The 285,727-nt window shown below is 56.3% G+C and overlaps 1 long non-coding RNA gene across 1 annotated transcript; it reads right to left on the minus strand.

Annotated features, from left to right (window-relative positions):
• Nucleotides 1-119,206: 119,206 nt before the first annotated feature.
• LOC138562843 (uncharacterized) lies at nucleotides 119,207-234,725 on the minus strand. The gene is made up of 4 exons (XR_011299353.1): nucleotides 234,679-234,725; nucleotides 130,765-130,944; nucleotides 124,094-124,139; nucleotides 119,207-119,579 (listed from the first exon to the last, which is right to left on the minus strand). It is a non-coding gene; the product is annotated as an uncharacterized lncRNA (long non-coding RNA).
• Between the last annotated feature and the right edge of the window lie 51,002 nt (nucleotides 234,726-285,727).

Below are 285,727 nucleotides of genomic sequence, written 5' to 3' on the forward strand. Positions count from 1 at the left end.
GCATTCCCCTTGCATATGCATGTAGCCCCCCCATCCCTCTCCTCCCATGGCCCAGAGGGCATTCCCCTTGCATATGCATGTAGCCCCCCCCATCCCTCTCATCCCATGGCCCAGAGGGCAGATTCACCCAACAGCCAGCCACTTCGTACGACGTCTCCTTCCATGTAGCGGGGTAGTGAGGAGTTCTGCAGCACCATCGCATCATGCGTGAATCCTGAGTATCTGGCACAGCAATGTGTTATTATCTGGCTGGCATCACACACCATCTGCACATTGATGGAGTGGTATAGCTTCCGATTGTGGTACACTGCCTCAACGGCAAGTGGGACTACCAACTCTACGTGGGTGCAGTCAAGGGCACCAATTACATTGGGCATGCCTGCCAGTGCATGGAATGATATTTTGGTGGCATTTACCTCATGTGGTGTCCGTGGTAGGGATATGTTGGCACTTGTGTGCTTCAGTAGTGCATCCAGCACTTGATTCAGCACAATGGAGAAGCAGGATTGCGACATGCCATGCATTTGGCCCACTGTGTGTTGGTAAGTGCCTGTGGCCAGGAAGTGGAGCACAGATGCCACCTTCAGCAGAAGGGGGATGGCTGTGCGGATGTTGATCAGGCTGACCCGGTCTTCCTGTAGTAATTACACTATGTTGCTGATGGTGTCCCTGTCCAGCCGGTGCAGGGTGTGGATCTGTCCTGGGGTTAGGTCAAATGGATTGGCCCTTATACGTGGAGTTGATAGCTGTCTGTGGGGAACAACTACCTGCACTGGTGGGATTTGCTGGCCCAGTCTCACCCTCCTTCTCCTCCTGCGTCTCCTCTGTGTTCCCTGTTGTACTGCCTGCTCAAGGAGTAGCAGTGCAGGCATGTCCTCCAGCCCCAGTATAGCAAGTGCAAGTGGTAGCATTTCGGTTTGGCAAGCAGTGTGGTGTGTGTGCTCCTTTTGTGCTGGCCCTGATTCCATCGCCTCCAATTGTGCTGATTGTGTGCACCTGTGGCACTTGGTTACACAGCAGATTGCTGTTAATGGGTGATCTGCGATGCCGGTATTGCCGGCATAATGGTGGCCTTTCTTACCGGCATCTCGATGCCGGTATGTTCATGTCTGAGCGACTCGTGGTGTCCTCTTCGTTGCGGGATGCCGGTATTACGGGCATGCCACCCGCATGCCGGTACGGTGGTGCACGGCCACAGCAGATCCTTGTCGATGCCGGTGGGACCGGCATCTACGGTTGTAATACTACGGACCGGTGATGGAGGCCGGTATTGCCTTACCGGCTCTGTTATTACCGGACCGCCAACCTCGTAATGAGGCCCATTGCGTTGGATGGCGATGTTGTGCACCATGCAGCTCATGTCCACAATGAGGCATACCTTCTATGGGCAGAATATGAATGCACCACCTGTCATGTGCATGCACCATATGTTGCTCTTGAGAATCCCAAATACCCACTCAATGGGGGTGCAGGTGTCGGTGTGGGCAGCATTATAGCGGCGTTGTGGGGGGTTCCCAGGATTCCACAGAGCATCATCAGCTGTGGACGCATGGGGTATCCGGCATCACTGATGGAGCAGAGATGTAAATGGGGTAATGCCAGTTACACCCTTGTGCTGAAAAGTGTAGCTTGCATGCATTCCATTGGTAGTTGGCATGCTTGTTCCCAGAGACTGCAGCAGTGCAAAGAAGACTGGCGAGAATCGGGGGGCGGAGGGTGTGTGAGAGAGAGGGAGAAAGAGAGAGAGAGAGGGAGAGAGAGAGAGAGAGAGAGAGAGAGAGAGAGAGAGAGAGAGAGAGAGAGAGAGAGAGAGAGAGAGATGGGCAGGACTTCCATGTGTAGTCCTGTAACACAGTGGCGGTTAGAGATGGTGAGGGTTCCCATGCCATGAGGCCCAACCAAAGAGCATGCATCTGAGCTCTCCCATGACATTCCTGAATGGGAAGCCAAGTCCTCTATGTGCCCTGCCATTTGTTATATTTCATGCTGCCTTTGTGATGGCGAAGGGGCACTACAGGTCACTGAGTGCAGAATAGTATAACTGCTCTGCATGGCCTACCCATACATGGCACTGGGAACACAAAGGACGCCTGACATCAGAAAACCCGGACTGCTCAAGGACTCAAGATAGAGCCTCTGCCTGTTGCCTCTCCACCACACCCTCCCCAAAAATCCCTTGATCCCCTTTCCCAACCTCTCCCTCCATCCCCACTTACCTGCGGGACCAGAGCTCTGTGCTCCCGTCCCGGCACTCCTCCCGTCTCCTGGCCGCCATAGACATGGAAAAGGGACTTAGTCCCTTTTCTATATGGTGGTGGCCATCTTTTTTTTCTTTACCATCGGGAGATCGGCTGGGCAAGCAACACACATCTCCTCAGGAAAAATAATGAAAGCCATACTCACCCTGAATGAACCCTGGGGTGCTAATGGCTATCCTGCCAGCTCAGGAGGGCAGACATGGCCGGTAACAGCCCACAGCCCAATGTCTGCCCTCCTGAGCAGGCATGAATGCCATATTCTTCTTCAACCTATACGCCTTCCTCAGACATGCAGGCACCTGGTTTCACAGCAAAGGCAATATGAGTTGAGGGAAAGGTGCATTTGTCCCTGTAAGGGACTTGTGGGTCCTTTGCCCTCCAGTTCTGGCCATGCCCCCACATTCAGCTTACCTGCACCATACTACACTGTACTGTGGCACCTTTGTTGGATGTGCATTGTGCTATTGATCTGTTCACATGGCTCTTTCTGTTCCTCACCTGAGTTTCCTCTGAGTATTATGTTTCATTCTTTCTTCGGTAGCCTTACACCATCTGCCTCACTGCATCCTTTTATGTCTTCTGTATTCCCCTACACTCTCTTCTCACCTACCCCTGGCCACCACTGTGCACCCTCAACTGTTCCCGCTACTGCACTAGTACTCTTGCATGCTTCCTTCTATCACCCACTGGCATTATTTGCCCTCTCTTACCATGTTCTCATTCCTTATGAAACAGATTCCCTTTGCCTATTTCTTTCATCTCTTCTCCCATGTCCTCCTCTTCTTCCTATTGTGACCTTGCTCTTTGCCTAACCTGCATTTTTCCTCAAGGCCAACATACTCTCTCTTCTCTTAATTAACCATTGTGCCTCCTCTCCATCGCCTGTTCCCTCCCTACCTCTCCCATCACTTTCACAAGCAGGCTATGGTTTGCAAAATTGACTTATACCAACAACTCGTTCCTCTCAGATCAGTTGGATCCTCGAAAGAAAACCTGACAGCTGTTGCCATCACTGGGGGTTCACATCCACCTCTTGATTCCTCTAAGTCTAAGCCTACTGCCTTACACATCAAATCGGGTGGCTTTTCTCACTCCTCCCACGCTCCAGATAATTGAGGTGGGGTTGGGGCGGAGATCAACAATGCCCTTTCTGTCCTTGCCCCAGACAGTTGCCCTGGTGCTAATACTGTGCAAAATTGTTTCTGTGAAGAGACCTGTGCAACATTATTGTGTTCATATTAATTCTGTCATTCTTGTGAGTGCTTGGAGGTTAACAGCCTGCTAACCTGAATTTTGCAAGGATTCAGGGCTGTTTGGTCATGAACACAGAAATGAATGCAATTAGCAACCCTGGCATCCTGTGTCTGGGGTCCTGATAGATTTTTAGGGAACGCATTACTATGCAAGTCCGATTTTTGTAAAAATAAACTATGAAACAAGATGTCTGCCTCATGAAATAACAAAGGGAGTAAGTCTCTTTACTATTTCCATCATGACTGGGCGTGGGCATGATGAAGAGGAGTAAGCCAGCACCAAGGGCAGAGAGGTAAGTTCGGTAAGGTAGTGGGTGTGGACCGAGCAGTAGGTACATGCAGGGGTATGGGTGGTGGAATAGGGAAAGGGGGCAGGGACTGAGGGAAGGAACATTTCGGCCAGAGTCACGGGAGGACGTTAGGGAATGTGGGCATTCACTGCTAGTTAACACCCTCATTCAGTGTCTCTTTATTGGTCGGCGCCTCCCCTCAGTGCTAATAAACATTTTGTTTTGCTAATTGGTGCCATTGTTATTCATTTGGCAGCAAAGCAGTTACTTGCCCAAGTCCTAAACCCCGCAATATTGCAACAGTGAACACGTTGTCCTTTTTTATTTGTACTTCCTGACCTTCACTGTGCGTATTTGCTTGCCTCACATTTGCACAATATGTGACTGAACATGTGAGGACATTTTCTCATACTCTTCACTTCACTTTGTGTCTGCGTGTACGTGTTTTATATATTTGGAGGAAATTGTGGTAAATTTTTCATTTGTACTTCATACTTCACATTGTGTTTGTGTGTGCGTGCGTGCGTGCGCGTGTGTGTGTGTGAGAGACTATTTAACATAATTAACCTGTGTTGTCTTTTTATTTGTGTCTTCTCCCCCCTTGGGGACAGTAGCAGTTCACCTCCTCTGTGAGCTCTTTCATACTTTGGTTGGGCCAAATTAAGTTAACCCCTTACAAAATTGAGGTGCTTTTTCTGTGCCCAACCACAGTGTTTGCAAACCTTTCATCTGGCACTCCAACGTGATCATTGCCCCATTCCTAGCACACACATTAAAAATCCTCGTCATCTTAATTGATCAGAACTTGACCATTGATCCTCAGGTCAACCCGATGGTACAAGTGCGTTCAATAAACTCTGACTTACTTGGCCATACCTTAGAGCAGGAGTCTGCAGCCTGCAGCTGCCAATATGTTTTGAACTACAACTCCCATGATCTCTGACCATTCACCATGATGGGGAAGGCTGATGGGGGTTGTAGTGCCAAACATCTGGAGAGACAATGGTTGCAGACCCCTGCCTTTCAGTGAAGTAGGTCTAGTGGTGATAGCGGTCCTCTGAAGATTGGATAACACTAAGCCAGGCTTCCTACTGATGCATCTTTGGAGTCTCCAAAACCCGGGCTAGCTTATCAAACAACAGATCTTGAAGCTGTGCCCATCTATAACAAACCTCTGTTATGCCTCCCTTACGCTGGGAATAGTTCAGGTTCTATTACAAATTTCTCTCCCATCCCCAAGAAAATGGATGCCGACTCCACAGTATTAGTAAACTGTAGACCTATGGTTAATTTACCATTTAAAGTGAACATTCTTTAAAAAGTGATACACTCCCAAGTTCTCAGAAGACATCCACCTCAACCAGGAAGGCCTGTCAGGCTTTAGTCCAGCCAGAGGAAAGGGGAGCAGAGACAACTCTCCTTGACATCTGAGAAACATCTTATAAGAAAACCTGCCACACTCATCATGTCTGACCTCTCCACAGCCTATGAGTCAGTTGACCACAAAATCCTGCTCACCGTGTCCAACATCTGTGGCAATGCCCTCAAATGGTTTGTGCCCTTTCTGAATGACAGATCCTACTAGATCGGGGAGGGCAGACCTAGTTCCTGTTCCATCTCCACACACTACGGGGTCCCCCATGCCTCTGCCAAATCACCTCTGCAATTCAGGAGGTACTTGCAACAACTCACCACCCTCCTTGACGCCATCGACAAGAACTTCCAATGATATGCAGATGACCTCCAAATCCTTTTCCACTTTGATCGCAAGACACCTCCCTAGCTCCAACTATTTCCTAATTGCATTTCCCAGACTTTGATTGTAGGTCCGAAGGTAACCTATATCTTAATACATATAAAACAGAAATAATCATTTACAGCCAATCCCCTTTCTCCAACCTCTTACCATTCTGGCCTCCACCCTCTGACCTCATCATGAGCCAGCATATAACTTGGAGCCCCCTGTTTTTTAGCCCATGAGCACACGATTGACATCACAGCAAGGATTAACAATGGGATTTTTTTAAATGACGTCATGGGGGACATCTGGGGGGACTCCGAGATAAGATATTCATCACTTCCCACACAGGCTGAATTTTATGGGTTTTGTTTGCGATGGATCACATTATTTTAAACTCTATTCCATAAAGTCTTTTCACTGTAAATATACATCAGAAAGGTTTTTGATGACACTCGGCTTTGTGGCAGTCTGGATCATTGTTGGAACTCTGAGGTGGAGATCACATACATGGCAAGTACAGGCTGAATGAGTGGCATTGGATAACGGGGAAGGATACTGCGGGGGTGAAAGTGCCCCTCGCCTCTCTTCCCTCATAAGTCCCAAATTGACAAATGCTGTGGCCTACCTGCTTGACATGATTGGGGGCATGGGGTCAGCCCTAAACCACCAGGTGCTCAGTGAGCTCATTACTTAAAGGGCCTGTCACTGCGAGTGATGTTCGTGCTTGTTCACCTCTGTATGAGAAGTGGGAATGTAAAGAGTAAATAGAACATTTCCCGTGAAGCATGGGCGTTTCTATCTGTGGCAGAGAAATGCTGGAGGAAGTCTGAGCAGACCTCTGGGCGCTTTTTGTGTTCCTCTGTGTCTGGCTTACGACGAGAAAGGTAAAGCACGGGGTGGGGTCTCTTGTGAATTGGGGTGTGCTTTGACCTGCTGCAGGGGCTGCCCTGGAAACCCCTCTTCCCTTGGCTGCATGTGAGTCGACTGTCAAAATATAATTGCAGACACACCTAGCATAAAGACACTGACCAACACATAGTCGATTTAAAAGAAATATATATGTGCAAAGAACAAAACAGTTAAAAGTGAAACAATGAAAACAAAGTTAAGAGATGGGGAGGAGGTTGAAGGGGGATGCCTGGGCTCTATAGTAGGGTAGCCATGCTGGGTAGTAGCTTTAAAAAAACAATGGGCCTCATTATGAATGTGGCGGAAAGGCAACAACGGCGCCAGTAATGCTACCGTTGCTGTTGTTACCTCTCCACCACATTACGAGTTCTGCTTGCCGGTGCCGAACTGCACGCCTGGTCTGACCATCATCTCGTAATGGGCTGGTAATGGCCCATTCGCGAGTGCCTGGGCCAGTAGCGAGTTTGGCGTTAGCCGTGCCCTTAATGAGGTCCAATGGCTAGATTCAGTCTGTGTTCTTGAGAAAGGCATTTTTGCAAAGGATATTACTACACGGAAAAGGGCCGATTGAAGGAAGCAAATCTCACCTTGCACAGCATTTATTTTCCTGCTCAGAGTCTTATTAAGCAATCGTGGAACCCACAGAATGTGGGTTTTTTCTCCAGAAAACTTGCATGTGAATGGCTCCACTCTGTTTTTAGAAACGGTATCGTAAATGGACATGGGCTCATTACAGTGGTGGCGGTAAAACCCGCTGTTAGGTGGCCGTAACACCCTTACTGCCGCCTGATATCCTGGTGCCATGGGCATATAACAAGCGGCGGCGGTGGTAATGGTTAATCCCCAATTCCATGGAGTCCCATAGGACGTAATGGAAATGGGGCGACTGAAGCACTGCCACATTACTAATGTTCCCGTTGCTTCAGTGAGAGTAATGCCGGTAGGTGCCTGAAAACCCAGCAGGTCAGGCCTGCCGGGGGATCCGTGGCCCCTACTGGCCTTCTCGTACTATGGGCAGTCTGGAAAGGGTGCCAGTACGTTGCTACCAGCATCCTTATTTTCTGACCGCCATACTTAGAATGAGGGCCATGGTCTCAGAAGTGAGCCACTGAGAGAACAGTATGGCTCTTTGTCTCCTGGTTGGTCGCTTTAACACTTAACTGCAGGAGTTGGTGTGGCTTACAATGATTTCTGAAAATTCAGGACGAACATCGACGCCCATAGCACTATATGTATACTTCTTGGTAAATCCTCTTTTGAGAGACTATGACCTGATGAGTGGATCTGTTACTTTCTCTAGGAAAGCAAAGTGCCATGCAACCCCCATCTACTTGAGGGCACTGTCCTGGGAAGGCCCCAGCGCTCCGAGGCAATGAGACTTCCGAGAGTCCACTCAGTTTGGAGCAGGGGAATGAACGGGACTGACCAGAACTCTGGTTTCAGCAGATACGTAGACCACTTGGGCAGTCCGAGCAATGTAAGTTTTACTGATTTATTTCAGCCTTGTTGCCGATATTCCACGTTTCGGCCACCAAATTCTGGCTTTGCCCATTTCCAGTTTCAGGTCCAGCTGCAAGCAGGGTGGATGCTAGACTGCTGTCATAAGGAAAGAATGCAGAATTGCTCTGACTTGCATTATATGGGATGACACCCACATTGCTCTACCATGCATGGCGCAGCACTGCTTGTGAGACTGCCAACCAAGGGAAGCCTTCAACTGACTCCTAAGCGCAACAATTTGCAATTCTATAAAGTTATGGGCAAAAAATTCCACAACAAACAGCGGAGTTGTTTAGAGTCATACACCACTGCGAAAGAGCCCTGGGAAACTTACACATCCCTTCCACTGAAATATGAGACTGGGATCAGAGCCTGACCCCTGGCTTAAAGTGCCAAAATGCCAGTCCTGTCACTAATACACATCGGGATAACCATGGACACAGTCATTATGCCATCACTGCTCTTCCACTAGGCCAGTGGTATTCAAACCTTTTCATACCGAGCCCCACTGAGGACAAATATTGTATCTGGGGCCGCCGCCTAGGGGTTGCCCCCTGTAAGGAGCCCACAGGATATCCAGGGGGAGACAGGCTCTTTAAAATATAAGCAGCTTTTTTACTGCTTATATTTTCTATTAAAAGCAGTCACCTTAATCCTTTTTCATGTTAAAAACAGTCATCTTAAACATCCCTTTTTGAAGAGTCTGCGACTCCCCCTGCACATCCTTCACTCCCATCTTTGGGGGGCCATCCCCCCAGTTTGAAGACCAGGGCACTAAACCAAAATTCTGGCTTGCCCCACTGATGGCTCACAGAGCCCTTATTTTGCCTCCACGTCTGACTTGCTGCACCACATCTTCTCACTGTGTGGACTCTGCCAGATCCTACGGCTGCAAGAAATGGCTTGCACCCAGGATAGCCACTGCAAAATGGGCAGTCGGGTAAGGGTATGCAGGCCGGGGGAGGTGGGTAAAGTCATCTATTTGATCATTGTGCTGTGCCGTAATTGGGCTCCACATTTTCAGCGGCGCAGTAACGGGCGGCGCAGTGATCACATAGATTCCAGCCAAGCTAAAAGAGGAGCACTACACATGTGTGCGATCATACGTCATCACAGGTACATGTACAGCAGAGTCAAATTTGTTCCATTCTCTGCCACCAGCTGGCGTCCAGTTTTTTTCACATGTTTTCCTGTGTAAGAAGAAAAATGGACACTTACCCCCAGAAGTGTCGGCAAAATTAACGGAATACTGGCAGGCCCAAGGCTCAACAAGTGTGGTGATTGCCATGGGTGATGTGAGGTCATAGGCAAGTGGGGCCTCGGACAAGCCGCACGGGCGGTAATACTCCTCCACTGCCAGAAACAGAGGGCTCGTCTCTGAGGTGCATGCCAAAACACGGAAGTGTTCATTCATGAAGGATGAACACTTTCTTTAAAAGCACCCTATTCTGATGAAGTGCTGAGGTGGCGGTCTGGCATCAAAGCCACAACTTTAGCATGGTTCTGATTTACTGCTTGACAACAGCCTTAGCAAGCATGAGACATGCAGGACTGGCACTTGAAGGGGATTCTGCTCTCCAGAGCACAGCTTCAGCACCTCAATAAGAGGAGTTAAAATACGACACCAGTGAGGTGCCATTAAATGCTGCTTCACACTTTTTCCTTTATAAAAATGGCATTTCCGAGACTGCAGCACCACTTTTCTAGTTTAATGAAAGCTTAAGAAAACTTTCTTGAACTAGCAAAGTGGCAGTCTTTTAGAAAATGCTTGCAGTGCCACTGGTACGCATGTTTCTATGTAAACAGTAGATTTATGCAACTTTTGCTGCTGGGAAGCACATTTCTCCTCCAGCATTTCCACCCACCCCAGAATGTTGGTCCTGGAAACTGGAGGGGAGAAGGTCGGCTTTCAACACTATAATTAGCACAAGCTCAGAATCAGGCCCAGAGTCACCTGCACTCCCCGAAAGCAACATTATGTCATTGACAACACGTTTGGATTAATAACAAAAAGGGCAGAATCGGGCAATGAGTCTTCGTTCTGGCCCTACAACACTTGCATTATGCTAGCCTCAAAGTTCTTACACTTGGGGCACGATTCTGAGCTCTTGGTAAAAGTTAGTGATCAAAGCAGACATTCTCCCTCCAGTTTCCAGCACCACCATTCTAATATGTCGAATTGGAGGGGAGAGGTTGTGCTTTCCAGCACCGGAAGCTGCTTAAATCTGTCATTTTGATAGAAACATGTGGCACTGCAAGCATTTCTTAGTAGACTGGCACTTTTCTAATTTACGCAAGTTTGCTCAAACTTTTATTAAACTAGAAAAGTGGTGCTGCAGTCTTGGAAATGCTATTATTATTAATGTAAAAAGTGTGCAGTAGAGTTGAACGGCACCTCAAAGGTGCTGCATTTTAACTCCTTTTTTTGAAGTGTAGAACCAGGACTTTTGAAAGGAGATAGTTGCTGAAGCTGTTGTCAAACCTTAAATCAAGCACACGCAACAGGCGTGTCTTTGATGCCAGGCTGCCACATTATCACTTTAACAGAATATGCTGCTTTTAAGGAAAGAGTTCATCCTGCACTTTCCTATTGTTGGATACTCGCGTGACTAAAGGGAAAACCCCTCTGGGTTAGGACCTAGGATTTGGTAAATATATTGTAACAAAAAAGGGGCTTCCTAACCGTTCAAATCTTTATCAATCGGTTCTGAATCAATTTTCAAAAAGGGTTCACAATAAATGTTCATACGTTCCCAAATCTAAGCATCAGCAAAAGAATAGTCACTTTTTCTTTTGTAAAATCAGATAGTGGGGGGGTATTTATTTGCCCACCTCTTCCACTGTCTCTATTTTATTTGTTCTTTTATTATTTTAAAATGTAGAAAAACATATTACTTATTTCAGTAATAGAACAGGCGTAGGGGGAATCTGGGTAAACTGCCAGGTGCTGGGAGGGATAGGATGTGAGGGGAGGAAGAGGGTGGGCCTGATTCCGAGATTGGAGGTAGCCATGGCGCTATTTGCGCCATGGCTGCCTCCAATAACGGGTCCGGCACCGGTCTAGTTCAATGGGGACTTACCGGTGCAGTCCGACCCTGGCAGGTCCGGTAAGTCCCCATTGAACATACCAGTCCCCATTCCCATTTGAGCCCCTATAGGGCTCAATGAGAATGGGGAGGGCACTAATAATGGGCTTGCAAATGGCAAGCCCATTATTAGCGCCCTGGTCCCTTAGCGGGACCCGTAAGGGACGTGTGGTCAAATCACACGTTCCTTATGGTTCCCTCCAAGGGACCTCGGAATCGGGCGGTAAGGGATTACTGGCACCGGTCTCCTTACCGGTGCCCGGTATCCCTTACCGCCCGACTCGTAATGACCCCCGGTGTCATACAGAAAAAAGCAGCAAATAAGATAAAATTGAAGAAAAGAAAATTGGCCTTTGCTAAATTTAAACAGGATTCGCCCAAAGTGTGTATGTATGTGTGTGGGGTGGGGGTAATCATTTCTTGGATTGTGATGTCATAGCCAGCCCATGGCTCGAGCACCAGCAACGGGGATGCAATTAAACTTTGCCCATTGATTTAAATTCTGTAGTAGCAAAGAAGGGGAGTGTTCCATTATCCCAGAAACCTCCTGTGGCCACTGATAATGCCCCGGGTAAGCAAACCAACCCCCCCACCCCCTCTTATATGTTTTATTAATGAAACGGTTCCCACTGCTAACCACTTTCGACCTTTGGTAGTGCCTATGCCACCAGAAAATCCTACTAGTAGTGGAGATGAATCCCCCAATAGGCTGGGAAACAACATGAGAGCCTTTGAGGCTGAGGGGAAAACACCAGGTATATACAAGGCTACTAACACATCTATTGTACCAAAGGAGGCCACCCATGGCGGATGTCACCCTTCTTTAGACTGTCAGTTGGTGAGACAAGAAATGGTTGCATTGAACAATTTAGTGCTGGAAATGAAAACGGAGATGGGGTCGTTGAGTCAAAGGTTATTGGAATTAAGTAAGGCATGTGTACCTATTAATCATATCCCACGGGCAACCAGGGAGGGTGCCGCACCATCTAATGTGCGTCTCTCGTCAATTAGGTGATTGAGAGACATGTTAAAAATCACCATTGCCACCCGTGATATCCCTAACAGCCCATCCAACACAGCCAGCCCTACGCAGCAGGCTAGTCATGTACAGCAAGTCAATGATATTTTGACAAATAGTCGTGAAAATGGTCAGACACAACCAATACACTGGGTTGCGGACAATAGACATTTTCTTAATATTACGTGGCCAGTGGCTAATGGTTCGGTTTATATGTTCCAAAAAAGAGTACCCATTAGGAAAAATATAGCCTATTAAATAAGTGTTTACACTGGACAGAGCACAACAAATAGTGTCTCTCCTTGGTCAGAGTGGACATTGTTGATGTTTGCTGTATCCATTCTGACAATTTGGAGGACCACAATTATGTTAAGATTACTTTGCTTAATCAACACTTAAAATCTGGTTTGTTGTCAATTGAATTTTAGATGCTCCAACAACCAGATGTTCAGATTGAACTAAGGCAATCCCCTCAAATATATTACTTCATTAGATTAATGTCATTTTTATGAAGTACATTTTCTTTATTTTCAAAGAAATATGATGTTTGATTTACTGACTGTGATACTTATTAATAGTAATATTCATGTATATTTCTTTAACGGGTCATAGGGACAATCCAAAAATACCTTCTTGTATCGTTTTGGGTTGCACTAATAACAGCCATGCTAAAAGCCAGATTACAATCCTGCATGTATTTCCAAAGAATTTAAATTTAATAAGAAAATGGCTCTTGAGTTGTGGATTTCCAGTGTCTGAAATTGAAAGCAGAGCCAATGATGTCCTGGATGACGTGAGGGGCAATCGATTCTGCGTCTGCAGCATGCACTTCTCAGAAGTACGAACAATCACAGTACATTAAGAAGCGTCAACCAAGACTCCTTCACAAATTACTTCCCAATGCAGTTCCAACTGAATTTCAGCACACGCTGACCCAGGTGAGTAGTGGACGCTGAATTTTTAATGCATTTTACCATTTTCTAAATTTGCCTGTATAATATGTCTTATAAATGACCACTCAATATGTTGAAATAGTCTGTGAACAGGTAACATAATGAACAGGTTTCAGTTTTTGGGGAATATTTCCATTGATATTTTATTACACAAGTTTCCTTCATGACACGGTGTACTGTGGTTTGTACATTTTGAACTTTAGAGTACTTTCTGAGTCCCTACTTTAGAGATACTCGAATAGTTTGGTGCAATGGGAGGCTTTACAAACACACACTCACTTTGCGTCCTTTATATAATTGATGGAATTACTGACTGTTACCATGGAGGAAACCATAGAAACGTCCAACATCCTAATGGTGAGGCCAAGCAGCTTGCACACACATTTTATTTAAATTGTTTTTAATGTGGTCTAAATTATAATACTAATGTCCATTTTCTATTGAAGAATGGTATGAATATATACATCGATTAAAGGACTGTGATGCTACACCAAGCACTATTCCGGAGTCAACAGCAACCAATCTCAACTTTCAAGTAATTTTTTAGAATATTCCTTCAGATGCGACTATACAAAATATGTATTTGTTCAAGGTGTACTTAAAAAATATTGATTATTGTTATGTATAATATTTGCTTTTCATACAAATTGGCTTGTAGGCCCATTTGTTAATATCAACCATCTTTTACATTTAATTTTGTTTTATTTAGGTAAACACAGGCAGTAAACATTACAACCAAAATAAAAATTGGGGCAAAACAAGGCAGAGAGACACGGTTAAATCCACATCATAGTGTCAAAAGCGGGACCAGTCAGATCAATGGGCAGGAGAGCACAGGCCCCAGAATGATAGCCCACCATCCACCTCGTAGTGTAGGTTTTAAGCCGGATGGCTAGTCATCTCCCTGCTTCCATAAGGATATATCAGCCACACAATATCCTCAGGGGGGGCTGATCATCGAAGCGTGGGAGCATAGCTTTTAGTAGAAACTGCCAAGACTCCAAACATTCCTAGACCATTCCAAGGTTTCAGCCATGGACCACCTCATCCAGTCTGTCCACCATGCAGAATAGCATGGGCCAGCATTACTTCTCCGTGACATGGCAATTCTATGTTTTTACAAGAGCATAAGCCAAATCCATGACTTTAACTATGTTTTTGGATTCATCTGAGCAGGGGTAAATACCAAGCTAACATTCTGCAGGGGTCCATTTGTATCCTAGTATCTCTGCTTTCTCCAGTGTGCCCTGGACTTGGAGCCAAAAGGTATGACCCTAGGACATAACCAGAACATATGTTCAAAATCTGCAGGTTCTCCCCCCACGCCCCATGGGCACGCAGGAGGTGTCCGTTTACTGAATCGTGCCACTCTCTGCAGTGTCATATACATTCTATAGAGGATGTTCATTTGTGTCAAGTGAAATCTTGCATTCCTAGAAACCCTCTTGATAAACAACAATGCAGAGTCCCATTGCCTATCTTCCATCGCAAATCCCTAATCCTCCTACCATTTATCCTTAATTCGCATGACTCAAGGGCTTGCTTTTGCGGGCAGGCTTTGGTATATGCGAGGCTTCCAACCCTCATCCACTTTGTATAATATATTCAGTATGTCTGCACATTCGGGCTCCTCAGGTCATTCCTACCATTGCCTTTGTCGCATGTATCCTAAAAAATGTCCATTATGGATCCCATACTCCTCCATCACATTCAAAAAGTCTTTAAACACACCTTCTCTAAAAACATCTCCCCAAGTGGCAAGGCCCATCTCCTCCCATTTTCTAAAACAAGAGTATGTCACCTCTATTTCAGCACACTGTAGCTGCCAGGGGTATATTCGTAGAGTACGCATCTCCTATATTGAACACCTTCCCGATCCTGCAGCATATTTTCCTGTCCACATCTAGCATAAGTGGAGTATCTGGTAGGCAGCCCTCAGCAATTCACAGAGATTGTTTCAGAAATATTAGTCTGATGGCACCTTGCATAAGCGAGGTGTCCAACGTTTCTCCGCCAGCCAGCCACTTAGCGACATGCTGTGCTTGTGCCGTCAATTAGTATAACTCAAACCAAGGGAGCTGGATCCCACCATCTGTGTGTGGAAGTTTCAACGCAGAGAATGCTGCTTTCCACTCCAGAAATATCAGTTTACAGCAGCATCTAAAGTCTAAAATAAAGAGTGCTGGATCATGTACATGAGATTAGTAAAAAAAAAATATAACAGTCGTGGTAGTACCACCATCTTAATCAGTGCGGCTCTTCCCATCAGTGAAAGTGCCAAACGGTCCGAAAATTTCATAGACGAATCAATCCCCTGTGAGGCCTTTATATTACATCTTTATTATTGCAATTTCTGTTATATAGGCAAAGCCTGGAACTTCAACAACATACTATTCTTCTACTGCAACTGGTCTGGAGGATGAGGTGAGAAGTGGTAATTTATTGATTTATACTAATAGATATTGATTAACAATATCTTTTTTACATTTAAGATAACTTATTGTTTGCAATACTGACAGCAAATTGCAAAGCATTCGATCAACAACCTCAATGTATTTATCGCTGAAACACATGCAACAATGAAAGTAAACCTTCAGAAAAATGTACTTTGTCAATAAATAACATAGATCCTTTCACTATATAAATGGTGTATGTATGTTTTTGATTATAAACTTTAGCTGCTTAGCAAAAAATTGAATTGTTGAAAAAAAATTACATTACAATGCATGAAAGGGGCCCCAATTTAATCAATATTTTTAGCAGGATGATCTGGCACCAACTCCCTGCAACATCTCTGAAGGTTATCAGGTACAGTTTTCAAATATGTCTTTTTAGAATGTTACATGTACACAGTGTTCGACTTTATGTCAATACTAATTTAAACATTTTAATCAGGTGATTAAACATATCTTTTCAGATAGTTTAACTTAGATTGTAAGGTCGACAATCATTAAATCAACTTTCTCAAGATATACTTTATGAGATCAAGGATTTTAACATTAAATTGTTTAACAATTTAATCAATTTTCTTTGAATTTGTTATGTACAAGGAATGTACTACTGAAGCGGTCGAAATTGAAGAGACACGTGGACAAGAGTTATACATAAGATATTGTAAAATATCAGTTATCATCCATTTTAACTGTGATGTAATATTTAATATGTTCTAATGATATATTGTTTCATAAGTATATATGTATATATGATTCTTTAAGTGGAAGAGCACATTTCAAGGTCCATCCATTATTAAAATTCTGTTTTTCAGCTTGCTCTGGTAGTCGGCAAATCCAATTTGACTGTTTCAAGGAACATTTGGAAAAAAGTGTACATAACAGAAAGGTTGTAAAAAAAATGTTGTTTATCAGTAATTTCATTGATATTACATTTTCATGTTGTAATTCATGTGTTCTGTATTTGCGCTATAAAATAAGCATTATTTTCTATTCAATTATGGGCCTACGAAGAAGAGGAGCATAAAGACTCGAACAACTACTACACTTACTAATGATGTCGCGTGTCATAACATTATCACGTGGGAGCAGCTACATTTTGAGGCTCAGCATGGTCCTCACAAGATTCAGTGTTGTGATGCAGATGTCCAGTGGTCGGAATCTGAATTGAATGTCAGCAGGAACCCATGGAAAGTAACCATGGATCATTGTTACAGCACACAAGGTCACCCAGAAGAAACAGACAACACAGAAGAGGTTACAGAATTGCTTTCAGAACCATTCACACAATCCATACCCTTTATAGAAATGCTAAGAAATAGACAATGTTCCCTGTTTCCCCAATACATGTAGACACATTAGAAATATCACACACAGAAATAACCGAAGCATCTTCACTACTGATTGACGATTGTGCTTGTGATGTGGACTTCCCTCTTCCTAGTGTTGAGGACTTATCCCCCACCTTGGAATCGCAAACCAGTATACTTCTGGACGATTAGCAATTAAAGGAACCAAAATACATTGCATTCTACTGCTGCTTTATCGATATTATGAAAATGATTAAATGTGATCATGAATTGCATAGGAGGATTTGCGGGGAGCCATTGGTGAAGTTTAATCATTTAGTCAAAGGCAAAAACCTGAAGATCAAGGGTAGCTTTGTACACAGCCATAACTCATTTTCATGGTCTGCTCAACCTATACTTGGAAAGGTGCCTGCTGGAAATGTATTTGGTTCATCTGCTTTGTTGTTTAGCAGATCAATGTACAGTACTATTGGAAGTTTGTCTAACTTTGTGGGGCTCAAGTTGCTTTAAAAAAAACATAATACAAATAACAGAAAGATTTCTTGTTCCTCATTATTAGCCAGGCATGGACTCTCAAACAGATGTCAATGGACAATGCTCTCGCTGGGAAAAGGCTCTGGCTAGCTGGTGATGGACAGTGTGACAGTCCAGGTATTTCTGTTACTAAATACTATCTATTGTGGTTTTTGTATAGCGCCATATCGCCTATAGGCCTCAGAGCGCTCACATAGACAAACAACATAAAACAGATACTTCAAAGAGAGCAACGGGAACTGTTAGATTTCTCCTTCATCAAATAGGTGTGTCTTGAGCAATTTTCTTGAAGACAACATGCTGTTTTTAATCAGAGGGGGGATGGCATTCCAAATCATTGGAGCCCAGTGAACAAAATTAGTGCCACTTACTCTTTCCAAGAATTTTCGTGGTTGCTGAAGGTCATGTTTATCATTGGATTGAAGGTTTCTTCGAACGGGTGCCTTAGTTAGTCTTTTGGCGAGATAGTTAGGAGTGTTACCAGCTAGGCTTTTAAAGACTTAACAGAGCATTTAAATGTGATCTGCTGTTGGACTGGCAGCCAATGGAGTTTTCTCCCGACGGTTCAGTCCTAAAACAGCCCTAACCGCACCATTTTGTATGGTTGGCAGTTTTTTAGTGCTGCTCTTGGAAATACCCATCAAAAGACTGTTACAATAGTCCAGTTTTGCGTTAATTATTGCTCCCGCAATCAGAGCTAGGTTTTGCTCTGTTAGGTACGGTCAAATTCGCCATATTAGGTTAGTATAAAATGCACATGTTGATTTTAGATAGGACACATGTCTCTTATAAGAGAGATGCAAGTCCATGAAAACACCCAGGGTTTTAACATGATCTGAAACCTCGATTAAACTATTATTAATCTTAAAATTTTGTATTGTTGATTTAATTTCCCTGTTTTCTGAGGAGTGCCAGGTATTAAGAGTTCGGTCTTTGCCTCATTGAGTGCAAGAGAGTTAGTCGCCATCCTATTTTGGATAGCATTGAACACTTTATTAACTCTTTGCGCATCTTTTTCATAGGAGCCTGACAGTTCAAATATCAACTGGGTGTTGTCAGCATAATTCATAAACTGGACACCCAGGTTTTCAAGCATGTCACACAGTAGTTTCGATAAAATGTTAAAAAGCAACGGGGACAAACAAGATCCTTGCGGGACGCCACAGGTCAACATCATTTTCAAGGAGCAAACGTTTCCCTTTACAAGTGCGGCCATCTTTGGGCCCAAAAATGATTTAAACCCATTAGTTGCCAATGGAGAGCATCTGTCAATAGTTCTCAATCTCTCTGCCAAGAGATCATGATCAATAAGATCAAACGTCGAGGAGAGATCAAGTAGCATAAGTAAGGCAGTGTTTCCTTGTTGGATAATACCAGCAATATTGGCCTGAAGGTCCAAAAGAGCGGTCTCTGTTCCGTGTTTAGCCCTAAATCCGGATTGCTCATTAGTCAGTAGTTCATTTGTATCTACACATTTTTTGTAGTGTAAATAAGCAATCCTGCCAATGATCTTGAGCAAGAAAGGCACATTTGTTATGGGCCTAAAGTTGCCAGGTATTGACGGGTCCAGGTTCTCCTTTATTAAAAGAGGCGTAATCCATGCTTCCTTAAGGTCTACGGGAACATAGGCTTATTCAAATGATAGATTCACAAATTGCACTACCGCTTCAAAGACATGGGGCCTCATTAGGACCCTGGCGGTGACGGTATGAACGGTGCCGGTAAGTCACTGGCACTGTTAATTCCATCCCGCCGCATTACGAGTTCTGATCGCGGGTCCTGACAGCCCGCCTGCGGCACCCGCGAGCAGAATTCGTGATTGCACCGGCACCGTTATCCATGGTGCCAGTGCAACCATGCTCCCCACCCCATTCTGCCATATGGGGATCAGGAGCCCGGCATTACCTCCACCCACGAATGGACAATTACTGGCCCATTCAACTCGTAATGGGCCGGTTATTGCCCAGTCGCGGGTGGCAGGACCGGTAGTGAGCATGGCCGTAGCCGTGCCTGTCATACAGGCACAGCTACCGCCATGCTCGTAATGAGGCCCATGGAAACCCAAAAAATATGGAGTTCAGTCGTTGTGCAAGAATCTTAATGTACATCGTCTGTTGCCATGGAAAAATATAGTTTCATTAAATCCATTCAAATTCTGCAATCCAGAGGAATGCAATTAGACCTGATAGCCACTGACAGGCATGCTTCTATAGCCCAGGCCGTGTGACAGCACTTCCCAGACATAAAGCATCAATATAATGTACGGCATGTTGCAAATCAATTTAGAAACAAATTACAGCTGCTGGAAAAAAGGCTACAGAAAACATTTTAAATTGGTCACAGTCTATCAGAAACCATCTTTGGTGGAGCTCAAAAACTTGTGATGGATCTGTAGATATTTTGCTTGAAAAATGGCGTTCATTGATGCATCATTGTTCTAACATACACTCTTGAAAAGAAGATGAACATTTCCACGAATGTGCACATGGACCATTGAGCAAAGAGCAGGAGTGTAAGAAAAGGTGGTAGGTTCCAGGCTCCCCTCATCACACAGCACTTGAGAAGATTGTGTACAACAAAATGAGGCGACTCTCTGAGTTCTGCCACACTGGAAATTTGGAGGTGTTCCATAATAATTGTCATAATTGTCAATAATAAAGCCAATCTTCCAGAAGATGGATTTTGAATTGGTGATCGATCTGACATTGAATATATGGCCATGCAAAAGCATGGAATTGATTCAAATGTTGTTTCCAGTGCCCAGTCTATGCCACGGAACATGCAAAAGAGGTTTGCACTCCCAAACTTAAACTTGTTGAAAGGTTGACTTCAAGATTCAAATAATGTGTGGCTCTCTTCGCAATGTATAACAAAGCCAGTTTAAAGCTCTTGCACAGTGTTTGGAAACTTTTTTCATTGTACAATAAATGGAATAGTATGTCAGTTGAGATGCAATTGTTAAATCATTCATTTTTAATTAATTACTGCTTGTGAAGTAATGTCACTCATACGCCTCAACATTTCTATTTATCTTAGATGTTTGTATGTATTACCATCAATATGATTGACTTATATAACGACAATAAATGTCAGTTTGATTATTTTCAGTATGTGACTCAAATAAAATCACATGTAGTAGAGACAGGTGAGCTTAAAACCAACAGTTACCAGGCGCTACCTTCGGCTCCCCAGGCCAACTAATGTAACCCTATAAACTAGCTCATTGTTCCCTAGTGGTAGCGCCTGGTGACTGGTTACTACGGATACCCAGGCACTGCTTGTAATTCCTGCTTATCCAATCCTAATTTCAGCCCCGTTTGTAATGAACTCATAATAGTTGAAGAATCTAAGCAGAACATTGGAGCAGCAGACATACAGAAACTCAATGTCTTCAGAGCTCTGGTCCTCTTCAGGCTGGACTACTGCAGCAGTCACTTCCTCAATGTGCCTAAATCCTTCCTTCGCCCCCTTAAACTAATCCAGAATAGGACTGCAAGATTTAGCCTTGGATTCAAGGCCAGGGACTGCAACTCTCAAGCCCCAAAATATCTTCACTGGTTCCCGGTGGCTGGGAGGATCAAGTTCAAGACCCTCTGCATCATCCACAAGGCTTTCTGGGGGCAGGGACCCTACTATACCTGACTCTTTCCCTAAATACATCCCTCGTAGAGACCTCCAGTCATCTAGCTGCAATTTTCTGCTTATCAGACGTTATTCCAAGTAGAGAGTGTGAAATAGATCTCTTGACTAGGCAGGAGCACCCCTCGGTACTGGCCTGCCTGCCCCTCTTAGGCTTCTGTCTTATCTCCTTAAGTCAGACAAAGACAACAGGGTAAATTATGGCTCAAAGAGCCAGGATGGCAACTGCCTTCCCAAACCGTAGGGAATAACTGGTACACAGGGAACGGTATGCTGGGGAAAAAATTCATCAACTTGCCGGTAAGGGCAAGACCAAACAATTAGTGATATTTCTGTGGACCGTGGTCCTGTCCTCTTGGACACAGGGTGTGAAGCTGGTCTGGTGCGGGGATGAAAGTGAGGACAACCAGCACAAATATGCAAAAGTGCGAGAGGGGAATTCAATCTCGCATTTTTAAATCTAGGCAGCTGGCAATCAAAACTGCGAAGATTGAGGCATTGGAATAGTCATGTAACTTTATTTTAACACTAATGACTAGAGAGTTCCTTGCAAAAAGGGTGGTTGTCCAAGAGGGTGATTACCAAAGTACCGAATAATCGCTAAAAAAATGCACTGTCCCACTTGGTGTGGGATGGGAAAACCAATACTTTTTGGGTTTTCTCTCAATTTCATGCAGTAACCCCTATTGGTCTTGGGGGTATCATAAAATGTTGTGGTGGAGCCACAACAGGTATGGTCGACTGGTTTCGATGGTTCATGACTGATTACCGACCATCTTCTTCAGGACAAGATCAATCTTCATGTGCTATTGAATAGTGTCTGTCCTCTTAGTAGGGCAGCGATGACAGGCTGCAAAGTGGATCACCCTACATAGTGTACGTAGAACTCTTCCCGGCCTTCTTGCTCGTTCAGCCTGGACTGGATGACTTCTGCGGAATCTTCATTTAAAGCAAAAAAACGGACTTGAAGTCCCGCCCACATTGTCATCGCTGCCCTACTAAGAGGACAGACACTATTCAATAGCACATGAAGATTGATCTTGTCCTGAAGAAGATGGTCGGTAATCAGTCATGAACCATCGAAACCAGTCGACCATACCTGTTGTGGCTCCACCACAACATTTTATGATACCCCCAAGACCAATAGGGGTTACTGCATGAAATTGAGAGAAAACCCAAAAAGTATTGGTTTTCCCATCCCACACCAAGTGGGACAGTGCATTTTTTTAGCGATTATTCGGTACTTTGGTAATCACCCTCTTGGACAACCACCCTTTTTGCAAGGAACTCTCTAGTCATTAGTGTTAAAATAAAGTTACATGACTATTCCAATGCCTCAATCTTCGCAGTTTTGATTGCCAGCTGCCTAGATTTAAAAATGCGAGATTGAATTCCCCTCTCGCACTTTTGCATATTTGTGCTGGTTGTCCTCACTTTCATCCCCGCACCAGACCAGCTTCACACCCTGTGTCCAAGAGGACAGGACCACGGTCCACAGAAATATCACTTATCTCCTTAAGTTCCAGAAGATTTTCATGACCCAATTTCTCTCTTCTTCACCCCCCCCCCGCCCCTGCTAATGCCCCTCTCTGTTGCATTTACTGGCTGCCTGGTCCCTTCTGAGCTCCACAGGGTACCAGGCCCTCCTCATCTAGTATACCCCAGCACCATGTCTTCCTGACCCCACCCCCTACAACCTGCACTTGCCCTTCTGGTCCCCTTTCACCTGACAAGCCTGGTGGGGTGTGCATCCCTACCGAGCCTGGTCCACCCCGTCCTCACACTTTGTATGTGGTCCTCACTACCTGCTTCACCTGGCACTTGCCAGAAACATTGACAGAAATGTCATCAATGTACTTTTTTTTTTTTTTTTTTTTTTTTTATTTTTGTTTGGCTGAAAAAATTCAACCTTTCAAAATATTATTCATTACAACATATACAATTAAATACTTTTTACATAGTTTACAACGGATGATAATCTTTCTCATTAAAAATGTAGAAATGTACATATAGATAGACAGCAAGTTTAGCCAATATTAAAAGTAAGTTGTTCTCGGTTTTCACAAAAATGATTAAACAAATGTTAGCGAAACATAGATTAAAAAAAAAAAGAAGAAAAGAAGAACAACCTATATCTTAAGAGAATTCGTAAAATTGTTAATTAAACATAAGAAAAGAATTTCAAGGCAAGACTGTTTTTATGAATTGCGTAAGAGCGATATGAATGGCAGTTCGATTGCTCGTCATTAGTAAGCTCCATATATGATTTGAGGAGTGATTGCAGTTTAATTGCAATAAATTGTGAAAGTAGTGTTTGCGTAAGCCATTCAAAGCCGGGCAATCAACCACTATATGTGCTAATGACTCTAGTTGTTTATAGTCTTTACAGAAGCGACAGAAATTTTCATTTTTTGAAATTAGACCACGTCTTGCCAAAATTTGATTTGTTGGATGAAGATTCAGGCGCATTCTTAGCATTTCTGCACGTACGTAATGTGATGGAGACTTTACAAGATAATTGGCCATTTGTTTGAGCTTCTTATGTGGAAAGAGATTTAAATCAAAATCCACATAATTTGAACAAAGTTCTTGTGTTACAATCCAGTCGTGCCAGTATAATCTTTTTTTTTGCTTGATTAGGGTTTGTAAGTAGCAGGTCAATGGAGATGTCAGCATTTACTAATACTTTCAAAATGTCTTTTACGGGGGCGTGGCCAGCGGGCACGGCATGGAGACGTGATTTCTCACTGCTCCCGGGCCGCCAGCAGAATCCTGCAAAATCCTGATGAAAACCATGAGTAGGGAAGCATAAAACGACACCTACCAGAAGCGCGAATCCGCGGCTACAGATCGCTGAAATTGGAAAGGGAATCGGCGGAGAGATCCAGGGAAATCTGTCTGGGTAAAATACAGCGACCGGCATTGAAACAGATTCAAGATGGCCACTGGGCGCCGAGAGGGAAGAAACGCCGCACATCCTGACACGTACCGAGGCCGGCAGAGTGGAGGCGACACAACGGAACTCTGGCGTTGAGGTGAACGCCTCTGAGTTCGGCAGTGGTAAATGTGAACTGACTCCTCCGCTGCACGCCACTCTCGGAAAAGCGGCCACCGAGCGTCCGAAGAAGGAACTAATAACCTTGGGAGCAGACAGAGCGGATGAAAGGCACGGGAGACCAGGCACAGGGCTGATCGCATCGGACGGGTGCGCGCTGATCTCCCCGCCACGCATCACAACCGGAGGGTGAGGACGGAGATCGAGGACGACTCCGAGAGGGAAAGGCTGCCCCTGACGGCGGGCTGTGACGCAGTCCCCCGACCTCCGCTCCACGAAGGAAACAAGTACCCGCGGGCGCTCCGTATAACGTTGAGCGCCCGCTGAACAACAGCCGACGTGAACACAACCGAGGCGGTAAGGAGAGAGGGAGGCGGGGAGTACGCATCAGTTATCGGTGCGGACGACAGACCAGCGGCAAAGAAACCCCCCCCCCCACCGCTCGCCTAACCACAAAAACAAGTAAATAAGAACTGTCGCATGGGGGGGAGAGGGGAAGGGTGAGCCCACACCTACAACAGAGAGCCTCCATAAACGCCCCAAAACCACCAGGTGAGAAGGCGTCTAACGGAGTTGGCAAACCCAAGCAGAAACACACGGAATGCAAAGGGGGAGAAGCACGCTTAAGGGCTGGATAGACAGGTCCAATGAGCGATAAGGAATCAAGCAAAGATAGAACTCCCTCGCAATCCTGACAATTGGACAAGATACCCCTAACTAGCCCCCAAAGCCTAGGAGCTGAATCAATCCCCACAAGCAATCCAATGCAATAGGTCTGACTACAAGGGGGATAGAGGAGAGTACAGTACGAACCTGTCATCACCCCAACAGACAGAGGTACGCATAGCTGCATGAGCCGAGCCAGCCACGATAAGTCGAATGCATTGACGTGAGATATTAAATAAACAGAAGCGCAACCACACTGACGAACAACACGGCTGGGACACTAACCTCTCCACAAACCACAGGCAGCACAGAGTGAACTAATCTCACACTCTGAACTGCGACACTAAATCCTGTACCCTGCAAGGTGGTAACGAGTCGACACATAATCGCTGTAATGGGCAAAGAAAAGACCAAGAAAGCACCCAATCAAAGTACAATGGAGCAATACACTACCTCCACCCCAGCTCAAACAACGGAGCCAAACATGCCTGAAGAAACTCAAAACCCGGATGAGAATATATCCCTAAGGGATGTGATGAATGCCATCTCCAACTCGCGAGCGTCCATGGAAGTCAAAATGGATGGCATCAGCGCAGAGGTCTCCCTACTGCGCCACGATCTACAAAAGCTCTCATCCCGCACTGGAGAGGCTGAGACCCGAATATCAGTTGCGGAGGATGAATTGAGAGGAATGGGCCAGCAAATGAACAGGGCACTGGAACGAATTAAGGTACTGGAGACCAGAGTAGAGGAGGGAGAAGGCAGATCAAGGAGAAACAATATTCGTATTCTTGGCCTGCCCGAAAAGACTGAGGGGGGAAGCATGGAAATCTTCTTGGAACAATGGCTTGCCGACCTATTTGAACCCGGAGCCCTGTCAAAATTATTCTCGATACAAAGAGCACACCGAGTACCGACGGGCAAACCGACACCTGGGGGACAACCCCGAACAGTAATAGCAAAGATCCTTAACTACAGGGACCGAGATGCAATATTACAGATGGCAAGGGCAAAGGGTGAAATAACATACAACGGCTCCAGGATTGGCTTCTTTCCAGACTTCACAAGAGAGGTACAGAAAATGAGGCAATCCTTCGACCCTCTCAAAAAACGACTCCTAACACTGAACGTGAAATATGGTCTACTGTTCACAGCTCAGCTGAAGATATATCACAATGGCACGACCATACACTTCACTGACCCCAAAGAAGCATGGACCTGGGCAGAAAGGAATCTGGAGGGGGACTGGAATCCACGCAAACGCCGTGAACCAAAAAGAAATAGACCACGACTAAATGAACCACCAGAAAGACCACAGCATCCAGAAATGGACGCTATACCACAAGAAGTAAACGACTGAATAGAAAGCTGAATGAATAACGAAAACACACATAGCATGAAACTAAGTAAACTTAGCCTGCTGTATAATGTAACCGATAAATGAATGCTGGCGGCCCACAAACCAGCACGACACAACCCCCCCCACAACTGTTGGTGCACGTCAAGGTATCACAATACCGAAGAACGCAACGCACTAAAAATTAGTTAGTTTGGTTAGATGTTTTATTCAAAGGGCGACAGATGCTTCAGTTGGGGATGGAGTATAGGGAGGGGGAGTTGGATGTTACACAGGTATTCATCAGACATCTGGCACGATAGGGTTACAGCAACCGTAGCAGACACGAAGACTAAAAAAAGAAAAAAGAGCACATCTGCAAATAACACCGAACCCAGGGAATGATGGCGGCAACAAGAAATAATGCAAGAAAACTAACATTCATGACGTGGAATGTGAATGGCATGGGAAACAGTATAAAGAGAAGACTAATAATGCAATATGTGAATCGGCAAGACCCAGACATAATATTGCTCACCGAAACCCATCTAGCGGGCACAAACTGCCAATTCTTCAAGAGAACAAAATATAAGAAGGCAGTTCATGCGGGGTTCTCTATGGGCTCGAGAGGAGTGCTCATATTGATAAACAAAAGAACACCGATAGACATAACCAAAGTAACTCAAGATCCGGGAGGACGATATGTCTTCGTGCAAGGCACATTGTGGAACCAAACAATAGCCATACTGGCGGTCTACTCACCTCCGACACTCATGACAGCCTTAACTGAGGAAATTATACCAATAATAGCAAATAGTCCGGCAGATACACTAGTAATCGGCGGAGACTTCAATGAGGTCATGAACATTAGTGAAGACCGCACGCATACAAGAGGCAGAAATCCGGCATTGCCAACTAAGCTTGCTACCTTCACGTCAGCACTGGGCCTGAGGGATGCGTGGAGAGACCTTCACCCAACAGAGAAACAGTTCTCTTTCCACTCGAGTGCGCATGCGTCAATGTCCAGGCTGGACTACTTCTTCCTCCCCAGTAATAACATACATAAAGTAGTAGAAGCGACCCTCCATCCCCGAGGAATCTCAGATCACTCCCCGCTCACAATACTGATTGAGACAGAGAGACCACGGCCTCCACCGACGTGGCGAATGAATGCATACTACCTGGGCTTCCCGGAACTGATAAAAAAAACCCAGGAAGCAACTGCAACATACTTCGAATTGAACCAAGACACAGTGAACGATGCAGGGATAGTGTGGGAAGCATACAAGGCAACTCTGAGAGGTGAAATCCTAAGCTGGACAACGGCACACAAAAAAACGCATCAGCAGGATGTGAAAGCTGCAGAGGCAGAGGTGACACGAGCGGAGGCAAACTTCACGCTCACAGGAACGATAAGAGACAACACGACCTTACAGGCGGCACAGAAGAAACTACATAATGTGGCACTGACATGTGCACAACAAGCCCACAGAACGGTGCGAGCCAAAATATATGAAACAGGGGATAAAGCCGGCAGGATGCTAGCATGGCTGGAGAGGAGAGAGGAGAAACACCTACAAGTGCGCCGGATACACACCACAAACAATGATTGGGCCTCAACGGACTCAGACATAGCGGAGGCCTTTGCAACCTACTATGAAACATTATATACCCCACCGACGACTTTGCCGGACGCCACCATTCTAGACTCAGTGACCATCCCAGCTCTAAATGAAACCCAGAGGCTGGATCTGGAAGCTGCAATAACAGAGGAGGAGCTGACGACAGCCATTTCACAGCTACAGAATGGGAAAACTCCGGGGCCAAATGGCCTTCCAGTGGAAATCTGGAAGAAAATTGGCACCGGAAACATAGCGCCACACATGCTCAAAATGCTCCTGCAGGCAAAGGAGAAAGGTATCCTTCCGCCAGATCTAAGAAAAGCCAGCATAGTAGTAATACACAAAGAAGGCAAAACTCCAGACGCATGCGGCTCGTATCGCCCAATATCTCTCATCAACACAGAAGCTAAAATATTGGCCAAAATACTAGCAGGCAGATTGCAAACGGTGATAACCTCCCTGGTCCATCCGGACCAATGCGGCTTTATGCCACAAAGATCCACACGAATGAATATACGTAGACTCCACTCCGCCATTGAAAGATCGACCGCTCTGCAGGACCCATTAGCAGTACTTGCCATTGACTTTGAGAAGGCCTTCGACTCGGTCCACTGGGAGGCCCTGTGGCTTATCATGGGCAGAATGGGGTTCGGAGAGCAATTCATAAACTGGGTCAAACTCCTATACAATGCCCCAATTGCAGAAATCAGGGTCAACGGCTGGACCTCACGACCCATAAAACTTGGGAAGGGCACCAGACAGGGATGTCCCCTCTCAGCAATGCTGTTTGCACTTGCGATTGAACCATTGGCGATAATGTTAAGAGAGTCCATAAATTGGAAAGGGTTCCACTGGGCACAGGACTGGGAAGACAAGGTGTCCCTATATGCAGACGATCTCCTAATTTATCTCAGTGACCCAGTGGTCTCCTGGCCCATTGTAACCAATACACTAAGCACATATGGAACCTTTAGTGGGTTAAAAGTAAACTATGATACATCTCTGATCTTTCCAATAAAGGGTATTGATACAGTGGCCTTAACTGCTAGCCCGTACAAGATAGAGAACGAGCAGTTCCGATATCTGGGGATACAAATCTCAACTGACCTAAAACAGTATATAGGACGAAACCTACACCCAGTAAGAGATAGATTTGGAAATGATGTCAGGCACTGGATGGCCCTCCCGCTCACCCTACTGGGAAGAGCTGCTTTATTCAAGATGCTGGCCCTACCCCGGTTTCTATACGCCTTGCAGAATACACCAATACACATACCCCAAATAGAATTTCACAAAATAAATGGAACACTTAGGAAACTCCTCTGGGGAGGGGGCCACCCACGAATTGCTCTCGGAACCCTTCAGCGCTCAGTGTGGGAGGGAGGAATTGGACTGCCACACCTGCAGACGTATTACTGGGCTGCCCAAATGTCGGTGGTGGATGATAGCCTGCACGCTGACCCAATGATGCCACACAACAGAGCAGACGCCAGAACGAACCATGGAGTCACCCCACTAGAAAGTCTATACCAAAAAAAAACCCGACAAGTCACACCCACAATGATGGCTCAGAAAACGCAGGTTTGGACAGAGGCACATAAACACCTGGGATGGGAGGGAAAGCTCACACTGAAGCAACCCTTATGGTGGAATAAGCACCTCCCGGAACTTACAGGCATCCCCAAATGGACATCCTGGGAGGAGGCGGGGATAAAAACACTAGAAGATCTGATACAAGATGGTGAAATCAAGACATTCCAAGACCTGAAAGATGAATTCAAACTTCCCAACACGGAACACTTCCACTACTTGCAAATAAGGCATGCACTCAATTCAAGCGAAATAGATCTCACAAACGTGCCAGAATGCACCCCGATTGAGAGAAACGTGGTGATGGAACGAATTGGGCACAAAGTAACAACCACAATGTACAATGCCATCAACTCGTTTGCCACGAAAGAACTCACAGGCCTTAAAGAAAAATGGGAAAGGGATGTGGGGCAAATACAGGCAGAGGACTGGACATTGGCACTGATGCACCCCCGAGAATCAGCAATCTCAGCTAGAATCAGACTGGTGCAACTAAAAATCCTACATAGGATTTACTATCCTAGAGAGGCCTTGCATCAATGGGGAAGAGCGATGGATCCGAACTGCTTAAGATGTCACCGTCTGAAAGGAACCTTCTTCCACATCCTGTGGGAATGCCCGAAGATACAGGACTTCTGGCAACAATGCTGTGATAGGCTCACAACAGTACTTAACCGTGATATACTGATGGACCCCAAACTCCTGATACTGGGAATAGACTCGGATATAGAACTATCCAGATACGAAAAGCTCATGTTTGCAACAACCACGAGTCTGGCGAAGAGAAACATAGCTCAACTGTGGGGCTCGCCCACGTCACCACAATACGCCAAATGGGTGGCCGACGTGGACATGTGCATCCCGATGGAATCGAGGGTGTACACCACAAGAGGATGTCCAGAGAAAGTGGCCAAGGTATGGAGTAAATGGGAGGACAATTGAGGGCAAGCAAAGAATAGACAAGAGACACTGAGTGCCGTACAACAAACTATTTTGAGCTACTGAAACGCTATCAAGTAACTCTAGATGTAGCACTGCTGTACTATGTATAAATCTAATCCAAATGCCGGGATGAGATGAATACCTGTATGTTTATATGTTTAAATGTTAAAGAATTATGTGTAATGACTAAATGTCGGCTACCTCTTGGTGCCGTGTTTGTTTATGTCCAAAAAAAAACAATAAAAAAAAATATTATATCAAAATGTCTTTTACCCATTTTTTCGGAAACACATCGTTGGAAGAGCAGATATACATTGCAATTGGGCCTATTAAATTCTTTGTGTTAATTTCTAACAGACATTTGCGATAAAAGTTACAAAATTTCCAAAGGACTAGTGCAGATAGAGAGATGAGGCCCAATTCATACCTCAGCATACAGATAGGCGTACACGTAGGTAGACAAAAAACTGCTTTCCAAAAATTCCCTTCATGTCTGTCCCAATAATATCTTGATTGTGGAAGCAATGTTTCAGCTCCATAGATTAAAATAGGGACAACTTTTTGATTAAAAAAAGTGACAACATGAGCTGAGGTAAATTTACCATACTTATGTAGGCTAATTTTTGCTTGAGATAGAAGAGTCATGGATTTTGCTTTCAGGGTATCATTATAAATTTGATTTTTCACAGTGCCAGAAAATGGTAACCCTAGATATTTATAGAAGGGTACAATCTTTAAAGGGGCTTTCTGCAAATACCACTGGAAATTCACCAATTTTCTGTGCCTCTTTTTTTGACAAACTACTATCTGTGTCTTGTCCACATTAATGATCAAATTGTTAATGCAGGTATAAGTGTCTAGTTTGTGCAGTAATTCTTGTAGTCCTTTTGGAGTTTGAGAAATAAGGACAAGATCATCGGCATAAAGAAGCCATGTGATCTTTTGAGATCCTAGTTTTGGTGAATCAGATATTACTTGTTCAAAGAAGACACCTATGTCAAGAATGAATAAATTAAACAAAGTGGACGCCAGAATGCACCCTTGTTTCAAGCCTCTCAAAGTCTCAATGTGCGCAGATAGTAATCCATCAACTGATAGTCTTACTTGAATAGATGTTTTTGTATGTAGTTTTTTAATTATAGTTAATAGTGAAGGAGGGCAACCATACTTCTGTAGTTTCTGGAAAAGCAATGTTCTGTCGACCGAATCAAATGCTTGGCAAAAATCTATAAAGGCCATATATAACGGTTGATTGACCTCTGCATATTTAGACTTTAACATGTTCAGGGTGATCAAATTCACTGATGTTCCTAAGCCAGCAACAAAGCCGGTTTGAAACGGGTCTCTTTTGAGCTCGTTTATGGTCCATTTGTTCAATTCTTGTAGAATGATACGGCTATAAAGTTTCCCAGGAGCACCTAGTAAGGCGATGGGTCTATAGTTCTCTGGGAGACTCCGATCACCTTTTTTATAGATTGGAACAATCAGCGAATGTTTCCAAGATGCAGGAATCTCTTGAGTTTCATTGATATGTTCATAAATTTGGTATAGTATTGATGACCATATTACTGGATGTTGTTTAAAAATTTTATTGGACAGTCCGTCAGGACCCGGAGCTCTGGACCGACTTATTTTATTGATGAAGTACAATATGTCAGATTTAGAGATGATGATATGAAACCGTTTATGAGGAAAGGTGCTAAGAGTTGGTTCAGAATTGGGTGGACTAACGTAAACATTAGAGAAGTGATTAATCCAACTTGCTTCCGGCACACTCTGTAGTTGCGACATAGATTGTACAGGGGATATGGCATTAGTTAAAGCTTTCCAAATTTGTGCCGTGTTATGGTCGCGGATGGTTTGCAGCATTAGTTCTCCATCTCGTTGGAATAGTCTACTGCGATGGTGTCTTCGCCAATTTCTGTATGAGGTTTTAACTTGAGTAAGAGTAGTAAACCTAATGCTTAGTGGGAGTTTCAAGGCCTCTCTTTTTTGGAATCGAAATTGTTTTTTTGATTTTCGCTTCTATATCGAAATTATGTAAGCCTCTAAAGGACTGTTTTTTACGCACCCTATTATCTGCAAAATGTTGTATAAGATCGTAATAGGGTACAACAGTGGAGGATGTTTTTTCACGTGAGTGACGGAAGGCAACATGCAACGAATTATTTAAATCATTTATTTTGTTCTCATTCCAGATTATTCGATTTAACTGATTAGAAACAGTTATTTGACCCAGATGTGCCACTGTGTTGCATTTTGTAGAAGGTACATTGGTCAACCACTTAATAGTGAGCAGACGATGATCACTATTTGGGTTGGTTTCTAGATTAAAGGAATGGATTTTCGAGTACAACTTGTCATTCACATAGATGTAATCAATTGTGGCTTTTGCAGCACCTTGTTGCCACGTATGAGCTGAGACACTGATGTCAAATTTACTTCCATTCATCATACAAAAGCCTCTGGAAAGCATAAGTTGTTCCCACATTGTGCGTCTCGACTCTCCTAAAACATAATTGGTAGAAAAACAGTGCAGATTGAGGTCACCGGCAACAATTGTGTACTGTATTTTAGGGGTAAATACAATGAAGTCCAGCATCGTTGCAACATCATTCAGAAACCTCCGATTTTCAATGCTCTTGGGATTCCAATATAAGTTGACTAAAGCGTACAAGGTTGACTCTATTGAGGTAACAGTTAGTTGGGCAAAAGGATTTGGGGAGTAGGAGTAAATTATACTGGCATTAGTACTTAATTTCGTGGCCGTCGAAAGACCAGCCATTGGTCGCCCCTTTTCGCCTTGTAGTGCTGGTGAAAAGTGTATGGCATGATTGTCCCAAGAGGGAAAGCTTGTAAGCCACGTTTCTTGTAATAGAGTCACATCGTAATTATTTAGAGTGTTTAGTGTGTTATTTATCAGATGACTAAAACCTCGGGTGTTCCATGAGGCGAGGGAAATAATACGTTCATTCTTAACCTTGTACGATAGTTAACTTCTGGAGTCACAATTACAGCAGCATTTGGAGGTCACGTTATCTTTTAGGTATCCTTCTGTACAGTCTGAGTCCTTGTTGAGTTCGCTTAGGGCTGAACTAATCCATGTTTCCGCCCTGAGTGATCCGTCAGAGGAGCTGGTTGGACCCAATAGAAGTATGAAACCCAAAGCTAGGAGTTGATTCTTTGCTTCCCATATAAGATTCCTAACAACTCTGGACTTCAACCAAAGGCACGCCGTACTTACTGAATTATCATTAACGAACTCTACCTGCGCTATATCTGAAGTTCCGATGTCCTGCAACAATGGAATATCGGAATAAATCTGTAGGATACTATGACGGTTTAGCACATATTGTGGATATGGTGCTGGTCGACAACCGAGTACTAAGGCAATATTTTTTTCCTTACCTACTTTTGTCTTCAAGATTGATTTAACAGGTGGATTACTGAGGGAAGTTGTTGTTGTAGAGCAAGGTAGATTGCTTGCAGGAGGGCGTAAAGATTTCAGCAGAGAGGCAATTTCAGCATCATGATCAGACAAGGGAGTGGACGCTACTACTAGTTTCTTGGTGTTGTCACACTTGAATGAGACCGAAGGTTTAGATCCAGGTCGCTGAGTGGATGGAGTATCGGGGCTGAGTGGTGCAGGTAAGGGCCCTTTTAGTATCGGTAACGAAGCAAATCTGCTCATATACGCATCAACCTCCTTTCTAATTTCTGAACGACAATTCGCCAACATCTCTTGTTCGTGTTCAGTCGATGTGCAAGGTTGAGAAACTTTTGGTTCTTTTAATGTGGAGCGTTCGGCAGTCAAAATCGCAGTTTTTTGCACTGGGGTTTGTTTATCGCTGGGTTCAACAGCCAGTGAGGGAGGATGCACTTCCAGACTCACTTGTTGTTTTTCATAATTTTGAACTGCGCGGACCAGATTGTCCAACGGTGCATATGAAACCGGGGGTGCAAAATTTTCAGTTATGGAGTTAAGTTTTAGTTTGCGAATTTGACTTAGTTGCGTATACTTTTTTGTAATAGCGCAGGCCGTTTGCTGACTGTGCTTGTTAGGGAGAGTAAGTTTGTTGAAAAATTGCTTCGAACTTGTTGGTGCACCAACTTCAGTTTTCTTTACATTTTTAGATTTTTTTTTTACCACCTCTGAATTTTTCTTTTTTAGTTGGAAATTGTTCTCAGAGGATAGAGCTTTAGGGGGTAATTGAGATTTAGTTTTAGAAAAAATGGTGTACGGTTCAAGAATTCGGTCACTCATGGACTCCCCACCTGCACCTTTTTCAGGAACAGGCGCAATCTCTCTGATGACCTGACCAATATACGGGAGAGAGCACAATATACCTGAATTATCTATGGTGATGGGAGACAATTGCGTTTCTGTTTGGGAATGCAGATTGGACATTTCTAGTGCATTCAATGGTACTTTTACAAGAGGACTATTATGAGCCAAGGTAGAAGTCATGGGGCAACAGACGCCAGTTGAAGTGGCTGCACGATTGGCTCATTAGTCAATGGTCGTTGATGCGCCCAAAGTGTTTCTTGCTTCGCCTGCCAAGCTAAGATAGATAACAACTGCGCACCCTGTACATCCATTTTAGTATTCAGTGTGTTAAACAATGTGATGATAGTTTGTAGAGTTAAGTTCATTGCTCCCAAAGTTAGTTCAACTACTTTAGACACATTTTGTAATGGTTGGGGCTTTTCATCTGAAGGGCATTTACGAGGAGTGGGAAATAGAAAAGAGGAAGTTACATTAGATTTCGTATAACCTCCATTTGAAAACATTTTAGGTGAGAAGGAAAAATTACCAAGTGTTTCTTGTACCGTAAAATCAGAATTAGGGGAAGGTAGGTCAATCACAGCTACATCCTCTAGCGATTTTACTGGAGTGGGACTGAGTTTAGTATCCGTGATTTGAGCTATAGATTCCCCTCTTAAAACTGTGCTGTCAGACAAGGAAACATGTAGAGTGGTGCTGCACCCCGCTTGATTATGACTAATTATATTTGGGGGAGGCTGTGAGGTGGCTTTAGAATTTTTCAAGGTGGAGCTTTGAGTTGCACAGTTCGGATAAAAGGAGCGTATATCTTGGGTGCTTGGAGTTTGTTTCAGTGAGCTAGTTACAGGAAGAACAGTACACTTGTTTACAATGGGAAGCTTTGGAGGTTCTACTCTGTCTAGACGGGGTGTCGAGACACATGGAACAGTTTTGGCTTGTATTTTGCTAGAATTGAACAAAGCACTTTGTAAGGGAGGCATCCCAGTACGAAGTGTATGAAGATTTTGTTTCATTTAGGTTAAAGATTAGGTTAAAGATTAGGCAAGAACCCGTAATCAGAATGTTCCTAAAAAGTAGATTCTATAAACGTTTAACACTCACAGTTTGGGGGCTCTCACAAGCTCTCTTTGTGGATGGAAACGAGAGCAATTTTGGTAAAGAATTGACCGCTAGCCCGCTAGTCCGCGACGAAGCGGCAAAGCGGGACTTCACGGGGCTTCCACGGGTGTGCGCGCGCGCGGTGCGTGCGCGGCCTGTTCTTATAGGCCCGCCTTCCAATCAAGAGTAAAGGCTATACAACAAAAAAAATTAAACAAATATAAGTGTCAGTGCACTTTTAAATTATCTTAAAATTATCTCGAAAGTCAATGTGGTGAGTTAATTCACCTCCTGGTTGTTGTAGTCCAATGTAATCCAATAGCAGAAAATCAGCTTGCAAGTGAGTAAGCAGCAGAAAAGCGACTCCGGGCAAAGCGGGACTTCACGGGGCTTCCACGGGTGCGCGCGCGCATCCTGTTCTTATAGGCCCGCCTTCCAATCAAGAGTAAAGGCTCCTGGTTGTTGTAGTCCAATGTAATCCAATAGCAGAAAATCAGCTTGCAAGTGAGTAAGCAGCAGAAAAGCGACTCCGGGCAAAGCGGGACTTCACGGGGCTTCTTCATCAATGTACTGTAACCCCAATAAGTCTCTTGTCTGCCTGGAAGAAGATGCAATCAACTCTTCCAATTTTTGCATAAAACAATTAGCATGAGCAAGGCAAACCATGTGCCTCTGATTTACTGGAAAAATGTATTGTGAAATCTGAAATAACTGTTATATATCACAAACTGTAAAATATGACAGATGAACCAAAGATGGACTTCTGTCACGTGATCTTTTAATTATGCCTCTTTCATGCTTGCCAATAGGTCTTCTGGGTGGATTATATAAATCCTTGTGAATTTTTGACAAACAATAAAACACAGGAGTAGTTGGATGCTTTTTAAAGAGATATTGTTGAGTCTCTTCACTGATCAATCCATCTTCAGTTGCTCGCGCCAAACACTGCCTTGAAACGGTAGGATCAATTTCCACTGGTCTATAAGTTTACAGATCATACCATTGTCTCCATGATTCTTGCATGTATGACACGTCATCCATTATAACAATGGCCCATCCTTTATCGGCGGATTTAATTGTTAATTCTTATTGTTACTTAATGATTGTAATATATCATGTTAATTTCATGTGAACTATTGGCCATGTATATGCCACATAAGATGCTGCATTTATCGATACATTAGAGAACATGGGTTTTATTGTAAACACCAAGTGGATTTCTGTCTAAAGTCTAACGCCAATGAATGGATAGTTGGGGTGGCCATTTCACCAAGCGTTCCAAGACGACGCTCTGAAACGCCAAGATAGAACCATTTGTTATGTTAGTCCTTTGCTTGCTTGCTTGATGTATTTACGAGCTGCAGCACAGTGATACGGTTCTGAACACACCAACACCTGCATTTAATGTTTACACAGATGGTGCCTTTGCCACACAGTGAACAGCTGACCCTGTACTCCATGGGTAAGTTAGATGACTATTCGGGTTTGCTCTGAACTTGTATTTAAAGATATGAGTGACATGTATAGCCTGTTGTGTGACAGGCTCACACTTTGAACATGACAACGTTCCCAGCGAACGCTCACATACATGATGATTCTATTGGACTGTTAATAGTCTGCATTGTACAGTTAAGGTAAAGTTGTTTCATTTGTTAGTTTTACTTTTTCACTTGTACTTGATGACTGAAGTGGGATCTAAAGTTTGTGGTGCTAAGCGCAGGTTTGAAATGCACTCATTATTTATTTATAGAGGCATTTCATGAATATTATGGTAAATTTAAGTAAGTGCTTGTACCTAATATCATCCTTAGTTAAACATTGCCACCAAAATGTTGTATTCTTCCAACACCTCGTGAAATAATAGATAGGTCCATCAACATACATGAAAGGTACTTTGAATGGTTAGTATAATTATGAACGTTGTGGAGACGTATTGGTGGGGGCAGGATGGAGAAAAATGTGATTTATTTGATAGTAAAAGTACATCTCAGTTGGTGTCTTACCCTTATATGCTTAAGTCGAAATCCCCCTTTCCCGGGAAATAGATGTGTGATCGGATTAATTCAACGTAGTTCTAGGGTTCAATCCCTCCTGGAAAACAGATCAATTGGTCTGTTAGACTAATAATAGGCATTCGGTTCACACCCTATCTTTATCTGGATTTGCCTCTATTTACATTATCGCTTTCCCAACTTAATATTATACAGTTCACGCATTTTGTCCTACAGGTTCTATTTCGAAAAGCCCCTTTTTTATATTGTTTGCTCGAAATAGCAAATTTGAAATTATTAACACTCCTATTCCCGTCGAAACAGCCGGGAAAGCACGTGTTTTGTATCTCTTGTTTGTTTACAATAGCGTCATGTCGCACAAATTCAAAAAAACAACAAATAAATGTGTGTATCGCTCCACACAGAATGTGTTTGTTCCCAATAATATGCACGCATTAAATCGGTGGTCTTCCCTCCCTCTCTTAGGGCTTACCTACAAATTCTCCTGCTTAAGCCTCACGCGTCGGGGGTCCCGTCTTAGCTACAGGCGGCTCCTTGTTCAAGTAGAGTTTCAAGCTACTAGTCCCTTTTTCGTTTCTCTACTACTCAGTTTGGCGGCCATATTTTGAGTTGAACGCCAACTGCAAACATAATTCGGCGGCCATGTCTAACAATTGTCGCCTGCATTTGGTTAAGTACCTCAGTGGTTTACCGATACGTAAAAGAAAAGTGTTATTATATTGGTTACATGATACTAATCTTGTATTTCTAGAAGTTCTCCTAATATAAGAGAGCTATGTTTGCGATATGTTCGTTAGTCGTGGGTTAATTGCTAACGATTGTGTGGGCTTACAATATAGCACTATATTATGAGTGAAGCATTATGGTTGACGTAGTTCCATATATTGTTAATTTCGGTATTCATTTTACCATAAATCTACTAAGGGATCTCTACATGAACCAGGCCTTAGTGGTGATGTGTATTTAAGTGATATTCCATATACATAATAATAATATTTCTTATTTATATCCTCACGTTGACACCGTGATCGTTACATGAACCTCTGGTCTAATATATATGGTTATATATATCATACTTTCCGAAATACACATTTAGTGCAATTTACAGGCATTCGCACTATTAAGCAGATCTTATACATATTCACTCTTCCAGTTTTTCTTCTTCCATTGCTTTCTGTTACTCATTATTTTCCACCTATCCATTAATCATCAACACATTAATCATCAACACAAATAGGAAATGTGGTTTTTGCTCAATGTGCCAATATGCGGTACAAGAAACAAGTACTTTCATACACCAAAAAGGTGTAAAAATTAAGATCCAGGAACAAATCAATTGCAGATCCAAATACGTGGTCTATGCAGTGATATGTGTCTGCAATCGGCTATACATCGGGAGTACTATCAGAGAGTTAAGAACAAGAATTAGGGAACACATTTCGGCTATTGGAAGCCAGGATAAGAACCTCCCACTGTCCGCACACTGGCAGAGTCAACATCAAATGCATAACAAAAAAGACATTAAATTCATAGGTCTGAGAAAAATCAGGATGGGCAATCGAGGAGGAAATCAAGAACTCTGTTTAAGACGAGAAGAAGCCAGATTAATTTGTCGTTGCAAAACAGTAGAAGAAGGATTAAATTCAGACAATGAAATGATTCATTTTTTGTGATGATGATTAATGGATAGGTGGAAAATAATGAGTAACAGAAAGCAATGGAAGAAGAAAAACTGGAAGAGTGAATATGTATAAGATCTGCTTAATAGTGCGAATGCCTGTAAATTGCACTAAATGTGTATTTCGGAAAGTATGATATATATAACCATATATATTAGACCAGAGGTTCATGTAACGATCACGGTGTCAACGTGAGGATATAAATAAGAAATATTATTATTATGTATATGGAACATCACTTAAATACACATCACCACTAAGGCCTGGTTCATGTAGAGATCCCTTAGTAGATTTATGGTAAAATGAATACCGAAATTAACAATATATGGAACTACGTCAACCATAATGCTTCACTCATAATATAGTGCTATATTGTAAGCCCACACAATCGTTAGCAATTAACCCACGACTAACGAACATATCGCAAACATAGCTCTCTTATATTAGGAGAACTTCTAGAAATACAAGATTAGTATCATGTAACCAATATAATAACACTTTTCTTTTACGTATCGGTAAACCACTGAGGTACTTAACCAAATGCAGGCGACAATTGTTAGACATGGCCGCCGAATTATGTTTGCAGTTGGCGTTCAACTCAAAATATGGCCGCCAAACTGAGTAGTAGAGAAACGAAAAAGGGACTAGTAGCTTGAAACTCTACTTGAACAAGGAGCCGCCTGTAGCTAAGACGGGACCCCCGACGCGTGAGGCTTAAGCAGGAGAATTTGTAGGTAAGCCCTAAGAGAGGGAGGGAAGACCACCGATTTAATGCGTGCATATTATTGGGAACAAACACATTCTGTGTGGAGCGATACACACATTTATTTGTTGTTTTTTCGAATTTGTGCGACATGACGCTATTGTAAACAAACAAGAGATACAAAACACGTGCTTTCCCGGCTGTTTCGACGGGAATAGGAGTGTTAATAATTTCAAATTTGCTATTTCGAGCAAACAATATAAAAAAGGGGCTTTTCGAAATAGAACCTGTAGGACAAAATGCGTGAACTGTATAATATTAAGTTGGGAAAGCGATAATGTAAATAGAGGCAAATCCAGATAAAGATAGGGTGTGAACCGAATGCCTATTATTAGTCTAACAGACCAATTGATCTGTTTTCCAGGAGGGATTGAACCCTAGAACTACGTTGAATTAATCCGATCACACATCTATTTCCCGGGAAAGGGGGATTTCGACTTAAGCATATAAGGGTAAGACACCAACTGAGATGTACTTTTACTATCAAATAAATCACATTTTTCTCCATCCTGCCCCCACCAATACGTCTCCACAACGTTCATAATTATACTAACCATTCAAAGTACCTTTCATGTATGTTGATGGACCTATCTATTATTTCACGAGGTGTTGGAAGAATACAACATTTTGGTGGCAATGTTTAACTAAGGATGATATTAGGTACAAGCACTTACTTAAATTTACCATAATATTCATGAAATGTGTTTAAAACTATGTTAGAATGTAAATCTAAGTGATCTTTTAATTCTGTTTTGTTTGATTCTTATTTTATTTTCTTTGTGTATATAACCAGCCCGGATTTGAAAAAGGCGCATGAGCCGAAACACGTGTCATCCATTAAAGGGCGAATAAGAAAACAAATAAATCAAGAGTTATTTGTACAAAGAAATTTTGGCTCTGGAAATTTATTTGACTGTCATAAGAATGTGGCGCAAAGGAGTGTAGGCACAAACCAACTACTGTCTAATTTTCAAACGGAGTCGAGGAACTCTATGTCTCCGTGTGGACTTACACCCCTGCGACAATTAATCAATTTAACAAGAAAAATTAAGTCTAACACGACATCGGGAAGATATCATTAGCCTCATCATTACAGGTCGCGAGTGTACACCTCAACATCCCCAACCAAAAAAGTTCCTCCATTAAGTTGTTTATTTATAGAGGAATTGGCTTTGCATAATGGAGGAATGCCTCAGCAGTTGATTTCAATGTTTACATATTTGATAAGGTGTCGTGTGTAAACATGATAGATAAAAACAGTTAAGCATTATGCTGTAACTTTGATTTATATACTCAAGTGTATTATTTGGTTCGGATAACAATCACATGCTTACATTGTTTTATTAGTATTGTTGTTTTGCTCAACAGCCACCTGTGGATTATATTTTCAGATCGAATCTTGATAAATATGATATGTTGTACTTATGATCCAGGACCTGGATTGAAGTTTGAGACAGTGTTGTAAAGCTTTGAGTGCACCTGGGCACATACGGTTTGGTTTACTGCCTTTACTTAAAAGACTGATGCCAAAATCGGAATGTACATGGCCTGTTCGCAGCATTTTAACCCAAACTCATCCTAACTCTTTGCTGGAACTCCTCAAAATGTTTGGTGAAGCTCAATTCTCACAAGATATTTGACAGCCATATGATTGGGAATTTGCCTGAAAAAAAGTTCACCAGAGCTTACAATCCACAGTGTTGCTGAATCGAATCTCTGTTTGACAGATTAGTGTGGGGTCCTAATGCAGAAATGTGTTGTCTCTAATTATTTGTATAATGTTATATTAATTTAACTCGTAGCACATGGAGACATGTATTGACCTCCTCTCAGCCTATCAGATTGATTACAGTACAGTTGATAATCAAAAGCAGGCCGGGAAACAAAAATGCAATTTCCAGGCAAGATCTATTTCAAGAACTCACTTCCTCTTGGGAGGACGTTTTTTGCTGTAACACACAAAAGAGAAAGTAAGAACATGGAAAATCTCATCACTTTCCTATAGAGAAACTGTTTACTTTTACTTGACTCCACAGCTAAAGCTGTTTCAGTGCAATCAAGTTTGTAATTCCAAAATGCATAACTTATGAAGAAAATAATGTTATTTATACTACAAAGTAAAATATCATTTAACTTACTAACTCAGTTTGTCTATTTACTGGTTATTAAAGTAAGGCTTCTTACTCCACCACCAACACTCCAACGTATGTATTGATACTGCCACCATGTGCTAGTGGCCTCATAGAGCTATGGAGGGGGCATTATCACTTGGGTTAATGACCCTTCCTCAATGTATGGCCGATTCTTGAAAATGACACCTCCGTTTGTCTTTAAGGCTATACTATTGTCTCCTCAAATGGAAATGGAAATGCAAAAGCACAAAAAAATAATTCAAAAATTAAGTGAAACTTTGATCACCAGCAGATTACATGGCTAAACGGTTTCATTACTAGGCTTGCTGAAAATCATGATGATTTTTGCAAACCCTAAGGAACTCAGAGACCTAGGGTTTAACTCTCCTGAGCCCACTGTCACATACTCCACCTACAATTAATGAATGAATCATTTATAGAGCTCCTAACACCGCAGACCAGCCTCTAAGCGCAGGACCAGGATTCGAACCTGTGTTGCTCTGTGTTGCCTTGTTTTTAAGGCAAACATGTTTGCCCCTGAGCTATCCTCCCAGCATAAGATACAAGACTGAGCTCATGGTCCTTCAGATCAATGCTGTATTGTTCCTTATCTATCACCCTGCCACTCTCTTGAGCGCTTCAAAGATGCATGAACTATGCAAGTGATTCGTTGTCACCTCCTTTCCTAAAGCTGCTGGTGCAAAGGCCTTGTAGTGGATGTCAGCAGAAACTGTCAGGAGCAGGGTGCCACTTTTTCTATGCATTGCTGTTAACAGTTAGACTACTTTCAACGAACATTTTCACCACAGATCTGTACATTTTAAAGTTAAAGCATACCACTTCATTTCAGTGTACTACCCATTAGCAGTTACTGATAAACTGTAACATGTTCGACCATTCATTTACTATGCCTTGATGAGAGCTCAGCCTGGAAGAACTCTAGCTGGAGTCACTTTAGCCAGTAGGAGATGGATGAAGTCCCAATAACACTAAGAAAACATTTCTACTCTATCCCCATACCCCCCTGATAATTGGAAAACTTGCTAAGTTGTCATCTCAGGTTAAATGCTTTGATGTTACGTCTGATATAAGTCCAGGCCATTTGCAAAGGATATGATATATTTTATTTGTATCAGGCTCAAACACAAGTGTTTCAGAGCGTGACGAGGCAACGGAGGACAAAACAACGATCTTACTAGGCCCAGTGACATTGAGAACGCGCAACTTCAGGGGATAGGGAAGGGGGAAAGTGCAAGGGGGAGTGGAGGAGTGGAAAGTGCTGAGCAAGGCATAATAAACAACTGGTAGTGCAGCCAGCAAGTTAGTGCAAGGTTAAAGCGCAGACAAGGAGTGTCTAGTAAGTGCAGGTAAGGGGGCTGTAGTGTTACAGATACAGAACCAAGTGCCAGGGTTGCCAGGAGGCAGTGCAGGTGTGTGGCAGGGTGGGCAGGGACCTGGGCCCGAAAAACAGAGGGTAACCAGGTGCCGATGCCAAAGCAGTCAGATCAGGAGGGGAGAGGAAGAGCAAAGGCAGAAGCAAAGAGGAAGGTCTGGAGGTGCTTCCGGAACCAAAGATGGTTCTCCTCAAGTTTCAGAGAGGCAGGGAGGCTGTTCCAGAGGGAGAACCCGGCCGAGGAACGGATGCTATTTTAATAGAGGTGGCTATGTGGGATGTGTCCCTTCTTGAAACTTGACAAGTGTGTAGCTGTAGTGGGAGCCCTGTAGACTAATCCCTTGGACTATTTAAATGCATTTTTGGGGGTACTTCAATTAAACCTATTAGCAGAGACCAGATGCCTCAAAACTGATTGTTTTTGGGAGACAGGTGAGCATGTGCAAGCAGCTTTCAGGAATCTGCCATGGCTTTCAGTAAAGTAGAGAATTCAGCTGAAAAATCTCTGCATCGTCTTCCAATGGATCACGTGGGGCGGCTAGTGCGTACCTTAAAAGTAAAGCATCACAGTATATCGCAGATTAGAATCTTTGCTCTTTGCGGGATCAGACTATCCACCCCTAGAATCTGTCAGTCCAAAGGAGAAGACTTTTATTCTTGGGCAGGGGCGTAGGAGACACATACAATCTGGGGGGGGGGACAGGGGACATCTTGGGGACTTTGTTTTATTTATTTATTTATTTATTGTGTTTTAGTCAAATAACTCGACTTTTCACAAAAATAGAATTAAAATAGCAGTACGTATTAAATTACAAATATCACTGTATAAAGCAAGAGAAAAGAAAACAGAAGAAAATTAAAGGATGCAGCAGCAAAGAACATGTCTTTGTATGTTGCATTTCTGGATTTTTCATCCGACTATGAGCTCATGATAAGAGAGAGGAAATAACAATTACTTCCAGTGGGCCACAGCTAGGACACCAGCTCGTTAAGAGGCAGATCACCTGTAAGTGGACTCCTGCCAATTAAAGGAGTTTCAGCCTTTTCTACCAACTGCAAGTTGCTACGTTTTTTGTGTCGGGCAAGGAGACGTGTGTGTCTCTTGGAATGGAAGGATGGGGGTTTGAAAGAAAGAGGAAATCTTGTTTGTACCTCTGAGTAAGCCCTGTTATGGGAATAGAGGGACCAGGTGTGTGATGTTGCTGCTTTGACTGTCCTCTGGGGGGGTGGGAGGGGGTACAGCAAACAAGGAGGATGAGCGATCGCAAGCCCACCCTCTTATAAGCACTCCCCAGGTCCACAGCCAGATGTGTCGGACCCGGGGAGTGCCTAGTAGGTGGGGTGTATGTGGACCCAGGGGGGTGCCCGGAGGGGCAGCCCGCTATGTGGGCTGCCCCTGTAGCGCCCCTGCGAGGGCCGGGCCATCCTTGCACGATGAGTCTGATCCCTCTTATTCCATCTCATGCTGGCTTCAGAGCCTAGCCTTTCTTTGCCTTGAATGCAGAGCTGGACTCTGTTCCTTTCTTGTTTAACATTTGCTGTAAAGCCTGATCTATTTGATTCTCTCATATGTTACTAGGACGGCAGGGCATGGGTCCTCTGCCCTGTTACATTATTCAAAGAGCCCCTCTGGCCTTTCTTTGCCTCTCCCTTGTCTCACTGCTTGCTTGCTTAATACATACCTCCTTGCTTGAACACTCAACATATTCTCCCTAAGCAATGGCAGCTGCAGTCTGTCTTAACTTCTATTTGTTCAGTGTCTTGAATTGGCCTCTTATTTCCGCTTTTCTGTCTGCTGCAGGGGAAAGGCCTTTGCCAGTCACTGCCGTGAGGGTTCTACCTGGCCATAAGAGGGCAACAGCTAGCCAATATTGGAAGAAAATGGGCATATTATGCCAGAGGCTGGCAACTGCCTTCCTAATGCCTACACAAGAGTCATAACTCTTGCCTTTGTTTCTAACAGTATTTCAGTGGATGAAGAAATGCGAGAACACACATATTGCTTATAAATGAAGGGGATGATGTCGCACTTGGTTAAGACATTTTGATCACGCCAGGAGCTAATTTCCAGCTGCAATTAAGCGATTACCTTTCAGACTTCTGGCTTTAAATAACGTTAGTATCACCTGGAAAGCACAGAGGTTGCTCAACAGGGTTCCTGGACCACGAGGGGTACCCTACTCGTGGGCATGGATTATTGGAGGGCATTCTTGCCCTGGTTTGGAGCCTGGCCCCTACAGCCATGATGGGGGGAGGGGCCTATTACTTTTGGTTGTACGTACCCTTTGAGGGTGGGCGGACATTGCCTCCTGCTTTAGCCCACTAACAGCTCTGCTTTGCAACTTTATCATACATACCTGTCAGGTGGCATGTAACTCAATGCTACTAATGTTATCAGCCTCAGAAGTCTGGAATCCTTTGCCACATCAACTAGGGTACAGGCTTGCCACCTGAGATTTTACCAATGTCTGAGTCGGCATCTGTCGCCCTGTGGGGAAGACACACACAGAAAGAGCAGGGCACAGTGCCCTTGTGGGTTTTTCACACTACTTCCTCGTGGTGGGCACAATTCACTCCACAGAGAAAGTGGCACATGCTGGGCAAGATTCTCCCACTTTGACAATGTCACCCAAAGAGTGAAATTGGCCATTTGAAATACCTATGTCGACTTATTATTGCACAATCCACACTGATGGGTTTAAGCACCTGCTTAACGCGAGATGGCAATTAAGGGCATTTGCCAATGCACTCAAGAAGCATAGGACACCCTCTTACCGCGACATGCCATGCTCACTCATTCTGATCACGAATTGCCAATTATCTGGGGTCATGTTAAATGTATTTATTTATTTGTTTATTACATGTGTAACATCACGCAAAACCCCCAAGCATCAAGGCGCAAAGTAAACTGCATGCAGTGGACCACTTCCATTGGCTCACGTTTTTACTTTTCCGCCTCAAATGGAAGATTTTAGCGTAAAAGGCAGGTGAAATCACATTGCTTTTCCACTTTGGAAGAGTGTAAATACCTTGCGCAATTAGTGATGGCTGGCGGAATTGACAATGGCTTACTCTGGACTCTGCCCGCTTTTACCAGGTTTCATTTACAAGCAGATCCCAGAGGAATCCCTTTCCTTATTTCCAGCATGAGAATCCATGCTGGCAGTAAGGCCGCATTTGTCTGGTGGAGCGGGAAATACAGGGGGTCCTAGTGTGTCCACTCGGCTCCCGAACTCCACCCAGAAAATGCACAAAAACCTGGCCAATTAGAAAAAGCAACCGTAATAGTGTTTTCCACCACTTTATCTGAACCAATTGACCTGGAAAATGCAGTGTTGCATTGGAAGCTGAATGCATTCACTCTGCCTATTATCCCACCGGAAGATTAAGCCAGGTACTGAACACAGGCGTTATATATTCCTGTGCACAATCTGCATTTGGACCATTAACTAACTGAGCTACCTTACAAATGATATCTCCTCTGGGGCTTTACCGTCTTAACCCCTTAACTGCCATGGGTATTTCCCCCCAGTGCCAAGGCCTTTTTTGGTGATTTCGGTATGTCGCCATTCAATCCCTTGTAACTTCTTTGTTACATGAGATATCTCGGCCAAAGTTGGCCCCTTTTTTCCCCACATGGAGGCGGTCTTAACGCCACCCAGGAATCCTAGTTTGGGGGGTGAGAGAAAATAACCAAAAAGGAGAACATTTGGGTTTTTTTCAGAAAATGACAATAAAATGTTGTACAAAGAACCCTGTGGTGTTTTCCTTGTAAGAGCTAGGAACAAATGTGCTTGCTGTGCTGGATTCGCCATTTTCCAGGCTTTCAAGAACAGTTTGAGTGGAAACCAAAATAACATTTTGATATGCTAATCAGCCGTTTTGTGAGAGGTAGGCGATTTTGGAGTTTTTTGTCCAATAGGACAATAGGACATGCGTGGACGGAATGGAAGAAAAGGGTAGGAAAGCTGATTGGGAAGTCAGAAAGCCAACAACACATGACCTACCTTCCCGCATTCCCACAGGTTTCCCGACGCAAACGGTAAGCACATGTGTGGGTGCACCTACCTGTGTGCAAAGGGAAAAGCCTAAAACACTGGTAACCCCAAGTCTTTTCGCACAGCAGATTTTCAGGATTTTGCTCATGTGGACAACCTACAGATTTGGGCCTCATAATTTATGACCCACAATCCCTGACAAAGTCTGAAATTTGGTGGAAAAAACACAATTTTCACTTTGTCTGGGATTGTGGGTAATACATTCTGGGGAGATTCGCGCAAGTCAGACCTCTGTGGATTCCCACGGGTGTCTTCTTTTCGGAAATACATGGGGTACCCTGTTTTCCTTCGTGGCTTCGACACCCTAGGCCCAAATCTGTAGGTTGTCTCCCCAAACCCTTTGGGGTTTATCAGTGGTTTAGCCTTTTCCCTTTGCGCCCAGGTAGGTGCACCCACACATGTGAGGTACCGTTTATGTCGGGACACCTGTGGGAACGCGGGAAGGTAGGACATGTGGTGTTGGTGGCGTGTTTCGGTGGGTGGCAAGAGGGAAATATCTGAAAATTGTCATTTTTTCACCAAATTTCAAACTTTGCCGGGGATTGTGGGTAATACATTCTGGGGTGATTTGCGCAAGTCAGACCTCTGTGGATCCCTACAGGTGTCCTCTTTTTGGAAATGCATGGGGTTCACCGTTTTCCTTGGTGGCTTCGACACCCTAGGCCCAAATCTGTATGTTGTCCACATGAACAAAATTTGCTCTGCCGAAAGGCTTGGGGTTACTAGTGGGTTAGCCTTTTCCCTTTGCGCCCAGGTAGGTGTCCAGACAAAAACGGTACCTCGCATGTGTGGATGCACCCACCTCAGAGAAAAGGGAAAAGGCCTACCCACTGACAACCCCAAGCCTTTCGGCAAAGCATATTTTTCTCATGTGGACAACCTACAGATTTGGGCCTAGGGTGTCGAAGCCATCAAGGAAAACAGAGAACCCTATGCATTTCCGAAAAGAAGACACCCATGGGCACCCCCCTTTCCACTAAAAACATCCATGGTGGTTTAGTAACCCCCACACCCACCCAAAACAAGTTATAATTTGTTTTATTTTTGTTTTGCCCCTTTCCTAGGGGAAGATTGTGCTAGCAATCTGCCCCCAGGTAAGGTTACATAAGGTGCCCCCATCCACTTAGGGTGGGGTGGAGGGCCACCCCCCTTTCAAACACAACAAATCCTGGTGATCTAGTGGGCCCCCACCCACCCAAAACAAGTTATAATATATATATTTTTGTTGTGCCCTTCCCTAGGGCCAGATGGGCACATGTGTGTGACCATCTGCCCCCAGGGGGGGTCAAAACAAACTGCCCCAGGCTTGGGAGGGGTGGCTCTGCCAATATTTGCAGTGGCCTCTCCCCTCCACCCCAAATAGATGGGGGCATCTCATGTACCCCTTCCTAGGAGCAGAAATCTGCCCCCAGGGAGGGCTACATAAGGTGCCCCCCATCCACCTAGGGTGGGGGGGAAGAGGGCCACCCCCCTTGCAAAAATCCCTGGTGGCTAGTGGTCCCACCCGCACCCACCCCACCCAAAACTACGTTTTATAAAAAAATCCTTTTTTTTGTTTGCCTCCCTTCCCTGGGGGCAGATGATCATCCATCTGCCCCCAGTGTATTGCCCCCATGCTTTAGGGGCCAGGGGGGAGAGGGCAGCCTAAATAGTAAGCAGCCCCTCCCCCCACTTCAAAAACAGATCCCTGCACGACTCACCAAACACATTCGGGGGGGATAAATGATATTACATCCCCCCTCCCCCCCATGTCCTACGCCCATGTTCTTGGGATGATATGATTGGCTATTCATGACACGCTTAATAGCTAGAGGTTTCTAAGTGCAGACCCTGGTATTGAACCTGTGTTGCTCTGGGTTGTCTTGCGTCTAAGGCGAGCACGTTGCCCCTGAGCTATCTTCCTGAGCCAGGCTTTGGAGTAAATTACCAAACTATTGATGACAGCGCAGGTTTGTCTAGTCTTAGGCGCCTGGTGAAGAGGTATCTCTTCAGGTAGGCGCTAGGTAAGGTTCCAGCGGAGTTGAGATCAACGAGTAGATAGGTATATAAACGGTGAAACTTGCAGACCGACAGAGGAAAAAATAAAAACATACAATAGTGTCCTTCTTTCCTTCTTATGTCCCTTCTACCAACTTGGTTTTCAACTTGCCCAGGCTGACAACCCCTTGACACGTGTTGACAACCTAGCCCGTCCCCACTGTGGTCACTCCTCTTTCTGGCACACTTCTACAACTGGGCAATGACCCCGGTGTCTGGCAGGGGCTCGTCCTGAGAACGCTTGCAGTGCAAACATAGCCACATTTGCTGCTGACAGTTTCCCTGGCCTGGAGATAAGCTTACGACTGTTGAGTTTAGTGTGTTACATGAGCACAAAGCGACACTCTTGTTCTCATGGCCTAAACACCTGTACCGATCAGCACAGAGACCTGGCGCCAGTAGGAAAGCAAGGTATAATGTCTGCCTGGGGGAAGGGCTATGTTTACAAAATAAACAGATATGGTTTGTGTGATTACAAGTGCCTGCTGCAACAGCATTCTTGCTACATTCGGGTCAAAGTGCCCTCCGCAGGTGGGATTGCCCATTGACAGGATACATTGAGTGAGACCTAGAAGACATGCCATGTGAAATTGCAAAGTGGAGGAACTAATACAACCATACCCCTGTAGACAGTAGGGTTCAGTGGGGAAGGTCTGGCCATTTGGATTTGTTGGTTTGTGTGTAAATGTAGGCAAGTATGTTTGTGTGTTTGTGACTGCAAGGGGTGCATATTCTGTGCACCTAAGGTGCATGCTTAACTATATGCTTTCTGGGGTGAGGATGAGCACCCTGGCAGCCTACCTTCTAGTCACAGGTAAGGAGAGAGCGCGTCTGCACATCAGCACCCTGGGGAGTGCTCCCCCTTAGAGCCCCAAATGTAGAACAGTGGGGTACATTTCCCAACCATCCACTTTTATGAGCTTCTCCAACTTTATTCAAAACATATTTCTATTTATAAAACGTTCTTCAAAGAAAACAACCCTCCAGACCCCTCTTTCCTTGTCACCCACAGATCTATCTTTCATTCCCACCCCCAGGCCTGAGTGCATCCCCTTTAGGTGGGGTATGGGGACAACTCAGCGTGTAGTGTGTGCATAATGAGCAACCAACATAATATAACATTGCATAAAACAGGGGCTAGCACTCCCTCCACCAGACCCTCACTTAGTAGCCAATGGTCCTTCAGATATTCTGATATGTTATATATGAAATTATATTTTATTTATGGCGCCCCTATACACAAGTGTTTCAAGGAGCGAGAAGGCAAGGGAGGGGAACAAGGGAGGACATGACAACAATCTTACTAGGCCAAGTGACATTGTGATCGCGCAAGTGCAGCAGAGAGGCAAGGGGAAACGCGGAAGGGGAGAAGGAGAAGTGCGAGACATAGGAGAAGAAATACAAATAAGTGCAGCCAACTAGTGGAAGTGCAAGGAGGGGTTAAGTGCAGACAGCAAGGGTTAGATAAGTGCAAGTAGGGGGGCTGTAGGGTTGCAGATACAGCCCCAGTGCAGGAGTGCCAGAGGCAGTTCAGGTGTGCAAATGGAGGGCAGGGACTCTGTGATCCAGAGGGTCGCCAGGTAGACCAGTACAGTATTGGACAGGAGATCAGCAGGGAATTGGAAGATGGAAGGCAGAAGCAGAGAGGAGAGTCTGGAGCTCCTTCCGGAACCGGAGGTGGTTCTGCTCAAGTTTCAGAGAGGCAGGAAGGCTGTTCCTGAGGAAGGGGCCGGCAGAAGAGACAGATCTACCCCCAGCGTATCCAAGGACATCTGACATTACACTCAAAAGACAAAACATATGTTCAAGTGATCATTACATAGCTCTCCTCAGACCATCTCAGCGCCCTCAAAAGATACAACTGAGTCACCCCACTTTAGCCACTGACAAAATACCACTTGCAAGGCACAATCAAGCTCAAATAACCCTCATGAGCCAGATGTATAATGTACAACAGACCACCAACAGAGCCCTACCATTGCCACCAACAGAAACTTAAAGTCGTTTTTAATAAACTCTGTGACAGTCCCCAACAGTCCACCTCTCGAATCGATTTTGCCATATGTCAATAAGCATAGGAAGATCTGGCATAGGCCTGACACAAAGATTGCTCTCTACCTGATTTGTTGCAGTTTATCCCACTAATATAGGTTCACCTCCCACAAGGCACAGGCTATAGGTTTGTAAAGTAAACAGGCAAAAGAGCCCCACTGCCTGTCAATCCCTGGTCGTGGCTCTTCGGGCGTCACAGAACAAAACAGTGCTGGGCTAATGTGCAGGATTTAGCCACAAAGGGAACCTGAATAATTCCACTTAGAATATCTTTTAAAGTCTCTGTGTGAAATATTTTTCTTGAACTTCTGACTTTCTTGACTGGTTCTTTAAAAAGAGTGCTAGTTTGCCTCGAGTCTGCACCAATTGTTGTTTGTGAATCACCCTTTCTTGAAGTCCCAGAACCTTAAGCAAACAGGAGGCATCTTTGTGTTTTCCACTGGCTGTACACTATGCTTCTCACAACTTCCCTGGCTCAGGGTCCTTCCCTTAATGCCCCCCAACCCCCATCTCTTGTCTCTTCCTTGGTATCTCACCACAAGCTCCTACTTTATTGTCCTTCTCTTACCCCCTTCCCCTCGCCCTCCTGCCGTTGTCACTTCAACTGAACCTCCTAGACACTTTGCCACATGCTTGTTCCTCCACGCAACCAAGGCTTCTACTTATTTGACTCTGGTTACATGGTATCACCGTAGTCTTCATTGGCCCACCTGTGCCCTTCCCTCCAATCACCTTCTCTCTCCTTCTGATCATATTCCACCTTCCTCTCCTCCTCATTTCTCTTATCAACATCCTCCTCCCCTCTGTTGACACTCTACACTACTTCTTTGTAATTACGCTCCACCTCTATCATATTGTCATTTTCGTCCTCCTATCCAATCACTCACCTTCTCTATCTCTCTCCAACTCCTGGTGTTCCTCCTCTCCTCCTTCATCCCCTCCTCGCCTTCTCTCTAACTCCTTAAGTCCTGCTCTCACTCTGCTCTCTCACAGGCCTCCTCCGAAGGAACTCCTATTCACCCACAAACTCCCAATGGCTCTGCCTTACATGGGTGCCTGACTCCATCTTAAATGTCTTCCCTGGCCTAAGGGGCTTTAGGTGTGCTTCTCAATGAAATGCGATTGGGTCACTGTTTCTACTCCAGCCTCCTGGTCGTGTCTAAAGCCATGCCCCCATTTTTGTCGGTCGGACATGGGCGCAGGACATAGGGGGTACGGGGGCATCCAATGACATTTATCCCCCCAGTTTGTTTCCCCCAGTGTGTCTCTCTCCTGACTGATGCGTGCAAACTTCACACTCTGAAGTGACTCTGAAGTTTGCACGCAGCAGCCAGCAGGTGCGGGCCGGTATCCGGTGATGGCAGGGGCACAAGATGACATTGTGATTTACGCACTTATTGTGAAATTCGGTCCCAAGGCAGCGCCAGGAATTGGAAGGCTTTCGAAACCGTTCCTTTCCAACTTTCCTTTTTGTTCAGCTTAACAAAGACAGCTTGGTGAGTTTACGTGCCTACTGCTGTGACCTGTGTGCTATCTGCAGTGGTGTCTGTAGAAATCAGTATTGGGAGGAGTGGGCAGGGGGAGCCACTAATTCAAGGGCACTAATAGAACAGGGGGGAGGAGGTGTGGTGTGCTGGCACATTAGATGAGGTCAATAGGCCAAACTGGTTTAAGTAAACCTACATTTCACCAAGCTGGTTAAAAGTTTGACATTTTGCAAGTTATTAATAGGTTTAAGACAATACAAGTTTTGTTTCAAATTAAGGCGCACTAAGAAGTTAAACTCGGGTTCAAGGGTTGGAAAAATGCCTTCAATAAAACGCCCAAAGGCATTTAATCTTAGAAGTGATTTACTTTGTTTTTCATTGAACACATGTTATCATCATGTGTTGCTCTAGTTTTAAAACATTTAAGAACAATTACCCAACAAAAAAAATTGCCACTCTGCAATCTTACCCACTCGTCAGGCCACCCTCGCGGTCGAAACCCCAGCACCCTGAACGTCACCCAGCCAAACTTGCATTTTACAACTCCCAACAGGACAGTTCACCTGTTTCCCATAAAGGGCTCACTCAGTGTTTTAAACAGAGAACTCCCTAACAATGGTCCATCTAACCCTATGCCATTATTTCACGTGTAACAATAATAACAATGAGCACCCTTGGTGGGGAGCCAGCCAATCAGGAGGCAAGGAACGCGAGCTGAAACTTGTGATCTCAGCCCATGTTCCAAGCTGCCTGATGGCCGGTTCGCACACCATCTTTCCCCCACCCTCTGTTCCCTTTTCTTTTACTCCCCCCTCACTACTTACCTCATTGTGGTGGCATCCAGCGCCGCCGCTGCAGCTGCTGCCTCTCCTTCAGCTCTGCTCCGGCTGGCCGCCGTGGAAAGGGGAGAGGGGCTCTGTAGGGAGCCCTGCCTTCCCATTCCGTGGTGACCATCTTTGTACAGTATTTTATTTCCATTCACGGAAAGAAAATACTTTGTGTTAGCACCGTCCCTGCCCTTGTGATGTGTGCTAATGACGTTAACAACCCGTTTCAATGGCTGGAATGGGTGGTAACGTCCGAGTGACCTCGCTTCGCTTGGGCCTTTAACTAGGGCTGCCAGGACGTTACCACCCATTCCAGACCTTGGAATGGGTTGTTAATGCCATATCCTGTTTGCATCTAGCGCTTCATGGCAGGTACCTCCCTCTTCTAAGTGCTGTAAACAATATTAGTATTACTCAAACTACCGGTAAGGTATTAGAATATAACGTGTTCTTCTATAGCAAATCTTTAAATATGTGGTGGTCTTGTGGTGAGTGGTTTTGCCAAAACCAAAGACGTCTTGGTAACAAGAGGAGGCATGTACTAAATATATGGAAATCATGAGTGCGGGCCAGAAATACCACAGTCCTGAGTGCTGATATGGCTATGTGGTTGGTGGCATTGATACTTGAGTATGTGTTCTATTTAGAAGGAAACACTCAAGACTTATTAGATGACAGTGCTGGGACACAGAGAGACACTGGCAGAACGCATTATGTTGTAGGGTTGAAGGTGTAGCAGGCTTTGCAATGAACTATGAGCTGCTCCCCAAGGGTCCTGTGGTCAAGATGGTGTTAACAGGCATACAGTCTGCTGTGTGTGGTATAGTCCCTGTGTGTGGTACAAAGGGGCAAGCACATTAAAAGGTTTGTGAAGGGGTAAGTGGTTTGGGGCTCACAAGGAGTCCTCTAAGAATGTTAAGGTTATACAGAATTGGTACAGTTCAAGCTGTGTTTTTTCAATCTTAAGGTGTTGTTACCGTTTTGGGTTCCCTTTTATGATGGTTGTGGGGTGGTGTCAGTGTCTTAAGTGTGATGGGGAGAAATAGTAGTTACCTGCCCTTAGTCATTGTTTGAAGTCATGCAGGTTGAATTGTTTGAAGGTAGAGTGACACGTTCTAGAGTAGAAAGTTACCAAGGTAACTCAGCAGGTTGAGTGACTGTTGCTGAGATGTTACATGTTTAAAGCCAGGTGTACATCTTATGGCTTTATATAATTCCTTCTAAAAAAACATGGTCTATGAAATGCATATTGTCAGGGTATTGGTTGGGCTGGTCACTTGCTTACAATATGATATTAAATTATATGATTAGACATTATATTATGCACCTGTACACAAATCTTTCTAGGAGCGACAAGACAAGGAGGGAGGACAGAAGGAGGACAAAACAAAAATCTTACTAGGCCTTGTGTCAATCTTATCATGCAATTGTGGCGAACAGGAAGGGTGAGAAGTGCCAGAGGGTGGCTGATAAGTGCAAAGAGAAGGGACTGTAGGTTTGCAGATACATACCCTTAAGTGCTGGGGGAGCCCGGAGGCAGTGCAAGGGCAACTGGATATGCAGGAGCCTGTGCCCGAGTTAAATGGGTGGCCAGGTGACCAGTGCACAGAGCACTAAGGGACATCAGCAGGGGAGAGAAAGCGGAAGTGAAAAGCAAGGTCTTGAGTTACTTCCGGAACCGAAGGTGGTTCTGCTCAAGTTTGGGAAATGCAGGGAGGCTGTTCCAGAAGGGGGGGCACAGGGAGCTCTAGTACTGTGCACAGGGGACCACAGGAGTGTTGGGACACAAGGAGCACTGGAGGCGTATAGAAGGGCCGGAAGACATAGTGGGGGAGTGCAGTCCACCTGTGCATATTTCCATATATTAATACTAAACTGCTATGAGTAGTGCATCTGATCTGCCTCTTGTGGTCTCGCACAGCCAGTGTCATTCCCAGCATTGTACTCCTGGTGGAGAGGAGTATCTAATGCTCCCACATTCGCAGGTGTTCAGTCGTGTTCTTCTATGCGGACATAGGACCTCAGCCTCTCTACTGACAACAAGTAGGCTTGGAATGTGGGCTAGCCTATTGCGCTTCTCCCAGTTGCCAAGTCTCCAGGGCAGTTAATCACGGATTGTCTTCCGCGGAACAGGTGTCACTCCCTACCCCCTTCTGGGATTAGTCATTAGTGTGTGTGTGTTGAGAGCTTGCACTGATGTTACTCCTCGATGCTTCTCTGCAAAATGTGCATTATCAGCAAACTTGGATGGTGCCGAAATTCATCTTCATGGCTGTGCTTGTGTCTTGCATGCATGCCCATTTTGGGTAAAGGCCACCATGTGGAAGTTTCTGGGGGCCTCCAGATAGGGGCTTGCTGTTACGAGTGGCCAGAAGCACAGAAAGTAAATATACCAGGACAACATGCGATTGCTAAACAATGTGCAGATCATTTGAAAGTGATTGACCAACACCCACTCATGCGTATTTAGCAGGCTGCATGTTTGTCCATCTGTTTCCACATGCAGTGGTGTAATTGTGGATAGATCTAAGAAATCTGAAGGTTTGTCCATATTGGTCACATAGTTACATATATGTGTGTGTTTGTGTAAAAAGGCATATTCTGGGGGGGCATGCTGTCCCTGTTTGCAAACACTCATGGGAGTAATGTGTCGGGAGTAATATTTGTGGGAGATGCTTCCTTGTGGTTTCACCTTCACACTATCTAAAGTGTGGGGTTTGGTCGTTTCAATTTTATATCTGGTTGTACGTTGTTTTGTTCTCTTTTAAAATGGGGGTCACCCCATACACCCCTTCCCTTGGCCATGCCCACTCCCTCCTGCCTTAACTCGCTCCAGCAGTCACACACCCCCTAGATATTTGTTGCTGCAGAGATCAAAATGTGACGCCGAACTATCCACTTTCAAGATTGTGTGGATGAAATGTCTGCATGGTGCACACCATATCTCGCCACATTTAGTGCCTATAGGTCATAGTAGAGGGGTGTTTTTTAAGCACCCCTTTTAGGCTCTATGATGATTCTATCAGTCTCTACACTTGTGTTGTGGAGTAGGATGGCGGAAGCGGGAAGCTGCAATTTAGGTGTTGCTTCAACACTTAGATGCGTTTTCTAGCACGTTAGTAGTCCAATGTCTAGCCCTCTTGTCTCGGGAGGATAGGTCAGGGGCAACATGATATTATATGATATGGCATTTATAACACGCCTATACACAAGTGTTTCAAGGCACGACGAGGCAAGGGAGGGGGAACAGGGGAAGACAGACAATGATCTTACTATGCCCAGTGTCATTCAGATCGCGCAAGTGCATGGGAAGGGGGAAAGGGAAAAGTGCAAGAGGAAAGGGAGGGAGGAAAGTGCAGTACATGGGATAGTAGAATAAATAAGATAGTAAACGGCCAGAGGTGGCAAGTGCAAGGTAAGTGCATACGTAAGTGCTGGTAGGGGGACTGTAGGGATACAGAAAACAGTCCCCACGTGCTCGCCTTGGAAGCAAGACCACATGGAACAAACACAGGTTTGATCCATGGGTCCACGCTTAGAAACCTCTGGGTATTAAGCCCATTATAAATAACCTATATCATATCAATGTACCAGTATGCAACCCATTTGGGTATTAATGTACATTTTTAAGTCCTACTGCCATTTTGTTTTGGGCCATCCCTTTGTGAGGACCACAGTGAAGGCCTAAATGGCTCTGAGTCCAGCTTTGAACCACTCATTATGGTTTAGAGTGGATTAGGAGGGTTTCCTGCCCCTGAAAGCCCAGCACACATCTTTGTGGGTGAACCAGAGTGGCATTTATTTTCAGGACAGCATCATTTGTTAACCCCAAAACCTTTTATGTCATTCTGGTGTGTGATTGGAGGGCTGACAGACAACACATGTTTCCAAAGCCATATGCAGTGGGCAGTAGCTACTAACTGAGCGCAGGCAGCAGGCAGTGCCAGGTGTAAGGTTTAACCCTATCAAAACACCCAAGAAGTCATCAAACCCCTCTCTCCTGTGCTAAGTTATGTGTTTCATTTCTTGATGATTTGCAGCTACCAGTGCTTTTAAAAGAGTGGTAAGTTGTAACAGGCATACTTGTTCTTTTAAAACATTCAAGAAATCTTCTGTGGCACCTCTGAGAAGGAACAAGTTACTTACCTGTAACTGTTGTTCTCCAGCATGGGTCTGGCATGGATTCACATGCTCATGAATATTCCCTGTAGTCAGGCTGGGAATCCTCGGTAAAGAAAAATCAGTATCAGTTTCGTTTCTGATCCGTCTTTCGTAGTAGTAACCAATCACTGATCTCTGCGTCATACTGACCACAGCCAATGACTGCCATCTCCCTAAGCCCCGCCTCTGGCAGCCATCTTCAGATTTGGTAGCACGTGAAGTGGCAGTATGACCAAGTGAAGAGCCGCAGAGGGGTAGGCGGGAGGGTTCGCATGTGAATCCATGCCAGACCCATGCTGGAGAACAACAGTTACAGGTAAGTAACTTGTTCCTTCTCCAGCATGGGGTCTGGCATGGATTCACATGCTCATGAATAAAAGAATACATAGCAGTACACACATGCACAACCACGGGAGGTGGCAAAGGCTCAACATTAAGCATTACATCCAAAACTCAACATTAAGCAATTCTTACCTCCTCACCAGGCTCACCTTAGGCGAACAGATTGCGCAGCACTGCTTGGCCGACCCTGGACTCCTCCCTGAAATCCCGATCGACGCAGTAGAATTTCGTGAAGGTGTGCGTCGACCTCCACGTAGCAGCCCTGCAGATGTCCAGCAAGGGCACACCAGATAGGAACGCCGTGGTAGCTGCGATCGCTCTGGTGGAATGGGCGCTCGGACGGCCAGGCAGCGGTCGGTTTGCCAACCTATGACAGTACATGATACAGCCGGAGAGCCATCTGGAAATGGAAGCCTTCGAGAGAGCCTTCCCCTGATTGACAGGTCCAAAGTTCACAAAAAGTTGTGACGTCTTCCGAAAACTCTTTGTGCGGTCCACATAGAACTTCAGCGCTCTAGCCACATCCAGCGAGTGCAAAGTCCTTTCAGCCGGCGACGAAGGCGACGGGAAGAAAACGGGCAACACCAAGGGTCCGTTGAGGTGGAAGTCCGACGGCACCTTGGGCATGAAGGAGGGGTGCGTCCTGAGCACTACCCTCGTGTCGTGAAAAGTCAAGTACGGGGGCTTGCAGGAAAGGGCCTGGATCTCTCCCACCCGTCGTGCGGAGGTGATGGCCACAAGAAACGCTGTTTTCCACAACAAGAATTTCAACGGAGCTGAGTGCAGAGGCGCGAACGGAGGTCCCATGAGCTTGGTCAGCACCACATTGAGCTCCCACGCCGGGGCCGGGGCCTTCACCGGCGGGAACGATCTGAACAGTCCCTTCATGAATTCTTTCACCAGACGATGAGACCACAAAGACGTCCGTCCCGTAGTTCTGGTGTATCAGGAGATCGCAGCAAGATGAATCTTGAAGGACGCGTGCGCCAGTCCAGCCTTGGCCAGCATCAGCAGGTACGGCAGTACTTGAGGAGCCGTAATCCGTAGAGGGTTAATCTTCTGTGCGTGGCACCCGACAGAGAACCTCTTCCATTTGTGTCCGTAGCATTTAAGAGTTGTGGACGCCCTGGCCTTTGCAAGAACCTCTCTGCAGTCGGCCGGTATGTCGTAGCCTCCAAACTCTAACGCTGCAGGGGCCAGGCCTGCAAGTTCAGCGACTTCGGGTCGTGATGGAGGATGGCACCTCCTTCCCTGGAGAGAAGATCCGCGTCCACTGGCAGCTTGATTGACGGGGACGCTGACAATTCCAAAAGGTCCGGGAACCATATCTGCCTCGGCCACGCAGGTGCGACGAGGATCATCCTGCACCGTGACCTCTTGAGCTGGTTGATGAGCCGGATCAGCAGCGGCAAAGGAGGGAACGCATATAGGAACAGGCCCTCCCAGGGGAACGAGAAAGCATCGCCCATGCTCCTCGGCTGGGGAAACCTGCTGGCGAACCTCCGGCACTTGGAGTTCGTCGCCGTCACGAACAGATCGATCTGGGGTGTGCCCCACCGTCGGAAGAGGCGGTCCACTAGATCCTGTCGTAGTTCCCACTCGTGGCACGAGCGCAGCTCTCTGTTGAGCGAGTCGGCGAAGGTGTTTTTTAATCCTGCCAGATGAAACGGCACCAAAAACATCCCTTGGGCGACGGCCCAATGCCACAGATCCTGCGCCTCCTTGGACAGGGCTGGGGAATCTGGTACCGCCCTGCTTCCTGATGTAGAACATGGTGGTGGTGTTGTCGGTGAAGATCCTCACCACACCTTGCCCTTGAGGGACGGAAGAAAGGACCTGAGGGCCCAAAACACTGCACAGAGTTCCAGGATGTTGATATGGAGGGACTTCTCTGTCGGCAGCCAAAGGCCCCTATCGTGCAGATTTTCGGTGTGCGCTCCCCACCCTTCCAGGGAGGCATCCGTGGTCACTGTCTTCTGGTGGCCCGGGGTCTGGAAGTCCATGCCCGCCGTCAGATGCGCGCGGGTGCCCCACCACCGGATCGCTCATCGGAAGCTCTCGTCGAGTGTGATCCTGTCCTCGAAGCTGCCCGTCGTCTGGATCCAGCGAGCGTCCAGGAACTCCTGTAACGGGCGCATCCGAAGCCTGCACAGGCGGATGAGATAAATGCAAGAAGACATCATTCCGAGGAGGGACTTGATGGACCTCACCCTGGCCACGTCCGCAACCAGCATCCGCTGCACCTTGCCCAAGATGGCCCTCGTCCTTTCCTCTGACGGAGAGGCCAGAAGCGCCACTGTATCGAGCTTCACTCCCAGAAACAGTGCGTCTTGCGCGGGCACCAGGTGGGACTTGGCGTAGTTTATGGAGAATCCCAGGTCCATGAGTAGTTGGACGGTCCTTGCCGTGTGCTCCACGGCGAGCTCCTTTGTCTTTGCTCGGATGAGCCAGTCGTCCAGGTAGGGGTAGACGTGGATCCCCTCCAGGCGCAGCCGCGCCGCCACCGGTGCGAGGCACTTGGTGAACACCCTGGGTGCCGACCTCAATCCGAAGGGAAGGGCTCTGAACTGGTAGTGACTCCCTTGGACCACAAATCTGAGAAACTTTCGGTGTCCCTTTAGGATGGGGATATGGAAGTAGGCATCCTCCAAATCCAACGACGACAGGAAATCGCCCTCCTCCAGTTGACCCAGGACGTGCTGGAGGGTGACCATCGGGAACTTCTGTGCCTTGATGAATTTGTTCAGTCGTCGTAGGTCCAGGATGGGAAGCCATCCTCCCGTCTTCTTCTTCACGAGGAAGTATCTTGAGTAAACTCCAGAGCCCCGAAGCCTCTTTGGGACGAGCTCGATGGCGCCTTTCTTGAGCATCGCTTTTACCTCCAAGAGAAGTTGAGGGACGTGATGTTCCTTCCTGGCCACGGGGGGGGGGACGCGCGGGCACTTCTTAAGAAACTCGAGCGCGTGACCCTGGGCCAGGGCGTCCAGCACCCAACGGTCGGTGGAGATGGACTCCCACACATTGACGAAGCTCGCCAGCCAGCCTCCCACCGGGGTGCTTCAGTGGGGGCCCAACCCCATGGCCGGTTCAGTCCTGCTTCGACGAGGCTTTGCCACCTTGTCCTCCTTGGCGACGACGGCGGGGTCTGCCCGACTTGCCTCATCCCCTGTAGGCTTCCTGTGACGACGAACGGGCCGCTTGACGATAGGTGGAAAATCCGCCGCCGGAACCTTTGGAGGCACCCTGCTTGCCTCCGCCGCTCCGAAAGGGCGGCCGTCGTTGCTGGAGAACACCAAGAGCCCGGGCTGTCTCCGTGTCCGTCTTGATGGCTTGTAGGGAATCGTCCACTGTTTTCCCAAACAGGTTGCTCCCGTCGAACGGCATGTCCAAGACTCTGGTCTGCACGTCCTGACGGAAGTCAGTTGCCTTGAGCCATCCACGCCGTCTAAGGCACACGCCGTTGCCCAACTGGCGAAATCCAGTGTCAGCGATGTCTGTCGTTATCGTAATGGCGTGGTCCGACGCCACTTCTCCTTCCTGCAAGATCTCTAGGGCCTCCGCCCTCTTGTCGTCTGGTAAGAAGTCCAGCAGGGGGGCGATTTTGTACCATAACTCCCTGTCGTAGCGGGCTACGATAGCCAAGGCATTGGCAGCCTTAATCGTCGTCGCTGCCGATGAGATGACTCTGCGTCCCATCGTGTCCAATTTCTTTCCCTCGCCGTCCGGCGGGGAGGTTGACGTAGAGCCCAAGGCCCCCCCGCTTTCTTCCTGGCCGCCGCGGAGACGACCGAGTCCGGGGTCGGCTGTGCCAGAAGGCACAAGGGGGCCGCGTCCGGGACCCGGTACTTCTTCTCATACCGATCCCTTCTCGCAGGCGTTGTGGATGGGTTCTTGAGGAGGGCGAGACCCTCATCCCAGATATCGTCCAGTAGAGGTACAGCGAGGACCGTCTTCCTCTTGGTCTTGCGCCGTTGATAAAAGAAACCTTCCTTCTTCTTCTCTTCCGGGCAGAGCTGGAAAAGCTCGAATGCCCTGGCAATCATGGCATGAAACGATCCAATCTCGTCCGGCGGGGAAGCCCGGGGAGGAGGTGACGACGGGAGATCCTCGTCGTAAACCTCGTCGTCTGTACCCGTCGCAGCCGTGTCAGTCCCCGTATCATTCCCATGGGTCGTGGACGGGGAGGAGGGCTGAGCAGGGCGCGATGGTTGGGGAGGAGGGCTGAGCAGGGCGCGATGGTTGAAAAGGAGGTGGAGGATGAATCCTTCTCTTAGGAGGAGGGCTCCCAGAAGGGCCTGGCTCCGGGTCCCCCGTCGGGAGCGGTTCCTCCGTTGGTGCTAACGGCAATCTCGTCCTTATCTCCGAGCATAAGGACTGTATAGCCAACAAAATGGCCGCCGAGATGTCTTACGGCACTGGTTGAGGGGATTCCGACGAGCGGTCAGGAGCCCCGTCGGTACCCTCGATGTTCTCGTCGTCTCCTACGTCCGGGTCTCTCCCGACGGCTGGTCTTCTTCCACGCCAACGCTGTGGCTTAAGACTTCGATCAGCTCCTCCTCAGAGGTTGAGGCCGAATCCATGACGACCTCCTGCCCCCCCTTTTTCTTCTCCGTCGGAGGTTTCACGGGGGTCCTGTCGATGGGCATGAAAGAGGACTCCCTCCGTGGAGGCAGGGAGACTCTGGGCCCCGAGGTCGCCACCACTGGTGTAGCCTCCACAGGCTGAGCCAGGGCCGCCGCGACTGTCTCGATAGATGCCTTGGCCGGGTGGATCAAGGCTTTCACCACCTTAGGTGCGCTCACCGCCTTCTCCTTGGGGGGGGAGGGTCACCGCCTCGCTCCCCCTCCGATGGGGCCTTCGAGCTCGACCGGGATCTCTCCAGGAGCTTCGCCGGGTGCTCGGCCTTCCTCTTACCAGAGCCAGAGCGTTGGCTCGTGGTTGATGGCGCCGGGGAGGATGCGCCCTGCCTGGCGCCCGTAGAGCCCGACCGTTCGGCGCTCCCGGTGCCAGCGGACTTGCGGTGCTTGGCCTTCTGTTGGCCCCCCGTTGCAGGGGCGCCCTCAAAGGTCTTAGAAGACCGCTCGGACTTCTTCTTCTTCTCGCCTGACGGGCTCTTCCCTTCCAGCCAGTTGGCGAGACGCAGATGGCGGTCCTTCATGGTCCGCTCTGACATATTGCCACAAAACGCACAGTCCTTCTCCACGTGCGTCTTGTCCTCATGCAGGCAGTAGAGACAAAGGGAGTGTTCGTCCTCCTTAAAGACATTCTGAAGCTGGCATCCAGGGCAGACCCTGAACAGCTTTCCGGGCATCGAGCTTCCCCTCTCCTGGGCCATGATCTAGATGGGCCTGAGAAACTTCTGGAGTCCTCCAAAAGCGTGGCTCGACGAAATCTTCACCCTTGAGGAGCGTAGAAGAATCCGACACGGGTCTCCGTTGTTCGGATAAAGAAACGGTGGAGCTTGAGGCTCTTTTGACCGAAAAAGAGAACATTTTCCTAAGAAAAAGCGCAAAAAAAGCACTAAAGCTCGAGAGCAATAGCACGAGGATCCCAACACTTGAACGTGCGGTTAAAATCTGAAGATGGCTGCCAGAGGCGGGGCTTAGGGAGATGGCAGTCATTGGCTGTGGTCAGTATGACGCAGAGATCAGTGATTGGTTACTACTACGAAAGACAGATCAGAAACGAAACTGATACTGATTTTTCTTTACCGAGGATTCCCAGCCTGACGACGGGGAATATTCATGAGCATGTGAATCCATGCCAGACCCCATGCTGGAGAAGGGCAATATACTGTATGCAAATGATCCCCCGAATGAGACCTCAAATTGTCACCTGTGCGCAAACATTTAGGAACTCATCTATGACACTCAACAGCAACTGTTGTAACAAGAACAGATGTTTTGCTGGAAATCTGACATTGCAAAGGCAGGGCTATCACTGTTATCACATGTTATCACTGCACCATACAGTTGCAACATATTTGTTTTTTTGGACAAATGTTTTGTGCTCTGAGCTGCTTTTCTTTTTCTTAATTTTCTTCTGTTTGCTTTTCTTCTTTTCTCTTGTTTCCTACAGTGATGACGTATGTGATTTAATACGTACTGCTAATTTCATTTTGTGAAAAGTCGGGTTCTTTGACTAAAACGCAATAAATACATTAAAAAAGCAAAGTCCCGAGGTGTCCGTTGTCCCCTGTCCCCCCTAGATTGTATGGGTCTCCTACACCCCTGCGGTCGGAGATGATAAAGGCTACTGTCTCCATCTTGATTCTGCGTCACGTGCATTCGCAGAGGGTGTTCAGCACATCAGAGCTATGCGGTTCGCAGACCAGCTTGCTCTCCTGTGGTGCCTTGTGGGTGAGAGGATTTGATAGCTTGATCATTGCCACTCTTGGTGAAAGGATAATATTTGGAATGTGATTATTAGTTGGTACTAGGACTTGTTCCCGAGGGTTGCAGGCTCGTTATTAGGGGGTTGTAGCTCCAGATGGAAGGTGGCTAGGTTTGTTTTAAGTTGGATGCAAATGTTATGTTTGGGTTCTAGGCATTAAAGGTGTGAATAACTGGGCCACTAGCTTTCTTGCATCAAAGATGGAGAAAGCTGGTATGATTGGGTGTGGCAGGGCCAGATCCGAGGGTGGCAGCGTTGGACGGAAAGAGCTTTGTTGTTTCCTGGTGGGTGGAGAGAATGTGCCTTTGGTGGTGAGATGTGTGTGAAGTCCAAGCCCTGTGTGAGACCTCCGCTGTGTGTGCGTTTAACACCATCTCTGTATTGATAGTGTATGTTTCTTCTGTCTAGCTGAATCTTCTGGTTCATTTGTGTAAGAGGGAGGTGTGTAGTATGTGGCTAAGTGCATCTCTTGAGTGGGAGGATGCCAGTGTAGAATGTAGAACCTGAAGAGCTGTGTGTTCCAGGGATGACTGTTGGGATACACAGGATGGGAGCCCTTACTAGAAGGACACATCTATACTGCTCTCTGTATTATCTTTCTGACTTGCCCTGTAACTTTCCTTCTGTACAATCAACCGGTCTCACCTGCAGAAATCTCTCTATATATTTATTTAAAGTATTGCCGCTCTTGACACTGTCTTATGTGAGCTTGGTCAAACATGTAATAATATGACCTACCTGTAACCTTGTAAGCTTTGTATCTCCCCACTGCTGCGCCCTGTTACCTCTGGGTTTGGTGCGCATTAGAAATAAATAAACAAACATGTCTGGAGTGGTTCTGTTCCTCTGCCACAAGTGCCAGATGACCCCAGAACCTTGTACTGTAACAGCACTTCACATTTGGGCAGAATGCTGTGGTTCACAGTGAGGGCTCCTGGGCATGTCAAAGTCACAAGAATCTCTCAGTCCCTTAAAGGAACATTACTCCATGACAGCAAGCTGTGGCAGGCCTCATCCTCCCGCTCTGGGCAAGGTAGAGCTGACATGGGGATCCTCTTCGCCACTCTGCCCCCCGCCCAGCTTCATGGTGCGAGTGGCATCTTCCGGGATCAGGGCTGGTGTGCCTGTCCCGCTCTTCCCGGAGGGTCTCCAGGGATTGGCTGTTATGCATGGCATCTGCATTGTTCTGGATTGCATTTTCTCCCCTCCCATGCTGGTTACTAACACTCGGGTTTTGAGATCGAGTTAATGGGCTACTCACTGCAGCAACCTGTCTTTCGGATATTGGCTTTGGCAGTCTCATGGGCACATAGCTCTGCTGACTCGATGGCACCCTTGACTCACTTCTGCAACCTCTTTAGCACTGGCCCCAGCTCCTCAATAGGCCCTGCCTTAATGAATGAAGAGTCTCCACTTGGGTCCTGGCTTGCTGTGGTGGCCTTGATGTGACCCTCTTCTGGTCAGTGGTGCGGCCCTCAGGTGGCCCTCTGGGATTTACACTCCTGCGCTTGCCCCTCCTCTTGCTTCTCCGCCTTCTTCTGCTCTCTCCCTAGCTTCTCCATCACGTCCTGCTCCCCCTCCCGCTCCTCCACTTCTCTTGCCCCTCCGCCTCCTACCGCTCTCACTCCTGATCCTTCATCTCCACATCCTGCTCTCCTCACCCTCTCTCTTCACTGGATTGGGGCGGCATGTGATCTCATTGGTTCGCCCATTCCCTCCTAGATTTCTCCACCTTAGAAAGGCCCTAGGCCTTTGTTCATACCTTCTGCCACAGTGGGTAGTACATTGGCCTCCCACCTTGTATCCAAGAAAGGGCAGTTGAATACTGTTGAGGGGTCCCCCATGTCAGAATCAAGCAGAGAGATTGTGGTGATGCACTGTTCTGAAATTCCACCTTCCAGGTTTGTTGCAAAGGAGAGGAGTTGCTAGGTGGGGTTAGGGGGGCTATCACCCCAGGTCTTTTGGATGTAGCCTCAGATAGAAGCTCAGGGACTACAACAAAAAAGGCAAGTTATCCACAAGTCCCGACAGTCCTGACATTAGCGTAGCCTTTAATCTTTTCCAGACCTACCAACACCCATGTTGCAAAGTGTCTCTACTCTTTCTGATAGTGCCCAACCAAAGGCAACTGCAATGTGTGTGAGGTCTTGCTTCTTTTTTCTGCTATATGTTTTCCTCTGAAGCCCGGTCCTGTGCAGCGCGTGGTCCAGACTCACCGCTTGTGATTTTCAGACTCTGGGTATCACATGCTGAACACATGTGAGTGAATGATGCAGGTGAGTTGCATGGGAATGTGGGAGGAGTAGGATCTATTCCCAGCCCCAGTATAATTATTACCCAATTTCCTGACTTCGTCACAATACTTATGAGGTGCTGAGGGTCCTTCCTCCATATGCTTTGTGCAAGAATTACAAGTCCCCTGTTGCAATGGTTATTGCATGTCATGGCCAGAATTAGAGTGCCTGCGGTTCTGTAGTCATCAGCCCAGTGCACATGTCAGTATTTGCATTTTACAGAGTGCCCACTCAACGTGGCCCCATTCCAACTGTGGCAGCTTTAATCAGGCAGTGTTTTTTTTTTTTTTTACAGATGGCAGCAGTTTGCATTGCAATGCTTGCCACAAATCCCAGCGTGTTTCGGGAGAACCAGAGTGAAATGTGCGGAAATTGTGTTTTTTTGCCCACATTTCGGATTTTGCTGCAGGTTCTGGGTAAAAAATTCTGGGATGATTTGCTCAAGTCAGACCTCTGTGGGTTCCCACTGGTGTCTTCTTTTCGAAAATGCATGGGGTTCCGTTTTTTCCTTGGTGGCTTTGACACCCTAGGCCCAAATCTGTAGGTTACCAACATGAACAAAATATGCTGTGCCAAAAGGCTTGGGGTTACCAGAGGGTTAGCCTTGTCCCTTTGCGCCCAGATAGGTGCACCCACACATGTGAGGTAATGTTTTCATTGGGACGCGTGTGGGGATGCGGGAAGGTAGGCCATGTGTTGTTGGCGGCGTGTTTTGGTGGGTGGCCAGAGCGAAATGTCTTTTGAATTGTGTTTATTTCAAGCACATTTAACAGAGACATTTCCCACTGTCCACTAACCGAAACATGTCGCCAACAACAGATGTCATACCTTCCCGCGTTCCCACAGATGTCCCGACAAAAACGGTACCTCACCTGTGTGGGTTCACCTACCTGGGCGCAAAGGGAAAAGGCTAAACCACTGGTAACACCCAACGGGTGTGGGGAGACAACCTACAGAATTGGGCCTAGGGTCTCGAAGCAACCAAGGAAAATAGGGAACCACATGCATTTCTGAAAAGACACCCGTGGGAATCCAGTGATGTATGACTTGCGTAAATCTCCCCAGAATGTATTACCCACAAGCCCTGCCAAAGACCCACATGGGAGAAGGGTGCCCAAGGCCAGGGACATTACCGCCGTCTTTGCTGTAGCTCTGGCTGGCCTGCGTTACAGCTTCTCTCCAACAGTGAGTCCCAGCAGTGTGCCAATACCTCCCTGAAGGGAAAAGCTGTAATGCAGCCCAGCCACAACTCCAGGACGTTTGGAGGTGATATCCCCAGCCTTGCACATCCATTTACCATGTGGGTGTACGTCCCCTAAGCACAGCAGCAGCTCCAGGGAGCCCCGGCATGACTCCCATTCCTCCCCGCAGGTGACATGTAGTACAGCCAGAGGTGCAGCTTGGGCTTGCAGACGGTCAACCCACATGGGAGACATCCGCTCCCAGGGAAACACCAATGTTCTGCTGGCATAGAGGGCAATTTGTGGCCTGCCCCTGCAATTGTGTCCCAGCCCACCAAAATATCTCCCCAGATGGCCCATTCCCACCCACCCCACTGACCGATATCTGCCCCCAGGGGGGCTGCATGACATGTCCCCCACTCATTTTTTTGTGGGGGGGTTAGAGGGCCACCACCCCTTCCCATTACAAAATTGCCACGTGATTTGGGGTGCCCCACATACCCCCCTTAGATGCTGTCTACCATTTTCACATTTTTGCTTTGTTTACCCAACTCCCCTTGGCGCAGATGGGCACAATAGTGTGCCATTCTGCCCCCAGGGTGTCCAAAACCTACTGCCCCACCCATTGGGGGCCTGTCTGGCATTTTGTGGTGGTCCTGTCCCCCAACCCCAAATGGGTGGGGGGCACCTCAAGCAGGCCTCCCTGATCCTCGTATGTACGGCTGCGTGAGGTGCACCCCTCTTCCATTTGGGTTGGGGGGAGGGCCACCAGAAAATGTGGAACAGGCTCGCAGTGGGTGGGGCAGTAAGGTTTGGGCACCCTGGGAGCAGATTGGCACACCAATGTGCCCATCTGCACCAAGGCAAGTTTGTTAAACAAAGAAAAAAATTGAAAATGCCAGGCTGCACTTTCGGGTGGCTCAGGGGCACCCTAAACCGCCAGGGAATTTTGTAATGTAAAGGGGGGTAGCCCTCTCCCACCCCACACCAAATGAAAGGGGGGGCATCTCATTCAGCCCTCACTGGTTGCGGATACGAGGGGGGCCATCTCATGCAGCCCTCCCTGGGGTCAGATGCCTCTACCTAGGAGCACATAACTGCCCCCAGGGAGGGCTGCGGGGAAGGGGATGTCCCTTCCCCGCCCACCAAATCCATTGTGGGTGGGCGGGGAAGGGACACCCACTTTCCATAAAAACAATTCCCTGGTGGTCTAGTGGTGGGGCACTCTCCCCAAAACCATCCATGGAGTTTCCTTTTTTTTTGTTTTCCCTTGGGCCCATTCCCTAGGCACCCATCTGCCCCAGGGGGCCCTGACCTACAGGCCCCATCCTTTGGAGGGCCTGCGCACACTTTCCTTGTGGCCCTCTCCTTCCCCCATTGGATGAGAGGCCACCTCATGTACTCCGCCCTGGGGGCAGAAATCTGCCGCCAGGGGGGGCTACAAGGGGTGCCCCCCTTTCCACTTGGAGTGGGAGGGAGAGGGCCACCACCCTTTCTCATCCAAAAGAAATCTGTGATGGCTAGTGGTCCCCAAACCCCTCCCCCATTTCGTTTGTATATTTTTTTTACATTTTTTTTCAAATATCACCTCCCTTGGGGGCAGATGAGCACCAATCTGCCCCCAGGGGTCTCCATACCTGTGGACCCATGCTTTGGTGCCTCGGGGGGGACGCTTACCTAGTAATCAGCCCCCCCCCGCATTGAAAATGGATCCCTGGTGGTCCAGTGGCATTGCTGGCCACGGATCGAGCATTCTGTGCTCGATCCGCAGCCAGCATTGCTGTCACACAAGGTGTCACTGGAAAGAGAATCTCCCCTTTCCAATGACACCTGCCTCGATCTCCGGCTTGAAATACAGCCGGAGATTGAGGCAGAGCAAGGTGGATACTCACCTTGTGTTTTCACAGCAGCAGCCGAAAATGGCTGCCGTGGTGAAAATACTTTCAGTTTCATGTCGGCGTGCGTTACGCGCGCCGACATGAAACTGAAGGTAACCCATCCCCTTTGCAGGGATCACACAAAACTAAATGCCAAAAAGGAATCCCAAGGACGAGATACCTCGTCCTTGGCACTTAAGGGGTTAAAGCTGCGGAGGACTGCGGTATTACTCAGAATAAGAACATTTTTAAAAACGTAAGTTCGCCAATACAGAGTAATGGCAGCCTCTAAGGAAGCATGCGGAAGCAACTGTGAGGCAAAACTTGAAGAAACTTTAGGTGCTTAGTATGCTTAGCTCTTCTTTCTTTAACTGTTAAATTTATTTACTGTTGTTTTTTAAATACTTCTTGTATTGTTTGCAGGTTTTCTGAAAGCTGAGGAAGAAATACCTTTCAACGATGCCATGGCCATGGAAGAAACCTCTGACTGAGGCTGCTGCGGCTACGAATGAAACCTGTTGACTGAAGATGCTGCGGCAGTGAGTAACATTCTGATGGAAAATGTTCTGACTACGAATGGAGACTGCTGACTGAGAATGCTGCGGCGGTGAGGGAAACTTCTGTCAGAAGATGCTGAGACTACGAGCGAAGGCTGCTGACGAAGTACTGCGGCGGTGAGTGAAACTTCTGACGGAAGATAATTGCTTCGGAGATCAACTTAGACAGGTAAGTCTTTTCTATTAACTTTTGAACTCTGTACTTAAGCGTTAAACTAATGTCTCTATTATCTCCTTTTACAGGTTCTGTGAGGAGAAACGCTGGTAGTGTTACCCGCTGTCAGCGGAGCAGACGCAAAGCGTGCGTTCCAGCAGAGGCGGGCCTTAAATAGCTCTGTCTGCAATTTGAATGGAACGTGCTGCAAATTATGAATGGACCTTGCGGCGGCCATTTAAGTGTATGAACTTACTGTAAAGCATCACAAAGTCTATGGAAGTGTATGCTGAGAGTAATGTAAATGCCATGTGTGCCAGGCTAACACCCACCTTTGACCTGCTGTTGTATACAATATTCTCTGCCTAGCCTGAAAGCCTGAATGAGAGATATGCCCACTGACTGGGATCCTGACAGTTTCCTCCGCCCCCAAGACCCCTCCCAAGGATGGACCCCCGGCCCTGGTTTAGTGGGGTGATTCTGATGAAAACTCTGAAGCAATTTGGGGGCATGAATATTTGAACTAGGTTCCCAAGTCCTGTCCTGTGGGCCAAACCCTTTCCAATTCACAAGGTAGAATAATTTCCTTTTGACAATCTTGGAATCTAAGATTTCTTTCACTAAGAATTCTGGTTCACCTTCTAATCAAGTGTTCTGGGGATGGCTGTAGTCTGGTCTCTGAATCCATTGGTTTTAACAAGGAAACATGGAATACAGGAGGAATTTGCATATGAGAGAGTAGGTTCAATCTTACCGCCACAGGGTCAACAATGGCTTCCACAGAGAATGGGCCCAGAAATCTAGGCTGGATGTTTATCTGCAAATTTATTTTGGCTTTCTTTGCTGTAGTCAAATGTCTCAGAACCTCTTTTTGTACCTGGGTAATGTTCTCATGAAGGTTCTGTACTGCTGGCATTTCCAAGGATTCTGTTGGATCGAAGGTAGAGTTTCGAGGATGCAAATCATTAAGGACGTAAAAAGTAAAAAGGGGTGTAACCTGTGGAACTGTGTTCAGAGTTGTTATAAGCATACTCTGCTACCCAAAGGACATCCACCCAAGAACTATCCATCTGGTGGAGAAGACATTGAAGGTATTGTTCTAGAGTTTGATTGGTTCTCTCAGTTTGACCGTCAGTTTGTGGATGGTGGCTAGTTGATAAACGTACATCAATTTTAGCCAACTCAACATTTCCTCCAGAATTGAGAGACCAACTGACTCCCTCTATCTGAGATCACTGTAGATGGAAATCCATGAAGATGCACACTTTGTTCTAGGAACACCTTTGCTGAAACTGAATACATGGGAAGCCCTTTGAGGGCAATGAAATGAGCCATCTTGGAAAACAAGTCCACCATTACTAGGATTGTGTTATAACCCGAACAAGGGGGCAGCTTAGTAATAAAATCCATGGAAATGGTATGCCATGGTGCTGGTGGGACAGGTGACGGTTGAAGGAGTCCGGCTGGTTTCTGCTTTGAGCTTTTGTTTTGGGCACAAATTCCACAAGTTTGGATGAACTCTATGATATCCTTGCGCCTTGTTGGCCACCAGAAATGTATTTTGATCTTGGCTGTGGTATTTCCAATTCCAACTCTCTCTCTGTAACTCCTCTCGCTCTGTAACTCCTGATTTGGTAAGTAAAGACTACTCTGGAAATTAAGGTAAACCTTCTTGAATACAAAACTTTGGTCCTTTTGACTTCCAGGCCTCTAATTCTAAAGTGGTCATGCTGAGTTGAATCTGTGACTTTAGGTCCTCTTCTGAAAATCCAGTGACTCCTAGCACCTTCTCTTCTGGAATTATGTTTACTGGATCTGAAGTACCTTGGATCTCTTCTTTCTCTCCAATCAGTGACAAGGCATCCGCTTTACCATTCTTTACTCGTGGGCGGTATGTTATCACAAAATTGTATTCCACAAAAAACAATGGCCAGCGGAGTTGTTGGGATGATTGAGCCTTTGCATTGCGAAAATATTGCAGATTTCGGTGGTCTGTGAAAACTGTGACGGTATGCCGGGCCCCCAATAAATGGTGTATCCACTCCTTGAAAGCATATTTTATTGCTAGTAATTCCTCATCTGTGATGCTGTAATTTGCTTCTGTGGTTGAAAACTTTTTAGACCACAAGGCCAATGGATGCAGTTGTCCCATTTTGGTATCTTTCTGAGATAATACAGCTCCCATTGCTGCACTAGACGCATCAGTTTCAACTATATACGGTAGCACAGGTTTTGGGTGTCTAAAAATGGGGGCTGTGGTAAAATATTTTTTAAAATTTTAGAAAGCCTCCTCTGCTTCTTTGGTCCAGGAAAATGTCTTGTGCTTTTGCAATAATGAAGTGATTTGACGGACTAGTTGGGAAAATCCTGCAATAAAGAGTCTATAAAAATGGGCAAATCCTAAAAAACTCTGGACTCCTTTCACTGACATTGGGGAAGGCCAATTTAAAATGGCTTCAACTTTTCGATTATACATTTGAATTGCCATTGGTGACGGGATGAATCCCAGAAATACCACTGCGGTTGCATGAAAGGAGAATTTCTCCAGCTTGACAAATATCTTATGTTGCCATAGTTTCATCAGTACTGCCCTTACATGAGTTATGTGTTTTCGGACCGAATTTGAATTAATTAGACTGTCATCGAGATACCCTACTGCACAGATATCTAGCAATTCAAATAAGGCATCATTCATAAAGTTCTGAAAGGCTGCTGGAGCATTGCATAAGCCAAAAGGCATAACTTGATACTCATATAAGCCGTATTTTGTTTGGAAGGCAGTTTTCCATTCATCCCCTTCTTTGATTCTCACTAAGTGGTAAGCTCCTTGAAGGTCTAGTTTGTTGAAAACTTTGGCATCCTTAACTTGGTCCATTAACACAGGGATGAGTCGAAGGGGGTACCTGTTCTTAACTGTGATCTGGTTTAGGGCACAATAGTCTATGCAAGTACGAAGGTCCCCTTCCTTCTTGGGCACAAAGAACAGAAGAGACGCCATGGGGGACTTAGCGGGTCGAATAAAACCATTGGCAAGGTAGTTATCCAAATAGGTCTTCAAATGAATATTCTCTTGTTCGGTTAAGGCATAGAGTCTACTGCAGGTGGTTTTTGAGCCAGGGATTAGATCAATTTGGCAATCATATGGCCGATGTGGAGGCAACAAGTTGGCCTGTTCTTATTCAAATACTTCTTGAAAATCTTGATACTCTGGGGGAAGGGTTCCTACTGATCCTAAGGTGGGGTCTTCTCTTGAGATCGCTGGGACTTATTTTCCAGGGGTTCTGCCTTGGACATAGCAGGAGTGTTTGCATTCTTCGGCGATGTTAGGCAGAAACCTGTGCAGTTCCCTTAGGGAACACTGCAAAAGATTTAGGACTACAGGTGTTAGCAGTAAACCCACTTGGTAGCAGTCTGTACCACCCAGATTTACCTGGTAGCTATGGCTGAGCAGTCAGACTTCCCTCAAGAAGAGTTAGGCAGTATGCAAAGTATACACAATAGGCACTCGGATACAACAATACAAGCAAACACTGACCAGAGCTTTGGTATCAAAGTATATAATTATTTATTCAAAAACACACTGTTTGAAACACTCCAGCACTCTTATTGTAAAATATTCTAAACACAGTTACTATTGTAATATATACACCCCTTTTTCCTTATCAGATAAGTCACTGTAAAACACCACTTATTTTCATACAGAGGTGAGCACTTAACTAGATGGCACTCCAATAAGTTTGTGAGAAAGGGAGGGAAAAAGACATAATATGGAAAGGTACACCACTCTAAGATTCAGGAACACTGTTAGCAAGGCGGAAGAGCAAAAGTTACTGGTGAGCCAAAGTCCAAAGGCTGGGCCCACTCTTAGAGAGAGCAGAGCACAAATGCGCCCAAAATCACACAGTTACACTAGGCTTAGAAAATCTTGCAGAGGGTTCAAAAAGAGTTTAGAGAGGCTTAGGAAAGTTTAGCCAGGGTGTCTCAGGCTAACCCAGGTTCGAAAGCCGGGGACTAAATCTACCCCGTACAGTCGGTAGCAAGGGAAGCCAGGCGGGACCCGGTACCTTAAGTGGGAAGGGTCCTCCAGCGGTGGCAGTTGTTCCTGGTAGTGGGTGCAAGTTGCGTCGTCATCCAGGGGAAGAGAAGATCTCGACTTGGAGGAGAGATGAAGGTCGTTGCACTACCAGGGAAGAAACCAGCCGCAGAGTTTTCCGGTTAAAGGTGGTACCTTTGTTTCGCGATCGTGGTAAAACGTGGTATCCCGGTTGCCGGGGTGCTTGGCACAGGCAAGGCGGCCACGAGGTACATCGGGAAGGCGAAAAGACGGTGAAACTGGTTATCGCCACCAGTTAAAAGGAAGAAGACTCTCCGGCGGGAGATCTCCTCTGTCGTTGGGAAAAAGTGGTGAGACGGTCCAGCAGGGCTCCACCGGTGGTGGTGTCGTGGCAGGTCGGCTCAGCTTCTCCCTCGTCGGATTCTTAGGTCCTGTGGCGACTTCTCAAGTTCCAGTCCCCAAAGCCCTGCTTTTATGCAGAAAACCCCCATTCACTCAGCCTAGCTGTCACTCAAACATGCTAAGTGGTGAGCCGGCCGGCTCACCACTTGGGCCAATAAGGATGGAGTGCACCTTGAGTTGCCTAGGCAACTCAGTCCAGGGTGCCTAAATTCCCCCTCCACCCCTCCTAAGTACCCCAGACAGAGTGGCACCACTTTGGAGGGCTTCTGTGAAGAAGACCGCCAAAAAGTGGAAAAAAGGGCTCGACTTGGGTTGGAGTCACAGAAGAGAACACAAACGCCATTTTAGAATCAAGTTTTGGCAAAAAATACCAACCGGAGAATTAATATTAATTAAATAACCCGGCGGTGTTCGAGGCTACCGTACATAATTAAATAAAGGTAGTAGCCTAAAACAATGGGAAATCCCATAGGAAAATATTTGCGGTTGAATATAAAAAGTAGTATCCACTGCCACCAGCCAAAACTCGATCAGGGGGGACGGAGACGTGCCCCCTCAACTAACAGACCCCGGGGCAATTGAATTGCCCCAGCCAGTACGTCCACAATATGATGGTTTGTACTGGTTCTATTCAGAATTTAAGACTAGTAAAGTCAATGGTGACTTTACATGCCCTGGGAGACAGTAGTCAGTCCCAGGGTATGGAGTCTATACTGGGGGGTCACTATGACACCCCCGGTTACTGCACTGAGGGTGCTGTGTAACACACATCACAAAAACACATGAAGCCCTATGGAGTAAAAGACCCCATAGCCCATTAAACACATTTAGATTCAAAGAAACATACTCAAATCATGCCCAAGAATGAGGGTAAAAGAGTCTCACTCTTGGCAGGAGAAATAAATAAACCCCAAAAATCCAGCAAAGCTGCTGGGGGACTCACTAGGTTAGGAAATTCAGCCTAAACAGAGACTTCTCCCTAACACTCGTCCCTCCCCCCCCCCCCCAGACTAAGGGACAGGAGGATTTAATCCACTCCTGGATGAACCTCATACCTCTAGTCGATGTCAGACATCCTAGAGAGTCCATCAGCATTTTGATGGTGACACCCTGACCTGTGCTCAATGGTGAAATCAAACCCTTGCAGGCAGATTGACCATCTCAATAGCTTTGGATTTTCCCCCTTCATTTGCATGAACCATCTCAAGGGTTGGTGGTCAGTCTGAATGACAAAAGTAGAACCATACAAATATGGCCTAAACTTCTTCAGTGCCCACACATAGCAAAGCATTCTCTTTCTATTGTTGCCCACCTTGTCTCAGGATCCTTCAGTTTACGGCTGATGAAGCAAATGGGGTGCTCCCTACCCTTCTCATCCAGTTGGCTTAGAACTGCACGTATACCTACATTGGAAGCATCAGTTTGTACAATGACAATTTGGTGGTAGTCAGGAGCTCTCAATACTGGAGCTTGGCAAAGAGCTTTCTTCAGTTTTTCAAAGGCCTGATTGCACTCCTCATTCCATTTGACCTTCTTAGGGAATTTTGGAGAGGAGATTACATTCAGTGGAGAAGCTATGGTCCCATAGTTCTCAATGAAATTCCTGTAATACCCAGTGAGGCCTAGGAAGGCTCTCACTTGTGTTTGAGTAGTAGGTGTTGTCCAATTTTGCACAGCTTCAATCTTGCTGAGCAAAGGCCTTATTTCTCCACCTCCTACCTCATGCCCAAGGTAGACCACCTTACTTTGACCTATCTGGCATTTACTTGCCTTGATAGTCAAATTGGCTTGTCCAAGAGCCTGCAAAACATGTCCTAGGTGGTTCAGATGGTCCTCCCAGGAGTGGCTGAAGACTGCAATGTCACCCAAGTATGCCATGCAGAAGTCCTCCATCCCAGCTAGAACTTGGTTCACCATCCTTTGGAATGTAGCAGGTGCATTTTTTAATCCAAAAGGCATGACCTTAAACTGGTACAAGCCAGCTGGGGTGGAAAATGCAGTTTTCTCCTTGGCATGGTCTGTCAAGGCTATTTGCCAATAGCCTGACGTAAGGTCAAATGTGCTGAGGTACTTGGCTGCACCAAGTTTATCCACCAACTCATCTGTCCTTGGTAAAGGGTGGGCATCATTCTTTGTGACTGCATTAAGAGCTCTATAGTCCACACAGAATCCTAAGTCTTTGGATCCTGCCTTTGGCACTAACACAACTGGGCTAGACCATGGACTAGTAGAGGGTTCCATTACCCCGAGATCAAGCATCTTCTTGACCTCCCCCTTGATATGGGTTCTCACATTTTCTGACATTCGGTATCCTCTGCTTTTGACTGGCAGACAGTCACCAGTGAGTATCTCGTGCTGTCCCCAAGGGGTCAAGCCTGATGAGAGTGAGAACAGGGAGGCAAACTGATTTAACATAGATTTGCCCTCCTCTTGTTGCTCAGGTGTCAGATCTGAAGAGAGATTGACTCCTTCAATTTTTTCATCTAAAGGTACGCCTCTGAGGAGATCAGGGAGAGACTCACTCTCTTCTTCCTCTGTTGCTGAAGCTAGAAGCAAGGCTCCTACTTCAGGTCTGGAGATGTACGCTTTCAGTCGGTTGGTGTGGAAGACTCTAGGAGCTTCCCTGGGTCTGCCCAGATCCACCAGATAGTTGACCTCTCCAAGTTTTCCCACAACCTTGAAGGGTCCCATCCATTTGTCTTGCAAGGCCCTCTGCCTTGTTGGGAGCATAACGAGAACTAACTGGTCTTGAGTGAACTCAACCATGTTAGACTTTTGATCATGCCAATGCTTGACCAAAGCTTGTCCAGCTTTCAGGCTATGACTAGCTTCTGCCATCATGTGTGCCATTCTCCTTCAGAGACCTATCACATAGTCAGTCACTCTGACTGGCTTGCGGGGAGGAGCACCTTCCAACCCCTCCTTAATTAGGGCCAATGGACCTCTGACCGGATGGCCATAGAGAAGTTCAAAGGGAGAATAACCTACTCCCTCCTGCGGGACTTCTCTATAAGCAAAGAGAAGGCATGGCAGTAGAAAGTCCCACTTTCTTTTCAGAGGTTCCTCTAAAGCACCTATCATGCTCTTAATTGTTCTGTTAAACCTTTCTACAAACCCATTGGTTTGGGGGTGGTAAGCGGTTGAGAACTTGTAAGTAACTCCACAGGTTTTCCACATGGCTTTCATGTAGTGGGACATAAAGTTTGACCCCCTGTCGGATATTACTTCCTTAGGAAACCCAACCCTGGTAAAAATACCAAGGAGGGCCTTAGCTACAGCCGGAGCTGTAACAGTCCTCATAGGAATTGCCTCAGGGTATCTAGTAGCATGGTCTACTACAACAAGGATAAACCTGTTGCCTGAGGAGGTAGGGGGATCAAGGGGACCAACAATGTCAATCCCTACCCTCTCAAATGGGACTTCCACAACTGGGAGAGGCACTAAGGGTGCCACATTCTTGGCGCCAACCTTACCAGAAGTTTGGCAGGTATGGCAGCTCTTGCAAAACTTATCTACTTCTGCCCCCATTTTTGGCCAATAGAAGTAGAGGGAGAGCCTTTCCTTGGTCTTCTTGAAGCTCAAGTGACCAGCCAAAGGAATCTCGTGGGCTAAGTGCAAGAACTGTTGTCTGTTTTCTTGATGTACTACAAGGCGTTTGTAGTCTCCAGGTTCAGACTCAGTTGGTTCACTGTAGAAGAGGCCATCTTCCCAGTGCAACCTATACTTCCCAGGCTCTTGCCCATCAGCCTGAGCAGCTGCCTGTTGGCGGAGACCCTCCAGAGTTGGACATTCTCTTTGCCCCTTACGGAAAGCTGCCCTGGTGGGCCCACCTTCTGCCATACAGGGTTGTACCTCCCTCTCAGCCTCAGCTGGAGGTGGAGTTACAGGTGTAACTGTTGGAAGCACTGGAGTGCTTGCTGCTGACTTTTTCCTAGGAGTCTTGGGTTGCCCCTTTGCTCCTGATCTGGTAGTTACTGCAGTGAGTTGCTCCAGTGGTAAAGGAGTGATCTCTGTCATCATCTCCTGAGATAACCCTTGCAGGGTTTTCTCTCTTGCAGGTTTTGTGAGCTCCTGTAACCTTTTACTAGGTGGTCTGGGGGTATGTGACACAACTCCAAGAGCTTTCAGGTCATTACCCAACAGAACCCTACCTGGCACTTCACATTGTACACTGACAGGTATTTTTACAGCCATGTCATTACACTGGATGAGAACTGGTAACTGGGGACACATCTGCACAGGCCCTCCAGCTAACTTGGTGAGGCATTTGGGTGCCTTAGCAACATCCTCTTCCTTGAAAAATGATTCATCCACCACAGTTATGCTGGCCCCAGTGTCTCTAATGGCAGGAGTCTCCTGACCATTCACCTGGACACTGTCTTTATAATACTCTTTAGTATTATCTGGGATAGAATTATACACATCTAAATTCTGTTGTTCCCACAACCCCAGAGAGACTAAAGAAACACTGGCTGAGACACCAATGGGTTCATCAGCCAGCAGTAGAAAGTTTCCACTTGCCATGGGGACTTCCTCTTCTGGAGCGAAGGCAAAGGAGGCAAGTTGGATCCCTGAAGGTTTACCCTTGCATCTGGGATCTCCTTTCACATGGTCAGTAGAGCCACAAACAAAGCATTTACCAAATGCCTTCTGGAATGGAGGCTTGTTCTGACCTCCCTCTGGTTTGGCACCAGAGGAGATACTATTCTGCTGTGGTTTCCCTGGTGGCTTACCCTTCTGGTTTTGTTTGGGGCCCTCTTTGGAATTTGCAGTATTAGAATTCTCTTTGGAGTCCTTTTTAGGCTGTTTCCCCTCATCCTTTTTCTGAGTTACCCCAGAATCCTTGTGAGTGGCCCTGTTGGCAACCCACAAGTCAGCAGCCTTAGCTAGTTTTCGGGAATCTAATTCCTTTGAATCAGCCAAGTGCTGTCTGAGCTCAGGAGAGCAGGCATCATAAATTGACACCAACATAAAAAAGATTCTTCATACCTTCATAAGTGTTCACTTTGTAACCCTTAATCCATCCCTCTAAGTTTTTCAACCCTTCACTCACCCAGGTAGCCCAAGGGGTACCATCATGCTTTTTGAGGGTTCTAAACCTCTTAAGATACTGGGAAGGGGTCTTCCCAAATCTAGCTATCAGAGCTAGTTTCACACATTCATACTCTTTCCTATCCTCCTCCCCCAACTCCATCACCACATCAGTTGCAACAGGGGGAAGCCTAGAGAACAACCAGGTGAGTAAGTCATTTTCTGTGATGTTCTGGAGCCCATGATTATATTCAAACAGAGACAACCAATCCAACACATCCAACTTAGGCTCATGCATACCAACCAATTCTTTAGGCATCCGGGGTCTTTTAGGACTGGAACTTCTAGAGGAGCCAGAGAGAGAAGCATTTTCAACAGATAATTTCTTCATTTCTAGCTCATGCTTGAGCTCCATTTCCCTTAGCCTTAGTTCTTGATTCATTTCCTGATGTCTCTGTTCAGCCAGAGTATTCAGTCTCTTGAACTCTAGTTCAAGTTTCATTTTCTCTAATTCGAGATATTGAGGACTAAGTGTGGGACTTGGCAAAGGCCCAGTAGGTACAGCAGGTAGAGCAGACAGAGGCCTAGGGGGGGACAGTCACAGCAGCCTCACCCTCCTCTTCTGACTCTTCCTCAAGATTATCAACATTTTGCTCAATATGAATTTCTATACTGTTATCTACATTTTCTGTCATGGTAGGTTCCTCAGAACCATCATCCAGACTTTGGTTAGCTAACCTTTCTATTAATTCCATTTTCTTGCCTTTAGTCAGGAGGTTCTTATGCTTACATAATACTCTTAAACAATCAGCAGTTTTTGTAGCAAGGGACTCTTGACTATAAGTTTCCATAGTTGACATGTTAGAAAGATCACTTTTTCAGTGCTAAGCTTTGTGGTTAGTTGTACTAAGGTATCCTCAAGCACTCTAAAGTGTATACTCAATACAAATCCCACCGCTGTACACCAGTGTTAGGCAGAAACCTGTGCAGTTCCCTTAGGGAACACTGCAAAAGATTTAGGACTACAGGTGTTAGCAGTAAACCCACTTCGTAGCAGTCTGTACCACCCAGATTTACCTGGTAGCTGTGGCTGAGCAGTCAGACCTCCCTCAAGAAGAGTTAGGCAGTATGCAAAGTATACACAATAGGCACTCGGATACAACAATACAAGCAAGCACTGACCAGAGCTTTGGTATCAAAGTATATAATTATTTATTCAAAAACACACTGTTTGAAACACTCCAGCACTCTTATTGTAAAATATTCTAAACACAGTTACTATTGTAATATATACACCCCTTTTTCCTTATCAGATAAGTCACTGTAAAACACCACTTATTTTCATACAGAGGTGAGCGCTTAACTAGATGGCACTCCAATAAGTTTGTGAGAAAGGGAGGGAAAAAGACAGAATATGGAAAGGTACACCACTCTAAGATTCAGGAACACTGTTAGCAAGGCGGAAGAGCAAAAGTTACTGGTGAGCCAAAGTCCAAAGCCTGGGCCCACTCTTAGAGAGAGCAGAGCACAAATGCGCCCAAGATCACGCAGTTACACTAGGCTTAGAAAGTCTTGCAGAGAGTTGAAAAAGAGTTTAGAGAGGCTTAGGAAAGTTTAGTCAGGGTGTCCCAGGCTAACCCAGTTTCGAAAGCCGGGGACTAAATCTACCCCGTACAGTCGGTAGCAAGGGAAGCCAGGCGGGACACGGTACCTTAAATGGGAAGGATCCTCCAGCGGTGGCAGTTGTTCCTGGTAGTGGGTGCAAGTTGCGTCGTCGTCCAGTGGAAGAGAAGATCTCGACTTGGAGGAGAGATGAAGGTCGTTGCACTACCAGGGAAGAAACCAGCCGCGGAGATTTCCGGTTAAAGGTGGTACCTTTGTTTCGCGGTCGTGGTAAAACGTGGTATCCCGGATGCCGGGGTGCTTGGCACAGGCAAGGCACCACGAGGTACGTCGGGAAGGCGAAAAGACGGTGAAACTGGTTATCCCCACCAGTTAAAGGAAGAAGACTCTCCGGCGGGAGATCTCCTCTGTCGTTGGGGAAAAAGTGGTGAGACGGTCCAGCACGGCTCCACCGGTGGTAGTGTCGTGGCAGGTCGGCTCAGCTTCTCCCTCGTCGGATTCTTAGGTCCTGTGGCGACTTCTCAAGTTCCAGTCCCCAAAGCCCTGCTTTTATGCAGAAAACCCCCATTTCGCAGCCTAGCTGTCACTCAAACATGCTAAGTGGTGAGCCGGCCGGCTCACCACTTGGGCCAATCAGGATGGAGTGCGACTTGAGTTGCCTAGGCAACTCAGTCCAGGGTGCCTAAATTCCCCTCCACACCTCCTAAGTACCCCAGACAGAGTGGCACCACTTTGGAGGGCTTCTGTGGAGAAGCCCGCCAAAAAGTGGAACAAAGGGCTCGACTTGGGTTGGAATCACAGAAGAGAACATAAACGCCATTTTAGAATCAAGTTTTGGCAAAAAATACCAACCGGAGAATTAATATTAATTAAATAACCCCGCGGATTTCGAGGCTACTGTAAATAATTAAATAAAGGTAGTAGCCTAAAACAATGGGAAATCCCATAGGCAAATATTTGCGGTTGAATATAAAAAGTAGTATCCACTGCCACCAGCCAAAACTCGATCAGGGGGGACGGAGATGTCCCCCCTCGACTAACAGACCCCGGGGCAATTGAATTGCCCCAGCCAGTACGTCCACAATATGATGGTTTGTACTGGTTCTGTTCGGAATTTAAGACTAGTAAAGTCAATGGTGACTTTACATGCCCTGGGAGATAGTAGTCAGTCCCAGGGTATGGAGTCTATACTGGGGGGTCACTATGACACCCCTGTGTTACTGCACTGAGGGTGCTGTATAACACACATCACAAAAACACATGAAGCCCTATGGAGTAAAAGACCCCATAGCCCATTAAACACATTTAGATTCAAAGAAACATACTCAAATCATGCCCAAGAGTGAGGGTAAAAGAGTCTCACTCTTGGCAGGAGAAAAAAAATAAACCCCAAAAATCCAGCAAAGCTGCTGGGGGACTCACTAGGTTAGGAAATTCAGCCTAAACAGAGAATTCTCCCTAACAGGCGAATCCTAAGGTTCTGGCACGCCAGTCAATCTGTGGATTATGTTTCTCCAGCCAAGGAATTCCTAAGATCACTTTAAATTGAGGAGCACTAATCAGGTCACACGAGATCTTTTCCTGATATCCCTCCTGGCAAAGCAAGGTACAAACTTCAGTACACTTCGTCACTGGTCCGGATATCAGTTGAGTACCATCCACTGCGGTGACATTTTCCACCGCAGCCTTCGGGTGCATAACAATACCCATCTTGCCTGCCAAATAAATATCCATATAGTTCCCGATTGCACCACTGTCCACATATGCTTCCAAAGCATATATCTTGGAAGGTAAAAGGTCACTACTTAAGATAGCAGGAACAACGAAATTAGAGATCTGAATTTCCTTCTTCTGGATCGACAAGTTGACCTCTACACTTGTCAGGCATTTGAGTTTTCCGTCAGCTCATCGTTTATTAAACTCCTGTCTGCCCTGTCTACGGCTCCCACTGGTCTCCATAGTGATTTTACTGGACAATTACGCAAATGATGACTGGCTGAACCACAATAGAGGCATAGATTCTGTTGTCTTCTTTTGTTTCTTTCTTCCTTGGAAATGGGCCCCTGAACACCTCCAATCTGCATTGGTTTTGAATGACTTTCAGTCATTTGATGAGTTCCACTGTCTTTTGAACGAACATAGATTGATCTAGTCTCTGATCTGGCCCGATCAGAGCGCCAGTCCTGCAGTCGGTGATCCAGTTGTATAGTTAGATCAATAAGAGACACACCTTGTAAGAGGGTTCACTACTTCCGCCAATATATCGTTGAGTTCCCCTCATAATCCTTGATAAAAGAGTAGCGTTCTCTTCTCCTCTGCTCAATTAGTCTCTGCTACTAGTCGATTAAACAGAGCTATATGAGCTAATAGCTCTTGGTTACCTTGGCGTAAAGAGAGCAGCTCATTATCTAAGTCCTGTCCCTGAGCATGATGGGCAAAGAGATTCTCCAACTCCTGCCTAAAACCAGGGAAGTTTCTCAATAATGGGTCATCATGATTGACTAAGGGTATGAGCCAGTCAGCAGCATGCCCACCCAGATATGATAACACAAATGCCACATTAGCCTGATCTGAAGGAAAGACTCCTGGTCTACACAGAAAGTGTAAATTACATTGATTCATAAAAAATGCGAAACGCCTTGGATTTCCCGTGAACCTTTCTGGGGGTGCTAGTGGAATGTTCCCGGGTAAAACTACCTGTAGAGGGGGACTGGGAGCGGAAACTTGACCCTGTGAAGCTCCAGCTGCAAGTGGTGCTGCTTGTCCTGCTTGCGACTGTAATAATTAACGTCGCAATTCATCAGTGCATTCTCTGTTAACCACCAACTCTCTTCTAAGAGAATTGGGTTCTGAACTAGTTGCATGGACTTCTGCCCTTAACTCCCACAGAATCTGAGATAAATTGTCTACTATATGGTGCTGGGGGCTGGAACGCCATGTTTCACTGCTCTCTGCGGACCTTACCCGCTCAAAAGGATGGACCACTACTCCGCCTTAGCCTACGAGGGCCTCTCCACCTGTGTCTGCCTCAGGGGCCCCCAGGTCTCCAGTCACTGTCTGGGGGTCTGCATCCGGCGCACATCTCCCCTACTTGTCAGAGGGGTGCCTGCAGCTCCCCTGCCCTATACCCTCCTTTTGTCAGCCTCCTAACCTCCACTGGGGGGCTGGCACATAGCTCCTGAATCGGGGGCCCACACCGCTCAGCCCCACTGGTGTCACACCTGTCCTTTATTCGCTCCTTCAGGCACCATGTGAGGGGGGGCTCTTGTCCCGCGTCCTCCTCCTCCTTGCCACCCTTTGTCCTCCCTCACTAAACTGGGCAGACACGAGCCTCGCCCTGGCAGGTCTGATGAGGCCGGGTGCCGGCTCCGAGCACACCTCACAAACTGGCCGTGCAGGGGACCTTCACTGCTTCTTTGTTTGTGGGTCATCCACACGGGGAGAAGCGGGGGCTCTGTCCTCTTTTCAGGACCGTCACGGGAGAGCAGAGCTCTCAGAGGAACTGCATCCAAGCGCCCCATGGTGGCCAATCCCACATCACATCTTTAAGCCATGCTGGTAGACTGGGACCTCAATAATGTTAAATCCTGCTCGCATGGATGGCCCCACTCTTAGCACTGTCACGAGATGGGTGTACCTCACAGTCTCTATTGGAAGTGACAGTGTGTAGAGTAAAATTGGCTCTCAGTTGTTTCAGAAATCAGGATTTAAGGCCTATGGTGAGTGCCATTGGACAATGTCTATCCCGTACACGCACAACTGCTGCATCTGGTGCCTTGGCAGTCGCCACTACAGTAAGGTGCGTCAGGCATTCTGGGCCAGGACCACCAAGGGCAGGCAGTCCTTGGAGCACTGACTCTTGATGTCTCAGGAGAGGATTAAAGAACACAAATTATCTTCAGAGGGCAGCAGAGGTTCCTTCAAACCAGAACGGTCATGCCGTGAGCCCTCATGAGGGAGGGATTCTGGCCCCAGCACCCCCACCAGTTCCAAAAGGAGACATGAGAAGAGATCCCACTCAAGGAGTACCTCTTGCTTCTCTAAGCGCAATCACTCATACAAGTCAGAGAAGTAGAAGAGAAAATGCAACCCCAACTTGGACCACACTGTTTGGTCAGTGGTTTCAGCTGTAGTGCCCACACAGACACCAATGACCCTGGGACTGGCACCGTTGGTTCCGGAAATGCTGGAGACATGAAATCCTGCCATGAGATGCTGGCTATTTCCTTGGATGTGTTAGACGCTCCTCTGCACACCAGAACACTGCTAGTACCTCCATAACACCTTCCCTGGGTTCCCACACTACTCCCTCCAGGTTTCGAGACTCACGTGATGTGGTTGCCCCAAAGGACCGAAAGCTCCGTACCGGTTACAGTATACGTGCCCGGTTGCAGCCCTTCCTGCATTGGCAGCTGCCATGGAGAGCATACGGCAGAAGGGGCGGCGGAACGCTTCCGCATCGAACAATCGTCCGCTCACGTGATTCAGAGCGGCGTTTCCCATGTGACGATGGAAGGCGTCACATGACTCGGAAGCGCACAGTATTTAACGCTTGATGCACGGAGCACTCACCGCTTCTCAGCTATCTTTCGACTCCTGTTTGGCGCTACGGTTGGACTTACTCTGCTGATTTACCTTGACTTTGGATCACGCACCTGGACTCCCTCGGATTATCCTTTTGTACCTTTGCTTGGAAATGTTTACTCATTGCTGAACCTCGGCCCGTCCCTCAACTGCCTTCGGATCTAACCTTGGAACTTTATTGGACTTCTACGCCATTGCCCTTTGGGGACTCACGCTACGCCTCCAGCTCTAGTTTCAGGTGGGCTGTCCTGTGTCCACGTGTGACTCCGGTCCCTGTTGTTCTAGGGATTGCCTCTCATCTGAGTCTCGAACCTCCCTTACTAGGTCTCCCGGGTTTTCCCACCACCGGATAGGTAAGACTATTCAGATCCTGTGATTCTTGTATTCTATTGTATTTGCCTGGTACTTAACCCAGTTTCTTTTCAGCAGCATCAGTGTTCCAGAGGTTCCGTGGATCCGGGAAGTAACATCTCCCACCTGTGACTCCAAAGGTCGCACAGCGGGGTTATTTTGGTTCCCCTGTGCGTCACTTGGGGGTGGAGGTCTCAACGGTCTACACAACACTCAAGTCAGAACAGACTGAGAAGCCGTATAGTCGTGTTGAACAATGCAGGGGTCCACGGAAGAACCCATAGCTTCTTTAGTACAGGCAATTACAGTATTAAGGGCAGATATGGCCGCCGCAAACACCGTGATTCACCAAAGGCTAGATTCCATACAGAGTGTCCAGCATTCCCTCCCTGCAGACTCTGAATTCGGGGATGCTGCCACTCCAGCCACACCTCCTCCATTAGCAAGTACCCCAGCTCCAAACCCGGTGGTCCTTCCAGCCACTTCTCCCCTGGCTGCTCCTGAACGTTATCAAGGCGACCCCAAGAAGTTCAGCACCTTCATCAATCAGTGCAAGTTACACTTCCTGTGCAGGCCTCTGGCCTTCCCTAACTCCACTGCTAAAGCGGCCTTTACCCTGTCACACCTGGCCGGAACGGCTGCCGCTTGGGCTAATCCTTTACTGGAAAACAATAGCCCGGTTCTCTATGATTTTGATCTGCTAGTTACCGAGATGTCCCGAGTCTTCGACACCCGACACAAGGCACAATCCAGGGATCTGGAGTTGTTAGAACTAACCCAGGGTAGAGGGACCTTGATAGACTACATCACCCGCTTCAGCCAATTGGTCGCCGAGACATCATGGCCAGAAAGCAAGCGGGCGGTTGTCTTCTATAGAGGGTTGAGTAATCCAATGAAAGATGCCTTAGCAGTGGTCCCTTCCGTGCCCACTCAGTATCAAGAACTAGTGGATCTTGCCCTGCAGGTAAATGCACGTCGCTCAGAGCGCAGGGCTGAGTTGGGCTTTTCCCATCCTACAGCGGTCAGTACTCCCGCCTCCAGCACTGTGGAACCCATGCAAGTGGGAGGTTTACGTAGTCCCATCACGACATCCGAGAGAGAACGTAGGAGGGTGGATAATGCATGTTTTTATTGTGGCACCACGGGTCATTATGTTAAGGAATGCCCTCGATGTCCCAAGAAGTCCCAGGTTTTTCGGACAGCTCGACCCTAGACCCGGAGACCAGGTCGAGCTTCCAGTCCTCATCTCCGGGTGCATCTCCTGCTTTTGCTCGTGTCCAGCCCATCTCTGTACAGGCCACTCTTTGTCCCTCTGCAGGTATCTCCCACCCAGTCACGATCATCATTGACTCTGGTGCCACGGGGAATTACGTAGACATTGCTTTAGCCCATTCTCTCAATTTGCCTTTAGTGGTGAAAACCCGACCCGAACCGGTTCAGGCTGTAGACGGTACTGCCCTAGTCTCTGGTCCCCTTAGGCACCAAACTGCCCCCCTCTTATTGACTATACAAGACATTCACACAGAGACGCTAAGTTTTGATCTGATTACCACACCCCAGTTTTGGTATCATATTAGGAATACCCCGGTTGTTTGAGCACAATCCTCTCATTAATTGGCAAACAGGCACGGTCCTCTTTGAGTCAGATATCTGCCAGAACTTTTGTCTCCCAACCCATCAGGAAACGGATACTCCGTCACGAGCCTTGGGAGCTCTCGCTCAGCTCACATTGAATGATGGTGGATCAGTAGTTGTGAATTCCCATACTGTTGGAGGGGTAGTTAGCGGAATTCCCCCTGAGTACAAAGCATTTGAATCAGTGTTTGATCGCGGTTCTTCCGAGGTGCTTCCTCCACACAGACCATATGACTGCCCGATTGAACTAATCCCGGGTTCTACCGTTCCTTCGGGCAGGATCTATTCTCTGTCCCCATCGGAAGAACAGGCTCTGAAGCAGTATGTCCAGAACGCCCTACGACTAGGTCACATCCGCCCCTCTACTTCAGCAGCCGCAAGCCCCATTTTTTTTGTTCCCAAGAAAGAGGGGGATCTACGTCCTTGTGTGGATTACCGGCGCCTTAATGCCATCACGAAAAAGGACAGGTATCCAATCCCTTTGATCACCCCCCTCCTGGACCGCTTATCCCATGCCTCCGTTTTTACCAAGCTGGACTTTCGGGGCGCGTACAATCTTGTGCGCGTCCGCGAGGGCGATGAGTGGAAAACTGCCTTTTGCACCCGTTACGGGTTGTATGAATACCTAGTCATGCCCTTCGGCCTATGCAACGCCCCGGCCACATTCCAGCGTTTTATGAATGACATATTCAGGGACATTCTGGACGTATACATGGTTGTTTATCTGGACGACATCCTGATCTTTTCGCGGGATCTTGATGACCACGTGCAGCATGTCCGGGAGGTCTTATCCCGTCTAAGGAAACATTTGCTGTTTGCCAAACCCGAGAAATGTCAGTTCCATAAAACGTCTGTTGAGTTTCTGGGCTTCCATATCACCCCTGGGGCCCTATCCATGAACGAATCCAAGTTGAGGGCGGTCCTAGATTGGCCGGTTCCTCAGACACTCAAGGCCTTACAGGCCTTTTTGGGTTTCACCAACTTCTACAGGCGCTTTATTTCGTCCTTTTCTACAATTGTGGCCCCACTCACGGCTCTAACTTGCCCTCAAGTACCCTATCAGTGGCGAAAGGAACAGGAATCCTTCGAGGCTCTGAAGACCGCTTTCACCACTGCACCGATCCTTCAGCACCCCAATCCCGAACTTCCATTCATAGTCGAGGCAGACGCCTCTTCTTTCGCCCTCGGTGCGGTGTTGCCTCAGACATGTCCGACTACGGGCAAGTTGCACCTGGTGGCATACCACTCCCGCAAGTTTTCCAGTACTGAGGCCCATTATACTGTAACGGAGAAGGAACTTCTGGCTGTCATGGACGCCTTTCGTGTCTGGCGCCATCATCTCCTGGGGGCTAAGCATCTAATCACTGTCTACTCCGATCATTAGAACCTGTAAGACTTGGCCTCCCTAAAGTGCATCAACAGCAGACAGGTCCGGTGGCATCTCTTCTTTACCGCCTTTGACTTTCACATCACTCATTGTCCTGGGGTCACTCATGGAAAAGCAGACGCCTTGTCACGGTCTCCGGGTGGGGTCTCGTTGCCAACCTTCCCTGATACTGTTCTAGGTAAGAGTCACGTGATTTGTCTCTGTACTCCCTCTCTCTCTCTCATTGTTGGATTCTGTGCGAGCATGGATGAGCAATCACTCTGACCAACTGCGAGATTGGGATCCGGTGTATTGTGACGGCTTGCCTTTCGTGCATGATCGTTTGTTTCTTCCCATGCCCGACACCCGTAACCTGGCCCTTGAATGGTCTCATGATGCCCCCTTTAACGCCCATCCCGGCCAGGAGCGTACCATGGATCTCCTAAAGCGCTGTTGCTGGTGGCCCTCTATGAAGCGCGACGTGGAATGTTATGTCAACTCCTGCTCTGTTTGCGCTCAAGCCAAACATAAAAGAGGCCGCCCAGTCGGCCTGTTGCATCCGCTACCGGTGCCCCCTAGACCTTGGCACACATTGACTATGGATTTCGTGACCTATCTCCCCAGGGTGCAGGGTTTTGATACCATCTGGGTGGTGGTGGATACATTTACTAAAATGGCTCGCTTTGTCCCCTGTAAGGGGATCCCTTCGGCCCCGGTCCTGGCTAACTTGTTTTTCGAGTCTGTATTCACTTTGTTTGGGCTCCCTTCTGTCCTTATCTTCGACCGGGGGTCGCAATTCACGTCTCGTTTTTGGAGAGCTTTGATTAAGCTGCTTGGCATCGATACCAGGTACTCCTCAGCCTATCACCCCGAGACTGATGGGCAGACCGAAAGGACGAACCAATCTATGGAGCAGTATCTCCGGTGTCTTATCTTGCAGCAGCAGTCCTTCTGGTTGAGTGTTTTACGGCTTACCGAGTTCGCCTACAATAACGCGGCTCACTCTGCTACGGGTCTCTCTCCTTTCTACCCCCTCTATGGCCAACACCCCAAGGTCTTGCCCGTCCCTGACGCTTCTGTCTCCTTGAATCCTGCGGCCACGGCTTGTCTTAGAGATCTGTCTGCTGTTCATGCTCGTACTCTGGTCCACCTTACTGAAGCAAAGGCCTCCATGAAGTCCCGTGCTGATGGCAAGCGCTTGGCTGCTCCTCCCATTGCGGTGGGTTCCCGGGTGTGGTTGTCTTCTCGTCATCTCCGCCTGGTTGGTTGTCGGAAACTTCTGCCTCGCTTTGTTGGGCCGTATGTGATCTCCCAGGTTGTGAATCCAGTGGCTTTTCGTCTGGTTCTCCCGAGCTCTTGGCGAATCCATCCTGTTTTTCATGTCTCCCTTCTCAAGCCTTGCCCTGATTCCTCCCGTCTCCGTGCCCCGGTGGCCCCGGTGTCCCTGGCCTCCCCTGATGTCTTTGAGGTGTCAGCTATTCTGGGTTCCCGTTGGTTTAGGGGTGGGCTCCAGTATTTGGTGGACTGGACGGATTATGGCCCAGAGGAGCGCTCTTGGGTTTCCGCCCTGGACGTTAACGCTCCTCGGTTGGTGGCCCAATTCCATCGGGATCACCCGTCCTGCCCACGGGGTCGTGGGCCGTTGAGGGGGGGCTATGTTAGACGCTCCTCTGCACACCAGAACACTGCTAGTACCCCCATAACACCTTCCCTGGGTTCCCACACTACTCCCTCCAGGTTTCGAGACTCACGTGATGTGGTTGCCCCAAAGGACCGAAAGCTCCGTACCGGTTACAGTGTACGTGCCCGGTTGCAGCCCTTCCTGCATTGGCAGTTGCCATGGAGAGCATACGGCAGAAGGGTCGGTGGAACGCTTCCGCATCGAACAATCGTCCGCTCACGTGATTCAGAGCGGCGTTTCCCATGTGACGATGGAAGGCGTCACATGACTCGGAAGTGCACAGTATTTAACGCTTGATGCACGGAGCACTCACCGCTTCTCAGCTGTCTTTCGACTCCTGTTTGGCGCTACGTTTGGACTTACTCTGCTGGTTTACCTTGACTTTGGATCACGCACCTGGACTCCCTCGGATTATCCTTTTGTCCCTTTGCTTGGAACTGTTTACTCATTGCTGAACCTCGGCCCGTCCCTCAACTGCCTTCGGATCTAACCTTGGAACTTTATTGGACTTCTAAGCCATTGCCCTTTGGGGACTCACGCTACGCCTCCAGCTCTAGTTTCAGGTGGGCTGTCCTGTGTCCACGTGTGACTCCGGTCCCTGTTGTTCTAGGGATTGCCTCTCATCTGAGTCTCGAACCTCCCTCACTAGGTCTCCCGGGTTTTCCCACCACCAGATAGGTAAGACTATTCAGATCCTGTGATTCTTGTATTCTATTGTATTTGCCTGGTACTTAACCCTGTTTCTTTTCAGCAGCATCAGTGTTCCAGAGGTTCCGTGGATCCGGGAAGTAACATCTCCCACCTGTGACTCCAAAGGTCGCACAGCGGGGTTCTTTTGGTTCCCCTGTGCGTCACTTGGGGACGGAGGTCTCAACGGTCTACACGACACTCAAGTCAGAACAGGATGCAACAATAACTGGCATTAATCACTTCTTCTCTCACAGTATCTGTTACCAAGCTTGAACCTGCAACACTACGCCACAGACCTCAACAGCACCAACAATGCCTAAGGTGCCAGGAATCCCAGAAAAGACAAGGAAGCCAACCACAATGGTAGTAGAACTGTTCAGAAGCGACTCCTCCACCCCTTCAGTGGAGTTGAGAGTGTCACTGCTAATCAGTCCTGGCATAGCTCCACACAATGCCCACCAGGCACCATTAACAACACCACCAAGGGCATTGCATAAGGCACTGGAGACTAACTACCTAGGAGCCTATTTTGATGTGGAAGAGGTGGACCCTCAAGTACAGGGGAGAGTGGATATACTCCTGGATAAGGGAGTACATGGCATTGGAGGTCGAAGAGACCATTTTGAGATACTGAGTATGAGTTCCTTAAGGACCTACAAGATGCCAGAGGTTTGAGCATGTCAACAGAGACAATCATGAATGAGAGGGTGTCTTAGGGCCCCAATGCTGAATTTGTATCTTACATGGCCTTTGTGAGAAGAGCAGTGTGATAAATGAGGGGACAAGGGAGGACCTACCTTTCCTGCCTTTTGAGGAATGCTTCAAGAACCCAATTATGGATTATTTGGGAAAGGTCATTGCCTTTTCCTGCACTGAAACAAACATTCTGCGAAATTACAGGTCTGTAATGGGAGGTCCCTTCCTATATGTAAGACTACCTGGCAGCGGACTCAGTGCTTGGGCATGCTGCAAATACTAGGGGGTGCCTAAGTGCCATTTCTACACAATCTTCAGCGCTTTAGCCAAGAAGGTTTTTAGATCAGGCTTGTTAGACCTTCGCTCGGTTAGTGCTCTCAGTTTACCCTGTAGCAGGTGCTGGATAAAGCTTTGACGCCTCCAGACACATCATTCAGGTGGACATAAAGGAGACTCTGTGGTCAGAGGAATGGCAACCTCAAGAGCGATTGTCAGGGTTTTCACTGATGTGCAGCCAAAGATTATGGCCATGCCCTTTCAGAGGGAGAGCATATTTGAGGACAGGGTGGATCATACCTTGGAAGAGTTCAAGTAATCTGGACTGACTACTAGGTCACTGGGCCTATGTGCAACCCCTAAACTGTTTTTCTAAATTCTAGCAGTACAAGGACACCTCAGCCAGCCCTTAACAGCAGCATTTTGTCTGGGGCACTATAATGAGCACCTGGGTACAGAGAAGGCCATTCAATGTTAGGCGTCAGAGGAATAATGAACAAAGGAATTCAATAGCTGAGGGGGCAGCATCGCCTGGCAAGCTGTTTTAAATAATCCTCAACACATGCAACACCAGTGAGGTCAGGCTGTGGGACTTCTTCAAGCAATAGAGGGCTGTGACCACAGATCAGTGGGTCGGATCTGCGTGATTTTTCCGTCGTGGAAAAGTCAGTGATAGAAAGGTTTGCATGAGAAATGTGCAAACCACAAAAGGTTCACACATTTCCCATGCGAACACGCATTCAAAACCCCTACCCCCACCCACACCCCCAACATGAACAAACCCTACTTACCTTTTTTACACACTGAGTCCCTGCAGTGCTAGTTCCCTTTCACTTCCGTGATCGGGAACCGGCGCCAGAGGGTCCTTTTGTTTTTTTGGGAGCTGCAGAGGTGTCCCTCGCAACCCGCGCTCGCTATACCACACAGTATAGTGAGCAGGGTGTTGCGGGGACACCCCTGCAGTCTTTTTTTAATACTTACCTACAATACTACCACCAAAGGTTCGAACCTTTGGTGGTAGCATTTTTCTGACTTTTTGTACGGTCAGCCATTTTTTTCCGGTCCGATCGTACAATACCCAGTGGGTCCTGCAGATTGTGGAAAATTGTTACAGCCTCCCATTCTTGAGTTTTCCCTGAGTCTATGCCACACAGTGCAGAACACAGGAGCTTTATCAAAAGGAGTCCCTGTAGTAAGTAGAGCAGATATTTGAAAAACGAGCTATAGAAGCGGTACTCGAAGTAGAACACCATACCAGGGGCTACTCAAGATAATTTCCAATCCGAGAAAAGAGAACCAGGGAAGTTGTGACCCATTCAAGACCGATGACACCTCAGCAAATACATCAAGAAAAACAATTTAAAAATAGTACCAGAGGCTAAGATGCTGGCCATCATGTGTCAAGGCGACTAGATATCATTGAACCTCGAGGAAGAATCCTTTCATATGCCCATTCCACCAACCCACAGGATGTTTGTTCTCATTGTAGGGGCCGGTCGACACCGGCAGTTCCATGTGCTGCACTTCAGCCGACATTTGCGCACAGAGCGATGACGGTCATGGTATCCCATTTGCAGCTGGCTGAAATGGAAGTATTTGCCCTATCTTGAGAAATGTTTGTTGAAATTGTACAACCGACAATGGATCCTGTCTGTGATTTACAGACCAATGGGCTGCCTTACAGTCTAGGTTTTCCACTGAACGCCAAGAAGTCAAACCTAACCCATACAATATGGCTACAGTTCATATTAGCGGTTCTTGACACAATGTTGATGAGGCCCTTTCCACCTCACGTAATGCTTCAAGCCAGTGAATGGACTATGAACAACCTCAGGATCAGGGCATGGATAGTTCTGAGCCTCCTGGGTTTGGTAGCCTCATGGATCCTGCTTATAGATCAAGCAAATATTTGCATGAAGGAACTTAAGTTTGGTAGGAGCCAGCTGGCTGGGTCCCTTGAGGACAATCCACTGGTGGGCATTGAGTTGGTGGAGGACTTGAGCTGGTGGTACAAGGAGGAAAATGTCATGGTGAGAGAGCCATTTGCACTCCCAGGTTTTTTAGCACAGATCACAGATGCTTTGATGCCGGGTTGCAGAGCCTACCTCGATGACTCGCAAAGCCTCAAGGGCTTAGTCATTCACAACCCACCGGTGTCGGCTTGGTGATTCACTACCTACCGGTGCCCTCCGAAAAGCCCCAGTGTGACCTTAACATGGCCTTTACACAACTGATGGCTCCACCTTTTAAGCCAAAACACAGCTACGACTTCAAAGATCTTATTTGAAAACTACCTTTTTAGAGGACATCACATCGTCAATGCAGGCGATTGAACTCCAGGCCTTGTTGGCTGACAGTCCTTAACATTTTCATGAATGACGAAGTGACGCTTTAGGTGAAGCCATCTTCATAAGCAAAGGCAATGTCATAAATTAATTTTGCACCAAACAATCAAATAAACTTCTGTCCTTCTTTCCACCTCCCCATCTATCCCAAGTGGAGGAGAACTTGCACAAACTAGACCTGAAATACCCACTACATTCCCAAGTTGGTTGAGTACTGCTCTAAGTTCACCCTATAAGAGGGCATACATTAGGGCAGGCATTAAAGGTTTAGCAAACATATCTGGAAATGCAACGTTTTTTTTCAGCCCAAATGAGAAGGTTTTGATCCAGGAAAACAAGAAAAACAACCATGAGAGAAGGTAAGCACAGTCGAGGTGAATGAGAGGGTGAGGAGGCCAAGTGCAGGGGGAGCAAGAGATCCAGGGGTAGGAATGGCCATTGGCCATAGTCTCCTGCGCTAGTAGATGAACAGGTTAACAAAGAAATAGCTGTCAAAATTAACTTTGCATTTTGAGCCTTCTTATCTGATTGGGTTATCGCCTTACCATTCCATCTGTCGTTTTCTGCCAGCCCGTTGGGGAACTGTTGGATCGTTGTTTGCGGGCAGAAGTGATTTTCTCTCCATGTTTAATCCAGTTAGGGGAGTGTTGTGTTGAACGTTAAGGGTGGATTTACTAGCTATCTTAATGGCAGCTACCTTTAATAATGTTCTCCCCCGCCCCCGGCCCGAGTTTGCGCTTTTACTGTGGAAAATAAATCTTCATGCAAGGGGCACAGTTAACAGAAGATTGTAGGTGATTAAGTTCATCATTTTAATTTTGCAAGTCTGAACCAAGTTTGTTCTGCCGTGAAATAGTTAATGCTCTGTGTCTTTGAGTTCTACAGGGGTCTCGCTTTGGCAAAAGACAATATCCTACATTTGCCAGTCACATCCTTTGCTGTGTTGTGGGTCTTCGCTTGTGATGCCACCTGCCTGTGGAGCTCTCAACAGTGATTTTGCGCAATGTGTCCAACCTGCTAATCTAAGTGTCAAATCAAGAATGTTTTAACCCAAACTCTTCCCAACTGTAGCTTAGTGTTCTGTGCACCATCCTCAAGATCTTTATGTACATTAAAACTGTCCTTATGTGTTAATAAGTTGGACTGCACGTTGCTTGAAGGTGGCGAGGTGTGTCAAAGACATTCATAAATACCCCACCTGCAGAGAAGCATTGATAGTCACCCTCAGGAAAGCTGAACCATTTATGATGTGTCAATGTAGTTTTTAATCATAAAAAGGTGATAACCTTGCTCTTTTTCCTTTTTCTGTTTGGCTTAACTCACCACAGTATTTCAGGAATTCTAATGTCCAGATGCTCTCCCCTCTTCCAGATAAGTCCAAAGCCCTGCTCCTGCACCGGGCCAGTAGCTAGAACTGCTCTTTTTTAATTGCAAAACTGTAGCTATAGTTTTAGAAATACTCAGTATGCACACAACCCATGACCGGTTCTCTCTACCCTAAAGAAATATAGAGTCGAAGCAGTTTAACTGACATGTCCTTGCACACGTAATCTTTTCTTATTAAAAGTTCATGTCCCAATTGAGCTGGGTCTGTGGCTCAATGTGCTAATCTATCCACTGAAAGGGTCTGTGTTTGTCCTATTGTTTAAACTGCACACCGACATCCTTCGGAGGTCAATGAAATGACCATCCTTCGGTTTGGTAACGATATCCATCTGTTATCTTATCTACAAATCCAATATAACCCTGTTGGAATCAATTTGCGCTATACAAACATATCTCTTAAGTTACTGGACTTTTTTGGGAGTCTATCAGCTCTATACGCTCCTTTATTGGCTTTCGGCCTACCGTGAGCCAGCATCAGAGGCACGGGCAATTCCCATCCAGTGCAGATGTGTGCCTCTAGCATATGCGGGCAAAGGAAAGGGGACCAGCTCAAGAGGCAAGGAGGCGACGTTGCACCTCAACTGGTGCCACCTGGACATAGATAAGAAAAACCTGTACCCTGATTGGTGCATGTGCCTTTTGCTTCCATGTGTACCTGCCAGAAAGTTTCTAGTGCAATTTGAGATTTCTCTAGGCCATTAATGTAGCTTGCATATTGGATCCTTAATGCTGCAATTTGCATAGACACAATTTCCAGCCAAACGTGTCAGTACATTGGAGATTAAGAATAGGTCCCTTCCCAGTGCTCATAGTGAGTTCCTTCTCTGGTGCTGGGTATGGCACTGGATATTTCTCATTTAGGTTCTGTTCTTTTTCATCATGACACTCCTGCAGACTTGGGTGTTAATATTCCAGACGCTGGTGTGGCGCCTTCAGTTGATGTTCTTTTAACACCAAGGTTCACTTCTATTTCAGACATTTCTCCTACTTAGCATACAGGGCTAAATGTATTCTTGATAAGTCTTCAATGCCCAGTGTCTTATTTTTTATATACAGTAGCTGCCTTTTTGCTACCTCTATCAGGGGGCACTCATGTTGCAATTTCTCAGTGGATTTTTCTCACTCATCCTGTCTTATTGTTCCTCTGATGAGCAGGAGGGAAGGAGGTTGACCATTACAGCATCAGAATAAGATTGGTTGCTTGACTATCAGCCTCATCACGGGTTTGACAGTAACCCTTAAATGCAGCAGTAACGCTATAACCGCTGCATTTAAAGGTCTGCTAAATCATAGGTTTGGAAGGATTTACCCCCAGCTCTGAGCTGGAGGTTAATACGCCACAAATTTGCTGATTTTCAGCATGATTACCGCACGGTAATACCACCGATGGTAGTTGCGCTAAAAATTCCTGAATGTGAAATTCCTGAATTATCCCAATGTGGAATTCCCGTTCCACCAAAGCCGTGATACAGCGCTAACAGCACTGGGGGGTTTGGCGGTAATGCTATTGGCACAGGCAGTTTCCCAGCAGGAATACCGCCAGGATACTGCCCAACTCGTGATGAGGCCCTATGTCTTTTGCTTATTCATTGCATTTTCTTTCTAATAAGCTTATGATTACCATTTCACCTACTCCTGCCCAGCCTGACATTGAGGCAGCACCTATGTACATGGGTACTCCTATGGTATAACCTGTAGCTGCGTCTCTTGTGGTTGAGCCAACTGCTCCCCCTTAGAGGGGCTGACCATTTGGATACTACTTCTCTACTTACTCAGAGTGGATGAGCCATGTGTCCTCTTAAACATATTTTCCAGGAGTATAATCAGTTAAGCAACAGAGGATTTGGGGTTAGTATCACTGGAAAAGTCATTGGGTCTCATTACGAGTAGCGCAGTAAAAACGGGGTCATTACCGGCATGGCGGAATGAGCGGGTCCGTGCTCATATGACCCCGCTAATAGCGGGTGAGTGCGCGAGCACGCGCGAATCCTCATGCCGGTAATGGCCATACCGGCATGCCGCAAAAGGCACTCCAAGCCCCCGATAGCGCCATCACGGGACCCGCCGATACCGCCACCGCCTAGGAGGAACCCCTAAATACTGACCCGATAATACCAACATGCTAATACCGGGCTCGTAATCCAGGACCCGGAAATAACGTCATTGCGTCGGAAAGGGAAATGGGCCGGCGGTCATCTTTAAAAACACAATCCATTGCAATCCTCCAAAACCACCAGTTGATTCCTCGAGAGCTCTGTGCCAATCCTTCCAGAATGTCTAAAGCAACCAGGAAGACCACCCCTCGGCTGCGGAAACAGCGCTTTACCGAAGCAGAGCTAAATATGTTAGCTGTCACCCTTGCAGCACACGCAAACATAAAATCCCACAGCCTGAAGCGTGAGGTGCAGCAGCAGAAAAAGGACATGTGGCAGGAGGTAGCCCGCAAGGTGTCGCCCGTAGGAACCACCCCACGTAGTGTGAAGGACTGCAGGAAGCGGTGGGATGACCTCCGCTTGCGGGTGCGTAACATGGCAAGCAACAGGAGGGAGGCCATGGCCACAGGCGGGGGTGCCCACTCTCCTGTAAATATGACCACCTGGGAGGAGATTGCAAACTCATTCATCAGTCCAGAGACCATCAAGGTATTTGGGGAGATGGAGACGGGTGCGGCATCATCACCAGAAGGGGTGAGTGACCCTGCAGATCCCTGTAGGGGAAACCATGACGTAGCACAAGTGATGGGGAAGAGAGTCTAGGCAAGGCAATGCATGTCCCAACACCCACATGGACACATACAAGTCCAGATGGCGGCCCAAACCCTGCCAGACAGAAATGCATGCTGAGTGCCAATCCCATCGACCGTGCTCATGTAATACATCACACAAACCCCAATTCAATGGCATGCCACCTGCCATGCAGCGAATGCCTAAAGGCCCCCTCAGACTACCCTGTGTGACACACCTTTAAGACATGAATGCATGATTAAATGAATAATGAACAGCTCCACAGTATGCTTCTGACATGTAACACCATCACTGATGCCCTGCATCTCTTCTACCCCCCAGGCACCGATGGTGAAGATGCCAGCGAAGACACCACGAGGGCATCCACCTCCCACCCAAAGAAAAGGGCTACCACCACCACCACCACCTCGGGGGCCGCCAAGCAGGCCACTCCTACAGCCAGTGTGCCCGACACTCGAGACCCAGCAGCCCACACCCACACCAGTGGAAGGGGAGTGCCTACAACCACTGGCTACCACTGAGGATGAACTGGAGGAGAATGTGGCCCAGGGGGAAGCCACGGTAGTGACATGTCCACCCACCCCAAGCCCTGTGTCCAGCCCTCACCCATCCACAGCAGTGCTGATCCCTGCCTCCATGATTCGGACCTGAGCCCCTTCCCGGAGGACAGCACCGAAGATGAAGGCCCCGTGAGCGCAGCACCCACCACTCCTGCTCCCACCAACACCTTCTAGTCACGTCTGGCGAGGGTGGAGGCCCGAAAGGAGTCCATGTCGGAGCTCCTGCGGCAGTACATGTCAGATGGCGAGGACACCAGGCGGGAAATCGCCACTGCCATAGCGGGGACCGCTGCTGCTATCAACGCCAATACAGCTGCAGTGAATGCGTCGGCAGTGCTAAGGAGGGACTGCCTGGGGCAGTGACACAGGTACTTACGTCCATACTGCTCCACATGCAGCGGCCACGCCTCGCAGCAGCCGTGGACCCTGCCACCGACTCCTCATCAGCCACCACACCTGCTTCCTCAGTCCCCACCAGCCCTGTGCGTCCTACCAGGAGGAGTGCAAGGCACACCGGAATGCTGTCCCCAGACAGCAAAAAGTCCCGCAAGTAGTGTGGGCAGACAATGGGAATGGGACACATGGTTGAGGGTGAATGTGAGCATATAGTGGAATCGATTGGGGGGGGATTTGGGAGTTCACTGGGGGGGTTTGGGAGTTGACGGGGGGGGTTTGGGAGGGTAGTCACATTTTGGCTGTTTGATCCAATACACCCGTTCTAAGAAAAACATAACGGCTGGATATGGGTCATTTGGTGTGAATCCATTTATTGTATGACAGTGTTCAGTGCCCAAATCCCAACATTCCCTGTGTGCATGTCAACATGGACCGCGTGTGTCACTGCCAAATGTCTGTCAAAGGCCCTGTGGTTCAGAAGTATTCGTGAATCAGTGATTGGCATACTGCATGACCATCCTGTGCATCACGTACTGGCAGGGGTGCTGCTTCACCTCCGTCTCCATCCTCATCATCCTCTCCCGGTGCATGCATATCAATGTCAGGTGGCAGTTGTACATTTCTCCGGATGCACATGTTGTGCAGCATGACACAGGCCATGGTGATTTTCCCCACCTTCTCGGGCCTATAAAGGAGTGCTCCACCAGACCTGCTTAGGCAGCGGAACCGTGCCTTCAACAGGCCAAAGGTCTGCTCAATCACAACACGGGTACGGGTGTGTACCTGATTGTACACTCTTCATGGCTGTTTTGCGGGTTCCGCAGAGGGGTAAGTAGCCACGGCCTCAAGGGATATCCTCCATCACCTGCAAGCAAATACAAATAGGAGTGTGTCACTCTGAGCTGCCACCTTAACGAATCACAGTCATGGCCGCTGCTATTTGGTGTGGACATGCACATGTCCCTGTACATATGCACGAATGTCATCTCGATGCATACTATACTGCTATGAGGTGTGGTAGTCTGGATGGCGTTAAATAGATGATGCATGGTGAAATGACGCATGCTGAGGGGGATTTACTGTGGTTGTACAACAATGTTTAGCCTCCCATTAATGCTGTGTATACAACACAGTAGCCACATTGGCACAGTTGCAATCCTGTTCAGTAATGCATTGCTTGGCATTCACATGGTGGTCAGGTCGTGCGTCTTACATGTGGTCATTGACATGCGTTATTGGTCAGATGTGTGCCAATGATGTGTCATGTTGGGGGGGGGGGGGGGTCAGGTCCGGTGTCATCGGTTGTGCGTACATTCTCCACTCATCGTCCATCTCCACCCAGGTGGGGCATGCATTCCCCCCCCCCCCCATCTCCACCCAGGTGGGGCATGCATTCTCCCCCATCTCCACCCAGGTGGGGCATGCATTCTCCCCCCCCCCCCCCCCCCAATTCCCACCCAGGTGGGGCATGCATCACAATACATCCCTACCCCAATGCACTGCCATGGCCCATTCACGCGACTCACCAAGCAGCCAGGCACGTGGTCCAGCATGTCGCTCCATGTGACGGGGTAGCGTGGAGTTGCGCAGCACCATGGCATTGTGTGTTGATCCGGGAAATAGGGCGCAGCAATGTGTGATGATCATGCTGGAGTCACATACCATCTGCACATTGATGGAGTGATATTGCTTGCGATTGCGGTACACCGCCTCTACGGAATGGGGGGACAACCAATTCGACATGGGTGCAGTCCAAGGCACCAACACAATTGGGCATGCCTGCCAGTGCATGGAAGCCTACTTTGGTGTCGGCTATCTCCTGGGCAGTTCGTGTTAGGGATATGTGGGTGCTAGCGTGCTTCAGGAAGGCATCCAGCACTTGGGTCAGCATGCGTGAAAATAGTGGTTGTGAAATGCCATGCAGTTGGCCCACTGTGTGCTGGTAGATGCCTGTGGCCAGGAAGTGGAGCACAGACACCACCTTTAGTAGCGGTGGGATGGCATTGTGTATTTCTATGAGGCTGGCAATGTCGTTGCCTATCATGTCCACTATGGTGGTGATGTTGTCCTGGTCCAACCGGTACAGGGTGTGGATCTGCTCAGGGGTTAAGTTGAATGGACTGGGTCTGATGCGAGGGATTGGCGGCTGCCTACGAGGGACTACTGCCTGCGCCGGTGGTAATTGCTGGGTCTGTCTCACCCTCCTTCTCCTCCTGCGTCTCCTCTGTGCTGCCTGTTGTTGCTGCTGTAGTTGTTGTAGTTGCTGTAGTTGTAGCAGTATAGGCATGTCCTCCAGCGTCATGATTGCAACAGCTAGTGGTAGCATTTTGGTGTAGTAAGGGGTGTGGTTTGTGGGTGTACTCATTTTATACTGGGACTGACTCCACCGAATCCACCTGTGGTGATTGTGTGCACCTGTGGCAGTTGGCTTGATTGCTGATTTCTGTTTGCGGGTGGTCCGCGATGCCTGTATGACCAGCATTGTACAGCCCCTGATTATCGCCTTCGGGATGCCGGTATTTGCATGTCCGCGTGGGTTGTGATGTCCTCGTATTACCGGCATGCCGGTATTTGCTCCCAGAAGGGGTGCGTGTACGAGCACATGCCGGTATTAGGGGGCACAGTATGGGCGGTGCCTGTATTGGCGGGTTGTCGGGTCGGAATGCCCCGGACCCGTTAACGATGCCGCTATTACCATTCCACCTTCCTTTTTTAATTATTTCCATTCTCATGATGAGGCCCATTGTGTTTAGGATCGCTTGCCAGAATTTAACCCATGTACTCATCGCCTTTCTCCAATAAAAACATTTGCAGCATATTTGTGGCAAAACCCCTTTTGCAGAGTGGCTGTTTCCAAAAAATAAGTGATACTGAGACAGAATCCAACTATTCATTTTTTGGCAGCCTTCCAAAAAGCGACCATAGTTTTCAGTGAAAAGTAAATCTGTGTCTCTGGATATTTGTTTTCCCAGTTACCAGGCCTTGGTAGGGCACCGTCTGAATCCTAGTTTCTCACCAAACCTGGAAGTGGTAGGCACAGCAGAAATAACAATGACTTATTCCAATAGGTTTTCAGTCCAGTCAAGTCACTAAACTCATTTACCTCATCAGTTAACAGAGCAATATTTACCTTACACTTATAGATGTACAGCAGGAGGTCATCTGCTTAGAATGGTGTTAATGGCCACTGATTATAGAAAACAAGCCCCCTATATGTATGGACCTCATGCAAGAGGCCAGCTGAGGGTGCACTACCAATGGTAAATATTAATATGGATAGGGGACATGCACCCTCATCCTTTTCAGAACCATCAACACGAAAAACATTTCCATCATGTCAGATGCCTTTTGGCACCCAGCAACATAACCTACATCCAGGATATTTGGGTTTAGCCAGTTCTGTGAATACTCACCTGAATTTTTGTCTGGGTGGTCCTTCCAGTTATGAATATAGATTGGTCCAGCAGAGAAACCTTAGCCAGGAGTAGGGGAGTTGAGTACCATAAAGGATCTTTGTGAAGATGGTATTATCCAAGTTCACCTGTGACAAGAAGAGGCAGTAAAGATCATTTATGTTCCACTTAGCCAGCTTAAGGAATTACACTAATAAGCATTGTGCGGAATAGCTGTATAGTGGAGGGCCAGGGTTCAGAACATTTCCTCCATGCAAGTAAACACTGTTAGATTCCCTGTGTTAAAGATCCTCCACCTAGGCAGGATGTGAATGTGGTTGTGGATTTGGTTACCAGGACATCTATAGAGCCAACTGGCTCTTGTAAATGTGACTCTCTCTCCTGGTAGTCTCTCTTTGTGGTTGCAGTTCCTTCTACCAGTGGAGTAAGGGAGTGGTAGGCTCTATCCTAAATGAACCGTATACATATCTTCATGCTCAAAGTGGTGTTAAGGACAGTTCTCTATTCACCCCTATCGGAATTCCATTTGAGGTAGCAAATCTTTGTACACGTGTTTTAACATAGGACATGCATTTCTGCAGAACCTGGATGTGGCTGTGACTTTGAAGTTCTATTTAAACAGAACAAGCCCCTTACATAGGTCTCTAATTTGTGTTTCACCTGCCCATAATGTGGACAAAGAGATTGTTGGCTGACGAATGGAGTTGGGTTTATCTGACGTCTGCACTTTGCATTATTCTCCAATCCTGAGATACTTCATACACATTACAGTGGATCAAAACGATACATCTGCAGCTTGCTAAATGCCTTTATTTTAGGCCGGGCACTTCTACATACCGTGTTTGCTCGACATTTGTTGTCATACACGGTCACTAACTCTGTATTTGTAGGCTGTTTAATCTGTTCCTAGGGATCGGGTGACTTAGATAGCAATATGCATCCTCTTTAGTCGGTAGCTTTCCCTTCATAATCCCACATGGCCGTCTACTTGTGTAAGAGGCAGCGTCATCTTGTTGTAAAAACATAGGAACTGGTGGTTGGCCCCTGTTAGGGAGAATTCTCATTTTATGGCTAATTTCCCTCACCTAGTGAGTCCCCCAGCAGCTTTACTGGATTTCTGGAGTTTGTTTTTTCCACTTGGTAAGAGTGTGCCTCTTTTCCCCACTCTTACCTGTGTTTTGCCATGTGTACTTTATCTGTTTTTGTGATTGTGGACTCTGGAGTGCACCACTTCAGTAGCCCCCTTCTGTGTGTTACACGGCACCTTCAGTGCAGTGACACAGGGTTGTCTTTTAGACTTCCCACCGACTCAATTTCTGGGGCTGACTACAGTCCCCCAGAAAAGGGTAAAGTTGCCATTTACTTTACTTAGTCAAATAACTACAAATCCAGTACACCCAACCTTACATGGAATAATGGAAAGAGTTAATCCTTAGCCCTTTTTTATCTGTCCCTCGTAGAGCTTTGTTTTGCTCTTTTAACATTTAGACTTGGCTGGTGGCAGTGGTATCTGCCCTAAATTTTCTACCGCGATTATACTATTTAAACGTGGTATTGTTTTAGGCTATTATATTAGCCTCGAACATAAACCCGCTTGACCAAATACTTTCTTTTGGCTCTGCTTGGGTTTATTCGCCATTTCTTTTTGTTAAAGTCCTTCTTGTGTTTTACTTTGCGCGGCAAACCAGGTTTGCCTTCTTTGTTCACTGTCTTTTGGCGTGCTTCTGCCAAGAAGCCCTCCTCTGGACGCCTGGGTGTCTAGGTGGGCTGAATGTGGGGGAGGGGTGTAGTCACCCACTGCACAGGGTATCCTAGGAAACCCAAGTCGCACTTTGCCATGATTGGCTGAGGTGGTTGTCCGTGCTGGACAACCACCCTGCTGTGTGATCGACAGCCATGCTCTGCGAATGGTGCATTTTCGCATAAACGGCAGGACTCTTGGGCTGGTAGTCAGAGTCACCACCGGAACTACAAGGAACCGAAGAGAAGCGGAGAAGAAGCCGGCTGCTGCAACTACCTCGTCCTGGTGAAGTCCTGCGCCATCAACCCTTGAACGACCAGAGAAGATCCAGTCCAGAGTCTTCTTCCCTTGAGCTTGGTGGGGTTAACAGCTCATCTTCCACAGCCAGCGGATTCTCTTCGTGGTCGAAATCGCTGCACACTGCTGTAGTGGTCCGGATAGCCATCTGAAGTGCCTCACCTGTTTTAAAGGAGCGCACCTTTTATTCACCGTCGCTGCTGCTGGCTACATCCCTGTGGGTGCAGACCCCTCCAGATGTCCTCCTTGCCGAAGCTCCAGGAACCATGGGTCTGCAGGAAACCAACAGGAACAACTGCTGTGGCATCAGCTTCTTCATTTGAATAAGGTACTGTGTTCTGCTTGAGGAATTAGGGTGAATCCCTTTTCTCCTCTTCCAAGGCTTGCCCTTGTCTTCCCTCCTTCTTATAACTTTTGCTTCCTCTGTTGACAATATCCAAGTACTCCTGGCAACGCTGAATCTTGAACTGTTTGACTGTGTGATCCTCGACAACAGGAACCCGGTTCCACTTGACACTGGCTCCGGCCTATTGACTTTTGTATTTCTGTCAGCGAGTGTTCTCTGATTCTGTCTTCCTTGACAAAAGTATTGCATACGATTTTTGCCCCCAACTCTCTGGTCAGCCCAGGTGCTAAGTGTGTTTTGGCCCGGTAACGTTTCTTATCGCGGATATGCGTTTCTTTAATACGACTGAGTTGTCAAAAAGGGATTGCATATGTGTTCCCGGTAACGTCTTTTGATTCACAACACCGGTCTGCCAAAACACAAGGTACTTACTTACTTTGAGCTATTCTGTACCAAGAGAATGGATTGGTTGCAGTATATGTTATGTATTGTTTTGAATGAATAAAGTGTTGTGCTTTACAGATGGTTTAAAAATAAATGTATTTTTTTACCTGAAACCTTGAGTCAGTGTTTGCTTGAGTCCCAGTAATTGTGGTCCCTTTGTGTAATCTCTGCTACTGCTCATATACTCTTGAGATAAGCCTGGCTGCTCCGCTACTGCTACCACTTTAACATAGTAGTACAGGCTTGTACCAAAGGTGAACTGATCACTTGTAGTCTTAATTGTGTGTAGTGGTCCCCAAGGGCACTGCACAGGATTCTGGCTAACAGCCCCTCTGGAACAGCCCCGTCTAATTGTGTAAGATGTAAAACCATAGGAACTGGTGGTTGGCCCCTCTGGATGCATACCTAGAGGACAGGAAACCGCTGGGACCTGAAATAATGTGCAAATACAGAGGGCGTTCTAACTCTATAGCTGCAGTTCATAATAGAAGAGTATTCTGGACAGTCACAGTTCCCAACAACTTGTGAAGGGGGGATAGCTACAGACTAAGTGTTCCTGAATGACCATGAAAATAATATATCCTGAAGGCTCTAATGTGCACACATTCAAGCCTCCCCCTGACCCTCATATCCAGTGCACCCATTCTAATGCATATCCCTTCTTTGGTGCCTTCCTGTCCTCCCTGGCATGAGCATTGTTTCACTAAACTCATATTGACCTTTTCACTAAAAGGGTTTACAGAAGTTGTGCAATAAATCACATTTGACAACAAATCCTCTCAAGGACATCCACCACCATCTGGTCTAGCATTTACACAACTCATTCAATCCATATTGCTTGCTTCTGACAGTGAAAGCCATTTCCTTCCGGCCAGAAGAAAGGCCCGCACTGGGATGTTTGTGGCAATCATCCACAGCCAATGGGCCTAGGCCTTTCTGCATAGCTTGAGGGAGCCCACTTTGATGTACTTGTTTACATAGTGCACAGCGATAGTGTTGTTGGATCAGCAGTCCCTCCATAGGAGCTGCAGTTGGAAAGCTTGCAGGGCCAGGCGCATGGGCCTCGGCTCCATGATGTGGAGTCATCGAGGTAGGCTCTGCAACCCGGCATCAAAGCATCTGTGATATCTGTGCTAAAAAAAACGGAGTGCAAATGGCTCTCTCACCATGACATTTTCCTCCTTGTACCACCAGCTCAAGTCCTCCACCAACTCAATGCCCACCAGTGGATTGTCCTCAAGGGACCTAGCCAGCTGGTTCCTACCAAACTTGAGTTCCTTCATGCAAATATTTGCTTGATCTATAAGGATACATGAGGCCATAGCTGCAAGTTGGCCAGCTTTTCCAGGAGTTTACCTAGAAAATGAGAGATGGAGATCAGGCGAGTGTTTGCCAGACAGGAAGGATCAGCAGAAGGCTTTTTAGGGATGCACATGGGAGTGCTTCAGTAGAGAGGGGAAAGTTCCAGTGGCAAAGAAAGGCGAGGAAAGTAGAGGAGGGGCAAGGCGGCCAAAGGGGGCCTGAGAGAAGAGAGGAAAAGGGAAGTGAGGAAAGGATTGGGTTTTATTGTTGAAATGAGAAGCCAAAGCCGGGCAGAGGGCCTGGGAGGGAACGGGACAGACAGACTGCAGTAGGATTGGACAGCTACTTGCAGATTTGAAAGAGTTTGGCGATGTTAAAGGCCACAGAGACGCAGCCTTGAATATGGACCCTCTTCTTGGAGAGTGATTCTCTCAAAGATCCTGCAGTGCAGAGTTAAATACCTTTCTTCGAATTTAAACACATTTTTGTTGGGTTAATATCAGGAGAAAGTATCCAAAAAAGAAAGAAGCACTAAGTGTATAGGGGTCTGGAGAATACTCTGCAAGTAAATACTTGCCCAGTTGTTGTGCTGTAATGGTGAATAACAACATAAGGGGGTGAGATGAGCAGGCTTAACACAGAAGAAAGAAGGCCATTACAGGGGCATGTAAGGGGCGGCGTGCCAATAGGAAGATTACAATGGGGCAGGGAGGCAGCTAGTCACATGATGGTATCGCTCTTGCTTAAAGGGGTGTAAATATGGACTGCTGGATTAAAAAATAAGAAAAGGGAACAATGGCCCAGTTAAAATGGGCTTTGCACATGATACAGGCAGTCCAAAACTGCAGAAAAAAAGTAATAATCTGGGACACGTTTTTATAAATGTGTGCAAAAAGGTAAATTCCACTTAAAAAACTGCAAAATGTACAAAAAAACACTAAATATTAATTCTATATTTTTTAGCAAAAATTACATTTGCTGCCATGCATTGCGCATCGACAGCACCTGTTCCAAAAAGGAATAGGGAATGCGCTAGTGTCCTGCATCCCATTTGTGAATGCACTTTCAACTCATCTTAAAGGCGCTTAAAACCGGAGACCAGTCTCTAAGCGTGGGACCAGGATTAAAAACTGTTGCTTCCAAGACAAACTCTGCCCCTAAGCTATCCTCTTGGCCCAAGATGAACTGCAACGCTCCCCGATTGCAAAATTGTGCAAAGGGAATGAAAAAGGGCGTGTCAGCTTGCACATCTTTCTTAAGCACATTCATGTGCCCTTTGGAAACGCAGTGGAACTTTTCTGGTGTAAACGAAGAGGGTGCGTGACTAAACAATTGGAGAATTGTGCCCATACTGAGCGCGTCCATCTGTAGATGGGGAGGGGGTACAATTCGATACGCCACAAATTGACAGGCACTAAATAAGCTTCCTTCCATCTACACAGCACAAGTGGGTAATGTGAAACTATTATGGTGTAGTTTATCTCATGGAAATATGAAACTGGCATGACAATTCTCTGGAAAATGAAACTAGTTTAGAATGCTTCTCCCAATGCAATGTGAAGTGGGGAAGGTAGTTTTCTGGGGCATTGATGGGGTAGATGCTTAATCCACTCTGTGAAACTAGGGCGTACGGTTCTTACTATGGGATGCTATCCGAGATGTGCCTATCATTTCCCCAGCATGCCCACCCGCAAGGTCTACCTGTACAGGGCCGGTGCTAGCACTAGACAAGGTTAGGTGCTTGCCTATAATTTGAGAATGTTGGAGCGGAAAATGCGGCAGACTGCAATAAGCACATTGTGTACCGTATTCTCTCTCGTCATCACGACTACGAGGCACTCTGTCAGCACTGCAGGTACCGCAAGGTTTGGGTTGGGTGTGGCAGTGCAGGGCTGTATGCTGCACCTGCGCACAGCATTTGCCCCTGTGAAAATATTGTTTCTTCTCTGTGTTAGGGAGACTTCTCATTATGTGGCTAATTTCCCTCACCTAGTGAGTCCCCCAGCAGCTTTGCTGGATTTCTGGAATTTATTTTTCCACCTGGTAAGAGTGTGAACCTTTTTCCCACACTTACATGTGTTTTGCCATGTGCATTTCTACTTTTTTTGTGATCTTGGGCTCTGGAGCACACCACTCCATGAGCCCAACTTTTTGTGTGTGTTCCACAGCACCCTCAATGCAGGGACACAGGGTTATCTCTAAGGCTTCTCACTGACTCCATTTTTTTGGGGCCGACTACTCTCCCCAGAAACAGGTAAAGTTGCCATTTACTTTATGTAGTCATTTAAAATGCAGACCCAATACACCCCATCTTACATGGGGTATTGGAAGGGTTAATTCCTACTCCTTTCTGTCTGCGTCTCTTGGAGCTTTGTTTCGCTCCCTTAACACTAAGGCTTGGCTGGTGGCAGTGGTATCTACCCTAACCTTTCTACCGCGATCGACTCCTTTGCGGCTTGAGCCTTAATTGACAAAGCGGGGGTGGAATAGAGCGGCGCCTCTAAACATTGCAGCCCCAGAAGTGCGATCTCACAGTTTCACTGTGCTCTGCGTCCACGCGTGGGCTCTGTTTTAATACACGCAAAAGACGCCGCTGCTCTGTGCCTTACATTTCCCCCTACTGGCTGACCTTTAAAATTCCTGATACCTACTCTCATTTCTGCTCTCTATTTGTGAAACCGCCTCATGAAATTAAGGAGCACTCCATCTCAGAATGAGACGGGACCCCTAGAAAGGGAGGATCTGGTATTGAGGAAATCTCAATTGGAAAGTGGAGCTAAATGCCCCATTGATGAAAACAGTACGGACAAAATGACAGAGGTTGGGGAATCGCAAACACGAATCCAAGCGCTTGTGCATGCAAATCCATGCTTCCCCCTTGCCTCTACGCCTACCAGATGTGTAGAGACCTTGGATTCTGAACCTTCCTTAACTGACAAGTGGAAAAAAGGGCTAGAATACACGATAACTACAAACAAAATTCATAAAAAAATAAAAGACCATTTTGGGACCACTGGAACAGTGCCTAAGGAAACCACTCATGAACCAAATGATACATTATCAACCTCCTCAGAGAATGCCTGCCAGCAGGATGTTTATGACAACTGCCATTCTGCGCTGGACATGAATGCTCCAAGACTGAGCACTCTAAATCTCTCAAGCACTGAAGACACCCAAATACTTGAAAGCCCAGCGCAGGATCTCCAACTGGCTGAAACACCTGCTGCGTTCAGCCCAAATGCAACACAGGAAGAAACTGCAGCTGAGAAGACAGAGTCGAATATCAACACATTAACTGCTCTCAGCTACGTGCTGAATTCTTTGGTCTCTGTTTTTGAACTCCTGAAATCCGAAGTTCAAATTCAATCTGGGTCCATGATGGAATTAACGAAAGAGATAGCCACTTTGGATGGTTCCATAGCAGGCTGCTGCAACGCCGTTAATTCATGTGTATTGCCAAAATTACAACTGAAAGTCACCAAACAAGGTTTGGATATCTCTGCAATACACAGGTCCATTGCAGATATGCATAAATCCAAAGAAGTCGATAGATCCTTATCACAGGAACTACTAAACCAACTTCAAATGCATAATCGAAATTCACAGGGACACGTGGGAACAGAGTCTATGGAGGTAGACCCCACAAATGATGGCGAATCATCTCTTTCAGCGTCCACATTGGAAGAATTTATGAGACTGGCAAATATGAATGAGGACCTTTTTCAAGTAACCTCAATGGAAAAACCCTTAAAAACCAATATCGCCAGTCAACTGAACACTCAAGAGGTTGCAACTGAAGTAGTTGCACCTGCAAGTTCACATCAAGATAGAAAGAAATCGAGGAAGAGGGTAGCAAGAAGGACCAAAAGAAACAAAGAAAAATCCGCACAACGGAAAAGAGACAACTCACAAAAAAAGACAAAGAACCAGAGTAAGGCAAAACAAAACAAATCGGTCACTAACCTTTTTGTGAAGAGAATTGGAAACAATCATTTGGCACCCACAGAGGAGGAGAAGAAGTCTGGCGATCTAACACCCCCCATCTGCTCATCAAGGGGGGGGGATTCACAGAGCAAATATAACTACATAAATCCTCCTCAATCTGCTCATGACAAAGGACTATTGAACACCACTAAAGACATGGCTGAACGCAATATGCTCACGAAGGGATCTCAAACAGAAAACCTATCGGATAAACCAGCTATAGCTCATGCACCATCTAAACCAAAGAAGTCAATTCCTTTGGCCCCCATATTTTTGAAAGGCAAACAAAAGTTGAGAGCAAATGTATTACTGAATACTGGTGAAAATGTGGTGGTGAAAAAGTCTAGCGTGAAGATTGCGCCAATCTTCTTGAAGAAAAAGAAAAATAGCGCCCGACAGTCCTCTACTGTACTGAGTGACTGTGAACCAAATATTAGTCCAGATGCGAGCTCGCGAGCCAGAGCCCATCCATACTCACCATTGGACGCTCTGGTAAAAGTAATCTCACATAGGGAGTCACAGAGCCCACAGCATTTGGAGGCAGAGCCGACAGTGAGAACGAGAAATACAAATGACAACATGGAAGAAAGATGGAATAGTGGAGAGGATGCAAAGGTCCATAGATCTGAAATTAGGAAAGCAGTAGATGCTTACATGCAAGGTCTCTCCATTCCTCCACTCACAAATCCAACTTCATTAACCAACCACCACAATTTGCACAATGATGTTGACAAAATCGTGGAAATTGGGAACCAAGCACAGAAGGGAATCGAAATTGGAGGGTCTGTCCCAATGATCCAAGGAGCAGCAACATCAGTGACCAGCGCCTCAAATTTAAATGCAAACACTTTAAGGATCCCCACTCCTACACTCGATTCTGACTTAACTTCCCAACCATCATTGGGCTTACCTACAGACTTTTCAAAAGAGGTATTAACGATGATCAAAAATGCACTGGGGGACTTGGTTGTGAACACAAAAGAGAAAACGATCAATGTGATCCCTACAAAAACTGTCAAAACACAGGAGATGTTGGGAATGGGAAAAGTCACTCCGCGAGTGACACCGTGTTCTATGATTGTGAAATGCAGACCAGCACCATGCACGCAATATGACCTGAATAGAAGAGCGATACTAGCAATCTTCTCAGACATACCGCTGCTTGAAGACATAAACTCAGCTGATTTAACCTTGGTGGAATTTATCTCAAATCAGAACTTAAATGCAGTTCGAGTGTGGTTTCAATCCAGAGCAATCCGTAATCTAGTATGGCAGGCGAAGAACTCATTGTTCGACCTAGGTTTTCAGCTGGATACAGAAATGGAGGACACATCAGAACCTATTGCGTCAAACATTGCAGAACTCATGCCAAGGGTAAAATCTGACGTTGTAAATGGCCAGGATTTAAATCAAGCGTCAAATGACAGGAATAGGTGTGTATGTAACTGTATCAGTAACTCAAATTAGCTATCTAATCCGACAAAGTTATCCCCCCTTACTTTGGTGAGCTGGAACTCGCGGGGATTCAAACATTTGCTGAATAACAATGAGAGTGGCCTAAGCAAATTCGACATAATTTTGCTGCAAGAAACCTGGTTATTAAGTCCCATACTTTGGTCTGGATATCAAACACACCTGAACCCAGCTAGGAAGCCCATTATAGGCAGACCCACTGCGGGCCTGCTGGTGGCGGTAAAGGATGAACCAGGAACAATGTCACAGATATGGGCTATGCCGAATACTCATATGCTCCTTATTAGGGCGGTGATCAACGACGACACCTACGCAATTTTAAACATATATTGGAATCCAGTAGCTATTACTCCGGAGTGCTTCTTTAGGGACCTGAATTTGATATTTGACATTGTATCTGCGGATGATAAGATTCTGTATTTCATTTTAGCAGGGGATTTGAATATGAACTGCTTGGCAACAAATGGGACACATAAGAGTGAGAAACTGCTACAATGGAACACAATGGTTACTCATAGAAATCTGCAAATGCTGAATGGTGCATTTAACACTGACATGCCCCCCGCACCAACTTGGAAGAGAGGAAACTCTACATCTACAATTGATTATATATATGTAAACTGTGCCTTATGGTCAGCAATGTGCTCCTTTAGTGTGTCCCCGTCTACATTAAGTGACCATAATATGTTGTGTGCTAGTTGGCAGACCAGGGCCAAAATTAAGGTTAGTAACCCAGAGCCAATAGGTGGCGGCTGCATTGTGGTAAATGGTGGTAAGAATCGACTCTGATGGTCAGAGAACGCCTTATGGCACTTCAATCAAATTTTACACGATTCAACTAACTCCACTAATTGGCAATCCTCAGACATAGGATTGACATATAGCAACACAATGCAATTATTTAGCCAACAGAAGGCGGGTCACTCCAAAAAAGTGAGCCACATCCACGTTTTTGACAATTCTATACTCACAAGGAAAAGGGCTTATCGTGCCGAGGTAAGAAGTTTAGCAAGACTTCCTCTCGACATTAGACTGAATCTAACTAAAAAAGCACGTTTGAGTTATAACAACTGGGTCAAAGGACATCGAGCAAATCTTTATCAAAAAGATGGAGCCATTATGTTGTCGACTCTGGCTGATAAAAACATCTCAAAAATGTGGGCAATATTAAATCAAACCACTAATGCCCAACAGTTAGATCTGCAATCCACAGTAGTCGAGGCACATCAGTGGGTAGATCATTTTCAATCTCTATACGCCTTACCTATAAACACGATTTCGACCCCAATTGAACAAAAAGTGATGAGGTTTTGGTTGAACATTGATAAGAAGGAAATTAAACATCTAATTATGACCTCAAGCAACTCACGCGCAGCAGGCCCCGATGGGATTTCTAATGCCCTAATGAAAAAACATCCTGAAGTCTGGAGCTCAATTCTCTACAAGATATTCGCCACAATAAATAAGTATCAGAAATTACCCAAAACTTGGACGGAAGCCGTCACAGTTCCGATCTATAAAAAAGGCGACCGCCAGTTACCAACGAGTTATCGCCCAATCTCATTATTGGACGCTCCGGCGAAAATATTCTGTAGAATAATACTAAAAGAGCTTAATGAGTGGGTAGATCAAAACAGTCTAAGAGACTTATTTCAGTCAGGCTTTGTCAAAGGCATGGGCACAATACCGAACATTTTAGCTCTCTCGATGATTCAATCGGAGCAAGCAGATGGTGGACTCCCCTTATATCTGGGGTTCATTGATTTCAAATCTGCCTTCGACTACATTGACAGAAATATGTTAATAACCAAACTCAGACAACATCGGTGTCCAATTTCTCTCACAAATCTAGTGGCATTACTACACACCTCTACTTCTATGCGAGTTAAATTAAACATGGGAGGAAGACTATCACCTGCCATTCAGACCCACAGAGGAGTGAAGCAGGGTTGTGCTCTTGCCTCTTTCCTATTTAACTTTTATATTCTGGATATAGGCCCTGTTCTAATGAACTGTGTAACAGATGCGCCTCGTATAGGCTCTCAAAGGGTTCCCTATCTTCTATACGCAGATGATCTGGTATTATTATCCTGCACACCTATAGGCCTACAAAACATGTTAAATCAACTAGGTACATATGCAACATCAAACAACCTTGTGATTAACACAGCTAAATCCCAAATATTAGTATGCAAGAACAACTTCACAAAAAAACATCACCTTGAGTGGTCTCTTCAAAACTGTGTATTAACCAAAGTCGTCAAATATAAATATCTTGGAGTTTATATTGAACATAAAAAAACCCTAAGTACCACGACAACTGAAACTAGGGTGAAGTTAAACTCCTTGATCTCACAATCGAAAATCATTCTCAGAAGATATGGGAAATTCACAGTGAAGCACATTGTGCAATTTTATAAGGCCAAAGCAATTCCAATTCTGCTATATGGTGTTGAGGCCCTGGTCCCACAAAATCGCAAATTTTGGGATAGCATAGAAGCTAGATATTGGAAAAAAGTTTTAACACTTTCGCCAGGAACACCTTTGGCCATATTGCGACATGAATTGGGTCTGATCTCCCTATATACCCATGTAATATGGAAACAATGCGCTCTTCTCCGAAAAATGTTGGATGGTATGGGGAAACGCAGCCTTCTACATGTATTGGCCCAAAATTTATTAACCTCCAAAACTGGTATGTCGGTGAAGTGGAGAAATCATACGCTAAACGCGATTTCTGATGCTTCAGTAACGATCGAGCTTCTATTGACAAACCCTGATCGCGCCAAAAATAAAATTCATCAAGCAGACTGGATATTCAATATGACAATCTGCTCAAAACTTAAGGATTTTAACCCCGAAGCATTTGGTGTCAAAAGGTATGGGGTAATATCAGAGTACCTACTAAAATATCCATCACCTACATGCCGTCAGAAATATCTAAGATTCAGACTAAATCAGTATGAAACTAACGAGATTCTATATAGAAGGAGAGTAATATCAAAAGATCAAAATTTCTGTCGGCATTGTAATGACAAAGGACAATGTGAAACTTTGCAACATCTTATAACTGAATGCCCCGCCCTATATAACATAAGAGCAAAATGCTTTGGAAACAAAGTGTCGGTCCAGAGTGGTACTAGTCACAGACAGTTATGGAATCTTTTATTTTCTAATCCAAGATTAACAATACAGCTTGCAATTGTGCAATTTCTTAATCAAATATTTCCTGATACGAAGATTGCTTGCACCCATGTGAAGTAAAAGGCTATTTGGTAGTCATAATATCACATATTTTACTGTTTTATGCTGCCCTGTAATGATATGTAATGAGGTACAAAGAATGATTGACTTTCTTTTAATGTTGTAAGTATGGAAATGTAACTACAAAAATGATAATGAGTGTAAATATTTGAAAAGTTGGTTTACCAGCTAAAACAAATAATAATAAAAAAAAAAAAAAAAAAAATACCCTAACCTTTCTACCGCGATTATATTATATAAACATGGTGCTGTTTTAGGCTATTATATTAGCCTTGAACATAAACCCGCTTGACCAAATACTTTTTATTTTGGCTCCGGTCGGTTTAGTCACCATTTATTTTTGTTAATCTCCTTGTGTTTAACTTTGCGCAGCAAACCAGGTTTGCCTTCTTTGTTCGTCAACCTTTGGCGGGCTTCTGTCCAGAAGCCCTACTTTGGCGTCTGGGTGTCTAAATGGGCTGAATGTGAGAGAGGGGTTTAATAACCCCCTGCACAGGGTCTCCTTGGAGACCCAAGTCGCACTTTGTGTCCATTGGCTGAGGTGGTTGTCCGGGCTGGACAACCCCCCTGCTGTGTGATTGACAGCCAGGCTGTGTGAATGGGGGATTTTCGCATAAAAGGCATGACTCTTGGGCTGGAAGTCAGAGTCGCCACTGGAACTACACTGGAACTACAAGAACCGAAGAGAAGAGAAGAAGACGACGGCTGCTGCTGCAACTCCCGAGTCCCGGTGAAGTCCTGCTGAAGTCCTGAGCTATCTACCCTTCAACGACAGAGAAGATCCAGTCCGGAGTCTTCTTCCCTTGAGACTGGTGGGACCAACCAGCTCACCTCCAACAGCCAGAGGATCCTCTTCTTGGTCGAAATCGCTGCACATACCTGGTCCTGTTTTAAAGGAGCGCACCTTTTATTCACTGTTGCTTTTGCTGCTGCTGGCTTCATCCCTGGGTAGTGCAGATCGCTCCAGACGTCGTCCTTGTCCCCACGACTGAAGCTCCAGGAACCGTGAGTCTGCAGGAACTACCAGGAACAACTGCCGTGGCACAAGCTTTTTCTTCTTACAAATAAGGTACTGTGTTCAGCTTCGAGGAATTGGGATGAACCCTTTTCTCCTCACCCAAGGCTTGCCCTGGTCTTCTTTCCCTCATATAACTTTTGCTTCTCTTCTGACAATATCTAAGTACTCCTGGCAATCTCGAATCGTGAACTGTTCTAACCTTGTGATCCTCAACAACAGGACCCCTGTCCCACTGACACTGACACAGGCCTATTGACTTTTATCTACGTCTTAGAAAGTGTCTTTTGATTCTAGCTGCCTTGACAAACGTATTGCCTATGATTTTTATCCCCAATTTTCTTGTGTTAATTCATGCGCTAAGTGTGTTTGACTACGGTAACATTTCTTCTCGCGGGTACGATTTTCTTTCGTAAGACCGAATTGTCATTACTGTCAAAAAGTGATTGCTCAACAACCCCCCGGTAACGTCTTTGTTTCACAACACCGGTCTGTCAAATCCAAAGGTACTTTCTTTGAATTGTCTGCACAAGGGCAATTGGTTGTGTGTGGTGTATTTGAAGTGTGGTTTTAATTTAATAGAAGTGAAGTGTTTTGTGAACAGATGGTCTAAAAATAAATGTACTTTTACTTTTTAACCAGAAACCTTGAGTCAGTGTTAGCTTGAGTCGCAGTAATTGTAGTCCTTTGTGTGATCTGTACTACTGCTCATTTGCTCTTGAGATAAGTCTGGCTGCTCCGCTACTGCTACCACTTTAACTGTGTAGTACAGGCTTGTACCAAAGGTGAACCTGTATTACCACTTGTGGTCTTAATTGTGTGTAGTGGTCCCTAAGGGTACTGCAGAGGATTCTGCCAAACACTCTGGACCATCAATGACCCGCCCTGCGCCATGGAGGGAGCCCTGCCTGAGAGAGACTATCAGACACACGCACAGGCAGCTGAAGGGCCCATATTGTTTTGTAATTGTCCTCTAAGGTCGGGGGCAGCAATAGCCAAATTGGGATGAAAAAGACCAAATTGGAGCTGAAGTTTGTGGATTGCAGGCCGACAGTGCTGGAGGAGCTGCAGGTGGGGTTGTGCCACTCTTATCCGTCCTGCTCCCCACCGACACCAATGACCTTCACACACAGCACTCTGCAACACTGAAATAACCACACGGGAGACCAGAAGTAGAAAGGATGGCATGTATTAAAAGCAGGAACCAAATGCCTGGGTGGACTGCTCTCCCACCTCAGGCCAGTTGCATCTTGATAGAGACACAGTGGCTACTCCAGTCCTCATTACTCATGTTACAGTTTTGCCCGCGGGCTGTGTCCGGGTCCATGTAAGGCATGTCGGGGCAAGCAATAAATGTGTCAAGGTTCCGAGAATATGGTCTTCCTGCGAACGGGGCAGTTTAGCCTTGAGGGTCTGGTTCAGCTTGTAGTCACGAACAGCGTGTACTTCAAGGAGATGCTTTCCCACCGCCTGAGGCATGTCCGTCATGCATTCAATAGCCATTGGGACCTTGCTGGCGCCAGTCCAACCTCTCCTTGCGCAGGGCCTCAAGAAAAGTAGATAAACACAGTTAGATCTTTGAACATTCACCCACCTTTCTCTCTCTTTTGTTGCCAAATATTCCACATTTCTGTAATCACTAATCCTTTCTGCCCTATACATTTTACAAGAGCAATACGACATGCATTACTTACCGTAATAGCATTTCCGATTATTGTACCTGCTTAGATTACATGATATGCATATAGTGTGACATCTAGTGGCAATTGTAGAGTACTGCATCTTGTGGGAGGTCGACATGGGCGTGCTTGTAACACTATCCCTTACGTGACATGTAGTGTACCCAAAATCCTTCAAGCATCGAGGTCCTTTCTGGTTGTGTTTTTTCTGCTGTGAGGGAGCCTATGACCATTGTGAGCGATTACAGAGAGAGAAGAGTAAGATGTCTATGTTCCTTCTACTCCGAGAGGGGTGTGGCATGTGAATCTAAGCCGATACAATCATTCGAAATGCTAGTACGGAAAGAAATGCAAGTCTTCTGATGCTTGTGAATCTGCTTAGATTCACGTGCTGTGCATAGACTAGCGAGCAGGAGCCACCGTTGGGGGTGGGATGTGTGAATGAGCAGTAGCAAAGAGATGTCTCAGTACTGCTGTTCCACCTGAGAATCAGACCTAGAATTAGTATCCAGGCAGTAGTTTTTTTAAAAGGTGTGTACAGCACTCCAGGTTGCTGCTTTGCAAATAGATTGAGAGGAACATTTGCAAGCCCCAGTGTCACGAGTAGTGTGCTTTAGGCTTGGAGGGCAGATCTCTCCTAGCCATAGTGTAGCACAGTGCGATGCAGTTTACAATCCACTGTGAAATGGCTGATTTAGAGACACAGTCCCCTTCTCTAGCAGCTGCCACTGAAATGAAAAACTGGTTTGTTTTTCTTAGTGGTTTAGTTTTTCTCCAGATAGTATACAACTGTTCTCCTCACAACCAGTGTGTGAGGCTTTTTTTCTGCCACACTGGTGGGGTATTTTGGAAGAAAGTGGGTATGTGTATTGACTGGTTTATATGGAACGTTGAAATTAATTTAGGCGAAAATGGTGGGTGAGTGCGCATAACCACTTTATCTTTGTGAATTGTGACAAACCGGTCTAGAACTGAAAGGCCCTGCAGATCGCCAATTCTTATTGAGATGACTGCCACCCGGAAGACGGACTTGTGAGTGCTTTGAGGCTAGCGTTATGCATCGGTTCAAAGGGAGGACCCATTAGCCTTGTTAGAACAGCCTTCAGGTCCCATCCAGGAGCTGGTTTGGCAATAGGGGGATGACATCTTTTAACCCTTTCCATAAACGCCTTGATAATTGGTATTTTCAACCACTAAACCTTTTTCTGGGACGTAGTGTATAAAGTGCAGCTAAGTGTACCTTCAGTGAATTAAAAACTAGGCTCGAGTCTAGCAGGTGAGTCAGGTATAGGACAATATGTGTAGGTGAGCATTCTATGGGATTGAGGCCCTTGGAATGGCAACAGATGAAGAAGGCTTCGATTTATTGGAGCTGCAATGTCTGGTGTTAGGCTTTCTCTGAGTATCTCCATGCATTTTTGAGGAAGTTGAAGGTGCCCGAACCCGTTGATCTCAGGAGCTAGGGCGCTAAATTGAGTATGTGGGCATGGATGGAGGGTTTCCCCTTTGTCCTGTGACTGCATGTTGTATGGGCATGGTAGTTTCCTCCCCAGGGAAACTGACATTGTCATCAGATGAGAAGCAGGGATTGTGGGGCCACTAGGATCATCGTGACTGGTTCCTGGCGCATCTTGTGCACTATCTTGTTCAGTTAGGGAGTTGGTGGGGGGAGGTGGGGTGGTGGTGTAGAAAGCATAAACAAATTTCCCTGATCGTGTTATCCAGAGACCGTTCCCCTTGGAGCGGTTCTGCGGGTACCTGGAGGCATAATCTGGGCATTGGGCCTTCTACAGGTTGATCTCTGGGAATCCCCAGTCTGCGTAGAAGTTGGATGGATGGATTTGTGCAATTACCACTCATACTCTACGGTTAGTGGGAAGTCTCTGCTGAGCACGTCTGCTACAAGATTGAGTTCCCCTGGAATGTGTTGTGACACAAGGACCATCTTGTGTTTGAGAGCCCATTTCCACATGTTCTGCGACTGTTTGGATATCCCTGGAGAGTGCGTGTCCCTTTGTTTGTTCAAGTAGTACAAGGTTGTGGTGCTGTCCATCAGACCTAGGACTGTCTTTCCCTGTAGATGTGTCTGAAAAGCTTTCAGGGCTTTCAATACTGCAAGCAACTCCAATCGGTTTATGCGGTTGGATGCTACCGCTGGGGACCAACTGCCATGCGTTGTGTGATAAAGAGGTGAGCTCCCCACCCCGTAAGTGATGAGTCCGCGGTGAGAGTGTCTTCCCCTGCAAGATGTTCTCTTGACCACCACGGCAGAGAGCACGAGGGCTGCCGAGACAACCACTAGATCGCTCCATTGTCTGCTGGCCTGACACCATTGGCTTGAGAGCCACTCGCATGGCACATAGGCAAACATGCGTGTGGGACTAGATAAATACAGGCAGCCATCATCCCTAACAGACGCATTGCTTTGTGTACGGTTACCGCGCGATTGTCTACATAGTGAGGGATCTGGAACAGCATGTTTTGAACCCTCTCATTGGAGGGGAAGATGAGCCAGTCTTTGGTCCGAATTAGGGCTTCCGGAAATTGCTCGACTTGGCTAGGGTCCAAGCTGGACTTTCTCATTGATTGAGAATACCAGACTTAAGAGGTAGTCTACCGTCTTCTGAGTATTTGATAAGCATGTTCCGTATGAGTCCCCTGTTATTGACCAGTCATTGAGGTATGGATAAACTGGGATGGACTGCTTGCACAGGTGAGGCGCTACTACCGCCAGCCCCTTTGTAAATACCCTTGGGGCTGAGGCAACGCCGAAGGGAAGGACCTTGAACCGATAGTGCTGGTTGTCTAGCATGAATCTTAGGTACTTTCAGTGTGCTGGCAGCACTGAAAAAATGAAAGTCTGCATCTTTAATGTCCAATGTTGCTATGTAATCCCCCTGTGTTAGCAGAGGGATTACTTCATGTAATGCCATCCTGAACTTGAAGTTTGACAAGTGTTCACTGGGCGCAAATCTAACACAGGGCACATGGTGAGATCCTTTTTGGGTACAAGGAAGTACACTGAATAGAAACACTTTTTTGCCTGTAGAATGGGGACAATTTCTATCGAGTAGAATCTTCAGGTGCGCTGGAGATCGGCGTCTGGATGTAGGGGGTTTGTATCGAGGTGGTCATCTGAACTCTATACAGTACCAGCGGGCGACGGTGTTGAGAACCCACTGATCTCTGGTGATTCCCCCTCCCTTGCATGATTCGTCCCCCGACCAGGGAGGCATGGGAGGGGACCCGGACTAGTGAGTCACTTTTGACCACAGGCAGGGAATCCTCGAGGGGTGGAGTTTCTACCCCTTCCCTTTCCTCAGCGTTGGCCTCTGTTGATATTGGCCCGTAGTAGTTGCTCCTTCTCCGGAGGACCACTGTGTATTCCCTGTTCTGTACTGGATGTGGGAGGACGTGGGAAGGATTGCCCCCGAAAGGACCGGTGAGAGCTACCTCCTCGATGCTGGTATGGTCTTGCTGTAATCTGGTTTAGGGAGTAAGGTTTCATACTCCTTTTTTTGCAGTTTCAAGGGCATCATCCACTGCCTTTCCAAATAAGTTAGTTTCCTCCACAGGCTTATTAATAAGGGAAGCCTGTGTCTCAGGAGTAAAGCCCATATTTCTGAGCCATGCGTGCCTTTTAAGTAGGGTACCCTGGGCCAGGGTTCTTCTTGCTGTTTCTGCAGCATCCAATGTGATAGGTTGAAACACTGGTTAAAACACAGGTTGGCTTTTTCTTTGCTTGTTCAGTTAGAAATAATGGAACTTTATCTTTTGTATGTTGAGTTAGAGTGAACAATCTGTTTTAAGTGTTTGGTTTAATAAAACCTCATAATACATCATTGGCATTTGAATTGAATACTGAAGGGACATCAGAATACAACCAGTATTAGAGGGATAAACTGCTGCAATTCAAGACGTATGGGTTTGGTGCTGGAACTAGATCTTTTAGACTGTCTACAAGAAGGATAGGCAAGGAAGAAAGAATACGAGAAACAAAAATGGACATGGAAAGGAAACTAGGACATAGAATAGGCACTATAAAGAGACTGGTGCTATGAAAAGGGAATATGATTGAGACGAATGCTCAACAAATTTCACCTGCTTAAAAAAAGCCCTCCCCACCCTGTATATCAGTCAAAATAAAATGAACACAGGAACTGGTTATATCCAAACTAGATTACTGCAACAGCATGTGTGTGTATATAAGCCACCCCAAGACAAATATCCATATCCTATCTCATGCGATCTTCTGCCTCAAACATAGGGTCTAGCTTTTATTGCTTTAGATTATAAATGCTATGGATGGGGCAACAACAAATCCACAAAATTATCATGACTCACAAGGCCTTTTGAATGTAGCACCAAATTATATACCTACCAGATCCCTTGGTTCAGCATCTTCAAACAACTGCAACTGGAAAGTCCTAGAAAAAAAAAAGGACCAGACAAGATTAGTCTCAACCCAAGGCTTAATCACCCAAGGCTCCAATGATTTAAGACCCTGAAACATTGGAAAGACCCAGCAAAAACGCAAAGGCCCCTCGGCAGAACATTATTCCTTCACATCATGAACCTCCTAAATGCACTGTGCTAACCACACCTACCCATCTCATGAAAAATCGCTCAATCTTACTTACCACCACAGCACTAGTCATGGAACATTTTGTGCACTTCCCCAAGCAAGAATTTTTGGGAAACCTGACTGCTTGCTGAGGCCCCACCAGGGCGAGAGGCAGAGGCCGAGGCCCCACCAGGGTGAGAGAGGCAGAGGCCGAGGCCTCACCAGGGTGAGAGAGGCCGAGGCCTCACCAGGGCGAGAGAGGCCGAGGCCTCACCAGGGCGAGAGAGGCCGAGGCCTCACCAGGGCGAGAGGCAGAGGCCCCAGCAGGGCAAGAGGCAGAGGCTGAGGCCCCAGCAGGACGAGAGAGGCTGAGGCCCCACCAGGGCGAGAGAGGCAGAGGCCCCACCAGGACGAGAGGCCGAGACACCCCAACAGGGCGAGAGGCAGAGTCCGAGACACCCCAATAGGGCGAGAGTTCCAGCACCAAATCCATAGGTCTTAAATTGCCAGCAGTTTATGCCTCATATAAATACTGGTTGAATTTTCATGTTACAATCAATATTTAATTCACATTTCAAATGAATATTTTATTAAACCAAATCCTCAACATACATAGGTTGTATTTCTTCTAAATGAACAAGCACAAGCAAAGAAATTGATACAGTATCTGTAGATCACTTTCCTAATCTGCAACAAATACAAGTTGAACACATACAAGCTGAATAGCTTGCACTTGAATTAACTTGATAGTTAGAACATCCCACCCTAATGGAAAAGAAATAAAATATAGCCTGTGTTCCTGAAAAGACTGTCATTTGAATCGCTTATGTACAACCAGTGGAGTGTTCCTAGCTTCTAAATTGGAGGAACCTCTTTCAGGCTCCATCCAATAGCTTTACTCACGGGCGCCCACGAGGAAATCCCTGAATATATAGTTCAAGCTATTCGGTGCAGATTAGGAAAGTGATCTACAGATAAGTGTCAATATGGCCCGGATGAAAACCTGTTATAGGTTGAAACACTGGTTGGCTTTTTCTTTGCTTGTTCAGTTAGAAAGAATGGAACTTTATCTTTTGTATGTTGAGTTAGAGTGGAACAATCTGTTTTAAGTGTTTGGTTTAATAAAACCTCAAAACATCATTGGCATTTGAATTCAATATTGAAGCGACATCAAAATACAACCAGTATTTGAGGCATAAACTGCTGCAATTCATGACTTATGGGTTTGGTGCTGGAACTAGATCTTTTAGACTTTCTACAAGAAGGCTAGGCAAGGAAGAAAGAATGGGCATGGAAAGGAGACTAGGAAGCGGGAATAGGACACAGAATAGGCACTATAAAGAGATCGGTACTATGAAAAGGGAATATGATTGAGAAGAATGTTCAACAAATTTCACATGCTTAATATATCAGTCAAAATAGAATGGACCCAGGAACTGGCTATATCCCAACTAGATTACTGCAACAGCATGTGTGGGTTTATAAGCCACCCCAACAAAAATATCCATCTCCTACTTATGTGTCTCATGCGATCTTCTGCCTCAAACATAAGGACTAGCTTTTATTGCTTTAGATCATAAATGCTATGGATGGGGTCACAAAAAATCCGAGACACCCCACAAGCGTGAGAGGCAGAGGCCGAGAGAGGCCGAGGCCCCACCAGAGCGAGAGAGGCCGAGGCCCCACCAGGGCGAGAGAGGCCAAGGCCAAGGTCCCACCAGGACGAGACGCCGAGCTCCACCAGGGCGAGAGGCCGGGCCTCACCAGGGGGAGAGGTAGAGGCCAAGGCCCCACCAGGGGGAGAGGTAGAGGCCAAGGCCCCACCAGGGCGAGAGGTAGAGGCCAAGGCCCCACCAGGGCGAGAGAGGCCGATACCCCACCAGGGCGAGAGAGGCAGAGGCCCCACCCAGGGCGGGAGGCAGAGGCCCCACCCAGGGCGGGAGGCAGAGGCCGAGGCCCCACCAGGACGAGAGGCAGAGGCCGAGGCCCCACCAGGGCGAGAGGCAGAGGCCGAGGCCCCACACGGGCGATAGGCAGAGGCCGGGGCCCCACCAGGGCGAGAGGCAGAGGCCGAGGCCCCACCAGGGCGAGAGGCAGAGGCCGAGGCCCCACCAGGGCGAGAGGCAGAGGCCGAGGCCCCACCAGGGCGACAGGCCGAGACACCCCAACAGGGTGAGAGGCTGAGGCCCCACCAGGGTTGGAGGCCGAGGCCCCACCAGGGTTGGAGGCAGAGGCCGAGGCCCCACCAGGAGAGAGGCAGAGGCCGAGGCCCCACCAGGGCGAGAGGCAGAGGCCGAGGCCCCACCAGGGCGAGAGGCGGAGGCCAAGGCCACACCAGGGCGAGAGGCCGAGGTCACACCAGGGCGAGAGGCAGAGGCAGAGGTCACACCAGGGCGACAGGCCGAGACACCCCAACAGGGTGAGAGGCCGAGGCCCCACCAGGGAGGGAGGCCGAGGCCCCACCAGGGCAGCTTAGGCTCCACCAGGGGGGGAGGCCGAGGCCCCACCAGGGAGGGAGGCAGAGGCTGAGAAGCCAAGGCCCAACCACCAGGGCGAGAGGCCGAGGCCAAGGCCCCACCAGGGCGAGAGGTAGAGGCCAAGGCCACACCAGGGCGAGAAAAGCCGATGCCCCACCAGAGCGAGCAAGGCCTATACCCCACCAGGGCGAGAGAGGTTGATGCCCCACCATGGCGAGAGGCAGAAGCCGAGGCCCCACCAGGGCGAGAGGCAGAGGCCGAGGCCCCACCAGGGCAAGAGGCCGAGGCCCCACCAGTGCAAGAGGCCGAGGCCCCACCAGCGCAAGAGGCCGAGGCCCCGTCAGGGTGAGATGGCGAGAGGCTGAGGCCCCACCAGGGCGAGAGGCCGAGGCCCCACCAGAGCGAGAGGCAGAGGCCCCACCAGGGCAGGATTGAGGTTGAAAATTGTGCCAGGTTTTTAGGGGAGGTTGGTGCTCTCACTCATTCTCATACCATTGGAGCAGTGATGGGAGTTTTACCTGATTGCTACAAGGAATATAGTGATGTCTTTGATGAGGTAGTGGCAGGTAGTCTTCCTCCTCATAGATCATTTGATTGTAAAATAGAACTTGAGCCAGGGGCCACGTTACCGTGTAGCAGGGTTTATGCACTTACGGAAAAGGAAAATGATTATCTTAAGGAGTATTTAACTGAAAATTTAGCAAAAGGTTTTAGACATTCCAAGTCCCCAGTGGCATCGCCTTTATTTTTTGTGCCTAAAAAAGAGGGAACATTAAGGACTTGTATTGATTATAGAGCGTTGAATAAGGTTACCATCAAAAATAGATATCCTTTACCTTTAATTTCAGTTATGTTAGATCAAATACAAGGAGCAGAGATTTTCTCTAAATTAGATTTGAGAGGTGCTTATCATCTTGTTAGAGTAAAGGAGGGGGATGAATGGAAGACAACTTTCAAGACTAAGTATGGGTTATTTGAATATTTAGTGATGCCTTCCGGATAATGTAACGCCCCAGCTTCTTTTCAGTTTTTTATTAATGAAGTTTTATGTGAGTTTTTGGACATTTTTGTTGTAGTTTACATCAATGACATTCTGATTTATTCACAAAATTTGAAGCAACATCAAAATCATGTAAGATTGGTCCTACAAAAATTGAGAGAAAACCATTTATTTGCAAAATTGGAAAAGAGTCAATTTCATACTTCATCAGTAGAATTCCTTGGTTTTGTGATTACTCCAAAAGGTTTGGAGATGTATCTTAAAAAGATTAAAGCTGTCAAAGATTGGCCATCTCCGACTAAAGTTAAGGAGGTACAGAGTTTTTTGGGTTTTGCCAATTTTTATAGGAGATTTATCAATGGGTTTTCTCAATTTATTACTCCTATTACTAAATTAATAAAGAAAGGAGTAACATTAATTTGGAGTAAAGAAGCTGAAGAGGCTTTTCAAGTCCTGAAAGAGAGTTTCATTACGGGACCAGTGCTTTTACATCCTGACCCTTCCAAGCCCTTTTTTGTAGAGGCAGATGCCTCCAATTTAGCAATGGGAGCGGTTTTATCTCAACAGCATGGAACCACTGGACAATTGCATCCAGTTGCTTATTTTTCCAAGAAGTTTTCTTCTTCTGAAGTTAATTATACCACCATGGATCGCAAACTCTTAGCGATCAAGGCAGCTTTTGAGGAATGGCGCCATTATTTAAAAGGAGCAAGACATCCTGTCACAGTTTTGACTGATCATCGAAATCTCTTGTTTTTGAAATCAGCTAAAACTTTGACGCCAAGACAATTGAGATGGTCATTGTTTTTTTCAGACTATGATTTTGTAATCACTTTTAAACCAGGAAGTCAAAATGGGAAGGCTGACGCTTTGTCTCGTCAGTTTCCTGGTAGTGAAAAATTGAAAGAGATTGATCAACAACCTGTGATTTCTTCTGAACATTTTATTGCTGTTGGAACACTTGATGAAGGAAGTTCAAGACAGTATGACTTTAGAGCAAATGGATGAATGGGTTAGACAAGATCCAGTAAGAAAGATTAAAGATGGTTTACCTTATTTTGACAATAGATTATATCTTCCTTCTGAGAAGCCCGTGAAAAAAATGTGATTGATTGTCATGAATCAAAGTTCCCAGGTCATCCAGGATTTAGAAAAACTTTAGAATTAGTCAGAAGGGAATTTTGGTGGGAAAAAATGAGAAGTGACATTTTACATTTTGTTAGGACATGTGAAACTTGTACAAGAGCCAAGTCACATGTGGGAAAACCAATGGGTTTGCTAGAACCTCTTCACATTCCACCGCATCCGTGGCACACTATTTCTATGGATTTTATTGTAGATCTTCCTAAAGATCAGGGCTGTCCTACAATTTTGGTTGTAGTTGATTTACTTACTAAGGAAAGTCATTTTATTCCTATAAAAGGGGAAATTACTGCAGAAAGATTAGCACATCATTTTTCTCAAGGTATTGTTTGACTTCATGGATTACCTAGTCAGGTGATCTCAGATAGAGGTTCTCAGTTTATTTCAAAATTTTGGAGAGCCTTTTGTAGAAGTCTTAGTGTGGAAGTTAAATTAACATCTGGATACCATCCCGAGACTAACGGTCAAGTAGAACGCGTTAATCAAGAATTGGAAACGTATTTAAGATGGTACTAGCAAGCTGGAGATAGTTGGGTAGATTTAATTTGGATAGCAGAATTTGCATATAATAATTCCATGAAAGATTCTACTTTAATGTCACCTTTTTTCTGTAGTCGTGGTTTCCATCCTCGTTTCCTTAGAGAGCCGATTAAAAAAGACATTGGTAGTCCAGCAGTTGAGATTAGATTACAGTCTATGAAGGAAAATTTGGAACGAGCTGTGAAGGCACTTCAATTGAGTAAGGATAGTTACAAAAGGTTTGCTGATGTTAAACGCAAGTCTGGGCCAGAATTTTGTGTTGGGAATAAAGTCTGGTTATCTACAAAGAATTTGAAAATCAAGGGTAGAACTAAATTTAGTCCAAGATTTATAGGTCCTTTTCAGATTGAGACTGTGATAAATCCAGTTACAGTTAGATTGAAACTTCCTGAAAATTTAAAGGTGCATCCAACATTTCACATTAGTCAGTTAAAGCCATTTGTTGTTGGAACTAGATTGGCAGTTCCTCCTAGTCCATTTTTAGTGGAGAATCAATCTGAAGAATTTGAGGTTAAAGCAATTTTGGACTCTAGAAGTCGTGGAAAACTTCAATATTTAATAGACTAGAAATGGTTTGGGCCTGAAGAACGCTCTTGGGAATTTGCTAGTGATGTCCATGCCCCACTTTTCATAGCAAAATTTCATAGAAAGTATCCTTTCAAGCCTGGTCCGGGAGGGAGGTCCTTAAGAGGGGGTACTGTCAGGTTCCATAGTAAATAGGTGGTTAATTCAATTTAACAATCATACAATGTCCTAGTTAATTTTAATATTTGGTTTAAAGATTTATTTAGTTTGTTCACTCAAGATTGGTTGGGCCTTGACCTTTGCATTCAGAGTACTGCAAATACCCCAAGCCAAGATGGAGGGCAGAGGCAGGAGTTCTGATTGGGTGGCAGGTTGACAATAGTTTGTTTTCCAACATTCTAAACTGCCTTTCATTAGTTACTTCTTCTGAGCTAGTCATGTTTTTGTCTGTCTCCTGTTTTTTGGGCCTTGGAAGATTCTTCTAGAAGAAAATTTTCATGAAAGATGAACAAAAAACAACTTGTAAGAAAATATTTATTTTTGGTGAAATAATCTTTGGAGAGGAAGAAGAAAGCTGCAAAGTCTTCTACTACACAATTCAAGTTAAGTGTTTTTACATATCATAAACTGTCCTGCACAGCAAGGGTTAGCTGTTATTCAGTTTTATTTATTTTGATTTTTATCCTGAAGTTAAAGGGTTAACTCTCGCTATTTTAATGAGGACATTTGTAAACAGGAAAAGTTATGTTTAGACCTGGTTCGCGCGTGCGTATGAGAAACTGTTTATTAAAACTCATACTTACCTTGTCAGAGTCATCGTGTTCGGGTTCCTGTGGACGTCGGCTGCAGCTGCGTCGCGTTTCGCTTCCATTTGAAGAAACTGACGGTTCCGCGGTGGCGGTGATTTCTTCGCGTCGGCAGAAGCGAAAAAGCAGAAACTTCCTTGTCGGGTCTGACTGCCGTATGCAGGTTAACTCTGTTTGCTAGAAGGAACAAGGTAAGATTGCACGTTTAGATTTTCTAAAGACGTCGTGTTGTTATTACTGTTTCTAAAACATGGCGAACTTAAAAATAAAGACTGGGTATTGAAATTAAGAAAAAACAAACGGCAAAAGAAGGCAGTAGCATCATTTGCAAGCATTTCAAAGGAGCTGCACACGTTTATTAACAATATATATACTAAAAAAGACGCTCAACTGTGAAAGGTACCTTTCAAGTATTTTATAACTTCATTTACTGTATGGTAAAGGAAAAGAGTGAGCTGTAAAAAGAAGGTTATTTTTTTTGGAAGACGCTAAAGACAAATTCTGTGTTTCCACCATACTATCAAGCGTGCATTTAAAGAACTCATTTTATTTGAGACATGAATGAGTAGAAGTTCATTGTTTTTTCAACAGTCTTCTTTAATAGACTTACTTCAATATTTTCACATTTTTACTTGGTTCATTTCAAATTCATTTATCCCAGTCAAGTATTTGAAAAGACATGCTGAACATTCTTTTTTGAGCAGCGCAGTTTATAAACATGATCCTAAAGGGTTTTAGCAGTTTGGGTAGAAACCAGAACTTAAAACTAAAGTTATAAGAATTATTAAATCCTCTGGGCTTATCGCAGAGGATATTCAGGTAGGATAGTTTTTAATTCATTTAATAACAAGTTGTTTTGTTAATGTGATTATTTAATGTTTAACAATTTTCATTCATGCACAGACCGGAAGAAGATAGAAGATCCAGTGTCTGACTTTATTATTTTATCCACTATTACCCTTTACCCCCAGGGGTGTCTAGTACTCAGCTGTTCAGTTTAGTTGTGAGCTAGACATCTTAGTGGGATTGTGGGACTCAGCAGCTCCTGCGTTGAATATGATATACCAGCCCTGACACCACCAGAGCGGGAGGCCGAGGCCCCACCAGGGCAAAGGAGGCCGAGACCCGACCAGGGCAAGAGGCAGAGGCTGAGGCCCCACCAGGGCAAAAGGCAGAGGCCGAGGCCCCACCAGGGCAAGAGGCAGAGGCCCCACCAGGGCGAGAGGCCGAGGCCCCACCAGGGCGAGAGGCCGAGGCCCCACCAGGTCGAGAGGCCGAGGCCCCACCAGGGCGAGAGGGCGAGAGGTTGATGCCGAAGCCCCACCAAAGTGAGAGGCCGAGGCCTCACCAGGGCGAGAGGCCGAGGCCAAGGCTCTACCAGGGCGAGAGGCCGAGGCCAAGGTCCGACCAGGGCGAGAGGACGAGGCCAAGGCCCGACCAGGGCAAGAGGACGAGGCCAAGGCCCGACCAGGGCGAGAGGACGAGGCCAAGGCCCCACCAGGGCGAGAGACAGAGGCCAAGGCCCCACCAGGGCGAGAGGCAGAGGCCAAGGCCCCACCAGGGCGAGAGGCAGAGGCCAAGGCCCCACCAGGGCGAGAGGCAGAGGCCAAGGCCCCACCAGGGCGAGAGGCAGAGGCCAAGGCCCCAACAGGGCGAGAGGCAGAGGCCAAGGCCCCAACAGGGCGAGAAGCAGAGGCCAAGGCCCCAACAGGGCGAGAAGCCAAGGCCCCACCAGAGCGAGAGAGGCCGAGGCCCCACCAGGGCAAGAGGCCGAGGTCTCACCAGGGCGAGAGGCAGAGGCTGAGGGCACACCAGGGCGACAGGCCGAGACACCCCAACAGGGTGAGAGGCCGAGGCCCCACCAGGTTGGGAGGCCGAGGCCCCACCAGGGCAGCCTAGGCCCCACCAGGGGGGGGGAGGCTGAGGCCCGTCCAGGGAGGGAGGCAGAGGCTAAGAGGCCAAGGACCCACCAGGGTGAGAGGCCAAGGCCCCACCAGGGCGAGAGGCAGAGGCCAAGGCCCCACCAGGGCGAGATGCCGAGGCCAAGGCCCCACCAGGGCGAGAGGCCGAGGCCAAGGCCCCACCAGGGCGAGAGGCCGAGGCCAAGGCCCCACCAGGGCGAGAGAGGCCGAGGCCAAGGCCCCACCAGGGCGAGAGAGGCCGAGGCCAAGGCCCCACCAGGGCGAGAGAGGCAGAGGCCAAAGCCCCAACAGGGCGAGAGAGGCAGAGGCCAAGGCCGCACCAGGGCGAGAGAGGCTGAGGCCCCACCAGGGCGAGAGAGGCTGAGGCCCCACCAGGGCGAGAGGCTGAGGCCCCACCAGGGCGAGAGGCTGAGGCCCCACCAGGGCGAGAGGCTGAGGCCCCATCAGGGTGAGAGGCTGAGGCCCCACCAGGGTGAGATGGAGAGAGGACGAGGCCCCACCAGGGCGAGAGGCAGAAGCCGAGGCCCCACCAGGGGGAGAGGCAGAAGCCGAGGCCCCATCAGGGGGAGAGGTAGAAGCCGAGGCCCCACCAGGGGGAGAGGCAGAAGCCGAGGCCCCACCAGGGGGAGAGGCAGAAGCCGAGGCCCCACCAGGGCGAGAGGCAGAAGCCGAGGCCCCACCAGGACGAGAGGCAGAAGCCGAGGCCCCACCAGGGCGAGAGGCCGAGGCCAAGGCCCCACCAGGGCGAGAGGCTGAGGCCCCACCAGGGTGAGAGGCTGAGGCCCCATCAGGGTGAGAGGCTGAGGCCCCACCAGGGTGAGATGGAGAGAGGACGAGGCCCCACCAGGGCGAGAGGCAGAAGCCGAGGCCCCACCAGGGGGAGAGGCAGAAGCCGAGGCCCCATCAGGGGGAGAGGTAGAAGCCGAGGCCCCACCAGGGGGAGAGGCAGAAGCCGAGGCCCCACCAGGGGGAGAGGCAGAAGCCGAGGCCCCACCAGGGCGAGAGGCAGAAGCCGAGGCCCCACCAGGACGAGAGGCAGAAGCCGAGGCCCCACCAGGGCGAGAGGCCGAGGCCAAGGCCCCACCAGGGCGAGAGGCCGAGGCCAAGGCCCCACCAGGGCGAGAGGCCGAGGCCAAGGCCCCACCAGGGCGAGAGAGGCCAAGGCCCCACCAGGGCGAGAGAGGCCGAGGCCCCACCAGGGCGAGAGAGGCGGAGGCCAAGGCCCCACAAGGGCGAGAGAGGCAGAGGCCAAGGCCCCACCAGGGCGAGAGAGGCAGAGGCCAAGGCCCCACCAGGGCGAGAGAGGCAGAGGCCAAGGCCCCACCAGGGCGAGAGAGGCAGAGGCCAAGGCCCCACCAGGGCGAGAGAGGCAGAGGCCAAGGCCCCACCAGGGCGAGAGAGGCAGAGGCCAAGGCCCCACCAGGGCGAGAGAGGCAGAGGCCAAGGCCCCACCAGGGCGAGAGAGGCTGAGGCCCCACCAGGGTGAGAGAGGCTGAGGCCCCACCAGGGTGAGAGGCTGAGGCCCTACCAGGGTGAGAGGCTGAGGCCCCACCAGGGTGAGAGGCTGAGGCCCCATCAGGGTGAGAGGCTGAGGCCCCACCAGGGTGAGAGGCTGAGGCCCCACCAGGGTGAGAGGCTGAGGCCCCACCGGGTCGAGAGGTTGAGGCCCCGTCAGGGTGAGATGGAGAGAGGACGAGGCCCCACCAGGGCGAGAGGCAGAAGCCGAGGCCCCACCAGGGGGAGAGGCAGAAGCCGAGGCCCCACCAGGGGGAGAGGCAGAAGCCGAGGCCCCACCAGGGGGGAGAGGCAGAAGCCGAGGCCCCACCAGGGGGGAGAGGCAGAGGCCGAGGCCCCACCAGGGCAAGAGGCAGAGGCCGAGGCCCCACCAGGGCAAGAGGCAGAGGCCGAGGCCCCACCAGGGCAAGAGGCAGAGGCCGAGGCCCCACCAGGGCGAGAGGCAGAGGCCGAGGCCCCACCAGGGTGAGAGGCCGAGGCCCCACCAGGGCGAGAGGGCGAGAGGTTGATGCCGAAGCCCCACCAAAGTGAGAGGCCGAGGCCCCACCAGGGCGAGAGGCCGAGGCCAAGGCTCTACCAGGGCGAGAGGCCGAGGCCAAGGCCCGACCAGGGCGAGAGGCCGAGGCCAAGGCCCGACCAGGGCAAGAGGACGAGGCCAAGGCCCGACCAGGGCAAGAGGACGAGGCCAAGGCCCCACCAGGGCGAGAGGCAGAGGCCAAGGCCCCAACAGGGCGAGAGGCAGAGGCCAAGGCCCCAACAGGGCGAGAGGCAGAGGCCAAGGCCCCAACAGGGCGAGAGGCAGAGGCCAAGGCCCCACCAGGGCGAGAGGCAGAGGCCGAGGCCGCACCAGGGCGAGAAGCCAAGGCCCCACCAGAGCGAGAGAGGCCGAGGCCCCACCAGGGCAAGAGGCCGAGGTCACACCAGGGCGAGAGGCAGAGGCTGAGGGCACACCAGGGCGACAGGCCGAGACACCCCAACAGGGTGAGAGGCGAGGCCCCACCAGGTTGGGAGGCCGAGGCCCCACCAGGGCAGCCTAAGCCCCACCAGGGGGGGAGGCCAAGGACCCACCAGGGCGAGAGGCCGAGGCCCCACCAGAGCGAGAGGCCGAGGCCCCACCAGGGCTAGAGGCCAATGCCCGACCAGGGAGAGAGGCCGAGGCCAAGGCCCGACCAGGGAGAGAGGGTGAGAAGCCAATGCCCGACAAGGGAGAGAGGGTGAGAAGCCAATGCCCGACCAGGGAGAGAGGGTGAGAAGCCAATGCCCGACCAGGGAGAGAGGGTGAGAAGCCAATGCCCGACCAGGGAGAGAGGGTGAGAAGCCAATGCCCGACCAGGGCGAGAGGCCGAGGCCAAGGCCCCACCAGGGCGAGAGGCCGAGGCCAAGGCCCCACCAGGGCGAGAGGCCGAGGCCAAGGCCCCACCAGGGCGAGAGGCCGATGCCCCACCAGGGCGAGAGGCCGAGGCCAAGGCCCCACCAGGGCGAGAGAGGCTGATGCCCCACCAGGGCGAGAGAGGCTGAGGCCCCACCAGGGCGAGAGACAGAGGCCCCACCAGGGCGAGAGGCAGAGGCCCCACCAGGGCGAGAGGCAGAGGCCCCACCAGGGTGAGAGGCAGAGGCCCCACCAGGGTGAGAGACAGAGGGCGAGGCCCCACTAGGGTGAGAGGCTGAGGCCCCACCGGGGCGAGAGGCCGAGGCCCCGTCAGGGTGAGATGGGGAAAGACGAGGCCCCACCAGGGCGAGAGGCCGAGGCCCCCACCAGGGCGAGGCAGAAGCCGAGGCCCCACCAGGGGGAGAGGCAGAAGCCGAGGCCCCACCAGGGGGAGAGGCAGAAGCCGAGGCCCCACCAGGGCTGAATAGCTTGCACTTGAATTAACTTGATATTTAGAACATCCACCCTAATGGAAAATAAATAAAATGTAGCCTGTGTTCCTGATAAGACTGTCTGTCATTTGAATCACTTATGTACAACAAGTGGAGTGTTCCTAGCTTCTAAATTGGAGGAACCGCTTTCAGGCTCCCTCCAATGGCTTTCCTCACGGGCGCCCACGAGGAAAGCCCTAAATATCAAGTTCAAGCTATTCGGTGCAGATTAGGAAAGTGATCTACAGATATGTCTCAAGGTAGCCCGGATGAAAACTTGTTATAGGTTGAAACACTGGTTGGCTTTTTCTTTGCTTGTTCAGTTAGAAATAATGAACTTTATCTTTTGTATGTTGAGTTAGAGTGAACAATCTGTTTTAAGTGGTTGGTTTAATAAAACCTCGAAACATTATTGGCATTTGAATTCAATATTGAAGGGACATCAAAATGCAACTAGTATTTGAGGCATAAACTGCTGCCAATTCAAGACTTATAGGTTTGGTGCTGGAACTAGGTCTTTTAGACTGTCTACAAGAAGGATAGGCAAGGAAGAAAGAATACAAGAAACAAAAATGGACATGGAAAGGAGACTAGGAAGCGGGAATAGGACATAGAATAGGCACTATAAAGAGACTGGTACTATGAAAAGGGAATATGATTAAGAGGAATGTTCAACAAATTTCACCTGCTTAATATATCAGTCAAAATAGAATGGACCCAGGAACTGGCTATATCCCAACTAGATTACTGCAACAGCATGTGTGTGTTTATAAGCCACTCCAAGAAAAATATCCATATCCTACTTATGTTTCTCATGCAATCTTCTGCCTCAAACATAGGGACTAGCTTTTATTGCTTTAGATCAAATGCCATGGATGGGGCAACAAAAAATCTGAGACACCCCACCAGGGCGAGAGGGCAGAGGCCGAGGCCCCACCAGGGTGAGAGGCCGAGGCCCCACCAGGGTAAGACGGCGAGAGGTCGAGGCCCCACCAGGGCGAGAGGCCGCGGCCCCACCAGGGCGAGACACCCCAACAGGGCGAGAGGCCGAGGCCCCACCAATGCGAGAGGCCGAGAGGCCCCACCAGGGCGAGAGGGCGAGGCTCTACCAGGGCGAGAGGCCAAGGCCCGACCAGGGCGAGAGGCCGATGCCAAGGCCCGACCAGGGCGAGAGGCCGATGCCAAGGCCCGACCAGGGCAAGAGGCCAAAGCCAATGTCCCACCAGGGAAAGAGGCAGAGGCCAATGCCCCACCAGGGCGAGAGGCAGAGGCCAAAGCCCCACCAGGGCGAGAGGCAGAGGCCAAAGCCCCACCAGGGCGAGAGGCAGAGGCCGAGGCCTCACCAGGGCGAGAGGCCGAGGCCTCACCAGGGCGAGAGGCCGAGGCCTCACCAGGGCGAGAGGGCGAGACACCCCAACAGGGCAAGAGGCCGAGGCCCCACCAGGGCCTCACCAGGGCGGGAGGCCGAGGCCCCACCAGGGCGGAAGGCTGAGGCCCAGGTCCCACCAGGGCGAGAGGGCGAGGCTCTACCAGTGCGAGAAGCCGAGGCCCCACCAGGGCGAGAGAGGCCGAGGCCAAGGCCCGATCAGGGCGAGAGGCCGAGGCCAATGCCCCACCAGGGCGAGAGAGGCCGAGGCCCCACCAGGGCGAGAGAGGCCGGGGCCCCACCAGGGCGAGAGAGGCCGAGGGCCCCACCAGGGCGAGAGAGGCCGAGGGCCCCACCAGGGCGAGAGGCAGAGGCCCGCCAGCCGAGAGGCCGAGATACCCCAACAGGGCGAGAGGCCAAGACACCACAACAGGGCGAGAGGCCAAGACACCCCAACAGGGCGAGAGGCCGAGGCCCCACCAGGGCGAGAGGGGCCGATGCCCCACCAGGGCGAGAGGCAGAAGCCGAGGCCCCACAAGGGCGAGAGGCAGAAGCCGAGGCCCCACAAGAGCGAGAGGCAGAAGCCGAGGCCCCACCAGGGCAAGAGGCCAGGGCCCCACCAGGGCAAGAGGCCAGGGCCCCACCAGGGCAAGAGGCCGAGGCCCCACCAGGGCAAGAGGCCGAGGCCCCACCAGGGCAAGAGGCCGAGGCCCCACCAGGGCAAGAGGCAGAGGCCCCACCAGGGCAAGAGGCAGAGGCCGATGCCCCACCAGGGCGAGAGGCAGAGGCCGATGCCCCACCAGGGCAAGAGGCAGAGGCCAATGCCCCACCAGGGCGAGAGGCAGAGGCCGATGCCCCACCAGGGCGAGAGGCCAAGGCCCCACCAGGGCAAGAGGGCGAGAGGCCAAGGCCCCTCCAGGGCGAGAGGCAGAGGTCCCCCCAGGGCGAGAGGCCGAGGCCCCACCAGTAATATATGCAAATATACAATTTGAAAGCAATGTGTTTGGCAAGCTGGAGAGTACCATGGATGATACCAAGACTCGCCCTCTGACTCTAAAGAAAGCTATATAATGTCTAAAAGATCCAGTTCAAGCACCAAACTCATAGGTCTTAAATTGCCAGCAGTTTATGCCTCAAATAAATACTGGTTGTATTTTGATGTTCCAATCAATATGTAATTCACATTTCAATTCAATGTTATGTGGCTTTATTAAACCTAATCCTCAACATACATAGGTTCTATTTCTTCCAACTGAACAAGCTCAAGTAAAGAAATTGACACAGTATCTGTAGATCACTTTCCTAATCTGCAACAAATACAAGTTGAACAGATACAAGCTGAATAGCTTGCACTTGAATTAACTTGATATTTAGAACATCCACCCTAATGGAAAAGAAATAAAATGTAGCCTGTGTTCCTGATAAGACTGCCTGTCATTTGAATCTCCTATGTCAACAACCAGTGGAGTGTTCCTAGCTTCTAAATTGGAGGAACCTCTTTCAGGCTCCCTCCAATGGCTTTCCTCACGGGCGCCCACGAGGAAAGCCCTAAATATCAAGTTCAAGCTATTCGGTGCAGATTAGGAAAGTGATCTACAGATATGTCTCAATGTAGCCCGGATGAAAACTTGTTATAGGTTGAAACACTGGTTGGCTTTTTCTTTGCTTGTTCAGTTAGAAATAATGAACTTTATCTTTTGTATGTGGAGTTAGAGTGAACAATCTGTTTTAAGTGGTTGGTTTAATAAAACCTCGAAACATTATTGGCATTTGAATTCAATATTGAAGGGACATCAAAATGCAACTAGTATTTCAGGCATACACTGCTGCCATTCAAGACTTATAGGTCTGGTGCTGGAACTAGGTCTTTTAGACTGTCTACAAGAAGGATAGGCAAGGAAGAAAGAATGCGAGAAACAAAAATGGACATGGAAAGGAGACTAGGAAGAGGGAATAGGACATAGAATAGGCACTATAAAGAGACTGGTACTATGAAAAGGGAATATGATTAAGAGGAATGTTCAACACATTTCACCTGCTTAATATATCAGTCAAAATAGAATGGACCCAGGAACAGGCTTTATCCCAACTAGATTACTGCAACAGCATGTGTGTGTTTATAAGCCACTCCAAGAAAAATATCCATATCCTACTTATGTCTCTCATGCGATCTTCTGCCTCAAACATAGGGACTAGCTTTTATTGCTTTAGATCATAAATGCCATGGATGGGGCAACAAAAAATCTGAGACACCCCACCAGAGCGAGAGGCAGAGGCCGAGGCCCCACCAGGGCGAGAGAGGCAGAGGCCGAGGCCCCACCAGGGCGAGAGGCAGAGGCCGAGGCCCCACCAGGGCGAGAGGCAGAGGCCGAGGCCCCACCAGGGCGAGAGGCAGAGGCCGAGGCCCCACCAGGGCGAGAGGCAGAGGCCGAGGCCCCACCAGGATAAGACGGTGAGAGTCCGAGGCCCCACCAGGGCGAGAGGTCGAGGCCCCACCAGGGCGAGAGGTCGAGGCCCCACCAGGGCGAGAGGTCGAGGCCCCACCAGGGCGAGAGGCCGAGGCCCCACCAGGGCGAGGCTACACCAGGGTGAGAGGCCGAGGCCAAGGCCCGATCAGGGCGGGAGGCCGAGGCCAACGCCCGACCAGGGCGAACGGCAGAGGCCCCACCAAGGCGAAAGGCAGAGGCCCCACCAGGGCGAAAGGCAGAGGCCCCACAAGGGCGAAAGGCAGAGGCCAAGGCCCCACCAGGGCGAAAGGCAGAGGCCGAGGCCCCACCAGGGCGAAAGGCCGAGGCCCCACCAGGGCGAAAGGCAGAGGCCGAGGCACCACCAATGCGAGAGGCCGAGAGGCCCAGGCCCCACCAATGCGAGAGGCCGAGAGGCCCAGGCCCCACCAGGGCGAGAGGGCGAGGCTCTACCAGTGCGAGAGGCCGAGGCCCCACCAGGGTGAGAGGCCGAGGCCAAGGCCCGACCAGGGCGAGAGGCCGAGGCCAATGCCCGACCAGGGCGAGAGGCCGAGGCCAATGCCCGACCAGGGCGAGAGGCAGAGGCCCTACCAGGGAGAAAGGCAGAGGCCCCACCAGGGCGAGAGACCGAGGCCCCACCAGGTCGAGAGGCCGAGGCCAAGGCCCTACCTGGGCGAGAGGCCAAAGCCAAGGCCCTACCTGGGCGAGAGGTAGAGACCAAGGCCCCACAAGGGCGAGAGATAGAGGCCAAGTCCCCACCAGGGCGAGAGGGGCCGATGCCCAAACAGGGCGATAAAGGCCGATGCCCCACTAGGGCGCGAGGCAGAAGCCAAGGCCCCACCAGGGCGAGAGGCCGAGGCCACACCAGGGCGAGAGGCAGAGGCCCCACCAGGGTGAGAGAGGCAGAGGCCGAGGCCTCACCAGCCGAGAGGCAGAGACACCCCAAGAGGGCGAGAGGCCGATGCCCCACCAGGGCGAGAGGCCGAGGCCACACCAGCCGAGAGGCAGAGACACCCCAACAGGGCGAGAGGCCGAGGCCCCACCAGGGGAAGAGGGCGAGAGGCCAAGGCCCCTCCAGGGCGGGAGGCAGAGGCCGAGGCCCCACCAGGGCGAGAGGCAGAGGCCGAGGCCCCACCCGGGCGAGAGGCAGAGGCCGAGGCCCCACCCGGGCGAGAGGCAGAGGCCGAGGCCCCACCCGGGCGAGAGGCAGAGGCCGAGGCGCCACCAGGGCGAGAGGCCGAGGCCCCACCAGGGCGAGAGGCAGAGGCCGAGGCCCCACCAGGGCGAGAGGCAGAGGCCGAGGCCCCACCAGGGCGAGAGGCAGAGGCCGAGGCCCCACCAGGGCGAGAGGCAGAGGCCCCACCAGGATAAGACTGTGAGAGGCCGAGGCCCCACCAGGGCGAGAGGCCGAGGCCCCACCAGGGCGAGAGGCCGAGGCCCCACCAGGGCGAGAGGCCGAGGCCCCACCAATGCGAGAGGTTGAGAGGCCCAGGCCCCACCAGGGATAGAGGGCGAGGCTCTACCAGTGCGAGAAGCCGAGGCCCCATCAGGGTGAGAGGCCGAGGCCAAGGCCCGATCAGGGCGAGAGGCCGAGGTCCAATGCCCCACCAGGGCGAGAGGCAGAGGCCCCACCAGAGTGAAAGGCAGAGGCCCCACCAGGACGAAAGGCAGAGGCCCCACCAGGGCGAAAGGCAGAGGCCCCACCAGGGCAAAAGGCAGAGGCCCCACCAGGGCGAAAGGCAGAGGCCAAGGCCCCACCAGTGCGAGAGACAGAGGTTGAGGCCTCGCCAGCCGAGAGGCAGATGCCGAAGCTCCAACAGGGCAAGAGGACGAGGCCCCACCAGGGCGAGAGGCCAAGGCCCCACCAGGGCGAGAGGGCGAGGCCGAGGCCCGACCAGGTCAAGAGGCCAAAGCCAAAGCCCCACCAGGGCGAGAGGCAGAGGCCAAAGCCCCACCAGGGCGAGAGGCAGAGGCCGAGGCCCCACCAGGGCGAGAGGCAGAGGCCGAGGCCCCACCAGGGCGAGAGGCAGAGGCCGAGGCCCCACCAGGGCGAGAGGCAGAGGCCGAGGCCCCACCAGGGCGAGAGGCAGAGGCCGAGGCCCCACCAGGGCGAGAGGCCGAGGCCAAGGCCCGACCAGGGCAAGAGGACGGGGCCAAGGCCCGACCAGGGCAAGAGGACGAGGCCAAGGCCCCACCAGGGCGAGAGGCAGAGGCCAAGGCCCCAACAGGGCGAGAGGCAGAGGCCAAGGCCCCAACAGGGCGAGAGGCAGAGGCCAAGGCCCCAACAGGGCGAGAGGCAGAGGCCAAGGCCCCACCAGGGCGAGAGGCAGAGGCCGAGGCCGCACCAGGGCGAGAAGCCAAGGCCCCACCAGAGCGAGAGAGGCCGAGGCCCCACCAGGGCAAGAGGCCGAGGTCACACCAGGGCGAGAGGCAGAGGCTGAGGGCACACCAGGGCGACAGGCCGAGACACCCCAACAGGGTGAGAGGCGAGGCCCCACCAGGTTGGGAGGCCGAGGCCCCACCAGGGCAGCCTAAGCCCCACCAGGGGGGGAGGCCAAGGACCCACCAGGGCGAGAGGCCGAGGCCCCACCAGAGCGAGAGGCCGAGGCCCCACCAGGGCTAGAGGCCAATGCCTGACCAGGGAGAGAGGCCGAGGCCAAGGCCCGACCAGGGAGAGAGGGTGAGAAGCCAATGCCCGACAAGGGAGAGAGGGTGAGAAGCCAATGCCCGACCAGGGAGAGAGGGTGAGAAGCCAATGCCCGACCAGGGAGAGAGGGTGAGAAGCCAATGCCCGACCAGGGAGAGAGGCCGAGGCCAAGGCCCCACCAGGGCGAGAGGCCGAGGCCAAGGCCCCACCAGGGCGAGAGGCCGAGGCCAAGGCCCCACCAGGGCGAGAGGCCGAGGCCAAGGCCCCACCAGGGCGAGAGGCCGATGCCCCACCAGGGCGAGAGGCCGAGGCCAAGGCCCCACCAGGGCGAGAGAGGCTGATGCCCCACCAGGGCGAGAGAGGCTGAGGCCCCACCAGGGCGAGAGACAGAGGCCCCACCAGGGCGAGAGGCAGAGGCCCCACCAGGGTGAGAGGCAGAGGCCCCACCAGGGTGTGAGACAGAGGGCGAGGCCCCACTAGGGTGAGAGGCTGAGGCCCCACCGGGGCGAGAGGCCGAGGCCCCGTCAGGGTGAGATGGGGAAAGACGAGGCCCCACCAGGGCGAGAGGCCGAGGCCCCCACCAGGGCGAGGCAGAAGCCGAGGCCCCACCAGGGGGAGAGGCAGAAGCCGAGGCCCCACCAGGGGGAGAGGCAGAAGCCGAGGCCCCACCAGGGGCCGAGGTCCCACCAGGGCTGAATAGCTTGCACTTGAATTAACTTGATATTTAGAACATCCACCCTAATGGAAAAGAAATAAAATGTAGCCTGTGTTCCTGATAAGACTGTCTGTCATTTGAATCACTTATGTACAACAAGTGGAGTGTTCCTAGCTTCTAAATTGGAGGAACCGCTTTCAGGCTCCCTCCAATGGCTTTCCTCACGGGCGCCCACGAGGAAAGCCCTAAATATCAAGTTCAAGCTATTCGGTGCAGATTAGGAAAGTGATCTACAGATATGTCTCAAGGTAGCCCGGATGAAAACTTGTTATAGGTTGAAACATTGGTTGGCTTTTTCTTTGCTTGTTCAGTTAGAAATAATGAACTTTATCTTTTGTATGTTGAGTTAGAGTGAACAATCTGTTTTAAGTGGTTGGTTTAATAAAACCTCGAAACATTATTGGCATTTGAATTCAATATTGAAGGGACATCAAAATGCAACTAGTATTTGAGGCATAAACTGCTGCCAATTCAAGACTTATAGGTTTGGTGCTGGAACTAGGTCTTTTAGACTGTCTACAAGAAGGATAGGCAAGGAAGAAAGAATACAAGAAACAAAAATGGACATGGAAAGGAGACTAGGAAGCGGGAATAGGACATAGAATAGGCACTATAAAGAGACTGGTACTATGAAAAGGGAATATGATTAAGAGGAATGTTCAACAAATTTCACCTGCTTAATATATCAGTCAAAATAGAATGGACCCAGGAACTGGCTATATCCCAACTAGATTACTGCAACAGCATGTGTGTGTTTATAAGCCACTCCAAGAAAAATATCCATATCCTACTTATGTTTCTCATGCAATCTTCTGCCTCAAACATAGGGACTAGCTTTTATTGCTTTAGATCAAATGCCATGGATGGGGCAACAAAAAATCTGAGACACCCCACCAGGGCGAGAGGGCAGAGGCCGAGGCCCCACCAGGGTGAGAGGCCGAGGCCCCACCAGGGTAAGACGGCGAGAGGTCGAGGCCCCACCAGGGCGAGAGGCCGCGGCCCCACCAGGGTGAGACACCCCAACAGGGCGAGAGGCCGAAGCCCCACCAATGCGAGAGGCCGAGAGGCCCCACCAGGGCGAGAGGGCGAGGCTCTACCAGGGCGAGAGGCCAAGGCCCGACCAGGGCGAGAGGCCGATGCCAAGGCCCGACCAGGGCGAGAGGCCGATGCCAAGGCCCGACCAGGGCAAGAGGCCAAAGCCAATGTCCCACCAGGGAAAGAGGCAGAGGCCAATGCCCCACCAGGGCGAGAGGCAGAGGCCAAAGCCCCACCAGGGCGAGAGGCAGAGGCCAAAGCCCCACCAGGGCGAGAGGCAGAGGCCGAGGCCTCACCAGGGCGAGAGGCCGAGGCCTCACCAGGGCGAGACACCCCAACAGGGCAAGAGGCCGAGGCCCCACCAGGGCCTCACCAGGGCGGGAGGCCGAGGCCCCACCAGGGCGGAAGGCTGAGGCCCAGGTCCCACCAGGGCGAGAGGGCGAGGCTCTACCAGTGCGAGAAGCCGAGGCCCCACCAGGGCGAGAGAGGCCGAGGCCAAGGCCCGATCAGGGCGAGAGGCCGAGGCCAATGCCCCACCAGGGCGAGAGAGGCCGAGGCCCCACCAGGGCGAGAGAGGCCGGGGCCCCACCAGGGCGAGAGAGGCCGAGGGCCCCACCAGGGCGAGAGAGGCCGAGGGCCCCACCAGGGCGAGAGGCAGAGGCCCGCCAGCCGAGAGGCCGAGATACCCCAACAGGGCGAGAGGCCAAGACACCACAACAGGGCGAGAGGCCAAGACACCCCAACAGGGCGAGAGGCCGAGGCCCCACCAGGGCGAGAGGGGCCGATGCCCCACCAGGGCGAGAGGCAGAAGCCGAGGCCCCACAAGGGCGAGAGGCAGAAGCCGAGGCCCCACAAGGGCGAGAGGCAGAAGCCGAGGCCCCACAAGGGCGAGAGGCAGAAGCCGAGGCCCCACAAGGGCGAGAGGCAGAAGCCGAGGCCCCACCAGGGCAAGAGGCCAGGGCCCCACCAGGGCAAGAGGCCAGGGCCCCACCAGGGCAAGAGGCCAGGGCCCCACCAGGGCAAGAGGCCGAGGCCCCACCAGGGCAAGAGGCCGAGGCCCCACCAGGGCAAGAGGCAGAGGCCCCACCAGGGCAAGAGGCAGAGGCCCCACCAGGGCAAGAGGCAGAGGCCGATGCCCCACCAGGGCGAGAGGCAGAGGCCGATGCCCCACCAGGGCAAGAGGCAGAGGCCAATGCCCCACCAGGGCGAGAGGCAGAGGCCGATGCCCCACCAGGGCGAGAGGCCAAGGCCCCACCAGGGCAAGAGGGCGAGAGGCCAAGGCCCCTCCAGGGCGAGAGGCAGAGGTCCCCCCAGGGCGAGAGGCCGAGGCCCCACCAGTAATATATGCAAATATACAATTTGAAAGCAATGTGTTTGGCAAGCTGGAGAGTACCATGGATGATACCAAGACTCGCCCTCTGACTCTAAAGAAAGCTATATAATGTCTAAAAGATCCAGTTCAAGCACCAAACTCATAGGTCTTAAATTGCCAGCAGTTTATGCCTCAAATAAATACTGGTTGTATTTTGATGTTCCAATCAATATGTAATTCACATTTCAATTCAATGTTATGTGGCTTTATTAAACCTAATCCTCAACATACATAGGTTCTATTTCTTCCAACTGAACAAGCTCAAGTAAAGAAATTGACACAGTATCTGTAGATCACTTTCCTAATCTGCAACAAATACAAGTTGAACAGATACAAGCTGAATAGCTTGCACTTGAATTAACTTGATATTTAGAACATCCACCCTAATGGAAAAGAAATAAAATGTAGCCTGTGTTCCTGATAAGACTGCCTGTCATTTGAATCTCCTATGTACAACAACCAGTGGAGTGTTCCTAGCTTCTAAATTGGAGGAACCTCTTTCAGGCTCCCTCCAATGGCTTTCCTCACGGGCGCCCACGAGGAAAGCCCTAAATATCAAGTTCAAGCTATTCGGTGCAGATTAGGAAAGTGATCTACAGATATATCTCAATGTAGCCCGGATGAAAACTTGTTATAGGTTGAAACACTGGTTGGCTTTTTCTTTGCTTGTTCAGTTAGAAATAATGAACTTTATCTTTTGTATGTTGAGTTAGAGTGAACAATCTGTTTTAAGTGGTTGGTTTAATAAAACCTCGAAACATTATTGGCATTTGAATTCAATATTGAAGGGACATCAAAATGCAACTAGTATTTCAGGCATACACTGCTGCCATTCAAGACTTATAGGTCTGGTGCTGGAACTAGGTCTTTTAGACTGTCTACAAGAAGGATAGGCAAGGAAGAAAGAATGCGAGAAACAAAAATGGACATGGAAAGGAGACTAGGAAGCGGGAATAGGACATAGAATAGGCACTATAAAGAGACTGGTACTATGAAAAGGGAATATGATTAAGAGGAATGTTCAACACATTTCACCTGCTTAATATATCAGTCAAAATAGAATGGACCCAGGAACAGGCTTTATCCCAACTAGATTACTGCAACAGCATGTGTGTGTTTATAAGCCACTCCAAGAAAAATATCCATATCCTACTTATGTCTCTCATGCGATCTTCTGCCTCAAACATAGGGACTAGCTTTTATTGCTTTAGATCATAAATGCCATGGATGGGGCAACAAAAAATCTGAGACACCCCACCAGAGCGAGAGGCAGAGGCCGAGGCCCCACCAGGGCGAGAGAGGCAGAGGCCGAGGCCCCACCAGGGCGAGAGGCAGAGGCCGAGGCCCCACCAGGGCGAGAGGCAGAGGCCGAGGCCCCACCAGGGCGAGAGGCAGAGGCCGAGGCCCCACCAGGATAAGACGGTGAGAGTCCGAGGCCCCACCAGGGCGAGAGGTCGAGGCCCCACCAGGGCGAGAGGTCGAGGCCCCACCAGGGTGAGAGGCCGAGGCCCCACCAGGGCGAGGCTACACCAGGGTGAGAGGCCGAGGCCAAGGCCCGATCAGGGCGGGAGGCCGAGGCCAACGCCCGACCAGGGCGAACGGCAGAGACCCACCAAGGCGAAAGGCAGAGGCCCCACCAGGGCGAAAGGCAGAGGCCCCACAAGGGCGAAAGGCAGAGGCCAAGGCCCCACCAGGGCGAAAGGCAGAGGCCGAGGCCCCACCAGGGCGAAAGGCAGAGGCCGAGGCCCCACCAGGGCGAAAGGCAGAGGCCGAGGCACCACCAATGCGAGAGGCCGAGAGGCCCAGGCCCCACCAATGCGAGAGGCCGAGAGGCCCAGGCCCCACCAGGGCGAGAGGGCGAGGCTCTACCAGTGCGAGAGGCCGAGGCCCCACCAGGGTGAGAGGCCGAGGCCAAGGCCCAACCAGGGCGATAGGCCGAGGCCCAGGCCCGACCGGGGCGAGAGGCCGAGGCCAAGGCCCGACCAGGGCGAGAGGCCGAGGCCAAGGCCCGACCAGGGCGAGAGGCCGAGGCCAATGCCCGACCAGGGCGAGAGGCCGAGGCCAATGCCCGACCAGGGCGAGAGGCAGAGGCCCTACCAGGGAGAAAGGCAGAGGCCCCACCAGGGCGAGAGACCGAGGCCCCACCAGGTCGAGAGGCCGAGGCCAAGGCCCTACCTGGGCGAGAGGCCGAAGCCAAGGCCCTACCTGGGCGAGAGGTAGAGACCAAGGCCCCATAAGGGCGAGAGATAGAGGCCAAGTCCCCACCAGGGCGAGAGGGGCCGATGCCCAAACAGGGCGATAAAGGCCGATGCCCCACTAGGGCGCGAGGCAGAAGCCAAGGCCCCACCAGGGCGAGAGGCCGAGGCCACACCAGGGCGAGAGGCAGAGGCCCCACCAGGGTGAGAGGCAGAGGCCGAGGCCTCACCAGCCGAGAGGCAGAGACACCCCAAGAGGGCGAGAGGCCGATGCCCCACCAGGGCGAGAGGCCGAGGCCACACCAGCCGAGAGGCAGAGACACCCCAACAGGGCGAGAGGCCGAGGCCCCACCAGGGGAAGAGGGCGAGAGGCCAAGGCCCCTCCAGGGCGGGAGGCAGAGGCCGAGGCCCCACCAGGGCGAGAGGCAGAGGCCGAGGCCCCACCCGGGCGAGAGGCAGAGGCCGAGGCCCCACCCGGGCGAGAGGCAGAGGCCGAGGCCCCACCCGGGCGAGAGGCAGAGGCGCCACCCGGGCGAGAGGCAGAGGCCGAGGCCCCACCAGGGCGAGAGGCAGAGGCCGAGAGGCAGAGGCCGAGGCCCCACCAGGGCGAGAGGCAGAGGCCGAGGCCCCACCAGGGCGAGAGGCAGAGGCCGAGGCCCCACCAGGGCGAGAGGCAGAGGCCGAGGCCCCACCAGGGCGAGAGGCAGAGGCCCCACCAGGATAAGACTGTGAGAGGCCGAGGCCCCACCAGGGCGAGAGGCCGAGACCCCACCAGGGCGAGAGGCCGAGGCCCCACCAGGGCGGGAGGCCGAGGCCCCACCAATGCGAGAGGTTGAGAGGCCCAGGCCCCACCAGGGATAGAGGGCGAGGCTCTACCAGTGCGAGAAGCCGAGGCCCCATCAGGGTGAGAGGCCGAGGCCAAGGCCCGATCAGGGCGAGAGGCCGAGGTCCAATGCCCCACCAGGGCGAGAGGCAGAGGCCCCACCAGAGTGAAAGGCAGAGGCCCCACCAGGACGAAAGGCAGAGGCCCCACCAGGGCGAAAGGCAGAGGCCCCACCAGGGCGAAAGGCAGAGGCCCCACCAGGGCGAAAGGCAGAGGCCAAGGCCCCACCAGTGCGAGAGACAGAGGTTGAGGCCTCGCCAGCCGAGAGGCAGATGCCGAAGCTCCAACAGGGCAAGAGGACGAGGCCCCACCAGGGCGAGAGGCCAAGGCCCCACCAGGGCGAGAGGGCGAGGCCGAGGCCAAGGCCCGACCAGGTCAAGAGGCCAAAGCCAAAGCCCCACCAGGGCGAGAGGCAGAGGCCAAAGCCCCACCAGGGCGAGAGGCAGAGGCCGAGGCCCCACCAGGGCGAGAGGCAGAGGCCGAGGCCCCACCAGGGCGAGAGGCAGAGGCCGAGGCCCCACCAGGGCGAGAGGCAGAGGCCGAGGCCCCACCAGGGCGAGAGGCAGAGGCCGAGGCCCCACCAGGGCGAGAGGCAGAGGCCGAGGCCCCACCAGGGCGAGAGGGAGAGGCCGAGGCCCCACCAGGGCGAGAGGGAGAGGTCGAGGCCCCACCAGGGCGAGAGGGAGAGGCCGAGGCCCCACCAGGGCGAGAGGCAGAGGCCTCACCAGGGCGAGAGGCAGAGGCAAAGGCTCCACCAGGGTAAGACGGTGAGAGGCCCCACCAGGGCGAGAGGTCGAGGCCCCACCAGGGCGAGAGGTCGAGGCCCCACCAGGGTGAGAGGCCGAGGCCCCACCAGGGCGAGGCTACACCAGGGTGAGAGGCCGAGGCCAAGGCCCGATCAGGGCGGGAGGCCGAGGCCAACGCCCGACCAGGGCGAACGGCAGAGACCCACCAAGGCGAAAGGCAGAGGCCCCACCAGGGCGAAAGGCAGAGGCCCCACAAGGGCGAAAGGCAGAGGCCAAGGCCCCACCAGGGCGAAAGGCAGAGGCCGAGGCCCCACCAGGGCGAAAGGCAGAGGCCGAGGCCCCACCAGGGCGAAAGGCAGAGGCCGAGGCACCACCAATGCGAGAGGCCGAGAGGCCCAGGCCCCACCAATGCGAGAGGCCGAGAGGCCCAGGCCCCACCAGGGCGAGAGGGCGAGGCTCTACCAGTGCGAGAGGCCGAGGCCCCACCAGGGTGAGAGGCCGAGGCCAAGGCCCAACCAGGGCGATAGGCCGAGGCCCAGGCCCGACCGGGGCGAGAGGCCGAGGCCAAGGCCCGACCAGGGCGAGAGGCCGAGGCCAAGGCCCGACCAGGGCGAGAGGCCGAGGCCAATGCCCGACCAGGGCGAGAGGCCGAGGCCAATGCCCGACCAGGGCGAGAGGCAGAGGCCCTACCAGGGAGAAAGGCAGAGGCCCCACCAGGGCGAGAGACTGAGGCCCCACCAGGTCGAGAGGCCGAGGCCAAGGCCCTACCTGGGCGAGAGGCCGAAGCCAAGGCCCTACCTGGGCGAGAGGTAGAGACCAAGGCCCCACAAGGGCGAGAGATAGAGGCCAAGTCCCCACCAGGGCGAGAGGGGCCGATGCCCAAACAGGGCGATAAAGGCCGATGCCCCACTAGGGCGCGAGGCAGAAGCCAAGGCCCCACCAGGGCGAGAGGCCGAGGCCACACCAGGGCGAGAGGCAGAGGCCCCACCAGGGTGAGAGAGGCAGAGGCCGAGGCCTCACCAGCCGAGAGGCAGAGACACCCCAAGAGGGCGAGAGGCCGATGCCCCACCAGGGCGAGAGGCCGAGGCCACACCAGCCGAGAGGCAGAGACACCCCAACAGGGCGAGAGGCCGAGGCCCCACCAGGGGAAGAGGGCGAGAGGCCAAGGCCCCTCCAGGGCGGGAGGCAGAGGCCGAGGCCCCACCAGGGCGAGAGGCAGAGGCCGAGGCCCCACCCGGGCGAGAGGCAGAGGCCGAGGCCCCACCCGGGCGAGAGGCAGAGGCCGAGGCCCCACCCGGGCGAGAGGCAGAGGCCGAGGCGCCACCAGGGCGAGAGGCAGAGGCCGAGGCCCCACCAGGGCGAGAGGCAGAGGCCGAGGCCCCACCAGGGCGAGAGGCAGAGGCCGAGGCCCCACCAGGGCGAGAGGCAGAGGCCGAGGCCCCACCAGGGCGAGAGGCAGAGGCCCCACCAGGATAAGACTGTGAGAGGCCGAGGCCCCACCAGGGCGAGAGGCCGAGGCCCCACCAGGGCGAGAGGCCGAGGCCCCACCAGGGCGAGAGGCCGAGGCCCCACCAGGGCGGGAGGCCGAGGCCCCACCAATGCGAGAGGTTGAGAGGCCCAGGCCCCACCAGGGATAGAGGGCGAGGCTCTACCAGTGCGAGAAGCCGAGGCCCCATCAGGGTGAGAGGCCGAGGCCAAGGCCCGATCAGGGCGAGAGGCCGAGGTCCAATGCCCCACCAGGGCGAGAGGCAGAGGCCCCACCAGAGTGAAAGGCAGAGGCCCCACCAGGACGAAAGGCAGAGGCCCCACCAGGGCGAAAGGCAGAGGCCCCACCAGGGCGAAAGGCAGAGGCCCCACCAGGGCGAAAGGCAGAGGCCAAGGCCCCACCAGTGCGAGAGACAGAGGTTGAGGCCTCGCCAGCCGAGAGGCAGATGCCGAAGCTCCAACAGGGCAAGAGGACGAGGCCCCACCAGGGCGAGAGGCCAAGGCCCCACCAGGGCGAGAGGGCGAGGCCGAGGCCAAGGCCCGACCAGGTCAAGAGGCCAAAGCCAAAGCCCCACCAGGGCGAGAGGCAGAGGCCGAGGCCCCACCAGGGCGAGAGGCAGAGGCCGAGGCCCCACCAGGGCGAGAGGCAGAGGCCGAGGCCCCACCAGGGCGAGAGGCAGAGGCCGAGGCCCCACCAGGGCGAGAGGCAGAGGCCGAGGCCCCACCAGGGCGAGAGGGAGAGGCCGAGGCCCCACCAGGGCGAGAGGGAGAGGTCGAGGCCCCACCAGGGCGAGAGGGAGAGGCCGAGGCCCCACCAGGGCGAGAGGCAGAGGCCTCACCAGGGCGAGAGGCAGAGGCAAAGGCTCCACCAGGGTAAGACGGTGAGAGGCCCCACCATGGCGAGACACCCCAACAGGGCGAGAGGCCGGGACCACACCAGGCCGGGAGGCCGAGGCCCCAACAGGGCGAGAGGCCGGGGCCCCACCAGGGCGGGAGGCCCAGGCCCCACCAGGGCGGGAGGCCCAGGCCCCACCAATGCGAGAGGCCGAGAGGCCCAGGCCCCACCAGGGCGAGACTCTACCAGTGCGAGAGGCCGAGGCCCCACCAGGGTGAGAGGCCAAGGCCCAACCAGGGCGATAGGCCGAGGCCAAGGACCGACCAGGGCGAGAGGCCGAGGCCAATGCCCGACCAGGGCGAGAGGCAGAGGCCAATGCCCGACCAGGGCGAGAGGCCGAGGCCCTACCAGGGCGAGAGGCCGAGGCCCCACCAGGGCGAGAGGCCGAAGCCAAGGCCCTACCTGGGCGAGAGGCCGAAGCCAAGGCCCTACCTGGGCGAGAGGCCGAAGCCAAGGCCCTACCTGGGCGAGAGGCCGAAGCCAAGGCCCTACCTGGGCGAGAGGCCGAAGCCAAGGCCCTACCTGGGCGAGAGGCCGAAGCCAAGGCCCTACCTGGGCGAGAGGTAGAGACCAAGGCCTCACAAGGGCGAGAGATAGAGGCCAAGTCCCCACCAGGGCAAGAGAGGCTGAGGTCCCACCAGAGCGAGAACCCAAGGCCTCACCACGGTGAGACCCCCACCAGGGCGAGAGGCCGAGGCCACACCAGGGCGAGAGGCAGAGGCCCCACAAGGGTGAGAGAGGCAGAGGCCCCACAAGGGTGAGAGAGGCAGAGGCCTCACCAGCCGAGAGGCAGAGACACCCCAACAGGGCGAGAGGCCGATGCCCCACCAGGGCGAGAGGCCGAGGCCACACCAGCAGAGAGGCAGAGACACCCCAAAAGGGCGAGAGGCAGAGGCCCCACCAGGACGAGAGGCCTAGAGGGTGAGAGGTCGAGGCCCCACCAGAGCAAGAGGCCGAGGTTCAACCAGGGCGAGAGGCCGAGGCCAAGGCCCGACCAGGGCGAGAGGCCGAGGCCAATGCCTCACCAGAGCGAGAGGCAGAGGCCAAGGCCCCACCAGGGCGAGAGGCAGAGGCCAAGGCCCCACCAGGGCGAGAGGCAGAGGCCAAGGCCCCACCAGGGCGAGAGGGGCCGATGCCCAACCAGGGCGATAAAGGCTGATGCCCCACTAGGGCGAGAGGCAGAAGCCGAGGCCCCACCAGGGCGAGAGGCAGACGCCGAGGTCCCACCAGGGCGAGAGGCAGAGGCCGAGGCCCCAGCAGGGTGAGAGGCAGAGGCCGAGGCTGGCCCCAGCAGGGTGAGAGGCAGAGGCCGAGGCCGGCCCCAGCAGGGTGAGAGGCAGAGGCCGAGGCCCCACCAGGGCGAGAGGCAGAGGCCCCACCAGGGCGAGAGGCAGAGGCCGAGGCCCCACCAGGGCGAGAGGCCGAGGCCCCGTCAGGGTGAGATGGCGAGAGGCCGAGGCCCCACCAGGGCGAGAGGCCGAGGCCCCACCAGGTCGAGAGGCCGAGGCCCCACCAGGTCGAGAGGCCGAGGCCCCACCAAGGCCCCACCAGGGCGAGAGGCCGAGGCCCCACCAGGGCAAGAGGCCGAGGCCCCACCAGGGCGAGAGGCAGAGGCCCCACCAGGGCGAGAGGCAGAGGCTGATGCCCCACCAGGGCGAGAGGCCGAGGCCCCACCAGCGGAAGAGGGCGAGAGGCCGAGGCCCCACCAGGGCGAGAGGCAGAGGCCGAGGCCCCGCCGGGGCGAGAGGCAGAGGCCGAGGCCCCGCCGGGGCGAGAGGCAGAGGCCGAGGCCCCGCCGGGGCGAGAGGCAGAGGCCGAGGCCCCGCCGGGGCGAGAGGCAGAGGCCCCACCAGGGCGAGAGGCAGAGGCCGAGGCCCCACCAGGGCGAGAGGCAGAGGCCCCACCAGGGCGAGAGGCAGAGGACTCACCAGGGCGAGAGGCCGAGGCCGAGGCCCCACCAGGATAAGACGGTGAGAGGCCGAGGCCCCACCAGGGCGAGAGGTCGAGGCCCCACCAGGGCGAGAGGCTGAGGCCCCACCACAGGGCGAGAGGCCGAGGCCCCACCAGGGTGGGAGGCCGAGGCCCCACCAGGGCGGGAGGCCGAGGCCCCACCAATGCGAGAGGCTGAGAGGCCCAGGCTCTACCAGTGCGAGAAGCCGAGGCCCCACCAGGGTGAGAGGCGGAGGCCAAGGCCCGATCAGGGCGAGAGACAGAGGTTGAGGCCTCGCCAGCCGAGAGGCAGATGCCGAAGCTCCAACAGGGCAAGAGGACGAGGCCCCACCAGGGCGAGAGGCCGAGGCCCCATCAGGGCGAAAGGCAGAGGCCCCACCAGGGCGAAAGGCAGAGGCCCCACCAGGGCGAAAGGCAGAGGCCAAGGCCCCACCAGTGCGAGAGACAGAGGTTGAGGCCTCGCCAGCCGAGAGGCAGATGCCGAAGCTCCAACAGGGCAAGAGGACGAGGCCCCACCAGGGCGAGAGGCCGAGGCCCCACCAGGGTGAGAGGCCGAGGCCAAGGCCCCACCAGGGCAAGAGGCCAAAGCCAATGTCCCACCAGGGAAAGAGGTAGAGGCCAAAACCCCACCAGGGCGAGAGGCCGAGGCCAAGGCCCCACCAGGGCGAGAGGCCGAGGCCAAGGCCCCACCAGGGCGAGAGGCTGAGGCCAAGGCCCCACCAGGGCGAGAGGCCGAGGCCAAGGCCCCACCAGGGCGAGAGGCCAAGGCCCCACCAGGGCGAGAGGCCGAGGCCCCACCAGGGCGAGAGGCCGAGGCCGAGGCCCCACCAGGGCGAGAGGCCGAGAGGCCGAGAGGCCGAGGAAAAGGCCCCACCAGGGAGAGAGGCCGAGGCCCCACCAGGGAGAGAGGCCGAAGCCAAGGCCCTACCTGGGCGAGAGGTAGAGACCAAGGTCCCACAAGGGCGAGAGATAGAGGCCAAGTCCCCACCAGGGTGAGAGGCCGAGGCCCCGCAGCCGAGAGGCAGAGACACCCCAACAGGGCGAGAGGCCGAGGCCCCACCAGGACGAGAGGCCTAGAGGGTGAGAGGTCGAGGCCCCACCAGGACGAGAGGCAGAGGCCCCACCAGGGCGAGAGGCAGAGGCCCCACCAGGGCGAGAGGCAGAGGCCCCACCAGGGCGAGAGGCCGAGGCCCCACCAGGGCGAGAGGCCGAGGCCCCACCAGAGCGAGAGGCCGAGGCCCCACCAGGGTGAGATGGCGAGAGGCCGAGGCCCCACCAGGGCGAGAGGCCGAGGCCCCGTCAGGGTGAGATGGCGAGAGACCGAGGCCCCACCAGGGCGAGAGGCCGAGGCCCCACCAAGGCCCCACCAGGGCGAGAGGCCGAGGCCCCACCAGGGCAAGAGGCAGAGGCCCCACCAGGGCAAGAGGCAGAGGCCCCACCAGGGCGAGAGGCAGAGGCTGATGCCCCACCAGGGCGAGAGGCCGAGGCCCCACGAGGGGAAGAGGGCGAGAGGCCAAGGCCCCTCCAGGGCGGGAGGCAGAGGCCGAGGCCCCGCCGGGGCGAGAGGCAGAGGCCGAGGCCCCGCCCGGGCGAGAGGCAGAGGCCGAGGCCCCGCCCGGGCGAGAGGCAGAGGCCGAGGCCCCGCCCGGGCGAGAGGCAGAGGCCGAGGCCCCACCCGGGCGAGAGGCAGAGGCCGAGGCCCCACCCGGGCGAGAGGCAGAGGCCGAGGCCCCACCAGGGCGAGAGGCAGAGGCCGAGGCCCCACCAGGGCGAGAGGCAGAGGCCGAGGCCCCACCAGGGCGAGAGGCAGAGGCCGAGGCCCCACCAGGGCGAGAGGCAGAGGCCGAGGCCCCACCAGGGCGAGAGGCAGAGGACTCACCAGGGCGAGAGGCCGAGGCCGAGGCCCCACCAGGGCGAGAGGCAGAGGCCGAGGCCCCACCAGGGCGAGAGGCAGAGGACTCACCAGGGCGAGAGGCCGAGGCCAAGGCCCCACCAGGGCGAGAGGCTGAGGCCAAGGCCCCACCAGGGCGAGAGGCCGAGGCCAAGGCCCCACCAGGGCGAGAGGCCAAGGCCCCACCAGGGCGAGAGGCCGAGGCCCCACCAGGGCGAGAGGCCGAGGCCGAGGCCCCACCAGGGCGAGAGGCCGAGAGGCCGAGAGGCCGAGGAAAAGGCCCCACCAGGGAGAGAGGCCGAGGCCCCACCAGGGAGAGAGGCCGAAGCCAAGGCCCTACCTGGGCGAGAGGTAGAGACCAAGGTCCCACAAGGGCGAGAGATAGAGGCCAAGTCCCCACCAGGGTGAGAGGCCGAGGCCCCGCAGCCGAGAGGCAGAGACACCCCAACAGGGCGAGAGGCCGAGGCCCCACCAGGACGAGAGGCCTAGAGGGTGAGAGGTCGAGGCCCCACCAGGACGAGAGGCAGAGGCCCCACCAGGGCGAGAGGCAGAGGCCCCACCAGGGCGAGAGGCAGAGGCCCCACCAGGGCGAGAGGCCGAGGCCCCACCAGGGCGAGAGGCCGAGGCCCCACCAGAGCGAGAGGCCGAGGCCCCACCAGGGTGAGATGGCGAGAGGCCGAGGCCCCACCAGGGCGAGAGGCCGAGGCCCCGTCAGGGTGAGATGGCGAGAGACCGAGGCCCCACCAGGGCGAGAGGCCGAGGCCCCACCAAGGCCCCACCAGGGCGAGAGGCCGAGGCCCCACCAGGGCAAGAGGCAGAGGCCCCACCAGGGCAAGAGGCAGAGGCCCCACCAGGGCGAGAGGCAGAGGCTGATGCCCCACCAGGGCGAGAGGCCGAGGCCCCACGAGGGGAAGAGGGCGAGAGGCCAAGGCCCCTCCAGGGCGGGAGGCAGAGGCCCTCCAGGGCGAGAGGCAGAGGCCGAGGCCCCGCCGGGGCGAGAGGCAGAGGCCGAGGCCCCGCCCGGGCGAGAGGCAGAGGCCCCGCCCGGGCGAGAGGCAGAGGCCGAGGCCCCGCCCGGGCGAGAGGCAGAGGCCGAGGCCCCGCCCGGGCGAGAGGCAGAGGCCGAGGCCCCACCAGGGCGAGAGGCAGAGGCCGAGGCCCCACCAGGGCGAGAGGCAGAGGCCGAGGCCCCACCAGGGCGAGAGGCAGAGGCCGAGGCCCCACCAGGGCGAGAGGCAGAGGCCGAGGCCCCACCAGGGCGAGAGGCAGAGGCCGAGGCCCCACCAGGGCGAGAGGCAGAGGACTCACCAGGGCGAGAGGCCGAGGCCGAGGCCCCACCAGGATAAGACGGTGAGAGGCCGAGGCCCCACCAGGGCGAGAGGTCGAGGCCCCACCAGGGCGAGAGGCCGAGGCCCCACCAGGGCGAGAGGCCGAGGCCCCACCAGGGCGAGAGGCCGAGGACGAGGCCCCACCAGGGCGAGAGGCCGAGGAAAAGGCCCCACCAGGGAGAGAGGCCGAGGCCCCACCAGGGAGAGAGGCCGAGGCCCCACCAGGGAGAGAGGCCGAGGCCCCACCAGGGAGAGAGGCCGAGGCCCCACCAGGGAGAGAGGCCGAGGCCCCACTAGGGCGAGAGGCCGAGGCCCCACCAGGGCGAGAGGCCGAGGCCGAGGCCCCACCAGGGCGAGAGGCCGAGAGGCCGAGAGGCCGAGGAAAAGGCCCCACCAGGGAGAGAGGCCGAGGCCCCACCAGGGAGAGAGGCCGAAGCCAAGGCCCTACCTGGGCGAGAGGTAGAGACCAAGGTCCCACAAGGGCGAGAGATAGAGGCCAAGTCCCCACCAGGGTGAGAGGCCGAGGCCCCGCAGCGGAGAGGCAGAGACACCCCAACAGGGCGAGAGGCCGAGGCCCCACCAGGACGAGAGGCCTAGAGGGTGAGAGGTCGAGGCCCCACCAGGACGAGAGGCAGAGGCCCCACCAGGGCGAGAGGCAGAGGCCCCACCAGGGCGAGAGGCAGAGGCCCCACCAGGGCGAGAGGCCGAGGCCCCACCAGGGCGAGAGGCCGAGGCCCCACCAGAGCGAGAGGCCGAGGCCCCACCAGGGTGAGATGGCGAGAGGCCGAGGCCCCACCAGGGCGAGAGGCCGAGGCCCCGTCAGGGTGAGATGGCGAGAGACCGAGGCCCCACCAGGGCGAGAGGCCGAGGCCCCACCAAGGCCCCACCAGGGCGAGAGGCCGAGGCCCCACCAGGGCAAGAGGCAGAGGCCCCACCAGGGCAAGAGGCAGAGGCCCCACCAGGGCAAGAGGCAGAGGCCCCACCAGGGCGAGAGGCAGAGGCTGATGCCCCACCAGGGCGAGAGGCCGAGGCCCCACGAGGGGAAGAGGGCGAGAGGCCAAGGCCCCTCCAGGGCGGGAGGCAGAGGCCCTCCAGGGCGAGAGGCAGAGGCCGAGGCCCCGCCAGGGCGAGAGGCAGAGGCCGAGGCCCCGCCGGGGCGAGAGGCAGAGGCCGAGGCCCCGCCCGGGCGAGAGGCAGAGGCCGAGGCCCCGCCCGGGCGAGAGGCAGAGGCCGAGGCCCCGCCCGGGCGAGAGGCAGAGGCCGAGGCCCCGCCCGGGCGAGAGGCAGAGGCCGAGGCCCCACCCGGGCGAGAGGCAGAGGCCGAGGCCCCACCAGGGCGAGAGGCAGAGGCCGAGGCCCCACCAGGGCGAGAGGCAGAGGCCGAGGCCCCACCAGGGCGAGAGGCAGAGGCCGAGGCCCCACCAGGGCGAGAGGCAGAGGACTCACCAGGGCGAGAGGCCGAGGCCGAGGCCCCACCAGGATAAGACGGTGAGAGGCCGAGGCCCCACCAGGGCGAGAGGTCGAGGCCCCACCAGGGCGAGAGGCCGAGGCCCCACCAGGGCGAGAGGCCGAGGCCCCACCAGGGCGAGAGGCCGAGGACGAGGCCCCACCAGGGCGAGAGGCCGAGGAAAAGGCCCCACCAGGGAGAGAGGCCGAGGCCCCACCAGGGAGAGAGGCCGAGGCCCCACCAGGGAGAGAGGCCGAGGCCCCACCAGGGAGAGAGGCCGAGGCCCCACCAGGGAGAGAGGCCGAGGCCCCACTAGGGCGAGAGGCCGAGGCCCCACCAGGGATAGAGGCCGAGGTCCCACCAGGGCGAGAGGCCGGGGCCACACCAGGGCGAGAGGCCGGGGCCACTCCAGGGCGAGAGGCCGGGGCCACACCAGGGCGAGAGGCAAAGGCCCCACCAGGGCGAGAGGCCAAGGCCCCACCAGGGCGAGAGGCAGAGGCCGAGGCCCCACCAGGGCGAGAGGCTGAGGCCGAGGCCCCACCAGGGCGAGAGGCAGAGGCCCGCCAGCCAAGAGGACGAGGCCCCGCCAGCCGAGAGGCCGAGACACCCCAACAGGGCGAGAGGCAGAGACACCCCAACAGGGCGAGAGGCCGATGCCCCACCAGGGCGAGAGGCCGAGAGCCAGAGGCCCCACCAGGGCGAGAGGCCGAGAGGTCAAGGCCGAGGCCCCACCAGAGCGAGAGGTCGAGGCCCCACCAAGGCGAGAGGCCAGGCCCGACCAGGGCGAGAGGCCGAGGCCAATGCTTCACCAGGGCGAGAGGCCAAGGCCCCACCAGGGCGAGAGGCCGAGGCCCCACCAGGGCGAGAGGCCGAGGCCCCACCAAGGCGAGAGGCCGAGGCCCCACCAGGGCGAGAGGCCGAGGCCCCGTCAGGGTGAGATGGCGAGAGGCCGAGGCCCCACCAGGGCAAGAGGCAGAGGCCGAGGCCCCACCAGGGCGAGAGGCAGAGGCCGAGGCCCCACCAGGGCGAGAGGCAGAGGCCGAGGCCCCACCAGGGCGAGAGGCAGAGGCCGAGGCCCCACCAGGGCGAGAGGCCGAGGCCCCGTCAGGGCGAGAGGCAGAGGCCCCACCAGGGAGAGAGGCAGAGGCCGAGGCCCCACCAGGGAGAGAGGCAGAGGCCGAGGCCCCACCAGGGCGAGAGGCAGAGGCCGAGGCCCCACCAGGGCGAGAGGTAGAGGACTCACCAGGGAGAGAGGCCGAGGCCCCACCAGGGCGAGAGGCCGAGGCCCCACCAGGGCGAGAGGCCGAGGAAAAGGCCCCACCAGGGAGAGAGGCCGAGGCCCCACCAGGGAGAGAGGCCGAGGCCGAGGCCCCACCAGGGCGAGAGGCAGAGGCCGAGGCCCCACCAGGGCGAGAGGCAGAGGCCCGCCAGCCAAGAGGCCGAGGCCCCGCCAGCCAAGAGGCCGAGGCCCCGCCAGCCGAGAGGCCGAGACACCCCAACAGGGCGAGAGGCAGAGACACCCCAACAGGGCGAGAGGCCGAGACACCCCAACAGGGCGAGAGGCCGAGACACCCCAACAGGGCGAGAGGCAGAGGCCGAGAGCCAGAGGCCCCACCAGGGCGAGAGGCCGAGAGGTCAAGGCCGAGGCCCCACCAGAGCGAGAGGTCGAGGCCCCACCAAGGCGGGAGGCCAAGGCCCGACCAGGGCGAGAGGCCGAGGCCAATGCTTCACCAGGGCGAGAGGCCAAGGCCCTACCTGGGCGAGAGGCCAAAGCCAAGGCCCTACCTGGCGAGAGGTAGAGACCAAGGCCCCACAAGGGCGAGAGATAGAGGCCAAGTCCCCACCAGGGCGAGAGGCAGAGGCTGAGGCCCGCCAGCCAAGAGGCCGAGGCCCCGCAGCCGAGAGGCAGAGACACCCCAACAGGGCGAGAGGCCGAGGCCCCACCAGGACGAGAGGCCTAAAGGGTGAGAGGTCGAGGCCCCACCAGGACAAGAGGCAGAGGGCCCCACCAGGGCGAGAGGCAGAGGCCCCACCAGGGCGAGAGGCAGAGGCCCCACCAAGGCGAGAGGCCGAGGCCCGACCAAGGCGAGAGGCCGAGGCCCCGTCAGGGTGAGATGGCGAGAGGCCGAGGCCCCACCAGGGCGAGAGGCAGAGGCCGAGGCCCCACCAGGGCGAGAGGCAGAGGCCGAGGCCCCACCAGGGCGAGAGGCCGAGGCCCCGTCAGGGTGAGATGGCGAGAGGCCGAGGCCCCACCAGGGCGAGAGGCCGAGGCCCCACCAGGTCGAGAGGCCGAGACCCCACCAATGCCCCACCAGGGCGAGAGGCCGAGGCCCCACCAGGGCAAGAGGCCGGGGCCCCACCAGGGCAAGAGGCAGAGGCCCCACCAGGGCGAGAGGCAGAGGCTGATGCCCCACCAGGGCGAGAGGCCGAGGCCCCACCAGGGGAAGAGGGCGAGAGGCCAAGGCCCCTCCAGGGCGGGAGGCAGAGGCCCTCCAGGGCGAGAGGCAGAGGCCGAGGCCCCACCAGGGCGAGAGGCAGAGGCCGAGGCCCCGCCGGGGTGAGAGGCAGAGGCCCCGCCCGGGCGAGAGGCCCCGCCCGGGCGAGAGGCAGAGGCCCCGCCCGGGCAAGAGGCAGAGGCCGATGCCCCACCAGGGCGAGAGGCAGAGGCCCCACCAGGGAGAAAGGCAGAGGCCGAGGCCCCACCAGGGCGAGAGGCAGAGGCAGAGGCCGAGGCCCCACCAGGGCGAGAGGCAGAGGACTCACCGGGGCGAGAGGCCGAGGCCCCACCAGGATAAGACGGTGAGAGGCCGAGGCCCCACCAGGGCGAGAGGTCGAGGCCCCACCAGGGCGAGAGGCTGAGGCCCCACCACAGGGCGGGAGGCCGAGGCCCCACCAGGGCGGGAGGCCGAGGCCCCACCAGGGCGGGAGGCCGAGGCCCCACCAGGGCGGAAGGCTGAGGCCCCACCAATGCTAGAGGCTGAGAGGCCCAGGCTCTACCAGTGCGAGAAGCCGAGGCCCCACCAGGGTGAGAGGCCGAGGCCAAGGCCCGATCAGGGCGAGAGGCCGAGGACCCACCAGAGTGAAAGGCAGAGGCCCCACCAGGGCGAAAGGCAGAGGCCCCACCAGGGCGAAAGGCAGAGGCCAAGGCCCCACCAGTGCGAGAGACAGAGGTTGAGGCCTCGCCAGCCGAGAGGCAGATGCCGAAGCTCCAACAGGGCAAGAGGACGAGGCCCCACCAGGGTAAGACGGCGAGAGGTCGAGGCCCCACCAGGGCGAGACACCCCAACAGGGCGAGAGGCCGAGGGCCCACCAATGCGAGAGGCCAGGCCCCACCAGGGCGAGAGGGCGAGGCTCTACCAGTGCGAGAGGCCAAGGCCCGACCAGGGCGAGAGGCCGAGGCCAAGGCCCGACCAGGGCAAGAGGCCAAAGCCAATGTCCCACCAGGGAAAGAGGTAGAGGCCAAAGCCCCACCAGGGCGAGAGGCAGAGGCCAAAGCCCCACCAGGGCGAGAGGCAGAGGCCAAAGCCCCACCAGGGCGAGAGGCAGAGGCCAAAGCCCCACCAAGGCGAGAGGCAGAGGCCAAAGCCCCACCAAGGCGAGAGGCAGAGGCCAAAGCCCCACCAGGGCGAGAGGCAAAGGTCAAAGCCCCACCAGGGCGAGAGGCAGAGGCCAAAGCCCCACCAGGGCGAGAGGGAGAGGCCAAAGCCCCACCAGGGCGAGAGGCAGAGGCCGAAGCCCCACCAGGGCGAGAGGCAGAGGCCCCACCAGGGCGGGAGGCCGAGGCCCCACCAGGGCGGAAGGCTGAGGCCCCACCAATGCGAGAGGCTGAGAGGCCCAGGCTCTACCAGTGCGAGAAGCCGAGGCCCCACCAGGGTGAGAGGCCGAGGCCAAGGCCCGATCAGGGCGAGAGGCCGAGGCCCCACCAGAGTGAAAGGCAGAGGCCCCACCAGGGCGAAAGGCAGAGGCCCCACCAGGGCGAAAGGCAGAGGCCAAGGCCCCACCAGTGCGAGAGACAGAGGTTGAGGCCTCGCCAGCCGAGAGGCAGATGCCGAAGCTCCAACAGGGCAAGAGGACGAGGCCCCACCAGGGTAAGACGGCGAGAGGTCGAGGCCCCACCAGGGCGAGACACCCCAACAGGGCGAGAGGCCGAGGCCCCACCAATGCGAGAGGCCGAGAGGCCCAGGCCCCACCAGGGCGAGAGGGCGAGGCTCTACCAGTGCGAGAGGCAGAGGCCCGACCAGGGCGAGAGGCCGAGGCCAAGGCCCGACCAGGGCAAGAGGCCAAAGCCAATGTCCCACCAGGGAAAGAGGTAGAGGCCAAAGCCCCACCAGGGCGAGAGGCAGAGGCCAAAGCCCCACCAGGGCGAGAGGCAGAGGCCAAAGCCCCACCAAGGCGAGAGGCAGAGGCCAAAGCCCCACCAAGGCGAGAGGCAGAGGCCAAAGCCCCACCAGGGCGAGAGGCAAAGGTCAAAGCCCCACCAGGGCGAGAGGCAGAGGCCAAAGCCCCACCAGGGCGAGAGGGAGAGGCCAAAGCCCCACCAGGGCGAGAGGCAGAGGCCGAAGCCCCACCAGGGCGAGAGGCAGAGGCCGAGGCCCCACCAGGGCGAGAGGCAGAGGCCGAGGCCCCACCAGGGCGAGAGGCAGAGGCCGAGGCCCCACCAGGGCGAGAGGGAGAGGCAGAGGCCTCACCAGGGCGAGAGGCCGAGGCCTCACCAGGGCGAGAGGGCGAGACACCCCAACAGGGCGAGAGGCCGAGGCCCCACCAGGGCCTCACCAGGGCGGGAGGCCGAGGCCCCACCAGGGCAGAAGGCTGAGGCCCCACCATTGCGAGAGGCTGAGAGGCCCAGGCCCCACCAGGGCGAGAGGGCGAGGCTCTACCAGTGCGAGAAGCCGAGGCCCCACCAGGGTGAGAGGCCAAGGCCAAGGCCCGATCAGGGCGAGAGGCCGAGGCCAATGCCCCACCAGGGCGAGAGGGAGAGGCCGAGGCCCCACCAGGGTGAGAGAGGCCGAGGCCCCACCAGGGCGAGAGAGGCCGAGGCCCCACCAGGGCGAGAGAGGCCGAGGCCCCACCAGGGCGAGAGAGGCCGAAGCCCCACCAGGGCGAGAGAGGCCGAAGCCCCACCAGGGCGAGAGAGGCCGAAGCCCCACCAGGGCGAGAGAGGCCGAGGCCCCACCAGGGCGAGAGGCCGAGGCCCCACCAGGGCGAGAGGGCGAGGCCCCACCAGGGTGAGGCCCCACCAGGGCGAGAAGGCGAGACACCCCAACAGGGCGAGAGGCCGAGGCTAATGCCCCACCAGGGCGAGAGGCCAAGGCCCCACCACGGTGAGACCCCCACCAGGGCGAAAGGCAGAGGCCCCACCAGGGCGAAAGGCAGAGGCCAAGGCCCCACCAGTGCGAGAGGCAGAGGTTGAGGCCTCGCCAGCCGAGAGGCAGATGCCGAAGCTCCAACAGGGCAGGAGGACGAGGCCCCACCAGTGCGAGACACCCCAACAGGGCGAGAGGCCAAGGCCCCACCAGGACGGGAGGCCGAGGCCCCACCAGGACGGGAGGCCGAGGCCCCACCAGGGCGAGAGGGCGAGGCTCTACCAGGGCGAGAGGCCGAGGCCCCACCAGGGCAAGAGGCCGAGGCCAAGACCCGACCAGGGCAAGAGGCCAAGGTCCCACCAGGGAAAGAGGCCGAGGCCAAGGCCCCACCAGGGCGAGAGGCAGAGGCCAAAGCCCCACCAGGGCGAGAGGCAGAGGCCAAAGCCCCACCGGGGCGAGAGGCAGAGGCCAAAGCCCCACCGGGGCGAGAGGCAGAGGCCAAAGCCCCACCGGGGCGAGAGGCAGAGGTCAAAGCCCCACCGGGAAGAGAGGCAGAGGCCAAAGCCCCACCGGGGCGAGAGGCAGAGGCCAAAGCCCCACCGGGGCGAGAGGCAGAGGCCAAGGCCCCACCAGGGCGAGAGGCAGAGGCCAAAGCCCCACCAGGGCGAGAGGCAGAGGCCACGGCCCCACCAGGGCGAGAGGCAGAGGCCAAGGCCCCACCAGGGCGAGAGGCCAAGCCCCCACCAAGGCGAGAGGCCAAGGCCCGACCAGGGCGAGAGGCCGAGGCCAATGCTTCACCAGGGCGAGAGGCCGAGGCCAAGGCCCCACCTGGGCGAGAGGTAGAGACCAAAGCCCCACCTGGGCGAGAGGCCAAGGCCCCACCACAGTGAGACCCCCACCAGGGCGAGAGGCCGAGGCCACACCAGAGCGAGAGGCAGAGGCCGAGGCCCCACCAGCCGAGAGGCAGAGACACCCCAAGAGGGCGAGAGGCCGAGGCCCCACCAGGGCGAGGCCGAGGCCCCGCCAGCCGAGAGGCCGAGGCACCCCAACAGGGCGAGAGGCCGAGACACCAGCAGGGCGAGAGGCCGAGGCCCCACCAGGGCAAGAGGCCGAGGCTCCGCCAGGGCAAGACGGCGAGAGGCAGAGGCTCCACCACGGTGAGACCCCACCAGGGCGAGAGGCCGAGGCCACACCAGCCGAGAGGCAGAGACACCCCAACAGGGCGAGAGAGGCCGAGGCCCCACCAGGGCGAGAGGCGCAGAGGCCCCACCAGGGCGAGAGGCGCCGAGGACCCACCAGGGCGAGAGGCAGAGACCGAGGCCGAGGCCCCACCAGGGCGAGAGGCAGAGGCCGAGGCCCCACCAGGGCGAGAGGCAGAGGCCGAGGCCCCACTAGGGTAAGACGGTGAGAGGCCGAGGCCCCACCAGGGTAAGACGGTGAGAGGCCGAGGCCCCACCAGGGTGAGAGGTCGAGGCCCCACCAGGGCGAGAGGGCGATGCCCAACCAGGGCGAGGCCCCACCAGGGCGAGAGGGCGAGACACCCCAACAGGGCGAGAGGCCGAGGCCAATGCCCCACCAGGGCAAGAGGCCAAGGCCCCACCACAGCGAGACCCCCACACCAGGGCGAAAGGCAGAGGCCCCACCAGGGCGAAAGGCAGAGGCCAAGGCCCCACCAGGGCGAGAGGCCGAGGCCAAGGCCCGACCAGGGAAAGAGGTAGAGGCCAAAGCCCCACCAGGGCGAGAGGCAGAGGCCAAAGCCCCACCAGGGCGAGAGGCAGAGGCCAAAGCCCCACCAAGGCGAGAGGCAGAGGCCAAAGCCCCACCAGGGCGAGAGGCGAAGGCCAAAGCCCCACCAGGGCGAGAGGCAAAGGTCAAAGCCCCACCAGGGCGAGAGGCAGAGGCCAAAGCCCCACCAGGGCGAGAGGGAGAGGCCAAAGCCCCACCAGGGCGAGAGGCAGAGGCCGAAGCCCCACCAGGGCGAGAGGCAGAGGCCGAGGCCCCACCAGGGCGAGAGGCAGAGGCCGCGGCCCCACCAGGGCGAGAGGGAGAGGCAGAGGCCTCACCAGGGCGAGAGGCCGAGGCCTCACCAGGGCGAGAGGGCGAGACACCCCAACAGGGCGAGAGGCCGAGGCCCCACCAGGGCCTCACCAGGGCGGGAGGCCGAGGCCCCACCATTGCGAGAGGCTGAGAGGCCCAGGCCCCACCAGGGCGAGAGGGCGAGGCTCTACCAGTGCGAGAAGCCGAGGCCCCACCAGGGTGAGAGGCCAAGGCCCGATCAGGGCGAGAGGCCGAGGCCAATGCCCCACCAGGGCGAGAGGGAGAGGCCGAGGCCCCACCAGGGCGAGAGAGGCCGAGGCCCCACCAGGGCGAGAGAGGCCGAGGCCCCACCAGGGCGAGAGAGGCCGAGGCCCCACCAGGGCGAGAGAGGCCGAGGCCCCACCAGGGCGAGAGAGGCCGAAGCCCCACCAGGGCGAGAGAGGCCGAGGCCCCACCAGGGCGAGAGAGGCCGAGGCCCCACCAGGGCGAGAGAGGCCGAGGGCCCCACCAGGGCGAGAGGCAGAGGCTGAGGCCCGCCAGCCGAGAGGCCGAGATACCCCAACAGGGCGAGAGACCAAGACACCACAACAGGGCGAGAGGCCAAGACACCCCAACAGGGCGAGAGGCCGATGCCCCACCAGGGCGAGAGGCAGAGGCCCCACCAGGGCGAGAGGCAGAGGCCCCACCAGGGCGAGAGGCAGAGGCCCCACCAGGGCGAGAGGCAGAGGCCGAGGCCCCACCAGGGCGAGAGGCAGAGGCCGAGGCCTCACCAGGGCGAGAGGCAGAGGCCGAGGCCCCACCAGGGCGAGAGGCAGAGGCCGAGGCCCCACCAGGGCGAGAGGCAGAGGCCGAGGCCCCACCAGGGTGAGAGGCCGAGGCCCCACTAGGGTAAGACGGTGAGAGGCCGAGGCCCCACCAGGGTAAGACGGCAGAGGCCGAGGCCCCACCAGGGCGAGAGGGCGAGGCCCCACCAGGGCGAGAGGCCGAGGCCCCACCAGGGCGAGAGGCCGAGGCCCCACCAGGGCGAGAGGGCGAGGCCCCACCAGGGCGAGGCCCCACCAGGGCGAGAAGGCGAGACACCCCAACAGGGCGAGAGGCCGAGGCCAATGCCCCACCAGGGCGAGAGGCCAAGGCCCCACCACGGTGAGACCCCCACCAGGGCGAAAGGCAGAGGCCCCACCAGGGCGAAAGGCAGAGGCCAAGGCCCCACCAGTGCGAGAGGCAGAGGTTGAGGCCTTGCCAGCCGAGAGGCAGATGCCGAAGCTCCAACAGGGCAGGAGGACGAGGCCCCACCAGTGCGAGACATCCCAACAGGGCGAGAGGCCAAGGCCCCACCAGGACGGGAGGCCGAGGCCCCACCAGGACGGGAGGCCGAGGCCCCACCAGGGCGAGAGGGCGAGGCTCTACCAGGGCGAGAGGCCGAGGCCCCACCAGGGCAAGAGGCCGAGGCCAAGACCCGACCAGGGCAAGAGGCCGAGGCCAAGGTCCCACCAGGGAAAGAGGCCGAGGCCAAGGCCCCACCGGGGCGAGAGGCAGAGGCCAAGCCCCACCGGGGCGAGAGGCAGAGGCCAAAGCCCCACCGGGGCGAGAGGTAGAGGCCAAGGCCCCCACCAGGGCGAGAGGCAGAGGCCAAAGCCCCACCAGGGCGAGAGGCAGAGGCCAAGGCCCCACCAGGGCGAGAGGCCAAGCCCCCACCAAGACGAGAGGCCAAGGCCCGACCAGGGCGAGAGGCCGAGGCCAATGCTTCACCAGGGCGAGAGGCCGAGGCCAAGGCCCCACCTGGGCGAGAGGTAGAGGACCAAAGCCCCACCTGGGCGAGGTGTAGAGGCCAAGGCCCCACCAGGGCGAGAGGCCAAGGCCCCACCACAGTGAGACCCCCACCAGGGCGAGAGGCCGAGGCCACACCAGAGCGAGAGGCAGAGGCCGAGGCCCCACCAGCCGAGAGGCAGAGACACCCCAAGAGGGCGAGAGGCCGAGGCCCCACCAGGGCGAGGCCGAGGCCCCGCCAGCCGAGAGGCCGAGGCACCCCAACAGGGCGAGTGGCCGAGACACCAGCAGGGCGAGAGGCCGAGGCCCCACCAGGGCAAGAGGCCGAGGCTCCGCCAGGGCAAGACGGCGAGAGGCAGAGGCTCCACCACGGTGAGACCCCCACCAGGGCGAGGGGCCGAGGCCACACCAGCCGAGAGGCAGAGACAACCCAACAGGGCGAGAGGCCAAGGCCCCACCAGGGTGAGAGAGGCTGAGGCCTCACCAGGGCGAGAGAGGCCGAGGCCCCACCAGGGCGAGAGGCGCCGAGGCCCCACCAGGGCGAGAGGCAGAGGCCGAGGCCACACCAGGGCGAGAGGCAGAGGCCGAGGCCCCACCAGGGCGAGAGGCAGAGGCCGAGGCCCCACCAGGGCGAGAGGCCGAGGCCCCACTAGGGTAAGACGGTGAGAGGCCGAGGCCCCACCAGGGTGAGAGGTCGAGGCCCCACCAGGGTGAGAGGTCGAGGCCCCACCAGGGCGAGAGGGCGATGCCCAACCAGGGCGAGGCCCCACCAGGGCGAGAGGGCGAGACACCCCAACAGGGCGAGAGGCCGAGGCCAATGCCCCACCAGGGTAAGAGGCCAAGGCCCCACCACGGTGAGACCCCCACACCAGGGCGAAAGGCAGAGGCCCCACCAGGGCGAAAGGCAGAGGCCAAGGCCCCACCAGTGCGAGAGGCAGAGGTTGAGGCCTCGCCAGCCGAGAGGCAGATGCCGAAGCTCCAACAGGGCAGGAGGACGAGGCCCCACCAGTGCGAGACACCCCAACAGGGCGAGAGGCCAAGGCCCCACCAGGACGGGAGGCCAAGGCCCCACCAGGACGGGAGGCCGAGGCCCCACCAGGGCGAGAGGGCGAGGCTCTACCAGGGCGAGAGGCCGAGGCCCCACCAGGGTGAGAGGCCGAGGCCCCACCAGGGTGAGAGGCCGAGGCCAAGGCCCCACCAGGGTGAGAGGCCGAGGCCAAGACCCGACCAGGGCAAGAGGCCAAGACCCGACCAGGGCAAGAGGCCGAGGCCAAGGCCCCACCAGGGAAAGAGGCCGAGGCCAAGGCCCCACCAGGGAGAGAGGCCGAGGCCAAGGCCCCACCAGGGCGAGAGGCAGAGGCCAAAGCCCCACCAGGGCGAGAGGCAGAGGCCAAAGCCCCACCAGGGCGAGAGGCAGAGGCCAAAGCCCCACCAGGGCGAGAGGCAGAAGCCAAAGCCCCACCAGGGGCGAGAGGCAGAAGCCAAAGCCCCACCAGGGGCGAGAGGGCAGAGGCCAAAGCCCCACCAGGGCGAGAGGCAGAGGCCAAAGCCCCACCAGGGCGAGAGGCAGAGGCCAAGGCCCCACCAGGGCGAGAGGCAGAGGCCAAGGCCCCACCAGGGCGAGAGGGAGAGGCCGAGGCCCCACCAGGGTGAGAGAGGCCGAGGCCCCACCAGGGCGAGAGAGGCCGAGGCCCCACCAGGGCGAGAGAGGCCGAGGCCCCCACCAGGGCGAGAGAGGCCGAAGCCCCACCAGGGCGAGAGAGGCCGAAGCCCCACCAGGGCGAGAGAGGCCGAGGCCCCACCAGGGCGAGAGAGGCCGAGGCCCCACCAGGGCGAGAGGCAGAGGCTGAGGCCCGCCAGCCGAGAGGCCGAGATACCCCAACAGGGCGAGAGACCAAGACACCACAACAGGGCGAGAGGCCAAGACACCCCAACAGGGCGAGAGGCCGATGCCCCACCAGGGCGAGAGGCAGAGGCCCCACCAGGGCGAGAGGCAGAGGCCCCACCAGGGCGAGAGGCAGAGGCCCCAAAAGGGCGAGAGGCAGAGGCCGAGGCCCCACCAGGGCGAGAGGCAGAGGCCGAGGCCTCACCAGGGCGAGAGGTAGAGGCCGAGGCCCCACCAGGGCGAGAGGCAGAGGCCGAGGCCCCACCAGGGTGAGAGGCCAAGGCCCCACTAGGGTAAGACGGTGAGAGGCCGAGGCCCCACCAGGGTAAGACGGCAGAGGCCGAGGCCCCACCAGGGCGAGAGGGCGAGGCCCCACCAGGGCGAGAGGCCGAGGCCCCCACCAGGGCGAGAGGCCGAGGCCCCACCAGGGCGAGAGGGCGAGGCCCCACCAGGGGTGAGGCCCCACCAGGGCGAGAAGGCGAGACACCCCAACAGGGCGAGAGGCCGAGGCCAATGCCCCACCAGGGCGAGAGGCCAAGGCCCCACCACGGTGAGACCCCCACCAGGGCGAAAGGCAGAGGCCAAGGCCCCACCAGTGCGAGAGGCAGAGGTTGAGGCCTCGCCAGCCGAGAGGCAGATGCCGAAGCTCCAACAGGGCAGGAGGACGAGGCCCCACCAGTGCGAGACACCCCAACAGGGCGAGAGGCCAAGGCCCCACCAGGACGGGAGGCCGAGGCCCCACCAGGACGGGAGGCCGAGGCCCCACCAGGGCGAGAGGGCGAGGCTCTACCAGGGCGAGAGGCCGAGGCCCCACCAGGGCAAGAGGCCGAGGCCAAGACCCGACCAGGGCAAGAGGCCAAGGTCCCCACCAGGGAAAGAGGCCGAGGCCAAGGCCCCACCAGGGCGAGAGGCAGAGGCCAAAGCCCCACCAGGGCGAGAGGCAGAGGCCAAAGCCCCACCGGGGCGAGAGGCAGAGGCCAAAGCCCCACCGGGGCGAGAGGCAGAGGCCAAAGCCCCACCGGGGCGAGAGGCAGAGGCCAAGCCCCACCGGGGCGAGAGGCAGAGGTCAAAGCCCCACCGGGAAGAGAGGCAGAGGCCAAAGCCCCACCGGGGCGAGAGGCAGAGGCCAAAGCCCCACCGGGGCGAGAGGCAGAGGCTAAGGCCCCACCAGGGCGAGAGGCAGAGGCCAAAGCCCCACCAGGGCGAGAGGCAGAGGCCAAGGCCCCACCAGGGCGAGAGGCCAAGCCCCCACCAAGGCGAGAGGCCAAGGCCCGACCAGGGCGAGAGGCCGAGGCCAATGCTTCACCAGGGCGAGAGGCCGAGGCCAAGGCCCCACCTGGGCGAGAGGTAGAGACCAAAGCCCCACCTGGGCGAGAGGCCAAGGCCCCACCACAGTGAGACCCCCACCAGGGCGAGAGGCCGAGGCCACACCAGAGCGAGAGGCAGAGGCCGAGGCCCCACCAGCCGAGAGGCAGAGACACCCCAAGAGGGCGAGAGGCCGAGGCCCCACCAGGGCGAGGCCGAGGCCCCGCCAGCCGAGAGGCCGAGGCACCCCAACAGGGCGAGAGGCCGAGGCACCCCAACAGGGCGAGAGGCCGAGACACCAGCAGGGCGAGAGGCCGAGGCCCCACCAGGGCAAGAGGCCGAGGCTCCGCCAGGGCAAGACGGCGAGAGGCAGAGGCTCCACCACGGTGAGACCCCACCAAGGGCGAGAGGCCGAGGCCACACCAGCCGAGAGGCAGAGACACCCCAACAGGGCGAGAGGCCAAGGCCCCACCAGGGTGAGAGAGGCTGAGGCCTCACCAGGGCGAGAGAGGCCGAGGCCCCACCAGGGCGAGAGGCGCCGAGGCCCCACCAGGGCGAGAGGCGCCGAGGCCCCACCAGGGCGAGAGGCAGAGACCGAGGCCGAGGCCCCACCAGGGCGAGAGGCAGAGGCCGAGGCCCCACCAGGGCGAGAGGCAGAGGCCGAGGTCCCACCAGGGTGAGAGGTCGAGGCCCACCAGGGCGAGAGGGCGATGCCCAACCAGGGCGAGGCCCCACCAGGGCGAGAGGGCGAGACACCCCAACAGGGCGAGAGGCCGAGGCCAATGCCCCACCAGGGCAAGAGGCCAAGGCCCCACCACGGCGAGACCCCCACACCAGGGCGAAAGGCAGAGGCCCCACCAGGGCGAAAGGCAGAGGCCAAGGCCCCACCAGGGCGAGAGGCCGAGGCCAAGGCCCGACCAGGGAAAGAGGTAGAGGCCAAAGCCCCACCAGGGCGAGAGGCAGAGGCCAAAGCCCCACCAGGGCGAGAGGCAGAGGCCAAAGCCCCACCAAGGCGAGAGGCAGAGGCCAAAGCCCCACCAGGGCGAGAGGCAGAGGCCAAAGCCCCACCAGGGCGAGAGGCAAAGGTCAAAGCCCCACCAGGGCGAGAGGCAGAGGCCAAAGCCCCACCAGGGCGAGAGGGAGAGGCCAAAGCCCCACCAGGGCGAGAGGCAGAGGCCGAAGCCCCACCAGGGCGAGAGGCAGAGGCCAAGGCCCCACCAGGGCGAGAGGCAGAGGCCGAGGGCCCACCAGGGCGAGAGGGAGAGGCAGAGGCCTCACCAGGCGAGAGGCCGAGGCCTCACCAGGGCGAGAGGGCGAGACACCCCAACAGGGCGAGAGGCCGAGGCCCCACCAGGGCCTCACCAGGGCGGGAGGCCGAGGCCCCACCATTGCGAGAGGCTGAGAGGCCCAGGCCCCACCAGGGCGAGAGGGCGAGGCTCTACCAGTGCGAGAAGCCGAGGCCCCACCAGGGTGAGAGGCCGAGGCCCATGCCCCACCAGGGCGAGAGGGAGAGGCCGAGGCCCCACCAGGGCGAGAGAGGCCGAGGCCCCACCAGGGCGAGAGAGGCCGAGGCCCCACCAGGGCGAGAGAGGCCGAGGCCCCACCAGGGCGAGAGAGGCCGAAGCCCCACCAGGGCGAGAGAGGCCGAGGCCCCACCAGGGCGAGAGAGGCCGAGGCCCCACCAGGGCGAGAGAGGCCGAGGGCCCCACCAGGGCGAGAGGCAGAGGCTGAGGCCCGCCAGCCGAGAGGCCGAGATACCCCAACAGGGCGAGAGACCAAGACACCACAACAGGGCGAGAGGCCAAGACACCCCAACAGGGCGAGAGGCCGATGCCCCACCAGGGCGAGAGGCAGAGGCCCCACCAGGGCGAGAGGCAGAGGCCCCACCAGGGCGAGAGGCAGAGGCCCCACCAGGGCGAGAGGCAGAGGCCGAGGCCCCACCAGGGCGAGAGGCAGAGGCCGAGGCCTCACCAGGGCGAGAGGCAGAGGCCGAGGCCCCACCAGGGCGAGAGGCAGAGGCCGAGGCCCCACCAGGGTGAGAGGCCGAGGCCCCACTAGGGTAAGACGGTGAGAGGCCGAGGCCCCACCAGGGTAAGACGGCAGAGGCCGAGGCCCCACCAGGGCGAGAGGGCGAGGCCCCACCAGGGCGAGAGGCCGAGGCCCCACCAGGGCGAGAGGCCGAGGCCCCACCAGGGCGAGAGGGCGAGGCCCCACCAGGGCGAGGCCCCACCAGGGCGAGAAGGCGAGACACCCCAACAGGGCGAGAGGCCGAGGCCAATGCCCCACCAGGGCGAGAGGCCAAGGCCCCACCACGGTGAGACCCCCACCAGGGCGAAAGGCAGAGGCCCCACCAGGGCGAAAGGCAGAGGCCAAGGCCCCACCAGTGCGAGAGGCAGAGGTTGAGGCCTTGCCAGCCGAGAGGCAGATGCCGAAGCTCCAACAGGGCAGGAGGACGAGGCCCCACCAGTGCTAGACATCCCAACAGGGCGAGAGGCCAAGGCCCCACCAGGACGGGAGGCCGAGGCCCCACCAGGACGGGAGGCCGAGGCCCCACCAGGGCGAGAGGGCGAGGCTCTACCAGGGCGAGAGGCCGAGGCCCCACCAGGGCAAGAGGCCGAGGCCAAGACCCGACCAGGGCAAGAGGCCGAGGCCAAGGTCCCACCAGGGAAAGAGGCCGAGGCCAAGGCCCCACCGGGGCGAGAGGCAGAGGCCAAAGCCCCACCGGGGCGAGAGGCAGAGGCCAAAGCCCCACCGGGGCGAGAGGCAGAGGCCAAAACCCCACCGGGGCGAGAGGTAGAGGCCAAGGCCCCACCAGGGCGAGAGGCAGAGGCCAAAGCCCCACCAGGGCGAGAGGCAGAGGCCAAGGCCCCACCAGGGCGAGAGGCCAAGCCCCCACCAAGGCGAGAGGCCAAGGCCCGACCAGGGCGAGAGGCCGAGGCCAATGCTTCACCAGGGCGAGAGGCCGAGGCCAAGGCCCCACCTGGGCGAGAGGTAGAGACCAAAGCCCCACCTGGGCGAGGTGTAGAGGCCAAGGCCCCACCAGGGCGAGAGGCCAAGGCCCCACCAGGGCGAGAGGCCAAGGCCCCACCACAGTGAGACCCCCACCAGGGCGAGAGGCCGAGGCCACACCAGAGCGAGAGGCAGAGGCCGAGGCCCCACCAGCCGAGAGGCAGAGACACCCCAAGAGGGCGAGAGGCCGAGGCCCCACCAGGGCGAGGCCGAGGCCCCGCCAGCCGAGAGGCCGAGGCACCCCAACAGGGCGAGTGGCCGAGACACCAGCAGGGCGAGAGGCCGAGGCCCCACCAGGGCAAGAGGCCGAGGCTCCGCCAGGGCAAGACGGCGAGAGGCAGAGGCTCCACCACGGTGAGACCCCCACCAGGGCGAGGGGCCGAGGCCACACCAGCCGAGAGCAGAGACAACCCAACAGGGCGAGAGGCCAAGGCCCCACCAGGGTGAGAGAGGCTGAGGCCTCACCAGGGCGAGAGAGGCCGAGGCCCCACCAGGGCGAGAGGCGCCGAGGCCCCACCAGGGCGAGAGGCAGAGGCCGAGGCCACACCAGGGCGAGAGGCAGAGGCCGAGGCCCCACCAGGGCGAGAGGCAGAGGCCGAGGCCCCACCAGGGCGAGAGGCCGAGGCCCCACCAGGGTGAGAGGTCGAGGCCCCACCAGGGTGAGAGGTCGAGGCCCCACAGGGCGAGAGGGCGATGCCCAACCAGGGCGAGGCCCCACCAGGGCGAGAGGGCGAGACACCCCAACAGGGCGAGAGGCCGAGGCCAATGCCCCACCAGGGTAAGAGGCCAAGGCCCCACCACGGTGAGACCCCCACACCAGGGCGAAAGGCAGAGGCCCCACCAGGGCGAAAGGCAGAGGCCAAGGCCCCACCAGTGCAAGAGGCAGAGGTTGAGGCCTCGCCAGCCGAGAGGCAGATGCCGAAGCTCCAACAGGGCAGGAGGACGAGGCCCCACCAGTGCGAGACACCCCAACAGGGCGAGAGGCCAAGGCCCCACCAGGACGGGAGGCCAAGGCCCCACCAGGAGGGAGGCCGAGGCCCCACCAGGGCGAGAGGGCGAGGCTCTACCAGGGCGAGAGGCCGCGGCCCCACCAGGGTGAGAGGCCGAGGCCCCACCAGGGTGAGAGGCCGAGGCCAAGGCCCCACCAGGGTGAGAGGCCGAGGCCAAGACCCGACCAGGGCAAGAGGCCAAGACCCGACCAGGGCAAGAGGCCGAGGCCAAGGCCCCACCAGGGAAAGAGGCCGAGGCCAAGGCCCCACCAGGGAGAGAGGCCGAGGCCAAGGCCCCACCAGGGCGAGAGGCAGAGGCCAAAGCCCCACCAGGGCGAGAGGCAGAGGCCAAAGCCCCACCAGGGCGAGAGGCAGAGGCCAAAGCCCCACCAGGGCGAGAGGCAGAAGCCAAAGCCCCACCAGGGGCGAGAGGCAGAAGCCAAAGCCCCACCAGGGGCGAGAGGCAGAGACCAAAGCCCCACCAGGGCGAGAGGCAGAGGCCAAAGCCCCACCAGGGCGAGAGGCAGAGGCCAAAGCCCCACCAGGGCGAGAGGCAGAGGCCAAGGCCCCACCAGGGCGAGAGGCAGAGGCCAAGGCCCCACCAGGGCGAGAGGCCAGAGGCCAAAGCCCCACCAGGGCGAGAGGCAGAGGCCAAAGCCCCACCAGGGCGAGAGGCAGAGGCCAAAGCCCCACCAGGGCGAGAGGCAGAGGCCAAGGCCCCACCAGGGCGAGAGGCCGAGGCCAATGCCCCACCAGGGTAAGAGGCCAAGGCCCCACCACGGTGAGACCCCCTCACCAGGGCGAAAGGCAGAGGCCCCACCAGGGCGAAAGGCAGAGGCCAAGGCCCCACCAGTGCGAGAGGCAGAGGTTGAGGCCTCGCCAGCCGAGAGGCAGATGCCGAAGCTCCAACAGGGCAGGAGGACGAGGCCCCACCAGTGCGAGACACCCCAACAGGGCGAGAGGCCAAGGCCCCACCAGGACGGGAGGCCAAGGCCCCACCAGGAGGGAGGCCGAGGCCCCACCAGGGCGAGAGGGCGAGGCTCTACCAGGGCGAGAGGCCGAGGCCCCACCAGGGTGAGAGGCCGAGGCCCCACCAGGGTGAGAGGCCGAGGCCAAGGCCCCACCAGGGTGAGAGGCCGAGGCCAAGACCCGACCAGGGCAAGAGGCCAAGACCCGACCAGGGCAAGAGGCCGAGGCCAAGGCCCCACCAGGGAAAGAGGCCGAGGCCAAGGCCCCACCAGGGAGAGAGGCCGAGGCCAAGGCCCCACAGGGCGAGAGGCAGAGGCCAAAGCCCCACCAGGGCGAGAGGCAGAGGCCAAAGCCCCACCAGGGCGAGAGGCAGAAGCCAAAGCCCCACCACGGGCGAGAGGCAGAAGCCAAAGCCCCACCAGGGGCGAGAGGCAGAGGCCAAAGCCCCACCAGGGCGAGAGGCAGAGGCCAAAGCCCCACCAGGGCGAGAGGCAGAGGCCAAAGCCCCACCAGGGCGAGAGGCAGAGGCCAAGGCCCCACCAGGGCGAGAGGCAGAGGCCAAGGCCCCACCAGGGCGAGAGGCAGAGGCCAAGGCCCCACCAGGGCGAGAGGCCAAGGCCCGACCAGGGCGAGAGGCCGAGGCCAATGCTCCACCTGGGCGAGAGGCAGAGACCAAGGCCCCACAAGGGCGAGAGGTAGAGGCCGAGGCCCCACCAGGGCGAGAGGCTGGAGCCCCAACAGGGCGAGAGGCCAAGGTCCCACCACAGTGAGACCCCCACCAGGGCGAGAGGCCGAGGCCACACCAGAGCGAGAGGCAGAGGCCGAGGCCCCACCAGCCGAGAGGCAGAGACACCCCAAGAGGGCGAGAGGCCGAATCCCCACCAGGGCGAGGCAGAGAACCCACCAGCCAAGAGGCCGAGACACCCCAACAGGGCGAGAGGCCGAGACACCAGCAGGGCGAGAGGCCGAGACACCAGCAGGGCGAGAGGCCGAGGCTCCGCCAGGGCAAGACGGCGAGAGGCCGAGGCCACACCAGCCGCGAGGCAGAGACACCCCAACAGGGCGAGAGGCCAAGGCCCCACCAGGGCGAGAGGCCGAGGCCCCACCAGGGCGGGAGGCCTAGAGGGTGAGAGGTCGAGGCCCCACCAGAGCGAGAGGTCGAGGCCCCACCAGGGCGAGAGGCCGAGGTTCAAGCAGGGCGAGAGGCCGAGGCCCCACCAGGGCGAGAGGCCGAGGCCGAGGCCCCACCAGGGCGAGAGGCAGAGGCCGATGCCCCACAAGGGCGAGAGGGGCCGATGCCCCACAAGGGCGAGAGGGGCCGATGCCCCACAAGGGCGAGAGGCAGAAGCAGAGGCCCCACAAGGGCGAGAGGCAGAAGCCGAGGCCCCACCAGGGCGAGAGGCAGAGGCCGAGGCCCCACCAGGGTGAGAGGCAGAGGCCGAGGCCCCACCAGGGCGAGAGGCAGAGGGCCAGGCCCCACCAGGGCGAGAGGCAGAGGGCCAGGCCCCACCAGGGCGAGAGGCAGAGGGGCCAGGCCCCACCAGGGCGAGAGGCAGAGGGCCAGGGCCCCACCAGGGCGAGAGGCAGAGGGCCAGGGCCCCACCAGGGCAAGAGGCCAGGGCCCCACCAGGGCAAGAGGCAGAGGCCGATGCCCCACCAGGGCGAGAGGCAGAGGCCGATGCTCCACCAGGGCGAGAGGCAGAGGCCGATGCTCCACCAGGGCGAGAGGCAGAGGCAGAGGCCCCACCAGGGCAAGAGGGCGAGAGGCCAAGGCCCCTCCAGGGCGAGAGGCAGAGGTCCCCCCCAGGGCGAGAGGCAGAGGCCCCACCAGTAATATATGCAAATATACAATTTGAAAGCAATGTGTTTGGCAAGCTGGAGAGTACCATGGATGATACCAAGACTCACCCTCTGACTCTAAAGAAAGCTATATAATGTCTAAAAGATCCAGTTCAAGCACCAAACTCAGAGGTCTTAAATTGCCAGCAGTTTATGCCTCAAATAAATACTGGTTGTATTTTGATGTTCCAATCAATATGTAATTCACATTTCAATTCAATGTTTTATGTGGCTTTATTAAACCTAATCCTCAACATACATAGGTTCTATTTCTTCCAACTGAACAAGCTCAAGTAAAGAAATTGACACAGTATCTGTAGATCACTTTCCTAATCTGCAACAAATACAAGTTGAACAAATACAAGCTGAATAGCTTGCACTTGAATTAACTTGATATTTAGAACATCCACCCTAAGAAATAAAATGTAGCCTGTGTTCCTGATAAGACTGTCTGTCATTTGAAATGCTTATGTACAACCAGTGGAGTGTTCCTAGCTTCTAAATTGGAGGAACCTCTTTCAGGCTCCCTCCAATGGCTTTCCTCACGGGCGCCCACGAGGAAAGCCCTAAATATTAAGTTCAAGCTATTCGGTGCAGATTAGGAAAGTGATCTACAGATATGTCTCAATGTAGCCCGGATGAAAACTTGTTATAGGTTGAAACACTGGTTGGCTTTTTCTTTGCTTGTTCAGTTAGAAATAATGGAACTTTATCTTTTGTATGTTGAGTTAGAGTGAACAATCTGTTTTAAGTGGTTGTTTTAATAAAACCTCGAAACATTATTGGCATTTGAATTCAATATTGAAGGGACATCAAAATGCAACTAGTATTTCAGGCATACACTGCTGCAATTCAAGACTTATAGGTTTGGTGCTGGAACTAGGTCTTTTAGACTGTCTACAAGAAGGATAGGCAAGGAAGAAAGAATGCGATAAACAAAAATGGACATGGAAAGGAGACTAGGAAGCGGGAATAGGCCATAGAATAGGCACTATAAAGAGACTGGTACTATGAAAAGGGAATATGATTAAGAGGAATGTTCAACAAATTTCACCTGCTTAATATATCAGTCAAAATAGAATGGACCCAGGAACAGGCTATATCCCAACTAGATTACTGCAACAGCATGTGTGTGTTTATAAGCCACTCCAAGAAAAATATCCATATCCTACTTATGTCTCTCATGCGATCTTCTGCCTCAAACATAGGGACTAGCTTTTATTGCTTTAGATCATAAATGCCATGGATGGGGCAACAAAAAATCTGAGACACCCCACCAGAGCGAGAGGCCGAGGCCCGACCAGGGAGAGAGGCCGAGGCCCGACCAGGGCGAGAGGCAGAGGCCAAGGCCCCACCAAGACGAGAGGCAGAGGCCAAGGCCCCACCAGGACGAGAGGCAGAGGCCAAGGCCCCACCAGGACGAGAGGCAGAGGCCAAGGCCCCACCAGGGCGAGAGGCCGAGGCCCCGTCAGGGTGAGATGGCGAGAGGCCGAGGCCCCACCAGGGCGAGAGGCCGAGGCCCCACCAGGTCGAGAGGCCGAGGCCCCACCAAGGCCCCACCAGGGCGAGAGGCCGAGGCCCCACCAGGGCAAGAGGCCGAGGCCCCACCAGGGCGAGAGGCAGAGGCCCCACCAGGGCGAGAGGCAGAGGCTGATGCCCCACCAGGGCGAGAGGCCGAGGCCCCACCAGCGGAAGAGGGCGAGAGGCCGAGGCCCCACCAGGGCGAGAGGCAGAGGCCGAGGCCCCGCCGGGGCGAGAGGCAGAGGCCGAGGCCCCGCCGGGGCGAGAGGCAGAGGCCCCGCCGGGGCGAGAGGCAGAGGCCGAGGCCCCGCCGGGGCGAGAGGCAGAGGCCGAGGCCCCGCCGGGGCGAGAGGCAGAGGCTGAGGCCCCACCAGGGCGAGAGGCAGAGGCCGAGGCCCCACCAGGGCGAGAGGCAGAGGCCCCACCAGGGCGAGAGGCAGAGGACTCACCAGGGCGAGAGGCCTAGGCCGAGGCCCCACCAGGATAAGACGGTGAGAGGCCGAGGCCCCACCAGGGCGAGAGGTCGAGGCCCCACCAGGGCGAGAGGCTGAGGCCCCACCACAGGGCGAGAGGCCGAGGCCCCACCAGGGTGGGAGGCCGAGGCCCCACCAGGGCGGGAGGCCGAGGCCCCACCAATGCGAGAGGCTGAGAGGCCCAGGCTCTACCAGTGCGAGAAGCCGAGGCCCCACCAGGGTGAGAGGCGGAGGCCAAGGCCCGATCAGGGCGAGAGACAGAGGTTGAGGCCTCGCCAGCCGAGAGGCAGATGCCGAAGCTCCAACAGGGCAAGAGGACGAGGCCCCACCAGGGCGAGAGGCCGAGGCCCCATCAGGGCGAAAGGCAGAGGCCCCACCAGGGCGAAAGGCAGAGGCCCCACCAGGGCGAAAGGCAGAGGCCAAGGCCCCACCAGTGCGAGAGACAGAGGTTGAGGCCTCGCCAGCCGAGAGGCAGATGCCGAAGCTCCAACAGGGCAAGAGGACGAGGCCCCACCAGGGCGAGAGGACGAGGCCCCACCAGGGCGAGAGGCCGAGGCCAAGGCCCCACCAGGGCAAGAGGCCAAAGCCAATGTCCCACCAGGGAAAGAGGTAGAGGCCAAAACCCCACCAGGGCGAGAGGCCGAGGCCAAGGCCCCACCAGGGCGAGAGGCCGAGGCCAAGGCCCCACCAGGGCGAGAGGCCGAGGCCAAGGCCCCACCAGGGCGAGAGGCCAAGGCCCCACCAGGGCGAGAGGCCGAGGCCCCACCAGGGCGAGAGGCCGAGGCCGAGGCCCCACCAGGGCGAGAGGCCGAGAGGCCGAGAGGCCGAGGAAAAGGCCCCACCAGGGAGAGAGGCCGAGGCCCCACCAGGGAGAGAGGCCGAAGCCAAGGCCCTACCTGGGCGAGAGGTAGAGACCAAGGTCCCACAAGGGCGAGAGATAGAGGCCAAGTCCCCACCAGGGTGAGAGGCCGAGGCCCCGCAGCCGAGAGGCAGAGACACCCCAACAGGGCGAGAGGCCGAGGCCCCACCAGGACGAGAGGCCTAGAGGGTGAGAGGTCGAGGCCCCACCAGGACGAGAGGCAGAGGCCCCACCAGGGCGAGAGGCAGAGGCCCCACCAGGGCGAGAGGCAGAGGCCCCACCAGGGCGAGAGGCCGAGGCCCCACCAGGGCGAGAGGCCGAGGCCCCACCAGAGCGAGAGGCCGAGGCCCCACCAGGGTGAGATGGCGAGAGGCCGAGGCCCCACCAGGGCGAGAGGCCGAGGCCCCGTCAGGGTGAGATGGCGAGAGACCGAGGCCCCACCAGGGCGAGAGGCCGAGGCCCCACCAAGGCCCCACCAGGGCGAGAGGCCGAGGCCCCACCAGGGCAAGAGGCAGAGGCCCCACCAGGGCAAGAGGCAGAGGCCCCACCAGGGCGAGAGGCAGAGGCTGATGCCCCACCAGGGCGAGAGGCCGAGGCCCCACGAGGGGAAGAGGGCGAGAGGCCAAGGCCCCTCCAGGGCGGGAGGCAGAGGCCCTCCAGGGCGAGAGGCAGAGGCCGAGGCCCCACCAGGGCGAGAGGCAGAGGCCGAGGCCCCGCCGGGGCGAGAGGCAGAGGCCGAGGCCCCGCCCGGGCGAGAGGCAGAGGCCGAGGCCCCGCCCGGGCGAGAGGCAGAGGCCGAGGCCCCGCCCGGGCGAGAGGCAGAGGCCGATGCCCCGCCCGGGCGAGAGGCAGAGGCCGATGCCCCGCCCGGGCGAGAGGCAGAGGCCGAGGCCCCGCCCGGGCGAGAGGCAGAGGCCGAGGCCCCACCAGGGCGAGAGGCAGAGGCCGAGGCCCCACCAGGGCGAGAGGCAGAGGCCGAGGCCCCACCAGGGCGAGAGGCAGAGGCCGAGGCCCCACCAGGGCGAGAGGCAGAGGCCGAGGCCCCACCAGGGCGAGAGGCCGAGGCCGAGGCCCCACCAGGATAAGACGGTGAGAGGCCGAGGCCCCACCAGGGCGAGAGGTCGAGGCCCCACCAGGGCGAGAGGCCGAGGCCCCACCAGGGCGAGAGGCCGAGGCCGAGGCCCCACCAGGGCGAGAGGCTGAGGAAAAGGCCCCACCAGGGAGAGAGGCCGAGGCCCCACCAGGGAGAGAGGCCGAGGCCCCACCAGGGAGAGAGGCCGAGGCCCCACCAGGGCGAGAGGCCGAGGCCCCACTAGGGCGAGAGGCCGAGGCCCCACCAGGGATAGAGGCCGAGGCCCCACCAGGGCGAGAGGCCGGGGCCACACCAGGGCGAGAGGCCGGGGCCACACCAGGGCGAGAGGCCGGGGCCACACCAGGGCGAGAGGCAAAGGCCCCACCAGGGCGAGAGGCCAAGGCCCCACCAGGGCGAGAGGCAGAGGCCGAGGCCCCACCAGGGCGAGAGGCCGAGGCCCCACCAGGGCGAGAGGCAGAGGCCCGCCAGCCAAGAGGACGAGGCCCCGCCAGCCGAGAGGCCGAGACACCCCAACAGGGCGAGAGGCAGAGACACCCCAACAGGGCGAGAGGCCGATGCCCCACCAGGGCGAGAGGCCGAGAGCCAGAGGCCCCACCAGGGCGAGAGGCCGAGATGTCAAGGCCGAGGCCCCACCAGAGCGAGAGGTCGAGGCCCCACCAAGGCGAGAGGCCAAGGCCCGACCAGGGCGAGAGGCCGAGGCCAATGCTTCACCAGGGCGAGAGGCCAAGGCCCCACCAGGGCGAGAGGCCGAGGCCCCACCAGGGCGAGAGGCCGAGGCCCCACCAAGGCGAGAGGCCGAGGCCCCACCAGGGCGAGAGGCCGAGGCCCCGTCAGGGTGAGATGGCGAGAGGCCGAGGCCCCACCAGGGCGAGAGGCAGAGGCCGAGGCCCCACCAGGGCGAGAGGCAGAGGCCGAGGCCCCACCAGGGCGAGAGGCAGAGGCCGAGGCCCCACCAGGGCGAGAGGCAGAGGCCGAGGCCCCGTCAGGGCGAGAGGCAGAGGCCCCGTCAGGGCGAGAGGCAGAGGCCCCACCAGGGAGAGAGGCAGAGGCCGAGGCCCCACCAGGGAGAGAGGCAGAGGCCGAGGCCCCACCAGGGCGAGAGGCAGAGGCCGAGGCCCCACCAGGGCGAGAGGTAGAGGACTCACCAGGGAGAGAGGCCGAGGCCCCACCAGGGCGAGAGGCCGAGGCCCCACCAGGGCGAGAGGCCGAGGAAAAGGCCCCACCAGGGAGAGAGGCCGAGGCCCCACCAGGGAGAGAGGCCGAGGCCCCACCAGGGAGAGAGGCCGAGGCCCCACCAGGGAGAGAGGCCGAGGCCCCACCAGGGAGAGAGGCCGAGGCCCCACTAGGGCGAGAGGCCGAGGCACCACCAGGGATAGAGGCCGAGGCCCCACCAGGGCGAGAGGCCGGGGCCACACCAGGGCGAGAGGCCGGGGCCACTCCAGGGCGAGAGGCCGGGGCCACACCAGGGCGAGAGGCAAAGGCCCCACCAGGGCGAGAGGCCAAGGCCCCACCAGGGCGAGAGGCAGAGGCCGAGGCCCCACCAGGGCGAGAGGCTGAGGCCGAGGCCCCACCAGGGCGAGAGGCAGAGGCCCGCCAGCCAAGAGGCCGAGGCCCCGCCAGCCGAGAGGCCGAGACACCCCAACAGGGCGAGAGGCAGAGACACCCCAACAGGGCGAGAGGCCGATGCCCCACCAGGGCGAGAGGCCGAGAGCCAGAGGCCCCACCAGGGCGAGAGGCCGAGAGGTCAAGGCCGAGGCCCCACCAGAGCGAGAGGTCGAGGCCCCACCAAGGCGAGAGGCCAAGGCCCGACCAGGGCGAGAGGCCGAGGCCAATGCTTCACCAGGGCGAGAGGCCAAGGCCCCACCAGGGCGAGAGGCCGAGGCCCCACCAGGGCGAGAGGCCGAGGCCCCACCAAGGCGAGAGGCCGAGGCCCCACCAGGGCGAGAGGCCGAGGCCCCACCAGGGCGAGAGGCCGAGGCCCCGTCAGGGTGAGATGGCGAGAGGCCGAGGCCCCACCAGGGCGAGAGGCAGAGGCCGAGGCCCCACCAGGGCGAGAGGCCGAGGCCGAGGCCCCACCAGGGCGAGAGGCCGAGGCCCCGTCAGGGCGAGAGGCAGAGGCCCCACCAGGGAGAGAGGCAGAGGCCGAGGCCCCACCAGGGAGAGAGGCAGAGGCCGAGGCCCCACCAGGGCGAGAGGCAGAGGCCGAGGCCCCACCAGGGCGAGAGGTAGAGGACTCACCAGGGAGAGAGGCCGAGGCCCCACTAGGGCGAGAGGCCGAGGCCCCACCAGGGATAGAGGCCGAGGCCCCACCAGGGCGAGAGGCCGGGGCCCCACCAGGGCGAGAGGCCGGGGCCACACCAGGGCGAGAGGCCGGGGCCACACCAGGGCGAGAGGCCGGGGCCACACCAGGGCGAGAGGCCGGGGACCCACCAGGGCGAGAGGCCAAGGCCCCACCAGGGCGAGAGGCCGAGGCCCCACCAGGGCGAGAGGCAGAGGCCGAGGCCGAGGCCCCACCAGGGCGAGAGGCAGAGGCCGAGGCCCCACCAGGGCGAGAGGCAGAGGCCCGCCAGCCAAGAGGCCGAGGCCCCGCCAGCCAAGAGGCCGAGGCCCCGCCAGCCGAGAGGCCGAGACACCCCAACAGGGCGAGAGGCAGAGACACCCCAACAGGGCGAGAGGCCGAGACACCCCAACAGGGCGAGAGGCCGAGACACCCCAACAGGGCGAGAGGCAGAGGCCGAGAGCCAGAGGCCCCACCAGGGCGAGAGGCCGAGAGGTCAAGGCCGAGGCCCCACCAGAGCGAGAGGTCGAGGCCCCACCAAGGCGAGAGGCCAAGGCCCGACCAGGGCGAGAGGCCGAGGCCAATGCTTCACCAGGGCGAGAGGCCAAGGGCCTACCTGGGCGAGAGGCCAAAGCCAAGGCCCTACCTGGCGAGAGGTAGAGACCAAGGCCCCACAAGGGCGAGAGATAGAGGCCAAGTCCCCACCAGGGCGAGAGGCAGAGGCTGAGGCCCGCCAGCCAAGAGGCCGAGGCCCCGCAGCCGAGAGGCAGAGACACCCCAACAGGGCGAGAGGCCGAGGCCCCACCAGGACGAGAGGCCTAAAGGGTGAGAGGTCGAGGCCCCACCAGGACAAGAGGCAGAGGGCCCCACCAGGGCGAGAGGCAGAGGCCCCACCAGGGCGAGAGGCAGAGGCCCCACCAAGGCGAGAGGCCGAGGCCCGACCAAGGCGAGAGGCCGAGGCCCCGTCAGGGTGAGATGGCGAGAGGCCGAGGCCCCACCAGGGCGAGAGGCAGAGGCCGAGGCCCCACCAGGGCGAGAGGCAGAGGCCGAGGCCCCACCAGGGCGAGAGGCAGAGGCCGAGGCCCCACCAGGGCGAGAGGCCGAGGCCCCGTCAGGGTGAGATGGCGAGAGGCCGAGGCCCCACCAGGGCGAGAGGCCGAGGCCCCACCAGGTCGAGAGGCCGAGACCCCACCAATGCCCCACCAGGGCGAGAGGCCGAGGCCCCACCAGGGCAAGAGGCCGGGGCCCCACCAGGGCAAGAGGCAGAGGCCCCACCAGGGCGAGAGGCCGGGGCCCCACCAGGGCAAGAGGCTGATGCCCCACCAGGGCGAGAGGCCGAGGCCCCACCAGGGGAAGAGGGCGAGAGGCCAAGGCCCCTCCAGGGCGGGAGGCAGAGGCCCTCCAGGGCGAGAGGCAGAGGCCGAGGCCCCACCAGGGCGAGAGGCAGAGGCCCCGCCGGGGTGAGAGGCAGAGGCCCCGCCCGGGCGAGAGGCAGAGGCCCCGCCCGGGCGAGAGGCAGAGGCCCCGCCCGGGCAAGAGGCAGAGGCCGATGCCCCACCAGGGCGAGAGGCAGAGGCCCCACCAGGGAGAAAGGCAGAGGCCGAGGCCCCACCAGGGCGAGAGGCAGAGGCCGAGGCCCCACCAGGGCGAGAGGCAGAGGACTCACCGGGGCGAGAGGCCGAGGCCCCACCAGGATAAGACGGTGAGAGGCCGAGGCCCCACCAGGGCGAGAGGTCGAGGCCCCACCAGGGCGAGAGGCTGAGGCCCCACCACAGGGCGGGAGGCCGAGGCCCCACCAGGGCGGGAGGCCGAGGCCCCACCAGGGCGGGAGGCCGAGGCCCCACCAGGGCGGAAGGCTGAGGCCCCACCAATGCGAGAGGCTGAGAGGCCCAGGCTCTACCAGTGCGAGAAGCCGAGGCCCCACCAGGGTGAGAGGCCGAGGCCAAGGCCCGATCAGGGCGAGAGGCCGAGGACCCACCAGAGTGAAAGGCAGAGGCCCCACCAGGGCGAAAGGCAGAGGCCCCACCAGGGCGAAAGGCAGAGGCCAAGGCCCCACCAGTGCGAGAGACAGAGGTTGAGGCCTCGCCAGCCGAGAGGCAGATGCCGAAGCTCCAACAGGGCAAGAGGACGAGGCTCCAACAGGGCAAGAGGACGAGGCCCCACCAGGGTAAGACGGCGAGAGGTCGAGGCCCCACCAGGGCGAGACACCCCAACAGGGCGAGAGGCCGAGGCCCCACCAATGCGAGAGGCCCAGGCCCCACCAGGGCGAGAGGGCGAGGCTCTACCAGTGCGAGAGGCCAAGGCCCGACCAGGGCGAGAGGCCGAGGCCAAGGCCCGACCAGGGCAAGAGGCCAAAGCCAATGTCCCACCAGGGAAAGAGGTAGAGGCCAAAGCCCCACCAGGGCGAGAGGCAGAGGCCAAAGCCCCACCAGGGCGAGAGGCAGAGGCCAAAGCCCCACCAGGGCGAGAGGCAGAGGCCAAAGCCCCACCAAGGCGAGAGGCAGAGGCCAAAGCCCCACCAAGGCGAGAGGCAGAGGCCAAAGCCCCACCAGGGCGAGAGGCAAAGGTCAAAGCCCCACCAGGGCGAGAGGCAGAGGCCAAAGCCCCACCAGGGCGAGAGGGAGAGGCCAAAGCCCCACCAGGGCGAGAGGCAGAGGCCGAAGCCCCACCAGGGCGAGAGGCAGAGGCCCCACCAGGGCGGGAGGCCGAGGCCCCACCAGGGCGGAAGGCTGAGGCCCCACCAATGCGAGAGGCTGAGAGGCCCAGGCTCTACCAGTGCAAGAAGCCGAGGCCCCACCAGGGTGAGAGGCCGAGGCCAAGGCCCGATCAGGGCGAGAGGCCGAGGCCCCACCAGAGTGAAAGGCAGAGGCCCCACCAGGGCGAAAGGCAGAGGCCCCACCAGGGCGAAAGGCAGAGGCCAAGGCCCCACCAGTGCGAGAGACAGAGGTTGAGGCCTCGCCAGCCGAGAGGCAGATGCCGAAGCTCCAACAGGGCAAGAGGACGAGGCCCCACCAGGGTAAGACGGCGAGAGGTCGAGGCCCCACCAGGGCGAGACACCCCAACAGGGTGAGAGGCCGAGGCCCCACCAATGCGAGAGGCCGAGAGGCCCAGGCCCCACCAGGGCGAGAGGGCGAGGCTCTACCAGTGCGAGAGGCCAAGGCCCGACCAGGGCGAGAGGCCGAGGCCAAGGCCCGACCAGGGCAAGAGGCCAAAGCCAATGTCCCACCAGGGAAAGAGGTAGAGGCCAAAGCCCCACCAGGGCGAGAGGCAAAGGTCAAAGCCCCACCAGGGCGAGAGGCAGAGGCCAAAGCCCCACCAGGGCGAGAGGGAGAGGCCAAAGCCCCACCAGGGCGAGAGGCAGAGGCCGAAGCCCCACCAGGGCGAGAGGCAGAGGCCGAGGCCCCACCAGGGCGAGAGGCAGAGGCCGAGGCCCCACCAGGGCGAGAGGCAGAGGCCGAGGCCCCACCAGGGCGAGAGGGAGAGGCAGAGGCCTCACCAGGGCGAGAGGCCGAGGCCTCACCAGGGCGAGAGGGCGAGACACCCCAACAGGGCGAGAGGCCGAGGCCCCACCAGGGCCTCACCAGGGCGGGAGGCCGAGGCCCCACCAGGGCAGAAGGCTGAGGCCCCACCATTGCGAGAGGCTGAGAGGCCCAGGCCCCACCAGGGCGAGAGGGCGAGGCTCTACCAGTGCGAGAAGCCGAGGCCCCACCAGGGTGAGAGGCCAAGGCCAAGGCCCGATCAGGGCGAGAGACAGAGGCCAAAGCCCCACCGGGGCGAGAGGCAGAGGCCAAGGCCCCACCAGGGCGAGAGGCAGAGGCCAAAGCCCCACCAGGGCGAGAGGCAGAGGCCAAGGCCCCACCAGGGCGAGAGGCCAAGCCCCCACCAAGGCGAGAGGCCAAGGCCCGACCAGGGCGAGAGGCCGAGGCCAATGCTTCACCAGGGCGAGAGGCCGAGGCCAAGGCCCCACCTGGGCGAGAGGTAGAGACCAAAGCCCCACCTGGGCGAGAGGCCAAGGCCCCACCACAGTGAGACCCCCACCAGGGCGAGAGGCCGAGGCCACACCAGAGCGAGAGGCAGAGGCCGAGGCCCCACCAGCCGAGAGGCAGAGACACCCCAAGAGGGCGAGAGGCCGAGGCCCCACCAGGGCGAGGCCGAGGCCCCGCCAGCCGAGAGGCCGAGGCACCCCAACAGGGCGAGAGGCCGAGACACCAGCAGGGCGAGAGGCCGAGGCCCCACCAGGGCAAGAGGCCGAGGCTCCGCCAGGGCAAGACGGCGAGAGGCAGAGGCTCCACCACGGTGAGACCCCCACCAGGGCGAGAGGCCGAGGCCACACCAGCCGAGAGGCAGAGACACCCCAACAGGGCGAGAGGCCAAGGCCTCACCAGGGCGAGAGAGGCCGAGGCCCCACCAGGGCGAGAGGCGCCGAGGCCCCACCAGGGCGAGAGGCGCCGAGGCCCCACCAGGGCGAGAGGCGCCGAGGCCCCACCAGGGCGAGAGGCAGAGACCGAGGCCGAGGCCCCACCAGGGCGAGAGGCAGAGGCCGAGGCCCCACCAGGGCGAGAGGCAGAGGCCGAGGCCCCACCAGGGCGAGAGGCAGAGGCCGAGGCCCCACTAGGGTAAGACGGTGAGAGGCCGAGGCCCCACCAGGGTAAGACGGTGAGAGGCCGAGGCCCCACCAGGGTGAGAGGTCGAGGCCCCACCAGGGCGAGAGGGCGATGCCCAACCAGGGCGAGGCCCCACCAGGGCGAGAGGGCGAGACACCCCAACAGGGCGAGAGGCCGAGGCCAATGCCCCACCAGGGCAAGAGGCCAAGGCCCCACCACAGCGAGACCCCCACACCAGGGCGAAAGGCAGAGGCCCCACCAGGGCGAAAGGCAGAGGCCAAGGCCCCACCAGGGCGAGAGGCCGAGGCCAAGGCCCGACCAGGGAAAGAGGTAGAGGCCAAAGCCCCACCAGGGCGAGAGGCAGAGGCCAAAGCCCCACCAGGGCGAGAGGCAGAGGCCAAAGCCCCACCAAGGCGAGAGGCAGAGGCCAAAGCCCCACCAGGGCGAGAGGCAGAGGCCAAAGCCCCACCAGGGCGAGAGGCAAAGGTCAAAGCCCCACCAGGGCGAGAGGCAGAGGCCAAAGCCCCACCAGGGCGAGAGGGAGAGGCCAAAGCCCCACCAGGGCGAGAGGCAGAGGCCGAAGCCCCACCAGGGCGAGAGGCAGAGGCCGAGGCCCCACCAGGGCGAGAGGCAGAGGCCGAGGCCCCACCAGGGCGAGAGGGAGAGGCAGAGGCCTCACCAGGGCGAGAGGGCGAGACACCCCAACAGGGCGAGAGGCCGAGGCCCCACCAGGGCCTCACCAGGGCGGGAGGCCGAGGCCCCACCATTGCGAGAGGCTGAGAGGCCCAGGCCCCACCAGGGCGAGAGGGCGAGGCTCTACCAGTGCGAGAAGCCGAGGCCCCACCAGGGTGAGAGGCCAAGGCCCGATCAGGGCGAGAGGCCGAGGCCAATGCCCCACCAGGGCGAGAGGGAGAGGCCGAGGCCCCACCAGGGCGAGAGAGGCCGAGGCCCCACCAGGGCGAGAGAGGCCGAGGCCCCACCAGGGCGAGAGAGGCCGAGGCCCCACCAGGGCGAGAGAGGCCGAAGCCCCACCAGGGCGAGAGAGGCCGAGGCCCCACCAGGGCGAGAGAGGCCGAGGCCCCACCAGGGCGAGAGAGGCCGAGGGCCCCACCAGGGCGAGAGGCAGAGGCTGAGGCCCGCCAGCCGAGAGGCCGAGATACCCCAACAGGGCGAGAGACCAAGACACCACAACAGGGCGAGAGGCCAAGACACCCCAACAGGGCGAGAGGCCGATGCCCCACCAGGGCGAGAGGCAGAGGCCCCACCAGGGCGAGAGGCAGAGGCCCCACCAGGGCGAGAGGCAGAGGCCCCACCAGGGCGAGAGGCAGAGGCCGAGGCCCCACCAGGGCGAGAGGCAGAGGCCGAGGCCTCACCAGGGCGAGAGGCAGAGGCCGAGGCCCCACCAGGGCGAGAGGCAGAGGCCGAGGCCCCACCAGGGCGAGAGGCAGAGGCCGAGGCCCCACCAGGGTGAGAGGCCGAGGCCCCACTAGGGTAAGACGGTGAGAGGCCGAGGCCCCACCAGGGTAAGACGGCAGAGGCCGAGGCCCCACCAGGGCGAGAGGCCGAGGCCCCACCAGGGCGAGAGGGCGAGGCCCCACCAGGGCGAGGCCCCACCAGGGCGAGAAGGCGAGACACCCCAACAGGGCGAGAGGCCGAGGCCAATGCCCCACCAGGGCGAGAGGCCAAGGCCCCACCACGGTGAGACCCCCACCAGGGCGAAAGGCAGAGGCCCCACCAGGGCGAAAGGCAGAGGCCAAGGCCCCACCAGTGCGAGAGGCAGAGGTTGAGGCCTTGCCAGCCGAGAGGCAGATGCCGAAGCTCCAACAGGGCAGGAGGACGAGGCCCCACCAGTGCGAGACATCCCAACAGGGCGAGAGGCCAAGGCCCCACCAGGACGGGAGGCCGAGGCCCCACCAGGACGGGAGGCCGAGGCCCCACCAGGGCGAGAGGGCGAGGCTCTACCAGGGCGAGAGGCCGAGGCCCCACCAGGGCAAGAGGCCGAGACCCGACCAGGGCAAGAGGCCGAGGCCAAGGTCCCACCAGGGAAAGAGGCCGAGGCCAAGGCCCCACCGGGGCGAGAGGCAGAGGCCAAAGCCCCACCGGGGCGAGAGGCAGAGGCCAAAGCCCCACCGGGGCGAGAGGTAGAGGCCAAGGCCCCACCAGGGCGAGAGGCAGAGGCCAAAGCCCCACCAGGGCGAGAGGCAGAGGCCAAGGCCCCACCAGGGCGAGAGGCCAAGCCCCCACCAAGGCGAGAGGCCAAGGCCCGACCAGGGCGAGAGGCCGAGGCCAATGCTTCACCAGGGCGAGAGGCCGAGGCCAAGGCCCCACCTGGGCGAGAGGTAGAGACCAAAGCCCCACCTGGGCGAGGTGTAGAGGCCAAGGCCCCACCAGGGCGAGAGGCCAAGGCCCCACCACAGTGAGACCCCCACCAGGGCGAGAGGCCGAGGCCACACCAGAGCGAGAGGCAGAGGCCGAGGCCCCACCAGCCGAGAGGCAGAGACACCCCAAGAGGGCGAGAGGCCGAGGCCCCACCAGGGCGAGGCCGAGGCCCCGCCAGCCGAGAGGCCGAGGCACCCCAACAGGGCGAGTGGCCGAGACACCAGCAGGGCGAGAGGCCGAGGCCCCACCAGGGCAAGAGGCCGAGGCTCCGCCAGGGCAAGACGGCGAGAGGCAGAGGCTCCACCACGGTGAGACCCCCACCAGGGCGAGGGGCCGAGGCCACACCAGCCGAGAGGCAGAGACAACCCAACAGGGCGAGAGGCCAAGGCCCCACCAGGGTGAGAGAGGCTGAGGCCTCACCAGGGCGAGAGAGGCCGAGGCCCCACCAGGGCGAGAGGCGCCGAGGCCCCACCAGGGCGAGAGGCAGAGGCCGAGGCCACACCAGGGCGAGAGGCAGAGGCCGAGGCCCCACCAGGGCGAGAGGCAGAGGCCGAGGCCCCACCAGGGCGAGAGGCCGAGGCCCCACTAGGGTAAGACGGTGAGAGGCCGAGGCCCCACCAGGGTGAGAGGTCGAGGCCCCACCAGGGTGAGAGGTCGAGGCCCCACCAGGGCGAGAGGGCGATGCCCAACCAGGGCGAGGCCCCACCAGGGCGAGAGGGCGAGACACCCCAACAGGGCGAGAGGCCGAGGCCAATGCCCCACCAGGGTAAGAGGCCAAGGCCCCACCACGGTGAGACCCCCACACCAGGGCGAAAGGCAGAGGCCCCACCAGGGCGAAAGGCAGAGGCCAAGGCCCCACCAGTGCGAGAGGCAGAGGTTGAGGCCTCGCCAGCCGAGAGGCAGATGCCGAAGCTCCAACAGGGCAGGAGGACGAGGCCCCACCAGTGCGAGACACCCCAACAGGGCGAGAGGCCAAGGCCCCACCAGGACGGGAGGCCAAGGCCCCACCAGGACGGGAGGCCGAGGCCCCACCAGGGCGAGAGGGCGAGGCTCTACCAGGGCGAGAGGCCGAGGCCCCACCAGGGTGAGAGGCCGAGGCCCCACCAGGGTGAGAGGCCGAGGCCAAGGCCCCACCAGGGTGAGAGGCCGAGGCCAAGACCCGACCAGGGCAAGAGGCCAAGACCCGACCAGGGCAAGAGGCCGAGGCCAAGGCCCCACCAGGGAAAGAGGCCGAGGCCAAGGCCCCACCAGGGAGAGAGGCCGAGGCCAAGGCCCCACCAGGGCGAGAGGCAGAGGCCAAAGCCCCACCAGGGCGAGAGGCAGAGGCCAAAGCCCCACCAGGGCGAGAGGCAGAGGCCAAAGCCCCACCAGGGCGAGAGGCAGAAGCCAAAGCCCCACCAGGGGCGAGAGGCAGAAGCCAAAGCCCCACCAGGGGCGAGAGGCAGAGGCCAAAGCCCCACCAGGGCGAGAGGCAGAGGCCAAAGCCCCACCAGGGCGAGAGGCAGAGGCCAAGGCCCCACCAGGGCGAGAGGCAGAGGCCAAGGCCCCACCAGGGCGAGAGGGAGAGGCCGAGGCCCCACCAGGGTGAGAGAGGCCGAGGCCCCACCAGGGCGAGAGAGGCCGAGGCCCCACCAGGGCGAGAGAGGCCGAGGCCCCACCAGGGCGAGAGAGGCCGAAGCCCCACCAGGGCGAGAGAGGCCGAAGCCCCACCAGGGCGAGAGAGGCCGAGGCCCCACCAGGGCGAGAGAGGCCGAGGCCCAACCAGGGCGAGAGGCAGAGGCTGAGGCCCGCCAGCCGAGAGGCCGAGATACCCCAACAGGGCGAGAGACCAAGACACCACAACAGGGCGAGAGGCCAAGACACCCCAACAGGGCGAGAGGCCGATGCCCCACCAGGGCGAGAGGCAGAGGCCCCACCAGGGCGAGAGGCAGAGGCCCCACCAGGGCGAGAGGCAGAGGCCGAGGCCCCACCAGGGCGAGAGGCAGAGGCCGAGGCCTCACCAGGGCGAGAGGCAGAGGCCGAGGCCCCACCAGGGCGAGAGGCAGAGGCCGAGGCCCCACCAGGGCGAGAGGCAGAGGCCGAGGCCCCACCAGGGTGAGAGGCCGAGGCCCCACTAGGGTAAGACGGTGAGAGGCCGAGGCCCCACCAGGGTAAGACGGCAGAGGCCGAGGCCCCACCAGGGCGAGAGGGCGAGGCCCCACCAGGGCGAGAGGCCGAGGCCCCACCAGGGCGAGAGGCCGAGGCCCCACCAGGGCGAGAGGGCGAGGCCCCACCAGGGTGAGGCCCCACCAGGGCGAGAAGGCGAGACACCCCAACAGGGCGAGAGGCCGAGGCCAATGCCCCACCAGGGCGAGAGGCCAAGGCCCCACCACGGTGAGACCCCCACCAGGGCGAAAGGCAGAGGCCCCACCAGGGCGAAAGGCAGAGGCCAAGGCCCCACCAGTGCGAGAGGCAGAGGTTGAGGCCTCGCCAGCCGAGAGGCAGATGCCGAAGCTCCAACAGGGCAGGAGGACGAGGCCCCACCAGTGCGAGACACCCCAACAGGGCGAGAGGCCAAGGCCCCACCAGGACGGGAGGCCGAGGCCCCACCAGGACGGGAGGCCGAGGCCCCACCAGGGCGAGAGGGCGAGGCTCTACCAGGGCGAGAGGCCGAGGCCCCACCAGGGCAAGAGGCCGAGGCCAAGACCCGACCAGGGCAAGAGGCCAAGGTCCCACCAGGGAAAGAGGCCGAGGCCAAGGCCCCACCAGGGCGAGAGGCAGAGGCCAAAGCCCCACCAGGGCGAGAGGCAGAGGCCAAAGCCCCACCAGGGCGAGAGGCAGAGGCCAAAGCCCCACCGGGGCGAGAGGCAGAGGCCAAAGCCCCACCGGGGCGAGAGGCAGAGGCCAAAGCCCCACCGGGGCGAGAGGCAGAGGTCAAAGCCCCACCGGGAAGAGAGGCAGAGGCCAAAGCCCCACCGGGGCGAGAGGCAGAGGCCAAAGCCCCACCGGGGCGAGAGGCAGAGGCTAAGGCCCCACCAGGGCGAGAGGCAGAGGCCAAAGCCCCACCAGGGCGAGAGGCAGAGGCCAAGGCCCCACCAGGGCGAGAGGCCAAGCCCCCACCAAGGCGAGAGGCCAAGGCCCGACCAGGGCGAGAGGCCGAGGCCAATGCTTCACCAGGGCGAGAGGCCGAGGCCAAGGCCCCACCTGGGCGAGAGGTAGAGACCAAAGCCCCACCTGGGCGAGAGGCCAAGGCCCCACCACAGTGAGACCCCCACCAGGGCGAGAGGCCGAGGCCACACCAGAGCGAGAGGCAGAGGCCGAGGCCCCACCAGCCGAGAGGCAGAGACACCCCAAGAGGGCGAGAGGCCGAGGCCCCACCAGGGCGAGGCCGAGGCCCCGCCAGCCGAGAGGCCGAGGCACCCCAACAGGGCGAGAGGCCGAGACACCAGCAGGGCGAGAGGCCGAGGCCCCACCAGGGCAAGAGGCCGAGGCTCCGCCAGGGCAAGACGGCGAGAGGCAGAGGCTCCACCACGGTGAGACCCCCACCAGGGCGAGAGGCCGAGGCCACACCAGCCGAGAGGCAGAGACACCCCAACAGGGCGAGAGGCCAAGGCCCCACCAGGGTGAGAGAGGCTGAGGCCTCACCAGGGCGAGAGAGGCCGAGGCCCCACCAGGGCGAGAGGCGCCGAGGCCCCACCAGGGCGAGAGGCGCCGAGGCCCCACCAGGGCGAGAGGCAGAGACCGAGGCCGAGGCCCCACCAGGGCGAGAGGCAGAGGCCGAGGCCCCACCAGGGCGAGAGGCAGAGGCCGAGGCCCCACTAGGGTAAGACGGTGAGAGGCCGAGCCCCCACCAGGGTAAGACGGTGAGAGGCCGAGGCCCCACCAGGGTGAGAGGTCGAGGCCCCACCAGGGCGAGAGGGCGATGCCCAACCAGGGCGAGGCCCCACCAGGGCGAGAGGGCGAGACACCCCAACAGGGCGAGAGGCCGAGGCCAATGCCCCACCAGGGCAAGAGGCCAAGGCCCCACCACGGCGAGACCCCCACACCAGGGCGAAAGGCAGAGGCCCCACCAGGGCGAAAGGCAGAGGCCAAGGCCCCACCAGGGCGAGAGGCCGAGGCCAAGGCCCGACCAGGGAAAGAGGTAGAGGCCAAAGCCCCACCAGGGCGAGAGGCAGAGGCCAAAGCCCCACCAGGGCGAGAGGCAGAGGCCAAAGCCCCACCAAGGCGAGAGGCAGAGGCCAAAGCCCCACCAGGGCGAGAGGCAGAGGCCAAAGCCCCACCAGGGCGAGAGGCAAAGGTCAAAGCCCCACCAGGGCGAGAGGCAGAGGCCAAAGCCCCACCAGGGCGAGAGGGAGAGGCCAAAGCCCCACCAGGGCGAGAGGCAGAGGCCGAAGCCCCACCAGGGCGAGAGGCAGAGGCCAAGGCCCCACCAGGGCGAGAGGCAGAGGCCGAGGCCCCACCAGGGCGAGAGGGAGAGGCAGAGGCCTCACCAGGGCGAGAGGCCGAGGCCTCACCAGGGCGAGAGGGCGAGACACCCCAACAGGGCGAGAGGCCGAGGCCCCACCAGGGCCTCACCAGGGCGGGAGGCCGAGGCCCCACCATTGCGAGAGGCTGAGAGGCCCAGGCCCCACCAGGGCGAGAGGGCGAGGCTCTACCAGTGCGAGAAGCCGAGGCCCCACCAGGGTGAGAGGCCGAGGCCCATGCCCCACCAGGGCGAGAGGGAGAGGCCGAGGCCCCACCAGGGCGAGAGAGGCCGAGGCCCCACCAGGGCGAGAGAGGCCGAGGCCCCACCAGGGCGAGAGAGGCCGAGGCCCCACCAGGGCGAGAGAGGCCGAAGCCCCACCAGGGCGAGAGAGGCCGAGGCCCCACCAGGGCGAGAGAGGCCGAGGCCCCACCAGGGCGAGAGAGGCCGAGGGCCCCACCAGGGCGAGAGGCAGAGGCTGAGGCCCGCCAGCCGAGAGGCCGAGATACCCCAACAAGGCGAGAGACCAAGACACCACAACAGGGCGAGAGGCCAAGACACCCCAACAGGGCGAGAGGCCGATGCCCCACCAGGGCGAGAGGCAGAGGCCCCACCAGGGCGAGAGGCAGAGGCCCCACCAGGGCGAGAGGCAGAGGCCCCACCAGGGCGAGAGGCAGAGGCCGAGGCCCCACCAGGGCGAGAGGCAGAGGCCGAGGCCTCACCAGGGCGAGAGGCAGAGGCCGAGGCCCCACCAGGGCGAGAGGCAGAGGCCGAGGCCCCACCAGGGTGAGAGGCCGAGGCCCCACTAGGGTAAGACGGTGAGAGGCCGAGGCCCCACCAGGGTAAGACGGCAGAGGCCGAGGCCCCACCAGGGCGAGAGGGCGAGGCCCCACCAGGGCGAGAGGCCGAGGCCCCACCAGGGCGAGAGGCCGAGGCCCCACCAGGGCGAGAGGGCGAGGCCCCACCAGGGCGAGGCCCCACCAGGGCGAGAAGGCGAGACACCCCAACAGGGCGAGAGGCCGAGGCCAATGCCCCACCAGGGCGAGAGGCCAAGGCCCCACCACGGTGAGACCCCCACCAGGGCGAAAGGCAGAGGCCCCACCAGGGCGAAAGGCAGAGGCCAAGGCCCCACCAGTGCGAGAGGCAGAGGTTGAGGCCTTGCCAGCCGAGAGGCAGATGCCGAAGCTCCAACAGGGCAGGAGGACGAGGCCCCACCAGTGCTAGACATCCCGACAGGGCGAGAGGCCAAGGCCCCACCAGGACGGGAGGCCGAGGCCCCACCAGGACGGGAGGCCGAGGCCCCACCAGGGCGAGAGGGCGAGGCTCTACCAGGGCGAGAGGCCGAGGCCCCACCAGGGCAAGAGGCCGAGGCCAAGACCCGACCAGGGCAAGAGGCCGAGGCCAAGGTCCCACCAGGGAAAGAGGCCGAGGCCAAGGCCCCACCGGGGCGAGAGGCAGAGGCCAAAGCCCCACCGGGGCGAGAGGCAGAGGCCAAAGCCCCACCGGGGCGAGAGGCAGAGGCCAAAACCCCACCGGGGCGAGAGGTAGAGGCCAAGGCCCCACCAGGGCGAGAGGCAGAGGCCAAAGCCCCACCAGGGCGAGAGGCAGAGGCCAAGGCCCCACCAGGGCGAGAGGCCAAGCCCCCACCAAGGCGAGAGGCCAAGGCCCGACCAGGGCGAGAGGCCGAGGCCAATGCTTCACCAGGGCGAGAGGCCGAGGCCAAGGCCCCACCTGGGCGAGAGGTAGAGACCAAAGCCCCACCTGGGCGAGGTGTAGAGGCCAAGGCCCCACCAGGGCGAGAGGCCAAGGCCCCACCAGGGCGAGAGGCCAAGGCTCCACCACAGTGAGACCCCCACCAGGGCGAGAGGCCGAGGCCACACCAGAGCGAGAGGCAGAGGCCGAGGCCCCACCAGCCGAGAGGCAGAGACACCCCAAGAGGGCGAGAGGCCGAGGCCCCACCAGGGCGAGGCCGAGGCCCCGCCAGCCGAGAGGCCGAGGCACCCCAACAGGGCGAGTGGCCGAGACACCAGCAGGGCGAGAGGCCGAGGCCCCACCAGGGCAAGAGGCCGAGGCTCCGCCAGGGCAAGACGGCGAGAGGCAGAGGCTCCACCACGGTGAGACCCCCACCAGGGCGAGGGGCCGAGGCCACACCAGCCGAGAGGCAGAGACAACCCAACAGGGCGAGAGGCCAAGGCCCCACCAGGGTGAGAGAGGCTGAGGCCTCACCAGGGCGAGAGAGGCCGAGGCCTCACCAGGGCGAGAGAGGCCGAGGCCCCACCAGGGCGAGAGGCGCCGAGGCCCCACCAGGGCGAGAGGCAGAGGCCGAGGCCGAGGCCACACCAGGGCGAGAGGCAGAGGCCGAGGCCCCACCAGGGCGAGAGGCCGAGGCCCCACCAGGGTGAGAGGTCGAGGCCCCACCAGGGTGAGAGGTCGAGGCCCCACCAGGGCGAGAGGGCGATGCCCAACCAGGGCGAGGCCCCACCAGGGCGAGAGGGCGAGACACCCCAACAGGGCGAGAGGCCGAGGCCAATGCCCCACCAGGGTAAGAGGCCAAGGCCCCACCACGGTGAGACCCCCACACCAGGGCGAAAGGCAGAGGCCCCACCAGGGCGAAAGGCAGAGGCCAAGGCCCCACCAGTGCGAGAGGCAGAGGTTGAGGCCTCGCCAGCCGAGAGGCAGATGCCGAAGCTCCAACAGGGCAGGAGGACGAGGCCCCACCAGTGCGAGACACCCCAACAGGGCGAGAGGCCAAGGCCCCACCAGGACGGGAGGCCAAGGCCCCACCAGGAGGGAGGCCGAGGCCCCACCAGGGCGAGAGGGCGAGGCTCTACCAGGGCGAGAGGCCGAGGCCCCACCAGGGTGAGAGGCCGAGGCCCCACCAGGGTGAGAGGCCGAGGCCAAGGCCCCACCAGGGTGAGAGGCCGAGGCCAAGACCCGACCAGGGCAAGAGGCCAAGACCCGACCAGGGCAAGAGGCCGAGGCCAAGGCCCCACCAGGGAAAGAGGCCGAGGCCAAGGCCCCACCAGGGAAAGAGGCCGAGGCCAAGGCCCCACCAGGGCGAGAGGCAGAGGCCAAAGCCCCACCAGGGCGAGAGGCAGAGGCCAAAGCCCCACCAGGGCGAGAGGCAGAGGCCAAAGCCCCACCAGGGCGAGAGGCAGAAGCCAAAGCCCCACCAGGGGCGAGAGGCAGAAGCCAAAGCCCCACCAGGGGCGAGAGGCAGAGGCCAAAGCCCCACCAGGGCGAGAGGCAGAGGCCAAAGCCCCACCAGGGCGAGAGGCAGAGGCCAAAGCCCCACCAGGGCGAGAGGCAGAGGCCAAGGCCCCACCAGGGCGAGAGGCAGAGGCCAAGGCCCCACCAGGGCGAGAGGCAGAGGCCAAGGCCCCACCAGGGCGAGAGGCCAAGCCCCCACCAAGGCGAGAGGCCAAGGCCCGACCAGGGCGAGAGGCCGAGGCCAATGCTCCACCTGGGCGAGAGGCAGAGACCAAGGCCCCACAAGGGCGAGAGGTAGAGGCCGAGGCCCCACCAGGGCGAGAGGCTGGAGCCCCAACAGGGCGAGAGGCCAAGGTCCCACCACAGTGAGACCCCCACCAGGGCGAGAGGCCGAGGCCACACCAGAGCGAGAGGCAGAGGCCGAGGCCCCACCAGCCGAGAGGCAGAGACACCCCAAGAGGGCGAGAGGCCGAATCCCCACCAGGGCGAGGCAGAGAACCCACCAGCCAAGAGGCCGAGACACCCCAACAGGGCGAGAGGCCGAGACACCAGCAGGGCGAGAGGCCGAGACACCAGCAGGGCGAGAGGCCGAGGCTCCGCCAGGGCAAGACGGCGAGAGGCCGAGGCCACACCAGCCGCGAGGCAGAGACACCCCAACAGGGCGAGAGGCCAAGGCCCCACCAGGGCGAGAGGCCGAGGCCCCACCAGGGCGGGAGGCCTAGAGGGTGAGAGGTCGAGGCCCCACCAGAGCGAGAGGTCGAGGCCCCACCAGGGCGAGAGGCCGAGGTTCAAGCAGGGCGAGAGGCCGAGGCCCCACCAAGGCGAGAGGCCGAGGCCGAGGCCCCACCAGGGCGAGAGGCCGAGGCCGATGCCCCACCAGGGCGAGAGGCAGAGGCCGATGCCCCACAAGGGCGAGAGGGGCCGATGCCCCACAAGGGCGAGAGGCAGAAGCAGAGGCCCCACAAGGGCGAGAGGCAGAAGCCGAGGCCCCACCAGGGCGAGAGGCAGAGGCCGAGGCCCCACCAGGGCGAGAGGCAGAGGGCCAGGCCCCACCAGGGCGAGAGGCAGAGGGCCAGGCCCCACCAGGGCGAGAGGCAGAGGGCCAGGCCCCACCAGGGCGAGAGGCAGAGGGGCCAGGCCCCACCAGGGCGAGAGGCAGAGGGCCAGGGCCCCACCAGGGCGAGAGGCAGAGGGCCAGGGCCCCACCAGGGCAAGAGGCCAGGGCCCCACCAGGGCAAGAGGCAGAGGCCGATGCCCCACCAGGGCGAGAGGCAGAGGCCGATGCTCCACCAGGGCGAGAGGCAGAGGCCGATGCCCCACCAGGGCGAGAGGCAGAGGCCCCACCAGGGCAAGAGGGCGAGAGGCCAAGGCCCCTCCAGGGCGAGAGGCAGAGGTCCCCCCCAGGGCGAGAGGCAGAGGCCCCACCAGTAATATATGCAAATATACAATTTGAAAGCAATGTGTTTGGCAAGCTGGAGAGTACCATGGATGATACCAAGACTCACCCTCTGACTCTAAAGAAAGCTATATAATGTCTAAAAGATCCAGTTCAAGCACCAAACTCAGAGGTCTTAAATTGCCAGCAGTTTATGCCTCAAATAAATACTGGTTGTATTTTGATGTTCCAATCAATATGTAATTCACATTTCAATTCAATGTTTTATGTGGCTTTATTAAACCTAATCCTCAACATACATAGGTTCTATTTCTTCCAACTGAACAAGCTCAAGTAAAGAAATTGACACAGTATCTGTAGATCACTTTCCTAATCTGCAACAAATACAAGTTGAACAAATACAAGCTGAATAGCTTGCACTTGAATTAACTTGATATTTAGAACATCCACCCTAAGAAATAAAATGTAGCCTGTGTTCCTGATAAGACTGTCTGTCATTTGAAATGCTTATGTACAACCAGTGGAGTGTTCCTAGCTTCTAAATTGGAGGAACCTCTTTCAGGCTCCCTCCAATGGCTTTCCTCACGGGCGCCCACGAGGAAAGCCCTAAATATTAAGTTCAAGCTATTCGGTGCAGATTAGGAAAGTGATCTACAGATATGTCTCAATGTAGCCCGGATGAAAACTTGTTATAGGTTGAAACACTGGTTGGCTTTTTCTTTGCTTGTTCAGTTAGAAATAATGGAACTTTATCTTTTGTATGTTGAGTTAGAGTGAACAATCTGTTTTAAGTGGTTGTTTTAATAAAACCTCGAAACATTATTGGCATTTGAATTCAATATTGAAGGGACATCAAAATGCAACTAGTATTTCAGGCATACACTGCTGCAATTCAAGACTTATAGGTTTGGTGCTGGAACTAGGTCTTTTAGACTGTCTACAAGAAGGATAGGCAAGGAAGAAAGAATGCGATAAACAAAAATGGACATGGAAAGGAGACTAGGAAGCGGGAATAGGCCATAGAATAGGCACTATAAAGAGACTGGTACTATGAAAAGGGAATATGATTAAGAGGAATGTTCAACAAATTTCACCTGCTTAATATATCAGTCAAAATAGAATGGACCCAGGAACAGGCTATATCCCAACTAGATTACTGCAACAGCATGTGTGTGTTTATAAGCCACTCCAAGAAAAATATCCATATCCTACTTATGTCTCTCATGCGATCTTCTGCCTCAAACATAGGGACTAGCTTTTATTGCTTTAGATCATAAATGCCATGGATGGGGCAACAAAAAATCTGAGACACCCCACCAGAGCGAGAGGCCGAGGCCCGACCAGGGAGAGAGGCCGAGGCCCGACCAGGGCGAGAGGCAGAGGCCAAGGCCCCACCAAGACGAGAGGCAGAGGCCAAGGCCCCACCAGGACGAGAGGCAGAGGCCAAGGCCCCACCAGGACGAGAGGCAGAGGCCAAGGCCCCACCAGGACAAGAGGCAGAGGCCAAGGCCCCACCAGGACGAGAGGCAGAGGCCAAGGCCCCACCAGGGCGAGAGGCCGAGGCCCCGTCAGGGTGAGATGGCGAGAGGCCGAGGCCCCACCAGGGCGAGAGGCCGAGGCCCCACCAGGTCGAGAGGCCGAGGCCCCACCAAGGCCCCACCAGGGCGAGAGGCCGAGGCCCCACCAGGGCAAGAGGCCGAGGCCCCACCAGGGCGAGAGGCAGAGGCCCCACCAGGGCGAGAGGCAGAGGCTGATGCCCCACCAGGGCGAGAGGCCGAGGCCCCACCAGCGGAAGAGGGCGAGAGGCCAAGGCCCCTCCAGGGCGAGAGGCAGAGGCCGAGGCCCCGCCGGGGCGAGAGGCAGAGGCCGAGGCCCCGCCGGGGCGAGAGGCAGAGGCCGAGGCCCCGCCGGGGCGAGAGGCAGAGGCCGAGGCCCCGCCGGGGCGAGAGGCAGAGGCCGAGGCCCCACCAGGGCGAGAGGCAGAGGCCCCACCAGGGCGAGAGGCAGAGGACTCACCAGGGCGAGAGGCCGAGGCCGAGGCCCCACCAGGATAAGACGGTGAGAGGCCGAGGCCCCACCAGGGCGAGAGGTCGAGGCCCCACCAGGGCGAGAGGCTGAGGCCCCACCACAGGGCGAGAGGCCGAGGCCCCACCAGGGCGAGAGGCTGAGGCCCCATCAGGGCGAAAGGCAGAGGCCCCACCAGGGCGAAAGGCAGAGGCCCCACCAGGGCGAAAGGCAGAGGCCAAGGCCCCACCAGTGCGAGAGACAGAGGTTGAGGCCTCGCCAGCCGAGAGGCAGATGCCGAAGCTCCAACAGGGCAAGAGGACGAGGCCCCACCAGGGTAAGACGGCGAGAGGTCGAGGCCCCACCAGGGCGAGACACCCCAACAGGGCGAGAGGCCGAGGCCCCACCAATGCGAGAGGCCCAGGCCCCACCAGGGCGAGAGGGCGAGGCTCTACCAGTGCGAGAGGCCAAGGCCCGACCAGGGCGAGAGGCCGAGGCCAAGGCCCGACCAGGGCAAGAGGCCAAAGCCAATGTCCCACCAGGGAAAGAGGTAGAGGCCAAAGCCCCACCAGGGCGAGAGGCAGAGGCCAAAGCCCCACCAGGGCGAGAGGCAGAGGCCAAAGCCCCACCAGGGCGAGAGGCAGAGGCCAAAGCCCCACCAAGGCGAGAGGCAGAGGCCAAAGCCCCCACCAGGGCGAGAGGCAAAGGTCAAAGCCCCACCAGGGCGAGAGGCAGAGGCCAAAGCCCCACCAGGGCGAGAGGGAGAGGCCAAAGCCCCACCAGGGCGAGAGGCAGAGGCCGAAGCCCCACCAGGGCGAGAGGCAGAGGCCCCACCAGGGCGGGAGGCCGAGGCCCCACCAGGGCGGAAGGCTGAGGCCCCACCAATGCGAGAGGCTGAGAGGCCCAGGCTCTACCAGTGCGAGAAGCCGAGGCCCCACCAGGGTGAGAGGCCGAGGCCAAGGCCCGATCAGGGCGAGAGGCCGAGGCCCCACCAGAGTGAAAGGCAGAGGCCCCACCAGGGCGAAAGGCAGAGGCCCCACCAGGGCGAAAGGCAGAGGCCAAGGCCCCACCAGTGCGAGAGACAGAGGTTGAGGCCTCGCCAGCCGAGAGGCAGATGCCGAAGCTCCAACAGGGCAAGAGGACGAGGCCCCACCAGGGTAAGACGGCGAGAGGTCGAGGCCCCACCAGGGCGAGACACCCCAACAGGGCGAGAGGCCGAGGCCCCACCAATGCGAGAGGCCGAGAGGCCCAGGCCCCACCAGGGCGAGAGGGCGAGGCTCTACCAGTGCGAGAGGCCAAGGCCCGACCAGGGCGAGAGGCCGAGGCCAAGGCCCGACCAGGGCAAGAGGCCAAAGCCAATGTCCCACCAGGGAAAGAGGTAGAGGCCAAAGCCCCACCAGGGCGAGAGGCAGAGGCCAAAGCCCCACCAGGGCGAGAGGCAGAGGCCAAAGCCCCACCAGGGCGAGAGGCAGAGGCCAAAGCCCCACCAAGGCGAGAGGCAGAGGCCAAAGCCCCACCAAGGCGAGAGGCAGAGGCCAAAGCCCCACCAGGGCGAGAGGCAAAGGTCAAAGCCCCACCAGGGCGAGAGGGAGAGGCCAAAGCCCCACCAGGGCGAGAGGGAGAGGCCAAAGCCCCACCAGGGCGAGAGGCAGAGGCCGAAGCCCCACCAGGGCGAGAGGCAGAGGCCGAGGCCCCACCATGGCGAGAGGCAGAGGCCGAGGCCCCACCAGGGCGAGAGGCAGAGGCCGAGGCCCCACCAGGGCGAGAGGGAGAGGCAGAGGCCTCACCAGGGCGAGAGGCCGAGGCCTCACCAGGGCGAGAGGGCGAGACACCCCAACAGGGCGAGAGGCCGAGGCCCCACCAGGGCCTCACCAGGGCGGGAGGCCGAGGCCCCACCAGGGCAGAAGGCTGAGGCCCCACCATTGCGAGAGGCTGAGAGGCCCAGGCCCCACCAGGGCGAGAGGGCGAGGCTCTACCAGTGCGAGAAGCCGAGGCCCCACCAGGGTGAGAGGCCAAGGCCAAGGCCCGATCAGGGCGAGAGGCCGAGGCCAATGCCCCACCAGGGCGAGAGGGAGAGGCCGAGGCCCCACCAGGGTGAGAGAGGCCGAGGCCCCACCAGGGCGAGAGAGGCCGAGGCCCCACCAGGGCGAGAGAGGCCGAGGCCCCACCAGGGCGAGAGAGGCCGAGGCCCCACCAGGGCGAGAGAGGCCGAAGCCCCACCAGGGCGAGAGAGGCCGAAGCCCCACCAGGGCGAGAGAGGCCGAGGCCCCACCAGGGCGAGAGGCCGAGGCCCCACCAGGGCGAGAGGGCGAGGCCCCACCAGGGCGAGAGGGCGAGGCCCCACCAGGGTGAGGCCCCACCAGGGCGAGAAGGCGAGACACCCCAACAGGGCGAGAGGCCGAGGCCAATGCCCCACCAGGGCGAGAGGCCAAGGCCCCACCACGGTGAGACCCCCACCAGGGCGAAAGGCAGAGGCCCCACCAGGGCGAAAGGCAGAGGCCAAGGCCCCACCAGTGCGAGAGGCAGAGGTTGAGGCCTCGCCAGCCGAGAGGCAGATGCCGAAGCTCCAACAGGGCAGGAGGACGAGGCCCCACCAGTGCGAGACACCCCAACAGGGCGAGAGGCCAAGGCCCCACCAGGACGGGAGGCCGAGGCCCCACCAGGACGGGAGGCCGAGGCCCCACCAGGGCGAGAGGGCGAGGCTCTACCAGGGCGAGAGGCCGAGGCCCCACCAGGGCAAGAGGCCGAGGCCAAGACCCGACCAGGGCAAGAGGCCAAGGTCCCACCAGGGAAAGAGGCCGAGGCCAAGGCCCCACCAGGGCGAGAGGCAGAGGCCAAAGCCCCACCAGGGCGAGAGGCAGAGGCCAAAGCCCCACCGGGGCGAGAGGCAGAGGCCAAAGCCCCACAGGGGCGAGAGGCAGAGGCCAAAGCCCCACCGGGGCGAGAGGCAGAGGTCAAAGCCCCACCGGGAAGAGAGGCAGAGGCCAAAGCCCCACCGGGGCGAGAGACAGAGGCCAAAGCCCCACCGGGCGAGAGGCAGAGGCCAAGGCCCCACCAGGGCGAGAGGCAGAGGCCAAAGCCCCACCAGGGCGAGAGGCAGAGGCCAAGGCCCCACCAGGGCGAGAGGCCAAGCCCCCACCAAGGCGAGAGGCCAAGGCCCGACCAGGGCGAGAGGCCGAGGCCAATGCTTCACCAGGGCGAGAGTCCGAGGCCAAGGCCCCACCTGGGCGAGAGGTAGAGACCAAAGCCCCACCTGGGCGAGAGGCCAAGGCCCCACCACAGTGAGACCCCCACCAGGGCGAGAGGCCGAGGCCACACCAGAGCGAGAGGCAGAGGCCGAGGCCCCACCAGCCGAGAGGCAGAGACACCCCAAGAGGGCGAGAGGCCGAGGCCCCACCAGGGCGAGGCCGAGGCCCCGCCAGCCGAGAGGCCGAGGCACCCCAACAGGGCGAGAGGCCGAGACACCAGCAGGGCGAGAGGCCGAGGCCCCACCAGGGCAAGAGGCCGAGGCTCCGCCAGGGCAAGACGGCGAGAGGCAGAGGCTCCACCACGGTGAGACCCCCACCAGGGCGAGAGGCCGAGGCCACACCAGCCGAGAGGCAGAGACACCCCAACAGGGCGAGAGGCCAAGGCCTCACCAGGGCGAGAGAGGCCGAGGCCCCACCAGGGCGAGAGGCGCCGAGGCCCCACCAGGGCGAGAGGCGCCGAGGCCCCACCAGGGCGAGAGGCAGAGACCGAGGCCGAGGCCCCACCAGGGCGAGAGGCAGAGGCCGAGGCCCCACCAGGGCGAGAGGCAGAGGCCGAGGCCCCACCAGGGCGAGAGGCAGAGGCCGAGGCCCCACTAGGGTAAGACGGTGAGAGGCCGAGGCCCCACCAGGGTAAGACGGTGAGAGGCCGAGGCCCCACCAGGGTGAGAGGTCGAGGCCCCACCAGGGCGAGAGGGCGATGCCCAACCAGGGCGAGGCCCCACCAGGGCGAGAGGGCGAGACACCCCAACAGGGCGAGAGGCCGAGGCCAATGCCCCACCAGGGCAAGAGGCCAAGGCCCCACCACAGCGAGACCCCCACACCAGGGCGAAAGGCAGAGGCCCCACCAGGGCGAAAGGCAGAGGCCAAGGCCCCACCAGGGCGAGAGGCCGAGGCCAAGGCCCGACCAGGGAAAGAGGTAGAGGCCAAAGCCCCACCAGGGCGAGAGGCAGAGGCCAAAGCCCCACCAGGGCGAGAGGCAGAGGCCAAAGCCCCACCAAGGCGAGAGGCAGAGGCCAAAGCCCCACCAAGGCGAGAGGCAGAGGCCAAAGCCCCACCAGGGCGAGAGGCAGAGGCCAAAGCCCCACCAGGGCGAGAGGCAAAGGTCAAAGCCCCACCAGGGCGAGAGGCAGAGGCCAAAGCCCCACCAGGGCGAGAGGGAGAGGCCAAAGCCCCACCAGGGCGAGAGGCAGAGGCCGAAGCCCCACCAGGGCGAGAGGCAGAGGCCGAGGCCCCACCAGGGCGAGAGGCAGAGGCCGAGGCCCCACCAGGGCGAGAGGGAGAGGCAGAGGCCTCACCAGGGCGAGAGGGCGAGACACCCCAACAGGGCGAGAGGCCGAGGCCCCACCAGGGCCTCACCAGGGCGGGAGGCCGAGGCCCCACCATTGCGAGAGGCTGAGAGGCCCAGGCCCCACCAGGGCGAGAGGGCGAGGCTCTACCAGTGCGAGAAGCCGAGGCCCCACCAGGGTGAGAGGCCAAGGCCCGATCAGGGCGAGAGGCCGAGGCCAATGCCCCACCAGGGCGAGAGGGAGAGGCCGAGGCCCCACCAGGGCGAGAGAGGCCGAGGCCCCACCAGGGCGAGAGAGGCCGAGGCCCCACCAGGGCGAGAGAGGCCGAGGCCCCACCAGGGCGAGAGAGGCCGAAGCCCCACCAGGTCGAGAGAGGCCGAGGCCCCACCAGGGCGAGAGAGGCCGAGGCCCCACCAGGGCGAGAGAGGCCGAGGGCCCCACCAGGGCGAGAGGCAGAGGCTGAGGCCCGCCAGCCGAGAGGCCGAGATACCCCAACAGGGCGAGAGACCAAGACACCACAACAGGGCGAGAGGCCAAGACACCCCAACAGGGCGAGAGGCCGATGCCCCACCAGGGCGAGAGGCAGAGGCCCCACCAGGGCGAGAGGCAGAGGCCCCACCAGGGCGAGAGGCAGAGGCCGAGGCCCCACCAGGGCGAGAGGCAGAGGCCGAGGCCTCACCAGGGCGAGAGGCAGAGGCCGAGGCCCCACCAGGGCGAGAGGCAGAGGCCGAGGCCCCACCAGGGCGAGAGGCAGAGGCCGAGGCCCCACCAGGGTGAGAGGCCGAGGCCCCACTAGGGTAAGACGGTGAGAGGCCGAGGCCCCACCAGGGTAAGACGGCAGAGGCCGAGGCCCCACCAGGGCGAGAGGCCGAGGCCCCACCAGGGCGAGAGGCCGAGGCCCCACCAGGGCGAGAGGCCGAGGCCCCACCAGGGCGAGAGGGCGAGGCCCCACCAGGGCGAGGCCCCACCAGGGCGAGAAGGCGAGACACCCCAACAGGGCGAGAGGCCGAGGCCAATGCCCCACCAGGGCGAGAGGCCAAGGCCCCACCACGGTGAGACCCCCACCAGGGCGAAAGGCAGAGGCCCCACCAGGGCGAAAGGCAGAGGCCAAGGCCCCACCAGTGCGAGAGGCAGAGGTTGAGGCCTTGCCAGCCGAGAGGCAGATGCCGAAGCTCCAACAGGGCAGGAGGACGAGGCCCCACCAGTGCGAGACATCCCAACAGGGCGAGAGGCCAAGGCCCCACCAGGACGGGAGGCCGAGGCCCCACCAGGACGGGAGGCCGAGGCCCCACCAGGGCGAGAGGGCGAGGCTCTACCAGGGCGAGAGGCCGAGGCCCCACCAGGGCAAGAGGCCGAGGCCAAGACCCGACCAGGGCAAGAGGCCGAGGCCAAGGTCCCACCAGGGAAAGAGGCCGAGGCCAAGGCCCCACCGGGGCGAGAGGCAGAGGCCAAAGCCCCACCGGGGCGAGAGGCAGAGGCCAAAGCCCCACCGGGGCGAGAGGTAGAGGCCAAGGCCCCACCAGGGCGAGAGGCAGAGGCCAAAGCCCCACCAGGGCGAGAGGCAGAGGCCAAGGCCCCACCAGGGCGAGAGGCCAAGCCCCCACCAAGGCGAGAGGCCAAGGCCCGACCAGGGCGAGAGGCCGAGGCCAATGCTTCACCAGGGCGAGAGGCCGAGGCCAAGGCCCCACCTGGGCGAGAGGTAGAGACCAAAGCCCCACCTGGGCGAGGTGTAGAGGCCAAGGCCCCACCAGGGCGAGAGGCCAAGGCCCCACCACAGTGAGACCCCCACCAGGGCGAGAGGCCGAGGCCACACCAGAGCGAGAGGCAGAGGCCGAGGCCCCACCAGCCGAGAGGCAGAGACACCCCAAGAGGGCGAGAGGCCGAGGCCCCACCAGGGCGAGGCCGAGGCCCCGCCAGCCGAGAGGCCGAGGCACCCCAACAGGGCGAGTGGCCGAGACACCAGCAGGGCGAGAGGCCGAGGCCCCACCAGGGCAAGAGGCCGAGGCTCCGCCAGGGCAAGACGGCGAGAGGCAGAGGCTCCACCACGGTGAGACCCCCACCAGGGCGAGGGGCCGAGGCCACACCAGCCGAGAGGCAGAGACAACCCAACAGGGCGAGAGGCCAAGGCCCCACCAGGGTGAGAGAGGCTGAGGCCTCACCAGGGCGAGAGAGGCCGAGGCCCCACCAGGGCGAGAGGCGCCGAGGCCCCACCAGGGCGAGAGGCAGAGGCCGAGGCCACACCAGGGCGAGAGGCAGAGGCCGAGGCCCCACCAGGGCGAGAGGCAGAGGCCGAGGCCCCACCAGGGCGAGAGGCCGAGGCCCCACTAGGGTAAGACGGTGAGAGGCCGAGGCCCCACCAGGGTGAGAGGTCGAGGCCCCACCAGGGTGAGAGGTCGAGGCCCCACCAGGGCGAGAGGGCGATGCCCAACCAGGGCGAGGCCCCACCAGGGCGAGAGGGCGAGACACCCCAACAGGGCGAGAGGCCGAGGCCAATGCCCCACCAGGGTAAGAGGCCAAGGCCCCACCACGGTGAGACCCCCACACCAGGGCGAAAGGCAGAGGCCCCACCAGGGCGAAAGGCAGAGGCCAAGGCCCCACCAGTGCGAGAGGCAGAGGTTGAGGCCTCGCCAGCCGAGAGGCAGATGCCGAAGCTCCAACAGGGCAGGAGGACGAGGCCCCACCAGTGCGAGACACCCCAACAGGGCGAGAGGCCAAGGCCCCACCAGGACGGGAGGCCAAGGCCCCACCAGGACGGGAGGCCGAGGCCCCACCAGGGCGAGAGGGCGAGGCTCTACCAGGGCGAGAGGCCGAGGCCCCACCAGGGTGAGAGGCCGAGGCCCCACCAGGGTGAGAGGCCGAGGCCAAGGCCCCACCAGGGTGAGAGGCCGAGGCCAAGACCCGACCAGGGCAAGAGGCCAAGACCCGACCAGGGCAAGAGGCCGAGGCCAAGGCCCCACCAGGGAAAGAGGCCGAGGCCAAGGCCCCACCAGGGAGAGAGGCCGAGGCCAAGGCCCCACCAGGGCGAGAGGCAGAGGCCAAAGCCCCACCAGGGCGAGAGGCAGAGGCCAAAGCCCCACCAGGGCGAGAGGCAGAGGCCAAAGCCCCACCAGGGCGAGAGGCAGAAGCCAAAGCCCCACCAGGGGCGAGAGGCAGAAGCCAAAGCCCCACCAGGGGCGAGAGGCAGAGGCCAAAGCCCCACCAGGGCGAGAGGCAGAGGCCAAAGCCCCACCAGGGCGAGAGGCAGAGGCCAAGGCCCCACCAGGGCGAGAGGCAGAGGCCAAGGCCCCACCAGGGCGAGAGGGAGAGGCCGAGGCCCCACCAGGGTGAGAGAGGCCGAGGCCCCACCAGGGCGAGAGAGGCCGAGGCCCCACCAGGGCGAGAGAGGCCGAGGCCCCACCAGGGCGAGAGAGGCCGAAGCCCCACCAGGGCGAGAGAGGCCGAAGCCCCACCAGGGCGAGAGAGGCCGAGGCCCCACCAGGGCGAGAGAGGCCGAGGCCCCACCAGGGCGAGAGGCAGAGGCTGAGGCCCGCCAGCCGAGAGGCCGAGATACCCCAACAGGGCGAGAGACCAAGACACCACAACAGGGCGAGAGGCCAAGACACCCCAACAGGGCGAGAGGCCGATGCCCCACCAGGGCGAGAGGCAGAGGCCCCACCAGGGCGAGAGGCAGAGGCCCCACCAGGGCGAGAGGCAGAGGCCGAGGCCTCACCAGGGCGAGAGGCAGAGGCCGAGGCCCCACCAGGGCGAGAGGCAGAGGCCGAGGCCCCACCAGGGTGAGAGGCCGAGGCCCCACTAGGGTAAGACGGTGAGAGGCCGAGGCCCCACCAGGGTAAGACGGCAGAGGCCGAGGCCCCACCAGGGCGAGAGGGCGAGGCCCCACCAGGGCGAGAGGCCGAGGCCCCACCAGGGCGAGAGGCCGAGGCCCCACCAGGGCGAGAGGGCGAGGCCCCACCAGGGTGAGGCCCCACCAGGGCGAGAAGGCGAGACACCCCAACAGGGCGAGAGGCCGAGGCCAATGCCCCACCAGGGCGAGAGGCCAAGGCCCCACCACGGTGAGACCCCCACCAGGGCGAAAGGCAGAGGCCCCACCAGGGCGAAAGGCAGAGGCCAAGGCCCCACCAGTGCGAGAGGCAGAGGTTGAGGCCTCGCCAGCCGAGAGGCAGATGCCGAAGCTCCAACAGGGCAGGAGGACGAGGCCCCACCAGTGCGAGACACCCCAACAGGGCGAGAGGCCAAGGCCCCACCAGGACGGGAGGCCGAGGCCCCACCAGGACGGGAGGCCGAGGCCCCACCAGGGCGAGAGGGCGAGGCTCTACCAGGGCGAGAGGCCGAGGCCCCACCAGGGCAAGAGGCCGAGGCCAAGACCCGACCAGGGCAAGAGGCCAAGGTCCCACCAGGGAAAGAGGCCGAGGCCAAGGCCCCACCAGGGCGAGAGGCAGAGGCCAAAGCCCCACCAGGGCGAGAGGCAGAGGCCAAAGCCCCACCGGGGCGAGAGGCAGAGGCCAAAGCCCCACCGGGGCGAGAGGCAGAGGCCAAAGCCCCACCGGGGCGAGAGGCAGAGGTCAAAGCCCCACCGGGAAGAGAGGCAGAGGCCAAAGCCCCACCGGGGCGAGAGACAGAGGCCAAAGCCCCACCGGGCGAGAGGCAGAGGCCAAGGCCCCACCAGGGCGAGAGGCAGAGGCCAAAGCCCCACCAGGGCGAGAGGCAGAGGCCAAGGCCCCACCAGGGCGAGAGGCCAAGCCCCCACCAAGGCGAGAGGCCAAGGCCCGACCAGGGCGAGAGGCCGAGGCCAATGCTTCACCAGGGCGAGAGGCCGAGGCCAAGGCCCCACCTGGGCGAGAGGTAGAGACCAAAGCCCCACCTGGGCGAGAGGCCAAGGCCCCACCACAGTGAGACCCCCACCAGGGCGAGAGGCCGAGGCCACACCAGAGCGAGAGGCAGAGGCCGAGGCCCCACCAGCCGAGAGGCAGAGACACCCCAAGAGGGCGAGAGGCCGAGGCCCCACCAGGGCGAGGCCGAGGCCCCGCCAGCCGAGAGGCCGAGGCACCCCAACAGGGCGAGAGGCCGAGACACCAGCAGGGCGAGAGGCCGAGGCCCCACCAGGGCAAGAGGCCGAGGCTCCGCCAGGGCAAGACGGCGAGAGGCAGAGGCTCCACCACGGTGAGACCCCCACCAGGGCGAGAGGCCGAGGCCACACCAGCCGAGAGGCAGAGACACCCCAACAGGGCGAGAGGCCAAGGCCTCACCAGGGCGAGAGAGGCCGAGGCCCCACCAGGGCGAGAGGCGCCGAGGCCCCACCAGGGCGAGAGGCGCCGAGGCCCCACCAGGGCGAGAGGCAGAGACCGAGGCCGAGGCCCCACCAGGGCGAGAGGCAGAGGCCGAGGCCCCACCAGGGCGAGAGGCAGAGGCCGAGGCCCCACCAGGGCGAGAGGCAGAGGCCGAGGCCCCACTAGGGTAAGACGGTGAGAGGCCGAGGCCCCACCAGGGTAAGACGGTGAGAGGCCGAGGCCCCACCAGGGTGAGAGGTCGAGGCCCCACCAGGGCGAGAGGGCGATGCCCAACCAGGGCGAGGCCCCACCAGGGCGAGAGGGCGAGACACCCCAACAGGGCGAGAGGCCGAGGCCAATGCCCCACCAGGGCAAGAGGCCAAGGCCCCACCACGGCGAGACCCCCACACCAGGGCGAAAGGCAGAGGCCCCACCAGGGCGAAAGGCAGAGGCCAAGGCCCCACCAGGGCGAGAGGCCGAGGCCAAGGCCCGACCAGGGAAAGAGGTAGAGGCCAAAGCCCCACCAGGGCGAGAGGCAGAGGCCAAAGCCCCACCAGGGCGAGAGGCAGAGGCCAAAGCCCCACCAAGGCGAGAGGCAGAGGCCAAAGCCCCACCAGGGCGAGAGGCAGAGGCCAAAGCCCCACCAGGGCGAGAGGCAAAGGTCAAAGCCCCACCAGGGCGAGAGGCAGAGGCCAAAGCCCCACCAGGGCGAGAGGGAGAGGCCAAAGCCCCACCAGGGCGAGAGGCAGAGGCCGAAGCCCCACCAGGGCGAGAGGCAGAGGCCAAGGCCCCACCAGGGCGAGAGGCAGAGGCCGAGGCCCCACCAGGGCGAGAGGGAGAGGCAGAGGCCTCACCAGGGCGAGAGGCCGAGGCCTCACCAGGGCGAGAGGGCGAGACACCCCAACAGGGCGAGAGGCCGAGGCCCCACCAGGGCCTCACCAGGGCGGGAGGCCGAGGCCCCACCATTGCGAGAGGCTGAGAGGCCCAGGCCCCACCAGGGCGAGAGGGCGAGGCTCTACCAGTGCGAGAAGCCGAGGCCCCACCAGGGTGAGAGGCCGAGGCCCATGCCCCACCAGGGCGAGAGGGAGAGGCCGAGGCCCCACCAGGGCGAGAGAGGCCGAGGCCCCACCAGGGCGAGAGAGGCCGAGGCCCCACCAGGGCGAGAGAGGCCGAGGCCCCACCAGGGCGAGAGAGGCCGAAGCCCCACCAGGGCGAGAGAGGCCGAGGCCCCACCAGGGCGAGAGAGGCCGAGGCCCCACCAGGGCGAGAGAGGCCGAGGGCCCCACCAGGGCGAGAGGCAGAGGCTGAGGCCCGCCAGCCGAGAGGCCGAGATACCCCAACAAGGCGAGAGACCAAGACACCACAACAGGGCGAGAGGCCAAGACACCCCAACAGGGCGAGAGGCCGATGCCCCACCAGGGCGAGAGGCAGAGGCCCCACCAGGGCGAGAGGCAGAGGCCCCACCAGGGCGAGAGGCAGAGGCCCCACCAGGGCGAGAGGCAGAGGCCGAGGCCCCACCAGGGCGAGAGGCAGAGGCCGAGGCCTCACCAGGGCGAGAGGCAGAGGCCGAGGCCCCACCAGGGCGAGAGGCAGAGGCCGAGGCCCCACCAGGGTGAGAGGCCGAGGCCCCACTAGGGTAAGACGGTGAGAGGCCGAGGCCCCACCAGGGTAAGACGGCAGAGGCCGAGGCCCCACCAGGGCGAGAGGGCGAGGCCCCACCAGGGCGAGAGGCCGAGGCCCCACCAGGGCGAGAGGCCGAGGCCCCACCAGGGCGAGAGGGCGAGGCCCCACCAGGGCGAGGCCCCACCAGGGCGAGAAGGCGAGACACCCCAACAGGGCGAGAGGCCGAGGCCAATGCCCCACCAGGGCGAGAGGCCAAGGCCCCACCACGGTGAGACCCCCACCAGGGCGAAAGGCAGAGGCCCCACCAGGGCGAAAGGCAGAGGCCAAGGCCCCACCAGTGCGAGAGGCAGAGGTTGAGGCCTTGCCAGCCGAGAGGCAGATGCCGAAGCTCCAACAGGGCAGGAGGACGAGGCCCCACCAGTGCTAGACATCCCAACAGGGCGAGAGGCCAAGGCCCCACCAGGACGGGAGGCCGAGGCCCCACCAGGACGGGAGGCCGAGGCCCCACCAGGGCGAGAGGGCGAGGCTCTACCAGGGCGAGAGGCCGAGGCCCCACCAGGGCAAGAGGCCGAGGCCAAGACCCGACCAGGGCAAGAGGCCGAGGCCAAGGTCCCACCAGGGAAAGAGGCCGAGGCCAAGGCCCCACCGGGGCGAGAGGCAGAGGCCAAAGCCCCACCGGGGCGAGAGGCAGAGGCCAAAGCCCCACCGGGGCGAGAGGCAGAGGCCAAAACCCCACCGGGGCGAGAGGTAGAGGCCAAGGCCCCACCAGGGCGAGAGGCAGAGGCCAAAGCCCCACCAGGGCGAGAGGCAGAGGCCAAGGCCCCACCAGGGCGAGAGGCCAAGCCCCCACCAAGGCGAGAGGCCAAGGCCCGACCAGGGCGAGAGGCCGAGGCCAATGCTTCACCAGGGCGAGAGGCCGAGGCCAAGGCCCCACCTGGGCGAGAGGTAGAGACCAAAGCCCCACCTGGGCGAGGTGTAGAGGCCAAGGCCCCACGAGGGCGAGAGGCCAAGGCCCCACCAGGGCGAGAGGCCAAGGCCCCACCACAGTGAGACCCCCACCAGGGCGAGAGGCCGAGGCCACACCAGAGCGAGAGGCAGAGGCCGAGGCCCCACCAGCCGAGAGGCAGAGACACCCCAAGAGGGCGAGAGGCCGAGGCCCCACCAGGGCGAGGCCCCGCCAGCCGAGAGGCCGAGGCACCCCAACAGGGCGAGTGGCCGAGACACCAGCAGGGCGAGAGGCCGAGGCCCCACCAGGGCAAGAGGCCGAGGCTCCGCCAGGGCAAGACGGCGAGAGGCAGAGGCTCCACCACGGTGAGACCCCCACCAGGGTGAGGGGCCGAGGCCACACCAGCCGAGAGGCAGAGACAACCCAACAGGGCGAGAGGCCAAGGCCCCACCAGGGTGAGAGAGGCTGAGGCCTCACCAGGGCGAGAGAGGCCGAGGCCTCACCAGGGCGAGAGAGGCCGAGGCCCCACCAGGGCGAGAGGCGCCGAGGCCCCACCAGGGCGAGAGGCAGAGGCCGAGGCCGAGGCCACACCAGGGCGAGAGGCAGAGGCCGAGGCCCCACCAGGGCGAGAGGCCGAGGCCCCACCAGGGTGAGAGGTCGAGGCCCCACCAGGGTGAGAGGTCGAGGCCCCACCAGGGCGAGAGGGCGATGCCCAACCAGGGCGAGGCCCCACCAGGGCGAGAGGGCGAGACACCCCAACAGGGCGAGAGGCCGAGGCCAATGCCCCACCAGGGTAAGAGGCCAAGGCCCCACCACGGTGAGACCCCCACACCAGGGCGAAAGGCAGAGGCCCCACCAGGGCGAAAGGCAGAGGCCAAGGCCCCACCAGTGCGAGAGGCAGAGGTTGAGGCCTCGCCAGCCGAGAGGCAGATGCCGAAGCTCCAACAGGGCAGGAGGACGAGGCCCCACCAGTGCGAGACACCCCAACAGGGCGAGAGGCCAAGGCCCCACCAGGACGGGAGGCCAAGGCCCCACCAGGAGGGAGGCCGAGGCCCCACCAGGGCGAGAGGGCGAGGCTCTACCAGGGCGAGAGGCCGAGGCCCCACCAGGGTGAGAGGCCGAGGCCCCACCAGGGTGAGAGGCCGAGGCCAAGGCCCCACCAGGGTGAGAGGCCGAGGCCAAGACCCGACCAGGGTGAGAGGCCGAGGCCAAGACCCGACCAGGGCAAGAGGCCAAGACCCGACCAGGGCAAGAGGCCGAGGCCAAGGCCCCACCAGGGAAAGAGGCCGAGGCCAAGGCCCCACCAGGGAGAGAGGCCGAGGCCAAGGCCCCACCAGGGCGAGAGGCAGAGGCCAAAGCCCCACCAGGGCGAGAGGCAGAGGCCAAAGCCCCACCAGGGCGAGAGGCAGAGGCCAAAGCCCCACCAGGGCGAGAGGCAGAAGCCAAAGCCCCACCAGGGGCGAGAGGCAGAAGCCAAAGCCCCACCAGGGGCGAGAGGCAGAGGCCAAAGCCCCACCAGGGCGAGAGGCAGAGGCCAAAGCCCCACCAGGGCGAGAGGCAGAGGCCAAAGCCCCACCAGGGCGAGAGGCAGAGGCCAAGGCCCCACCAGGGCGAGAGGCAGAGGCCAAGGCCCCACCAGGGCGAGAGGCAGAGGCCAAGGCCCCACCAGGGCGAGAGGCCAAGCCCCCACCAAGGCGAGAGGCCAAGGCCCGACCAGGGCGAGAGGCCGAGGCCAATGCTCCACCTGGGCGAGAGGCAGAGACCAAGGCCCCACAAGGGCGAGAGGTAGAGGCCGAGGCCCCACCAGGGCGAGAGGCTGGAGCCCCAACAGGGCGAGAGGCCAAGGTCCCACCACAGTGAGACCCCCACCAGGGCGAGAGGCCGAGGCCACACCAGAGCGAGAGGCAGAGGCCGAGGCCCCACCAGCCGAGAGGCAGAGACACCCCAAGAGGGCGAGAGGCCGAATCCCCACCAGGGCGAGGCAGAGAACCCACCAGCCAAGAGGCCGAGACACCCCAACAGGGCGAGAGGCCGAGACACCAGCAGGGCGAGAGGCCGAGACACCAGCAGGGCGAGAGGCCGAGGCTCCGCCAGGGCAAGACGGCGAGAGGCCGAGGCCACACCAGCCGCGAGGCAGAGACACCCCAACAGGGCGAGAGGCCAAGGCCCCACCAGGGCGAGAGGCCGAGGCCCCACCAGGGCGGGAGGCCTAGAGGGTGAGAGGTCGAGGCCCCACCAGAGCGAGAGGTCGAGGCCCCACCAGGGCGAGAGGCCGAGGTTCAAGCAGGGCGAGAGGCCGAGGCCCCACCAGGGCGAGAGGCCGAGGCCGAGGCCCCACCAGGGCGAGAGGCCGAGGCCGATGCCCCACCAGGGCGAGAGGCAGAGGCCGATGCCCCACAAGGGCGAGAGGGGCCGATGCCCCACAAGGGCGAGAGGGGCCGATGCCCCACAAGGGCGAGAGGCAGAAGCAGAGGCCCCACAAGGGCGAGAGGCAGAAGCCGAGGCCCCACCAGGGCGAGAGGCAGAGGCCGAGGCCCCACCAGGGTGAGAGGCAGAGGCCGAGGCCCCACCAGGGCGAGAGGCAGAGGGCCAGGCCCCACCAGGGCGAGAGGCAGAGGGCCAGGCCCCACCAGGGCGAGAGGCAGAGGGGCCAGGCCCCACCAGGGCGAGAGGCAGAGGGCCAGGGCCCCACCAGGGCGAGAGGCAGAGGGCCAGGGCCCCACCAGGGCAAGAGGCCAGGGCCCCACCAGGGCAAGAGGCAGAGGCCGATGCCCCACCAGGGCGAGAGGCAGAGGCCGATGCTCCACCAGGGCGAGAGGCAGAGGCCGATGCCCCACCAGGGCGAGAGGCAGAGGCCCCACCAGGGCAAGAGGGCGAGAGGCCAAGGCCCCTCCAGGGCGAGAGGCAGAGGTCCCCCCCAGGGCGAGAGGCAGAGGCCCCACCAGTAATATATGCAAATATACAATTTGAAAGCAATGTGTTTGGCAAGCTGGAGAGTACCATGGATGATACCAAGACTCACCCTCTGACTCTAAAGAAAGCTATATAATGTCTAAAAGATCCAGTTCAAGCACCAAACTCAGAGGTCTTAAATTGCCAGCAGTTTATGCCTCAAATAAATACTGGTTGTATTTTGATGTTCCAATCAATATGTAATTCACATTTCAATTCAATGTTTTATGTGGCTTTATTAAACCTAATCCTTAACATACATAGGTTCTATTTCTTCCAACTGAACAAGCTCAAGTAAAGAAATTGACACAGTATCTGTAGATCACTTTCCTAATCTGCAACAAATACAAGTTGAACAAATACAAGCTGAATAGCTTGCACTTGAATTAACTTGATATTTAGAACATCCACCCTAAGAAATAAAATGTAGCCTGTGTTCCTGATAAGACTGTCTGTCATTTGAAATGCTTATGTACAACCAGTGGAGTGTTCCTAGCTTCTAAATTGGAGGAACCTCTTTCAGGCTCCCTCCAATGGCTTTCCTCACGGGCGCCCACGAGGAAAGCCCTAAATATTAAGTTCAAGCTATTCGGTGCAGATTAGGAAAGTGATCTACAGATATGTCTCAATGTAGCCCGGATGAAAACTTGTTATAGGTTGAAACACTGGTTGGCTTTTTCTTTGCTTGTTCAGTTAGAAATAATGGAACTTTATCTTTTGTATGTTGAGTTAGAGTGAACAATCTGTTTTAAGTGGTTGTTTTAATAAAACCTCGAAACATTATTGGCATTTGAATTCAATATTGAAGGGACATCAAAATGCAACTAGTATTTCAGGCATACACTGCTGCAATTCAAGACTTATAGGTTTGGTGCTGGAACTAGGTCTTTTAGACTGTCTACAAGAAGGATAGGCAAGGAAGAAAGAATGCGATAAACAAAAATGGACATGGAAAGGAGACTAGGAAGCGGGAATAGGCCATAGAATAGGCACTATAAAGAGACTGGTACTATGAAAAGGGAATATGATTAAGAGGAATGTTCAACAAATTTCACCTGCTTAATATATCAGTCAAAATAGAATGGACCCAGGAACAGGCTATATCCCAACTAGATTACTGCAACAGCATGTGTGTGTTTATAAGCCACTCCAAGAAAAATATCCATATCCTACTTATGTCTCTCATGCGATCTTCTGCCTCAAACATAGGGACTAGCTTTTATTGCTTTAGATCATAAATGCCATGGATGGGGCAACAAAAAATCTGAGACACCCCACCAGAGCGAGAGGCCGAGGCCGGACCAGGGAGAGAGGCCGAGGCCCGACCAGGGCGAGAGGCAGAGGCCAAGGCCCCACCAAGAAGAGAGGCAGAGGCCAAGGCCCCACCAGGACGAGAGGCAGAGGCCAAGGCCCCACCAGGACGAGAGGCAGAGGCCAAGGCCCCACCAGGACGAGAGGCAGAGGCCAAGGCCCCACCAGGGCGAGAGGCAGAGGCCAAGGCCCCACCAGGGTGAGAGGGGCCGATGCCCCACAAGGGCGAGAGGGGCCAAGGCCCCAGCAGGGTGAGAGGCAGGGGCCGAGGCCCCAGCAGGGTAGGACGGTGAGAGGCCAAGGCCCCACCAGGGCGAGAGGCCGAGGCCCCACCAGGGCGAGAGGCCGAGGCCCCACCAGGGCGAGAGGCCGGGGCCCCACCAGGGCGGGAGGCCGGGGCCCCACCAGGGCGGGAGGCCGAGGCCCCACCAGGGCGGGAGGCCGAGGCCCCACCAGGGCAGAAGGCTGAGGCCCCACCAATGCGAGAGGCCGAGAGGCCCAGGCCCCACCAGGGCGAGAGGGCGAGGCTCTACCAGTGCGAGAGGCCGAGGCCAAGGCCCGACCAGGGCGATAGGCCGAGGCCCGACCAGGGCGAGAGGCAGAGGCCCGACCAGGGCGAGAGGCAGAGGCCAAGGCCCCACCAGTGCGAGAAGCAGAGGTTGAGGCCTCGCCAGCCAAGAGGCAGATGCCGAAGCTCCAACAGGGCAAGAGGACGAGGCCCCACCAGGGCGAGAGGGCGAGACACCCCAACAGGGCGAGAGGGCGAGACACCCCAACAGGGCGAGAGGGCGAGACACCCCAACAGGGCGAGAAGGCGAGACACCCCACCAGGGCGAGACACCCCACCAGGGAGAGAGGCCGAGGCCCCACCAGGGAGAGAGGCCGAGGCCCCACCAGGGAGAGAGGCCGAGGCCCCACCAGGGAGAGAGGCCGAGGCCCCACCAGGGCGAGAGGCAGAGGCCCCACCAGGGCGAGAGGCAGAGGTTGAGGCCTCGCCAGCCAAGAGGCAGATGCCGAAGCTCCAACAGGGCGAGACACCCCAACAGGGCGAGAGGGCGAGACACCCCAACAGGGCGAGAGGCCGAGGCCCCACCAGGGAGAGAGGCCGAGGCCCCACCAGGGAGAGAGGCCGAGGCCCCACCAGGGCGAGAGGCCGAGGCCCCACCAGGGCGAGAGGCCGAGGCCCCACTAGGGCGAGAGGCCGAGGCCCCACCAGGGAGAGAGGCCGAGGCCCCACCAGGACGAGAGGCAAAGGCCCCACCAGGACGAGAGGCAAAGGCCCCACCAGGGCGAGAGGCAGAGGCCCCACCAGGGCGAGAGGCAGAGGCCCCACTAGGTCAAGAGGCAGAGGCCGAGGCCCCACCAGGGCGAGAGGCAGAGGCCAAGGCCCCACCAGGGCGAGAGGCAGAGGCCAAGGCCCCACCAGCCGAGAGGCCGAAACACCCCAACAGGGCGAGAGGCCGAGGCCCCACCAGGGAGAGAGGCCGAGGCCCCACCAGGGAGAGAGGCCGAGGCCCCACCAGGGCGAGAGGCCGAGGCCCCACTAGGGCGAGAGGCCGAGGCCCCACCAGGGAGAGAGGCCGAGGCCCCACCAGGACGAGAGGCAAAGGCCCCACCAGGACGAGAGGCAAAGGCCCCACCAGGGCGAGAGGCAGAGGCCCCACCAGGGCGAGAGGCAGAGGCCCCACTAGGTCAAGAGGCAGAGGCCGAGGCCCCACCAGGGCGAGAGGCAGAGGCCGAGGCCCCACCAGGGCGAGAGGCTGAGGCCCCACCAGGGCGAGAGGCAGAGGCTGAGCGCCGCCAGCCAAGAGGCCGAGGCCCCGCCAGCCGAGAGGCCGAGACACCCCAACAGGGCGAGAGGCCGATGCCCCACCAGGGTGAGAGGCAGAGGCCGAGAGCCAGAGGCCCCACCAGGGCGAGAGGCCGAGAGGTCAAGGCCGAGGCCCCACCAGAGCGAGAGGTCGAGGCCCCACCAAGGCGAGAGGCCAAGGCCCGACCAGGGCGAGAGGCCGAGGCCAATGCTTCACCGGGGCGAGAGGCCAAGGCCCTACCTGGCCGAGAGGCCGAAGCCAAGGCCCTACCTGGGCGAGAGGTAGAGACCAAGGCCCCACAAGGGCGAGAGATAGAGGCCAAGTCCCCCACCAGGGCGAGAGGCAGAGGCCCGCCAGCCAAGAGGCCGAGGCCCCGCCAGCCGAGAGGCAGAGACACCCCAACAGGACGAGAGGCCGAGGCCCCACCAGGACGAGAGGCCTAGAGGGTGAGAGGTCGAGGCCCCACCAGGGCAAGAGGCAGAGGCCCCACCAGGGCGAGAGGCAGAGGCCCCACCAGGGCGAGAGGCCGAGGCCCCGTCAGGGCGAGAGGCCGAGGCCCCGTCAGGGCGAGAGGCCGAGGCCCCGTCAGGGCGAGATGGCGAGAGGCCGAGGCCCCGTCAGGGTGAGATGGCGAGAGGCCGAGGCCCTGTCAGGGCGAGATGGCGAGAGGTCGAGACCCCACCAAGGCCCCACCAGGGCGAGAGGCAGAGGCCCCACCAGGACGAGAGGCCGAGGCCCCACCAGGACGAGAGGCAGAGGCCCCACCAGGACGAGAGGCCGAGGCCCCACCAGGACGAGAGGCCGAGGCCCCACCAGGATAAGACGGTGAGAGGCCGAGGCCCCACCAGGGCGAGAGGTCGAGGCCCCACCAGGGCGAGAGGGCGAGACACCACAACAGGGCGAGAGACCACAACAGGGCGAGAGGCTGAGAGGCCCAGGCCCCACCAGGGCGAGAGGGCGAGGCCCCACCAGTGCGAGAGGCAGAGGCCCCACCAGGGCGAGAGGCAGAGGCCCCACCAGTGAGAGAGGCAGAGGCCCCACCAGGGCGAGAGGCAGAGGCCAAGGCCCCACCAGGGCGAGAGGCAGAGGCCAAGGCCCCACCAGGGCGAGAGGCAGAGGCCAAGGCCCCACCAGGGCGAGAGGCAGAGGCCAAGGCCCCACCAGGGCGAGAGGCAGAGGCCGAAGCCACACCAGGGAAAGAGGCCGAGGCCAATGTCACACCAGGGAAAGAGGCCGAGGCCAAGGCCAAGGCCCGACCAGGGCGAGAGGCCGAGGCCAATGCCTCACCAGGGAAAAAGGCCGAGGCCAAGGCCAAGGCCCGACCAGGGCGAGAAGCAGAGGCCGATGCCCGACAAGGGCAAGAGGCAGAGGCCGATGCCCCACAAGGGCGAGAGGCAGAGGCCGATGCCCCACAAGGGCGAGAGGCAGAGGCCGATGCCCCACAAGGGCGAGAGGGGCCGATGCCCCACAAGGGCGAGAGGGGCCGATGCCCCACAAGGGCAAGAGGGGCCGATGCCCCACCAGGGCGAGAGGCAGAGGGCGAGGCCCCACCAGGGCGAGAGGCAGAGGGCGAGGCCCCACCAGGGCGAGAGGCAGAGGGCGAGGCCCCACCAGGGCGAGAGGCCAGGGCCCCACCAGGGCGAGAGGCCAGGGCCCCACCAGGGCAAGAGGCCAGGGCCCCACCAGGGCAAGAGGCCAGGGCCCCACCAGGGCAAGAGGCCAGGGCCCCACCAGGGCAAGAGGCCAGGGCAGGAGGCCATGGCCCACCCAGGGCAAGAGGCAGAGGCCCCACCAGGACAAGAGGCAGAGGCCCCACCAGGACAAGAGGCAGAGGCCCCACCAGGGCGAGAGGCAGAGGCCCCACCAGGGCGAGAGGCAGAGGCCCCACCAGGGCGAGAGGCAGAGGCCCCACCAGGGCGAGAGGCAGAGGCCGATGCCCCACCAGGGCGAGAGGTAGAGACCAAGGCCCAACCAGTGCGAGAGGTAGAGACCAAGGCCCCACAAGGGCGAGAGGTAGAGACCAAGGCCCCACAAGGGCGAGAGGTAGAGACCAAGGCCCCACAAGGGCGAGAGGTAGAGACCAAGGCCCCACAAGGGCGAGAGGTAGAGGCAAAGGCCCCACCAGGGCAAGAGGCCAAGGCCCCACCAGGGCGAGAGGGCGAGGCACCCCAACAGGGCGAGAGGGCGAGGCACCCCAACAGGGCGAGGCACCCCAACAGGGCGAGAGGCACCCCAACAGGGCGAGAGGCCGAGGCCCCACCAGGGCCCCACCAGGGCGGGAGGCCGAGAGGCCCAGGCCCCACCAGGGCGAGAGGCCGAGGCCAATGCCCCACCAGGGCGAGAGGCCGAGGCCAATGCCCCACCAGGGCGAGAGGCCGAGGCCCCACCAGGGCGAAAGGCAGAGGCCCCACCAGTGCAAGAGGCAGAGGTTGAGGCCCCACCAGTGCGAGAGGCAGATGCCGAAGCTCCAACAGGGTGAGAGAGAGACACCCCAACAGGGCAAGAGGCCGAGACACCCCACCAGGGCGAGAGGGCGAGGCTCTACCAGGGCGAGAGGCCGAGGCCCCACCAGGGCGAGAGGCCGAGGCCCCACCAGGGCGAGAGGCCGAGGCCCCACCAGGGCGGGAGGCCGAGGCCCCACCAGGGCGGGAGGCCGGGGCCCCACCAGGGCGGGAGGCCGGGGCCCCACCAGGGCGGGAGGCCGAGGCCCCACCAGGGCGGGAGGCCGAGGCCCCACCAGGGCAGAAGGCTGAGGCCCCACCAATGCGAGAGGCCGAGAGGCCCAGGCCCCACCAGGGCGAGAGGGCGAGGCTCTACCAGTGCGAGAGGCCGAGGCCAAGGCCCGACCAGGGCGATAGGCCGAGGCCCGACCAGGGCGAGAGGCAGAGGCCCGACCAGGGCGAGAGGCAGAGGCCAAGGCCCCACCAGTGCGAGAAGCAGAGGTTGAGGCCTCGCCAGCCAAGAGGCAGATGCCGAAGCTCCAACAGGGCAAGAGGACGAGGCCCCACTAGGGCGAGAGGGCGAGACACCCCAACAGGGCGAGAGGGCGAGACACCCCAACAGGGCGAGAGGGCGAGACACCCCACCAGGGCGAGACACCCCACCAGGGAGAGAGGCCGAGGCCCCACCAGGGAGAGAGGCCGAGGCCCCACCAGGGAGAGAGGCCAAGGCCCCACCAGGGAGAGAGGCCGAGGCCCCACCAGGGCGAGAGGCAGAGGCCCCACCAGGGCGAGAGGCAGAGGTTGAGGCCTCGCCAGCCAAGAGGCAGATGCCGAAGCTCCAACAGGGCGAGACACCCCAACAGGGCGAGAGGGCGAGACACCCCAACAGGGCGAGAGGCCGAGGCCCCACCAGGGAGAGAGGCCGAGGCCCCACCAGGGAGAGAGGCCGAGGCCCCACCAGGGAGAGAGGCCGAGGCCCCACCAGGGAGAGAGGCCGAGGCCCCACCAGGACGAGAGGCAAAGGCCCCACCAGGGCGAGAGGCAGAGGCCCCACCAGGGCGAGAGGCAGAGGCCGAGGCCCCACCAGGGCGAGAGGCAGAGGCCGAGGCCCCACCAGGGCGAGAGGCAGAGGCTGAGGCCCGCCAGCCAAGAGGCCGAGGCCCCGCCAGCCGAGAGGCCGAGACACCCCAACAGGGCGAGAGGCCGATGCCCCACCAGGGTGAGAGGCAGAGGCCGAGAGCCAGAGGCCCCACCAGGGCGAGAGGCCGAGAGGTCAAGGCCGAGGCCCCACCAGAGCGAGAGGTCGAGGCCCCACCAAGGCGAGAGGCCAAGGCCCGACCAGGGCGAGAGGCCGAGGCCAATGCTTCACCGGGGCGAGAGGCCAAGGCCCTACCTGGGCGAGAGGCCGAAGCCAAGGCCCTACCTGGGCGAGAGGTAGAGACCAAGGCCCCACAAGGGCGAGAGATAGAGGCCAAGTCCCCCACCAGGGCGAGAGGCAGAGGCTGAGGCCCGCCAGCCAAGAGGCCGAGGCCCCGCCAGCCAAGAGGCAGAGACACCCCAACAGGGCGAGAGGCCGAGGCCCCACCAGGACGAGAGGCCTAGAGGGTGAGAGGTCGAGGCCCCACCAGGGCAAGAGGCAGAGGCCCCACCAGGGCGAGAGGCAGAGGCCCCGTCAGGGTGAGATGGCGAGAGGCCGAGGCCCCGTCAGGGTGAGATGGCGAGAGGCCGAGGCCCCGTCAGGGTGAGATGGCGAGAGGCCGAGGCCCCGTCAGGGTGAGATGGCGAGAGGCCGAGGCCCCGTCAGGGTGAGATGGCGAGAGGCCGAGGCCCCGTCAGGGCGAGATGGCGAGAGGCCGAGACCCCACCAAGGCCCCACCAGGGCGAGAGGCAGAGGCCCCACCAGGACGAGAGGCAGAGGCCCCACCAGGACGAGAGGCAGAGGCCCCACCAGGACGAGAGGCCGAGGCCCCACCAGGACGAGAGGCCGAGGCCCCACCAGGACGAGAGGCCGAGGCCCCACCAGGATAAGACGGTGAGAGGCCGAGGCCCCACCAGGGCGAGAGGTCGAGGCCCCACCAGGGCGAGAGGTCGAGGCCCCACCAGGGCGAGAGGGCGAGACACCACAACAGGGCGAGAGGCTGAGAGGCCCAGGCCCCACCAGGGTGAGAGGGCGAGGCCCCACCAGTGCGAGAGGCAGAGGCCCCACCAGGGCGAAAGGCAGAGGCCCCACCAGGGCGAGAGGCAGAGGCCCCACCAGGGCGAGAGGCAGAGGCCCCACCAGGGCGAGAGGCAGAGGCCCCACCAGGGCGAGAGGCAGAGGCCAAGGCCCCACCAGGGCGAGAGGCAGAGGCCAAGGCCCCACCAGGGCGAGAGGCAGAGGCCAAGGCCCCACCAGGGCGAGAGGCAGAGGCCAAGGCCCCACCAGGGCGAGAGGCAGAGGCCAAGGCCCCACCAGGGCGAGAGGCAGAGGCCGAAGCCACACCAGGGAAAGAGGCCGAGGCCAATGTCACACCAGGGAAAGAGGCCGAGGCCAAGGCCCGACCAGGGCGAGAGGCCGAGGCCAATGCCTCACCAGGGAAAAAGGCCAAGGCCAAGGCCCGACCAGGGCGAGAAGCAGAGGCCGATGCCCCACAAGGGCGAGAGGCAGAGGCCGATGCCCCACAAGGGCGAGAGGCAGAGGCCGATGCCCCACAAGGGCGAGAGGCAGAGGCCGATGCCCCACAAGGGCGAGAGGCAGAGGCCGATGCCCCACAAGGGCGAGAGGGGCCGATGCCCCACAAGGGCGAGAGGGGCCGATGCCCCACAAGGGCGAGAGGGGCCGATGCCCCACAAGGGCGAGAGGCAGAGGGCGAGGCCCCACCAGGGCGAGAGGCAGAGGGCGAGGCCCCACCAGGGCGAGAGGCCAGGGCCCCACCAGGGCGAGAGGCCAGGGCCCCACCAGGGCAAGAGGCCAGGGCCCCACCAGGGCAAGTGGGCAGAGGCCCCACTAGGGCAAGAGGCAGAGGCCCCACCAGGACAAGAGGCAGAGGCCCCACCAGGACAAGAGGCAGAGGCCCCACCAGGGCGAGAGGCAGAGGCCCCACCAGGGCGAGAGGCAGAGGCCGATGCCCCACCAGGGCGAGAGGTAGAGACCAAGGCCCAACCAGTGCGAGAGGTAGAGACCAAGGCCCCACAAGGGCGAGAGGTAGAGACCAAGGCCCCACAAGGGCGAGAGGTAGAGACCAAGGCCCCACAAGGGCGAGAGGTAGAGACCAAGGCCCCACAAGGGCGAGAGGTAGAGGCAAAGGCCCCACCAGGGCAAGAGGCCAAGGCCCCACCAGGGCGAGAGGGCGAGGCACCCCAACAGGGCGAGAGGGCGAGGCACCCCAACAGGGCGAGAGGCCGAGGCCCCACCAGGGCCCCACCAGGGCGGGAGGCAGAGAGGCCCAGGCCCCACCAGGGCGAGAGGGCGAGGCTCTACCAGTGCGAGAAGCCAAGGCCAAGGCCCGACCAGGGCGAGAGGCCGAGGCCAATGCCCCACCAGGGCGAGAGGCCGAGGCCCCACCAGGGCGAAAGGCAGAGGCCCCACCAGTGCAAGAGGCAGAGGTTGAGGCCCCACCAGTGCGAGAGGCAGATGCTGAAGCTCCAACAGGGTGAGAGAGAGACACCCCAACAGGGCGAGAGGCCGAGACACCCCACCAGGGCGAGAGGGCGAGGCTCTACCAGGGCGAGAGGGCGAGGCTCTACCAGGGCGAGAGGCCGAGGCCATGGCCAGACCAGGGCAAGAGGCCGAGGCCAAGGCCCCACCAGGGAAAGAGGTAGAGGCCAAGGCCCCACCAGGGCGAGAGGCAGAGGCCAAGGCCCCACCAGGGCGAGAGGCAGAGGCCAAGGCCCCACCAGGGCGAGAGGCAGAGGCCAAGGCCCCACCAGGGCGAGAGGCAGAGGCCAAGGCTCCACCAGGGCGAGAGGCAGAGGCCAAAGCCCCACCAGGGCGAGAGGCAGAGGCCGAGGCTCCACCAGGGCGAGAGGCAGAGGCCGAGGCTTCACCAGGGCGAGACAGGCCGAGGCTCCACCAGGGCGAGACAGGCCGAGGCCCCACCAGGGCGAGACAGGCCGAGGCCCCACCAGGGCGAGAGGCAGAGGCCGAGGCCCCACCAGGGCGAGAGGGCGAGGCCCCACCATGGCGAGAGGCAGAGGCCGAGGCCCCACCAGGGTGAGAGGCCAGAGGCCGAGGCCCCACCAGGGCGAGAGGCAGAGGCCGAGGCCCCACCAGGGCGAGAGGCCGAGGCCCCACCAGGGCGAGAGGCAGAGGCCCCACCAGGGCGAGAGGCAGAGGCAGAGGCCCCACCAGGGCGAGAGGCAGAGGCAGAGGCCCCACCAGGGCGAGAGGCAGAGGCCCCACCAGGGCGAGAGGCAGAGGCCCCACCAGGGCGAGAGGCAGATGCCCCACCAGGGCGAGAGGCAGATGCCCCACCAGGGCGAGAGGCCGAGACACCCCAACAGGGCAAGAGGCCAAGGCCCCACCAGGGCGAGAGGCCGAGACACCCCAACAGGGCAAGAGGCCAAGGCCCCACCAGGGCAAGAGGCCAAGGCCCCACCAGAGTGAGAGGCAGAGGCCGAGAGCCCGAGGCCCCACCAGGCCGAGAGGGCGAAAGGTCGAGGCCGAGGCCCCACCAGAGCGAGAGTTCAAGGCTCCACCAGGGCGAGAGGCCGAGGCCAATGCTTCACCAGGGTGAGAGGCAGTGGCCGAGGCCCCAGCAGGGTGAGAGGCCGAAGCCCCAGCAGGGCGAGAGGCCAATGCCCCGTCAGGGTGAGATGGCGAGAGGCCGAGGCCCCACCAGGGTGAGATGGCGAGAGGCTGAGGCCCCACCAGGGCGAGAGGCCGAGGCCCCGCCAGGGCGAGAGGCCGAGACACCCCAACAGGGCGGGAGGCCGAGGCCCCACCAGGGCGGGAGGCCGAGGCCCCACCAGGGCGGGAGGCCAAAGCCCCACCAGGGCGGGAGGCTGAGGCCCCACCAGGGCGAGAGGCAGAGGCCGAGGCCCCGCCAGCCGAGAGGCCGAGACACCCCAACAGGGCGGGAGGCCGAGGCCCCACCAGGGCGGGAGGCCGAGGCCCCACGAGGGCGAGAGGCAGAGGGCCCACAAGGGCAAAAGGCAGAGGCCAAGGCCCCACCAGTGCGAGAGGCAGAGATTGAGGCCTCGCCAGCCGAGAGGCAGATGCCGAAAGCTCCAACAGGATGAGAGGGAGAGACACCCCAACAGGGCGAGAGGCCGAGACACCCCAACAGGGCGAGAGGCCGAGACACCCCAAGAGGCCGAGAGGCCGAGGCCCCACCAGGGCGAGAGGCAGAGGCCGAGGCCCCACCAGGGCGAGAGGCAGAGGCCGAGGCCCCACCAGGGCGAGAGGCAGAGGCCGAGGCCCCACCAGGGCGAGAGGCAGAGGCCGAGGCCCCACCAGGGCGAGAGGCAGAGGCCGAGGCCCCACCAGGGCGAGAGGCAGAGGCCCCGCCAGCCGAGAGGCCGAGACACCCCAACAGGGCGGGAGGCCGAGGCCCCACCAGGGCGGGAGGCCGAGGCCCCACCAGGGCAAGAGGCCGAGGCCCCACCAGGGCGAGAGGCAGAGGCCGAGGCCCCGCCAGCCGAGCGGCCGAGACACCCCAACAGGGCGGGAGGCCGAGGCCCCACCAGGGCGGGAGGCCGAGGCCCCACCAGGGCGGGAGGCCGAGGCCCCGCCAGCCGAGAGGCCGAGACACCCCAACAGGGCGGGAGGCCGAGGCCCCACCAGGGCGGGAGGCCGAGGCCCCACCAGAGCGGGAGGCCGAGACACCCCGCCAGCCGAGAGGCAGAGACACCCCGCCAGCCGAGAGGCAGAGACACCCCGCCAGCCGAGAGGCCGAGACACCCCGCCAGCCGAGAGGCCGAGACACCCCGCCAGCCGAGAGGCCGAGGCCCCACCAGGGCGAGAGGCCGAGGCCCCAACAGGGCGAGAGGCAGAGGCCAAGGCCAAGGCCCCACCAGGGCGAGAGGCAGAGGCCAAGGCCCCACCAGGGCGAGAGGCAGAGGCCAAGGCCCCACCAGGGCGAGAGGCAGAGGCTGAGGCCCCACCACGGCGAGAGGCAGAGGCCCCACCACGGCGAGAGGCAGAGGCCCCACCACGGCGAGAGGCAGAGGCCCCACCACGGCGAGAGGCAGAGGCCAAGGCCCCACGAGGGTGAGAGGCCGAGGCCCCACCAGGGCGAGAGGCTGAGGCCCCGTCAGGGTGAGATGGCGAGAGGCCGTGGCCCTACCAGGGCGAGAGGCAGAGGAGGCCCCTTATGATGAGGAAGAGGGACCACAATGATAAGGATAATGTAGTCTAGAATGAGGTTATACCAAAGTCTGAGAAAGAAAAATGGACATGGAAAAGAGACTAGTAAGCGGGACTAGGACACAGAATAGGCACTATAAAAAGATCGGTACTATGAAAAGGGAAAATGATTGAGAGGAATGCTCAACAGATTTCACCTGGTTAAAAAACTCCCCACCCTGTATTTGTTTGTTTGTTTGTTTATTTATTTGTATAGCGCTCTTGACCCAGGGGTATATGTGCGCTTTAACATCATGTTACAAGTAACGGACAATAGTACAGTAGTAATAGGGCATAGGAAAGTTGAACAGGAAGGCAGTTAATGCATAGATAATAATAGGCAAATAACATAGGAAAACAATTGGACATTGGGAATGCATACATATATGCTAGGATGGTTATTTGTTAAGTAACCAGGAGATGATCTTGGTTCTGAAGGGTTGGAAAGTGGGTGTGGATTTGATATCCAGTGGGATAGTGTTCCAAAGTTGTGAGGCCAGAGCTGGGAAGCTGGATCCACCGGCTCTTTTGAGGGAGTATTTGGGTACTGTTAGTTGTAATGTGTTAGACGATCTGGTGGTTCTAGTATTCTGTCTTAATGTAAATTTGTTAGAGAGGTAGGGCGGGGCAAGATGATTAAGGGCTTTGTATGTAAGGCATATAGTTTTTAGGTCTATTTTTTGTTGGATGGACAGCCATTTACAAGCAGTTCTGGTGGCGGAGATGTGTTCTCTTCTGGGGATATTGAGGGCGGCACGGAGTGCGTTGTTTTGTAGGACTTGCAATTTATTGATTACTGTTTTGTTGGCACCTACATAGAGGCTATTACAGTAATCCAGTTTGGATTGAATGAGTGCTCTGGCTAGGATGAGACAGTTGTTAGGGGAGATCAATGGTCTGCAGGCCCTAATTAATTTACCAGTGTAGGCAGTGGCTGAGGCAGTCATGTTGATTTGTTTAGCTAGGTTGGTGTTCGTGTCTAGGTAAAAGCCGAGGGTTTTTACGCTCTTGGCGATGGTGTTACCGTCAATAGTAAAGCTAGTGTAGCCGGGACAGAGTTTTTGGATGGTGTTAGGTGAACCGACAAGGAGCAGTTCAGTCTTATCATCATTCAGGCACAGGCCATGTGTGGCCATCCATGCCTGAATGATGGAGAAGACTTCGTTGATCCATTTGGCGTCCTTGTTGTAGTTACCTGATAAGGTGAGGAGTATCTGGGTGTCATCTGCGTAGTTCGTGTAGGTGACACCCAAATTGTCCAGCTTATCGAATAGGGGCTTAGTGAATATATTGTATAGGGTGGGTGAGACACAGGAACCTTGTGGGACACCGCAGGTAATGGGGATAGGGTCAGCCGCTGCTAAGGGAGAGAAGACCCGCATGGTCCTATTGTCCAGGAAAGATTGGATCCATGTGACCGCAGAGTGGGAGAAGTGTGCTGCCAGAGACAAATGGTTGCACAGGATTTTATGGTCGACCAGGTCAAAGGCAGCGGAGAGGTCGAGGAGTAGAAGGATGGCAGCCTTACCTTTGTCTTTGAGTTCGTCTATCTGGCATTTGAGATCAACAAGGGCCGTTTCTGTCCCGTGTTGTGGTCGAAAGCCAGATTGGCGAGTTCCTAGTAAATGATTTGCCTCGAGGTAGTCCTGGATTTGTAAATAGGCCACTCTGTCCAAGATTTTTAGTAAGAATGGGACGGTGGTAATGGGTCTATAATTCGTGGGAATGTCAGGGTTGAGCGTAGTTTTTTTTAGTAGAGGTAAGACCCAGGACTGTTTCAGATTGCTGGGGACCATGTTATTGGCGAAAGACAGGTTTATTAGTTTAGTGATGAATGGGGAGAGATCCCTAGCTGCATCTTTTATGATCTGTGCGGGGCAGCTGTCCCCCTTGCAGTTAGATGGTTTCAAGGATGCTATAATTTTCTGAACCTCCGATATGGATACCTTTTTGAAGGTGAAGCCTGAGCTGGTGGCAGTAAGTGGAGGGGGAATGGGGATGGAGGTAGGATCAAGAGTAAGTTGTTGTCGTTTGTTGTTGATTTTGGTTTGGAGCCCTGAGATTTTGTTAGCTAGGGCATTCTGGATCCCTGTGCACCACGGTTTGTCCTTAGTGCAAGCGTCGGTGGGAGTAATGGGGTTTTCTAATTCCTTTAGTATGTTAAAGAGCTCCTTTGTGCTGGAGCTTGCCTGGGAGATTCTAGTGTTGAGAGATTCTTTCTTGGCACGTGTAATCTCGTTTTTGTAGAGAGTGGAGATGTTGGTGAGATTAGTTCTGTTATTTACAGAAGGCACTGATTTCCATAGTGCTTCGAGTTTATTTTTTTGTTGACGGAGGGTTTTGAGCTCCGGGGTGTACCATGTGTTCAGGTGCGCTTTAGGTTTCCCTTTACGCAGTTTCAGTGGGGCAATGATGTCGATGGCTTTGGCCATGGAATCATTGTAGACGTTGACCAATTGGTTCAAGTCCGTTATAGCAGGTAGTGCGTTCAAAGTAGGGATCACCAAAGGTATTAAGGCTTCCGCTGTAATGTTGCTCTTTTTCCTGGTTGGGCAGGCAGGTGCAATGATAGGCCTTTTATGCGCTAAGTTGCTAGTGTGAATGTCAAAAGGGAGGAAGTAGTGGTCAGTCCAAATAAGTTGTGTGGGATCTTTCACAGTAATGTTGCAATTAAGGGCCGTTATCCAGTCGAGGATTCTGCCCTTCGAGTGGGTGGGTTTGGAGCAAAGTTGTTGGAGGCCATGCTCCTCTAATGCCATGGCCAGGGCAGTGGCTGGGGTGTCGAGGGGGTCGTTAAACCCAAGATTAAAGTCTCCAAGTATAATCATTTGTGCTGATGGTTTGGAGCTTTCAGCAACTAGTGAGGTGATGTCTTCCTCAAATGAGCCAGGTGGGCCCGGGGGTCGGTAAATTAAATGCAGCGTGATAGTACTTTTAGGGGAAGTTTGAAATTTGACTGTGATGTGCTCACAGGATTTAAGTGGAGGAGAGGAGGCTAGTCTGATGTCAAGCGTGGACTTAAAGATAATGGCTACACCGCCTCCTCGAGCGTTCGGTCTATCTGCTCTAAGGATGGTGTAGTTATCAGGTATGGCTAGAGTGAGAGATGGTCCTGCAGCATCGTGCAGCCATGTTTCGGTTACCGCAAGGAAGTCCAAGTTGTTTGTTAGAATAATATCTGCGACTTCTGTGGAGTGGGCGACTAGTGATCTGACATTTAGGAGAGCTCCTTTAGGAATGGGATGGATGGTGTTGATAGGTGTTACAGTGTGAGGGTTGGTCTTATTAGGTGATTTGGCTGGGCCTTTGCTAGATCTGTAGTGGGTTCTGGCGCCAAGTCTAATGTTTCGATCGGAAGGGATGAAGGTGGTGGTTCGGGAGATAGTTGGGTTAGCTATTGTGGTGGTGCTGTAGTCGAAAGTGGGGCATGATGCTCTCGTGTTGATGGGGTTCCGCTTGTAGACAGCTAGGTGCGTATTAGCTGGGACATCCGGAGAGTGTGCATGGCTATGGGTGGGATGGGCGGATTTAGGATCCGGGAGGAAGGCTGGTGTGGTAGGCAGGAATGGTGTGGGGCAGGTGATCGGGTGATGTCTTGGCAGGCGGGTCGACTAAGCCATTGTTATAGGCTAGGTAACTATTGCCAGTGCAAGGTATGTTGCTTTGCATGACACAGAAGGGGAACATGATCGCCGTCAGGCAAAGTAGCATGCTGGGGCTAGGGTGATGTACAGAGGAGTGGCGGGTGGGGGGCATTGGTGATATAGGTGGGGCACAACACAATGTGGGTTGGGTCTGAGGTGACCGTAGGGCACAGCACAATGCGAATGAGGTCAGGGCGACCATAGGGCACAACACAATGCAGGTGAGGTCAGGGCGACCATGGGGCGCAACACAATGCAGGTGAGGTCAGGGCGACCATAGGGTACAGCACAATGCAAATGAGGTCTAGGCGACCATAGGGTACAACACAATGCAGATGAGGTCAGGGCGAGCATAGGGCACAACACAATGCAAGTGAGGTGAAGGCGACCATAGGGCACAACACAATGCAAGTGCGGTCTAGGCGACCATAGGGTACAACACAATGCAAATGAGGTCTAGGCGACCATAGGGTACAACACAATGCAAATGAGGTCTAGGCGACCATAGGGTACAACACAATGCGAATGAGGTCTAGGCGACCATAGGGTACAACACAATGCAAATGAGGTCAGGGCGACCATAGGGTACAACACAATGCAAATGAGGTCTAGGCGACCATAGGGTACAACACAATGCAAATGAGGTCTAGGCGACCATAGGGTACAACACAATGCAAATGAGGTCTAGGCGACCATAGGGTACAACACAATGTACAACACAATGCGAATGAGGTCTAGGCGACCATAGGGCACAACACAATGCAGTCTGATGGCAAGTCTAATTGAGGGCAGACACTGTAGGCCAGTACACAGTATAGAGTTGAGGGCAGGTACAGTAAGCTGCCTATGCCTATACTTATATATATACAGCTACAATGGCACCGTGAGAAAGGAGATAGTATAGCATCAAATTGTGAGATAGCGTTCGTATTACCTTATGGAGAATTGTCATGGGGTCAGGTCCTTGGTTTGGAGATAGACTGGAGAGGCCAATCAGAATACAACTGGTGCTGGTCAAGGGGGTGGTAAGTGCAAGCGCTGCAGATAGCAGGGTGCTGGATTGAAATTGGTGGCGTTATGCTGAGATGACCGTGGAAGGGAGTCTTGTTAGCGGAGATGCAGGCCTCTATGGGTGGATAGGCCTGATCAGCGGATGCAGGCGTGCAGGGCACTGCTCCAACATTGAGATCCTGCCCGCCGATGAGATCACAGTAAGGAGATAGGATTTCCCACACTGTGCACTACCAGTGCGCTAACAGGAGCTAACAGGGCCTTATACTGGCCTTAGTTGGAGCCGGCTCTTCCGCCTGCCGGCGGATGTTCCTGATCCTTATTCCGGCCGTTGCTTAGCAACGTGGAGAAGCCAAGCCTCGTTCTGAGGCCGCATCGCGCCCGACATTTTTAAAATGTGGGCAAGTCGGTGCGATGCTATATGGACAGATTCGGTAGCACAATGGAAGGAAATCAGGTAGCTGTAGATCGGAGCCCAGGCAGGGGCTGGCTGGCAGCCTGAGGATTGCTCACCGTGTGTCGGATGCAGTTGCCGTCATAGAATGCGTCCAGGTAAGTGTTGTGGCAGGGCAGCGGGCAGGGTGGCAGGGCAGCTGGTGGGGGCTCCAGCCCACTCCACCAGAAGATGGGCACAAACTGGAAGGCCACAGGAGCTAACAGGGCCTTATACTGGCCTTAGCTGGAGCCGGCTCTTCCGCCTGCTCCGACTGTATATCAGTCAAAATAGAATGGACCCAAGAATTGGTTATATCCCAACTAGATTACTGCAACAGCATGTTTGTGTATATAAGCCACCCCAAGAAAAATATCCATCTCATACATGTGTCTCATGTGATCTTAGGCAACATAGGGACTAGCTTTTACTGCTTTAGATCATAAATGCTATGGATGGGGCAACACAAAAATCCACAAAATCATCGTGAGACTCACAAGGCCTTTTGCAATGTAGTACCAAATTATATACCTACCAGATCCCTTGGATCAGCATCTTCAGACAACTGCAACTGGAAAGTCCTAGAAAAAAAAAGACCAGGCAAGATTAGCCTCAACCCAAGGCTTCATCATCCAAGCCTCCAATTATTCAAGACCCTTTTAAGAATGGAAAGACCCAGCAAAAACGCAAAGGCCCCACAGCAGAACATTATTCCTGCACATCATGAACCTCCTAAATGCACCGTAATAACCACACCTACCCATCTCATGAACAATCGCTCAATCTTACTTACTACCACAACACTAGTCATGGAACATTTTGTGCACTTCCCCCAGCAAGAATTTTTGGGAACCCTGACTGCTTGCCGAGACCGAGGACCCGCCAGGGCGAGAGGCCGAGGCCCCACAAGGAGGCCCACTGGGGCGAGAGAGGCCGAGGCCGCTCCAGGGCGAGAGACAGAGGCCGAGGCCCCACCAGGGTGAGAGGCAGAGGCCGAGGCCCCACCAGGGCGAGAGGCCGAGGCCCCACCAGGGCGAGAGGCCGAGGCGCCCCAACAGGGCGGGAGGCCGAGGCCCCACAAGGGCCTAACCAGTGCGGGAGGCCGAGGCCCCACCAGGGCGGAACGCTGAGGCCCCACCAATGCGAGAGGCCGAGGCCAAGGCCCCACCAGGGCGAGAGGCCAAGGCCCCACCAGGGCGAGAGGCCGAGGCCCCACCAGGGCGAGAGGCCGAGGCCAAGGCCCCACCAGGGCGAGAGGCCGAGGCCAAGGCCCCACCAGGGCGAGAGGCCGAGGCCAAGGCCACACCAGGGCGAGAGGCCGAGGCCAATGCCCCACCAGGGCGAGAGGCCGAGGCCAATGCCCCACCAGGGCGAGAGGCCGAGGCCAATGCCCCACCAGGGCGAAAGGCAGAGGCCCCACCAGGGCAAAAGGCAGAGGCCCCACCAGGGCAAAAGGCAGAGGCCAAGGCCCCACCAGTGCGAGAGGCAGAGATTGAGGCCTCGCCAGCCGAGAGGCAGATGCCGAAAGCTCCAACAGGATGAGAGGGAGAGACACCCCAACAGGGCGAGAGGCCGAGACACCCCAAGAGGCCGAGAGGCCAAGGCCCCACCAGGGCGAGAGGCCAAGGCCCCACCAGGGCGAGAGGGCGAGGCTCTACCAGGGCGAGAGGCTGAGGCCAAGGCCAGACCAGGGCAAGAGGCCGAGGCCAAGGCCAGACCATGGAAAGAGGCAGAGGCCAAGGCCAGACCATGGAAAGAGGCAGAGGCCAAGGCCCCACCAGGGCGAGAGGCAGAGGCCGAGGCCCCACCAGGGCGAGAGGCAGAGGTCGAGGCCCCACCAGGGCGAGAGGCAGAGGCCGAGGCCCCACCAGGGCGAGAGGCAGAGGCCCCGCCAGCCGAGAGGCCGAGACACCCCAACAGGGCGGGAGGCCGAGGCCCCACCAGGGCGGGAGGCCGAGCCCCCACCAGGGCGGGAGGCCGAGGCCCCACCAGGGCGGGAGGCCGAGGCCCCACCAGGGCGGGAGGCCGAGGCCCCACCAGGGCGAGAGGCAGAGGCCGAGGCCCCGCCAGCCGAGCGGCCGACACACCCCAACAGGGCGGGAGGCCGAGGCCCCACCAGGGCGGGAGGCCGAGGCCCCACCAGGGCGGGAGGCCGAGGCCCCGCCAGCCGAGAGGCCGAGGCCCCGCCAGCCGAGAGGCCGAGACACCCCGCCAGCCGAGAGGCCGAGACACCCCGCCAGCCGAGAGGCCGAGACACCCCGCCAGCCGAGAGGCCGAGGCCCCGCCAGCCGAGAGGCCGAGGCCCCACCAGGGCGAGAGGCAGAGGCCCCACCAGGGCGAGAGGCAGAGGCCCCACCAGGGCGAGAGGGCGAGAGGTCGAGGCCCCACCAGAGCGAGAGGTCGAGGCTCCACCAGGGCGAGAGGCAGAGGCCAAGGCCCCACCAGGGCGAGACGCAGAGGCCAAGGCCCCACCAGGGCGAGACGCAGAGGCCAAGGCCCCACCAGGGCGAGAGGCAGAGGCCAAGGCCCCACCAGGGCGAGAGGCAGAGGCCAAGGCCCCACCAGGGCGAGAGGCAGAGGCCAAGGCCCCACCAGGGCGAGAGAGCCCAATGCTCCACCAGGGCGAGACAGGCCGAGGCCCCACCACGGCGAGAGGCAGAGGCCCCACCACGGCGAGAGGCAGAGGCCCCACCACGGCGAGAGGCAGAGGCCCCACCAGGGTGAAAGGCAGAGGCCAAGGCCCCACGAGGGTGAGAGGCCGAGGCCCCACCAGGGCGAGAGGCTGAGGCCCCGTCAGGGTGAGATGGCGAGAGGCCGTGGCCCCACCAGGGCGAGAGGCAGAGGAGGCCCCTTATGATGAGGAAGAGGGACCACAATGATAAGGATAATGTAGTCTAGAATGAGGTTATACCAAAGTCTGAGAGAGAAAAATGGACATGGAAAAGAGACTCGTAAGCGGGACTAGGACACAGAATAGGCACTATAAAAAGATCGGTACTATGAAAAGGGAAAATGATTGAGAGGAATGCTCAACAGATTTCACCTGGTTAAAAAAAAACTCCCCACCCTGTATATCAGTCAAAATAGAATGGACCCAAGAATTGGTTATATCCCAACTAGATTACTGCAACAGCATGTTTGTGTTTATAAGCCACCCCAAGAAAAATATCCATCTCATACATGTGTCTCATGTGATCTTCGGCAACATAGGGACTAGCTTTTACTGCTTTAGATCATAAATGCTATGGATGGGGCAACACATAAATCCACAAAATCATCGTCTGACTCACAAGGCCTTTTGCAATGTAGCACCAAATTATATACCTACCAGATCCCTTGGATCAGCATCTTCAGACAACTGCAACTGGAAAGTCCTAGAAAAAAAAAGACCAGGCAAGATTAGCCTCAACCCAAGGCTTCATCATCCAAGCCTCCAATTATTCAAGACCCTTTTAAGAATGGAAAGACCCAGCAAAAACGCAAAGGCCCCACAGCAGAACATTATTCCTGCACATCATGAACCTCCTAAATGCACCGTAATAACCACACCTACCCATCTAATGAACAATCGCTCTATCTTACTTACTACCACAGCACTAGTCATGGAACATTTTGTGCACTTCCCCCAGCAAGAATTTTTGGGAACCCTGACTGCTTGCCGAGACCGAGGACCCGCCAGGGCGAGAGGCCGAGGCCCCACAAGGAGGCCCACTGGGGCGAGAGAGGCCGAGGCCGCTCCAGGGCGAGAGACAGAGGCCGAGGCCACACCAGAGCGAGAGGCAGAGGCCGAGGCCCCACCGGGCCGAGAGGCCGAGGCCCCACCCGGGCGAGAGGCCGAGGACCCCCAAGGCGAGAGGCAGAGGCCCCACCAGTAATATATGCAAATATACAATTTGAAAGCAATGTGTTTGGCAAGATGGAGAGTACCATGGATGATACCAAGACTCACCCTCTGACTCTAGAGAAAGCTATATAATGTCTAAAAGATCCAGTTCAAGCACCAAACCCATAGGTCTTAAATTGCCAGCAGTTTATGCCTCAAATAAATACTGGTTGTATTTTGATGTTCCAATCAATATGTAATTCACATTTCAATTCAATGTTTTATGTGGCTTTATTAAAGCTAATCCTCAACATACATAGGTTCTATTTCTTCCAACTGAACAAGCTCAAGTAAAGAAATTGACACAGTATCTGTAGATCACTTTCCTAATCTGCAACAAATACAAGCTGAACAAATACAAGCTGAATAGCTTGCACTTGAATTAACTTGATATTTAGAACATCCACCCTAATGGAAAAGAAATAAAATGTAGCCTGTGTTCCTGATAAGACTGTCTGTCATTTGAAATGCTTATGTACAACCAGTGGAGTGTTCCTAGCTTCTAAATTGGAGGAACCTCTTTCAGGCTCCCTCCAATGGCTTTCCTCACGGGCGCCCACGAGGAAAGCCCTAAATATCAAGTTCAAGCTATTCGGTGCAGATTAGGAAAGTGATCTACAGATATGTCTCAATGTAGCCCGGATGAAAACTTGTTATAGGTTGAAACACTGGTTGGCTTTTTCTTATCTTGTTCAGTTAGAAAGAATGGAACTTTATATTTTGTATGTTGAGTTAGAGTGAACAATCTGTTTTAAGTGGTTGGTTTAATAAAACCTCGAAACATTATTGGCATTTGAATTCAATATTGAAGGGACATCAAAATGCAACTAGCATTAGAGGCATAAACTGCTGCAATTCAAGACTTATAGGTTTGGTGCTGGAACTAGGTCTTTTAGACTGTCTACAAGAAGGATAGGCAAGGAAGAAAGAATACGAGAAACAAAAATGGACATGGAAAGGAGACTAGGAAGCGGGAATAGGACATAGAATAGGCACTATAAAGAGACTGGTACTATGGAAAGGGAATATGATTAAGAGGAATGTTCAACAAATTTCACCTGCTTAATATATCAGTCAAAATAGAATGGACCCAGGAACAGGCTATATCCCAACTAGATTACTGCAACAGCATGTGCGTGTTTATAAGCCACTCCAAGAAAAATATCCATATCCTACTTATGTCTCTCATGCGATCTTCTGCCTCAAACATAGGGACTAGCTTTTATTGCTTTAGATCATAAATGTTATGGATGGGGCAACAAAAAAACTGAGACACCCCACCAGGGCGAGAGGCAGAGGCCGAGGCCCCACCAGGGCGAGAGAGGCCGAGGCCCCACCAGGGCGAGAGAGGCCGAAGCCCCACCAGGGCGAGAGGCCGAGGCCCCACCAGGGCGAGAGGCCGAGGCGCCCCAACAGGGCGAGAGGCCGAGGCCCCACCAGTGCGGGAGGCCGAGGCCCCACCAGGGCGGAAGGCTGAGGCCCCACCAATGCGAGAGGCCGAGAGGCCCAGGGCCCCACCAGGGCGAGAGGCCGAGGCCCCACCAGGGTGAGAGGCGGAGGCCGAGGCCCCACCAGGGTGAGAGGCCGAGGCCCCACCAGGGCGAGAGGCCGAGGCGCCCCAACAGGGCGGGAGGCCGAGGCCCCACAAGGGCCTAACCAGTGCGGGAGGCCGAGGCCCCACCAGGGCGGAAGGCTGAGGCCCCACCAATGCGAGAGGCCGAGGCCAAGGCCCCACCAGGGCGAGAGGCCGAGGCCAAGGCCCCACCAGGGCGAGAGGCCGAGGCCAAGGCCCCACCAGGGCGAGAGGCCGAGGCCAAGGCCCCACCAGGGCGAGAGGCCAAGGCCACACCAGGGCGAGAGGCCGAGGCCAATGCCCCACCAGGGCGAGAGGCCGAGGCCAATGCCCCACCAGGGCGAGAGGCCGAGGCCAATGCCCCACCAGGGCGAAAGGCAGAGGCCCCACCAGGGCAAAAGGCAGAGACCAAGGCCCCACCAGTGCGAGAGGCAGAGATTGAGGCCTCGCCAGCCGAGAGGCAGATGCCGAAAGCTCCAACAGGATGAGAGGGAGAGACACCCCAACAGGGCGAGAGGCCGAGACACCCCAAGAGGCCGAGAGGCCAAGGCCCCACCAGGGCGAGAGGCCAAGGCCCCACCAGGGCGAGAGGGCGAGGCTCTACCAGGGCGAGAGGCTGAGGCCAAGGCCAGACCAGGGCAAGAGGGCGAGGCTCTACCAGGGCGAGAGGCTGAGGCCAAGGCCAGACCAGGGCAAGAGGCCGAGGCCAAGGCCAGACCATGGAAAGAGGCAGAGGCCAAGGCCAGACCATGGAAAGAGGCAGAGGCCAAGGCCCCACCAGGGCGAGAGGCAGAGGCCAAGGCCCCACCAGGGCGAGAGGCAGAGGTCCCGCCAGCCGAGAGGCCGAGACACCCCAACAGGGCGGGAGGCCGAGGCCCCACCAGGGCGGGAGGCCGAGCCCCCACCAGGGCGGGAGGCCGAGGCCCCACCAGGGCGGGAGGCCGAGGCCCCACCAGGGCGAGAGGCAGAGGCCGAGGCCCCGCCAGCCGAGAGGCCGACACACCCCACCAGGGCGGGAGGCCGAGGCCCCACCAGGGCGAGAGGCAGAGGCCGAGGCCCCGCCAGCCGAGAGGCCGACACACCCCACCAGGGCGGGAGGCCGAGGCCCCACCAGGGCGGGAGGCCGAGGCCCCACCAGGGCGGGAGGCCGAGGCCCCGCCAGCCGAGAGGCCGAGACACCCCGCCAGCCGAGAGGCCGAGACACCCCGCCAGCCGAGAGGCCGAGACACCCCGCCAGCCGAGAGGCCGAGGCCCCGCCAGCCGAGAGGCCGAGGCCCCACCAGGGCGAGAGGCAGAGGCCCCACCAGGGCGAGAGGGCGAGAGGTCGAGGCCCCACCAGAGCGAGAGGTCGAGGCTCCACCAGGGCGAGAGGCAGAGGCCAAGGCCCCACCAGGGCGAGACGCAGAGGCCAAGGCCCCACCAGGGCGAGAGGCAGAGGCCAAGGCCCCACCAGGGCGAGAGGCAGAGGCCAAGGCCCCACCAGGGCGAGAGGCAGAGGCCAAGGCCCCACCAGGGCGAGAGAGCCCAATGCTCCACCAGGGCGAGACAGGCCGAGGCCCCACCACGGCGAGAGGCAGAGGCCCCACCACAGCGAGAGGCAGAGGCCCCACCACGGCGAGAGGCAGAGGCCCCACCACGGCGAGAGGCAGAGGCCCCACCACGGCGAGAGGCAGAGGCCCCACCAGGGTGAAAGGCAGAGGCCAAGGCCCCACGAGGGTGAGAGGCCGAGGCCCCACCAGGGCGAGAGGCTGAGGCCCCGTCAGGGTGAGATGGCGAGAGGCCGTGGCCCCACCAGGGCGAGAGGCAGAGGAGGCCCCTTATGATGAGGAAGAGGGACCACAATGATAAGGATAATGTAGTCTAGAATGAGGTTATACCAAAGTCTGAGAGAGAAAAATGGACATGGAAAAGAGACTAGTAAGCGGGACTAGGACACAGAATAGGCACTATAAAAAGATCGGTACTATGAAAAGGGAAAATGATTGAGAGGAATGCTCAACAGATTTCACCTGGTTAAAAAAAAAACTCCCCACCCTGTATATCAGTCAAAATAGAATGGACCCAAGAATTGGTTATATCCCAACTAGATTACTGCAACAGCATGTTTGTGTTTATAAGCCACCCCAAGAAAAATATCCATCTCATACATGTGTCTCATGTGATCTTCGGCAACATAGGGACTAGCTTTTACTGCTTTAGATCATAAATGCTATGGATGGGGCAACACATAAATCCACAAAATCATCGTCTGACTCACAAGGCCTTTTGCAATGTAGCACCAAATTATATACCTACCAGATCCCTTGGATCAGCATCTTCAGACAACTGCAACTGGAAAGTCCTAGAAAAAAAAAGACCAGGCAAGATTAGCCTCAACCCAAGGCTTCATCATCCAAGCCTCCAATTATTCAAGACCCTTTTAAGAATGGAAAGACCCAGCAAAAACGCAAAGGCCCCATAGCAGAACATTATTCCTGCACATCATGAACCTCCTAAATGCACCGTAATAACCACACCTACCCATCTCATGAACAATCGCTCAATCTTACTTACTACCACAGCACTAGTCATGGAACATTTTGTGCACTTCCCCCAGCAAGAATTTTTGGGAACCCTGACTGCTTGCCGAGACCGAGGACCCGCCAGGGCGAGAGGCCGAGGCCCCACAAGGAGGCCCACTGGGGCGAGAGAGGCCGAGGCCGCTCCAGGGCGAGAGACACAGGCCGAGGCCACACCAGAGCGAGAGGCAGAGGCCGAGGCCCCACCGGGCCGAGAGGCCGAGGCCACACCAGGGCGAGAGGCAGAGGCCCCACCCCGGCGAGAGGCAGAGGCCCCACCCCGGCGAGAGGCAGAGGCCCCACCCGGGCGAGAGGCAGAGTCCCCACCCGGGCGAGAGGCAGAGGCCCCACCCGGGCGAGAGGCCGAGGACCCCCAAGGCGAGAGGCAGAGGCCCCACCAGTAATATATGCAAATATACAATTTGAAAGCAATGTGTTTGGCAAGATGGAGAGTACCATGGATGATACCAAGACTCACCCTCTGACTCTAGAGAAAGCTATATAATGTCTAAAAGATCCAGTTCAAGCACCAAACCCATAGGTCTTAAATTGCCAGCAGTTTATGCCTCAAATAAATACTGGTTGTATTTTGATGTTCCAATCAATATGTAATTCACATTTCAATTCAATGTTTTATGTGGCTTTATTAAAGCTAATCCTCAACATACATAGGTTCTATTTCTTCCAACTGAACAAGCTCAAGTAAAGAAATTGACACAGTATCTGTAGATCACTTTCCTAATCTGCAACAAATACAAGCTGAACAAATACAAGCTGAATAGCTTGCACTTGAATTAACTTGATATTTAGAACATCCACCCTAATGGAAAAGAAATAAAATGTAGCCTGTGTTCCTGATAAGACTGTCTGTCATTTGAAATGCTTATGTACAACCAGTGGAGTGTTCCTAGCTTCTAAATTGGAGGAACCTCTTTCAGGCTCCCTCCAATGGCTTTCCTCATGGGCGCCCACGAGGAAAGCCCTAAATATCAAGTTCAAGTTATTCGGTGCAGATTAGGAAAGTGACCTACAGATATGTCTCAATGTAGCCCGGATGAAAACTAGGTTGAAACACTGGTTGGCTTTTTCTTTGCTTGTTCAGTTAGAAAGAATGGAACTTTATCTTTTGTATGTTGAGTTAGAGTGAACAATCTGTTTTAAGTGGTTGGTTTAATAAAACCTCGAAACATTATTGGCATTTGAATTCAATATTGAAGGGACATCAAAATGCAACTAGCATTAGAGGCATAAACTGCTGCAATTCAAGACTTATAGGTTTGGTGCTGGAACTAGGTCTTTTAGACTGTCTACAAGAAGGATAGGCAAGGAAGAAAGAATACTAGAAACAAAAATGGACATGGAAAGGAGACTAGGAAGAGGGAATAGGACATAGAATAGGCACTATAAAGAGACTGGTACTATGAAAAGGGAATATGATTAAGAGGAATGTTCAACAAATTTCACCTGCTTAATATATCAGTCAAAATAGAATGGACCCAGGAACAGGCTATATCCCAACTAGATTACTGCAACAGCATGTGCGTGTTTATAAGCCACTCCAAGAAAAATATCCATATCCTACTTATGTCTCTCATGCGATCTTCTGCCTCAAACATAGGGACTAGCTTTTATTGCTTTAGATCATAAATGTTATGGATGGGGCAACAAAAAAACTGAGACACCCCACCAGGGCGAGAGGCAGAGGCCGAGGCCCCACCAGGGCGAGAGAGGCCGAGGCCCCACCAGGGCGAGAGAGGCCGAGGCCCCACCAGGGCGAGAGAGGCCGAAGCCCCATCAGGGCGAGAGGCAGAGGCCCCACCAGGGCGAGAGGCCGAGGCGCCCCAACAGGGCGAGAGGCCGAGGCCCCACCAGGGCCCCACCAGTGCGGGAGGCCGAGGCCCCACCAGGGCAGAAGGCTGAGGCCCCACCAATGCGAGAGGCCGAGAGGCCCAGGCCCCACCAGGGCGAGAGGCCGAGGCCCCACCAGGGTGAGAGGCCGAGGCCGAGGCCCCACCAGGGTGAGAGGCCGAGGCCCCACCAGGGCTAGAGGCCGAGGCGCCCCAACAGGGCGAGAGGCCGAGGCCCCACAAGGGCCTAACCAGTGCGGGAGGCCGAGGCCCCACCAGGGCGAGAGGCCGAGGCCAATGCCCCACCAGGGCGAGAGGCCGAGGCCCCACCAGGGCAAAAGGCAGAGGCCCCACCAGGGCAAAAGGCAGAGGCCCCACCAGGGCGAGAGGCAGAGGCCCCACCAGGGCGAGAGGCAGAGGCCGAGGCCCCGCCAGCCGAGCGGCCGAGACACCCCAACAGGGCGGGAGGCCGAGACCAACCAGGGCGGTAGGCCGAGGCCCCACCAGGGCGGGAGGCCGAGGCCCCACCAGGGCGGGAGGCCGAGGCCCCGCCAGCCGAGATGCCGAGACACCTCAACAGGGCGGGAGGCCGAGGCCCCGCCAGGGCGGGAGGCAGAGGCCGAGGCCCCGCCAGCCGAGCGGCCGAGACACCCCAACAGGGCGGGAGGCCGAGGCCCCACCAGGGCGTGAGGCCGAGGCCCCACCAGGGCGGGAGGCAGAGGCCCCGCCAGCCGAGAGGCCGAGACACCCCAACAGGGCGGGAGGCCGAGGCCCCGCCAGGGCGGGAGTCCGAGGCCCCGCCAGCCGAGAGGCCGAGGCCCCGCCAGCCGAGAGGCCGAGACACCCCGCCAGCCGAGAGGCCGAGGCCCCACCAGGGCGAGAGGCCGAGGCCCCACCAGGGCGAGAGGCCGAGGCCCCAACAGGGCGAGAGGCAGAGGCCAAGGCCCCACCAGGGCGAGAGGCAGAGGCCAAGGCCCCACCAGGGGGAGAGGCAGAGGCCAAGGCCCCACCAGGGCGAGAGAGCCCAATGCTCCACCAGGGCGAGACAGGCCGAGGCCCCACCACGGCGAGAGGCAGAGGCCCCACCACGGCGAGAGGCAGAGGCCCCACCACGGCGAGAGGCAGAGGCCCCACCACGGCGAGAGGCAGAGGCCCCACCAGGGTGAAAGGCAGAGGCCAAGGCCCCACGAGGGTGAGAGGCCGAGGCCCCACACCAGGGCGAGAGGCTGAGGCCCCGTCAGGGTGAGATGGCGAGAGGCCGTGGCCCCACCAGGGCGAGAGCCAGAGGAGGCCCCTTATGATGAGGAAGAGGGACCACAATGATAAGGATAATGTAGTCTAGAATGAGGTTATACCAAAGTCTGAGAGAGAAAAATGGACATGGAAAAGAGACTAGTAAGCGGGACTAGGACACAGAATAGGCACTATAAAAAGATCGGTACTATGAAAAGGGAAAATGATTGAGAGGAATGCTCAACAGATTTCACCTGGTTAAAAAAAAAAAAACTCCCCACCCTGTATATCAGTCAAAATAGAATGGACCCAAGAATTGGTTATATCCCAACTAGATTACTGCAACAGCATGTTTGTGTTTATAAGCCACCCCAAGAAAAATATCCATCTCATACATGTGTCTCATGTGGTCTTCAGCAACATAGGGACTAGCTTTTACTGCTTTAGATCATAAATGCTATGGATGGGGCAACACAAAAATCCACAAAATCATCGTCTGACTCACAAGGCCTTTTGCAATGTAGCACCAAATTATATACCTACCAGATCCCTTGGATCAGCATCTTCAGACAACTGCAACTGGAAAGTCCTAGAAAAAAAAAGACCAGGCAAGATTAGCCTCAACCCAAGGCTTCATCATCCAAGCCTCCAATTATTCAAGACCCTTTTAAGAATGGAAAGACCCAGCAAAAACGCAAAGGCCCCACAGCAGAACATTATTCCTGCACATCATGAACCTCCTAAATGCACCGTAATAACCACACCTACCCATCTAATGAACAATCGCTCTATCTTACTTACTACCACAGCACTAGTCATGGAACATTTTGTGCACTTCCCCCAGCAAGAATTTTTGGGAACCCTGACTGCTTGCCGAGACCGAGGACCCGCCAGGGCGAGAGGCCGAGGCCCCACAAGGAGGCCCACTGGGGCGAGAGAGGCCGAGGCCGCTCCAGGGCGAGAGACAGAGGCCGAGGCCACACCAGAGCGAGAGGCAGAGGCCGAGGCCCCACCGGGCCGAGAGGCCGAGGCCCCACCCGGGCGAGAGGCCGAGGACCCCCAAGGCGAGAGGCAGAGGCCCCACCAGTAATATATGCAAATATACAATTTGAAAGCAATGTGTTTGGCAAGATGGAGAGTACCATGGATGATACCAAGACTCACCCTCTGACTCTAGAGAAAGCTATATAATGTCTAAAAGATCCAGTTCAAGCACCAAACCCATAGGTCTTAAATTGCCAGCAGTTTATGCCTCAAATAAATACTGGTTGTATTTTGATGTTCCAATCAATATGTAATTCACATTTCAATTCAATGTTTTATGTGGCTTTATTAAAGCTAATCCTCAACATACATAGGTTCTATTTCTTCCAACTGAACAAGCTCAAGTAAAGAAATTGACACAGTATCTGTAGATCACTTTCCTAATCTGCAACAAATACAAGCTGAACAAATACAAGCTGAATAGCTTGCACTTGAATTAACTTGATATTTAGAACATCCACCCTAATGGAAAAGAAATAAAATGTAGCCTGTGTTCCTGATAAGACTGTCTGTCATTTGAAATGCTTATGTACAACCAGTGGAGTGTTCCTAGCTTCTAAATTGGAGGAACCTCTTTCAGGCTCCCTCCAATGGCTTTCCTCACGGGCGCCCACGAGGAAAGCCCTAAATATCAAGTTCAAGCTATTCGGTGCAGATTAGGAAAGTGATCTACAGATATGTCTCAATGTAGCCCGGATGAAAACTTGTTATAGGTTGAAACACTGGTTGGCTTTTTCTTTGCTTGTTCAGTTAGAAAGAATGGAACTTTATATTTTGTATGTTGAGTTAGAGTGAACAATCTGTTTTAAGTGGTTGGTTTAATAAAACCTCGAAACATTATTGGCATTTGAATTCAATATTGAAGGGACATCAAAATGCAACTAGCATTAGAGGCATAAACTGCTGCAATTCAAGACTTATAGGTTTGGTGCTGGAACTAGGTCTTTTAGACTGTCTGCAAGAAGGATAGGCAAGGAAGAAAGAATACGAGAAACAAAAATGGACATGGAAAGGAGACTAGGAAGCGGGAATAGGACATAGAATAGGCACTATAAAGAGACTGGTACTATGGAAAGGGAATATGATTAAGAGGAATGTTCAACAAATTTCACCTGCTTAATATATCAGTCAAAATAGAATGGGCCCAGGAACAGGCTATATCCCAACTAGATTACTGCAACAGCATGTGCGTGTTTATAAGCCACTCCAAGAAAAATATCCATATCCTACTTATGTCTCTCATGCGATCTTCTGCCTCAAACATAGGGACTAGCTTTTATTGCTTTAGATCATAAATGTTATGGATGGGGCAACAAAAAAACTGAGACACCCCACCAGGGCGAGAGGCAGAGGCCGAGGCCCCACCAGGGCGAGAGAGGCCGAGGCCCCACCAGGGCGAGAGAGGCCGAAGCCCCACCAGGGCGAGAGGCCGAGGCCCCACCAGGGCGAGAGGCCGAGGCCCCACCAGGGCGAGAGGCCGAGGCGCCCCAACAGGGCGAGAGGCCGAGGCGCCCCAACAGGGCGAGAGGCCGAGGCCCCACCAGTGCGGGAGGCCGAGGCCCCACCAGGGCGGAAGGCTGAGGCCCCACCAATGCGAGAGGCCGAGAGGCCCAGGGCCCCACCAGGGCGAGAGGCCGAGGCCCCACCAGGGTGAGAGGCGGAGGCCGAGGCCCCACCAGGGTGAGAGGCCGAGGCCCCACCAGGGCGAGAGGCCGAGGCGCCCCAACAGGGCGGGAGGCCGAGGCCCCACAAGGGCCTAACCAGTGCGGGAGGCCGAGGCCCCACCAGGGCGGAAGGCTGAGGCCCCACCAATGCGAGAGGCCGAGGCCAAGGCCCCACCAGGGCGAGAGGCCGAGGCCAAGGCCCCACCAGGGCGAGAGGCCGAGGCCAAGGCCCCACCAGGGCGAGAGGCCGAGGCCAAGGCCCCACCAGGGCGAGAGGCCGAGGCCAAGGCCACACCAGGGCGAGAGGCCGAGGCCAATGCCCCACCAGGGCGAGAGGCCGAGGCCAATGCCCCACCAGGGCGAGAGGCCGAGGCCAATGCCCCACCAGGGCGAAAGGCAGAGGCCCCACCAGGGCAAAAGGCAGAGGCCCCACCAGGGCAAAAGGCAGAGACCAAGGCCCCACCAGTGCGAGAGGCAGAGATTGAGGCCTCGCCAGCCGAGAGGCAGATGCCGAAAGCTCCAACAGGATGAGAGGGAGAGACACCCCAACAGGGCGAGAGGCCGAGACACCCCAAGAGGCCGAGAGGCCAAGGCCCCACCAGGGCGAGAGGCCAAGGCCCCACCAGGGCGAGAGGGCGAGGCTCTACCAGGGCGAGAGGCTGAGGCCAAGGCCAGACCAGGGCAAGAGGCCGAGGCCAAGGCCAGACCATGGAAAGAGGCAGAGGCCAAGGCCAGACCATGGAAAGAGGCAGAGGCCAAGGCCCCACCAGGGCGAGAGGCAGAGGCCAAGGCCCCACCAGGGCGAGAGGCAGAGGTCGAGGCCCCACCAGGGCGAGAGGCAGAGGCCGAGGCCCCACCAGGGCGAGAGGCAGAGGCCCCGCCAGCCGAGAGGCCGAGACACCCCAACAGGGCGGGAGGCCGAGGCCCCACCAGGGCGGGAGGCCGAGCCCCCACCAGGGCGGGAGGCCGAGGCCCCACCAGGGCGGGAGGCCGAGGCCCCACCAGGGCGAGAGGCAGAGGCCGAGGCCCCGCCAGCCGAGAGGCCGACACACCCCAACAGGGCGGGAGGCCGAGGCCCCACCAGGGCGGGAGGCCGAGGCCCCACCAGGGCGGGAGGCCGAGGCCCCACCAGGGCGGGAGGCCGAGGCCCCGCCAGCCGAGAGGCCGAGACACCCCGCCAGCCGAGAGGCCGAGGCCCCGCCAGCCGAGAGGCCGAGGCCCCACCAGGGCGAGAGGCAGAGGCCCCACCAGGGCGAGAGGCCCCACCAGGGCGAGAGGGCGAGAGGTCGAGGCCCCACCAGAGCGAGAGGTCGAGGCTCCACCAGGGCGAGAGGCAGAGGCCAAGGCCCCACCAGGGCGAGACGCAGAGGCCAAGGCCCCACCAGGGCGAGAGGCAGAGGCCAAGGCCCCACCAGGGCGAGAGGCAGAGGCCAAGGCCCCACCCGGGCGAGAGGCAGAGGCCAAGGCCCCACCAGGGCGAGAGGCAGAGGCCAAGGCCCCACCAGGGCGAGAGAGCCCAATGCTCCACCAGGGCGAGACAGGCCGAGGCCCCACCACGGCGAGAGGCAGAGGCCCCACCACAGCGAGAGGCAGAGGCCCCACCACGGCGAGAGGCAGAGGCCCCACCACGGCGAGAGGCAGAGGCCCCACCACGGCGAGAGGCAGAGGCCCCACCACGGCGAGAGGCAGAGGCCCCACCAGGGTGAAAGGCAGAGGCCAAGGCCCCACGAGGGTGAGAGGCCGAGGCCCCACCAGGGCGAGAGGCTGAGGCCCCGTCAGGGTGAGATGGCGAGAGGCCGTGGCCCCACCAGGGCGAGAGGCAGAGGAGGCCCCTTATGATGAGGAAGAGGGACCACAATGATAAGGATAATGTAGTCTAGAATGAGGTTATACCAAAGTCTGAGAGAGAAAAATGGACATGGAAAAGAGACTAGTAAGCGGGACTAGGACACAGAATAGGCACTATAAAAAGATCGGTACTATGAAAAGGGAAAATGATTGAGAGGAATGCTCAACAGATTTCACCTGGTTAAAAAAAAACTCCCCACCCTGTATATCAGTCAAAATAGAATGGACCCAAGAATTGGTTATATCCCAACTAGATTACTGCAACAGCATGTTTGTGTTTATAAGCCACCCCAAGAAAAATATCCATCTCATACATGTGTCTCATGTGATCTTCGGCAACATAGGGACTAGCTTTTACTGCTTTAGATCATAAATGCTATGGATGGGGCAACACATAAATCCACAAAATCATCGTCTGACTCACAAGGCCTTTTGCAATGTAGCACCAAATTATATACCTACCAGATCCCTTGGATCAGCATCTTCAGACAACTGCAACTGGAAAGTCCTAGAAAAAAAAAGACCAGGCAAGATTAGCCTCAACCCAAGGCTTCATCATCCAAGCCTCCAATTATTCAAGACCCTTTTAAGAATGGAAAGACCCAGCAAAAACGCAAAGGCCCCACAGCAGAACATTATTCCTGCACATCATGAACCTCCTAAATGCACCGTAATAACCACACCTACCTATCTCATGAACAATCGCTCAATCTTACTTACTACCACAGCACTAGTCATGGAACATTTTGTGCACTTCCCCCAGCAAGAATTTTTGGGAACCCTGACTGCTTGCCGAGACCGAGGACCCGCCAGGGCGAGAGGCCGAGGCCCCACAAGGAGGCCCACTGGGGCGAGAGAGGCCGAGGCCGCTCCAGGGCGAGAGACACAGGCCGAGGCCACACCAGAGCGAGAGGCAGAGGCCGAGGCCCCACCGGGCCGAGAGGCCGAGGCCACACCAGGGCGAGAGGCAGAGGCCCCACCCCGGCGAGAGGCAGAGGCCCCACCCCGGCGAGAGGCAGAGGCCCCACCCGGGCGAGAGGCAGAGGCCCCACCCGGGCGAGAGGCAGAGGCCCCACCCGGGCGAGAGGCCGAGGACCCCCAAGGCGAGAGGCAGAGGCCCCACAAGTAATATATGCAAATATACAATTTGAAAGCAATGTGTTTGGCAAGATGGAGAGTACCATGGATGATACCAAGACTCACCCTCTGACTCTAGAGAAAGCTATATAATGTCTAAAAGATCCAGTTCAAGCACCAAACCCATAGGTCTTAAATTGCCAGCAGTTTATGCCTCAAATAAATACTGGTTGTATTTTGATGTTCCAATCAATATGTAATTCACATTTCAATTCAATGTTTTATGTGGCTTTATTAAAGCTAATCCTCAACATACATAGGTTCTATTTCTTCCAACTGAACAAGCTCAAGTAAAGAAATTGACACAGTATCTGTAGATCACTTTCCTAATCTGCAACAAATACAAGCTGAACAAATACAAGCTGAATAGCTTGCACTTGAATTAACTTGATATTTAGAACATCCACCCTAATGGAAAAGAAATAAAATGTAGCCTGTGTTCCTGATAAGACTGTCTGTCATTTGAAATGCTTATGTACAACCAGTGGAGTGTTCCTAGCTTCTAAATTGGAGGAACCTCTTTCAGGCTCCCTCCAATGGCTTTCCTCATGGGCGCCCACGAGGAAAGCCCTAAATATCAAGTTCAAGTTATTCGGTGCAGATTAGGAAAGTGACCTACAGATATGTCTCAATGTAGCCCGGATGAAAACTTGTTATAGGTTGAAACACTGGTTGGCTTTTTCTTTGCTTGTTCAGTTAGAAAGAATGGAACTTTATCTTTTGTATGTTGAGTTAGAGTGAACAATCTGTTTTAAGTGGTTGGTTTAATAAAACCTCGAAACATTATTGGCATTTGAATTCAATATTGAAGGGACATCAAAATGCAACTAGCATTAGAGGCATAAACTGCTGCAATTCAAGACTTATAGGTTTGGTGCTGGAACTAGGTCTTTTAGACTGTCTACAAGAAGGATAGGCAAGGAAGAAAGAATACGAGAAACAAAAATGGACATGGAAAGGAGACTAGGAAGAGGGAATAGGACATAGAATAGGCACTATAAAGAGACTGGTACTATGAAAAGGGAATATGATTAAGAGGAATGTTCAACAAATTTCACCTGCTTAATATATCAGTCAAAATAGAATGGACCCAGGAACAGGCTATATCCCAACTAGATTACTGCAACAGCATGTGCGTGTTTATAAGCCACTCCAAGAAAAATATCCATATCCTACTTATGTCTCTCATGCGATCTTCTGCCTCAAACATAGGGACTAGCTTTTATTGCTTTAGATCATAAATGTTATGGATGGGGCAACAAAAAAACTGAGACACCCCACCAGGGCGAGAGGCAGAGGCCGAGGCCCCACCAGGGCGAGAGAGGCCGAGGCCCCACCAGGGCGAGAGAGGCCGAGGCCCCACCAGGGCGAGAGAGGCCGAAGCCCCATCAGGGCGAGAGGCAGAGGCCCCACCAGGGCGAGAGGCCGAGGCGCCCCAACAGGGCGAGAGGCCGAGGCCCCACCAGGGCCCCACCAGTGCGGGAGGCCGAGGCCCCACCAGGGCAGAAGGCTGAGGCCCCACCAATGCGAGAGGCCGAGAGGCCCAGGCCCCACCAGGGTGAGAGGCCGAGGCCGAGGCCGAGGCCCCACCAGGGTGAGAGGCCGAGGCCCCACCAGGGCGAGAGGCCGAGGCGCCCCAACAGGGCGAGAGGCCGAGGCCCCACAAGGGCCTAACCAGTGCGGGAGGCCGAGGCCCCACCAGGGCGAGAGGCCGAGGCCAATGCCCCACCAGGGCGAGAGGCCGAGGCCCCACCAGGGCAAAAGGCAGAGGCCCCACCAGGGCAAAAGGCAGAGGCCCCACCAGGGCGAGAGGCAGAGGCCCCACCAGGGCGAGAGGCAGAGGCCGAGGCCCCGCCAGCCGAGCGGCCGAGACACCCCAACAGGGCGGGAGGCCGAGGCCCCACCAGGGCGGGAGGCCGAGGCCCCACCAGGGGCGGGAGGCCGAGGCCCCGCCAGCCGAGATGCCGAGACACCTCAACAGGGCGGGAGGCCGAGGCCCCGCCAGGGCGGGAGGCAGAGGCCGAGGCCCCGCCAGCCGAGCGGCCGAGACACCCCAACAGGGCGGGAGGCCGAGGCCCCACCAGGGCGGGAGGCCGAGGCCCCACCAGGGCGGGAGGCCGAGGCCCCACCAGCCGAGAGGCCGAGACACCCCAACAGGGCGGGAGGCCGAGGCCCCGCCAGGGCGGGAGTCCGAGGCCCCGCCAGCCGAGAGGCCGAGGCCCCGCCAGCCGAGAGGCCGAGACACCCCGCCAGCCGAGAGGCCGAGGCCCCGCCAGGGCGAGAGGCCGAGGCCCCACCAGGGCGAGAGGCCGAGGCCCCACCAGGGCGAGAGGCCGAGGCCCCACCAGGGCGAGAGGCCGAGGCCCCAACAGGGCGAGAGGCAGAGGCCAAGGCCCCACCAGGGCGAGAGGCAGAGGCCAAGGCCCCACCAGGGGGAGAGGCAGAGGCCAAGGCCCCACCAGGGCGAGAGAGCCCAATGCTCCACCAGGGCGAGACAGGCCGAGGCCCCACCACGGCGAGAGGCAGAGGCCCCACCACGGCGAGAGGCAGAGGCCCCACCACGGCGAGAGGCAGAGGCCCCACCACGGCGAGAGGCAGAGGCCCCACAAGGGTGAAAGGCAGAGGCCAAGGCCCCACGAGGGTGAGAGGCCGAGGCCCCACACCAGGGGGAGAGGCTGAGGCCCCGTCAGGGTGAGATGGCGAGAGGCCGTGGCCCCACCAGGGCGAGAGCCAGAGGAGGCCCCTTATGATGAGGAAGAGGGACCACAATGATAAGGATAATGTAGTCTAGAATGAGGTTATACCAAAGTCTGAGAGAGAAAAATGGACATGGAAAAGAGACTAGTAAGCGGGACTAGGACACAGAATAGGCACTATAAAAAGATCGGTACTATGAAAAGGGAAAATGATTGAGAGGAATGCTCAACAGATTTCACCTGGTTAAAAAAAAAAAAACTCCCCACCCTGTATATCAGTCAAAATAGAATGGACCCAAGAATTGGTTATATCCCAACTAGATTACTGCAACAGCATGTTTGTGTTTATAAGCCACCCCAAGAAAAATATCCATCTCATACATGTGTCTCATGTGGTCTTCAGCAACATAGGGACTAGCTTTTACTGCTTTAGATCATAAATGCTATGGATGGGGCAACACAAAAATCCACAAAATCATCGTCTGACTCACAAGGCCTTTTGCAATGTAGCACCAAATTATATACCTACCAGATCCCTTGGATCAGCATCTTCAGACAACTGCAACTGGAAAGTCCTAGAAAAAAAAAGACCAGGCAAGATTAGCCTCAACCCAAGGCTTCATCATCCAAGCCTCCAATTATTCAAGACCCTTTTAAGAATGGAAAGACCCAGCAAAAACGCAAAGGCCCCACAGCAGAACATTATTCCTGCACATCATGAACCTCCTAAATGCACCGTAATAACCACACCTACCCATCTCATGAACAATCGCTCTATCTTACTTACTACCACAGCACTAGTCATGGAACATTTTGTGCACTTCCCCCAGCAAGAATTTTTGGGAACCCTGACTGCTTGCCGAGACCGAGGACCCGCCAGGGCGAGAGGCCGAGGCCCCACAAGGAGGCCCACTGGGGCGAGAGAGGCCGAGGCCGCTCCAGGGCGAGAGACAGAGGCCGAGGCCACACCAGAGCGAGAGGCAGAGGCCGAGGCCCCACCGGGCCGAGAGGCCGAGGCCCCACCCGGGCGAGAGGCCGAGGACCCCCAAGGCGAGAGGCAGAGGCCCCACCAGTAATATATGCAAATATACAATTTGAAAGCAATGTGTTTGGCAAGATGGAGAGTACCATGGATGATACCAAGACTCACCCTCTGACTCTAGAGAAAGCTATATAATGTCTAAAAGATCCAGTTCAAGCACCAAACCCATAGGTCTTAAATTGCCAGCAGTTTATGCCTCAAATAAATACTGGTTGTATTTTGATGTTCCAATCAATATGTAATTCACATTTCAATTCAATGTTTTATGTGGCTTTATTAAAGCTAATCCTCAACATACATAGGTTCTATTTCTTCCAACTGAACAAGCTCAAGTAAAGAAATTGACACAGTATCTGTAGATCACTTTCCTAATCTGCAACAAATACAAGCTGAACAAATACAAGCTGAATAGCTTGCACTTGAATTAACTTGATATTTAGAACATCCACCCTAATGGAAAAGAAATAAAATGTAGCCTGTGTTCCTGATAAGACTGTCTGTCATTTGAAATGCTTATGTACAACCAGTGGAGTGTTCCTAGCTTCTAAATTGGAGGAACCTCTTTCAGGCTCCCTCCAATGGCTTTCCTCACGGGCGCCCACGAGGAAAGCCCTAAATATCAAGTTCAAGCTATTCGGTGCAGATTAGGAAAGTGATCTACAGATATGTCTCAATGTAGCCCGGATGAAAACTTGTTATAGGTTGAAACACTGGTTGGCTTTTTCTTTGCTTGTTCAGTTAGAAAGAATGGAACTTTATATTTTGTATGTTGAGTTAGAGTGAACAATCTGTTTTAAGTGGTTGGTTTAATAAAACCTCGAAACATTATTGGCATTTGAATTCAATATTGAAGGGACATCAAAATGCAACTAGCATTAGAGGCATAAACTGCTGCAATTCAAGACTTATAGGTTTGGTGCTGGAACTAGGTCTTTTAGACTGTCTACAAGAAGGATAGGCAAGGAAGAAAGAATACGAGAAACAAAAATGGACATGGAAAGGAGACTAGGAAGCGGGAATAGGACATAGAATAGGCACTATAAAGAGACTGGTACTATGGAAAGGGAATATGATTAAGAGGAATGTTCAACAAATTTCACCTGCTTAATATATCAGTCAAAATAGAATGGACCCAGGAACAGGCTATATCCCAACTAGATTACTGCAACAGCATGTGCGTGTTTATAAGCCACTCCAAGAAAAATATCCATATCCTACTTATGTCTCTCATGCGATCTTCTGCCTCAAACATAGGGACTAGCTTTTATTGCTTTAGATCATAAATGTTATGGATGGGGCAACAAAAAAACTGAGACACCCCACCAGGGCGAGAGGCAGAGGCCGAGGCCCCACCAGGGCGAGAGAGGCCGAGGCCCCACCAGGGCGAGAGAGGCCGAAGCCCCACCAGGGCGAGAGGCCGAGGCCCCACCAGGGCGAGAGGCCGAGGCCCCACCAGGGCGAGAGGCCGAGGCGCCCCAACAGGGCGAGAGGCCGAGGCCCCACCAGGGCCCCACCAGTGCGGGAGGCCGAGGCCCCACCAGGGCGGAAGGCTGAGGCCCCACCAATGCGAGAGGCCGAGAGGCCCAGGGCCCCACCAGGGCGAGAGGCCGAGGCCCCACCAGGGTGAGAGGCGGAGGCCGAGGCCCCACCAGGGCGAGAGGCCGAGGCCCCACCAGGGCGAGAGGCCGAGGCGCCCCAACAGGGCGGGAGGCCGAGGCCCCACAAGGGCCTAACCAGTGCGGGAGGCCGAGGCCCCACCAGGGCGGAAGGCTGAGGCCCCACCAATGCGAGAGGCCGAGGCCAAGGCCCCACCAGGGCGAGAGGCCGAGGCCAAGGCCCCACCAGGGCGAGAGGCCGAGGCCAAGGCCCCACCAGGGCGAGAGGCCGAGGCCAAGGCCCCACCAGGGCGAGAGGCCGAGGCCAAGGCCCCACCAGGGCGAGAGGCCGAGGCCAATGCCCCACCAGGGCGAGAGGCCGAGGCCAATGCCCCACCAGGGCGAGAGGCCGAGGCCAATGCCCCACCAGGGCGAAAGGCAGAGGCCCCACCAGGGCAAAAGGCAGAGGCCCCACCAGGGCAAAAGGCAGAGGCCAAGGCCCCACCAGTGCGAGAGGCAGAGATTGAGGCCTCGCCAGCCGAGAGGCAGATGCCGAAAGCTCCAACAGGATGAGAGGGAGAGACACCCCAACAGGGCGAGAGGCCGAGACACCCCAAGAGGCCGAGAGGCCAAGGCCCCACCAGGGCGAGAGGCCAAGGCCCCACCAGGGCGAGAGGGCGAGGCTCTACCAGGGCGAGAGGCTGAGGCCAAGGCCAGACCAGGGCAAGAGGCCGAGGCCAAGGCCAGACCATGGAAAGAGGCAGAGGCCAAGGCCAGACCATGGAAAGAGGCAGAGGCCAAGGCCCCACCAGGGCGAGAGGCAGAGGCCAAGGCCCCACCAGGGCGAGAGGCAGAGGTCGAGGCCCCACCAGGGCGAGAGGCAGAGGCCGAGGCCCCACCAGGGCGAGAGGCAGAGGCCCCGCCAGCCGAGAGGCCGAGACACCCCAACAGGGCGGGAGGCCGAGGCCCCACCAGGGCGGGAGGCCGAGGCCCCACCAGGGCGGGAGGCCGAGGCCCCACCAGGGCGAGAGGCAGAGGCCGAGGCCCCGCCAGCCGAGAGGCCGAGACACCCCAACAGGGCGGGAGGCCGAGGCCCCACCAGGGCGGGAGGCCGAGCCCCCACCAGGGCGGGAGGCCGAGGCCCCACCAGGGCGGGAGGCCGAGGCCCCACCAGGGCGAGAGGCAGAGGCCGAGGCCCCGCCAGCCGAGAGGCCGACACACCCCAACAGGGCGGGAGGCCGAGGCCCCACCAGGGCGGGAGGCCGAGGCCCCACCAGGGCGGGAGGCCGAGGCCCCGCCAGCCGAGAGGCCGAGGCCCCGCCAGCCGAGAGGCCGAGACACCCCGCCAGCCGAGAGGCCGAGACACCCCGCCAGCCGAGAGGCCGAGACACCACGCCAGCCGAGAGGCCGAGACACCCCGCCAGCCGAGAGGCCGAGGCCCCACCAGGGCGAGAGGCAGAGGCCCCACCAGGGCGAGAGGCAGAGGCCCCACCAGGGCGAGAGGCAGAGGCCCCACCAGAGCGAGAGGGCGAGAGGCCGAGGCCCCACCAGAGCGAGAGGTCGAGGCTCCACCAGGGCGAGAGGCAGAGGCCAAGGCCCCACCAGGGCGAGACGCAGAGGCCAAGGCCCCACCAGGGCGAGAGGCAGAGGCCAAGGCCCCACCAGGGCGAGAGGCAGAGGCCAAGGCCCCACCAGGGCGAGAGGCAGAGGCCAAGGCCCCACCAGGGCGAGAGGCAGAGGCCAAGGCCCCACCAGGGCGAGAGAGCCCAATGCTCCACCAGGGCGAGACAGGCCGAGGCCCCACCACGGCGAGAGGCAGAGGCCCCACCACGGCGAGAGGCAGAGGCCCCACCACGGCGAGAGGCAGAGGCCCCACCACGGCGAGAGGCAGAGGCCCCACCACGGCGAGAGGCAGAGGCCCCACCAGGGTGAAAGGCAGAGGCCAAGGCCCCACGAGGGTGAGAGGCCGAGGCCCCACCAGGGCGAGAGGCTGAGGCCCCGTCAGGGTGAGATGGCGAGAGGCCGTGGCCCCACCAGGGCGAGAGGCAGAGGAGGCCCCTTATGATGAGGAAGAGGGACCACAATGATAAGGATAATGTAGTCTAGAATGAGGTTATACCAAAGTCTGAGAGAGAAAAATGGACATGGAAAAGAGACTAGTAAGCGGGACTAGGACACAGAATAGGCACTATAAAAAGATCGGTACTATGAAAAGGGAAAATGATTGAGAGGAATGCTCAACAGATTTCACCTGGTTAAAAAAAAACTCCCCACCCTGTATATCAGTCAAAATAGAATGGACCCAAGAATTGGTTATATCCCAACTAGATTACTGCAACAGCATGTTTGTGTTTATAAGCCACCCCAAGAAAAATATCCATCTCATACATGTGTCTCATGTGATCTTCGGCAACATAGGGACTAGCTTTTACTGCTTTAGATCATAAATGCTATGGATGGGGCAACACATAAATCCACAAAATCATCGTCTGACTCACAAGGCCTTTTGCAATGTAGCACCAAATTATATACCTACCAGATCCCTTGGATCAGCATCTTCAGACAACTGCAACTGGAAAGTCCTAGAAAAAAAAAGACCAGGCAAGATTAGCCTCAACCCAAGGCTTCATCATCCAAGCCTCCAATTATTCAAGACCCTTTTAAGAATGGAAAGACCCAGCAAAAACGCAAAGGCCCCACAGCAGAACATTATTCCTGCACATCATGAACCTCCTAAATGCACCGTAATAACCACACCTACCCATCTCATGAACAATCGCTCAATCTTACTTACTACCACAGCACTAGTCATGGAACATTTTGTGCACTTCCCCCAGCAAGAATTTTTGGGAACCCTGACTGCTTGCCGAGACCGAGGACCCGCCAGGGCGAGAGGCCGAGGCCCCACAAGGAGGCCCACTGGGGCGAGAGAGGCCGAGGCCGCTCCAGGGCGAGAGACACAGGCCGAGGCCACACCAGAGCGAGAGGCAGAGGCCGAGGCCCCACCGGGCCGAGAGGCCGAGGCCACACCAGGGCGAGAGGCAGAGGCCCCACCCCGGCGAGAGGCAGAGGCCCCACCCCGGCGAGAGGCAGAGGCCCCACCCCGGCGAGAGGCAGAGGCCCCACCCGGGCGAGAGGCAGAGGCCCCACCCGGGCGAGAGGCCGAGGACCCCCAAGGCGAGAGGCAGAGGCCCCACCAGTAATATATGCAAATATACAATTTGAAAGCAATGTGTTTGGCAAGATGGAGAGTACCATGAATGATACCAAGACTCACCCTCTGACTCTAGAGAAAGCTATATAATGTCTAAAAGATCCAGTTCAAGCACCAAACCCATAGGTCTTAAATTGCCAGCAGTTTATGCCTCAAATAAATACTGGTTGTATTTTGATGTTCCAATCAATATGTAATTCACATTTCAATTCAATGTTTTATGTGGCTTTATTAAAGCTAATCCTCAACATACATAGGTTCTATTTCTTCCAACTGAACAAGCTCAAGTAAAGAAATTGACACAGTATCTGTAGATCACTTTCCTAATCTGCAACAAATACAAGCTGAACAAATACAAGCTGAATAGCTTGCACTTGAATTAACTTGATATTTAGAACATCCACCCTAATGGAAAAGAAATAAAATGTAGCCTGTGTTCCTGATAAGACTGTCTGTCATTTGAAATGCTTATGTACAACCAGTGGAGTCTTCCTAGCTTCTAAATTGGAGGAACCTCTTTCAGGCTCCCTCCAATGGCTTTCCTCACGGGCGCCCACGAGGAAAGCCCTAAATATCAAGTTCAAGCTATTCGGTGCAGATTAGGAAAGTGATCTACAGATATGTCTCAATGTAGCCCGGATGAAAACTTGTTATAGGTTGAAACACTGGTTGGCTTTTTCTTTGCTTGTTCAGTTAGAAAGAATGGAACTTTATATTTTGTATGTTGAGTTAGAGTGAACAATCTGTTTTAAGTGGTTGGTTTAATAAAACCTCGAAACATTATTGGCATTTGAATTCAATATTGAAGGGACATCAAAATGCAACTAGCATTAGAGGCATAAACTGCTGCAATTCAAGACTTATAGGTTTGGTGCTGGAACTAGGTCTTTTAGACTGTCTACAAGAAGGATAGGCAAGGAAGAAAGAATACGAGAAACAAAAATGGACATGGAAAGGAGACTAGGAAGCGGGAATAGGACATAGAAGGAACAAGTTACTTACCTGTAACTGTTGTTCTCCAGCATGGGTCTGGCATGGATTCACATGCTCATGAATATTCCCCGTCGTCAGGCTGGGAATCCTCGGTAAAGAAAAAACCAGTATCAGTTTCGTTTCTGATCTGTCTTTCGTAGTAATAACCAATCACTGGTCTCTGCGTCATACTGACCACAGCCAATGACTGCCCTCTACCTAAGCACCGCCTCTGGCAGCCATCTTCAGATTTGGAAGCACGTGAAGTGGCAGTATGACCAAGTGAAGAGCCGCAGAGGGGTAGGCGGGAGGGTTCGCAAGTGAATCCATGCCAGACCCATGCTGGAGAACAACAGTTACAGGTAAGTAACTTGTTCCTTCTCCAGCATGGGGTCTGGCATGGATTCACATGCTCATGAATAAAGAATACATAGCAGTACACACATGCACAACCACGGGAGGTGGCAAAGGCTCAACATTAAGCATCACATCAACTCAACATTAAGCATCTTACCTCCTCACCAGGCTCACCTCAGGCGAACAGGTTGCGCAGCACTGCTTGGCCGACCCTGGACTCCTCCCTGGAATCCCGGTCGACGCAGTAGAATTTCGTGAAGGTGTGCGTCGACCTCCACGTAGCAGCCCTGCATATGTCCAGCAGGGGCACACCAGATAGGAACGCCGTGGTAGCTGCGATCGCTCTGGTGGAATGGGCTCTCGGACGGCCAGGCAGCGGTCGGTTTGCCAACCGGTGACAGTACATGATACAGCCGGAGAGCCATCTGGAGATGGAAGCCTTCGAGAGAGCCTTCCCCCGATTGACAGGTCCAAAGTTCACAAAGAGTTGTGACGTCTTCCGAAAACCTTTCGTGCGGTCCACGTAGAACTTCAGCGCTCTAGCTACATCCAGCGAGTGCAAAGTCCTCTCAGCCGGCGACGAAGGCGACGGGAAGAACACAGGTAACACCAAGGGTTCGTTGAGATGAAAGTCCGACGGTACCTTGGGCATGAAGGAGGGGTGCGTCCTGAGCACTACCCTCGTGTCGTGGAAAGTCAAGTACGGGGCCTTGCAGGAAAGGGCCTGGATCTCTCCCACTCGTCGTGCGGAGGTGATGGCCACGAGAAAAGCTGTTTTCCACGATAGAAACTTCAACGGGGCCGAGTGCAGAGGCTCGAACGGAGGTCCCATGAGTTTGGTCAGTACCACGTTGAGCTCCCACGCCGGGGCCGGAGCCTTCACCGGCGGGAACGATCTGAACAGTCCCTTCATGAACTCTTTCACCAGACGATGAGACCACAAGGACGTCCGGCCCGTGGTTCTGGTGTATCGGGAGATCGCAGCAAGATGAATCTTGATGGACGCGTGTGCCAGACCAGCCTTGGCCAGCGTCAGCAGGTACGGCAGCACTTGGGGAGCCGTAATCCGTAGAGGGTTAATCTTCTGTGCGTGGCACCAGACAGAGAACCTCTTCCATTTGTGTCCGTAGCATTTAAGAGTCGAGGACGCCCTGGCCTTTGCAAGAACCTCTCTGCAATCGGCCGGTATGTCGTATCCTCCAAACTCTAGCGCTGCAGGAGCCAGGCCTGCAAGTTCAGCGACTTCGGGTCGTGGTGGAGGATGGCGCCTCCTTCCCTGGAGAGTAGATCCGCGTCCGCCGGCAGCTTGATTGGCGGGGACGCCGACAAGTCCAGAAGGTCCGGGAACCATATCTGCCTCGGCCACGCAGGTGCGACGAGGATCATCCTGCACCGTGACCTCTTGAGCTGGTTGACGAGCCGGATTAGCAGAGGCAAGGGAGGGAACGCGTAGAGGAACAGGCCCTCCCAGGGGAACGAGAAAGCATCGCCCATGCTCCTCGTCTGGGGAAACCTGCTGGCGAACCTCCGGCACTTGGTGTTCGTCGCCGTCGCGAACAGGTCGATCTGGGGTGTGCCCCACCGTCGGAAGAGGCGATCCACCAGATCCTGCCGTAGTTCCCACTCGTGGCACGAGCGCAGCTCCCTGCTGAGTGAGTCGGCGATGGTGTTTTTTATCCCTGCCAGATGAAACGGCACCAGAAGAATCCCTTGGGCGACGGCCCAATGCCACAGGTCCTGCGCCTCCTTGGACAGCGCTGGGGACCTGGTTCCGCCCTGTTTCCTGATGTAAAACATGGTGGTGGTGTTGTCGGTGAAGATCCTCACCACCTTGCCCTTGAGGGACGGAAGGAAGGACCTGAGGGCCCAAAACACTGCACGGAGCTCCAGGACGTTGATATGCAGGGACTTCTCCGTCGGGAGCCAGAGTCCCCTTGCGTGCAGATTTTCGGTGTGCGCTCCCCACCCTTCTAGGGAGGCATCCGTGGTCACAGTCACCTGGTGGGCTGGGGTCTGGAAGTCCATGCCCGCCGTCAGATGCGCGCGGGTGCCCCACCACCGTATCGCTCGTCGGAAACTCTCGTCGAGCTTGATCCTTTCCTCGAAGCTGCCCGTCGTCTGGATCCAGCGCGCATCCAGGAACTCTTGCAACGGGCGCATCCGGAGCCTGCACATGGGAATGAGGTAGATGCAGGAAGACATCATCCCGAGGAGGGACTTGATGGACCTCACCTTGGCCGCGTCGGCCACCAACATCCGTTGCACCTTGCCCAAGATGGTCCTGGTCCTCTCCTCCGACGGGGAGGCCAGAAGGGACACTGTGTCGAGCCTCGCTCCCAGAAACAGTGCGACTTGCGCGGGCACCAGGTGGGATTTGGCGTAGTTCACGGAGAATCCCAGGTCCGTGAGGAGTTGGACGGTCCTTGCCGTGTGGACCACGGCGAGCTCCCTCGTCTTGGCGCGGATGAGCCAGTCGTCCAGGTAGGGGTAGACGTGAATCCCCTCGCGGCGCAGCTGCGCCGCCACCGGTGCGAGGCACTTGGTGAAAACCCTGGGTGCCGACCGCAGTCCGAAGGGAAGGGCTTTGAACTGGTAATGACGCCCTTGGACCACGAATCTGAGGAATTTTCGGTGCCCCTTTAGGATGGGAATGTGGAAGTAGGCATCCTCCAAATCCAACGACGATAGGAAGTCTCCTTCCTCCAGCTGACCCAGGACGTGCTGGAGGGTGACCATCCGGAACTTCTGCGCCTTGATGAACTTGTTCAGGCGTCGCAGGTCCAGGATGGGGCGCCATCCTCCCGTCTTCTTCTTCACGAGGAAGTAACGCGAGTAGACTCCGGAGCCCCGAAGCCTCTTTGGGACGAGTTCGATGGCGCCCTTTCTGAGCATCGCCTTTACCTCCAGGAGAAGTTGAGGGACGTGAAGTTCTTTCCTGGCCACGGGGGGGACGCGCGGGCACCTTCTTTGAAACTCGAGCGCGTGGCCCCGGGCCAGGGCGTCCAGCACCCAACGGTCGGTGGAGATGGACTCCCACACGCTGACGAAGCCCGCCAGCCGGCCTCCCACCGGGGTGCTTCGGTGGGGGCCCGACCCCACGGCCGGTTCAATCCTGCTTGGACGCGGCCTTGCCGCCTTGGCCTCCTTGAGACGACGGCGGGGGCCGCCAGACTTGCCTCGTCCTCTGTAGGCCTCTTGCGACGACGAGCGGGCCGCTTGACGGTAGGAAGCGAAACCGCCGCCGGAACCTTTGGAGGCGCCCTTGCCTCCGCCGCTCCGAAAGGGCGTCCGCCGTTGCTGCAGTACTCCAAGGGCCCGGGCCGTCTCAGTATCCGCCTTGATGGCCTGAAGGGAATCGTCCACTGTCTTCCCAAACAGGTTGTTCCCGTCGAAGGGCATGTCCAGGACCCTGGTCTGGACGTCCTGCCGAAAGTCCGTAGCCTTGAGCCATCCGCGACGTCGAAGGCAAACGCCGTTGCCCATCTGGCGGAACCCAGTGTCGGCGATGTCCGTCGCCACGGTGATGGCGTGGTCCGAGGCCACCTCACCTTCCTGCAGGATCTCAAGGGCCTCCGCCCTCTTGTCGTCCGGCAGAAAATCCAGCAGGGGAGCTATCTTGTACCAGAGTTCCCTGTCGTAGCGGGCCACGATAGCCAAGGCGTTGGCCGCTTTAATCGTCGTCGCCGCCGACGAGATGACTCTGCGTCCCATGGCATCCAATTTCTTTCCCTCGCCGTCCGGCGGGGAAGTCGACGTGGAGGCCGCACCCCCCCCCGCTTTCTTCCTGGCTGCCGCGGAGACGACGGAGTCCGGGGTAGGCTGCGCCCGGAGGCATAGGGGGGCCGAGTCCGGGACCCGGTACTTTTTCTCGTACCGGTCTCTTTTCGCTGGCGTCGTGGAAGGGTTCTTGAGGAGGGAAAGGCCCTCATCCCAAATGTCGTCCAACAGAGGCACTGCGAGGACCGTCTTCCTCTTGGTCTCGCGCCGTTGGTAAAGGAAGCCTTCCTTTTTCTTCTCCTCAGGGCAGAGTTGGAAAAGCTCGGATGCCCTGGCGATCATTGAGTGGAACGATCCAATCTCGTTGGGCGGAGAAGCCCTGGTGGGAGGCGACGACGGAAAATCCTCGTCGTATGCCTCGTCGTCCGTACCCGTCGCTGCCGTGTCAGTCCCCGTATCATCCCCTCGGGTGGACGGGGAGGAGGGCTGGACGGGGCGCGACGGTTGAAAAGGAGGCGGTGGATGGATCCTTCTTTTCTTGGTAGGGGGAACACCAGACCCATGAAGGCAGTAAAGGCAGAAAGAGTGTTCGTCCTCCTTGAAGACGTTCTGCAGCTGGCATCCAGGGCAGGCCCTGAACAGCTTTCCGGGCGTCGAGCTTCCCTTCTCCTGGGCCATCTCCGAGACCGGGCCTGAGAAGCTTCTGGAGTCCTCCGAAGTGTAGCTCGACGAAATCTTCACCCTTGAGGGGCACAGATGAATCCGACACGGGTCCCCGTTGATCGGATGTAGGATCGGTGGAGCTTGAGGCTCTTTTGACCGAAAGAATCGAAGTTTTTGTGAAAAAGCGCGAAAAAATAGCACTAACGCTCGAGAGCAATAGCACGAGGATCCCAACACATGAACGTGCGGTAAAAATCTGAAGATGGCTGCCAGAGGCGGTGCTTAGGTAGAGGGCAGTCATTGGCTGTGGTCAGTATGACGCAGAGACCAGTGATTGGTTATTACTACGAAAGACAGATCAGAAACGAAACTGATACTGGTTTTTTCTTTACCGAGGATTCCCAGCCTGACGACGGGGAATATTCATGAGCATGTGAATCCATGCCAGACCCCATGCTGGAGAAGGAACAAGTTACTTACCTGTAACTGTTGTTCTCCAGCATGGGTCTGGCATGGATTCACATGCTCATGAATATTCCCCGTCGTCAGGCTGGGAATCCTCGGTAAAGAAAAAACCAGTATCAGTTTCGTTTCTGATCTGTCTTTCGTAGTAATAACCAATCACTGGTCTCTGCGTCATACTGACCACAGCCAATGACTGCCCTCTACCTAAGCACCGCCTCTGGCAGCCATCTTCAGATTTGGAAGCACGTGAAGTGGCAGTATGACCAAGTGAAGAGCCGCAGAGGGGTAGGCGGGAGGGTTCGCATGTGAATCCATGCCAGACCCATGCTGGAGAACAACAGTTACAGGTAAGTAACTTGTTCCTTCTCCAGCATGGGGTCTGGCATGGATTCACATGCTCATGAATAAAGAATACATAGCAGTACACACATGCACAACCACGGGAGGTGGCAAAGGCTCAACATTAAGCATCACATCAACTCAACATTAAGCATCTTACCTCCTCACCAGGCTCACCTCAGGCGAACAGGTTGCGCAGCACTGCTTGGCCGACCCTGGACTCCTCCCTGGAATCCCGGTCGACGCAGTAGAATTTCGTGAAGGTGTGCGTCGACCTCCACGTAGCAGCCCTGCATATGTCCAGCAGGGGCACACCAGATAGGAACGCCGTGGTAGCTGCGATCGCTCTGGTGGAATGGGCTCTCGGACGGCCAGGCAGCGGTCGGTTTGCCAACCGGTGACAGTACATGATACAGCCGGAGAGCCATCTGGAGATGGAAGCCTTCGAGAGAGCCTTCCCCTGATTGACAGGTCCAAAGTTCACAAAGAGTTGTGACGTCTTCCGAAAACCTTTCGTGCGGTCCACGTAGAACTTCAGCGCTCTAGCTACATCCAGCGAGTGCAAAGTCCTCTCAGCCGGCGACGAAGGCGACGGGAAGAACACAGGTAACACCAAGGGTTCGTTGAGATGAAAGTCCGACGGTACCTTGGGCATGAAGGAGGGGTGCGTCCTGAGCACTACCCTCGTGTCGTGGAAAGTCAAGTACGGGGCCTTGCAGGAAAGGGCCTGGATCTCTCCCACTCGTCGTGCGGAGGTGATGGCCACGAGAAAAGCTGTTTTCCACGATAGAAACTTCAACGGGGCCGAGTGCAGAGGCTCGAACGGAGGTCCCATGAGTTTGGTCAGTACCACGTTGAGCTCCCACGCCGGGGCCGGAGCCTTCACCGGCGGGAACGATCTGAACAGTCCCTTCATGAACTCTTTCACCAGACGATGAGACCACAAGGACGTCCGGCCCGTGGTTCTGGTGTATCGGGAGATCGCAGCAAGATGAATCTTGATGGACGCGTGTGCCAGACCAGCCTTGGCCAGCGTCAGCAGGTACGGCAGCACTTGGGGAGCCGTAATCCGTAGAGGGTTAATCTTCTGTGCGTGGCACCAGACAGAGAACCTCTTCCATTTGTGTCCGTAGCATTTAAGAGTCGAGGACGCCCTGGCCTTTGCAAGAACCTCTCTGCAATCGGCCGGTATGTCGTATCCTCCAAACTCTAGCGCTGCAGGAGCCAGGCCTGCAAGTTCAGCGACTTCGGGTCGTGGTGGAGGATGGCGCCTCCTTCCCTGGAGAGTAGATCCGCGTCCGCCGGCAGCTTGATTGGCGGGGACGCCGACAAGTCCAGAAGGTCCGGGAACCATATCTGCCTCGGCCACGCAGGTGCGACGAGGATCATCCTGCACCGTGACCTCTTGAGCTGGTTGACGAGCCGGATTAGCAGAGGCAAGGGAGGGAACGCGTAGAGGAACAGGCCCTCCCAGGGGAACGAGAAAGCATCGCCCATGCTCCTCGTCTGGGGAAACCTGCTGGCGAACCTCCGGCACTTGGTGTTTGTCGCCGTCGCGAACAGGTCGATCTGGGGTGTGCCCCACCGTCGGAAGAGGCGATCCACCAGATCCTGCCGTAGTTCCCACTCGTGGCACGAGCGCAGCTCCCTGCTGAGTGAGTCGGCGATGGTGTTTTTTATCCCTGCCAGATGAAACGGCACCAGAAGAATCCCTTGGGCGACGGCCCAATGCCACAGGTCCTGCGCCTCCTTGGACAGCGCTGGGGACCTGGTTCCGCCCTGTTTCCTGATGTAAAACATGGTGGTGGTGTTGTCGGTGAAGATCCTCACCACCTTGCCCTTGAGGGACGGAAGGAAGGACCTGAGGGCCCAAAACACTGCACGGAGCTCCAGGACGTTGATATGCAGGGACTTCTCCGTCGGGAGCCAGAGTCCCCTTGCGTGCAGATTTTCGGTGTGCGCTCCCCACCCTTCTAGGGAGGCATCCGTGGTCACAGTCACCTGGTGGGCTGGGGTCTGGAAGTCCATGCCCGCCGTCAGATGCGCGCGGGTGCCCCACCACCGTATCGCTCGTCGGAAACTCTCGTCGAGCTTGATCCTTTCCTCGAAGCTGCCCGTCGTCTGGATCCAGCGCGCATCCAGGAACTCTTGCAACGGGCGCATCCGGAGCCTGCACATGGGAATGAGGTAGATGCAGGAAGACATCATCCCGAGGAGGGACTTGATGGACCTCACCTTGGCCGCGTCGGCCACCAACATCCGTTGCACCTTGCCCAAGATGGTCCTGGTCCTCTCCTCCGACGGGGAGGCCAGAAGGGACACTGTGTCGAGCCTCGCTCCCAGAAACAGTGCGACTTGCGCGGGCACCAGGTGGGATTTGGCGTAGTTCACGGAGAATCCCAGGTCCGTGAGGAGTTGGACGGTCCTTGCCGTGTGGACCACGGCGAGCTCCCTCGTCTTGGCGCGGATGAGCCAGTCGTCCAGGTAGGGGTAGACGTGAATCCCCTCGCGGCGCAGCTGCGCCGCCACCGGTGCGAGGCACTTGGTGAAAACCCTGGGTGCCGACCGCAGTCCGAAGGGAAGGGCTTTGAACTGGTAATGACGCCCTTGGACCACGAATCTGAGGAATTTTCGGTGCCCCTTTAGGATGGGAATGTGGAAGTAGGCATCCTCCAAATCCAACGACGATAGGAAGTCTCCTTCCTCCAGCTGACCCAGGACGTGCTGGAGGGTGACCATCCGGAACTTCTGCGCCTTGATGAACTTGTTCAGGCGTCGCAGGTCCAGGATGGGGCGCCATCCTCCCGTCTTCTTCTTCACGAGGAAGTAACGCGAGTAGACTCCGGAGCCCCGAAGCCTCTTTGGGACGAGTTCGATGGCGCCCTTTCTGAGCATCGCCTTTACCTCCAGGAGAAGTTGAGGGACGTGAAGTTCTTTCCTGGCCACGGGGGGGACGCGCGGGCACCTTCTTTGAAACTCGAGCGCGTGGCCCCGGGCCAGGGCGTCCAGCACCCAACGGTCGGTGGAGATGGACTCCCACACGCTGACGAAGCCCGCCAGCCGGCCTCCCACCGGGGTGCTTCGGTGGGGGCCCGACCCCACGGCCGGTTCAATCCTGCTTGGACGCGGCCTTGCCGCCTTGGCCTCCTTGGCGACGACGGCGGGGGCCGCCAGACTTGCCTCGTCCTCTGTAGGCCTCTTGCGACGACGAGCGGGCCGCTTGACGGTAGGAAGCGAAACCGCCGCCGGAACCTTTGGAGGCGCCCTTGCCTCCGCCGCTCCGAAAGGGCGTCCGCCGTTGCTGCAGTACTCCAAGGGCCCGGGCCGTCTCAGTATCCGCCTTGATGGCCTGAAGGGAATCGTCCACTGTCTTCCCAAACAGGTTGTTCCCGTCGAAGGGCATGTCCAGGACCCTGGTCTGGACGTCCTGCCGAAAGTCCGTAGCCTTGAGCCATCCGCGACGTCGAAGGCAAACGCCGTTGCCCATCTGGCGGAACCCAGTGTCGGCGATGTCCGTCGCCACGGTGATGGCGTGGTCCGAGGCCACCTCACCTTCCTGCAGGATCTCAAGGGCCTCCGCCCTCTTGTCGTCCGGCAGAAAATCCAGCAGGGGAGCTATCTTGTACCAGAGTTCCCTGTCGTAGCGGGCCACGATAGCCAAGGCGTTGGCCGCTTTAATCGTCGTCGCCGCCGACGAGATGACTCTGCGTCCCATGGCATCCAATTTCTTTCCCTCGCCGTCCGGCGGGGAAGTCGACGTGGAGGCCGCACCCCCCCCCGCTTTCTTCCTGGCTGCCGCGGAGACGACGGAGTCCGGGGTAGGCTGCGCCCGGAGGCATAGGGGGGCCGAGTCCGGGACCCGGTACTTTTTCTCGTACCGGTCTCTTTTCGCTGGCGTCGTGGAAGGGTTCTTGAGGAGGGAAAGGCCCTCATCCCAAATGTCGTCCAACAGAGGCACTGCGAGGACCGTCTTCCTCTTGGTCTCGCGCCGTTGGTAAAGGAAGCCTTCCTTTTTCTTCTCCTCAGGGCAGAGTTGGAAAAGCTCGGATGCCCTGGCGATCATTGAGTGGAACGATCCAATCTCGTCGGGCGGAGAAGCCCTGGTGGGAGGCGACGACGGAAAATCCTCATCGTATGCCTCGTCGTCCGTACCCGTCGCTGCCGTGTCAGTCCCCGTATCATCCCCTCGGGTGGACGGGGAGGAGGGCTGGACGGGGCGCGACGGTTGAAAAGGAGGCGGTGGATGGATCCTTCTTTTCTTGGTAGGGGGAACACCAGAAGGTCCCGGTTCTGGATCCCCCGACGGGAGAGGTTCCTCCGTCGGTAACGGTAGTCTCGTCCTTATCTCGGAGCATAAGGACTGTATAGCCAACAAAATGGCCGCTGAGTTGTCTTGCGGCGCTGGCAGAGGGGAATCCGACGGGCGAGCAGGGGCCCCGTCGGTATCCTCGACGATGTCGTCGTCGTCACCTGCGTCGGGGCCCATTCCGACGGGCTGGTCTTGTTCCACGCCTAGGCCGTGGCTTAAGACCTCGATCAGTTCCTCTTCTGAGGTTGAGGCCGAATCTACGACGACGCCCTGCCCCCCCTTCTTCCCCACGGAGGGTTTCACGGGGGTCCTATCGATGGGCACGAAAGAAGACTCCCTCCGAGGAGGCAGGGAGATTCTGGGCCCCGAGGCCGCCACCACTGGTGCAGCCTCCACAGGCTGGGCCAGGGCCGCCGCGACCGTTTCGATAGAGGGCTTGGTCGAATGGATCAAGGCCTTCACCACCTTAGGTGCGCTCACCGCCTTATCCTTGAGGGAGGGGGCACTGCCACGCTCCTCCTCTGCCTTAGAGCTCGACCGGGGTCTCTCCAGGAGCTTCGCCGGGTGCTCGGCCTTCCTCTTACCCGACCCAGAGCGTTGGCTCGTGGTTGATGGTGCCGGGGAGGGTGCGCCCTGCCTGGCGCCCGTAGAGCCCGACCGTTCGGCGCTCCCGGTGCCAGCGGACTCGCGGTGCTTGGCCTTATGTTGGGCCCCCGTCGCCGGGGCGCCCTCAAAGGTCTTAGAAGACCGCTCAGATTTCTTCTTCTTCTCGCCAGACGGGCTCTTACCCTCCAGCCAGCTGGCGAGACGTTGATGGCGGTCCTTCATGGTCCGTTCCGACATGTTGCCGCAAAACGCACAGTCCTTCTCCACGTGCGTCTTGTCCCCATGAAGGCAGTAAAGGCAGAAAGAGTGTTCGTCCTCCTTGAAGACGTTCTGCAGCTGGCATCCAGGGCAGGCCCTGAACAGCTTTCCGGGCGTCGAGCTTCCCTTCTCCTGGGCCATCTCCGAGACCGGGCCTGAGAAGCTTCTGGAGTCCTCCGAAGTGTAGCTCGACGAAATCTTCACCCTTGAGGGGCACAGATGAATCCGACACGGGTCCCCGTTGATCGGATGTAGGATCGGTGGAGCTTGAGGCTCTTTTGACCGAAAGAATCGAAGTTTTTGTGAAAAAGCGCGAAAAAATAGCACTAACGCTCGAGAGCAATAGCACGAGGATCCCAACACATGAACGTGCGGTAAAAATCTGAAGATGGCTGCCAGAGGCGGTGCTTAGGTAGAGGGCAGTCATTGGCTGTGGTCAGTATGACGCAGAGACCAGTGATTGGTTATTACTACGAAAGACAGATCAGAAACGAAACTGATACTGGTTTTTTCTTTACCGAGGATTCCCAGCCTGACGACGGGGAATATTCATGAGCATGTGAATCCATGCCAGACCCCATGCTGGAGAATAGGCACTATAAAGAGACTGGTACTATGAACAGGGAATATGATTAAGAGGAATGTTCAACAAATTTCACCTGCTTAATATATCAGTCAAAATAGAATGGACCCAGGAACAGGCTATATCCCAACTAGATTACTGCAACAGCATGTGCGTGTTTATAAGCCACTCCAAGAAAAATATCCATATCCTACTTATGTCTCTCATGCGATCTTCTGCCTCAAACATAGGGACTAGCTTTTATTGCTTTAGATCATAAATGTTATGGATGGGGCAACAAAAAAACTGAGACACCCCACCAGGGCGAGAGGCAGAGGCCGAGGCCCCACCAGGGCGAGAGAGGCCGAGGCCCCACCAGGGCGAGAGAGGCCGAGGCCCCACCAGGGCGAGAGAGGCCGAAGCCCCATCAGGGCGAGAGGCAGAGGCCCCACCAGGCCGAGGCCCCACCAGGGCGAGAGGCCGAGGCGCCCCAACAGGGCGAGAGGCCGAGGCCCCACCAGGGCCCCACCAGTGCGGGAGGCCGAGGCCCCACCAGGGCAGAAGGCTGAGGCCCCACCAATGCGAGAGGCCGAGAGGCCCAGGCCCCACCAGGGCGAGAGGCCGAGGCCCCACCAGGGTGAGAGGCCGAGGCCCCACCAGGGTGAGAGGCCGAGGCCCCACCAGGGCGAGAGGCCGAGGCGCCCCACCAGGGCGAGAGGCCGAGGCGCCCCAACAGGGCGAGAGGCCGAGGCCCCACAAGGGCCTAACCAGTGCGGGAGGCCGAGGCCCCACCAGGGCGAGAGGCCGAGGCCAAGGCCCCACCAGGGCGAGAGGCCGAGGCCAATGCTACACCAGGGCGAGAGGCCGAGGCCAATGCCCCACCAGGGCGAGAGGCCGAGGCCAATGCCCCACCAGGGCGAGAGGCCGAGGCCAATGCCCCACCAGGGCGAGAGGCCGAGGCCCCACCAGGGCAAAAGGCAGAGGCCCCACCAGGGCAAAAGGCAGAGGCCCCACCAGGGCGAGAGGCAGAGGCCCCACCAGGGCAAAAGGCAGAGGCCGAGGCCCCGCCAGCCGAGCGGCCGAGACACCCCAACAGGGCGGGAGGCCGAGGCCCCACCAGGGCGGGAGGCCGAGGCCCCGCCAGCCGAGATGCCGAGACACCCCAACAGGGCGGGAGGCCGAGGCCCCGCCAGGGCGGGAGGCAGAGGCCGAGGCCCCGCCAGCCGAGCGGCCGAGACACCCCAACAGGGCGGGAGGCCGAGGCCCCACCAGGGCGGGAGGCCGAGGCCCCACCAGGGCGGGAGGCAGAGGCCCCGCCAGCCGAGAGGCCGAGACACCCCAACAGGGCGGGAGGCCGAGGCCCCGCCAGGGCGGGAGTCCGAGGCCCCGCCAGCCGAGAGGCCGAGGCCCCGCCAGCCGAGAGGCCGAGACACCCCGCCAGCCGAGAGGCCGAGACACCCCGCCAGCCGAGAGGCCGAGGCCCCACCAGGGCGAGAGGCCGAGGCCCCACCAGGGCGAGAGGCCGAGGCCCCAACAGGGCGAGAGGCAGAGGCCAAGGCCCCACCAGGGCGAGAGGCAGAGGCCAAGGCCCCACCAGGGCGAGAGGCAGAGGCCAAGGCCCCACCAGGGCGAGAGGCAGAGGCCAAGGCCCCACCAGGGCGAGAGAGCCCAATGCTCCACCAGGGCGAGACAGGCCGAGGCCCCACCACGGCGAGAGGCAGAGGCCCCACCACGGCGAGAGGCAGAGGCCCCACCACGGCGAGAGGCAGAGGCCCCACCACGGCGAGAGGCAGAGGCCCCACCAGGGTGAAAGGCAGAGGCCAAGGCCCCACGAGGGTGAGAGGCCGAGGCCCCACACCAGGGCGAGAGGCTGAGGCCCCGTCAGGGTGAGATGGCGAGAGGCCGTGGCCCCACCAGGGCGAGAGCCAGAGGAGGCCCCTTATGATGAGGAAGAGGGACCACAATGATAAGGATAATGTAGTCTAGAATGAGGTTATACCAAAGTCTGAGAGAGAAAAATGGACATGGAAAAGAGACTAGTAAGCGGGACTAGGACACAGAATAGGCACTATAAAAAGATCGGTACTATGAAAAGGGAAAATGATTGAGAGGAATGCTCAACAGATTTCACCTGGTTAAAAAAAAAAAAACTCCCCACCCTGTATATCAGTCAAAATAGAATGGACCCAAGAATTGGTTATATCCCAACTAGATTACTGCAACAGCATGTTTGTGTTTATAAGCCACCCCAAGAAAAATATCCATCTCATACATGTGTCTCATGTGGTCTTCAGCAACATAGGGACTAGCTTTTACTGCTTTAGATCATAAATGCTATGGATGGGGCAACACAAAAATCCACAAAATCATCGTCTGACTCACAAGGCCTTTTGCAATGTAGCACCAAATTATATACCTACCAGATCCCTTGGATCAGCATCTTCAGACAACTGCAACTGGAAAGTCCTAGAAAAAAAAAGACCAGGCAAGATTAGCCTCAACCCAAGGCTTCATCATCCAAGCCTCCAATTATTCAAGACCCTTTTAAGAATGGAAAGACCCAGCAAAAACGCAAAGGCCCCACAGCAGAACATTATTCCTGCACATCATGAACCTCCTAAATGCACCGTAATAACCACACCTACCCATCTCATGAACAATCGCTCTATCTTACTTACTACCACAGCACTAGTCATGGAACATTTTGTGCACTTCCCCCAGCAAGAATTTTTGGGAACCCTGACTGCTTGCCGAGACCGAGGACCCGCCAGGGCGAGAGGCCGAGGCCCCACAAGGAGGCCCACTGGGGCGAGAGAGGCCGAGGCCGCTCCAGGGCGAGAGACAGAGGCCGAGGCCACACCAGAGCGAGAGGCAGAGGCCGAGGCCCCACCGGGCCGAGAGGCCGAGGCCCCACCCGGGCGAGAGGCCGAGGACCCCCAAGGCGAGAGGCAGAGGCCCCACCAGTAATATATGCAAATATACAATTTGAAAGCAATGTGTTTGGCAAGATGGAGAGTACCATGGATGATACCAAGACTCACCCTCTGACTCTAGAGAAAGCTATATAATGTCTAAAAGATCCAGTTCAAGCACCAAACCCATAGGTCTTAAATTGCCAGCAGTTTATGCCTCAAATAAATACTGGTTGTATTTTGATGTTCCAATCAATATGTAATTCACATTTCAATTCAATGTTTTATGTGGCTTTATTAAAGCTAATCCTCAACATACATAGGTTCTATTTCTTCCAACTGAACAAGCTCAAGTAAAGAAATTGACACAGTATCTGTAGATCACTTTCCTAATCTGCAACAAATACAAGCTGAACAAATACAAGCTGAATAGCTTGCACTTGAATTAACTTGATATTTAGAACATCCACCCTAATGGAAAAGAAATAAAATGTAGCCTGTGTTCCTGATAAGACTGTCTGTCATTTGAAATGCTTATGTACAACCAGTGGAGTGTTCCTAGCTTCTAAATTGGAGGAACCTCTTTCAGGCTCCCTCCAATGGCTTTCCTCACGGGTGCCCACGAGGAAAGCCCTAAATATCAAGTTCAAGCTATTCGGTGCAGATTAGGAAAGTGATCTACAGATATGTCTCAATGTAGCCCGGATGAAAACTTGTTATAGGTTGAAACACTGGTTGGCTTTTTCTTTGCTTGTTCAGTTAGAAAGAATGGAACTTTATCTTTTGTATGTTGAGTTAGAGTGAACAATCTGTTTTAAGTGGTTGGTTTAATAAAACCTCGAAACATTATTGGCATTTGAATTCAATATTGAAGGGACATCAAAATGCAACTGGCATTAGAGGCATAAACTGCTGCAATTCAAGACTTATAGGTTTGGTGCTGGAACTAGGTCTTTTAGACTGTCTACAAGAAGGATAGGCAAGGAAGAAAGAATACGAGAAACAAAAATGGACATGGAAAGGAGACTAGGAAGAGGGAATAGGACATAGAATAGGCACTATAAAGAGACTGGTACTATGAAAAGGGAATATGATTAAGAGGAATGTTCAACAAATTTCACCTGCTTAATATATCAGTCAAAATAGAATGGACCCAGGAACAGGCTATATCCCAACTAGATTACTGCAACAGCATGTGCGTGTTTATAAGCCACTCCAAGAAAAATATCCATATCCTACTTATGTCTCTCATGCGATCTTCTGCCTCAAACATAGGGACTAGCTTTTATTGCTTTAGATCATAAATGTTATGGATGGGGCAACAAAAAAACTGAGACACCCCACCAGGGCGAGAGGCAGAGGCCGAGGCCCCACCAGGGCGAGAGAGGCCGAGGCCCCACCAGGGCGAGAGAGGCCGAAGCCCCATCAGGGCGAGAGGCAGAGGCCCCACCAGGCCGAGGCCCCACCAGGGCGAGAGGCCGAGGCGCCCCAACAGGGCGAGAGGCCGAGGCCCCACCAGGGCCCCACCAGTGCGGGAGGCCGAGGCCCCACCAGGGCAGAAGGCTGAGGCCCCACCAATGCGAGAGGCCGAGAGGCCCAGGCCCCACCAGGGCGAGAGGCCGAGGCCCCACCAGGGTGAGAGGCCGAGGCCGAGGCCCCACCAGGGTGAGAGGCCGAGGCCCCACCAGGGCGAGAGGCCGAGGCGCCCCACCAGGGCGAGAGGCCGAGGCGCCCCAACAGGGCGAGAGGCCGAGGCCCCACAAGGGCCTAACCAGTGCGGGAGGCCGAGGCCCCACCAGGGCGAGAGGCCGAGGCCAAGGCCCCACCAGGGCGAGAGGCCGAGGCCAATGCTACACCAGGGCGAGAGGCCGAGGCCAATGCCCCACCAGGGCGAGAGGCCGAGGCCAATGCCCCACCAGGGCGAGAGGCCGAGGCCAATGCCCCACCAGGGCGAGAGGCCGAGGCCCCACCAGGGCAAAAGGCAGAGGCCCCACCAGGGCAAAAGGCAGAGGCCCCACCAGGGCGAGAGGCAGAGGCCCCACCAGGGCGAGAGGCAGAGGCCGAGGCCCCGCCAGCCGAGCGGCCGAGACACCCCAACAGGGCGGGAGGCCGAGGCCCCACCAGGGCGGGAGGCCGAGGCCCCACCAGGGCGGGAGGCCGAGGCCCCGCCAGCCGAGATGCCGAGACACCCCAACAGGGCGGGAGGCCGAGGCCCCGCCAGGGCGGGAGGCAGAGGCCGAGGCCCCGCCAGCCGAGCGGCCGAGACACCCCAACAGGGCGGGAGGCCGAGGCCCCACCAGGGCGGGAGGCCGAGGCCCCACCAGGGCGGGAGGCAGAGGCCCCGCCAGCCGAGAGGCCGAGACACCCCAACAGGGCGGGAGGCCGAGGCCCCGCCAGGGCGGGAGTCCGAGGCCCCGCCAGCCGAGAGGCCGAGGCCCCGCCAGCCGAGAGGCCGAGACACCCCGCCAGCCGAGAGGCAGAGGCCCCGCCAGCCGAGAGGCCGAGGCCCCGCCAGCCGAGAGGCCGAGGCCCCACCAGGGCGAGAGGCCGAGGCCCCACCAGGGCGAGAGGCAGAGGCCCCACCAGGGCGAGAGGCAGAGGCCAAGGCCCCACCAGGGCGAGAGGCAGAGGCCAAGGCCCCACCAGGGCGAGAGGCAGAGGCCAAGGCCCCACCAGGGCGAGACAGGCCGAGGCCCCACCACGGCGAGAGGCAGAGGCCCCACCACGGCGAGAGGCAGAGGCCCCAACACGGCGAGAGGCAGAGGCCCCACCACGGCGAGAGGCAGAGGCCCCACCAGGGTGAAAGGCAGAGGCCAAGGCCCCACGAGGGTGAGAGGCCGAGGCCCCACACCAGGGCGAGAGGCTGAGGCCCCGTCAGGGTGAGATGGCGAGAGGCCGTGGCCCCACCAGGGCGAGAGCCAGAGGAGGCCCCTTATGATGAGGAAGAGGGACCACAATGATAAGGATAATGTAGTCTAGAATGAGGTTATACCAAAGTCTGAGAGAGAAAAATGGACATGGAAAAGAGACTAGTAAGCGGGACTAGGACACAGAATAGGCACTATAAAAAGATCGGTACTATGAAAAGGGAAAATGATTGAGAGGAATGCTCAACAGATTTCACCTGGTTAAAAAAAAAAAAAAAACTCCCCACCCTGTATATCAGTCAAAATAGAATGGACCCAAGAATTGGTTATATCCCAACTAGATTACTGCAACAGCATGTTTGTGTTTATAAGCCACCCCAAGAAAAATATCCATCTCATACATGTGTCTCATGTGGTCTTCAGCAACATAGGGACTAGCTTTTACTGCTTTAGATCATAAATGCTATGGATGGGGCAGCACAAAAATCCACAAAATCATCGTCTGACTCACAAGGCCTTTTGCAATGTAGCACCAAATTATATACCTACCAGATCCCTTGGATCAGCATCTTCAGACAACTGCAACTGGAAAGTCCTAGAAAAAAAAAGACCAGGCAAGATTAGCCTCAACCCAAGGCTTCATCATCCAAGCCTCCAATTATTCAAGACCCTTTTAAGAATGGAAAGACCCAGCAAAAACGCAAAGGCCCCACAGCAGAACATTATTCCTGCACATCATGAACCTCCTAAATGCACCGTAATAACCACACCTACCCATCTCATGAACAATCGCTCTATCTTACTTACTACCACAGCACTAGTCATGGAACATTTTGTGCACTTCCCCCAGCAAGAATTTTTGGGAACCCTGACTGCTTGCCGAGACCGAGGACCCGCCAGGGCGAGAGGCCGAGGCCCCACAAGGAGGCCCACTGGGGCGAGAGAGGCCGAGGCCGCTCCAGGGCGAGAGACAGAGGCCGAGGCCACACCAGAGCGAGAGGCAGAGGCCGAGGCCCCACCGGGCCGAGAGGCCGAGGCCCCACCCGGGCGAGAGGCCGAGGACCCCCAAGGCGAGAGGCAGAGGCCCCACCAGTAATATATGCAAATATACAATTTGAAAGCAATGTGTTTGGCAAGATGGAGAGTACCATGGATGATACCAAGACTCACCCTCTGACTCTAGAGAAAGCTATATAATGTCTAAAAGATCCAGTTCAAGCACCAAACCCATAGGTCTTAAATTGCCAGCAGTTTATGCCTCAAATAAATACTGGTTGTATTTTGATGTTCCAATCAATATGTAATTCACATTTCAATTCAATGTTTTATGTGGCTTTATTAAAGCTAATCCTCAACATACATAGGTTCTATTTCTTCCAACTGAACAAGCTCAAGTAAAGAAATTGACACAGTATCTGTAGATCACTTTCCTAATCTGCAACAAATACAAGCTGAACAAATACAAGCTGAATAGCTTGCACTTGAATTAACTTGATATTTAGAACATCCACCCTAATGGAAAAGAAATAAAATGTAGCCTGTGTTCCTGATAAGACTGTCTGTCATTTGAAATGCTTATGTACAACCAGTGGAGTGTTCCTAGCTTCTAAATTGGAGGAACCTCTTTCAGGCTCCCTCCAATGGCTTTCCTCACGGGCGCCCACGAGGAAAGCCCTAAATATCAAGTTCAAGCTATTCGGTGCAGATTAGGAAAGTGATCTACAGATATGTCTCAATGTAGCCCGGATGAAAACTTGTTATAGGTTGAAACACTGGTTGGCTTTTTCTTTGCTTGTTCAGTTAGAAAGAATGGAACTTTATCTTTTGTATGTTGAGTTAGAGTGAACAAAATGTTTTAAGTGGTTGGTTTAATAAAACCTCGAAACATTATTGGCATTTGAATTCAATATTGAAGGGACATCAAAATGCAACTAGCATTAGAGGCATAAACTGCTGCAATTCAAGACTTATAGGTTTGGTGCTGGAACTAGGTCTTTTAGACTGTCTACAAGAAGGATAGGCAAGGAAGAAAGAATACGAGAAACAAAAATGGACATGGAAAGGAGACTAGGAAGAGGGAATAGGACATAGAATAGGCACTATAAAGAGACTGGTACTATGAAAAGGGAATATGATTAAGAGGAATGTTCAACAAATTTCACCTGCTTAATATATCAGTCAAAATAGAATGGACCCAGGAACAGGCTATATCCCAACTAGATTACTGCAACAGCATGTGCGTGTTTATAAGCCACTCCAAGAAAAATATCCATATCCTACTTATGTCTCTCATGCGATCTTCTGCCTCAAACATAGGGACTAGCTTTTATTGCTTTAGATCATAAATGTTATGGATGGGGCAACAAAAAAACTGAGACACCCCACCAGGGCGAGAGGCAGAGGCCGAGGCCCCACCAGGGCGAGAGAGGCCGAGGCCCCACCAGGGCGAGAGAGGCCGAGGCCCCACCAGGGCGAGAGAGGCCGAAGCCCCATCAGGGCGAGAGGCAGAGGCCCCACCAGGCCGAGGCCCCACCAGGGCGAGAGGCCGAGGCGCCCCAACAGGGCGAGAGGCCGAGGCCCCACCAGGGCCCCACCAGTGCGGGAGGCCGAGGCCCCACCAGGGCAGAAGGCTGAGGCCCCACCAATGCGAGAGGCCGAGAGGCCCAGGCCCCACCAGGGCGAGAGGCCGAGGCCCCACCAGGGTGAGAGGCCGAGGCCGAGGCCCCACCAGGGTGAGAGGCCGAGGCCCCACCAGGGCGAGAGGCCGAGGCGCCCCACCAGGGCGAGAGGCCGAGGCGCCCCAACAGGGCGAGAGGCCGAGGCCCCACAAGGGCCTAACCAGTGCGGGAGGCCGAGGCCCCACCAGGGCGAGAGGCCGAGGCCAAGGCCCCACCAGGGCGAGAGGCCGAGGCCAATGCTACACCAGGGCGAGAGGCCGAGGCCAATGCCCCACCAGGGCGAGAGGCCGAGGCCAATGCCCCACCAGGGCGAGAGGCCGAGGCCAATGCCCCACCAGGGCGAGAGGCCGAGGCCCCACCAGGGCAAAAGGCAGAGGCCCCACCAGGGCAAAAGGCAGAGGCCCCACCAGGGCGAGAGGCAGAGGCCCCACCAGGGCGAGAGGCAGAGGCCGAGGCCCCGCCAGCCGAGCGGCCGAGACACCCCAACAGGGCGGGAGGCCGAGGCCCCACCAGGGCGGGAGGCCGAGGCCCCACCAGGGCGGGAGGCCGAGGCCCCGCCAGCCGAGATGCCGAGACACCCCAACAGGGCGGGAGGCCGAGGCCCCGCCAGGGCGGGAGGCAGAGGCCGAGGCCCCGCCAGCCGAGCGGCCGAGACACCCCAACAGGGCGGGAGGCCGAGGCCCCACCAGGGCGGGAGGCCGAGGCCCCACCAGGGCGGGAGGCAGAGGCCCCGCCAGCCGAGAGGCCGAGACACCCCAACAGGGCGGGAGGCCGAGGCCCCGCCAGGGCGGGAGTCCGAGGCCCCGCCAGCCGAGAGGCCGAGGCCCCGCCAGCCGAGAGGCCGAGACACCCCGCCAGCCGAGAGGCCGAGACACCCCGCCAGCCGAGAGGCCGAGGCCCCACCAGGGCGAGAGGCCGAGGCCCCACCAGGGCGAGAGGCCGAGGCCCCAACAGGGCGAGAGGCAGAGGCCAAGGCCCCACCAGGGCGAGAGGCAGAGGCCAAGGCCCCACCAGGGCGAGAGGCAGAGGCCAAGGCCCCACCAGGGCGAGAGGCAGAGGCCAAGGCCCCACCAGGGCGAGAGAGCCCAATGCTCCACCAGGGCGAGACAGGCCGAGGCCCCACCACGGCGAGAGGCAGAGGCCCCACCACGGCGAGAGGCAGAGGCCCCACCACGGCGAGAGGCAGAGGCCCCACCACGGCGAGAGGCAGAGGCCCCACCAGGGTGAAAGGCAGAGGCCAAGGCCCCACGAGGGTGAGAGGCCGAGGCCCCACACCAGGGCGAGAGGCTGAGGCCCCGTCAGGGTGAGATGGCGAGAGGCCGTGGCCCCACCAGGGCGAGAGCCAGAGGAGGCCCCTTATGATGAGGAAGAGGGACCACAATGATAAGGATAATGTAGTCTAGAATGAGGTTATACCAAAGTCTGAGAGAGAAAAATGGACATGGAAAAGAGACTAGTAAGCGGGACTAGGACACAGAATAGGCACTATAAAAAGATCGGTACTATGAAAAGGGAAAATGATTGAGAGGAATGCTCAACAGATTTCACCTGGTTAAAAAAAAAAAACTCCCCACCCTGTATATCAGTCAAAATAGAATGGACCCAAGAATTGGTTATATCCCAACTAGATTACTGCAACAGCATGTTTGTGTTTATAAGCCACCCCAAGAAAAATATCCATCTCATACATGTGTCTCATGTGGTCTTCAGCAACATAGGGACTAGCTTTTACTGCTTTAGATCATAAATGCTATGGATGGGGCAACACAAAAATCCACAAAATCATCGTCTGACTCACAAGGCCTTTTGCAATGTAGCACCAAATTATATACCTACCAGATCCCTTGGATCAGCATCTTCAGACAACTGCAACTGGAAAGTCCTAGAAAAAAAAAGACCAGGCAAGATTAGCCTCAACCCAAGGCTTCATCATCCAAGCCTCCAATTATTCAAGACCCTTTTAAGAATGGAAAGACCCAGCAAAAACGCAAAGGCCCCACAGCAGAACATTATTCCTGCACATCATGAACCTCCTAAATGCACCGTAATAACCACACCTACCCATCTCATGAACAATCGCTCTATCTTACTTACTACCACAGCACTAGTCATGGAACATTTTGTGCACTTCCCCCAGCAAGAATTTTTGGGAACCCTGACTGCTTGCCGAGACCGAGGACCCGCCAGGGCGAGAGGCCGAGGCCCCACAAGGAGGCCCACTGGGGCGAGAGAGGCCGAGGCCACACCAGAGCGAGAGGCAGAGGCCGAGGCCCCACCGGGCCGAGAGGCCGAGGCCCCACCCGGGCGAGAGGCCGAGGACCCCCAAGGCGAGAGGCAGAGGCCCCACCAGTAATATATGCAAATATACAATTTGAAAGCAATGTGTTTGGCAAGATGGAGAGTACCATGGATGATACCAAGACTCACCCTCTGACTCTAGAGAAAGCTATATAATGTCTAAAAGATCCAGTTCAAGCACCAAACCCATAGGTCTTAAATTGCCAGCAGTTTATGCCTCAAATAAATACTGCTTGTATTTTGATGTTCCAATCAATATGTAATTCACATTTCAATTCAATGTTTTATGTGGCTTTATTAAAGCTAATCCTCAACATACATAGGTTCTATTTCTTCCAACTGAACAAGCTCAAGTAAAGAAATTGACACAGTATCTGTAGATCACTTTCCTAATCTGCAACAAATACAAGCTGAACAAATACAAGCTGAATAGCTTGCACTTGAATTAACTTGATATTTAGAACATCCACCCTAATGGAAAAGAAATAAAATGTAGCCTGTGTTCCTGATAAGACTGTCTGTCATTTGAAATGCTTATGTACAACCAGTGGAGTGTTCCTAGCTTCTAAATTGGAGGAACCTCTTTCAGGCTCCCTCCAATGGCTTTCCTCACGGGCGCCCACGAGGAAAGCCCTAAATATCAAGTTCAAGCTATTCGGTGCAGATTAGGAAAGTGATCTACAGATATGTCTCAATGTAGCCCGGATGAAAACTTGTTATAGGTTGAAACACTGGTTGGCTTTTTCTTTGCTTGTTCAGTTAGAAAGAATGGAACTTTATCTTTTGTATGTTGAGTTAGAGTGAACAATCTGTTTTAAGTGGTTGGTTTAATAAAACCTCGAAACATTATTGGCATTTGAATTCAATATTGAAGGGACATCAAAATGCAACTAGCATTAGAGGCATAAACTGCTGCAATTCAAGACTTATAGGTTTGGTGCTGGAACTAGGTCTTTTAGACTGTCTACAAGAAGGATAGGCAAGGAAGAAAGAATACGAGAAACAAAAATGGACATGGAAAGGAGACTAGGAAGAGGGAATAGGACATAGAATAGGCACTATAAAGAGACTGGTACTATGAAAAGGGAATATGATTAAGAGGAATGTTCAACAAATTTCACCTGCTTAATATATCAGTCAAAATAGAATGGACCCAGGAACAGGCTATATCCCAACTAGATTACTGCAACAGCATGTGCGTGTTTATAAGCCACTCCAAGAAAAATATCCATATCCTACTTATGTCTCTCATGCGATCTTCTGCCTCAAACATAGGGACTAGCTTTTATTGCTTTAGATCATAAATGTTATGGATGGGGCAACAAAAAAACTGAGACACCCCACCAGGGCGAGAGGCAGAGGCCGAGGCCCCACCAGGGCGAGAGAGGCCGAGGCCCCACCAGGGCGAGAGAGGCCGAGGCCCCACCAGGGCGAGAGAGGCCGAAGCCCCATCAGGGCGAGAGGCAGAGGCCCCACCAGGCCGAGGCCCCACCAGGGCGAGAGGCCGAGGCGCCCCAACAGGGCGAGAGGCCGAGGCCCCACCAGGGCCCCACCAGTGCGGGAGGCCGAGGCCCCACCAGGGCAGAAGGCTGAGGCCCCACCAATGCGAGAGGCCGAGAGGCCCAGGCCCCACCAGGGCGAGAGGCCGAGGCCCCACCAGGGTGAGAGGCCGAGGCCGAGGCCCCACCAGGGTGAGAGGCCGAGGCCCCACCAGGGCGAGAGGCCGAGGCGCCCCACCAGGGCGAGAGGCCGAGGCGCCCCAACAGGGCGAGAGGCCGAGGCCCCACAAGGGCCTAACCAGTGCGGGAGGCCGAGGCCCCACCAGGGCGAGAGGCCGAGGCCAAGGCCCCACCAGGGCGAGAGGCCGAGGCCAATGCCCCACCAGGGCGAGAGGCCGAGGCCAATGCCCCACCAGGGCGAGAGGCCGAGGCCAATGCCCCACCAGGGCGAGAGGCCGAGGCCAATGCCCCACCAGGGCGAGAGGCCGAGGCCCCACCAGGGCAAAAGGCAGAGGCCCCACCAGGGCAAAAGGCAGAGGCCCCACCAGGGCGAGAGGCAGAGGCCCCACCAGGGCGAGAGGCAGAGGCCGAGGCCCCGCCAGCCGAGCGGCCGAGACACCCCAACAGGGCGGGAGGCCGAGGCCCCACCAGGGCGGGAGGCCGAGGCCCCACCAGGGCGGGAGGCCGAGGCCCCGCCAGCCGAGATGCCGAGACACCCCAACAGGGCGGGAGGCCGAGGCCCCGCCAGGGCGGGAGGCAGAGGCCGAGGCCCCGCCAGCCGAGCGGCCGAGACACCCCAACAGGGCGGGAGGCCGAGGCCCCACCAGGGCGGGAGGCCGAGGCCCCACCAGGGCGGGAGGCAGAGGCCCCGCCAGCCGAGAGGCCGAGACACCCCAACAGGGCGGGAGGCCGAGGCCCCGCCAGGGCGGGAGTCCGAGGCCCCGCCAGCCGAGAGGCCGAGGCCCCGCCAGCCGAGAGGCCGAGACACCCCGCCAGCCGAGAGGCCGAGACACCCCGCCAGCCGAGAGGCCGAGGCCCCACCAGGGCGAGAGGCCGAGGCCCCACCAGGGCGAGAGGCCGAGGCCCCAACAGGGCGAGAGGCAGAGGCCAAGGCCCCACCAGGGCGAGAGGCAGAGGCCAAGGCCCCACCAGGGCGAGAGGCAGAGGCCAAGGCCCCACCAGGGCGAGAGGCAGAGGCCAAGGCCCCACCAGGGCGAGAGAGCCCAATGCTCCACCAGGGCGAGACAGGCCGAGGCCCCACCACGGCGAGAGGCAGAGGCCCCACCACGGCGAGAGGCAGAGGCCCCACCACGGCGAGAGGCAGAGGCCCCACCACGGCGAGAGGCAGAGGCCCCACCAGGGTGAAAGGCAGAGGCCAAGGCCCCACGAGGGTGAGAGGCCGAGGCCCCACACCAGGGCGAGAGGCTGAGGCCCCGTTAGGGTGAGATGGCGAGAGGCCGTGGCCCCACCAGGGCGAGAGCCAGAGGAGGCCCCTTATGAGGAAGAGGGACCACAATGATAAGGATAATGTAGTCTAGAATGAGGTTATACCAAAGTCTGAGAGAGAAAAATGGACATGGAAAAGAGACTAGTAAGCGGGACTAGGACACAGAATAGGCACTATAAAAAGATCGGTACTATGAAAAGGGAAAATGATTGAGAGGAATGCTCAACAGATTTCACCTGGTTAAAAAAAAAAAAAACTCCCCACCCTGTATATCAGTCAAAATAGAATGGACCCAAGAATT

The sequence above is a fragment of the Ambystoma mexicanum genome, unplaced genomic scaffold, assembly GCF_040938575.1.
Source record: "Ambystoma mexicanum isolate Mex_15411 unplaced genomic scaffold, UKY_AmexF1_1 Mex_scaf83, whole genome shotgun sequence".
In the NCBI taxonomy this organism is placed as follows: Eukaryota; Metazoa; Chordata; class Amphibia; order Caudata; family Ambystomatidae; genus Ambystoma; species Ambystoma mexicanum.